Source organism: Cydia fagiglandana, chromosome 21 (genome assembly GCF_963556715.1).
Source record: "Cydia fagiglandana chromosome 21, ilCydFagi1.1, whole genome shotgun sequence".
NCBI lineage: Eukaryota > Metazoa > Arthropoda > Insecta > Lepidoptera > Tortricidae > Cydia > Cydia fagiglandana.
The window spans coordinates 14,966,416-15,220,998 of NC_085952.1; the positions used below are offsets into that span (position 1 = coordinate 14,966,416).

Sequence of the window (254,583 nt, forward strand, 5' to 3'; positions counted from 1 at the left end):
GTAGAGGTACTTAAGACTATTGCTTTGAAAACCCCTGGGCCTAGCCAAGATGCCAATCGTTTGCACCACGGTGAATATATATCATGTCATATCATTTATGCTGAGTGCCCGCTACACAAGCCTTCTTGTTCTTGAGCTTTACTTAAGAATGTCCAATAATTTTGGTTGCAACTCGCGGCGGAGCATTTTACAAGTGAAATTGCATAAATACTCGTATCTGTATTTCCGTTTTCTTCGCAAATACTTCATAATAATTATAATCCGGTGAATGTTCAGAACCAACAACTGCTCCTGTAAAATCTTAAAAGAATAGTAATTTACGCGTCTGTCGTATTTCAGTGTTAACATTAACAATATGGGTACGAATTTCAACAAGGAGCGTTTGTTCCTCGGCGTCGTGAGTCACCACACTATTACAAATATGAAGTCACCGAACAATATACTGTGATTTCAATGAATTTTACTAAAGTTTGTCTAAGCTAGAATCCGTCTAAGCTAACTTTGCACTGGTTTGAATAGATCAAAATGTGTCATATTTTATAAACGCCATATTTTCATAAAAAGTTTGGCATTAACGGCATGTATAACGGGGAGTGCTCCGAGGAATTGTTCGGATTAATCCCTGCCGCTTCTTTTCGCCATCGCCCTACGCGACAACATTACCATCTTCATCACTTGGATGGTTGGCAGTCCTCAACTGTGTGTTTCTCCAGAAACTTCCTGCCTCGCACAGCCGAACTGTGGAATGAACGTCGACTGCGGTATTTCCGGACCGATACAACCTTCAAACCTTGAAGAAAAGACCGTACTCCCATCTTAAATGCCGGCAACGCACTTACAACCCCTCTGTGGTGTCCAAGGGCGGCGGTAATCGCTTACCATCAGGCGATTTGTCTGCTCGTATGCCTATATCATACAAAAAAACTGTTAAATTTACTATTTACAATCAGATCTTGCTTCATCATCATATCAGCCAGAGGACGTCCACTGCTGGACATATGCCTCCCCCAGAGAGCCCCGCGGTCTCTTCAATGGAGGATTTTGCTTACTTTCACTGAAAATAACGAAAATCTTTAGTTGATGTTGATTGGAACATAGTAGAATATCCTATTATGCCAATGGAGGACCCAATCCTAGTTGGCGGGCATTATGCAAATGTCAACCAACTTCCATAACGAACCGCTGATTACTGAGGGCCTACCGCGAACACAGTTCGACTTGCTGCCTCTCTGTCGCACTTGTAAATTCGTACGTAAGTGTGACAGGGAGGCAATACGTCGAACGTGGTTCGTGGTAGGCCCTCTGATTACATTACTTTAGTTCGCGTACGCGGGAATTATATTATTTTAAGTATTCCAATGTTATCAATGCGCACTTCACTTTTCTCAAGGATTGAAGAATTATTATAGGTACTTACAAAAAAATTGCTTCTATAAGTAATGTACGGTCAGCCAAGAAAGTGGTCTCCCAATTTTCGACTCTATCATCTGATTGATAGAGTCGAAAAGTAATAGACCACTTTCTAGGCTGACTGTACCTACGTATTATGATTTCAACCAGTCCATGAAGCCTTCAACCAGTCCATATCTGACCAAATAACTTTTTCACATCACCTATTCGGAAAAGGGCTTTTTTTGCCCCGCTAGGAGGTCTCAAAGTGGCACTTTTTCTCCCTGCTAGGGGGGATCAAAGTGGCACTTTTCTGTTCTAGGATCCTGTATTTGTTATTTTTTGCATTCTTTTTTTTAGCTTGAGTAATATTTTGAAACATAATAATTTGTGTCAACACTAAGATTTTTTAATTTTCCTCATAGTTGATGTGAAAAGCAGTATGTGTCACACGGTACCAAAATTATTTCGTCTTTAGAATCCATCGCTTCATTCAGGATTCAATGTACACCCTTGACGGAAATATTTATCATTTTGATCCCTTGTAACACAAATCATCCTTGTATCATCCACCTGAGTACCCGTAGGTACCATGAGTCATTGACAGTCTCAAAACTGACATATATACTCTAACGTCTAACGTAATTTACTTTCTCTACATCTCGCTCGCACTAATATGTTAGTACGAGTAAAGTGCACAAAAAGTAAGTTACGTTCACGCCAATAGTGCGCCAAACTGAATGTTAGCCGTACCACAGAATAAATAATAGTACTAGATACAGAAGACTCACTCTCTAACAAAATGTTACGATCAGGACAGGTATGGCCGCTAGGTGGCGACAGCGCCACGCGCGGCTCATGGCAATTGGCAAACCCCAAAATTGGGGTCGAATGGATGTACTTTTAGCTATCTGTAGCAAAGCGACGAAATCGCTGAGTGAGCCACGCCTGGCCGTACAGATACCTACAAGGTAGACTTATAGACGTCGACCCACCTTTCGCCTGTTACGCGATATTTCGCCCGTCCCGAACAATGCCAAAATGAAACACTCCATGATACCGGCCCTATTTCCAGGGTGCTTTATCAAAACGGTCTCATTAAGCGACCCTCCACACGTTAACTGGGGTGCTCTTCTACATGCTTAGCGAGTTGAAGCTATAAAACCAGTCAAGAGAGTAGAATGAGATCAGGCCTACGGCGAACCACGTTCGACTTTGACGTGTTGCCTCCCTGTCACACTTACGTACGAATTTACAAGTGTGACATAGAGGCAACAAGTCGAACGTGGTTCACGTTAGGCCCTCAGATTTGTCCCACCATGTGCCCACCATTAAGCAGTGGACGCAAATAATATGCTGAGTAGAAGAAGACACAAGCTATTGTATTTGGTTTTGTACCTATTTTGTAATAGGTAATTTTTTGGTGGTAAATTGTAATAAATTGAAGCAACAAAACTGTGGCAGTCTGTCCTAAAAGGCGGAACAGAGCGGAGAGGTGGGGGGGGGCTTGCGGAGCGGATATACCGGCCAATGCTATTGGTTGATTCCCCACTCCGCTCCGCTTCAGTGAATTTGAATATATATCAACCTAATGATATAATTTTAGGATATAAAATATTAGTTGTAAAGTTATGAATAGTACTTAGGTGTCTGAAAAAACCCCACCATGTATGACATGGTTGTCACTCACACTGGTTCTCGTGACCATCCGACTCGCGTCCGCTACACCCACATTAAGAACACCTTGCACCTTAAGTAGGCCTTAACTCAAGCTTTACATTTACCGACCTTAGCTATACGAGATAGAGTTGATTATGTCTTGCGAGCAACGCGGAACATTGTCCAGCTTAGAGTGAAGTCAATTGGTGAGGTGAAGTGACGAAACTTATTAAATGGTTGTTATTGTGCATTAAATACCTGTATGTTTCTACTATACTGCAAAACGTAATTCAAGACCAAAAAAAGTAAGACAATGTTGCCACTGCAATAATTTGTTTGTAAAATAGTAAATTCCTTTTGATAAATAAACCCGCTAAGATAATTTATTTATTAGTAATTATACTCCTACTATTTAAAAAAGTACTTTTATTTACTTATTCGTACATAAATACAAGACGCACTAGTAAAAAAGTGGCAACATTTCTTACTTTTTTTGGTCTTGAATTACGTTTTGCAGTTTTTTTTATGTAAGTAGCACTAAAAATTATGGCCTAGAACTTTTATAACAACATTTTTAACCCTCGTTTGCTTCGCACCGTATTACTCGTATCCCTGACATTATTATAAAACAAAGTCCCCGGCCGCGTCTGTCCATCCGTATATTACCTATTTTTGTGTTAGCTATAAACTCTTAAATCATAAACTAATACTGAACGGACTTTCATGCGGTTTTCACCTATCGATAATATTGTTCTTGAGAAACGTTTAGGTATATTTTGTTAAGATTTTGTGTATAACCCGTGCAAAGCCGGGGCGGGTCGCTAGTAAAAATATATAAATTCTATTCCCTCGGCACCGCCCCCGTGGGTTTTCTCCCGGAGAAAGACTTAAAATAAAAGGACTTAAAATTATTCATTACAGGTTTTATCGCGTAACAGCAAACTAAACTTGAACAGCAATTACCTACTACTTGTTCATGTATGAGTAAGTGTCTTTCATGTATGATTCATCTCACAATTAATACGACGACCTCCTTAATTAAACACTGTTGTAATTGGTAATGGATTATCTGTCAGAATGTGCCGTATGAGCTGACTCAGGCTGCTGTAATATTTAAATCCGTTTCAGGTTATGACGCATGTTCACAATGATTTACTTATGTACCTACTCATACCTACTTATAGAGGTAACTAGTGCGCAAGGAAATATAATGGTAACTAGCTAGGCCACCTACTCGTATACCAAAAGAAATGCATTGAAAGTGGGTTAATTTTATGAAAATGTCCGTACATAGTGATTGATTGTTTTCGTTGTTCTTTACCGTACTACTGTAACTTACCACCAAAAGAATGTACTTGTACAAGCTGTAAAACAACGAAAATTTACCTAAAAACACCCAATGCCCAAAAAGTCCTTACCGTCCGATTACCTAATTATCTTTCAATTAAAATATACTGACGTTAATACTGGCAAATAAATAATTTTCATGTTAGATTCGTCACCAAAATTTCATAAAACAATGCAACGATTAAGGGCATTGTACGGATTCACAATCGCTTATCGAACGCTATCCGATTAGATTACGGCTGACTCACTCAAAAACATATAAACGGCTTCGCAACTTATCTATCGCATTCGTATTCCGGTCACCTGTGCTTCACAAATAAATACAGTATTACTCCTTAATTAAAACAATAATTAAAATTATACTTATACTATAGCTAAACGTAATTCGAGAAATGGTTTACCCGCCGCCCGGACCGTCGCCGCCGCCGTATTACGGCCCTCCGCATCACGGCCCTCCGCATCACGGCCCTCCGCATCACGGCCCTCCGCATCATGGCCCTCCGCATCCATGGGGACCGCATCACCACTACCCGCCACCACCGCACATGTATCCACCCCCACCACACGACGGCGGATACCCTCCAGGACAATACCCACCACCACCACAGCCATATTTTGTTCCTGGGACTATGATGGTGCCCGTTCCCGTACCTCCGGCTCAAGACCCAGCTAACAACGCAACTTATATCACTAACTATATCTACCACGGTGAAAACCAAGCTTCAAGCTCAGTCCCAGCGATAGTCGATGAAGTGAGAGTAGTGGAAGATTCTGGTGAACACGAATGGGTTCCAACAACAGCGACGATGGCCAGTCATCTGACAGGGAGAGCAGTCGTCGGCGGCCACGAAGGTTGGGACGGGAGCCCTCTGTGGGTCATTAGGGCATGGCATGCTGGAGATCTGATCCCAGGGAAGCTATCTATCCGGCATTGCGCTGCTACAGTCGTCCATGATGGGAAGGAAGTACCGGTGCAGAATATTGAAGTGCTGTGCTCGAAGCCTGAAAGTTTAAGATGGGTGCCTGCGTCTACTGGCAACGTTCCCCCCGGGGCGATTCCGGGGGGCCGAACGTCTTCTGGAGAGACGTTATACGTTGGCAGAGCGAGGTACCAGCTCTCTGTGACCCCTGGAAAGGTCCATCCGAGCCATAGTTCGTGTTACATCGGGTTTTCTGGGAATGAGGTGGCGCATAAAATGTATGACGTGTTGTGTAGAGCGAGCTGATTGTAATATTTGTTATTGAAGTCTGATATATCTTGTGGATCGCTTATCATTTCTTTGTTCGTTTGATAAATAAAGTTAAGTACCTGATAATGTTGTAAATAACGAAGAATATTAGTCACTGAACCTAGTTCCATGAAGCCGATTTTTATTGTGAAACTATGTACAATAATTCCATTGAATAGAAGGGCGACTAATTATTGCAAACAAGGTGTAAAAAATCGAACGGATAAAGAGCCGGACGGATAACATACAGAAAGGTGGTAATTAGAAATACCTTAATATTTGGGTAATGTATATTATTTTTGGGGCTTTGTCCTAGTTAATATTTTAGACCTTGACAGTGAGTACAAAAACGAATCCATAACTGGCTCTACTATGGCTCTCACCTTCTAGGGTTTATAAAAATATAAGGACGGAGTACCTATATTTTTAAAAAGTGATATTGTGATTGAATAAAGTGTAAAAGCACATTTGGTTTCATTTGGTCCTTTTTGCCCCCATCAGGGGGGCGATTTTTGAAATCGACCGCTAGATTTCGTCACTCGGAAATCCGTGGAAAACAGCTATTATATATACTAATTTTTGAAATACTAGCGAAATGGAATCTAGTGGTATTGACCACTCCTTTTCAATTCTATTAGTAGAATTTAAACGCCTAGTAGTGGAAATCTGGAGATATTAGGTATTGAACGAAATACTTATACCAAAAAAAATAGATAGTATAGAGGGGTCCTGTCAAAGTAAATTTTGTAGTCACGGTACATTTACTGCCATCTATCGACACACGATTAAAACTTAAAATAAAATTGAAAATGTATAAATGAATTAAAATATGTTTACGGATATATGATTATTAATTTTTATTGTTCCACAATGACCCATGTTCTTTCACTGATACGTGTTAAAATTGTTAAATATCAAACGGTGTCGCCAACGCCATCTAAACGACAATAGGCCAAAGGTGTATGGCGCCATCTATTCGACAGTGACTTTTGCTTGACATCCGAGGCACGTTTTTTTCTTAGACTTTATTTATCTTATACGGAGTTATATATATCTCTGCTTATACGAAATCGAGCGCTCGAATTTCAAAAATCGGCCGCCAGGGTGAGTTGGAGCGTGAAATGGAAATTATAAACAAGCGGATATATTCGGATATCCCTAAATTTGATCTAATAACTAAATCTAGAAATATGAAAAAAAAATATTCGGCATAATTATATATACTTATAAACATTATACAAATAAAGTAGACTGGCTTCAGCAACAAAACAAAACTATAAAACAGTACTAATGGCGCCATCTTTCGAAGTTTCCTCGTACTGTTTGGGTTGTACAAATATTAATGTTATACGACAACGCTCATAGATGGCGATACATACCATAAACCTAATTTTACTTTATAGTATTTTGAAAATTAAAACAAATCAAAAATGTAATAAATAGTCGAACAAGACTTATATAAGCTATGTTAGATTATGAAATACTCAAAATACCACAATAGTTTATTATCATACCGTATTCGTATCTGTGGTTACAAACCGATGACGTTGACATGTTGACAGTGACATGTGACATTTGACCAGCTGGGTTTATTGAACTCGGCGAACACGGTAAGTTTAGCCGCTAGTTTTATGTTAATTAATTCCATTTTACTAATAAAATAATAGTAAAAATAGTTGTCAATGAATCCCTAACCTGTATAGCATTTATTTACTACAATTTTGTACTCAATTCAACGTTAAAGCATGATTTATTTCGCACATAAGTTGTTGTTTTTGTGTATCGCAAATAATTATATTCAGTATACGTATGCATTGGTAGGCGTTACTTGAATTTTGCTCACTTATTCCCCGTTCGACCGCCGCATCGTTCGGACCAAGTAAGTCTATAAAAACCAGTTTTATCTTGTAAAAAATATTTCTTATTTAATTTGTTGTTATCTTAAAAACCTTATCAGATATCGTGTTTACTGATTTATAAAGTAACTGAATAGCATAGCCAATAAATGTGTTATAAAGCTGTGCAATTGCTGAGGAAAAAAACAACAAGTATTTACATATTTTATCCTTATAGTAATATTTATTGCAATTCCTTTTGAGGTTGCTCTAAGTAATTGCTATTGATTACTTTGTTATTTTGTATTTACTCATATCCAATGGAACCTTGTCCTTTATTAATAAAATTTATTACAAATAATAATACATTTTCAAAGAAAAGTACCTAGATTAAAATTTGCTGCGGAGACCGCTCATCAGGTGCTTATTTGCCACTCCCATTATAAAAAATTGATAATTAGGTAATATATTTACTAATACCTATATTATTCTAATGTTAAAAAGAAATTAGTAAAACAGACCAAATCTAATGAACATTTACCTACATAATTATTTCTTAAATGAAGTTTTTTTCTGACAACATTTCTATCAGTTTCAGTAGGTAGGGTTAATTTATGAATTCATATTATTTCCACGCCTAAATTCATTTTAAGTACACTTCTTCTTCGTGGTCGTGACCTCATGTCTGAGGGACGTGACTCCTATGGGTTATTCTTCCTACCACTGCTCTCCAGGCCTCTCGATCTTCGGCCATCTGCATTGTTGCCTGGAGCGAAGTCTGGGTAATATTTTGTACCACATCTGACCATCTACTGGGTGCACGCCCTCTACTCCTTCGTCCGTCGACACTCCCGGTAATAATGCACCTTTCTAGCGTGTCCGTGCCGCGTCTGACTGTGTGGCCGAAGAATTTGAGGACTCTTTGGGTACAGATGGTGGATAGCCTTGTGGTGATTTTGAGCTCCTTTAAGATAGACTCGTTTGTGCGGCGTTCAGTCCAAGATATATTCAGCATTCTGCGCCAGCACCACATCTCGAACGCGTCTATCCTTCTAAGTGCCCGGGCTTTCAGTGTCCAAGTCTCGGAAGCATACAGGAAGATTGAGAAGATTAGGGTATGCATGAGCTTTATCTTTGTTTTGCGGTTAATTCCTCGGTTCCTCCAGATCTTCTCAAGTCGCTTCACTGCTGCTTTTGCCATCTGACCTCGCCTGACTATCTCCTGATCACAGTCCCCGTCATCGCTAATTTGTGATCCTAAGTAAACAAACTTGCGTACTGAATCAAGGTCACGTAGCTCGTTGGTTCTCTGTGGATGGCCGCTCCGGTTGACAAACATCAGTTTGGTTTTACTTCGATTGATCAGAAGACCATATTCTGCGCTGATGCGATCAATCCGGTCCAGTATATCGGCGAGTTCAGCTTCCGTCGAGGCTATGATTGTGGTGTCATCAGCAAACCACAGATTATTCAGGAGGTAGCCGCCAATGCGTATCCCGCCTTGCTGGTTCTCTAAAACCCTACGCATGATATGTTCACCGATTAGATTGAACAATTGCGGTGACAGGATACATCCTTGACGCACCCCGCGTTCCGATTGGAAAGGTTCAGACACACACTCCCCTATCCTCACCCTGGATCTACCACTGAGGTAGAGGTTTTGGACCAGAAAGGTTAGGTGATCTGGCACCCCCATTTCGCTCATCACCTCGAACATTTTCTTCCAGCTGATGCAGTCGAAGGCCTTTGCATAGTCTATGAAGCACATAGCGGCACTGATGTTATGTTCCCTACACTTTTCTATCACCAACCTAATGTTGAGGATTTGCTCCCGTGTCCCTCTTCCTCTCACAAAGCCTGCCTGTTCTTGTGGAATCTGTCTCGCTATAAAGGATTCCAGTCTTTTGTTCAGGATGTGTAGGAGAATTTTGCTGGCATGCGAAATGAGCGAAATGGTGCGATAGTTTTCGCACTTGCGGGTAGATCCTTTCTTGTGCAGGGGCACCACAGATGATTCTGTCCAGTCTTCCGGCCACTGGCCAGTTCTCCAGACTTTTAGGCAGATTGTGTGAATAATGTTTACTCCTTCCGGTCCTAAGTTCTGAATCATTTGCGTGGTAACTCCGTCACTGCCGCATGCTTTATGCTTCAGTTTCCGGATGGCAGACTCTACTTCGTGCAGGAGGATATCGGGCTCCCTTTCTGCGTAGTCCAAATATTCTTCCTCTTCGCATAAAGTGTTATTATCACAGTATAACTGCTGACAATATCCTCTCCACCTTTCCAGAATTGTCGTCTTGTCCATCAAAGGTGTTCCATTGTTGCTCTCTATGGTCCAGTGTTTAGGTTTAAACTCGTTGGTCAGGATCTTAACTTTTTGAAACATGTCGCGGGAGTGAGCCGTTTCAGAGCATTTTTCAATGTCGGCACAAATTCCGCCAATAAAGACCTCTCTATCTTTCCTGCAGAGCTTTTGGATTGTACTATGCAGGTTGGCGTAGCGCTTGCGATCTGCGTCCGAGCATAAACCACCTTCCTTAAGGGTTTTTCTCTTTTCGATCATCGACCAGGTGTCGGCGCTGATCCATTCTGCTCTAGGCACTGCTGCTTTGTTTTTTTCCGAAGCTTGTTTAGCCACCTCCAGCATTGCGCTTTTTAAGCTAGCCCAGGTGGACTCTGGTGCGTCTAGAGGGTCCTGCCATGCCTCAGCAAGCCTATTGCTAATGCGTTCTTTGTACATTTCCAGAGCTGGGGTGTTCAGACGAATCGGTTTGTTTAGTGTCTCCCTTTTCGCCGATTTTAGGCGCACCCTGAATTTGGCTGCCAAAAGCTGATGATCGCTGCCACAGTCCGCTCCAGGTCGCGTTTTTGTAGCACAGATTGAAGATCTCCATCTTTGGCTTATCAATATAAAATCGATCTGGTTTCTGTACAATCCGTTCGGTGATGTCCAGGTATAAAGGCGTCTCGGGTGTTGTTGAAACCAAGTGTTCATTACCGTCAACTGGTTCTCCGCACAGAAGTCCAAGAGCATCTCACCTCGCTCGTTTCTGGTACCTAGTCCAAATTTGCCGACCGTGTTCCTCAGATGGTTATCGCCGTCCGTTCTACCTATCTTGGCGCGTACACTACGTAAGAGTAAATACAAACTTATAAAAATTAGTGGTCCACACAGTGGCGGATTTGCCTTAAGGCCCAGTAGGGCTGAGCCTACGGTGGCAAGACATTAAGGGCGGCAGTCTATATGATACATACTGAGAAAGAGGTGGCTAGTAGTTACTACAGGGCCTGGAGCCTAGGGCTGTCAACACTTCAAATCCGCTACTGCGTGTACAGCAACAAAAAGACTAAATATTAAATATTGTCTCATAGAAAATTTGAATTTCGCGCATTTTTCTACTGACAAGATTTGCTTGACCGTCTATAACCTCTATACAGGAGAGTGGATGTAAACAGCGAACTCATATACATGGAAGTATTCTGTCCGCTCAGTTATGACCCAACGTAAACTATTCGATTGTAGGCGGTGCTTACAAACTATTCGATTCGCAACTTCAGTTCGTCCGAAATGACAGTCAGTGACGGATGGCCAAATTGATTTATAAAAACAACGTTTTTTTGTAATTAAAAATGTCTTCATGTGTCGTGAAGTGGTGCAGAAGTTATTTTAGTTCATACCAAGGATAGTGGAATCACTTTTCACTTGTAGTAAACAGATAACTTCAGTAAAATTTGGAATAAACATGACGATTTGTTTTCAATACTACCGTGCTAAGCTAAAACGTAACAACTGCATACGACTTTCATAACAACATACGACTTTTTAAATTGCGAGGATAATAGGGATGGTGTTATGCCAAATGAAGTAGACTATTTTATTAACTTGTACTTGGTTTAGGTATTTTCTATATAATTATAAATGTAGTAGGTAATGAATTCTTTCTTACAGATTTGTATATTCCTTTTTTATTTCATGAGACGGAGCTGTAAAAAACTACCTCATTCTTTCAAATTCATAATCAAATTTGATATTATCATTTTACATTACTTTCCATTCAGATTCCCACAAGATGCTATTCGCAGAGAACTATGGAAAAAAGCTGTCCAATTATAGAGACATGAAATTAAGTGGATGCCTGGAAAGATATCTAGAATATGCTCTATTCATGAGATATAACTCGTGGGATAATCATACCCGGTCTCCTATATGTAGATACATTTCCACTGAATTAATTTAACAAATACACACATTATCTGAAAATGTTGATCATTCGAATCCACCCTCTACCGTCACATATATGTAGGTTCTCTCTCAAGCCATTTCCGTCAGTATAAAAGAGCGGCAAATTTAGAAAATGTAAGCGCGCGAATGGGTGTGTTCCCATACAAAATTTTAACTTTGCACCTTTTTCTACTGACAAACTTGCTTGACCGGCTATATACATATAAAATATTTCCATTGGAACTGAAAGTGGGGATTTATTGTGACTCCGCCTATTCAAATATTTTTGACCCGATTCGTGTACCCATGTAAATTTTGCAGGCTGTATAGCCAGTCCGAATTCTAAGATCAAGTTTACCATACATTTACAATGGCGTACTTGATCTTAGAAAAACGGACAGACTATACCTGAACGTGACTTCGCACTGCCATACAAATTTATAATAAAATATACAAAATACTTATTATAGCGGAATACATTTATACAACAATGATATATTTACTTATGTTGAGTTAGTCTGTCATTTCATAACAACATTTTAACTAGTTATTTTTAATCTGCATTAAATTATAATACGTGAATTATTTGACTGGTTCTTCAATGTATGGCATAAACCTATCCCTGTCCAAGTCATATTCTAATCAAATGTGAACCGCAAACTCTCAGCGGCCAGTACGTACAGTAAGAAGGTTATTAGCGGATTAATGTCGCTGATTGGTAGTTATTGACATTATATGCATTTCATCTACACTTAGCTATGTACCATTAGTGTAATAAAGATGACTATTATTTTGTTTACCAGCTTTGATTACAGGCTCTGTAAACGCGTCGTCTTATTTAAATGTAGGCGTAATTTTGTATGTGTGCTAATTTGGCCCGAGAATTTGAACGGTAATGTTCCTAAGGGCGGTTTCCATACTAAATATATACGTTCACTGGATGTAAATATTTCCATTATGTCTTATGAAAGTAGTTGTGACTAACCCCTGTTATCAAAAATTGAAGAGAATATTATTATTTATTGCTATGAAATAAACATGTAGACAGGGGTAGCCAAACTTTGGCCCAACGGGCAACTCTGGCCCCACAAGGTAGTTTAATCTGGTTTGCCTCATTCCCTTATAAAGCAGAAAGACCAGGGCCAAAATAAATCTATTTATATTATTTATTGCATAGTTCATCTTCATCACAATCACTTCCTCTAAGACAAGATAATGAAGACCAATTTTGGCTTTCTTAATATTTGTGTGAAAACAACATTATATAAATTTTAATTGCAAAACGAATTATTTTTACAATTTTCATGTTTATACTTTAAGTTATCAGCAAGTAGGTAGTCATAGGTACAAACAAACAGCTCATATATAAAAGGCAATGTTTTGTTCTGTTCTCACATTACATTAGTATACAGACGATACATTCATCAATTTCAGATAAAGGAATAATACACAATATATCATATTTATTGCTTGGAAACAGCCCACATTGTGTTATGTTATGACTGTGACTGCAATTGTGTATCACATGTACCTATTTTCGTTTCATATCTTTATTTGCGGCGTTTGGCGTTGAAACCTTGGGGACATGGGGGCCATGTGAGCGTCGGCTGTATAAAGATTTTTTGGAATATAGGTTGTAATAAAAATAATCCGTTTATATTGGAATATTTTTAGACGCGAATTTTTTTTTTATGGGACAAGTCGTCTAAATAGGTCTACCCTGATACAAAGGCCAAAAATATTCGTACACGTCTAATCAGAATACGATACCAAATATGCCCTTAAACGGTTCCCCACTATTTTTGCTACACCTTGTACAGTCACCTGCAAAAATATGTTACACAACTAAGGCTGAACAAATATCTGACACGACCTTATTTGTAGAGCCATAAGAGCGTGTCACATATTTTTGCGGCCTTCGAAGAGTAACATATTGTTGCAGGTGACTGTACAAACAGCTAGTAATCTAAAACCGAAACCACAGTTAAAACCATTTAAGAAATTCTGAAGAACTTAGTAATTCGAACTGAAATCATTAAGAGCCCTTCAACGTGCACACTAGCGCCACTGCTAAATAATCGTGATTATTTAAATTTCACGAAAGATATTTAAAAAAGGGGGCCGCTACGGACTGTATTGTGTATTTAAGTACCTTTTGAATACATCAAACTAGTTTTAATGTTGCTGGATTCGTCGATCTAGGAACACAAAACAAAAACGGCCGTTTTTGCTTTGGACGCATAGATTGCCAAATCCAGCAACATAAAAACTAGTCTGATGTATTCAAAAGGTACTTAAATACACAATACAGTCCGTAGCGGCCCCCTTTTTACACGACTGCCCAAACAAAAAGAGTGTATTGTTTTCAGCGTTCATGTTTGTATGTATATATGTATGTGAGTTTCTTTATTCCACCATAACTTCTGAATGCCTTAACCGATTTAGATGTATGATACTAGAATCCTTACGTCATCCCGACTAACATAGGCTATGTGATGTTATTATAAAACCAATATGGCGGACGTAATACACAAAATTGCGTCACGTTTAGAAAAAAAAAATCTTGCAATCCTATCGAGTGGGGTCTCAAAATAAAGGGCCTTGAAAGACGATTTAAAATATATATGCAGCATACGCGTTTAAGTCTTATTTTGGTTAAATAAGGATTTACAAAATGTGCTAAGAAAAATAAATCCTTCTATCTAATTTAGTGAGCTATCAAATGAAAGGGTATTGACTGCTGATCATAAAAATATATAGGTACAAATCATCCATATGATTTGTATATATTTTTATAAGGTAAAAAAGGGACTAAACACAAACATGTTCTAAATCTATTGAAATCTAAACCTGTGAACTTCGATTTAAGCGATTTGAATAATTTATGGCTTATTGCATTCTTACGTCTACGCCTCGGCTAGTTTGTGGCCATGAGTAAGCCCATTCATAATAAAAAAAAAATCTTATATTTCTTGTGAATAAAATTGTACTTGACTACTAATTCATCCCAACTGTAAAAAAACAGATTTTGATTTAACACGTGCGTAGGTAGGTAGGTACATACCAACCTCAATCATTTCTTCTTAACTTTAGTACTAAACTAATTTTCATAATAGTAAGAAGTATGTAAGTGACAATGATTATACATATTATGTCTTTCTATACTTGTATTGGTCGACTGTAACAATAGAAGTGTATTTGTCATTCTATGTCTGAACACCAAATTAAAGGCGCACCAAAGGTAAACTTCGCGTAGGGCCGAAAGCCCGAACTGTCCAAAAGAGGCGTACCTACCTTTAGTATAATATTGTACTTACGCTTACCAAAGCCGAGTGCCTTCGGCGCCCTCATACTCAAAACGTTGGGCGTAGCCCGACGTACGTTGCGCGCTGTACGCTTACCAATCCCGGGCGCCTCCGGCACCCTCATACTAAGAGTGTCGGGCGTAGGTAGTCCGACGTACGTGGCGCGCTGTATGTGTTCCAAAACCGAGCGCCTTCGGCGCCCTCATACTTAAAGCGTCGGGCGTAGCCCGACCTACGTGGCGCGCCGGACGCGTTCCAAAACCGGGCGCCTTCGGCGCCCTCATACTAAGAGTGTCGGGCGTAGCCCGACGTACGTGGCGCGCTGTACGCGTTTCAAAACCGGGCGCCATCGGCGCCCTCATCCTAATAGAGTCGGACGTAGCCCGACCTACGTGGCGCGCCGTACGCGTTGCAAAACCGGGCGCCCTCGGCGCCCTCATACTAAGAGTGTCGGGCGTAGGTAGCCCGATGTACGTGGCGCACTGTGTGCGTTCCATAACCGGGTGCCTTCGGTGCCCTCATATTTAAAGCGTCGGGCGTAGCCCGACCTACGTGGCGCGCTGTACGCGTTTCAAAACCAGGCGCCTTCGGCGCCCTCATCCTAAAAGAGTCGGGCGTAGCCCAACGTACAAGACACGCTGTACGCGTTCCAAAGCCGGGTGCCTTTGACGCCCTCATACTTAAATCGTCGGGCGTAGCCCGACCTACGTGGCGCGCCGTACGCGTTGCAAAACCGGGCGCCGAACATACTAAGAGTGTCGGGCGTAGATAGCCTGACGTACGTGGCGCGCTGCACGCGGTCCAAAGCCAGGTGCCTTCGACTTTCTCATACTAAAAGAGTCGAACGTAGCCCAACGTACGTGGCGCGTTGCACGCGGTCCAAAATTATGAGTCTTTATTGTGGACCTTCAAACCCTCATGGCCATTATAATTAAAAATTTCTACTTCTTTCTAAGAAATTATATTTAAAAATGTCGAATATCCCAAATTGGGAACACATCCACATATTGTCCGCAGAAATGAAGCCCGGACGTATTCCAGAACGGTGAGCTTAATTAAAAGGTCCCAGTTCCAGAAGCTAATATCCACATAAAAAAAACTTCGTGGACAAACTAAATGGCCGGGGGAAATCTATATACCTACCTTAAATCATAGTTTTATACTTAGTTTTTTTCACTAAAATGTTTAAAATAAAATAATTAATAAAAAAATTAAAAACACGACTGCTGCATTTTAAAGCGAACTGAAAAGCTAAAAATAATGTTCATATGTTAGTTACATAACTTTATGAATCTAAATTGGAATGTAAATATACACTCACGGTCATTCACAGTAAATACTAAGGGTTATGCTCATTTATGACCGTGAATGTAGGTACGTGTACATTTAATTTCTATTGCAGTCGGGGGACCTTTTGAATGAGATGCACTTAGGCACACCAAGGTCCCCCGATTGTAATAGAAATTAAATGTACACGTACCTACATTCACGGTCATAAATGAGCATAACCCTTAGTATTTACTGTGAATGACCGTGAGTGTATATTTACATTCCAATTTAGATTCATAAAGTTATGTAACTAACATATGAACATTATTTTTAGCTTTTCAGTTCGCTTTAAAATGCAGCAGTCGTGTTTTTAATTTTTTTATTAATTATTTTTTTAAATATCTTTCGTGAAATTTAAATAATCACGATTATTTAGCAGTGGCGCTAGTGTGCACCTTGAAGGGCTCTTAAGAGTAAGTAATTGTAATCCGGCTAAATGCAATTAAAACTGAAATCATTTAAGGAGAAGTAATTTAAACTGGCACGTTGTAATCAAAACGGAAACCATTTAAGGGGAAGTGTGTCCACGATGCGCCCGTACAAATGTTCAGACTGTTGCAGTATAAAATACTTAGTGTCCGTGAGTAGAAAACCGTTTAAGACTGGATCCGACAACGGCAATAGGTAATTCACGAGTGTAAAAACTAAACTCAAGAACAATGAAAACGTGTAGTTTTGTATGAAACATTTTATGTGGCCCATTTTTATTGCTTTTAAATATGTATTAAAGACATTTATTTAGCTAACCATCTAGTTACCACGATGACGTGATGACCGCATCTTCTTAACTTTATTCCTACCTTTTGCTACGCTCGGCAACCTAACACCAAGATTTCGCACAGGCACTATTTCTATGAAAGTATAAATCCAGAGGAATTGGTATCAGTCCAGTTTCCTTACAGTGTTTTCCTTTATTGGATAACTTCTGGTAAATATTCTGTCTATCCATACGTTCTGACGTGGTTCTGACTGAGAAAAATATCTGGTACGACCGATCCTAGATGAGAAGCTTCGCTTCCGACCACCGATCAATGATTAAGTGTAGGTATTTATTTAAATGCGGTCGCCACACCACAGCCTCGAACGTGACATCATACTGGGGCAAGTTGAAGGCAAGCGCGCTAGAGGAAGAGCCCCTGCAAGATGGCCGGATTCTATAAAACAAGCATGTGGTTCCATGCAGAGGGCAGCCCACATAGCCCCTGTTCGCGATAAATTGAGGGACTTAGTTGTTGGTCACAATCCTCTGTCATGAGACTCATGAGGGAACGACGAAGAAGAAGAAAATTTATTTAAACTTTTTGCAGTTCAAAAATGGGTACGGAGCAGGAGGTCCACAACATCCCAGTTTCCCTCGTGGGGGAGATCAACAGCAGCAACCACGACGCCCTGGTGGTGGTCACCGTGCCCGGGACCCCTCCTCCTCAAGCCTTAGAGGACTTTATAGCGGCGGCCGTGCAGACCGACAAGGGATTGGAAAAGGTAGGTTTTACCAGGTACTTACTGTGCAGTGCAACACGACACAAAAAAGGCCTAGCCTAATCAGAGGGGCTACCGCGAAAACCGAAATTCGAAAATTGCGGGGATCTTTCTCCTTCACTCCAATGAAGGCGTAATTAGAGTGACAGAGAAAAAATCCCGCAATTTGCGAACTTCGATTTTCGCGCTTATAGCCCAGTAGTGAGGTAGTGACCCTGCCTACGAAACAAAAGGTCCCGGGTTCGACCTCTGGTAAGCAGCAACCACGATGCCCTGGTGGTGGTCACGGTGCCAGGGAACCCTTCGCCTCAAGCCATAGAGGACTTTATAGCAGCGGCCGTGCAGACCGACAAGGGATTAGAAAAGGTAGGTTTTACCAGGTGCTTACTGTGCAGCGCAACACACTTAGGTATCTACAGCAAAGCCAACGTAACGACACAAAAAGGCCTAGCCTAGTCGGTCGGTAGTGACCCTGCCTACGAAGCAAAAGGCCTCAGGTTCGACCTCTGGTAAGAGCATTCGTACCTGCGTGGGTTTATCAGGAATATTTCCGGAGTTATGGATGTTTTCCATGAATTTACAGTCTGATCCAACTAAGGCAATTTCATTTTTAATATATATTTATTTTTTTAAATATGGATATGACGTTTATGAATGAATTAATGAATAATATTTATTTCAGGACAAGTCCCATATTATTATAAAATAAAGAAACTTTTTTTCAAGTCGACTGGCGCAAAATCAGCTTAGACGGATTATTTTGGCTGTTATATTAAGTATTAATTAACTTGATTGTAAAAGTAGGCATCCAATTTAAATTTAAACTGCCTACCCGTGGTAAACGTATTTGACAAACAGAGTTATGGGACTATTATAATTATCGTCGCTCGTCGTCAATAAATGATGATTGAAGTATCTAGACTGTAATGTGTAGATATGACCTTGTATTTTCAGTATTAATGACAGTTTTAATTGCCATGACTTATCGTGCATTGTATTTAATGTGTACTTCAGCAATGACGCAAACAAAATACGACTTTGTCGTGTTAGCAAATTTATTGATATAGCCATGATAAGCAATAACATTATTATTAGCAAAATAAAAGTTTTTATCAGCTTTTGCCCAGCGTAAGGACTATAGGCTCAACCCGTCTATTACAGCCATACTAAAATATTTTTTTATGAGGATCACAAAGACGGTTTTGCTCTGCATCCCTGTGCCGCTTAAAGCTGACGTTGGGATGGCATGGTTGTGATCGATACTAAAGTCACCTAAAAAGCATGAAATAATGAGATGAGATTATTAATTAGCTTTTTTTAAATGTTATTTCCGTCAGAAACCGGGCGTGCTGCACTGCGCTCGAGTGTCCGGCAACAGACTTGTTCTCTCGCCCACTGGACCCCTCACACCGTACGATGATGTCAGGTAGCACACATTTTGAAACAAGCTACTTACAAAACAATAGGTAGACGCTTTTATTGCTGACTGCAACTGACTATAACTATACTGTTCGCCTTTGTGTGACTATCAAGTACTTCTTAAATACTTGGTAGTGTAATAAGTGCCTTTCCAGGTCTGTCTACGAGGCCGCTTTAGCTGGGGTGCGGCGCGCGGCAGAAGCCGGTGCGAGCCGGCCCGTGGTGGCCCTGCCGGCGGCCGCCGCCTGGCCCAGGGCTCCACTTGTGGCCTTGCTCGGAGCCCTGGAGGCGCTCTACGTGGTACGTACGAATGTGCTGCCGTAAAATATTCCACGAAAAATTATTCACGTGGATTTTTTTTGTAAACTTTTTAGAACGATTTTGAATTTGGATTGTGATCGTGTTTTATTTTATAAAGCCGGCCACTGACGAGACTTCCAAATGGATGCCGTTACAATGGATTCATCCAAATGAACGGCATCCTAATATTAAACATCCCTTAGTACTTCTCTGTTTCCGCTACCCAAAGGTTGTCTGGAAGAGATCGCTCTTTAGCGATAAGACCGCCTGTTGTCTGCCTCTACATTTAATCAATTGTATTTTTCTTTTGTATCTTTTTACTGAGGTGTGCCAATAAAGAGTATTCTATCTATCTATCTATCTATATTGTACGTTTTTGACATTTCCGGACTGATTTTGGATTGCAGCCACGCTATTTGGACTGTTGGAAGGCTCGTCAGTGGCCACCTTGACAAAGTATTGATTACACCTTCATTTCCAGCCCATCCAAATCCGCGAGACATTCCCGTCTCAAGCGCACTCGATCAAGTCGCTCGGTGTGTACGGCGAGGGTGTTGCCAACATTAACAACGTGATACGCGACGCCTGCGCTTTAGAGGCGGCCAGGTATGAAAATTACACAATACACAGGTCACACACACACACGTGCTTATCTTTTACACAAAAATATTTCTAAAAACAGAAATCCTCTATTCCTCATAATGCAACTTTAAAAAAAATCCATGTTTTATTTGTTCGCTAAGCGTTGACAATAGAGTATTTGATTGACAATTTTTCATGAATGGTATCAATTGATCAGGTTTGTTTTTAGGATCAAATGTCTGTATGGGATGATCTGTATTCCCATATGTTTTTTAAGTTTCCAATTTATTGTGATCAATTGCTCATTTTCTATCTATTTAACTAGATTTAGTTATACAATCCAACATGTGTCAACAACCCTATTATAAATGTACTACAATTTGCTGCTGCGTACTGCCGAAGAGTTTGATGTGGAATAAAATACCTATAATCAGTGTATAATTAATTACCTTTTATAAAAAGGTAACACCAACCTTAGCGAAAAATTAATATGTATTATAAATAATGACAAGAAACAAAATTTTGTAACATTAATTTTGAGACCTTTATATTATGTTATATAACTTATATATATTATGTGGAAGCTTGTAATTTGCATCTAGTAGATAAGTCTATTAACCTATGTATTAGGCAATAAGCATCCCGAATAAAATAAAATAATTTAAGGCCCATTTAAATTGTTTTCTACAGAGGCGTGTCCCGCGACATCGGCGGCGCGGACCCGGAGCGCATGACGCCGCGGCGCGTCGCCGAGTACCTGCGCGGCGCCTTCGGGCCCGGCGTGCGCGTGCGCGTCGAGGACGACCCCGACAAGCTGGCCAAGAACTACCCGCTGTTCGAGGCCGTCAATAGGGCTGCCAACCAAGTTCCGAGGCATAGAGGTACATAGTTGTTCGAGGCGGTCAATAGGGCTGCGAACCAAGTTCCGAGGCACAGAGGTACATAATAGTTGTTCGAAGTGGTCAATAGAGCTGCGAACCAAGTTCCGAGGTACATAGTTGTTCGAGGCGGTCAATAGGACTGCGAACCAAGTTCCGAGGCACAGAGGTACATAGTTGTTCAAGGCGGTCAATAGGACTGCGAACCAAGTTCCGAGGCATAGAGGTACATAGTTGTTCAAGGCGGTCAATAGGACTGCGAACCAAGTTCCGAGGCATAGAGGTACATAGTTGTTCGAGGCGGTCAATTGGGCTGCGAACCAAGTTCCGAGGCACAGAGGTACATAGTTGTTCGAGGCGGTCAATAGGGCTGCGAACCAAGTTCCGAGGCACAGAGGTACATAATAGTTGTTCGAAGTGGTCAATAGAGCTGCGAACCAAGTTCCGAGGTACATAGTTGTTCGAGGCGGTCAATAGGACTGCGAACCAAGTTCCGAGGCACAGAGGTACATAGTTGTTCAAGGCGGTCAATAGGACTGCGAACCAAGTTCCGAGGCACAGAGGTACATAGTTGTTCGAGGCGGTCAATAGGACTGCGAAGCAAGTCCCGAGGTACAGAGGTACATAGTTGTTCAAGGCGGTCAATAGGGCTGCGAACCAAGTTCCGAGGCACAGGGGTACATAGTTGTTCGAGGCGGTCAATAGGGCTGCGAACCAAGTTCAGAGGCACAGAGGTACATAGTTGTTCGAGGCGGTCAATAGGGCTGCGAACCAAGTTCAGAGGCACAGAGGTACATAGTTGTTCGAGGCGGTCAATAGGGCTGCGAACCAAGTTCCGAGGCACAGAGGTACATAGTTGTTCAAGGCGGCCAATAGGGCTGCGAACCAAGTTCCGAGGTACAGAGGTACATAGTTGTTCAAGGCGGTCAATAGGGCTGCGAACCAAGTTCCGAGGCACAGAGGTACATAGTTGTTCGAGGCGGTCAATAGGGCTGCGAACCAAGTTCCGAGGCACAGAGGTACATAGTTGTTCGAGGCGGTCAATAGGGCTGCGAACCAAGTCCCGAGGCACAGAGGTACATACATAACACCTACGTCCTACGCGTTCAAGAATGTCAATTGGCAACATTTTAGCAACCAGAAATGCTTATTTGGCGAAGCATCAAGTGGTATCCAGACGGGACTGATCAAATCGGTCGATTTGATCAGAAATAAAATTGGCGTCAATCTCCAATTTTATATTTATGGTGATCATAAACGTCTACTAAAGTTGACAAGCCGATAATCATCGTTTGTCCCTTTCCGATGTATTGGTATGATGGAAAGGGACAAACGATTATTATCGGCTTGTCAACTTTAACAGACGTTTATGAATAAAGGGGTATGTGTGTAACTGTGTCCAAGACGACACGATTTATAGAATTGGTATTATTTCAGGTTGTGTAATCTTCTTGGACTACGAACCGGAGAGCTACGAGGAGACCGTGATGTTGGTCGGCAAGGTAAACGTTTATATCTATTGTTTTATAGTGCTTTATCATATTTAGATAATAATATGGTGACTTTTTTTTGTCGCGTCGTAAGGCGCCGGCCGAACCACGCGGCTTTTTTAGGGTTGCGTACCCAAACTTGATAACATACGAATACATTTGTGGCAGGCAACTTGGCAGGTATTTGATGCGATACATTTGTGTATGCAGGGCGTGACCTACGACACTGGCGGCTGCGACATCAAGGCGGGGGGTGTGATGGCGGGCATGTCGCGCGACAAGTGCGGCGCGGCCGCCGTCGCGGGCTTCCTCAAGGTAACTCACACACCACTGCGACATCAAGGCGGGGGGGGGGTGATGGCGGGCATGTCGCGCGACAAGTGCGGCGCGGCCGCCGTCGCGGGCTTCCTCAAGGTAACTCACACACCACTGCGACATCAAGGCGGGGAGGGTGATGGCGGGAATGTCGCGCGACAAGTGCGGCGCGGCCGCCGTCGCGGGCTTCCCAAGGTAACTCACACACCACTGCGACATCAAGGCGGGGAGGGTGATGACGGGAATGTCGCGTGACAAGTGCGGCGCGGCCGCCGTCGCGGGCTTCCTCAAGGTAACTCACACACCACTGCGACATCAAGGCGGGGAGGGTGATGGCGGGAATGTCGCGCGACAAGTGCGGCGCGGCCGCCGTCGCGGGCTTCCTCAAGGTAACTCACACACCACTGCGACATCAAGGCGGGGAGGGTAATGGCGGGAATGTCGCGTGACAAGTGTGGTGCTGCCGCTGTCGCGGGCTTCCTCAAGGTAACTTACACACCACTGCGACATCAAGGCGGGGAGGGTGATGGCGGGAATGTCGCGCGACAAGTGCGACGCGGCCGCCGTCGCGGGCTTCCTCAAGGTAACTCACACACCACTGCGACATCAAGGCGGGGAGGGTGATGGCGGGAATGTCGCGCGACAAGTGTGGTGCTGCCGCTGTCGCGGGCTTCGTCAAGGTAACTCACACACCACTGCGACATCAAGGCGGGGGGGGGTGATGGCGGGCATGTCGCGCGACAAGTGCGGCGCGGCCGCCGTCGCGGGCTTCCTCAAGGTAACTCACACACCACTGCGACATCAAGGCGGGGAGGGTGATAACGGGAATGTCGCGCGACAAGTGTGGTGCTGCCGCTGTAGCGGGCTTCCTCAAGGTAACTCACACACCACTGCGACATCAAGTCGGGGGGTGTGATGGCGGGCATGTCGCGCGACAAGTGCGGCGCGGCCGCCGTCGCGGGCTTCCTCAAAGTTACTCACATACCTACCACTTCGGTCACCTGACTTTTGCCACCTTAAATCTCATTTCCATGACTTATAGTTACATGACATGACTTAGGGTGGCTTTCCATCTGTCCAATACCTTGGACCAATGTGTATTTGTTTAATGAGAGAGAGAGACGCAATGCACATTGAACCAAGATATTGGACAGATGGATACCACTCTTAGCAATTAATATCTGACAGGGTATGCGTTCAAACCTTCTCATAATTGTATGTTTATGTGTGTCCCGGACGGTGGTAATATCAATAGTAGATCAATTAGAACAGCAGCGTCTGGAAGACCTAGATGCTAAGCGTCATATCCGCAAGACGCGACCTAAGCCCTCAGACACATACACCCGCAACTCGACTGGACAACTCCATTGCGCATCGTGTGACCGCATCTTCAAGACAAAGATTGGTTTTGCGAGTCACATTAGGGCTTATCATAATCCGGATAAGAATTGTTGATGGAGTCTGGAGTTTTCCTATGTTTGCTGGTAGACATTGACTTTTAAGTGATGATTTTGGATGATAAATATTTAATAACATTAATTAGGATTTGATTTAATTTGGTTTGATTTTGTTTGATGTTTCACATTTAATATTTGCTTTGGGTTGGTGTGGTGAAAAATGTTCTGTTTCACTCGGGGGCAAATTTTGTTTAACCCTCACTACGCTCAAGATTCCATATTAGCACGAGCGGTTAAAAAACAACTTTGCCCCTTTGTAAAACAAATAACTGTTTCCCTGTAGGCTTGTGAACTCATGAAACCCAGCGTCCGCGTATCAGCGGCGCTCTGCATGGTGCGCAACTCGGTGGGCTCGGAGGCCTACGTGGCGGACGAGCTGATCCGGTGCCGGCGCGGCCTCGCCGTGCGCGTCGGCAACACCGACGCCGAGGGGCGGATGGTCATGGCGGACGTGCTCGATGAGGTAACAACACACACAGGAACACCTATTTTACAACGGGAATAAAAACAACTTGAGTCCTAAAAACACCTGTATAATGTTCCTATATAAGGGTAGTAATCTGTCCAATATCATGGTCCAATCGCATTGCGTCTCACTCTCTCATTAAGACAAAATATACATTGGACAGGTGGAATTAGACACAGTAAGACTGTACAGCGGGAAAAATCTTTTGCACGATTTCAAATGTTCCTATGAAATCCCATTATTTCCAAGTTTTCGACGGGATTTCCGAGATGGCTTGAAAAAGCAGTTTTAATTCATAGATGCGCGAACGCGCAGAGTCAGCGCGGCGGCCGCACTTGTACACGGTGGCCACACTGACGGGCCACGCCGTGCGCGCCGTCGGGCCCGCCTACACCATCGTCATGGACAACCACGCCGCCAGGTACAAAACTCATTATTTAGAAAAGAGCCTTCATAAATTTCATTCCATTTCTATAAAATAATAATGTGGCTTTCCATCACATATGGGTTCTTATGCTTATATTATTATTATAAACTTCTTTTATTATTTCTCGATTCAAGAATATTGTCGTAATCCTTTGACCGCCAAGGATGTCAACTGACGCGCGCGGCTACAACCCAATGTCAACCTTTGTGCATTCCGACGATGTTCACGATGACGCGCGTCGCGTTCAAAGGGTTAAATAATGTTTATAACGACTACCAATGATAACTAATTGGCCTAATGTTCCACAGTGTGTTACTAGGCTCTGTATAATGTTACACCGCTGACCTTAACGTTCTTCAGAGCTAAAGGTCACGCGGAAGCGTTCCGGGCGTCAGGCGAGAGCATCGGCGACATGGTGGAGGTGTCGACCATCCGGCGCGAGGACCTGGCCTTCCACCGCGGCCTGTGCCCCGGCGACCACGTGCACCAGGCCAACAACCAGCCCTCCACGCAGACCAACCGCGGCCACCAGGTACTGAGACCAACACTCTTAACTGACCATCGGTGACATGGCGGAGGTGTCCACCATCCGGCGCGAGGACCTGGCCTTCCACCGCGGCCTGTGCCCCGGCGACCACGTGCACCAGGCCAACAACCAGCCCTCCACGCAGACCAACCGCGGCCACCAGGTACTGAGACCAACACTCTTAACTGACCATCGGTGACATGGCGGAGGTGTCCACCATCCGGCGCGAGGACCTGGCCTTCCACCGCGGCCTGTGCCCCGGCGACCACGTGCACCAGGCCAACAACCAGCCCTCCACGCAGACCAACCGCGGCCACCAGGTACTGAGACCAACACTCTTAACTGACCATCGGTGACATGGCGGAGGTGTCCACCATCCGGCGCGAGGACCTGGCCTTCCACCGCGGCCTGTGCCCCGGCGACCACGTGCACCAGGCCAACAACCAGCCCTCCACGCAGACCAACCGCGGCCACCAGGTACTGAGACCAACACTCTTAACTGACCATCGGTGACATGGCGGAGGTGTCCACCATCCGGCGCGAGGACCTGGCCTTCCACCGCGGCCTGTGCCCCGGCGACCACGTGCACCAGGCCAACAACCAGCCCTCCACGCAGACCAACCGCGGCCACCAGGTACTGAGGCCAACACTCTTAACTGACCATCGGTGACATGGCGGAGGTGTCCACCATCCGGAGCGAGGACCTGGCCTTCCACCGCGGCCTGTGCCCCGGCGACCACGTGCACCAGGCCAACAACCAGCCCTCCACGCAGACCAACCGCGGCCACCAGGTACTGAGACCAACACTCTTAACTGACCATCGGTGACATGGCGGAGGTGTCCACCATCCGGCGCGAGGACCTGGCCTTCCACCGCGGCCTGTGCCCCGGCGACCACGTGCACCAGGCCAACAACCAGCCCTCCACGCAGACCAACCGCGGCCACCAGGTACTGAGGCCAACACTCTTAACTGACCATCGGTGACATGGCGGAGGTGTCCACCATCCGGCGCGAGGACCTGGCCTTCCACCGCGGCCTGTGCCCCGGCGACCACGTGCACCAGGCCAACAACCAGCCCTCCACGCAGACCAACCGCGGCCACCAGGTACTATACCAACACTATTAACTGACCATCGGCGACATGGTGGAAGTGTCCACCATCCGGCGCGAGGACCTGGCCTTCCACCGCGGCCTGTGCCCCGGCGACCACGTGCACCAGGCCAACAACCAGCCCTCCAGGCAGACCAATCGCGGACACCAGGTACTATACCAACACTTTTAATTGTGCATCGGTGGACCTTATGCTTTTTGTAACAAGGTTGTGGGCGACGGTACGTGTGTAATGTTCAGTAGTAACTAATAAGGTAGGTACTCAAACTCATACTCATAATCTTTATTGCATATCACATTGTATCTTAACCTATATTACATAGAGTTGTATACAACATGACACCCTGTAGGGCACAGCAAACAGTTTATACAAGAGGAGATCGAATTTTTTGTACATGATAATAAGATTATATAAGTGTTATTTATTGTATAGGTACTTTATTGGCCGTGAAAAAAATAATTTTAAATATAATAAGCTTTTTTAATGAGGTGATCTTTTAGTTTTTTAAAGAATTCATTGTCGGACTCGGTCTCTCTTATTTATGGGCCGGTACAGACGGACACCTCGTGTGGGAACTGCACGCTGACGTTGCAGTCGGCGTGCAGTCGGTTGCGGTCCATCTGTATCGGCCGTATGAAGCCAGTTTCGTGAACCTGTAACACGGTGTCGTCTCCAGGGCCCGGCCGGCTTCCTGCTGCTGGTGTCGGGGCTGGAGGCCGGCGCGGTGCCGTACTCGCACGTGGACGTGGCGGGCGCGGCCGGCTCGCTGCCCGCGCCGCCCACGGCCGCGCCGCTGCTCGCGCTCGCCGCGCACTACAAGCTGCTCAGCTGCTAAACTCACCCTGCCCGCGTGGGCCATACTGAACATTCCTGGATTCTGATATATGAGGAAACTTATTTTTTCTAAGTGGCCGGTCCGGGAATTTTCAGTATGCCCTAATTATTAATAGGGCCAGTTGCACCGACCGCACCGCGATGAAATGTCGATGCTTTCTATAGGAGAGCAGATTTTTTGCCATTTCAAGGTTGTTTCGAACGCACGACATTGCAAAATTTGACTAAGGGTTCACCCTATATAGGCTATATAACAAAGAAATAACAGAATATAGAGTTAGTGCAAAAGTTGTAACATAAGACACTATAAATTTATTTATCCGAGCAAATTTTGAAACGCGTTGGCGTAACTGTAGTGTAAACTTTTAAAATTACCTACGTTTTACATAAAATAAAAATACAGTTGTCCAGTGTGTAGGTACACCTTGTATAAGATGTCAGTTTTTTACAAACACTACGAACTAATGCATAATAAAGCATAATATTGTTAAGAAGTACAATATATCATAATAATGTTCATGTATCTATACCTTTTTTATCTTTTAATAAAATTATACATTTTAAATCTGCGTTTTATTTAATAAAGTACTACCTTTTGAAAGGCATGACATTACGGCTCATGGGACCCTGGGGTTTGCTAAGCTACTAAACCTAAAGAATTGGCGTAGGCGCCAGTTTTTACGAAAGCGACTGCCGTCTAACCTTCCAATCCAGAGGGGAAATTAGGCCTTATTGGGATTAGCCCGGTTTCCTTGTGGTGTTTTCCTTATCCGTTAAGCGACTAGTAAATATCGAATTGAAAGGCACGATAAATATAGAATTGATTTGATTATAATAATTCAGCCTATATATGTCCCACTGCTGGACACAGGCCTCCTCTCATGCGCGAGAGAGTTTCGGATATAGTGCCGAAGCTGGTCCAATATGAGTTGTAGACTTCATATACACCTTTGAATTTCTTCGCGGATTTATGCAGGTGTCCTCATGATGTTTTCCTTCACCGAGTAGCTAGTTAGGTAAATATCAAATGATATTCGGTAGGTACATAAGTTCCGGAAAACTCATTGGTACGAGCCAGGATTTGAACCCGCGACCTCCGGATTGAAAGTCGGACGTCAGATCCACTCTGCCACCACCATGAAGTTATATTGTTTAAACTGGAGCGATTTGTCACTTTTTTTGCCACACTAATTTGAACCTTATCACCGAGACAGAAAGTTGTTCGTACCAGACTAGAGAAAACGGTCCACATGAGATAGAAAACCCGAGCCCTGTGTCTCACTCGCACATGTTGCCAATGTTAAAAAGATACCATTGTGGTAGAAATTATATCAATATACTACTGAAATTCATTATCTTCTTATAATATTTTAGTGCTATATTCCGATTACAGTTCTGATATCTTTTAAGTAATTTGTTAATTATTATGATGTTAATATTATTAACTGATTAAGCCAAGCATGTGTACAACAAAAAAAAACAGTAAATTGAATATGGTAGAAATTGTAGTAACTTTGAATATTAATTGGTATCCCCAACTTGATGACGTATTTTTCGTGTATTTACAAAATACGTAAATGGCGCTGCTTAGCATTTATTCATAAAAAAATTTAAAAAATGGTTAAAACATGTTGTGTGTGGGGTTGTAGAAGTGAAACCTACGCTGATTGTGGAATATCTTTTACAGGTTGGTCACAATTATTCAATTTTACGATAAAAATACAAGAAAACATTGTCAAACTCATTAGGGTGACCATGATGTCGGTACGATTTAGATCGGTCTTACAGAATTATTATTACGTACTTAATGTAAAAATAAGTTTAGGTACCTAAATAGTATACTAATAAATAAATAAAGATAACTATACTTATTTCGGCATGTTTAATTATTCGGTTCACGTAATGAGAGCTAATAATTGCCAAAAATTAAATCCAAAGTCCTTAGACATTACAGACTCATATTTATACATAATATTTAATTACTGAAACGTTAATTCTAACTATTTATATATATGTAATCGATTCTATATAGGTTGGACACACATTTCCGTCAGTATACAAAGGCGGCAAATTTGAAAATTTTGTTGCAATCACATATCTACGATGACGCTTACGCTTAAAGAATAGCTTAAGTATGCAAAAGGGAAGTCATCGCGTATATGAACACACCATGAGTATGATATTGATAGTGATAGGTATTTTGTTAAGCATAAATAGTGTAAGATGCCGGTTTACACAGTTAAATGTAAGTTTTTATTTCGTTGTGTGCTAATATTTGATTATTTTAGTCAATACTCAAGATAATTTCGTGTATAAACATAAATTGTTACGCCGAGCTACGCTAGGGCTTGACAAAATGACTGGTATCGATAACTAGTCGGTAGTATAGTATTAATATAAAGTAATTTGTGATACAAGTGTTGAAAGTAGGAATCAAATTCGTAACGAGTGATGATAAATTAAAACACGACCGAAGGCAGTGTTTTTAATCGACACGATTTGCGAATTACCTAGTTACGTAGTACAACGTTTTACCCCATCCTGGATATCTGTCTCGCTCTCTAGCCCCCTCCAGACTATGCGCGTGAATCGCGGGCGAAGCCGCGAACGCGAGTGTGAAGTCGATTTCGCTGTCTGCGAAAATCGACTCCACACTCGCGTTCGCGGCTTCGCCCGCGATTCACGCGCATAGTCTGGAGGGGGCTTCTCTTATAGCTGTGTTTTTGATGTACGTACGGCGGACCACACCTTCCTCACAATCGACCATGATCGCGATTCAATACGCCCATCCCATCTGTAACAGCTTTTATAACGACTAAATTAAGTAAGGTTGTGTGAAGCGTTTTACAGGAGAGAAAAAAACTACATATATCCATCTCTTTTCTGGGACAATTATACTAGCATAGGGAAAATACAGTATGATTCTCTCTGATTATGTACGAATGAGAAAAGATCCTGGCCAAACTTTACATTCCATCTTATGCTAATATCCCACATACATATGACTTATGGTCACCCTAATTAGAAAGAGATGGAGGGCTCAGGTTTGATGTCTCATGTGGTCACACTTTTTGGCCAGTGTACACTATCCCGTTTACTCTCTACGTCCGTGGCCACCACCGTTTTTTTATTGCCAACCATTATTACAAATTTTGACAGTTCAATTAATCAGATTGTCTCGACATGCCATTTACCATACCATATTATTGATTACGGGCAACCGTGGCGCTAGTGTCGCGCGTTTGTACAACAAATGTACGATAAGGAATTAGTTCCGAATTTCACCGCAGTATTCTTGCAGTTGGTAAATCGTACGCGTCACAGGGGCCGCAGCCATTTTGTGAATTGTAAATTGAGTTGGGATGCTGAGTTGCTTTCTAGACTAGATTGTGTTGTTTGATCGAGAGTTGTGTTGTAGAGTTCAGTTTGAGTTTGACAGCATAATCTAAATTTCGGTTACTAAGAAAACAAATGTTTTCGTTAAAATGAGTGAAAAAGTGAAACAAACGTGGATAGATTTCGTAGAGTCGTTCTTGGAAGCGAGGTTGTTATGGGACCCTAAAGACGAAAACAAAAACAACAAGGGTCTACGCGCCGACGCTTATGATAAGTTACTTGAACAGTATCAGAGAATTGATGAAAGTGCGTCGCTGGCGGATATGAAAAACAAACTTGCAAATATGAGGACTACATTTAACAGAGAAAGAAAAAAGGTACAATTATAAATAATTAATTAACGATTCACTGAAACCTAAGGGTAGTATTCTACCTGTCCAAAGTGTATTTTGTCTCAAATTTTGCTTAATGAGAGAGTGAGACGCTATGACTTTGGACAAAGATATTAGACAGACGGAATTCTAAGTAGGTACCCTAACTTACCTAACTCACTATCAAACCATACTATACATAACTATCATAAAATAAATAAATAATGTGTTTCAGGTCCTTGAAAGCATAGAAAACGGGAATGAAAGTGTCTACAAACCAACATTATGGTACTTTGACTTGTTTAATAGATTTGTTGATCCAAATCCAAGCACAGAAGGAATGAAATTTGATACATTAAAACATTTTAAAAAAACTATGTCAGTTGCAAGACTTGGAAGGCCATTGAGAAGAAGCGAGAGAGAAAGGTTTCGAGTAGAGGAGATACACAATGAATCTACTAAGGGAATGGTAATTTGTAAACATTTTGTACTTTAGCATTACTTATTTGAGTGCAAATAAATATTATTGATGGAAATTAAACCAACAATATAGTAGTAATTATCCGACTTTATAGACACCTTGATTTTACATATTTTAATACAACTTTACAGGAAGATGAGGAAAGCCCGGACACACCGCCGGCACAAAAAAAGCGAAGGATATACAATCTACTTCAAAAGCAGGAAAGATTCGTAGACACCGCCAGCCAGATGCTGCACCACAATGAAAAAGAATGGGAAATCAACGGCAAAGCTATCGGGTTACAACTCTACCAACTCGACTCGACACAGCGCGCCATAGCACAGAAACTGATCTCCGACTCCTTATTCTTTGGGAGCTTGGGAAAGCTAACAGAAGAATCATTTATTAATTTAAATAATAGAGAAGCCTCACCAGAGATGCACGAGGAGATTGATTATTTGGAAGAGGAATTAGAGGATGATGATGATGATAATAATGATGATGAATAAATGTGATATTTGACTTGTACTGTCTCTGTTTCATTGCATCCGAAGGCGAGAAATCCGTAGATACCTTGACGAAAAGAGATACCTACATAGGCTATTCCACATTGTTTCCAAATATCTTCTTCTTCAGAAAAAGAAGATTTTCCAAATATGTATATTTATATATAATATAAAAAAATCCTGACTATACTTTTCTAAACCGCCACATTAGAGACCGCTCCAAATTATTTCACCAACCAAACCATTGACAAACCATAGTTTTGTTTTTATGATCTATCTATCTATCTAGCCCCTTTGTTCTGAGTTAGAGTATATCTCTTAGCTCAGTGTGCCGCTTGGCAAAGGCCTCCTCTAGCTCTTTCCATTGAGGTCTGTCGTGGGCCACTCCAGTTCGGGCCCGCTGTGAGTCTGAGTTCGTCCTCCCTTCTTGTTTCTGGCTCCGTGTACAGCCTCTTGGGTACCAATCCGTTACAGTCTTAGACCATTTCTCCCGCCTCTCTCTCAGCATGTGGCCAGCCCATCTCCACTTCTGCTGGTCTATTTTGGTGAGTCGGTCACTTTTGTTTTTTGTCTTAGGTCTTCGTTTCTCACTTTGTCCAGTCTGCGTGTTCCCGTCATACTACGTTCCATAGACCTCTGGCAGTTTTTATGATATAGGAGGCAAACAAGCAGACGGATTACCTGATGGTAAGCGATAACTGCCGTCCATGGACACCCGCAACACCAGAGGTTGTAAGTTCGTTGACGATTTTTAAGATGGGTGTATGGGCTCTTTTTTTGAAGGTCGTATCCGTCCGGAAATACCGCAGGCGACAGTTCATTCAACAGTTTAGCTTATATGTATTTTTATTTTTTTCAATATTTAGCTGTGGGAGAACATATAAGGCGATATATCTTTACTAAAATACATATAATTATACATTTTGCGACTCGGTTCCGTTGCGAGCTTAACCACAAATAAGATTACTGATCTATACTTGAAATTTTAAAAAATTTACAACCCTAAATAGCCGAAAGGGATAGTACCATACAATAGAAAGGGACAACATGATTAATCCCAAACCGCTGTCAAGCTTCGGTTTTGTAGGATAGGAAACTAGTGTCATTTCTATTTATTCTGTGGAGTTGTGGGGAGCCACTAATGTACAACCAAATAATGCTCAACCCAAGAATGTACAGCCCAATAATAGGCGTCCATGGTGGACGCGTATTATTGGGCTGTACATTCCTGGGTTGAGCATTCTCGGGCCGCGCAATATTGGTCCGGGGCGATAATACGAAGCCACTCTTTTCACAGGGCAATAATGTACGACCCCATAATTCGCGTCCAATAATTTGAGTCCCTTGGCTTTCAATTATTGGGCTGCGCATTATTGGTACAGGTCGAGAAAGCCCGACCCAATAATGTACGACCCAATAATAGGAAGCCAAAAACCAGAGAGATTCTTTTTTTTAAGGGAGCTGTCAAAATTAGTAGGGACCATGGACTTATAAGATGGACTGCACTGTCACTTTTTTTGCCATACTAAATTGAACTTTATCACCGAGCTAGAAAGACGTTCGTACCAGACTAGAAAAAACGGTCCACTTGAGATAGCAAAGGTGGGTCGCGGTGTCTCACTCGCACGTGTTGCCAATGTTAAAAATATACCATTGTGGTAGTATTTATATCAATATACTACTCAAATTAAATAACTTCTTATATTATTTAAATGCTATATTCAGAGTAAGGTTTTGATATCTTTTAAGAAATTTGTAAATAAGTATGATGTCAATATTATTAACTGATTTAACCAAGCATGTGGACAACAAAAAAAACATTAATTTTGGTGTGGTAGACATTGTAGAAACTTTGAATGTTAATTGGTATCCCTATCGTCATGACATGTTATCAAAACACGTGAATGCAAAATTTCCTAAAAATGGTGAAAATATGTTGCGTTAAAGGTTGTGGGAGTGAAAGAATTTCTAATTGTGGAATATTGTTTCACCAGGAAGCCACAATTATTACATTTTGCGATAAAAATACAAGACAGCATTGTCAAACTCATTAGGGTGACTATGATGTCGGCACGATGAGAATCAGTGTTACACAATTTTTATTAGGTACTTAAGTAAGTTTATATAAATAGGTATGTATTTATTTCGGCATGTTTAAATTGGTGAAATGAGAGCCAATACAGAATAAATAATTACCAAAATTGAAATCCAAAGTCCTTAAACATTACAGACACATTCATGCATTGTTATAATAATAATAAACACATTGATAATAAAAGAAAAATAGAACTTTATCGTAATTTACTGACTTTTGGGACGATAACAGAAACGTTACTGGGAATTTACCCTCTTTGGAAAATTTACTAAGAACGGCACATCACTAATTTCTTTACATTTCACGACTCTTCTCTTTTCGCACAGGTGGCCTAGCACCGTGAACACCGAAGTTCGCAAATTACGGGCATCTTTCTCTTTTACTCCTATAAAGGAGTAATTACAGTAACAGAGAAAGATGCTCGCTATTTGCAAACTTCGATGTCTATGGTCCAGTGACAAGCGTCCTAGTTAAAAACGATAGCAAGCGGGCGTAGCGGACCCACGCGACCGTCAGGCAATTACGAATTTGCCCTAAGACCGAGTAGGCCCGGGCCTAGGGCGGCCAGATATTTTGGGCGGCAGGCTATATGATGGGTGCTGAGAAAGGGGGGGCGGCTAGAGCTTGCTATGTAGGGCTTGGGGCCTAAGGCGGCAAAGACTGTATGTAATTCCTCCACTGTCCAGAGAGCCTATCCCGTTGCGTCTTTGTCGCACTTGTAAATTCGTACGTAAGTGTGACAGAGAGGCAACACGTCGAACATGGTTCACAGTAGACCCTCTGGTTCTGTCAGCGTATTTGTCTCTCTATCTCTCTCATCTGTGTTCTTGACAGACGTTACGGCGGACCACCTTCCTGACGATCGACCATGTTCGTGATCCAGTACCTACGCCTACTAGTAACAGCTTTTCTTCTTCACTTGGTCCCTCAATACTGAGGATCGTGACATCATATCCTTCTGTTGAAGACCAGGTTCCTCCATAGGGTTCTCTTCCTCGCCAAGCGCATGGCCTCGTGCAGTTTTAATTGCATAGGTGCCGTAATGTGAACATACCATTTAGAACAACTAAATTAAGTACCTAAGGTTGTGTGAAGCGTTTTATAGAAGAGAAAAAACTATATCCATCCCTTTTTAGGCGAAAAGAGAGTATGATTTCTATTACTAATATAACTATGCACGATTAAGGAAAGATCCTGGTCAAACTATATATTTAAATGTTATCCTAATATCCCACATACATAAGACGTATGGTCACCCTAATTAGAAAGAGATACAACGGCCCACCTTGACTATCTCATGTGGACACACTTTTTGGCCAATGTCCGCCATCCAGTTAATCTCTACGTCCGTGGTAGGGACGTTCTGACATTAGCTCTTGACAATTTAAAAATAATCGGTTTTTTCTAGTGCCATCTTTCAGTGACATTGACAGTATTGTATTGACACTTGTTGGTTTACAAATACAATAAAATGAATTCTAATAAAAGAAACAGTAGACTCAGTAGAGGTACGAGGTACTGAAAAAATATTAATTAATGGAGAAGCCAAAGTTGGAGGTAAGTGCCGCAATTCAACAACTTAAGCTAAAAAAATCTTCGTGTCCGCATGGTATTCCCTCGTGCGTATGGACTGTACAGCATGGTGCTGGCGGAGCCGCTATGGCACATATTTAACCTCTGTCTCGAGCTAGAAGTATTCCCAGAAATTTGGAAAATTACTTGAGTGATGACCAGTATTGAAAGGTGGATCAGGAGATAAGGCAAGAGGGTTTCGACTTTCGACCGACACAAAGTTTGTACCCCACACTTAATTTTTTTAGACTGCATGAGAGACAGACAGCAGTAAGTATGTAGATTATGAAGGGCACAGATTGAAACCAGCAGTGACATGGCAGTTTGTTCAAAAGAATATCTTGGTTATATTTGACAACCAGTCTGGCCTAGTGGGTGCCTAGCCTAGTGACCCTGCCGGTGAAGCTGATGGTTCTGGGTTCAAATCCTGGTTAGGGAATTTATTTGTTTGATGAGCAGAGCTTGGATAGGGTGAGCTATTTGCCTTATATATGACATAAGACATGTCAAATTATAAGGCAAATAGCTCACCCTATCCGAGCTCTGTTGATGAGACAGATATTTGTATATTGAATAATTATATTGTTGTCTGGGTGCCCACAACACAAGCCTTCTTGAGCTTACCGTGGGACTTGGTCAATTTGTGTAAAAATGTCCCAATATATTTATTTATATTGAGATTGACTGAGAAAACAAGGTGTATGCTACAAGGTGGAGGTTTCTGCAAAACATATTGGTGAGTCCATTAAGACAGCTGTTTATCAGAAAAACTGAGACTGGGTCACTGATCAATGGGTCAAACACCATCAAAAACTACTACTTAAGAGCAAAAAAATTGTGTTTATGGGGTGGCCCCAGCTCCTCCATGACACCTAGCAGTGTCTTCAGGTCGCTAACTGCCTCCTTCAATGTGCACGGAGTCCCTAGGTATTGGTTCCTGTATACTTCTACCTTCTACCTACAGTGTAGGAGAATATGCTTTACTGTTTCTTCTTCTTCCATGCACACTCTGCACATGGGGCTGTCTGTTTTACCCATATTATGTAGGTGTTTGATTAGTGCAGCGGTCGGCAACAAGCAGCCCGCGAACCTCTCACTTGCACCCCGCGTGCCTCCTAGGCTATTTTGTATGTAATATTGACAAACAACAATGTCTGATAAAGTCATAAATATTAACAAAGTGCGGCCCGCATCAACTTCGGTAACTACTATTTGGTCCTTGGCTGCTAAAAGGTTGCCGACCGCTGGATTAGTCTGTTATGACCTGTGATTAATCCTACTATTTTGCGTAGTTGGTGTGAAATGAAATGAAATGAATGAAATGAAATGAAATAAAAAATTTATTGATAACAATTTGTTACATGTCTTTTTTTCCATATAAGTACTAGTATTGGTCTAGTATTCTATGTGCATATGCCTGTAAACATAATCCAAATTATATAAATAAAATTAATCGTTAAAATTTGCAATATATCGAAATTATTATTAACAATGAGAATGTAATTTATATCGGTACTATACAAATGTCACGCCTGTATTAATTATTAAATTACTAGTGGAATATTAAAAAACTCACTGTAATCGTAAAACGTGTCTGGGTGTTTTTAGTAATATTTTGGTGTAAGCTTGTAGTTTTGTTCTTTGGTCTGCCTACAGGTGTTCATTTTAGTCCAGTACTTATTGTGACACTCTTGGCAGCAGTCCGTCACAAATGAACTACGAGCGGTCGGGTTGAGCTGGAGCGAGGCCAGAGTGGTCGCTGAAGATAGGAAGGCGTGGCGCGAGCTTGTGAAGGCCCTTTGCACCTCTGGGGTGCCTTAGGACAACAACAACTTATTGTGAAGCTGGTTTCTGAACCTTTCCTGGCCAGTTCATCCGCTGCATCGTTTCCTCTTGATCCACTATGCCCCTTTATCCATTATACTGTTACTTTGTTGCCTTCTTTGCTCACTTCAGTGAGGCCTCGATGTCATTCAAGTATGAGTTCCGATGTAAGTTTGTAGCTACCTAGTGCTTGCAGTACTGATTTACTGTCTGACAGTATTAGTATATTTTCTTGTTTTACTTCTCGTCTTTTTATCGCTTTGCAAGCTTCCATTATTCCTACACATTCAGCTTGGAATCCCGTATTGTGTTCCCAGTGTAACCCAGGGGTTTTGAGATGTATATGTTCAGGTCCTCCGAGAAGACACCACATCCGGTCCCTTCATTTGTTTTTGAGCCATCTGTGGATATTCTTAAATTTGTTTGGTATAGTCCTTGTACAAAAAGAAACATAAAACATGAAAGAACACACATCATTAGTACAAAGGCGAACTTATCATGTAATTCATGTATGCGGCACCGCGATATAATACATTCGGTAAAGACACACTGAAAGAAAACGAACTTAAAGATGTTCTTCTGTTCTGCAGGAAAACAAGAAGATTCGAGGAGAATGGTGTGGCACTTAATGCCGCCGGGACAGTAACCTAGCTGCAGCTCCAACTCTAGGGAATTGGGCTGAATGAACGCAACACGTGATCGACAGCCCACCTGCTTCCTGCCGAGCGTCCCTACACTACATCTACATGGATTCGCTTATTCTGCTCTACAAAACTTCTGTAAGTAGAGAATGCACAAGTGCAAGAGTTGAAGGATTGAAAGAGCTTGTCGTCTTACCTGACAGTCTTCCACACATTTACCTTAATTAATTTAAATGATTTTAATAATTATAGTCCTTTTTAGGGTTCCGTACCTCAAAAGGAAAAAACGGAACCCTTATAGGATCACTCATGCGTCTGTCTGTCAGTCTGTCTGTCTGTCTGTCTGTCTGTCCGTCTGTCACAGCCGATTTTCTCCGGAACTACTGGACCAATCAAGTTGAAATTTGGTACACATATGTAAGTTTGTGACCCAAATATGGACATGTAACGTAAACAAATTAATTTTAAACATGGGGGCCACTTTTGGGGGGTAAATGAAAAAATTAAAAAAAAAAATTTCAAATTATATCATGTTACATATCAAATTAAAGAGCTTATTGTAAGGATCTCAAATATATTTTTTTTATAATTTTCGAATAAACAGTTTAGAAGTTATTCAAGAAAATAGGCAAAAAATGACCATTCCCCCCCCCCTTTATCTCCGAAACTACTAAGTCTAAAATTTTGAAAAAAATACATAAAATAGGTCTATAGCTATAGATGACAGGAAAACCTATTATAAATGTACAGTCAAGCGTGAGTCGGACTTAATTACAGTTTTAGATCCGACCCCTACGGATTTTTTAAAGAGATTTCAATCACATATTTAATTACACAAACGGGTCTACCGCGATATAATTTCATTGTTTTTACCTTTAATTCCGACGTTTCAGCTGAGTTGCACTAGCTGTGGTCACGGAAAGACTGACGTCCCAACAAACCCACAAACGCCAACCAAACGCGCGTCCAAACGCGGTAGACCCGTTTGTGTAATTAAATATATGTACAAAACGCGAGAGTTTAAAGTGTTACATTTCACTCACGTTTCACATAAAAAATACATTGTTAACAGTGCCGGATTAACCAATAAGCAAAACAAGCACGTGCTTAGGGCACCACGTTCAGGGGGGAGCACCAAAATGCCAGGATTCGGGCCTGGTTCGGCCTAAAAGTAAAATTGCGTTTTTTATATCGAAACATTTTCGCGCTCGCTTCGCTCGCCTTTTCAATAACTTTCTAAGGTATGACAAAGGTGACATTCGGGTGACGACTGCAGCAACATTACTCTGTTGCAAAGTACTGTCAACTTAGTTAAGTTAAATATAGACCTGTTTAAAACAGCCAACGAAGTATTCCTAAGAAATACTAGGAACACTAACAGGCTGGTCATAAATAAAATGCAAAGAACTGCCACTTTTAAGAAAAATTGTTATGCTATGTGTGTCAATATATTTAATAAGTTACCCAACAACATAAGAGAATTGCCCAATAGTAAATTTAAAAGAGCACTTTTTCAATGGCTGCTGTCTTCGACATTTTATTCTATTAATGAATACCTTGTAAATCAACAATCTAGTTTTTAAATTATGTTAATTGAAGTGGTTTTGTTTGAGATAGATACATGATATATTATTATTTCATAATTGACAGTGTATTTTTATTTCTATTGTTGTTGATAATTAATTTGTATTAAACTAGTTTAAGTAGGTTAAGTTAGGTATATATTACACTAAAATTTGCATGCTGCATAGTCAGTATTTCCATTCTCAGCTGTAATGCGGCATTGAACTTCTCTCAATTTACCAAAAAAAATCAATGTAATCTTGATGACCCTAGGGAGAGGGGCCACCATGGTCTAGAAATGCTTAAAGCATCAAAATATCTTAATCCGGCACTGATTGTTAAAAATTGTGTAATATACGGAACCCTTGGAACGCGAGCCCGACTCGCACTTGGCCGGTTTTTTTTTCAGATTACCTCAATTACAGTATACTACAATACAATTCAAATACTCTTTATTGCACACCTCATTACAGAAAACAATACAAATAATACAGGAAGAAGAGATTAAACAACAGGCGGTCTTATCGCTAAAAAGCGATCTCTTCCAGACAACCTTACTACTTTTGAGGTTAGAACAACCCACCGAAACATTTAATGTAAAGTGTTGCCAAGACTAGTTGCATAAAGCTTTTACACTAAAAAAGTTATGAGATCCCGTAGTAGGTACCAAGACTTTTACTCTGTCATTCCTAACTTTATAAGCTCTAACAGTATAAAGCCAACATCTTGGTCAAACAGTACGGCTTGGCCGTTTCGTTGGTGTCATACTCATATGGACAATCCCGTAATGACACTTTCAGAATTTGAAAGACCTTTGTTGCTACTTTGTACAACAAGTCCACTGAGGGAGTGTTTGTAAAAACGACATATCAGTTTATATAAACTACGATAATACAAGGTCATATAAGCAGGCATAATTTTAAAACATTTAACATTTAGGTTTTCAGAAAAGTTACGTACCTATTTCTAGCGACATCTATGTATGTAGGGCCTATATAAAATAAGCCAGGAAAGTTATGAAAGTGAATTAAAGTTCATGTTGCACTGATAAAATCATTTTAAACAAATATTCTAAATATAATTATTCTCAAATTTCAGGAGCTGATACAAGCAGCCAGAATGAGTCTCTGCTGAGTCGCCGGCGCCGGACGTGCGTCGCGCGCCTCGGGCGACTGACGTCTTCGTGTGAGTCGCCAATTGCAGGGGAAGATACGAATAGTTAGGTATAAAAGCTACTTTAGTCAACCTCGCCTCAGTACTGTTTGTATTGACTGAAATACAAGTAGCATATATGAGACGTTCGGACGTATCCGTGAAAATACGAAGGTAAAGGAAATTGCACTACATTTTTAGAACCTATTCACCTGTCAGTAAGATATTGAAAAGGAAAGTTCATGAGTTTTATTATTTTCTTTCCTCCAACAGCTTCACATGGAGCAAATGTAAACCTTTTATGTTAATAATATCAGTAATGTCAAGGTACAACGCTCTTTAGAGCATATTGCCATTCCTTTTACTCGAGTGGCCTGTGGGTTAACTATACGAAGCGAGCCTACGATGCATTAAAAGTGCAGTATAACAATGCATTCAGAATGCTGTTGGGCTTACCTCGTAGATGTAGTGCATCTGGCATGTTTTGCGAAGCTAGAAGTTTTCTGGCAATCATGCGCAAGAAAATAGTATCTCTGCTAGGTCGAGTTAGAAGCAGTCCCAAACATACATGTTCGAAAAGTAGAACTCCCTTAGTAGGCCAAGCAATAAGAAGTTATAGAGGGAAATGCTAGGAACACAATTTTTGACTACGTAACTTTGTTTGGACTAGTTAGGAGGTGAACATATCAAAAGTCCCCGGCTGTAGCCCCGGTACTGGGGTTAGACTAGTTATAGTCCAAACAAAGTTACGGAGTCAAAAACTGTGTTCCTAGCATTTCCCTCTACAACGTTTTTTGAGCATTCATTTCCTGACCTATAGATCGTGTTTCAATTTATCGCCTCTCGTTGGCAATTAAGGTGGTTCGCTTTCCATACAAAAAAAAAACAATTACATAAGTACCTAATAGTGTGTAATTACTTAATATAACGCAATTGTTTTTTGTATGGAAAGCGAACCACCTTAACTATTCGCACAACGTTTTGTAGTTGCAGTAAGTACTTACATATGGCCGGTTAAATTTTCGAAATAGGTATGTATTTACGTACAGTGCTAATTGCCGCACATAGAATAATTAAAGTTTGATCAATCGGAATATGTTCCTAAGTCACTTATTACATTTCGAATTATAAGTCTGTATTTTACAGCTTTAGATGTGCATGACTGCATATGCACATCTAAAGCTGAAAAATGCTTTCATGAAATTATGGCTAAATTATGTTAATAGGGACAAATGTATCATTTTCAACCAAATGGGTTCTTATTATCTGTTGTCAATAAGGCGCTATTTCCATAAAGCTTCAATTTGAAATCAGCCTCGTCGACAACCGATAATGTTAACCTTTTGGTTGAAAACGTCACAAATTATGGCGATAGAGAATACAATGTTCTGTTGCCAGAGTGCAGCACTAGTAAAACCCGTAAACGAGTGAATTGCAAAAAAGTGTAGGTAACACAATGGAATATTCACAAAAATATGAAAGAATGTAACACAAAATGAAGAAAATGTATGTGTTTTTTTTGTGTTACGTCACACAAAGGACGCCAAAATCGACGCCGCAATATTTTTCACGACGTGTAGAATAAAAGTGGCGTCGAATTCAGGAATCCGCAAATACTATGGTAGCCGATAGCCAAGTAATTTATCAATAGAACAATGTTAAAACAGTAGTAGAAACGGTGAGCTTTGCAAACTTTTAGTAGATTGGTTTGGTTTTGGTAGATTTCTCGGTTTGGCATGCTTGATGCTCTTCACATCACCACAGACGGAGGTCGACAGTTCGAATCTGTCTTGTTCAACCAATTGATGGAGGCACATGCACGCATACGAAGTATACGAACCACATATTACACTACCATCCTGGAGCTAATTGGATTATTTGCATCTACTATTATAGTATATACCTATGCCTTATTTTTACGCCTAAGACCCTAAGCTTTTAACAAAAACCATTATTTCTTTTATACCTACGGGCGGTTTAGCTCCCGTACCTACCTCTATTATACCTAGCCACGTGCTAAAGCAACAATGTCCTTTAAATCCGTATCCCGTATCGTGATAGTATTAAGATTCAACTCGTCTACATCGAGGTGGTCGATCGTCCTAAACACATTACCAAAACATGTTAACTCGTATGAGCCGTTACATAGATTTGAACCTTAATACTATCATGATAATTATTGATTAATATTTTTAAATAATTTGTTAAGCATATTTACACTTGCAAATATACACTTGCAGCATTCTAATATTATGGTATGGTAAACATATAACATGTTATATATTCGCGATTCATGTCGACAGCCAGTGTCAGGCCCCCGCCCGCCGCGCGAGCAGCCGCCCCCCGCGCCCGCCCCCGCCCCCGCCCCGCAGTAACAGTTATCTGTTTCCCTCGGGGGCAAAGTTGTTGTTCAATCGCTCGTGCTAATATTGATACCCGAGCAAGCGAAAGATTCCAAAATTGAACCGATAGCGTAGCGAGTGGTTAAAAAAATGGAATCTTGAGCGTTGCGAGGGTTTCAAAGCGCGAGGGTTAAACAAAATTTGCTCCCGAGTGAAACACAAAATGTTTCACCACACCGACCCGAAGCAAATATTAAATGTAAAATATCAAACAAAATCAAATCCAAATTAATGTTACCTATTAAATATTTATCATCCAAAATCATCATAAAAGTCAGTTCTACCAGCAAACATAAGAAAACAACTCAAAATTTGCATTTGATTACTTTGCCTCACATGTGAATAAAATGCAACTTTGCTATCAGTTTTTGAAGTGCTAAGAAAGCCTTTCCGAGTAGGTGTGGTGAAAAATATAATGTTCTAATGCTGAAACGTATCACTATCACTGTTTAGTTAGAACAACGTGAACCTCATAGAACCCTCTTTCAAGTGCTATTGAAAGAGGCGGCTATACAGGGCCTGGGGCCTAGGGCGGCGAATAGTTATTTACGATACAAGTGCGGAAAAGAGGAAATTCGAACGAGTGGCGATAAATTAAAACACGACCGAAGGGAGTGTTTTAAATCCACACGATTTGCAAATTACCTATTCGCACGTGTATCGTACAACGTTTTACAGTACATGGCCCTTTAAGCTTTTGACATACGCACGAAAAGTGCTATTTTACGCACTAGTGCGGGAAAATAGGACCATAATTATATACTTTAAATGATATTTTTATTATTAATTTGTATAAATGAATGTCATTAGTCATTGCCTACATTAAATGTACTTAATCTATGCTTCCATAAATATATTTACTATCATTATCAATATATTACAAGACGTTGCACATATGTCGTTGTTTCACTTATATGCACACCAATATAGCCTAATATAACTGGAAAGCCTGGCAGGCTAATCTTTTAACACGTTGGCTGCCATGAACATTGAACATCACCGTTGGGATCACGTAATCTTCTCTGTGTGCCCATGAGCATCACCAGTAGAATCGAAAGCTCGTTACCTCTTTATTGACCTCAGTAATAAATGTATAGTCAGATGCTGGGATCACTAAATTTGTAAGGGGCGTGGGAGATACACTTTAGGTGAAGGATGGTGGGCAGCCAATGTGTTTAATACTTCGTTTATTTTTGGTAGGCTTAATTTTGCTGCCCTTTTTAGGGTACTTACCGTAGGGAACTACTACGTTAAAAAAAACCTATGCTAAAATAAAAGGTAAAAAAACCTATTTCTATCTAAAGAGTTTGTATAGGTGTAACTGGGTCACAGCTGAATTCTTATAATGCAAACCGAAGGGCTATATGCAAGAGTACTCGTATGGAATAACAAACACCTTACGACAAAGACCATAATAACTGTCTACCAAACTTGTGTCTTTAGAGAATACTCTTGTAGGGGGCCGAAACCTGGACGTCGTAAGCTAATCAGGAACGAAGACTTAATTAACACCTTCCACGTGCGCTGCCTTCGGAGTAGGTAGGTATGGTATACTAAACATAACATGGAAAGACAGGGTTACTGGTTACCAACGAAAGTGCGCTGGAGTTTGCTAAGCTTCCTAGTATCACCGCGCTTATAATCTGAGACCGCGCTACTCAAACAGAGACGTTTGCGGCGGCTAGGGCATGTTTAACGAATGGACAGTGCTATTAGGCAAGTGCAACGTAAGACGTCATTACTCCGCTTTAAAGACTGCGTAAAGCGTAATATGATTGCGTTTAACAATAAAGCACTGCAACTCATGGAAAGACCTAGCAACACACCGCGTTGAGTGGAAGAACACCTTTTAAGAGGTCGCGTAACCAATGTTAGGTCCTGGTTTCAAGACTTGGCCCGAAAACGAGCAATAAGACATATATGTGCGATGAGGGTCGCCTTAATGCGAACCAGGTATGTTGCGGATGCAGATTTTTTATGACATCCGCGGATGCGGATATTTAAAGCCTCACATCCGCGGATGCGGATGCGGATGTCAAGATTTGGTACTCAAAAAACGTCAAATGTTACATATTTAGTATTTTTTATTTAAAAAAAAACGAACCGTTTAGTATTTGAACAAGAATATAGGTGACGTTCCACGGCAAAAGGTACCTTATGGCGGCTGGCGCTTACGTCGCATGGCGCCGCAATAATATTGGAGCGGCGTTAATAATAGCGTAAGCGCCAACCGCCATAAGGTACCTTTACCTGTGGGACGTCACATAGGTGTGTTTTATTTAATAAACAATAACTTGGCCGGTTTTTCGGGATCTAGACGATTTCGTTATATATAATGACGAAATTACCTAAAGGCCCCAGTACACAGTGAAGGATGGGCCATGCCACACCCTGGCCATTGTGTACAGGGGGCTATGCTATGGTATGCAATGGCGGACGACTGCCGTCAGTTGTATCAGCCGTGGTGAGCAATCGGGGAGTTGTCGGTTTTTTGGCACACTTCAAAGGAATCGTGGCGTACCGTGGCCTGTGGTGTTCACACAGTCGCCATTGTTTGTTTAGTTTCTTGAATTTTTGACCGCTTGATTCAATGTTAATAGCACAAAATGTCATCATTGTGGAGCAATGAAGAGACTTATCAGTTTATTATAGATTTATATGAATCAGAGCCTGCAATTTTTTTTTTTTTGATGCACCATTGTGTGAACACCTACGTGATATAGGCCTACTGTTGCGCATTGCAAAGCATGGCTTGGCATGGACCATCCTTGACCACTGTGTACTGGAGCCTTTACACTTACGCCAGCGGTGCCGTCTCTAATACGACGTTCCTGTTAGGTACCTACTTATTGGTCGACATCCGCATCATGCGGATGCTCCGCATCGATTTTATGCGAATGCGGATGTTGAAAATAATGCGGATGTTCCGCGGATGCGGATGCGAATATTCGCAACATCCCTGGTGCGGACCCTCGTATTACTTGACAGAAATGTGGACGATTATGCCGTTCAAAAATTGTGTCATATATATATATAGCCACGAGCGGTCCTGTCGCTAGATCACAGATGCTGCTTAATTATTTTAATCATCTGTAAATATATAAAAGGCCTGATGATGATGCTTTACGCGGCCATTGCCAAGATGAGGGGGGCGAAGTGCACCTGCCGTGTTAATGCGTCGTTTAATTGTACATAAGCCCGAAGTACGGTAAAACCTAGGATTTACCGGAAAACCCCAAGTTTTACCGATGCTGATCGGTAAAAGCCCGAAATGTCAATCAATAATACCGGTAAATCAAAGAAAAATCCGGTAAATTGAGGGCCGCAAGAACCGTTACGGGTTTGTATTTGTAACGTCATAGAAGCGTCGGTTCCGCCAGCATCGTTGTTTAATCTCTCTCCTCACACAAAACTAGTGTCCGACCGAAGGTTGGAGTCTGTGCTCAACTACTTATCCTGAAGCCTGAAGCACGGCTTTGACTCCACATGAAAGTTCCCCTCACGGGGGCACTTCAGACTTTTAGGCCCAGGTGAAGATCGATACCCAGCCTTGCGATATTGTCAACAAAAAATTTGGGGCTCGCTGCGCTCGCGTTTTTGGCTGTTTTGGTTGACCCTGTATCTACATGTTAGCTTGACTGGTGAATGAATAGAGTTAGACCAAGAAAATTCTGCAATGATTTTGATAGCATTATAAGCAGTGCAGTGCAACTAGTGCAAATGTTATTTATACGTCATAATTTCATAGAAGTTTTGACGTTTAATAATAGTCAGGTGGCCGGCTGCATGAAACAAACCTCATCAAAAAATAGAATATACCTACCCTGTAGATAGGGTTGCCAGATGGTCGGGATTTGGCGGGATTCTCCCGATTTTTGGCATGTGTTCCCGATTCCCGACAAGGTGTAAACTGTCCCGAAAAACAGCTTCACGTTATAAAACAATAATTTCATGTTCCAACCTGCCCTCGAGCGAGCGAGCTGACGTAGTGCCAATAATGTGAAATATCATTGTTTTTAATACAATTACTTTAGTGTGAATGTATTTTTTTTCCCGGCTTAAGTCCCAAAATCCCGAAAAATGAATATTGTTTCCCGATAATAGCGCCTTTCGATCTGGCAACCCTACCTGTAGAGGTACCTGACATTTAGTAGCTTCCAACGCACTTGGTCGGCCTAGGCTTAACCTGGCAGATTTTGTACAAATGGCAAAAACGTTGGACAAAAATTCATCAAAAAAAACCTCATCGAAAAATAGAATGAAACTTGTATGGTAGGATACCTGACTTTGAGGACAGTAAAAAAAAAGTGGTCGGCCTCACCTTAGCCTGGCAGTTTTTGCAGTCCGACCAGATTTATTGGGTCACGTGAGAGCTACAATTTACCTCATCGAAAAATAGAATGAAACAAACGGATTATAATAGCTAAAATAAGCCTGTTGACGTATGTCTTGGTCGGCCTCACCTTAACCTGGCAGTTTTTGCAGTCCGACCAAATTTATTAAAAAATCATCAAAATTTTTTTATCGAAAAATCGTATGAAACTTGTATGGTACGATAGCTGCCTTTGAGGACAGTAAAAAAAAAGTGGTCGGCCAAATCCTGTGTTGGCAGGTTCCTGTGTCCGACCAATTTTGTGGTACCACGTGAGAGCTACAATTTACCTCATCGAAAAATAGAATGAAACAAACGGATTATAATAGCTAAAATAAACCTGTTGACGTATGGCTTGTTACGGATGGCTTTCACAAATTCAATGTGGCGGTGTGCGGCAGAATCCACTTGCATCAAATTTGATGCCACACATTGTGACTGGACATTAAGAGATGAAATGTATAAGATAAAATGGTTTGAAGGGCACATAACGCCTTTGCGAGTCGAAGAAATAACAAGATGATTATGATTAACAGTAATTATTAACAATAAAAGGGTTATTTCCACTAGTTCCCACCTTTTACCACTGGTAACTACTGAGAAAAAAAAATCCTAGTAGTTACCACCAACTCGGTTTGGTGGTACCTACTGGGAATTTTTATTCCCAGTAGTTACCACTGGTAAAAGGTGGGAATTTTTTTTCTACTAACCGAGCTTCGAAGGAGAAATGCTACAGTTGATGGAAAAAAGGCTGATTTGATACAAAGATAATCACTTAATATATGTGAGGTTATCTTGTGTATTTTACCATTTATTAAAATTTTGGAAGGCTCACGTGCAGTTTTTCCTGTTATATTACAAGTGTTCGATTGAAAACTAAGCTTTGGTGTATACCTAGATCACCTGCATGTACAAGAAGGCGTTTCATATACGCCCGCCCATCAGATAGGTACACAAAGTCATGATGCGTATGGAATACAGCATGTGTAGCCAAGCCATTATGCCCTAAATTATGTACTACTTCGTTAAAACTTAGCTTACCTGTGTATTTACTCTTTCCAAAATATTTATCTTCCTTAAATTGCAGCCTACACAAACGGTCTTTGTCATTTGCCTTAGTTTTTGGTACTCAAAGCTTTTTCTCACCGATTTATGCATATCGGGTCCTTGGGAAAAAAGGGAGATCCTATAGGTATATTTCCACAATTTGTCGCACACTATTGCAGTATTGTGGAGAAAAAAAAACATACAACCGCATTGATAACCTCTTCCTTTGGGATTTGGAAGTCGGTTAAAAAAGGAGAATGTTTACAATTTATTGGAAACAATGTATGTGATTTGACAGTGACAGCAACTCCACTATGGAGGCGCCACCTGGCGTGATAAAATGTCAGTTATGCCTCCTCATTCTATCTGTAGTGGAAAAGTAGGATATACGATTCTAAACTTGTCAAAAATCGATGAAAACCTTTTTATTTTTGACATCTGTGAGACATCATCTCAACGTAAGTGTTACTCTGAAACCACGTCGGTAGTTAGAAAACGTTATTTAGATATTAAGTAGATAGATTTATGAATAAAATTTGAACTGAATGTTTTCTTTTTTTTTAAAGCCCTCTAAGACCTCCATGGACTCATTTACTTATGACTTTTTTCAGTTAGCATTATTAAGTTAAGTTCAAGCTGCGAAGAAACCATATTTTCAATAAAGAAATTATTATTCTTTATAAATGTGGTCGGACTGCAAAAACTGCCCGGCTAAGGTGAGGCCGACTAAGCCATAAGTCAACAGGCTTATTAAGCTATTATAATCCGTTTGTTTCATTCTATTTTTCGATGAGGTAAATTGTAGCTCTTACGTGGTACCACAAAATTGGTCGGACACATTAACCTGCCAACACAGGATTTGGCCGACCACTTTTTTTTTACTGTCCTAAAAGGCAGCTATCGTACTATACAAGTCTGCAGCGGATTTGATAGCCCACGCAGTGAAAGTGTTATTTTAAACGTCAAACTTCTATGAAATTATGACGTTTAAATGACACTTGCACTGCGTGGGCTATCAAATCCGCTGCAGACTTTTTTTGGTCCGACTCTATGAATTTTACACGCTTTGGAATGAAAATTGTCGAGTTACGAATTTTTTTCAAAAAAATGTATGGTGCAGAAACAAGAAATCATTATTAAGTACCTACTCAAGAAACGCAAAACAAACCGTAATATTCTCGCAGATGGTTATACTACGAATTATTTGTGATTTTTTGGCATATTACATATATCAGTCACGGGTGCAGCTTTTTAAAAAAAAACATTAATTGTTTCTATGGAAAAAGCACGAAAACCAAAGTCAACTGTTGTGAGATATTTTGATTTTTTGTACCGGCTAAATACATTTTGTTTGAAAAAAAATCATAACTAGTATTTTCGACTCAAATCGTCTGAAACTTACAACTTAGCATAAACATACTGGGCAAGACCCATTTCAGTCAAAAAAAATCTTAATATATATTATGTTGACTTTGGTTTTTGTGCTTTTCCCATAGAAACAATTAATGATTTTAAAAAAAGCCGCACCCGTGACGGATATAATAATATGTAGTATGCCAAAAAATCACAAATAATTCGTAGTATAACCACCTGCGAAGATATTACGGTTTGTTTTGTTTCTTGACTAAGTAATAATGATTTTTTGTTCCTGCTCCATACATTTTTTTGAAGTGAAAACTTCTTTAGCGGCGCTGAGCACTTTTTGAGGTGGGGAAAAAATGATAAACTCGATACAGCGTAATAGCGGAAGCAGTTATAAAGTTGACCCAAAAATTTTTTATTAAGCTATGAGCTTCATCACATATGTTCCTTGAGTAATTCTAAGCATTTCAAGCCTGGGAGCCAATAAGAAATGTGTGTCTACTCGGATTTGTAATGGATTCAAACTTTCAACCCCTTTTTAACCCTGTTAGGGGATGAATTTTACAAAACGCTGAAATTACTTTTCCTGTCTTTTAATAATATCCCCAAATACAAAGATTCAAGTCCCGCGTTCGAAAATTTTTTTGATATCCATACAAACTTTCAACTCCTTTTTCACCACCTTAGGGGATGAATTTTCAAAAACGCTGAAATTAGTTTTCTTGTATTTTAATAATATATCGTTTTACGAAGTTTCAAATTCCTAGCTTAAAATAAAACTTGAACCCCATACAAACTTTCATCCCCTTTTTAACCCCCTTAGGGGTTGAATTTCTCAAAATCGCTTCTTATCTCTTGTACACTTTATAAATGTAATCTAGTGTGCAAATTTCAACTTTCTATCTTTTGTAGTTTCGGCTCCGCGTAGCAAAAATCTCCAACCAAATTTTTCACCTTTTTACGTTTTTCTTGTAAAATTACTATGAAATTGAAAAAACAAATATCAGCAATGAATTCTACGTCTTTGGTTTATACGAAAATGATACCAAACTTGCCCTAGTACCCACCAGGATCAGAGTAGATTTTTTTTAAAGATGACGGATGGCGGCCGTCTTTGTACCCCACCCTCCCCCCCACTTCACGCTAGAAATGCTTAGAATTACTCAAATATCAGATGTGATGAAGCTCATAGCTTAATAAAATTTTTTTGGGTCATGTATGGCAGCGTTACATAACTGACTCCAGTATAACACATAACGCGTAACGACGACGACGACGGCTGACGTCATGTGTCACGCACAATGTTATTCACCAAAGAACTTTAGTCATAACCAGGTCATAACGTATCATAATCAGGTGAATTATTTAAAACTGGAACTTTTATATTATTTAAGCAATAAAGCTCAATGTTCTAATCTTGTACGGGCTGAAATACGAGAATCTCAGTTACATTCTAACTTTAGGTATTCAAATATAATTCAATAAAGCTGCATCTTGATAAAATCGCTAATAAAAGTGAAAACTCAGAATATCATGACCAAATATATTTAGATGCGAGGTCTGCAAGGTAACTTTACAATTTCTATTCGAATTTTAAACAATTAACGCTACAAATTTAAGCTCACTAGCCAGCAATTTCGGAACTAAAGTTTTTCAATAGTAAGGAGGATGGGTCAATTATACATAGGTAGTGCTGCAGACATTTTGGACTAGTCATTGAGTTTTCACTTCTGTCGGCACTCCAGGGGGCCTATTTTTGAAATTCGATCGTTCGATCGTTCGGAAATCTGTGGAAAACGGCGAAATGCTAATTTTTGAAATACTAGCGATAGAAATTGGGAATCGAGTGGTATTGACCACTCGTTTTCAATTCTATTAGTAGAATTTAAATGCCTAGTAGTAGAGATATTATTGAACGAAATTTAACCCTTAAATTGGCATTGTGCATCACAGTGTACGTTAGTTAGTAAAAATTCCTGTCGTAAACATATCTAATTTCCTAAGCTTTTATTAACAGAAACTACTTAATAATGATGTTATCAATAGTAATTAAATATGTGATATGGCATAAAATTAAAATTAACGTCGCTATCAAAAAATCTGTTCGAAGCGGCGACGCTCGCCAGTACCTCTAATAAGTTTTATTAAATTTTAACAACTTTTCTGTAGGCAAGTGATGATTATTATGTTTTGTGTTTCATAAGAAAATGGTAAAGTATATGAATAATTGGTCATTTTGTGTGCATAAGGCATAATAATCACTGATAAATTGGAATGTACACCACGGTTACCGTTGACAAGTTTGTAAAGATGTACTTACATTCAACTACGGTAACCACCGTGTACGTTGCCAACCTATCTGTACTTAACTTTTGTTTTGAATCTATCGATTTTACGTGTCCTTGTTTATTTAAAATATTTTTAAGCAGAATGGTTTCCTTTCTTTGTCTGTAGTATTTAACACTATGTAGATCGCATAAGATTTTAGCTTTAATTCACGTAAAAAATGTATGTTCTGATTATGAATCAGATTCCGATGAGGAACCAACGCGCATTCAAACAATACTATTCTGACGATAGCCCTGATCCACCTTCTATAAATTCTTCTTTGGAGCGATTAAATTTGCTAGACAGCTTGTCGGACGAGGATGAGGTCGATAAATATAATCAAGCACGATTTAATTCCGAAAGCACGTTGATTCTCTTTCGAGCGTATTAGAGTTCTACACTCTCCATCTACAGTTATTTATGATGCTTTGCCTACACTACACTTGAACACTCATCGCCATTAACTACATACTAGGGCAACAAGAGGTTCATATAAACACGTGAAATGTACCAGCCTGAAAAAAAACAGAATTAGATACAGCTTTAGGTTACTTTTAGAACTTCCGGTTTGAGCTATTCGAAGGACATTGTAAAGCGACGAAGATTGGTAACCGATGAAATGAAAGTTGAGAAACTGTGCCATAAGAAAAAAAAATACAAAAGGCTCTGAAATAGCGTCCTAGAGTTACAGACAGTCTTTGGTTTAACAACATGGGGCATTTTCCTGAGAGTGGACCGTAAAATGTACACTACTACAGGGATAGACAAAATTTTATAGCGTCAAATGCCATATGCTCCTTTGTTTAATTGTCGGAGAAACAAAAAAACTAAATTGCTTTTAACAATTTCACACTAAATTATGTTTTTTCATAATAATTTACGTTAATTTTTATATAATATTTTACTGGCTTCTTGGCAGCGGTAACCAGCGTGTACATAGAACAATGTTACTTTTCTTGATATAAAATTGGCAACGTGCATGGTGATGTACATAGATTTTCTGAAAAACCGATAATACTGGATTTTTTCAAACATTTTTCTGTAGACCCCCAGACGGTATTAAATAAAGGTATGCTACTATATTACTTGTTTTTACAAATTTTTACTCTTGCCAATTTAAGGGTTAATACACGAAATCGAGTAGTCGAATTTAAAAAATCGGCCCCCAGGAGTGCACCCCGATTTTTTTTTAATTCGTAACTCTCATTCCACAACTTTCATACCTAATCGTCTAAAATTCATAGGTTACTATAACAATGCCTAGCAAAACCGATTTCAATCAAGAAAACATAAAAATAACTTCGGTTTCTATGTCAATGACAGCCTAATTTCAGCCCACAGTGCCCACAGTGTGGCGTCAGTCCTCACAAATTGGTATTCAACCGTCCGCACCTCATTTTATCGGTAATATCGGTCAATATCGGCGGTTGAATTCGGCGAACCAAGTTGGTGTTTGCATCCGCACCTCCTGATTCGATTGGGCAATTTAATCAGATTGGCGAAAAATTTACTAGTCAGGATCTGGTCAGGATACGCCTTTAGCCCCCATTCCCACGGGCGCTTTTACAACGCGCGTTAAAAAAGCGTTTGAATGACACCAATAGATACATGTGTATTTATTCACACGACAGCGGTGGCGCTAAATAAATGACCGTAGTTATGCAGAAAACGACCAACTCAATTTTTTTATCAATGCAGAAAGAGACCAAAGCTACTGAGTTAGGGTGTAAGTCACTTTGACAAATATAAAAAGTTGGTCGCTTTCTACAGAACTACGGTCTTTTATCACGCGTTGTTAGATTTTCGACTTACCTAAGCCTTGGTCATTAAATCGAATTTAGAGTGCGGACAGCTTCAAGCGCTTTTTAACGCGCGTTGAAAAAGCTCTCGTGCGAATGGGGGCTTAGAGTCCGTCGTTGCGACCGGCTGTAACGACCGATTTGTAAAAATGCATCGTTAAGTCCGCTCCACACTCGTGCGCGAATCGCGGCGCGAAGCCGAGTCTGGAGTCGATTTCGCATATCAGCAAACTAGACTCCACACTCGCGTTCGCGGCTTCGCCCGCGATTCACGCGCATAGTCTGGAGGGCGCTTTACATTAGGTCCGTGTTCTATGTATAAGCCCCTTTAGCAATCACCGCTACCTGATTGGCTACTAGGCTAATCAAATTCAAATTTTTCAGTTATGACATTTATAATGGGACCAACTTCGTAATCACTTAACCTGTCGGATCCCACGGCTGAAATCTGAGCCACAAAAGGTTAGTGACTTTTCATACAAAAAAAATGTTGTTTGTATGAAAGGTCACTAACCTTTGTGGCTCAGATTTGAGTCTTGGGATCCGACAGGTTAAGCTTTTTTGGCCGTTTCATACATTTTGATCGAGTGGATGTCGACGTTTTCTATGGGAAGGCCAATATTTTTTTTGGGATTTCGGGGTTGGTCCGATAGAAAAAGTTGTTCAGTATGACCCAGTATGACGGGCGTAAGCCATAATGCTATGTTGGGGGCTGCAATAGTGTCCTGGCTGCTCCTTCGTCGGATGCTATTGCAGCTTGTACGAAAGGCTTTAGTATATAGAATAAGTTAGTTGTAAGAATGTATAAATTTGTAGTTTTTTATGGAGCGACATGTTCACCTACTGACTGATAATGACCGATATTACCGATAAAATGAGGTGCGGACGCAAGAATACCAATTTGTGAGGTTAGTATTTTCGTTCTGGGGCATTTATTCAATTTCATCATCATCATCGTCATCTCAGCCATAAGACGTCCACTGCTGAACATAGGCCTCCCCCTTTTTTGGGGGGTGAATGCCATAATCGCCACGCTTGGCAGGCGGGTTGGCGATCGCAGTCGAGTACACCGAATTTGAGGGACGCTGCTGCCTGTCCACCGGTGGTCTTGGACGTGGTTTAAGGACATACCCGTTTATTCAATTAAGAGGGCTCTAATATCACCATAAATCTAAAATTGGAGATTGACGCCAATTTCATTACTGATCAAATCGACCGATTCGATCAGTCCCGAAGGAATAAGGAAGTCTTCGTTAAATAATACAAAAAGAGAGTGTGTAACTCAGAAACTTAGGTCAGATCCAACGGTCTACTTCTGTTAAAAACTATTAATAAGAATTCTCTGTAAAGGCTTCGTCACACAGGCGCGTTTTCCGGGCGGCGCGTGAGCGGGACGCGCCGCGTAACTAAAGCCCCTCATTCACACTCCTACCTTGTCGTCCGCCTCGCAGGACTACGGTGTAAGATATAGCTCACACACCATCCTACTTTGTAGTCCGCCTCACAGGACTACGGAGCAAGAAATAGCTTACACACGGTACTAAGGGCCTACCGCGAACCACGTTGGACGTGCTAGGCAGCACCCCTGCCCTGTCACACTTACGTACGAATTTACACGCGCGACGGAGGGGCAACACGTCGAACGTGGTTCGCGGTAGGCCCTCTGTTTTGCCGTCCATCACCAGTACTATGGCATCCTACTTGAGTTTGTAGGACGGCTCGTAGTCCGCAACCCCCATACACGATCCTACCCAACGAGGCGGATTACGAGGCGAACTACAAGGTAGAGTGTGAATGGGGGGCTTAACAGACTATCGCACCGCACCGTGACCTTGGAGTGTCGCACCCATAAGTGAGAGCGAGAAACGTATATTCTTTTCTTTGTTAGTAGAAAAAGGCGGCAAATTGGAAAAATGTAGGCGCGAAGGGATATCGTCCCATAGAAAATTTTAATTTCACGCCTTTTTTTACTGACAAGATTTGCTTGACCACCTATAGCTACTTTACATATAAAACGCTCACGCCCCGCTCGCGCGCCACCCGTAAAACGCGCCTGTGTGACGAAGACTTAATTATAGTTCGTCAAACATATGTATCTCTGGTCAAACCAATTTGACAGTCAGTAAGCCCCCATTCGCACGACAGCTTTTTCAACGCGCGTTAAAAAAGCGCTTGAATCTGGGTGCACTCTAAATTCGACTTAACGACCAAAGCTTAAAGTCTAAAATCCAACAACACTGAATAAAAGCGTCACCGTTGTCGTGTGAATACATAAATGGTTATCCATTTGTGTCATTCAAACGCTTTTTTTAACGCGCGTTGAAAAAGCTGTCGTGCGAACGGGGCCTAAAGCCCGCTCCACACTCGTGCGCGAATCGCGGCGCGAAGCCGCGAACGCGAGTCTGGAGTCGATTTCGCATATCAGCGAACTAGACTCCACACTCGCGTTCGCGGCTTCGCCCGCGATTCACGCGCATAGTCTGGAGGGCGCTTAAGAACCAGGAAAACTATACTCATTTAAAGTAGCTAACACACTATCGCACCGCACCGCGACCCTGGTGCGTCGCACTCATGAATGAGAGCGAGAAACAGATATATTTTTCTCGCCCTCACTTACCGGTGCGAAAGGTCGCGGTGCGTGCAAATTGCAGGCACCTTTCTCTGTCATTCTATTCTAATTATAGCTGGTTTTGCAAATCTTATCAATAAAAAAAGGCGCGAAATTCATTTTTTCTATGGGAAGAGATCCCTACGCGCCTAAATTTTTCAAATTTGCCGCCTTTTTCTACTGACCAGATCTGCTTGACCAAGTATACATTTCATGGATCGAACAATTGTTTCCGTCTGGAAAGCCCCCTCCACACTCGTGCGCGAATTGCGGCGCGAAGCCACGAACGCAAGTGTGGCGTCGATGTTCGCAGACAGCGAAATCGACTCCACACTCGCGTTCGCGGCTTCGCCCGCGATTCACGCGCATAGTCTGGAGCGGGCTGAAGAAAAATATATCTCTTTCTCGCTCTTACTTATGGGCGCGACGCACCAAGATCGCGGTGCGGTGCGATAATATGTTAGCTACTTAACCTTACCATTATCTGCTTATTTTTTGCGCATGGCAACATTACTGAATCGTAAACTTAAAAATCGTCGCCCCATCCCTAGAATATCACTCTATGTGTCAAATATTTATAGTCTGTGGTGTGGAGCGAAAAGTGGACGCCAATTATTGGGCTGTACATTCTTGGGTTGAGCAATCCCGGGTCGAACATTATCGGTACGGGCCAATAATATGCGACCAATATTCGGCGTCCACTAAATGGATTCGTATTATTGGGTCGTGTATTATTGGGTTGAGCGTTATCAGGGTGTACAAGCTCGGTCCGTGCCAATAATACGAAGCCACTCTTTGAACAGGGCAGTAGTGTACAACCCAATAATACGCATCCAAAAAAGTGGACGCCTATTATTGGGCTGTACATTATTTGGTCGTGTATTAACCGGACTCGAGTTGTGTACAATTTTGACATTGACAGCATAACCTAATAAACCTAAACAAAACACTGATTTGATTATTTGCATTTTGATTAATAAATATTATTCGTGAAAATGAGTGAAAGTGTGAAACAAACATGGATAGATTTCATAGATGCATTCAGGGAAGCGAGGTTGTTATGGGACCCCCAGGACCAGCACCGATCGAGCAAGGTTTTACGAGCCGAAGCTTATGAAAAGTTACTTGAAAAGTATAAAAATATTGATGATAGTGCGGATCTTGTGGATATGAAGAATAGACTTGCAAATATGAGGACCACTTTTAACAGAGAAAAGAAAAAGGTACTTGTATGTTTTTTCCAACAATTTTTTTAATTACTGAAACAAACTGATTGAAAGTGAGATGGGTTGCTAAGCTCACAATCAAACCGTTATCCAAATATACGAGCCATCAATTACCACCAAGAGGCAAGAATCGAGCTGTCCAATTAAGCTAGAATGTAGCTTACAAATATAACTTCAATGATATAATTATAGCACCTACCTAAGTACTTACTATTTAAGCTGGTCTTATTATGGAGACTGATGCCTGAGAGCCATGATGAAACACTGCAACCATTTTCAGTTTAGGATAGAATTATGCTGATGAGCCTTTGCAGTGACATATTGTGTAAAAAAGATAAGATGTAATTTGTTTGTCATCATCATTATCCTGTCCTGGCCGGTTTCGGCCATGGTGACTGGGGTTGCACTAGTTATTGAGAGTGACGATCGTGAGCTCTTAGGTCACCGACGTAGCCTATCTTTGCAGTGAATGCATCCATGGTCAAGGTGTAAGCATTGTTGTATCTTCTTCTTCAGTCGGTCTCTCAATAGTGAGGATTGTGACATCATATCCTGCTGTTGAAGACCAGGTTCTCCCTTAGGGTTCCATTCCCCGCCAAGCGTGTGGCCTTGTGCAGTTTTAATTGCATAGGTGCCGTTATTTAAGCACACCATCTAGTAGGAGGAGGGCCATCTAGTAGGAGCATTGTTGTATAGTAAACCCATTTTATTTCAGGTCACTGACAGCATACAAAACGGGGATGTCAGAGTTCACCAACCTACATTATGGTACTATGACATTTTTAATAGTTTCCTTGATCCTGATACATCAAACATTGAATACACCACGCCAGTTACAAGGCTGTCCAAGAGGGAGACAGAACAATTTAGAACAGAGATACACCGTGAATCTACTAAGGGAAAGGTAATTTGAAAACATTTTGTGATTTTCCAATATTTATTGTGTAAAAATCTAATAAATAATAAGTATTGCTGATGAAAGTTTAACCAACAAACTATTAATAAGTTTCTGATATTCCAGACATGTTTTATGTAGGTGTACCCTTGTTTTGCCGACAATCTTTTCATCGAATATTATTTCATCGACAACAATTCATCGAAACGTTAGTACTAGTAATATTGTTTGGCGTTATTTTGTTTCATATACTATTTATTTCAATTTTTCTTACTGCGTAGAAATACTATTCATCGAATATTACTTGATCGCTGATTCGTTTCAAATTATTTTAATTGGCACAACTACTAAACAATGCAATTCATTTGTTCGACGTATTACTTTAATACATTTTTCTGTTGTAACAATTTTAGGTTTCGGTTAGGTTAGAACTGCGACCCCACACAGAAACGAACGGCTATCAAAGTCATTTTAGGTTAGGTTAGAACTGCGACCCCACACAGAAACGAACGGCTTTAAAAGTAGGTTTAGGTTAGGTTAGAACTGCGACCCCACACAGAAACGAACGGCTTTCAAAGTGGGTTTAGGTTAGGTTTGAACTGCCACCCCACACAGAAACGAACGGCTTTCAAAGTAGGTTTAGGTTAGGTTAGAACTGCGACCCCACACAGAAAATAACGGCTTTCAAAGTAGGTTTAGGTTAGGTTAGAACTGCGACTCCACACATAAACGAACGGCTTTCAAAGTGGGTTTAGGTTAGGTTAGAACTGCGACCCCACACAGAAAAGAATGGCTTTTAAAGTAGGTTTAGGTTAGGTTAGAACTGCAACCCCACACAAAACGAACGGCTTTCAAAGTAGGTTTAGGTTAGGTTAGAACTGCGACCCCAAACAGAAACGAACGGCTATCAAAGTCAAATATTACATATTGTAATAATTTTATGCGTAATAAATTTTATTAAATGCAATCCAAAATGAAATAAGAAAACCCGTAAAGAAATACCACGATATAAACTATATACGAAATAACTCGAGTGCCAATTAAAAGTCCCAGATTTAAATTTACTAGTATCAATTCTTCGACGCAGTGACTTGTCGATGAAATGAAAATACTTGAAACGTTGTCTTCGAAATAACATTCGATGAAATGTCTGTCGGCAATTCGAAGGTAAACCGTTTTATGTATCTTATTACATGAATTTCTTTACAGGAAGACTCAAAAAAACAGCCAGCACAAAAGAAGCAGCGAATATACAGTCTTCTTCAAAAACAGGAAAGATTCGTAAACACAGCCAGCCAAATGCTGCAACGGAGAGAACAAGCGTGGGAAATCAACGGCAAAGCTATCGGGTTACAACTCTACCAGCTCGACCCGACACAGCGAGCCATAGCACACAAGTTGATCTCCGACGCCTTGTTCTTTGGAAATTTGGGAAAGTTAACAGAAGAATCATTTATTAGTTTGAATAATAAACGAGCCTCACCAGTGACACATGAGGAGATTCATTATTTGAAAGTTTTGAAACAGGAGGCAGATGTGAAAGATGATAATATTATCAATGATGATGAGTAATTAAATGTGCAATTTTTTACTATTGTATGTTAAATATCGTCATTATTTCTCGGAAAGAAAGATTACGTGTCCCTTCCCTTGATCCTTTGTAGAAGAGTTTAATTTAAATTACTCATTGACTCGCGCTGTCACGTCGGCCAAGACTACTGTCCTACGATTTGGTCTGACAGGCCAATTCGAATGTACATTGACATCACATTAATATTTTAATGGACAAGTAGGTACAGTCACCTGCAATAATATGTTACACAACGAAGGCCGCAAAAATACCTGACACGACCTTTTTTGGAGAGCCGTAAGAGCGTATCACATATTTTTGCGGCCTTCGAAGAGTAACATATCATTGCAGGTGACTGTACAAGCGAAATGCATGATAACTGAATGACAGCAGTTAGATGTCATTCTTTAAAACCAGTGTAGGTTCGAATTGGCCTGTGAGTCGGGACTTTTATAAGACATACGTCTAATAGGGCTTTTTTTTGACGGGGAAGGATATCATGTGAATCAAACAATGAAACATCTCGGTATTGTCCAACTGTTTATTACTATTTTCGATTTGCATTTTTTTTCAAAACATTTGCACTTTTCACATAACAGGGCCATAGCCTACGGATCTACGGTACAACGCTTAATTTACCTGCTATACAATACAACTCATAAATATAACAAATACAATTATCATGTACAGAAACAATTATACAAGTAATTCACTCCTCGCGGCGGGTCGGGCGCCATTTTTACAAATATAATATTCACGGATTCATGTCTAATAATAAAAGTTAACGAAAATTCTCAGCACTTATTCACAGACTTATTAGCAAAAAACTAAATGACGGTAGGTGTTCATAAAAAAAACTAAATATATTTTTTTAAATATATTTTTCAATAGATCAACAGGACTACAGCTTTTATAGTCATCTTTATGGAACTGAAAGATATTAAAACGTTTTAATGACTATAGTCTTATTCCGAATTTCGATCTGACTAATGCTTGAAAATTATAAAAGTCAACAATAAAAAATCTTTATAAATAAATAACTTAAAAAAGCATCAGCCGGCCTAGCCAAGGTTACAATCGCTATCGCTTCGACAACGAAAAGCATTATGTCTCTCTATCACTCTTCCATATTAGTGCGACAGTGACAGTTGCGTTTCGATCGCTACGGAGCGTAAGCGATTGGCATCTTGGCTACGCGGCCAGTTATATAATAAATAAGCCATCGTAAAATAAAATGAGAAAGTAAATGCCGAGAACAAAAGTGCAATGACACTGCGTCATTCGCCGCATCAATCGGTTGCCTGGCGACCCCTATATTAAGGCTTCTACAGACATTGCAACAAATAGCATGCGATTTTACGATCCGGCTACGTAGGATCAACGAATCCAATGGATCGATTAAAAGCCGCAATGTATCGCAAATCTCATGCGATTATCGTCAAGTTTCAAATAGGTAAATGACTCACTGTAAATGCACCTTTCATTACCTAACGTAACGCTGACATGTCATCAAATAACAAGCACAGCCAAATGACACTTGACAGTAGTAGCCTGCCCGCCGCTAGCACCGCTCCCACTAAACTCAGAGAGCCTTCTGCGAAACACGAACACTTCGTTACCTGCCTCTCCGTCACTCGAATATGAAAGAGCGATAGAGAGGCAAATAAAGATAATCCGATTTTCGTGATAGGGCCCTCAGACACCCTGTATACAACAAAATGGCCGCCATATTGCTAGTGCAGGGGACGTGGAGGAATATTGTTGTAGTTGTTTTTTTTTTTAAAATAGGGTTGGTCTTTTTGCCTTCACGAACTGTGAGTGTGCAACGAAGATGAGTTTCATTTCTAAAATTAATTTAATTTGTTAAAATGTTGGCGTAAATTACGTCGAGTGCCACAGTCCAACTTTGTTCGACAAAGTTACAATAAATTTGCCATTATAAAAAAATATCTACCACTACAAGGTCGTTTTATAAACGCCTATAACCTAATGAAATTTTATAACACGCTTATAATAAGATTCAAATTGCATTGCACACTCGTTCAGAAACCAATGTTCTAACAAGTTTAGTAGATAATCTATGTACAATAATTTCTTAAATATACGGATATTACAGATAAGTATGTCGGTGTCTAACCAATATGTACACTGTGTCCCAACAAAAATATAAGGAGCTTCCTCCCGAGCTATGTTAAGTATTATAATTTCATTTTAACACTATTTATTCATTTTAACAAATTATTGTTTCACCTATTGCTATAACCGACTAGTTATATTTGGCTTTTATACAAATTTACGCAAAGACAAGTTAATAATAACGACTGGTAATCTCAATAAAAAGTTGCGTCCACTACAGCAACAGATGGTGCTTATCAAGGTTCCCTTATATTTCATACAACGCTTTGTCTTGCGCTTTTATTATAAGTGAGCTATAGGGAATTTTTAGCGAAAGTCAAAGATTTATACAAAATATAAGACATACCTAATTTGTCTCGCCATCTGTATGAGACGCAATTTAGTATACAGATTAGTTATTATTTGTGTTTAAAGAAAACGAAGGGCGGCGCAGATTATAGCAATCAGTGAAAGAATGTAAAGTGTATAATTAATTGTAGTCAATAGTGAGGTCACGTGACGGGCGTGACCCCTGGTTCCTAGCCTACATCTCACTGAGTCGAAACAGCATCGCACTGTGTACGCCCCCACACATACGTAAAACTAATAAAACAATTATTATGAATATATTGTGTTGTGCGAAAGTCGAGATCCCGTGCTAAGATGCCTTGTCTAAAATCACCCAAAAGTAATTATGTATTTCACGAATCAGGGCACGATTATTGATTAAGATAAAATTTAACTATTTTAATTAACATTTGGTGACGAACTACCACTGAGTTAAATATCACGATTTGACAAGCATAAGATTTTAAAATTTACAATTGTAATTAGCACGGAATCTCAAATTATTTCTTATGAAATAAACGGCGTCCCTATTCAAGCACATTCCTCATTTTAATGTGGAAAGGGTCCTGAAAAGGGCAAACATTACATATCTTGTGCCTAAACCATCACCAATTATCCGTACAGCCACAGAAAACGGAAATAACATGTGCAAAGTCCTACTAAAATTAATGGCTTTTATTTCAATTACTACCTCGTCTTTACCAAATTTAACCAGATTTTGATATTCCTGCCCTGACGCCACTAATCCATATTCAAGAGCATTAAAAACTAGTCCCTTTCCATGGAGGAAAGGGACTAGTTCACACAGAGACCAGTTTTTCTCTCGAATGTAGGCTTTTGCACTGTTAATAAAAATTTTCGTGTCACAACCAACTATTTAAGCGGCACAATCCCGACAGATGTATTATGAATATTTTCTTCTCTTCGTAGTAAAGACCTTTCAGTAAAATCGACTAAGAAAACTGTCAATAGTTAAAGCAATCTGTCGGTTTTCACCCGCTTACCATCAATAAGACATTTTTCCCAAAACGCTCAACGCCGCAACTAAAATCTAAATAAATTTAAATTTACATGGTAACACTTGGAACTATGTACACTTCGCTTACATGATTTATACAATTTATTTATATAATTATATATATTATATTAGTAATTAGTAGACGGGCACTTGCGGCTGTTTCGATCCGTCGTCTCGGACGACTCGTGGCGTTTAAAGTGGTCGCCCACTGTCGCGGCACGACTAGAGTTGCACACTACTCGTTTCTATACTTGTTTAAAGTTTCTTCAGAAAAAATATACATACTTGCCATTATACTTTTTTCCGAAATATAAACAACTTTTGAGTTATTTTCTGCTGTGTAATTTTTTTGTCGATACTAAATGTATAGTAAAAAGCGTCCAAAACGGAACTATTGTACGAATAACTGGGAACAATTTTTTTCATCAATATCTCTCAATAGTCCTAGTGATTCTGAGTAAAACTAACCCAAAATTTGGTAGTTTTTCGAAAAAAGTAAAGGTACTTGCTGTTTTTTGTAAAATCTTCTTTAAACGTTCTTTGTGGCAATACAATTAATGAAGTAGTTAGCTATAACTTTTAAACCGCCAGCGGTCCCGTATCACGCAACTCTAGCCCTACCGCCGTACAAAATATAGTCCAAATTCAATTGACTCGATCTGACGTTTATTGCGCAGCTAAAATTTTATTTTCAACCGCGCGAAATGTTTTATAACGCTTGACAAGCGTTGCCAAATTACTTGAAAATAGCAAATGAACATATAATACAGCTATTATAATATAGGTTCAAAAATCACAGCATTAGAAGGCAAAACGGCGTAAGAAACGTATTGGCGTTTACGTCGTTTTGTCTTCGGACTATGACTTGCTCAATGTGAGTAAATGACAACATTTTATGAATGACGTGACCGAGTGACGATGCTTAATACTGGCGTCGTGCTTATTTTATATTAGAGACAACAACATACAACTAACCTTCATACAAGTTGCATTTAGAAATATATTACGATTTTATTTTCCCTAAATTGAATCATTTTCAACGTCTCTAATAAATATTATAGCGTAGTGGATTTCATAATATTATAATGAATGCAATTTGTATGACCATTAGCAGTTCTTACTATGTATGCGTCTCTGTTATACTAACTTAAGGTAGACTCACCTTCAAGCGTAGGAATACGAAAATTTAGTTGATCGATTATAATTAAAAATACCGATCAACGAAGCCGAATTTTATAAGTCCAATATAACTCAGTTTTTTTTTTCATTGTATTCGGTGTGTTGGTCGGTTTACAAGCTCACATTAAACAAGCGCTCACATAATTTTGATCGTAAACACTAACACTTCATTAAAAAACAACATCACAGACAAATATCAAATCCAAACAAAACAACAACGCCGCGACAACCATGGAGAAATAACTAATGATGATGGTTTGGTGGTGAAAATAAATTATTTTATATTAGGATCGAACTTAGATTTAGAGGAAAAGCTAAGACAATAGTTATTTGTGAATGCCAACTATGAATTAATAATACACTGAAATAACAGATGGAAATGAAAACTCGCGTGGTAGAGTTTTGCGCCTATAAGTATGTTTATGGGTTTCGAATCATTAGTAGGCACTAGGCCTGGTATTCATTGTATGTATTTGAAGAAATATGGTGCCACGAAAATGTAGGATTTTTACCAGATCGGGTCTCTGTCGCCTAATGCATCAATCATTTTTACTAAATGGTGCATAATTTATAGTTTCTTGCGTGGTGGACGATTAACACGGAACGTAACACTTTTATTGGGTACTTTTAAGACGATCCTAATGTCTCGAAACATCGTCAGCGAAGGTGCAGCTTAGAATGAGTAGCGAGTTTATAGAGAAGTCAGTATATGCGGTCTGACTGTGCGGTGTCCCGGCTGAGGGGTGTTGTCGCGACGCTACAGTGGGACAGGCGGGGTGGCTACGTGCGCGTGAGCGGCGCGGGCACGTCGGCGGCGGCGAGGCGCAGCGCGGCGCCCACCAGCGGCGTCGCCGGCGCCGGCGCGCCCGCCGCGTGCGGCTCGTCGCGGGGCTCCTGAAAACAAACATCGAATACAATTTGCACATCATATCATGCGACTGAGGTGAATTCACGTGTAGCGTAGTATGAATTTTCTGAGATGATTTTTTCGGCTCGGGCCCTAATCTGTTAAACGGAAGCCTTTGTTTCTTTTATGCAGAGTGGTGAACTCCCGTCTTCACGGCACGTGCCGAAGCGACTATCGTGATGGTGTTAAGATTTACATTTTAATTCTAAGCTTATTCGGAAAATAATCAGTCTCACGCGTGGCATAAACGTATTTTTTTTTGGATATAACATAACGTGTTATCTCTGGATGGGCCGTTTCATGCATTTGAAACATTTAAATTGGATGATAAAATTGGTTTTCAAACGGGCTTGTTCCCGTTTATAAGTCGTTTCACGAAAAAGGGTTTGAGATCAAGAAATCACCTCAAAAAATTCATACTATAAATACACCAGTCAAATCTTTGTGAAACTATTAAGGGCGATCGAAATATCATTGACGCTCATTCCGTCGATTGCGAGTGAGTCTGCGTGCCGATGTCGATCGATAGGTACCCTACGATTTAGGGTATCTCATGCATTATAAATGTGAGTGTCTGTGATGACTGATGAGATGACAGTTTAAATAAAATGCAGCTGTTCTGACTCCTTAACGCGCGAAGAGTATGATACTTCTGATGAGACTTCAATATATAAAATAATATTCAAACTGATTCTTCCTCGTTATATGACATGAATTTATTAAACAACAAGTTTATTAAAAAAAAACGAGGAAAAAAAAAGCTGCCCGTTACGACCCTTAGGGATCTGTTCCAGCGGTCAGCAATAGCTTCACCGAGCGAGGTGTTTAATGAAGGCGGACATTTGAGGAGCGAAGTCTCCGTCGACGGATGTGACGAGAGGGGTGAATGTTGCGTGACGTTTCTCACAGGCGTTACTATATTTTCGTTTTTACTCCTCTTCTGTGGATTTTAAAACGCTACCGGGCGTGAGATGTACGTGGGAGCGTCGGTGTCTACGACACGGAAGTCAAATACATGACATGAATTTATTAAAGCAACAACAAGTTTATTTAAAATGAAACAAGGAACAAAAATACATATATGAAGAGAGTTGGTTGGTAGTGGTGGGTTAGGGCCTCGTACCTACATGAATTTATTTATTTTATCACTATTTGGTTTTTATAAAATCAAACAATATTTATGCCAATTACATCGTTTTATACACACAATTCCTACACAAATTTAAAAGAGTATCAAACGCGGTCATGCCATGCCTGGACGTGCACCAACCTAAAGGCCCTAGGAAACATATTCAATTATGCAGCTTATCCATATTTCACTTGCTTATACAATCTTTTTACAAAGGTACCACAGTAGTTTATTTCCTCGTTGCATGCTATTTTACCCATATTTATTTGTTTGACAAAGTGTACCATTTTAGTTGCATGCAAAAATGTTATTTCTACACTTACGTGACGCCCAACGAATGATTATTATTAAAAAATGAAAGATTCCACTTACCTACTTGAAACAATTTAGTTTGAAATATTTATTATAAAGATTTTTCGTTTCTTTGGTCGCAGGAATTTTTCGAAGTTTTTCTCTGTGAACAACGATAGTCTCATTTGGCGTATTTGTTTACATAAGAAATGCTTTATTGTTATAAAAGTATTATTGACGCGAAAATTGTAGAGGGCGGAGCACAAAGCTCGTATACCTATAATCACTTCCCTATGTCTACAAAAACAAAAAAAAACAATTCAGATGATTCCTATTTCAACAGATTTCCTTATTATGAGTTACATTTTTATAGAATATATTTTTTATCATTCGGTATTTATGTAGGTACCTAATTGACAAAACAGGTACAAGAAAAAATAGTAATAAAATATGAAGCAATATAATTTAGAAAGTTGTATATTCTTTATTTAGTAGACATGGAAATCTATAGAAGTGGGAATAGCAACCACAGAAAACGAGAAAATAGTAAGGTAGAGGGAAGACATTGACAATGTGTACATATAGAAAACTACACAAATGGAAGATGATAATGAAACTTGCGGGGAATCATTTGGATGAGCCAACTTACTTGTGTTGGTTGGTATTGAATAGTTGTTGGCTTGTTGTGTGGTTGGTCTGTTTGTTTCGTTGTCGTATCATGATGATTGCAGTGGTTTATAGAAGCAGCTTGAGCAGTAAAACGTGCCGCTTCCGGAGGCAGTGTTAATAAAAAGTACTTGATATTTAACTCGTTCTATTTACGGAGGTAAGTAAACATCGCGAGATGGAACTGGATAAGTCCTATAATTATCACTCACTGTAGTCAGCCTGAGGCGGACTCGAGGGTCTCGTATATGGGAGTCAGCAACGAAATAGTCGGACTTATCTAAATAAACTTAAGGTGCAGCGGGCCGATTTCGACTGCGGGATAATTTCAACTAACCGAAATATATCTTCCAAGTTTTACATTATTAACTAGAGTGCCATATACGTCCAGATAGCTAAAAAGATGTGCGTGACTCTAGTTAATAATGTAAAATATGGAAGATATTTTGATTAGTTGACATTACCCCGCAGTTGAAATTGTCCTCCTGCACCTCACTAGATATTTACCAGTTTCTCTTCAGCGAAAGAAAGCGAGGAAGAAGGATTAATCCCAACCCGGATTTCATTCTGGGTTGTCAAGTCAGACGTAAATCGTTTCGTACAAAACGGGGCTTGCGTCAATTTAGTGAGGGTAAGGGTCGGTTGCACCAAACTGTTCGTAGAGTTCGCAAAATTTTTATATATGGAAAGTTTCATAGTTGCGCGCCGGCTGACGTCGATCAGTCTCTCAAATGTGGTCGGTGCAACTGGCCCTTAGCGAGGGTGCGTGTAAGATGAGGGGTTACCTGTGTGAGCAGGTGCTTGAGCGTCTCGTAGGTGAGCCAGCAGATGGCGGCGGCGGGCATCTGGTACAGCACTCGGGCGGAGGCGCCCTTGAAGAACCCCAGCGGGCCCGTCGCGCGCAGCACCAGCGCCGCCGCCTGCGCCAGCCCGTCCGCGCCGCCCGCCACCTCCTGCACATACATCGTGACATCCTTGTTAACCGCGGGTACGAGCAAGCCATGAGAAAACTCAAAAAATCCACTTTTACTTCGGGGAAAAGTTTATCAGGTCAAGGTCACCTTTCAGCGAAAGGTATTCGATCTTTTTGATCTTCCTTTTTAAAGATTTACATCACCCGATAAAAACGAGTCAGACTTTCTGATGTCACCTGTCCCGGTATAAATACTAAATGTGAAAATGGAAGACGAAAAACACAACCATGACCTACAAACGCCAGCAAAACTTCGAAGGACTCTGCAGCAGACGGCCGGGTGCGTCTCTCGGCCAGACACAGAACATCGGCAGATTAAAGCTTGGATCAGTAGTAGTAACGTGGCTTTATCACATCACACTATAACGGGCTTAAGAGCTCTAGACATACCTGCGTGTTGAGCACGGTCTTGCAGACGTCGAGCGGCGTGGTGGCGGCGGCGGCCAGCGCGCCCGCGCACGCGCCGGACAGCGCGTGCGCGCGCGGGTCGTACTTGCGCGTCGGGTTCACCAGCGACTGGCACCACTCGTACGTCACGAAGTGAACCGACTGCAATCACACATATACAGTTTAAGAGCGCTTTCACATTGTCCGATCCGATATCGGATTCTACATCCCCGTAGTCAGGCCGCGACATGGAGCAACGACACGCCTCCCGCAAGATGGAGGGATGAGAAAGCCAAGAGCGCAGTAAGAAATCGGATGCGCACGGCCCAGATTCGCAATGAGTATAGAGAATGCGTCAGACCCTGATATAGCAAGCTAGACCCAATGGGGTCGAGACGGGCTGATGACGATGAGTGGTATTGAAACAAGGCTCGTTGTTACCTGGAAGGGCACGTTCATGACGACCTGCGTGCTGTAGGACCGGTAGAACGCCCGTATGCCCTCGGCCTTGTAGATCCGCCGCGCGCACTCCCACACGCTCCTGTACGGCGAGTTCAGCATCTGCAGCCGTTGCTTTACCACTAGAACCAACAATTGTTTATGGTCAAACATTGCTACTACTATAAACTGAAATAAATGTTTCAGTTTATAGTAGTAGCAATGTTTATTATTATTTATTATACTAAGAAAAAGTGACCAAGGCCTCCAGTGCCCCAGGCTGGAAACGAACCAGCGTCCTCTGCTATCGCGGCGGCAGGTGCAGGTTGAATTAAAAACAATTAAAACATTTCCTGAACTTAATTTAATTTGTTCTATTACTTCTAATAGTATTTATACTACTAGTTCTCTAACCCTTTGAACACCACGCCTATCGTGTGCGGTGCATTATCGTAACCTTGTCGGAAGTATAGACGATTAGAAGATTGTAGTGGGTGCGCTACGCGTACACTCACACTCCCTTAGGTTAGCCCTATATAAGCTTTTACATTACGTTATTTATTTTAAGATTCAGAACTCAATTTAAGAATGATATTCAAAGGTAGTCAGGATTAAAAACTGGCGAGAAACGGCACAGGACCGGGATAAGTGGCGAGCCGGTCGTGTTGGAGGCCAAGACACACTTTGGGTCGCTGCGCCAGAGGAGTAAGTAAGTAAGTATTAACAGGTATAAAATAAATGTTATGAAGTTTTATTAACAAGAGGTATCAAAGGTCAAGCCCTATTGACCCAGCGGAGTCATTGTGTAAAGAGTATTGAACCTTCATATGACCGCAATAAGCGCTGGTATCATTGGCCGAGATTCGCTAGACACTGCGGTTCAGCTGAATAGGTAACTATATTATATTATTTATACCTAATACAAATACAACATTATTTATTTGGCCGACATAGGTTATAGGGTGTTACAGTTTAGTCCGTTTCACTAAATATGCGGCGCCTTACGGCATACAAATAAGTATTAAATGAATCAGGATTCCAAATTAAAACCCACCTCACTAAAAATAGTAGCAACACGCTCTGATCACGCTAACTTAGCACAAACTTGGCAATAATATAAGTTTATATCGTCTTTAAAAAGAGTCATGCCATAGGTATCACTTGTCCTATTAATATGCATCGTTTTTAATTAACATCCATTCTCCGTGAATTGAGTTTAATTAAAGGCAAATATTAACAGACCTTTGTTATAAACAGTATTTTCTTCTAGCAAGGCAAAATGGCGATGAACCGCAAGAGTATAAACAAAGTGTGTCACTGACTATGGTCAACGACCACCGTCGCGTGGTCACAACACGAGATTAACCCCCGTGGACTGCTATCAGCGGGGTCAGGACAACAGGCCATCAAACACACGTACAAATGCGGTATTGGACTGTACTGCGCATCATCTAAGTATCTATTTGTATGTACGTATTGCCTACAATTGATGATAGTACGAGTCATGAACTTGGGTACTTTAAAAATGGCAAATAGCTTATGTATACTTAACATGGCTCGAAGCATATATACCTAAGTATATGCGATAATGACCTCTACTGCGCTAAATTAAGTATATAGTTGTGTTGACTCAATTGAAGATAACATATTATGAGTCGTAAACTAATGTTGAAAAGTCGTATTTTTATATGAGTTTGAGAGTGACATGTTTGTGGCTTCTACGAATATGATATTCTTACCACATTTTGTTGTGGTGATGGTTAACTGAACTCCAAATGTCCTGACTGAAGATTTGCCAACGAGCAATGGAGCGCCGCATACTGGGAGTCCGTAGAATCGATCGGATAGGGAACACAGAGCTGCGCTCCACAACTGGTATCTCAGATGTGGGTGTGAAGGACGCCGAGCTCAAGTGGGATTGGGTGGGACACATCTGTCTGATGCATCCGGAAACATGGGCTAAAATAGCGACCGAATGGGGAACCCCAGATCACCCGAGTCAGATACAGGCCAAAACGAAGATGCCGAGACGATCTAGACTCATTTTGGCGGGAGAATGCACAAAGCCGTGATAGTGGCAAAAGACAGGGGAGGCCTCTGCCAAGCAGTGGGACGCAATAGGCACTAAGTATAATTTCCCGTGTTTGGCTCCCAAGGACAACACAATTAAATCGACTAGCTTAACAATTTTTAAGGCTTATGTACACAGTTGTAGTTAAATTGTTTACTACTTAGTACTCATAGTACTTCAAATTGTGAGAGATTGACAATTTCGTTGCCCTTGTGATCCGTATCACGACGGCATAGAGTTCAGAGTAGAGCGTGATGACCCGAGATAACTAATGTTCAAAGTTTATCAGACAAATGGTTGTTAACAGTTCATAATTATTATTTACTATCGTTTTGTTAATGGGAATAAGAAATGCAATATTAATAATATGTAGAGTAATAACAAATGACGGTAAACCTTTAGCTTCATAATAATCCAGCCAGCATAAGTTATTGTGCATTGTTACATTGTTATAATACGCATTATTAAATTATTTTGAATACTTGGTTGTTGTTATTGACCCTCGACACGATTCGGACGTCAGAGTAGACATGTGCGCCGATTAAAAAATGATCGGCGGCGGCGTTTGCCAAAAAATCGGCGGCGGCGGCGTGTTTTCGGCGTGAAATCGGCGTGACCTTGACTTTATAGAGTTTCTTAAGAGAAATCATTAAATTGTTGTTTTTCTTGAAAATTTGATCAATGCAGATTGCTGGTCAATGAACTACGTATACATCGTTTGAATATGCTGTGAGTAAAATAGGGTTTGTAAATGAATATAGGTTAGGTATAATAACTTGATTTCCCAAGTAACTGGCTGTCATTAAGAGGTTTCCTGCTCCCAATGACCTTCGATCCAATCTGTAACTCTCCGTTTTCTCAAACTTTCCATGGCTTATCCTATTAAAAATGACGTACTTTTTACTTTAACAAAACAGAACTTCATATATCCTTGACATTTGCTAGACATAGTACACTGCTATGGCTTCTTTTATTGGTTTTCTTGTCGTACAAGCACCAGGCTCACTGAGACGTATCTTCTTTCTCGTTTTCTCATTGCTGAGGCTCGCGATCACAGTAATTTGTCTCCATTTCGTGCAGTCATAAGCCGTATGGACTGCACGGTGCCGACTGCTGCAAGCCGACCTCTTCATAGCGTTCGACCATCTCACACATGCTCCAACTCGAGCACGTTTGCCATTCATTCGGCTTAAATTAATGTGTTTCTCCACATCATGCCTTGGATAATATATCCGAAGAAGCTAAGGGCTCACCCATGGCATGTTTGGAATAGATGAGTGGCGACTGGCAATATAGAGCTCTTTCAGAATGGAGAAGTTTGTTCGTCTAGCTGTCCAAGGTATAACGAGCACTAGCAGCAGTCTTCTTTCGTTCGTTAAAAGTTGACGGTGAATACTTAGGGTTACTTAGTTAATTTAATTGGTGTGTCTAATAGTTTCTGCAATTGGCTATTCAGGTCCATTTAATTAACGATTGATGTATATTTGACAACTGTAACATAAATAATACAAAAAATCTATGTTGTAATCCAAAAACCAACTTAGAATAGCTAATTAACAACATTCAAGGTCACGCCGATTTCACGCCGATCATTTATCGGCGGCGGCGTCGTGGTCAAAAAGCCCGGCGGCGGCGGCGCGCCGGCGCGGCGCACACGTCTACGTCAGAGCCTTTAAGATGGACAAGCACTCTTAAAGTAAATGTAGTTAGGCCTCCCTATGGCGTGTAAAATATATGTAATACTTTGCTAAACCGTACTTGTTGACACTTAAGTAGACAATGTTGAAACAGATTAGACTTTTCCTTAAAATTTTTGTCTAACCCTTCCTGATATATGTACCTACTTTATGATATCATACTATTGTCGGTTTACCGCGTAACTGATAAGCTATTTAAATCTAAGTGTCACATATACAAATAGAAACACGCTCCAAACATGTTTGCGAACCGTCAGACAACCGATAGGCAAATACGGTACGGCAGACGAACGGTCAGCGGAACAAAGACTGTGTGTAAACAAATCCTTATTTTAATTAAATCTTATATGGGCTGGTCTCAGTTCTGTAGCATATAACGGGTTATAAAGCTAATGACACGTACTTACTTCTATCTCAGACACAGTCAGAAAGGAAGAGCTTCGTCTGACTTCGTCCGACCTCCTGGAGTTTGAGACGGTCTAACCTGATAGACGGTCTTGTCTACGTCGACGTTCTACTGGTAATTGAAATCGCATATTAGTTATTTACTGTATAAAGTTCTACTGTTACGGATGTAACGGTAACCTTAAGGATTTAAGTGGTAAAGATAATGCAATGATTGAGTCCCAAAAGCCGGCACTAAGTGTCTGTCTATGAAAATAGTATGCAAATCTTAAAGATTTTATTGCAAATATTTTTGTAACATCGTTTTAAAATTTCTGCGTTATTTAATTTAACACTTTCTAAAAATAGTCGTGAATGAACGAACGGTTTTATTTACATATTTTTAAATTTTAAACGCGTACGAAAATAACTTGACCTTAAGATAATTTTAACTCAATAATAAACGATTGTAACACGGGTGTTTTGAAGGGGGGTAAAATAAATGATTGAAAAGCTCCGGCTTGTCTAAAATGGAAACAGCCATGTTAACAAAATAAATTGAAATCAAAATAAAATAAATAAACTAAATGGAAACCTTGCTGTCGGAAAGCTAGGAGGAGAAACAATTAAACAAATTTATATCTAATAAACTTTATTCCTAACCAATTATTTCAAAAGCTCAGTGGCAAAGCTGGGTCGCTTCACAGGTTCAAGTTATGAAGGTTTACACCAATTAATAAAAAACTAAATTCCGAAATACCTAAGTTTTATGCACCAGAACTTTCAAAACTTTAAATTAAAAAAACTACTTCTCTTCAAATACATTTTAAATTTGTAGCTGAGCGCAGATGCCCTACAAAATTCAAGGATGCATTGGACCGACCTCAAAACAGCTGCTGGAACTGGAGCAGCGGGGAGTGACCCCTCCTATCCCCGGGAAGCTGACTGCTGACCTGGTTGGAGCCGGCCAGTGCAGATGGCGTGGGACAGATCCCACAGCATTTTAAAAGTTCCAAACATCTTCAAAATAAATTTCATAAGAAATCGAAAGCTCTTAAAACATCTTGAAACATCTAGAAGCATCGAAAGCTTCTAGAAACATCTAGAAACATCCCGGCTCCTGCAAAGCGAGAAAAGGAAATATTAGCCGATGCCCTTTATGGCCGCTAGAGAAAAAATGAAACAATTCGAAATTTAGCTCACCGCACTGGAAGCTGTTAGGACTTCTGGCGGAGCGCTCCCTTCCCTCGAGCAGGAGTCAACTCTGTAAAGAACCAAAACTTGGTTAAGAACAAACCCACAATGTTTCGCGCCATTGTGGAATTGATCACAACTAAATTCCATTTATACTTACTCAGTGGAACACACCGAAGGACTCGAACTGCTTCCACCATTTTGACCACCATGTGGAATGTGTGGTCTTATCACAAAATAGGGCTCATGCAAGCGTGCGTCCCCGGAGGGGTCCACACATCAAAAGTGCATGTCACCTCAGAATGACCTCCTCATATGTTGAGAACAAAGGCAAAAAACAAAAGTAGGGTGCCAATCCCTGAAGACACAAATCCTTCGAAAATTCTGAACTGATTTATCAAGGAACTCTTTCTTGAGCCTAAGAAATATATTTTATCATTAAATCTAATAATGTTTCATTCCAGAGTCTCTTTGTCAGTCTGTAATTTCTATGTTTTGTTTTACATCAATATTATTTTTTATCTAAAAAAGTCATACCTAAACCATACAAAGTTTTCCTGGAGTGACAACATAAATATCTCAAGTTTTACTTATTTTTACTTATATGACAACCCCGACAACAGATAAGCATCAAAAGGTGCATCTGAATGCAACAGATTATGCAAAGAAGTGCAATCAATCGAGTTAGTTTGGGATATTGTTAAAATCGTTGAAATAAGAAAAGGAATTCAACCCAAAAATATTAATTTAAAATCTAAGAAAATGTCTACGTTACACGATTTATTATTTAAATATTTTAAATGAATACCTTCACGCAATTGTAATTGTAGTTACTTATTGGAAATATATAGGAATGGATTCACAGCTTGATTTTGTTTTAAAACCTGTTCGACCCGCTATATCAACAAGGCGATCTATTAAAGTTACTTGTGTAGTAATAGCCGCCTGGAGTGATTGAATTGTCTCCAAGTCTGCAGTCTAGCCGGTAAACAAGTGCATACGTCACCGTAATATCATATTCGCAGAAAGCTATTTTTGCTCTTGACTCGCTTGAGTGGTATTCACATTGTATGAATAAGTGAAACTTATTGTACTAGTAATCAATCTCTTTCCTCCATACTATGTTTACAAAGTCTATAAGCAAGGTTTCATTATTCGTTAGGCACGTGTTTAAAATCTGCACTATATTTTTAATTTTCTTAGATGGACCACGTAGCCAGCCTAGAAAGATAGTTATAAGAGTCTAAGATCTTGCTATGTGCCGTGTTGTGGCGGTGGCGCCATCTACGCAATGCGACTACATAATACTTATGGAATATTAGTCTTTGTTGTAATTGTGGTCAAGTCAACAGTAGATAGTACCCTGGCCAAACCGCAATAACAATAACAATGCGTAACAGACAAAGAACGCAGTTGCATATTGCAATTGTTTATTTACTACAATTTACCTTCATTTATTTCCTAATTGACATCCAGTTAAACATCCCTTTTCCCCATAACATTTACTTTGTTTCAATCAATTCATTTCGTTATAGTATCATTGTCTTCCTGTTTATGTAACGTAGATATTATAGTCCATCTACTCTACCTATAGGTACATTAGGTACCTATGATCCAGTACAGCAAAATTTCGTAGGTAATTTACCGTCAATCATTTACACTTGACGTCAAAGATCACTTTTGGACCTTACTCTTGACGTCGACTGAGTGACTTACGCCATCTAAAGATATTTTCATTTAAATTCATCGAAACCGAAAAACCTTTGCCAAATAAGCTATAATATAGCTAATATAAACAGATTTAAAACTTAGAACCTGACTTGCGATCAATACAAACCTTAAGCAGGCCACTGACGAGCCTCCCAAATGGAGATGCTGTTACAATGGATTCATCCAAATGGACGGCATCCTAATATTAAACATTGTACATTTTTGACATTCACGGACCGATTTTTGATTGCAGTCACGCTATTTGGACTGTTGGAATGCTCGTCAGTGGCCACCTTTAGAAAACCATAAATAAATTCAGGGTTTTCCCCCCACGCTAACTCAGCAAGCACATTTGATCAGTTTTCCTTACACATGTGTATGTATGCCACGACCACTGTCATTCTGTCCAACCAAGAATGTAGAGGAAGTCAAGGTACCGTGACATGCCTAAGAAAACCCCATTCAATACCCATGTATTAAATGGGGTTTTTCATCTTCATGAATTGGTTTTTAAATAAGGCAAATTGCTACTTACATAAAATTATTTATTATACTCTGGTTTCCTTCGTGAGTCAAGGATTCGATTGTTTCCAAAGTAGCTGCTTGATGAAATCAAGTTATATGGGACTTAGGAAGTTTGACATTGTTGTATTGTGTTGTGTAATTAAAGGGGAAAAATGTAGAGGAAGAAGCTAACATAAACAATTAAAAAAGGATACCTATTAAGATTAATTTATACCAGTAAGGACATGCCAGACCATTGACAGTTGCATTATTTCGCAGAGTTTCTTGCAATAACGACAGGGTCGACGGGTAATAACTAATAAATAACATAGTATAATTTCTAGACCATACATCGTTATACATATTTGTATACCTACAGTCAGCTGTTGAATCCCCCAGCATAAAATAGAAGTTCTTTTGCATGGGTGGACTCAGGGGAGATATTAGGAGAATATTTCTGAAGCTGGCTGATGATGGCTGACATATGAAGATCAATTGAAAAGATTTTGTAAACCAGGCGCCGAATGTTTACTATCACATATTTGTTTACACGGCCTCTCACTACCGTTTACTACCGCGGTGTAAGCGTAGACACACTGCCAGCGTTTCCTGTCATTCAGACAGACAGCCACCGGCTGTTTATGCGTCAGTATGGAAACAGGACGTAGAGAATTGGGTGTAAGTCGATACTTATCCTCTTTTCCCACGAGTTGTCTTTATCTTAGCATTTTTTATCATACGCGATCCTAAGAATATGCATGGCAGTAGTTTTTCAGAAGGGTGATCATTGTTACGTAAGCTACTGCCCCTGGACTTTTAACACAGAGGTTTCCTAAAATATACACACTACACAATAAATCGACATGCATTTATTAGCTGATATTAGATGTTAGTGGCGTGGCGATAAGTATAATGATAACGCCCTATAGTATCACTGCACTGTCAGACCATTCGGTGTGCATGCTTTGATGAAGAAAGGAAAGCAGAATGGAATCCTAATCCTAATTAACTGAAACGGGTCGTGATTGAGCATTGTGTATCTAATATGTAACACTCAAGCCATCGGCGCCTCAACTGTATGTTTAATTGATAAGAAACTGGGTAATTAACTTCGGCTACAGCCATTAGACAGCACGTGTCTTATCTTGAGGAAAATAAATACAACTGTTGACAATTTCACTATTGGATTTACATCAAGGTGAAACGTGCATCGTTAAGAGTACTTAGGTGTAATTTACTAGCATACTTGCAAATACGCTAAACAGCAATGAAAATGAGTCATTTTGTATAGATTGGTTCCCATTTTCATTTCGGGTCTTAACCTCTAGCGGCCCAGAGACCTATAAAAAGGTCTCCTGTTCCATTCTAATTTGAATTTAGTGCTGATAAAATAAAATTTCATTTTGCTTGGCAAGGTTTGACGTATGGGCGGCTAGAGGATAGGCTAAGTTAATTTAGTTTTATTTTATTATTTAGTTTTATTTAATATTAATTCTAATGTTCAGTTTAAGTAATAACGAGGCTAACCGCGATGCGTCTGAAATAAACGATTTTTATTTAATAATTCATTATTTATTTATTAATTGCGCTTACAAACGAGTTAGAATTTACAAACGGTTATGGTTTTTAGTGTTCCGTACAAAACTTTGTTTACGGAACACTTATGGGATCACTTCGGTCTTGTTATTAAGTTACTTTGTACTCTGCGGTTTATTTACTTAATCATCCATATTTCAAATTTTCAGAACTTTAGAACATAAATTTAATAAAATAATATAATGCACCCACCGATAATACAAACATACGTAACTAAATAATATGTAAATTGATGTTTACTTGCGTCAATTAGTAATTAGCATAAAACATTTGATTTGTTGTCTTACATAATAAATTTTATGTAAAACAACAAATCGCGACCTCGCCCTTGGGTGGGAATAAGGCTTTTTTCGTGAAATACTCGAATAAATGCTAATCATACAAGATTGTAACCAGTTTATAGTCAACAATGTATCTCGGATCAATGATGATTATCAGATTATGACTTTTGAAGTAGGTACTGGTCTGCTCAAAACAGGTTGAGCATATACTCGTAGGTACGAGATGTGGGTAAAAAACAGCCAATCGTAAAAATAATCAATCTAAGCAAAGCATATCGGGTTATGCTATGAAGCATTAAAGTGGACGCAACTGAAATAGATTAAATACGGGTAAGTGTGGCTTGCAGGAGAAGTGTGGCTGGCCTTCATTTCAGAGCCTGTGTGTCACATTTTTTTTGGAGCTTATTGAATAGTCACTGTTGCGATTTCATACATTTGCTACTTGCCACTTGCGTTAAGTGGCCCTTGGTTTAGGCTGCGTTTCCACCAGAGATGTGCGAGGATGCGTGCCGAGGGATGTGTTTGTTAAGAAACAATAGAGTCACTACTCGGTGAGCGAGGATAAGTAAATGACGTGATTCTATTGGTTACTATATTATTAACAAATATATCACTACGCATCCTCGCACATCTCTGGTGGAAATGCAGCTTTAATATTACTGACTACTTTTGGTTCCAGGTGTTGAGCCCGGTATTCTGTCACAAGTCTGTCTTATGACCTACCTAGTATGTATGTAAGTAATATGTGTTCTATGACTCAACAATACTCAACATGATGGTATAAGTCTCAAACAAACAGCGTGACATCTGTACATGTCTACACCGCAAAAAGGTAAAAAAATACCACAAATACGTTAAAAGAATCTTTAAATAGTCATCGAGACGGCATATTAGACTAGACATAAAAATTCAAAATCGCTCTCCTTCTTGATTCGACTGGCAAATCATATTACTTTTTGGCAACCGGGTTTTTTAACCTAATTAGACCCCGCTGAATCCGAATTTGTTGTATTATGTAATAGAACATTTTTTGCTATGCGCCTCCGTTTAAGAGTTATTTACGAAAAACTAAAAAAAAGGGACCTTTAATGTCAAATATCTCACTTCCGGTCAAGATTTCGATCGAGCAACCGGCAAATTCGGATTCAGGGGGGTCTAATTAGGTTAAAAAACCCGGTTGCCAAAAAGTAATATGCTTTGCCAGTCGAAATCGTTTTGATGAAAAATATGACCAGTCTATATTGCGGGAAGCAACATTGCAAGTAATCTAAGTAGGTAAACAATGTATCTGCATAGTGGAATAATCACTGAAGTAGCAGAGGTAATACACGTTCAAAAGCCATTTAAAGAGACATCGTTAAGACAATTGTTATGAATTATTTTTTTCTAGCTCTTCCTGCCATATGTTGTTTATCACGTATTTTATTTTATAGAGATCTATTATTGTGTTTCTGATGGTGAGCAAGCAACCATAAATAATATGCTGATAATATAAATGCGAAACTGTCTGACTGTTAACTTATCACAGATAAAATATTAAATTTTAGCATGAAAAAAAGCTTAAAATCTCGGGATAGACATGGGTACTTCATTTTTGGAAGTACTCTACTAGGAAAATGACAGAGAACATCCTACGTGGGCTGAGCTACATCCACAGCTATGTCCCTAAGTTTGAGTTTAATCAAATTTTTAATTATTATAAGAGTTAGGAGCATTTAAAAAAATTTATGAAATCTGTATTTCGTTCCTAATTTGTACAATAATAAAAAAAGTCAATGCAGGGGCATAGCTATGTATAATATACATTAAATTATGTAAAAATATTTTCTATAGTGTCAATATCCAGAGAGGAAAATGGGGACTACGTTTGTATGGAGAAACGGCCGTCCCCTTTCCTCTTAACAAGAATCGAATAAAGTCAGGGCGGAACGACTATTTCTAGTTGGTTTGTGTTTAACAAAAAGGGAACGTACTCGTATGTCTTTTTGCGTATGTTTGTGTTGTGTTTTACCGTAGGTCTGTTACTGAGGTGATTTGGTGACAGGTTACAATTTTAAGAAAAAAAAAGAGGGATTAAAAAACCCGTAGTTACTTTAAAGTTCTTGAAAACCTTGTTTGTTTAATCACAATGTAGTTCATGTACCTACTCAAGTGATAATTAATCAGTTCCAAGTGTGACGGTGTAATTTCTGAGCGCACAACACGTCTAACAAATTAGTTCCACTTATCAATGTAAATAGTTTTTCCTTATTCGTGTGTTAGACTAATAACAATAACCTAAACGAGCTACCATTGTGTAGGTACATGTGACAGGGTATTGTTAATATTGTCATATTTGATTTGAGGTACGACGAATGTTCAGGCGCACCATTTTTCTTTCTCATCAAAACATGTAGTCACAAGTCGACTTAAATCCCTACTAATATTATATGTATATAAACAAGAGAATCATCAAGAGATGATGATCCTTCCGGCCGATTTCGGCCTAAGGATAATTATTTGTTAAACTATATAATGTTATAGTTCTGACACTTAGAGACACCTACAAATATTTTTTTTGTGTTTTTGTATGTCTTCTTCTTTGTCTTCTTCTTTGTCCTCGCCTTTGTCCCGCTACACGGGGTTGGCTTTCTTAACCATGCCACGCCATTTGTTGCGGTCATATACGTCATTGCATTAGAATGAGAGAGTTTTCATGTCCCTTTGGACAGTCGTTGGCCATGTAGCTAGCGGCCTACCTCTTCCCATTTTGTCTGTTGCGATGGAAAGGCACTTTTTCACGACATAATCGTCTGATCTACGCTGCACATGGCCATACCATCCGAGTCTGGACTCTGCAAGTTTATCAGCAGTCGGGGCCACCTTCAGACTACCTCGAATATATTCATTGCGAACTTTGTCTTTTAACGTGACACCCCACTCGACCATCTCAGCATTCGCATTTCGGCGGTGTGGACCTTCTGTGTGTGTGTGTGTGTGTTTTTCGTAGCCCATGTTTCCGTGCCATATAGCATTGTCGGTCTCATTGCAGTCTTATACACTTTGCCTTTGGTTCTTACTGGCATCTTTGTATCACACATAACTCCAGTAAGTTGGCGCCATTTGTTCCACCCTGCACCCTGCTGTGACTCTGTGCGTAGCATCCGCGTCTATCGTGTTTTTGAATGTGTATTTTTTAATATTATTATAATATTTTTTTTTATTATAGTATTTTTAAGAAACCATAACATTGGTAATACGTTAGTTACGTTAGTTTGAATTGGTAGTTTTATAAAATTGTTGATCTATTGTTATTATTTTTGCTCGTATGTAAATTCAACGTTGACGTTGCCCTTGTGGCCTATTTGCTGAATAAATGTTGAAGTCAGTTCGGCGCTCGTGAGCCCGAAGATGGCTGACGTAGCCGAAGTCGCAGGCATAAGCTAAGTATTTTATAAATAAGTACTAAATTAGTTTAATAGCGTCATTTTTTATAACTACGAGTATGTATTTATTGTATAGGCCCCAAAGATGATATAAATCCCAGCCCGTATGAATGGCGCGCGTAAAACCTCTTCATTCACTAATTAATAATTATTTCACAAACAAAACACCGTCGTTCCTAAACCCATATCAGATTACATTCAATGCAGAATAAGTTAAGATTCAAAATGCACTGTAAATGTCGTTTATGAGGTGTGTGTTTTGTTCGGTTGTAAACGTCAGTATTGACGAGTTTACGACTGTCAGTGATATATTCTGGCGGGGCTTTGACTTTATTATGTAATATAACCTAACCTAACGTTACAAGTATTAAGTAATAGGAAAATCAGTCGTGAAATCGACTTCGTGATTTCGATAAATGGCCCCAAATTACAATTTATCACTTTACTTTGCACCGCTCTTTGGTATTGCAGTCTTCATTTAAGCAAGAACTGCATATTAGTTTAATGTTTAAGTAACTTGAAAATATTAATAAACATAACATGACCGATCTTCGATAAAACCGTATAGTTTTTGTGAAAAGATAGCAATCAACTATGAATTGAAATGTTACCTTCTGCCGGATTGGAGACTGCGTCGTGTACTAGCGACGCCAGACAACCGGACAACCCTGCAAACATTAACATTAACTCATTAAATATTTTAGGTAAATATACCCGTCTCACTAACGGAAGCGGCTCCTAAAACTAGTGCGATAAGGACAAGGCGAAAAATCCTGAGTAAAAATCTCAAAAATCAAAGTACTCGACTGTTTCCTCCTCCAAAACTTAACCAATCGTAACCAAATTTGGAAATCTAAATGATTATGAAATTATCTGTGTCGGACCGTTTTGCTTTTTTGATGATATCAGTTTTGAATACTACGCCTCTCATTCCGGCATAGTCAATGAGGCCGTTTTGGCTTTTTTGAAGGGCTCTAGCGCCTTAAAAAAACAAAAATATCAAAAAAAGCAAAACGGTCCGACACAGATATTGACAATATTAATCTGTGTTAAAAAAATAATTGCTCTAGCATCAAAACCCACGGAGGAAATAGTCGAGTACGTTTGTATGGAGAAATACCACTCCTGTTGGCTCTTAATATATGTATAACAGACCAGTGCACTTTACTGCTAACAACAGACATCATACAAATAGTTTTCTTGGAACGAGGATCGATAAAAGGATGCAAGAAGATGGTTTCATATAAACATTCACAATCCAGGTAGTAGTAAGTAGGAGGTAAAATAGCGTGAGACATTCCGGCTTGTAAACCGGAGATTGTGGATTATCTTTCCTTTTCGTTAAGGAATACATCGTGAGGAAATCGGACTAATCTCAAGATGCCTATTTCTCATTTGGGATAATTGGGATTTTGGGAAGGAACAGCAATTGACAATTGTGTTCATAATTATTAGTATGTATCTATCTATCTTTTAAGTAACTAGATACGTACACGACTTCAAAAGGGTAGTTCCTAGACTTGCTGGTGTTTCGTCGTTGTTGGTCGCTGTTATTAGGCGGTGATCTAAGTGGGACGAGATCTGTGTAGGTCTGCTCGGTGTCACTCGATGGGCGAGCAGCAGAAGTCTCTTGTGGCTAACATACCGTGTGTGAGGTGGTCGTGCCTATGCCTGGTGAGGTGCGCTAGCGTGTGCTTGCTGTGACGTACGTACCGTGTGTGAGGTGGTCGTGCCTATGCCTGGTGAGGTGCGCTAGCGTGTGCTTGCTGTGACGTACGTACCGTGTGTGAGGTGGTCGTGCCTATGCCTGGTGAGGTGCGCGAGCGTGTGCTTGCTGTGCTCGTAGGTGGCGAAGAAGCACGCGTGCGCGGGCCCGGCGCCGAGCACCACGGCTGACATGCCGCGGATTGGCCTGCAACAAACAATACAATACACTGCAATATATGAATATATTATTATATACAAAGTAGGGCATCAGATAAAATGGGCCGCCATAAGAGTTTAGATTAGGTTAAAGGAAAAGGGTTGTACATATTTTATTGTACCTGACCTACGTTTAACTCGTTCGCGTCTTTCCCGTAGACATCGCAAAGAAAGCTAATTGTTGCCCTGTAGGTACCTCCACAGACAGAATACATCTTTCTTGATATAAATGTACCTACCTACTCTGCCTAGGTCGTTAACTTTTATTGTATTGTCCAATAAGTGAGTTTTTATTTTAATGTGTTTGATTCAAATTTTTTTTGAGGCATCGAAACTTATAGTCCCCATAGCTGGACATGGGGGATATGGGGGACTGGGGGTGGGGAGACTTTCAAATAACTCTTTGTCTAGGTGTTCATAATTCTATGAATGAAGTAGTAACGATGGGTAACACCCAATGGCATTTTGCAAATGGGATGCTATTCTAAACTTGGTCAGTAAAACAAGTATTACACGCGGTAAAGTCCCGACAAAAGATATCAATTAGTACATATACTCATACATCTAATATACACATACATATATCCTGTTCCTAAACTGTAGGTAAATTATTTTCGCGACAGCAAAATAGACAACTACATTAATGGTTTGTTTACACTAAACTTCCTCTAGTTTTATGAATGGGGCACGAGGAAAACCTTTCAGAAACTGAACAAAACAATTGCAAATACAATGAGCATAAGTAATTGGGTTCACATAAATTATTTTTTCCTTTATTCAATTATTTCAATTAGGGTCTTAGGTTAGGATTTTACAATGTGAGTATAAAAGTAAAATATAAAAACACAAAACATTACAAAAATATATAAACACATTATAAAAAACCTAACCTAGGGTGCATAAATTATTATTATTAACCTTTACCTATGTAAGGGTGGAGTTTTTTAAACACGCGTTTGATACCTCGGGAGTTGCGAGCCTCCATACACTACAGTAACAGTTTACCATCAGACACATCAGGGTATTAACCATTTAGTTAATTCTTATTTGCTAATGACATAGTATTCATTAATAAACCCTGAAGTCCCTGAACCCGTGTAATGTATTTCATTTCTAAATTTAAGATTAAGTTTTAAGTTTAAGGGTTCACTGAAAATCGGCGCCGTTGCACTATGTGCTCCGCCGACACATGCTGAGTGGTATCCTCTTTGAGACAACATGTTACAAAACTTTGTCGTATAGATATTTAATATATGTTAATCTTAAGATTGTTGTGTCAAATAAATTCTTATCATTTCATTTCATTACATTACATTGCATAGTTATTTTTGCGGCCGACGGTACAATGAGCACGGATTGTGTTTGTGTCCACATATTATCATTATCATTTCGCTGACTCATCATAGCAAAAACCTTTCATTATATACTCGTCAAGGTTGTTTTTTACAAGCGTTTTATTAAATGGTTGCGAACAAATGCTGCAAATCGATTTACAGTCATCGGATTAGATATATTGCAATTTTATTGATCTAAGTGCTTACGTATAGTAAAATGCAGAGTCAAACCCTAAGGGGAAAAGATAACAGGTCAGGTCTCTTAGTATGAACTTAATTATACAAAACTATACAAATTATCCGGTTTTAATTGCCTCAGTATGTCCAGGTGTTCAGTCAGGCGTAAGTACCTATTTAATAGCTTAAACGAGGATGTTCAATTATTAACCATCGAGGCAATCGCTTTCCCTTCATTGTATAATTTATTGGCAAGCGTTATTTGTATAAACTCTACAACGTGTATAAACTCTACAACTTCTACAAGTGAATGTATTCCAGATGTCAACATTTAAGCAATATGGTGTTACGTTTTTAGTTTTGTCCGATCCGAGTTAACGGTACCTACTTGAGAAAACAGCAATAAAATTGTTAGGTTGACCGTAAAACACGAGCAGGGCCCAGTTTTATAAAGTTACAAGTTACAGGTTACAAGAGTACAGGCTACAGGCACCTGTAATGCACTGTGAACGGCTACAGGTGTTTTATAAATACACATAAATAATTACAGTTGTAAAGAACCACGGTCAATCTCGATTACATGTGAAATCTACAGGTGTGAAGGACATCACTATTTTAAAAAAAACGTGTGTCATAGATACTCGGTTCTCTACTAAATTATGTGTTTTTGTTTGCTGTAAAATATTAATTACTGGAAAAATGGCCAGAAATGAAGGAAAAATCGAGTGGTTGAGAGCGGCGTTCCATGCCAAGGATATACTTTTTGGGCCGTTTTCAGATTCAGATTAAGTTAGATTTAATGAAATATTTACGTAATAAGTAAATAACATGTAAATAAGTACTCTTTCACATTCTTACATTAAAATGTATCGTTTCGGTAGCGACTCAAAGATAAATACGGTGTGTATCGAAAATTATGAATAGTACACTTTACCATAATGTGAATGCACTATACTTAAATAAAGAGACGAATGCTAATAAATCAACGACAAATATCGGCAATAATCCCTTTCCATTTCCTAGTAGATAAAATAAAACGAATCGTCAATAAAATCAATATCAAACATATTGTCACTTTATTTCCTATTTACTATATATTTCAGATACATTAACAAAAACTAATAAAGTCAGTGCATGGAAAAGTATGCATGCCCTGGCACAATCGTTGGCGTTGGTGCTTAACAATAAAGAGTAAAGTTTAAAATCTCTCAGAAAACGAGTCAACAAGTAACTGCTGTTGTGCTGTTACAGGACTCAAGACGTATGTAAGTTTTTGTTACAAGTGTACCAATCTACACTTGTAATTTACAATATTTTTATAAAACGCTTGTTCGATTATGAGTTTAAAACTATAAAACTCCCGTATTTTCGTCTATGGTTGAGCTACAGGCACTTGTACCTGTAACCTGTAAAATTATAACACAGTACTTTTATAAAACGCAAATTGTAAAAAACGGAGCAAGTGTTGCCAGTAAACGCCTGTAAACTTGTAACTTGTAACTTTATAAAACTGGGCCCAGGCGTTTTCTAATTTTAATTATAAGATATTAATTCGATCTGGATTAGATGTGGCTCGGATCTGTCAGTGCCAAATGTGGTTCTTCAACCGCTTTCAAAACGTCATTTTTGACACCCGATCCACATCTAATCCAGATCGAAAATATCCTATAATTAAAATTAGAATACGCCTGTGTAGTAAAAAGATTATGAAGTAAAAGTATTGTGAAGCTCCAACGGATTATCGACTCTATCTATATGAACAATAGTGGGTATTTTCCTGGGTCATTAGTACCATTACTATGGCAACCTGTAACAAGAGAAAGTTGAATCGCCCAAACAAAATTTTGATTGGAATTGGAACTGGAAGCAATTTTGAATTGTGTAAAGTAGCTCACAACTGCAACGTCGGCGTGCAGTTCCCATACAAGTTGCAGTTCGTCTGTGCCGGCCTTTAGACTTTCACGTAGATGATTTGGTTAAAATAAACAGCTTTCGTACAGCAACAAGTTTCTGACCCGCATTCGCACCTTATTATGTTAATTACCATAATAAAGACACAATCATAGCCGCAAGGCATTAAGTCCGCCATTTGTACATTTTGAACGTGCAATATAGGCCAAGCAATAAGAAGTTATAGAGGGAAATGCTAGGAACACAATTTTTGACTCCGTAGCTTTGTTTGGACTAGTTAGGAGGTGAACATATCAAAAGTCCCCGGCCGTAGCCCCGGTGCTGGGGGGTAGAGGGGGGAAAGAAGGTCTCATTTTTCGGTTTTTCACTTATATCTTGGAAACTTTGCGTCTTAACGACATGACTACTAAGACAAACCAAAAGCTGATAAAATGTATTACAAGTTTTATTCAGTCAAGTTTTTCGATATCTTTAATAGTTTTTGAGATTTCCGCTCTTGAAAGTTTATTTAAGGCTTTCAATTTTATCTTGATATCTACATTATTGAAGCTCTTAGGCCGTGTTTGGTATCATGTTCGTATAAGTCGGGGGTGCTGAATTCATTTTTGGTATCACAATGACACCATTCCTAAGAAAAAACATGTAAACTTTCAACAAATATCTTTTTTTTTTAATTCCTCTTCACGCTTAAACCGCTCAACCGATTTAATTGAAATTTGGTGTACAGATATTTCGAGTCCCAAGACAGGACATAAGATACTTTTTATCTCAATAATCATCCTTTAAAGTTGTGAAATGGAGTATGGGGGGAATTCAACTTCGTCGACGAAACTGAATTCCTGAAGTTAATACTGCTTAAGGTAAGGTTTGAAGTCATGTTTGGTATCATTTTCATCTAAATCACAGATGTATACCACCCCAAATTTCATCTATACCGGTTCAGCGGTTATTGACTCTCCATACAAACTTCCACCTCACTTTTCACACCCTCAAAAGATGTTTTTGGTTATAAAAACTATCTTATGTCCTTTGTCAAGACTGAAACTATTTCTATACCAAATTTCAACGAAATTGGTTCAGCTGTTTAAGCGTGAAGATGGATTTAAAAAAATATGTTTTTTTTAATTTTGGTTTTACTTCGAAATAGTGTCAATGTGATACCATAAATGAATTCAGCACCCCCGATTTATACGAAAATGATACCAAACATGGCCTAACAGCTTCACTGATATAGATATCAAGATAAAATTAAAATCCCTAAATAAACTTTCAAGAGCCGGTATCCCGAAAACTATTCAAGATATCGAAAAACTTGACTGGATAAAACTTGTAACTAATTTTATCAGCTTTCGGTTTGTCTTAGTAGTCATGTCGCTAAAACGCAAAGTTTCCGAGATATCAATGAAAAACCGAAAAATTCGACCTTCTTACCCCCCTCTACCCCCCAGCACCGGGGCTACAGCCGGGGACTTTTGATATGTTCACCTCCTAACTAGTCCAAACAAAGTTACGGAGTCAAAAATTGTGTTCCTAGCATTTCCCTCTACAACGTTTTTTGAGCATTCATTTCCTGACCTAATACGGTTTAAAAAAATAAATAAATCATAACAAGAGCATATTGAATTCAAGACAGTACGAGTGTTCGTATAATATTTATAACATTATTAAGTTACAGAACTATACATTTATGTGAAACGTTGTAAAACAAGATGCTTTACTTATACACCGTGTTTTTATTGAATTCCGTTAACTTCGGGGTATGGTTAAGTACGTTTAAGAGAACTAAATGGCATAGTTAATTTTACCAAAAAAAAATTTTTTTTTCTTTTTTTGAAAAAAAAAATAAGTTTAAAAAGTAATTAAATGTATCATATAGCGTTGTTGTAACACAGGCATTAACTACATTTAACTCAACCAAACAATTGAAATCTGTGACATATCAATGTCATTTCGAACATCGATCGACCGAGATTGTACTTAAGTTTAGTAGCAAATGCATGAACTTATTCTAAACACTAATCAATATGTAAACCGGCCCTAAGGCAAGTGTACACGCTTGTAGAGGCCTTATAGGAAAAAAATTAATTATTGATTATCTCCGAAATGGAGTTAATTAGAATATCGGTGTCTTTGAGAAAGTTACTTGATTTAAGCTCAGGAATGCACCCCCGAAATTAACGGAAATCAAAAAAAACACGGTGTATATTACAATACGTTATTCACTGTAATATTACTAAAAAACATAACAGTAACAATATTATGTGTTTTCAGAAAGTTATTATTTGTCCGATAAGGTATTCGCAGTACGATTAACATGTAAATGTATTCACATGATGTTTGCACTCCGCGTGTTTATTGGCTCACTGAATTCATTTCATTATGCTAACTATACCTACTTGATGATTATTAAACTCATTACTACAGATGACATTGTATATTCATTCTCATCACGTACCAGTGAGAAGATACATAGAAAAACAGACGATGTTAGAACTAGTGATCCTAGTGCCATACCTAATCAAAATATACTGAGAACGCCATCACATGTTTACCACACTGACAATTCACTGTACGTCAGTCAGAATCAAATGGCTAGTGGCGGCTAAAGTGGCCAAATATATCGAAACACACCTAAGCTTTTCTTTTACCATTGGATATGTTTCGAAAGGATCATAACGCTATTATAACATATGCCACGTAAAACAAGTCTTCAATCCTTGTGGTCCAGGCTAGGAACCAAAAATATTCTAGACTAAATCAGCAAACTAGAACAAATACCTACTAGGCTCTCACATGACATAGCCGCATCATTAGTGCAGAATATTAACAAATCGGTAAAGCAGTGATAGCCGGGCAAGGCCGGGCGCAACTGTGATCGTCGCTGCAGATTGAGTTATTTTCTCGGCCCTGCATTACAGTGTGCACTGTGATGTAAGCTGATATAACGCAGTATACATTACATTGCAACCCTGTCAATCAAATGAAAATTATATCACTAGTGATATTCCAATATCGGCTATAGTCTGCGTTTTCAGAAACTTTATAGAAGACATTTAGAGATACTGTTAGAGGAAAGCTAGACTTCATCATTATAATACATATACACGGTGTAACATGAGTAAACCGAATAATTTTAACAGCGTATTCCTGATTATATTTAGAGATAAAAATGTCCTATAAACTTTTTTGAAATTCGCCTAGTTTCAGAGAAATTATTAATAAAAAAAAAAAACAAGTTTTTATTGTTACATAGTGTAAAAGGCCTTTTTGATGGCGATGTTGCTGCTATGGGACGTAGTCTAAATATCCTTATTGATAGATGTCAAAAAGTGACAAGTAACACTTTGCAAAAAGTAGGTTTTACGAAAAAACAGTGTAAAAATCAATTTTAAGTGACAAGTTTACCAATAACATTAATTTTTTATGTACAAGTACATTCAAAAAATTGAAAAAACAAAACAAAAAAATAAATTTTTTTTTGGCGAGTTTGACCTAAACTCATATTACATTTTTTACTTCTTTTGACCTCAGAAATGCGTGGTTAAAATTATTCGGTTTCCTCATGTTACACCGTGTATATTAATATATAATACAGTGCCATTGATCATTTGTCAGCAAAATATTCAATCACTCAACAGCAAAACCAGGCAACTTGAAGTATTGTTAGAAAAAGAATTGAAATGCGACATTCTAGCCTTAACTGAGCACTGGCTGACAAGTGATCAATTGGAAAGTATTTATATAAATAATTTTAGACTAGTCTCCCAGTTCTGTCGTAATTCGCGTGAACACGGTGGCGCATGTATTTATGTAAAAAACTCACTGAGAGTAAAAGAGTTAGACTCATTAACCGCCTTATCGGTTGAAAGATACTGTGAGATTGCTGCCATAGAGATTTTAGATTTTAATATGATAGTAGTTTGTTTATACCGAACAAATCTAATTAGAGCGTCAGACTTTTTAGATGTACTGGAGCGACTGCTCAACAAGATTAATGAATTAAAATATGATTGCGTTATAGTAGGTGATACTAATATAGACTGTTTGACCTTAACCACCGACCATAAATCCTTGGTAGATATACTGTCCTCATACGACTTTAAAAATATTGTGAATTTTCCAACTCGGGAAACTAGGACAACATCTTCCTCCCTAGATCACGTTTATATAAACCTAAACGACAACACCCTTGTAACCGCATTTCCAGCAATAACAAATATTAGCGACCACTACGGTGTCCGCGCCGTGATTGAGCGCGGGCGCATGTCAGTGCCACCGGCGCCTGCACGTACCCGCCGTGTCCGCGACTACACAGCTGCTTCCAGACTCGCCTTCGCGCGAGCCGTAGACAGCGTAGATTGGAACGAATTGTATAATAACAAAACCACCGTTGATGATCTCGCCCTTGCAATAATCAACGTTATAGTGAATAAAATGGAAATCTGTTTCCCATTTAAAATTAAACCAAACGTTTCTAAATATTCCACTTGGATTACAGAGGACATTTACAACACAAAACGACTACTGTTTGATCTTGTTCAACTCAAAAACAAGTTTCCCGATAAAGCGGAGATAGTGCAAAAAATCGCTGACCTTAAGAGTAGGTATGATAAGCTTACGTGTAATACCAAAGCAGACTTCTATGCTAGTAAAATCAATAATAGCGACAATAAGATCAAAGCCATGTGGAATATAGTCAACACAGAGACAAATAAAACCAAATCTTCCGCTTTTGACTATACAGATGTCATCAAAAACCCAGATGGCTCGCAATACTCTAGCAAATTAAATTTATTAAACGCTATGAACGAACAATTCGTTTCCGCTGCGACGCGGTGCGGGGCCCCGCCTGCTCAGCCAGTGTGCGCCCTTGCCTCGCTCTCGCACGCCCGCTCCGCTGCTGATCGCTCAATACGATTTAAACCCTTTTCACCGGCAGAGCTGTATACAATTATAATAAAGTATATTGCTAATAAACCCACCCAAGATTTATATGGCATTTCGGTTGAACTCTTACGATTCTCAGCCACTTCCCTCATTCAACCTTTGTCTTTACTTTTCAATGAATGCCTGAGAATTGGTAAGTATCCGAAATCACTTAAGGAAATAAAGGTCAGCCCGCTGTACAAGGGGAAGGGGAAGCAAGACGATCCAAGTTGTTATCGTCCCATATGTATCATACCTGCGGTCGCGAAGGTTTTTGAAAATGGGCTAACTACCCGTCTATCCCAGTTCCTTCTAAATAACAACTATCTATCGGAACGCCAGTATGCATACAGACCGGGACGATCAACCACAATGATGGCGCGCGAGGTGGTGCGCCGTGTACTTGAGGCGCGAGAGGGCAAGCTTGAGGTCGCAGTTCTTTTCTGTGACCTCTCGAAAGCCTTCGACGTAGTCGACCATGGGTTGCTGAGTTCGAAGCTCCATCACTACGGTATTCGAGGACCTGCGCAAGCCCTCATGTCAGATTTCATGAATAAAAGGACGCAGTATGTAACGGGACAAAGAGGCACCTTGAACTCACACGGCCTGTCGGCCGCCATCGGCGTCCCCCAGGGATCGTCCCTGTCAAATGTGGTATTCTCCATCTTACTTAATGATCTACCTATGGCAGTCAGTGAAGGTGAGGTCTATATGTACGCGGACGACGTTGCGGCAATTGTAACTGCCCCAAGCATCGATCAACTAGAATCGAAGCTAAACCTAGTAGCTGGACAACTTTCGAACTGGTTTGAACAAAACGGTCTCATACTAAACCTAACCAAAACGCATTTCATCCAGTTTGATTTGTCTGGGCGCAAGCGCCGTCCGTTGCATGTAGGCCTCGCCGGCGGCACCATAGACCAGGTTAAAAGTACCTCCTTTTTGGGCTTCCACATAGACCAAAGCCTAACATGGGAGAGTCATATTAATTCCCTGTGCGGCAAATTGGGAAAGGCATGTTTCGCCCTTGGCAGGCTGATGACAGTACTTCCGCTTCAGGCAGGCCGCAGCTGTTACTTCGCCAGCATACAGTCCATCGTTCAATACGGGCTTGAGCTATGGGGACGTGCGGCCGATTGGCTACGTGTATTTAGGCTCCAAAAACGAGCTATAAGGGCTATTGCTCGAGTTCCATGGTACGAGTCTGCAAGGCCTCACTTCACCAACCTAGGGATTATCACGTTGCCAGGTCTCTTGATACTGCAAATAGCCTCATACACGCGAGAGAATTTAGATAAATACCACAGGCGGGGTGACAACAGCGACCGTATTACACGATACGGGCATAAACTAGCAGCAGTGCCCCGAAGCTTAGCAAAGACGGCAAAAACTATACACGTCATGGGCCCCTCTGTGTATAATAATCTACCAACAGTAATAACAGACGCACCTAGTTTGTTAATTTTTAAAAATAAACTTAAAGCTTGGCTTGTTGAGCGGTCGTTCTATAATATAGAAGAATTTCTGACTTCGAAATATTAATGATAAAAATAGAAATCTACGCAAGTAGCTAATGTATTTAATTTTAATTTTTAATGTTATTTGTACTAGTTATGTAAGCTGACATGTAATTACCTATTACCAATAAAGAATGAGTATGAGTATGAGTATGAGTATAATCAGCAAAGCTCAAAGACAGGAATTGTTGTAGAGTCCGTAGGCTACCTGTTTGTAGGCTGACAGAAAATAAGAAAGAGCAGCGAGTATTGTGTACGAGAGTAGTAAATCGTAAATATTAGTGAGATCACTGATACTCCCTGGATAAGAATAGTGTACCTACGGTACTCTCTACTTTAAAAAAATCCTATGCTCAGCAGTGAGTATGTCCCGAACTCGGACTTCGCAACACGATACGTGACAGCATTACATTTTGATCCTCCTTCCAAGCGATCCTCCTCAGATTCTTCTAGCCAAATGTATTATTGGATCGAAAATACTCATGAGATCGCCTAACAATCATTTGAAAGGTGTACCCTTGTTTTGCCGACAAACTTTTCATCGAATATTATTTCATCGACAACGATTCATCGAAACGTTAGTACTAGTAATATTGTTTGGCGTTATTTTGTTTCATATACTATTTATTTCAATTTTTCTTACTGCGTAGAAATACTATTCATCGAATATTACTTGATCGCTGATTCGTTTCAAATTATTTTAATTGGCACAACTACTCAACATTGCAATTCATTTGTTCGACGTATTACTTTAATACATTTTTCTGTTGTAACAATTTTAGGTTTCGGTTAGGTTAGAACTGTGACCCCACACAGAAACGAACGGCTTTCAAAGTGGGTTTAGGTTAGGTTTGATATGCCACCCCATACAGAAACGAACGGCTTTCAAAGTAGGTTTAGGTTAGGTTAGAACTGCGACCCCACACAGAAACTAACGGCTTTCAAAGTAGGTTTAGGTTAGGTTAGAACTGCGACCCCAAACAGAAACGAACGGCTATCAAAGTGGGTTTAGGTTAGGTTAGAACTGCGACCCCACACAGAAAAGAATGGCTTTTAAAGTAGGTTTAGGTTAGGTTAGAACTGCAACCCCACACAAAAACCGGGCAAGTGCGAGTCGGACTCGCGCACGAAGGGTTCCGTACCATAATGCAAAAAAAAAACAAAAAAAAGCAAAAAGAAAACGGTCACCCATCCAAGTACTGACCCCTCCCGACGTTGCTTAACTTTGGTCAAAAATCACGTTTGTTGTATGGGAGCCCCATTTAAATCTTTATTTTATTCTGTTTTTAGTATTTGTTGTTATAGCGGCAACAGAAATACATCATCTGTGAAAATTTCAACTGTCTAGCTATCACGGTTCGTGAGATACAGCCTGGTGACAGACGGACGGACGGACGGACGGACGGACGGACGGACAGCGAAGTCTTAGTAATAGGGTCCCGTTTTACACTTTGGGTACGGAACCCTAAAAACGAACGGCTTTCAAAGTAGGTTTAGATTAGGTTAGAACTGCGACTCCACACAGAAACGAACGGCTATCAAAGTAGGTTTAGGTTAGGTTAGAACTGCGACCCCACACAGAAACTAACGGCTTTCAAAGTAGGTTTAGGTTAGGTTAGAACTGCGACCCCACACAGAAACTAACGGCTTTCAAAGTAGGTTTAGGTTAGGTTAGAACTGCGACCCCAAACAGAAACGAACGGCTATCAAAGTCAAATATTACATATTGTAATAATATTATGCGTAATAAATTTTATTAAATGCAATCCAAAATGAAATAAGAAAACCCGTAAAGAAATACCACGATATAAACTATATACGAAATAACTCGAGTGCCAATTAAAAGTCCCAGATTTAAATTTACTAGTATCAATTCTTCGACGCAGTGACTTGTCGATGAAATGAAAATACTTGAAACGTTGTCTTCGAAATAACATTCGATGAAATGTCTGTCGGCAATTCAAAGGTAAACCCATTTGAAACATTATGTACAAAGCTAAAAATGCACCTTTGTTGACCTCTCCTCACTAGGAGCCGGGTCGTCTACGAGTCAAATTCGCCAGCTTCCGTCGTTTCACTCCACTGGCCATTGTTATCTACATTACATCATAATCATATCACGCACCGCAACTGCGATTCTCAGGATGTGACCGATTTTGATTGCTAGCTGGCTGGTTGACAGACGGACTTAACTGATCAAAAGTGGACTTTATCTCGTTGTAATACAGTTCAAAAAGTAACATTTTCTTGTGTCTTCAATGATACAGTCACAGAAACAGCACAAGACATTACCTACTAACTCGTTGCAATAAAGTTGTCGATGTTGATATGAACTTTTGCCAGTGTTTCTAAGAGATTACGAAGGCGATTTCACCTTCGAAACGTGAGATGCAATAAAAAAATTCAAGTTTATTTATATATGTAGTATGCGACTCGCTAGGCGGGTTCTCTGTTCGTAAGCTCTTTTTGCTACATACGGTTTTTCCCATGTTACATGAAAAACACAATGTTACTTTCTAAAGACGCTATGTTATGTTTGTTTAATATATATTTTGGTCGCGAAACGCGCTCGTTGTATGCTCACGTCGCGTTTATCTTTCAGCAATTATCTTAAATAGACCGCCGTCTATTGCGATTGTTATTGCACAACGAAATCGCGGCACTTCATGATACTTCATCATTCTTAATATTCTTATCACGCTTATTTGGCAGGTTTTGGACCGCAAACCGACCCAGAAGCATTTTTTAAACTCTATAATTAAACGATTATGCTGATTGATCGATTTACGAAAACTGAAGCACAATTTTTATGGAATACATACTAGTGTCTGCCCTCAACGTTTGCGTGGAAATGATAAATATGTACTATGGCCTTCCCCGGGCCTCAAACTATCTCAATACCTATCGGTTCAATCGTGAATAGGTCATAGTAAGGACAGACAGACAAAAAGGATTAATATAAGTAGGGATACCTACGACGATGATCTCGTGCACCTCATCAGAATCGATCTATATTTTAAAGCACTGCTGTAACCAATTTCAGATTGCTATTTGCTATTGCACAACGAAATCGTAATAGTCATATTCGAGTAAATTCTGCGGACATTGCAAATTATCAGCCGGCCGGATGCGCTACACTTCAATTACATTAAACGAGGTAATTTTCCTTCGACGTATAGCCTTTTTATTATAATAAACCAGAAATCAAGGACGTCTGACTATCGTCAAGGACTTCCGATTTCCAAGTATAATTTCGATTCGCAAAGCATTCCAAAGATTCGACCCACAAAGGTACCTATAGTATTTATAGTTGTTTATTTGTGATTCCCCGCACATTTTCAAGGCCTCGTGATGAATCATATAGTTAATTATACGCAGTTAGGAAGGAGTATCTGTCAGCAAGTCCTCAAAATACTGCAAAACGCAAGTTGTCATAATAAAAGAAGTCACATGCTTTAGCACGTTGTATTTACTGTATCTACTCTACATACTTCCAAAAAAAGATCAATGTTTTGTATATGTCGTTACGTAAGCTTAGCAACTTCTGCTGTGATTGAGACTACATATAGTAGGTACTTATACCTATAATTCTTTATAACTATGTCCAAGATCTCCGAAGATTCCAACCCCCAGAAGAATTGAACAATAAATATAATGATCTCGTCAAGTACTCTTAACATTGTAGTATCGTTAGCGATTCAATAGATGACTATGAAGTCAGGTCGCCGTCTCCGTACATCGTGACTGTAATCATATAGTTCAACCAATCAATCAACAATCAAATCAGTCCATTCTTGTAGGTGGGCAAAGGCCTCTTGTTTCTGCTTTGAAGACGTGCGTATAAATATTAGCGTTTCCGAAAGGTTATCGTGGATATACCAGGCATTTCAAAAGGGATTACAGCTAGTTCTATTAGTAACACGAGCCAGTTAATTATATGTCAAACCAAATTCCCGCTGTCCAAGAGACATTTTCTTTCGTAGAATTCCCTAGTAACCGTCAAACAATTCATTCATTTTTGCGAAACCCATAATTCATAGTTCATACCATAATATTAAGGATTCTTATAGTAACAGACAGGAAAAAACCATGCCAAGTGCAAAATTTATTGCTCTTTTTATCTCAGGAATGAAGTGTACAACTGATAAGTAGCAGATAATTCGGATTAGCTGTTATCATAGTCGACTTTACTGCATCGAAGGAGAGCTTGTTTTATGATTATGGGACGAAAAACTATGAAGTGATATCGGATACTACAATCGTATCTACAATCATTGATAGATGATCGCTCGAATTCTCATATAAATATTGTTATGAAAATGCACTGAAAATGTCCTGTTCTGTTTGAATGTCATTAATGTCAACAGCAAACTGGTTCTGTTTGATAGCTGCCGTAATCTTAGCGATTATTCTAAATCTCGTTTGCGTCCTCAGGAGCACTGCTGTAGACTAGGGCCCACTCTTCAACTTTTTTCCTCCACTTCGCGAGGGCTTTGGCATCCTTTTCGGAAACCATTATGCGTTGTCATCACTAAGATTAAGACAGCCGCTGTGATTTGTCACGAGTCTAAAAACTAGACTTGTGGCAAATGCCTCGGATTGCGTGCGTCTTTTTCTTTCCGGAATTTGCATGTCACTCAAGCAATTCGAAACGCCTCAATTTATATGGAAATCCACACAATAATATAACTCAATTCTATTCTATCTCTTAGCTTGAGTGTAATATAGACGGTTTTGAGGCCTGTTCTTTGAGTTAATCCACAGACTTAATCACATCACTGGATGATATGATTAAGAAACATCAAAGCAGCGAAATTCCTTATCACAATCGTGCTTATCACTAGTTATATCTAATACTATTTCACGTACTATAGATAAAATATGGGAGCGCCGTATTACACACCAGATTTTGATGTAAAAACATTAGTAATGTTTCGTTGTAAATTTTGATATACAAACAGCAACACATTTAAAGTACCTTCTCTGTCTTCATTACACATTCTCATTTATACGTCGATTTCCTACAAAGTCTCGATGTTGATTTCCTTTGCAAATTCCCTACTTCTTTTAAGAGGTTAATAATAGTTATTATTTTATATGAGGAAAGAAAACTTTTCGTAAAAATTAGGTTGTTGTAACATAGGTAGTTCGAAGAAAAAAAACCGGTCAAGTACGAGTCGCACTCGCGTTCCAAGGGTCATTACTAATTTTTAACAATGTACATATTTATTTATGTGGAACGTGAATGAAATATCTTTCAAATCAAAAACTAATAAGTAATTAAGTGGTAAAGAAACTATCTTGTGTACCTATTATTTTCATAATTTTGGACCCAGTGGTTTCTGAGATAAAGGGCGGGGGGGGGGGGGGGGAGGGATGGTCGGACAGACAAATAGACAGACGCCTTTTTTTCCTTTTGAGGTACGGAACCCTAAAAACGGGGGTATTTCAATAATTCCAAGAAGTTAGTCATCTTAATCTGCAACATTTTACACACGTTAAACAACAAGACAAAAAATACACGCTCTTATGGCTCTACAAATAAAATAATGTCTATTGCGTTTTAGATCTAACATATTATTTATTAGGTTACAGCACTATTTATGTCAATGATATCGGCGTAAAAGGGGACGCCCCGGCAGTGGTAGGCTGGTACCACTCAGCTAAATGTAGGCGTCCACCACGCAAATGTCATTTGCATATACAGGGTAGATATGAGCGCCGATAGGCATTTAGCCGGCGGCGGCGCGCCGGTCAAAATCGGTCGGCGGCGGCGGCGAATCGGCGGCGTGGCATTGCAAACACCTTTGATTAATGAAAAAATAATTCAAACCGAAATTTTAGCGAAAAAACATGTTTTAGCTGTAAGAAAGTTATAAAATAAGTGCATTTTTCAATTTCAAGGATAATTTATTGAATAAACGTACTAAAATAGTTTTATATAGTATTAACACTCGCATAAACGGTATCGCGCTGCATCAAAGCCGGTCTTCTTGGTGAGGCTCTAGCCGGAAGATCTTTGCGAGGCCCTTATCGTTTGTGCTAACTAAACAGTAGCGGATTGACTATATCATCAGGAAAACATCTTGTCGACAAGCTTTGTCGTTAACCAAAATCAACCCAACAATACCGATTTGTCTAAAGGCGAGGCTCGAGGCCGAGCTCCACCTAACACCGAAGACCTGATTCCGACGCCTTCCCATGTCAGCATGCGAGGCCAGAGGCTGAGCTGCTGGTATTAAGCTTTCTGCTTAGAATCGAACGCCAATTGTGAGCTTGGCTGACGGCCGAATGCCTGAAGCGCCGATTGCGGTGCGCTTCTGTGCAAGGCCGAAGACCAAGCTGCAAGAGAGCAGAGCTTAGAATTGAATTAGTGGTCCAGTGTAAGCAAGTCCGAAGGCCGATAAGACCGAGGCCATAATGCTAAAAACCTGGAGATGCAGGCGCATTCGTGCGAGGCCGAAGGCCGTGCTGCAGTGGAGCTAAGATCGGACAAAAACCAATGACCAAACATTTTAAAAGCGAGGCCGAAAGTTGAGCTCCAAACAGAGCCGAAAACTTGGCGGTTCAGATAGTGGCATACTTCCATGCGAGCGATGCGAGGCCAAAGATTGAGCTTCGAGAGAGCAAAGTTTGAAATTTGAACAATGGCCAAGTTTAAATGAGAGCCGTTTCCGTTTCCGACGCTCTTCCTTTGGACTTGAAAACGCTTAATATCTGAAATTAACCCCTTTTTACACATTTTAAAAACATTCAGCCATGCTTGCAATGGTTAATTTGGCGGTGAATGACGGATAACCTAACCAGCTAGCAAAATTTTTAATTTCGTTGTCCTAAGTCTAGTAGCGCGGTTACCAGACAGAAAAGTTTGAATTTACCTTCGATATTTTTTCATTATATGGACCTAAACTACCTTTTGAATGTCTATAAGCTATTCAGAGTGGCGCCGTTAAAGATCTAAACTAGATAAAATCTGATTCTGAAAGTAGTAGTATCTCACAAGGTCACGCCGATGCCACGCCGATAGCGCAGCGTCGGCGGCGGCGGCGCGAAAATTTCGTCGGCGGCGGCGGCGCGCCGGCGCGGCGCTCATATCTAATACAGGGTGATTCCGGGGTCGTGGAGCAAGCGATCAAGGCATGATACACAAGCCCATACTGAACAACTTTTACTATGGGACCAACTCCGAAATCGCGAAAAAAAAATTGGTAGTTTCATACATTTCGGCCGATCACTGTATTATGCCTTGATCGCTGGCTTTACTATGGGACCAAATCCGAAATCGCGAAAAAAAACTGGCCTTCCCATAGAACACGACAACATGTGATCGGCCGAAATGTATGAAACTACCAATTTTTTTTTTCGCGATTTCGGAGTTGGTCCCATAGTAAAAGTTGTTCAGTATGGGCTTGTGTATCATGCCTTGATCGCTTGCTCCACGACCCCGGAATCACCCTGTATACATATTTACTCTATCGATCGTATAGTATAGCATACGCTAAGCTGCTACGAGAAACCATTGGGTTACAATATTGAAAATCATTAAATTAATCCTATGATTGTATTGAGCTACTTATGTCAAACTTAAAAAACTTATAGGTGCAGATTGCTTGCAAATAATACATATATTAATGGATGATCGCTAGCTGTTTACACGTGCCAACCTATACTTTTTCTAAGTGGAAAGAGCCCGCGAAAAGAAACTCACTCATCGCTATACGCTATGAGCTGGCTACAAGCGATAATATCGCTACTCGCTAAGAATCGCTACTGCACAGAGTCGCAGACATCTAGCCTCCTGAGACCCAGAGTAATTTTTGCAGTTTTGAATTTAGAACCGTCCTTTATTCCATTCAAGTATAAATTCGATTTTAATTTGTTTTTTTAAAAGGATCTCAGGACTTAGGAGGCTAGAGCACATTCTATAAAACCAGAAATTGCCATTCTACTTTTCTAAAGCGGCGGCAACACTAGCCATAACGCCATCGGTCAAGCGCGCGACAAACGCGCTACCTATAAATTTGTAATTTCTTTATACAATGGGGCCCTGCCTGTTGGGACGACCCTAAGCAAATGGATTCACATCGGCATACCTAAGATGATGACCCTGACTCTGACTACGCTAGTCCAATGAAGTATTTACTTTGCGTAGTTGTATTGATTATTTGACGCTAGTGTTCGATTGCGTTCCTGCGTCCGCGGCCGCTGAATATTTCATGAGTGGTTGACGCACGGCGGTCGCCATTGACCTTCTAAATCGGCATCGGTCAAACTTCTGCCCCATTTCCTCGCACGAAACTGGGTTAACTAGCAGGCATCTTTGTGGGCCCGTGTTCAAAAGGTATCATTTCTGTCTGGGAAATTATTTTTGATAACCTATGCCTAACCTACAGTGCGAAGGTTATCATGAAAATCATCGCGGAGCAAACACGTAAAGGACTACATAATAAATAATATGTTGTATTACTATACATATTCAGTAAATCACATCCTGATGCACCGTGTCGGCACACTGCACTGCACCCAACGTTGATGCTAGAGACTAAAGGCGGGATTCCACGAGTGTGGGGCACAAGTATTTTTGTACATAATAATACATAGCTTGTGCCGCACACTGGTGGAATCCCCCCTTTAGAGAGACCCCCCGCCTTTTTTCGTGGTAAGAAGGCAAAAGCTAATCGCTTGGCGTTGACACTTGCACACGATAATAAGTTTGTATGAATATTAGTAATGTTACATGAAAACAGCAACATTTAACTGATCCCTAATGGTTCTTATGTCTTAGCAATAAGGTTTAAAAATAGTTAACAGTTAGGTTGTTGTTCCATACAGTCGTCAGTGACGCTGACGCCCGACATTGACCTTCCGATTCTTCGATCAAACTTTACTCCATTTACTGGTCGACCTTTAGTCTCATTGTGTCATCAGAACTACAGTTTGGGACGTCACGCGAACAGTTGGTTCCGCTAGTTTACGTTTAGTTACTTATTTAATTTACAAGTTTTATAGAGGCCACGATAACCACGTTGTGCTGCATGTAAGCTGCTGTGAACTAAAATAAAATCGATGGCATATAGTAACAAATCTTGATGAAAGAAAAGGCCAATCCTGCCCGTGAAAAGGTAATATTAGCTAACGAATAAGAGGTCTGGTCGTGGTCAATTGGTCTAAAAGTTTGGACATCCACTACCTCAAGCCCTAGGCCAGCCCCGGGCCCCGGTAGCAATTGTTGAATGCATAGCTCCGCGCAAATAAGAGCGGTTCAAGGTACTTAGTAGACGTAACATGAAAATAATAGGTATTTTATTGGACTATCTTGCAAATCACCGTGATTCGTGACGCCAAAGCTAAAGATTTACGTCAGAAAATCCATGAACACATAATTTGTAAAATCACCTATATTGATTTATAATAGATATCGTAAACGAACAAGACCACGTGAATCGGACTTTTAGCAAACGGTGATGTTTTATGTTTTCGACCAAGTACCTACGGGAAGGGCTACGTCTTTCACCGCGCAGCATCAAAACTATTGAATAAATTGATGAAATATAAGTCAAACGATTTATATTTATAGTCCGGGTCGCATAGTCTAATCTAATGGCTTGACAGTAAAAACAAAAAGGTCATGGGGTAACATGGCGTTGATAATTTACTCAGTACCTCCCTTATATTACAACACATGTTTAAATGAATTTCGGCCGGGTCGCCAGATGGCACGGGTCATACGTTTAGCGCGCGATAAGCATGCTGACAGGCTGACAGTCACTCGACGAGGTGTCGATAGCAGCCGCACGTACGCTGATAGCGATAACCTATCGTGGGCGCGCCTCCAGACGACATGGCGGAACGTTTGTGGTGAATGGAGGGAAATAACTAAGAAGCGAAGGTCTAGAAGATCTTAACTTCATGGAGCGTGATCTTAGATGCGATTACGTATACATTTTGCCAAATAAATAATCTATACTCGTAAGACGTAATCTTAGAGAGATAAGGAAATCCTTGTCCAGTTTTAGTTACTTTATAATTATGGCCAGAGCTCGGAAAGGGTGAGCTATTTGCCTTATAATATGACGTAAGACATGTCAAATCAAAAATAAATAAATAAATAGCTCACCCTGTCCGCCCTCTAAATTCTCTAATTATAACACAGGAATTGTGTATCATCTGCCAGGGGATGTCTGTGGAGGAGGATCTCGTAGAGAGCGTTAATAGAACCTTAGGGTTTACCTGAGCAAGCCTTCCCGCCGGACCATGTGTCGGAAGGTCTCCGTTATGGAGCTGTTGTGGGCCGTCCGGAGCGACTGCATCCGCGTCTGAAACACACACACAGCGCTTCAGTGCGTCTGGCTCTACCAGCGTAGGGACCACCATTCGACACGAGAGGTATAGGCACGGCCTAGCATAGCGATCTCATAACGACGGCCCGTGGGCACTCGTTTAGAGACCCCTGGCTTAGCAAATTCGCGCACACATAATGTTTAGAGTTAGCTCCATGTGTTGCCCTGTAATGTACAGTTGCCTTACTTCCTGGTAAGCCTGGACAATCTGGCCATGTCTCGATTTGAAGCAGTATCTCGGTAACCGTAGGTACATATACATATTATCCCGGTGTTTGAAAAACCATAAATATGGTGTTCTAATCTACTTTTATATATAAAATGTATGTGCCAATGCTACTATAATCGTCGCCGTATTTGTGGCAACCTTACTGTAACGTTTTATGTGAAAAAGCTCAGATATTCCCGGTTTTCAATATCAAAACACGACACGCGAGCATGCTCTGATTATAATTATTATATCGTTGATAAGACGATGCGCTACTTAGTCTGCTGTAAAGAATCGGCAAAACATACAATGCAAACATAGATAACCTTCGGCAAGCATTTACACTACACTTAATACGCTGTGGAATGTTTTCTTCGGTAGCTTTCACTGATATTTTAGTATTGGATGCCTTCGCAATTCAGCTAGTTTTGAGTGTCCTCGTGGCCCTTTTTGCAGAACAAATTGAGTTCAGCTATTTTGCTTTGTCACGATCGAGAAATACCGCTGGACATTGCAACAACTTGGTAAATAAAGAAAGCAACTAAAGTCTAAAGTTACTGCGCGAGCGAAATTTCAAAATAATCTACACATGCTCTTACTTTGTTAAAAACCTTTTGAACACTTCACCCATTTAGGTTCTCATCTAGGCTGCTAAACTTATTGTACCTATCCTACTTATGTTAAACGTCATGCCACTACAGTATTGTTACATATCTAAGGGTTGGTTTGGTTGCACCAAATCGTCTGTCACCGTTAGCGTTTCCAATTAGCGGAAGTTTCGGAGAGTTAGACTAAAATAAGTCTGCAACGATTTTGATAGCAGCAGCAGTGCAAGTGTTATTTATACGTCATAGTTTCATAGACGCTTGACGTTTAAAATAACACTTGCGCTGCGTGTGCTATCAAAATCGTTGCAGACTTATCTTGGTTTAACTCTACTTGTAGATCTCTGCTGCCTGACGTTGATCAGTCTGTTAACTGTGGTTGGTGCAACACCTAAGATCACTAAGATCTAGACAAGATGTCAATGAAATATTATGTAAATGTTCAGTTTTAGGTGTTTGGTGAATAGGTAACTCTATCTGGTTCTGGCATTACAACCATTTTTATCACAAATAAATCAACAAAAGTCTATTCACCAATGTTGGTGAACCTGAAATTGACATTGACATGTGTTAGTGACATTTCTGAAGTACAATCTATATAGTTTTTGTCCCTCATGCATCACTTCATACGAATTTTGGTGGATCGGCCGGTAAATACATAACTTTTGACCTAATGGAATGGAATTAATCAAGGACATTCCTTAGGAGCTTATCAGTGGTGTGATTACGATGTTTTTCCGCGATTATTTGATAAATAAGTCGGTCATGATTATGACGACCGCGCCTCTGACTTCCTAGAGTTATGAGTAGGCCAGCACATCGGCTGCGTATATGTACGTGCGCTAGCATCTTGGAGCCGTGAACACACAGGTCACGCAAGCGATGTGCCGTCTCTCATAAGCATCTGTGTATTACAACGCACACGTGCACGTCTACGAACACGCATTCGGTGTGCCACGCCTTTATTTAAGTAGCTCACGATAAATTAATCATCAGTTTATAGTCTGTGGTAAACATTTAAGATATTGTTGTAAAATTATCAGATTGTTACTTTTGTTTTTTTATCTATTAATGATGGCTGTATCACATCATCCTAAAAACTTCACTACAAGTATTTGCAAACAATTAAATTACTCATTTCCTTGTGTGATGATGCCCGAATATCCTGTATTTACTGTAGCCATATGTATGGAAGTTAGGGAAAAAAGCAATATAATGAATTAAAATCTTATCATAGCAAAGATTAGTATTTAATTGGCTGCCACCTGATATACTATCAATACAGTGTGATAACAGGACTGGCAAACTGTTTAAAGCACTTCATAAGAATCATAAGTGATAACCAATTATATGTTTAAGTACCTAACTAACAGTACAACACTGAAATCAACTCGAAGAGAGAATTTTATTGTCTACTCTACATAAATAATATGAGTTGTATACTTCATAGGTATAAATATTGGCTTAACTTCCTACAAAAATATTAGACTGTATATCACATGTTTTTCCAGCCTACCAATAAATGTTGCACTTCCTATAAACCACAAGTACAGAATTCTCATGTAAACTTCAAACTACTAATCACATGACTTCAGGAAAAAACAGACCAAAAGGTAGTATTAAATATGTATAATTATGTTGACATGTTATGCTATTAAGTGTTTACCAAGTGACACCTCAAAACATGGAGATATCAAACTGTCAATTTGTGAGGATGACAAAAAACGACAACTCATCAATTCAGTTAAAAGTAGGCTATGATTTTCTCACATGACTTGACAGAAATAGAAAAATATTGCAGATTACAGAGGACGATAAACACACTCAATTCACAACAAAGAAACAAGATTTTAACAAGCCAGGATGATAAACTGTGTAATTGAATAGACAACCAAACTCAGTAAACTGGTGATTACCGAGCCCGGCCAGAACATGCTCCTTATATAAGGTGTCTCCGTAAAATGCCCTCCACTATCATACCACTTTCTGACAAACTATCACAATATTTTAGTATTTTTTGGTCCTTTTTAGAAAAATGTCCAGGTGTGGAGTTTTCAGTGCCATTGTGGCAATATTGGTGCTTGGAGTAAGCTGCATGGACGACGAAATGGTGGAATTAATGAAAATGTTACGTGAGAACTGTGGAGAGGAAACAGGTGTTGACCTCAGCTTAGTGGAGAAAGTGAATCAAGGAGCAGATTTGATGCCCGACCCTAAACTGAAATGCTACACCAAATGCATCATGGAGACAGCGGGTATGTTGTCAGAGGGAGAGGTAGATGTTGAGGCAGTGGTGGCAATGCTACCTGAAGATATGAAGAACAAAAATGAGAAGAGCATACGAGCCTGCGGAACACAGAAAGGTGGGGATGACTGTGAGACTGCATTCCTCACCCAGGTATGCTGGCAGAAAGCAAACAAGGCAGACTACTTTTTAGTTTAAACTTTATCTTAAATAGTTGACAATGTTCAATAAAATTTTATTGTTAAATCACTTTTGTTTACTGTCTTTATCATACCCGTCCAATAAAAATCACTCAATGTTTATTTAAAGTTAAAATCAATCATTTGTAGTTCTCAGACAAAAGTAACATGTTTATAATTGTCTATAATGGCACTACTAAGTCATCCAAGTCATACAAATATTGCATATATACCCAGTAGCAATTTTACGAGAGAACATCACTTATTATGTCTAGTATACTTTCGTATTTGATAAAACGTTTGCAACAAACAAGACCTAATCAGACCTAACCTAATTAGCAGCTTGTTTACATCTGATATGACACAAGGCCTATCAGCAACAGACAACCGTTCATACTGTACACAAATCAGGGCTCATTGATAGTGAATAAATGTGAATTGTGAAATGGAATGACTGTTTAACCCTTAAATTGGCATTGTGCATCACAGTGTACGTTAGTTAGTAAAAATTCCTGTCGTAAACATATCTAATTTCCTAAGCTTTTATTAACAGAAACTACTTAATAATGATGTTATCAATAGTAATTAAATATGTGATATGGCATAAAATTAAAATTAACGTCGCTATCAAAAAATCTGTTCGAAGCGGCGACGCTCGCCAGTACCTCTAATAAGTTTTATTAAATTTTAACAACTTTTCTGTAGGCAAGTTATGATTATTATGTTTTGTGTTTCATAAGAAAGTGGTAAAGTATATGAATAATTGGTCATTTTGTGTGCATAAGGCATAATAATAAAGATAATCACTGGTAAATTGGAATGTACACCACGGTTACCGTTGACAAGTTTGTAAAGATGTACTTACATTCAACTACGGTAACCACCGTGTACGTTGCCAACCTATCTGTACTTAACTTTTGTTTTTAATCTATCGATTTTACGTGTCCTTGTTTATTTAAAATATTTTTAAACAGAATGGTTTCCTTTCTTTGTCTGTAGTATTTAATACTATGTAGATCGCATAAGATTTTAGCTTTAATTCACGTAAAAAATGTATGTTCCGATTATGAATCAGATTCCGATGAGGAACCAACGCGCATTCAAACAATACTATTCTGACGATAGCCCTGATCCACCTTCTATAAATTCTTCTTTGGAGCGATTAAATTTGCTAGACAGCTTGTCGGACGAGGATGATGTCGATAAATATAATCAAGCACGATTTAATTCCGAAAGCACGTTGATTCTCTTTCGAGCGTAGTAGAGTTCTGTAATCTCCATCTACAGTTATTTATGGTGCTTTGCCTACACTACACTTCAACACTCATCGCCATTAACTACATACTAGGGCAACAAGAGGTTCATATAAACACGTGAAATGTACCAGCCTGAAAAAAAAACAGAATTAGATACTGCTTTAGGTTACTTTTAGAACTTCCGGATTGAGCTAACTATTCGAAGGACATTGTAAAGCGACGAAGATTGGTAACCGATGAAATGAAAGTTGAGAAACTGTGCCATAAGAAAAAAAATACAAAAGGCTCTGAAATAGCGTCCTAGAGTTACAGACAGTCTTTGGTTTAACAACATGGGGCATTTTCCTGAGAGTGGACCGTAAAATGTACACTACTACAGGGATAGACAAAATTTTATAGCGTCAAATGCAACATGTTCCTTTGTTTAATTGTCGGAGAAACAAAAACACTAAATTGCTTTTAACAATTTCACACTAAATTATGTTTTTTCATAATAATTTACATTAATTTTTATATAATATTTTACTGGCTTCTTGGCAGCGGTAACCAGCGTGTACATAGAACAATGTTACTTTTCTTGTTATAAAATTGGCAACGTGCATGGTGATGTACATAGATTTTCTGAAAAACCGATAATACTGGATTTTTTCAAACATTTTTCTGTAGACCCCCAGACGGTATTAAATAAAGGTATGCTACTATATCACTTGTTTTTACAAATTTTTACTCTTGCCAATTTAAGGGTTAAGCGTAATCAAATCATAATAAACAGGTAATAGATGTCGAAGGCGAAAAGCGGGTCCTCTCAAGGTCACGCGCCCGCAGCCCCGCGTGGCCACTCGGCTAGCGGCCGGAGCAGGGCCAATGCGCTCATCGCCAATTGGAAAACAAAGCAGCTTGGGAATTGTGCAATTTATATGCGTTCAACTGGACTGACATTTGTCAATATCTTGTTTTGATAAATTTTATGACATTTTGACTTTATTATTTTGCAATTTTGACTAAAATAGAAGGCAAAAGCGATCAAAATGGGACTGTTTTTGTGATTTTAAAATAGTTCAGCAGAAAATGAGAACATGTGCGATATATCGTGCCTCGATTTGTCAAATGGAAAATGCAAATATTTTCGTCTATTACACGATCGGGTCGAGTATTTGGCAAATGGTCCGAGAAGAGCTTTACATAACCCAGGTTGCGGTCCGGTGGCGTAATCGCCAGCCGACAACCGACGGAAATGTCATTACGGTTAGGTTAGGTCGTCGAGACGCAATAGGAAAATCGGCAGGAACAGTGATCCGGGCGCGGGGCTCCGGCGCTCACCTTCACGGAGTCGAGCGGGTACATGATGCAGTGCTCCATCACGCCCGCCACGGCCCCGGCCGTCATGTGTGTCACGGGGTTCTGGGTCGGCAGCGTTTCATAGTCCTCAAAGTTCATAATACTCACTGAATACTGACACTTAACACAAAATAAACACCTATTTGGTTCAAAAATATGGTTATTGCGTTTGTTCTACCTAATTAGCAATATCATTTTCACTACACTATTTTCGTCTACAAGTCATCCGAAATTTAGATCTAATTGATTCCATACGACTCGCACAACCTCGCAGGCACACGCGCGACCGATTTCCACAGATACACTAACATTTAGTGCAGTCAAATGAAGAATATCATTCAATGGAATGACATTCATTCACTCATTCCATTAGTAGGGATGTCATAATAATAACTAATAATAACGTAACGAAGAAACTCGTTTTTATATTAGATTTGTACAGAAAAAAGTTCTCTATTTTGAAATAAATCTCTAAAAAAAACCGGGCAAGTGCGAGTCGGACTCGTGCACGAAGGGTTCCGTACCATAATGCAAAAAAAAAACAAAAAAAAAGCAAAAAAAAACGGTCACCCATCCAAGTACTGACCACTTCCGACGTCGCTTAACTTTGGTTAAAAATCACGTTAGTTGTATGGGAGCCCCATTTAAATCTTTATTTTATTCTGTTTTTAGTATTTGTTGTTATAGCGGCAACAGAAATACATCATCTGTGAAAATTTCAACTGTCTAGCTATCACGGTTCGTGAGATACAGCCTGGTGACAGACGGACGGACGGACGGACGGACGGACGGACGGACGGACAGCGAAGTCTTAGTAATAGGGTCCCGTTTTACCCTTTGGGTACGGAACCCTAAAAATTGTTAATGCCTACATTTTTTTTGTAATAGGGTCCCGTTTTACCCTTTGGGTACGGAACCCTAAAAATTGTTAATGCCTACATTTTTTTTCTTTTTATTTTCAAATGGTGTTGCTGCGTAATTATTATACACTTAAATTTTTGAGTGAATTGAATCTTATGGGTTTAGCATAAAGTTCTAGTTTACATAAAAAATATTATTGAGCTATCGCATTTAATCACTTTTTCCTTTTTCATAACATGTGGATATTAAGGAAATTAGCACTAGAATTCAGGCCTCGATCGACCAAACTCAAGGTCAACGCTCAATATGCGTGGCGCTTCTCAATCTAGTCTTCAGTCTACAACTCTACATGGCATTTTGGCATAGCTTACTTGACTGGAGTCACAGGACTGTCAGGATTACTTTTCTACATTATGGACTGGGTCGGGGGACGCCGTGTCAAACACAAAAGCAGTCACCCGGACGCCACGTCACCGAAGTGTCAAAACTGAAATTGAACTTTATGCATATGCACTTAGGTCTATGTTGCTCTGTGGTCTGTGACCGATTAATCAGTCTTTAGCGTTGAACCTGCGGTACGGATATATTGGTCATCGGCGTCCAAAAGGTTAAAAGATCAATGATTCACCTGCGCAGGTACCTACCGCGTTGCAGCTGCGTTGACTATTTGAATAATCAACGGGTGTAAAGTCTCCTCAGTGGACCGACTCTTTGAATCAATTCTATTAAAATTCAATTAGGTATATATCTTGTATGTAAAGCTCGAGCCTTGGCTGAAAATTTCTGAGCCTTGTAATTTACCTATGTTAATTTCTTGACCAAGTCAAATGTGGTGATGTAGATGTAGAGGGTATGTTGGTATGACAAATGGAGATTCTCAAATGTCTCATTTAGCTTTGTTTAATTCGATTAATAGGTACCCGGCCATACAACCCACCCATACCCATATAATGCAGACACTTAGCAGATGTATAAAACTTAACAAACTAAAACCCGTTCTGAGCCATGCCGGGTCCAAACGTCCCCATCACACTAGCAGCGTTACCCCGCTGTATGGCGATGGAGACCTGTTGGACAAGCAGAATGGGGGTCATTCCCCTTTTCTCTGAGGCGCTTTCCAAGTTCCCTGAAAAGCTCTCGTGCCTCCCGTCCCCAGGGCCCAGCTGTCTCGACAGCGATGGGCACAAAGTCGTACGTGACTCCCAGGGCAGAGTATTTCTATCGCTATACATACATACATAATATGTAAAATTGAATAAATATTAAAACTTAGCAGATGGATCTCAATTCAGAGCCGGCTGTATTATTCCGGATTTCCTTGGGTACCTACGGAAATTTCTCAGATAGAACTGACCGTGTTGTACAGGTACCATATGTCAGTTCTATCTGAATTCATTCGAGCTTATCAAATTTATTGGAGTGGTGGAGGAAATAAATGAAAAACAAAGTAATTAATCAGATATAATATTTCTTGAAACTAAGGTATAGTGAGTGCCGAAAGACAATGTATAAAAATTGGAATAAAAACCGGTATTCGTATCCGGTAGCGGTCGCAAGAATTGGTAACAAAATTAGGCGATTCAATTTGTAAGCTATCTAACCTTATCCCTTACCTAGCCGTCCAAGCTGTCAATTAAAAAAAACTACGCTTTTAAAAATAAATTATGTCGCAACCGTTGAAAGCTGCCTATAATAAAATTAACAACAATGACGTCAGGACATTTGGCTCACACACACACTCGTTTAGATGTATTAAGGTCTCCCCACACCTATCGACGCAGAATCGTTTCGATCTCAATTTTCGTCGACGTCGAGAAAAAGACGTCGTCGCGTCGTAAGGCGTCGGCCGAGCCGAGATGAGCATTCTTTTTTTTTCATCGTTATTGCGTAGACGTAAAGCTTTTTTCTATCGTGTTTTGTCGATTGCGCGTCTTGGGGATAGGTGTGGGGAAACCCTTAGGGGTTGATCCCAGTAGTTACCGCCGCCGTGCGATTGTGAACTTTGAATCGTTGACGCGAGGTTCATATTCGGCTAGGGCGGTAACTATTGGGAGTAATCCTATCTTAGGAACATAATACATATTTTGGAAATATACGAAAAGCAGTAACGGCGACTGGGCGAGCTGTAGCGTGGACTGTCAAGCTCATTAATATGTATACACTTTTTATTTCATTGCTTATCTTTTCATCTATAAATGAATTGAATAATAAAGTTCTAAGGTACCTAAGTTGCGCTGTTACACTGACATCGAAAACGTATCGCCTCAGTGCTTCAGTATCCATTCCGTGTTTAGTTTCGTGTTTTAAGACTTTTAGGATATGATTTGTCGAGGGCTTATATTGTATTGGAATTTATTTAAATACTATGCGGAGAGTTAATGGTATTATTGTAACTAGCTAACGTTGTAAAAATGAAGCTGCCTATCATTGCAACAAGCTGCAATGTGTTTAGGTCTTTAAATTCGTAAAAATACTACCTATTTATAGATTTTATACAACATTTTTAACTTTAAAATGGGTGTTTGTTTTTACAGTATACAATTGTTTTTCTTTTTTTAATATGGACTAACCAGAGTCAATCGCGGCAATAACTAATAAAAAAGTAACTAAGAATATACGCCCATCTCTGCATTTAGCGTCAAAACGCTAAGCTTAGGAGAGTGTATATTCTCAACTGCTTTCTTTCACCACGATTAACAGATGTTTAATAATTAATGAAATCTGTTAGAGCGTTTTCACTTTGTCCGATCTTACATCGAATGTCGTAGACGACCTCAAAGAAGTGAAATGTAAAAAAAGTGCCTTTTTATATTGTTTTATTATTTTAATAAATGTTTATGTTCAAAAGAAAGTGTTAACGCAAAGAATAATAGGACTTGTCATCCGACATTATGCAGTATCGGATCGGACTCGGACAGTGTATAAACAGCCTTAGAGCCCCTCGCTTCGCTCGCCGCCCGCCGCCCTTAAGATAGCACCTCGTCACACACACAAGCGCACAAGCCGACACCCTACGCCTACACTAAAATATAATAAACTAGAAAACTTCCTAGCGAAGCGTACGCTTACGACTACGTCCCCGACTTAAACTAACGAAAATATAATCTTACATTATAATATATTTGGTTCTCACTAAAATAAAGACTCGCATATATATTATTTCCATTTGTAAAGGCATCGTACGTCAGCCCCGGGCACTCGGTGCCGGGCGGCGAGGCGGCCATCACAACACACACCTGCGTACACGGACTCATTTTGCTGCACTCTAACACATTCATTACAATAATTGCACATACATCTACATTTATTTTTATTCAAATATCTTGTTCAGGTGTTCGGTTTGACAAATCTTACGAAATAATTTCGGAGAAAACGGTATTTTGAAGGTTCATACAGAATGTATTTGTAATGTAATGTAAATGTATGTAATGTGGCAACAAAATGCAGTATTTTTGTCGTTAAAAATGGCCACCTCGCATTTGTTAGGCGATCCTACAGGAGTTTAACACCACGACTATGATTATGCTTCTATTCAATTCTTCATATTAGTGATTCAATATTAGTGGTCGAAACGCCTCTAGAACCGCCATTACAATAAGTGAACTTTCGACCAAAATCATGTCGTAAGCAGAGACAATTAAATAATATAGACTGATATTCTGTATACAAAGTTTCGATTATAATGTGGGTGTAGATGGCATTGTATTAAAAGCGTAGATCTTATCGCTAATGGAACTGAGAATTCGCTGAAGTTACGCCACCTACGGTGAAAACATAACTTCGCAAGGTGATATACGATAACAATTCTTGATTACCTATTTATTTGTCTCTTGTAAGTTACATTATATTATACAATCAAAGCCTAAATATATCAAGTTCTAGATAGTTCTAGAAGTATCCAGAATGAAGGCGCGCCGGGCGCCTCTATCCAACTCTATGAGCTGATACACACGCTTACACATACTAAACAAATATATTATTATGTGAAGTTATTATAATATCATTATTATAATTAATAAATAAAACGCTCGACCGACGTCGCGTTAATAGTGACGTTATTGCGTTAAAAACGACGCGGTCGAAAAATTATGCGATAATTTGCATATTGTAGTTTATTCTCGAATTAAAAGATAATATCAAATCAATCGTCCTATAATAAAATACGAGTCAGCTCGCAGAATCGATCGCATTATCGATTTACTGAATTGTACCATACATTGAAACACTTGTAAAATAAAGTTGCCATTAAAGAAATGCTATAACTTTTGAAAACACGACTTAACATATCATTTTTTTTCTCTAAGTCTTTTGACATTGTAAAGCCAATACACATAGATGCTACACGTCCAAGAACACAATTTACCTATAATTATAGATTTGTTTCGCGGTTGTAAGTTATTCCTTTTCTTTAAGTATACGATCAAATGTGAACGTGTCAGCATAATAGCTGTATAACATTGCTCCGTTCGCCGCATGCCGAGTGATCCTAAGTATCAGTCTCAAAATAATGTTATACCCATGTTTTTCTAACTGTATTAATATTACGAACTGTAAATTAATTAGAGACAGACGAGTTGTCTATTACGCTCGCGAGATGTTGCCGCTCTCGTGCTCGGGGAAGGTAATGTCCGTTTGCACGATCTAAAGTCTATTTTTTCATAGTATGAAATGTCATTAGTCTACCGAATAAAAAAATAGACTTTAAGTACCTCGAAGCAAGATCTTGTACTGAGATAATATCAAAGCGTCAGAACACTTCACGCGTCGCTCGAGCTCATTGCGGCACAATTTAAATACTATTTTTTTTTTAAATTATACTACTTGTTATATTATCAGTTAATTAGCACGGCGAGTGGAGTAACATTTTAAAAGCGTGTCGGTGGTGCGGTGTTCAGATAAACCTCGCGCGTCGCTTGAGCTCATTGCAGCACAATTTGACATACCATTTTTTTAAAAGGAATGGATTATACTACTTGTTATGATAATGTCACAATTTGAAATAACATTTTTTTTAACGGGATACTAGTTGTTATGATCATCCGTTAGCAGACGGCTCGTGGAGCAACATTACGCTGTAACAGTTTAGGAGCGCGTCGGCGGTGTGTGTTCAGAAGAGGCGCGCGCGGCGCTTGAGCTCGTTGCGGCGCCACTGCGGCAGGCGGTAGAACTCCTGCCGCCCGCACTGCAGGAACGCCTCGAACTCCACGTCCGACAGGTGCCTCTGCAATCACAACACTCTAGTTAAATATACTCAGGAAACAATTGAAACAAAGCTTGATCGAATCTGTGTGAATGGATTGGCGAGAAAATTTAAGGATTGAAGGATACATTCGTCCGTTGGTCCAAAAATATATTTTTGGGACACTGAACTAACTAAAATGTCGAGTAGGTACCGAGTTCGCCAGTAGAAGCGGCAGTGAACAGTATAGGATCTGCTACACCGCTGCTCAAAATACGGTGACGGTACGGTACGGACTCGTAGTTACGGTCAACTTAGTAAGTTCAGTAAGGTTTGAGTAACGATAGATTTTTCAGGAGACAAAAGTCTGATAAAACAACTTTTCTCATAAAGTAAGGTTCGTTGCGATCTGGACAGTGAGTCAGCAGATCAGCACGGTCATAGTCGCTCGCGTGGCCAAGATGGAGAACAAGATCACAGGTAACAGTTTGTCGTGGAGATCTGTAGCGTGTGTGACATCCAGCTGATATAATGATGATTAGTGTTTTTTTTTATTAGCCTATGTGTGTGTCCCACTGCTGGGCAAAGGCCTCCCCTCTCCCGATTAGTGACGAGTATAGGTACCTCTAGGTTGAGGCGGTCGACGTCGGGCGGCAGGCGGTAGTTGGTGATGAGCAGCAGGTGGTAGGGGTAGAGCTTGGCGGGCTCGTGCAGCAGGTGGCCGGTGGCCATGTTGGGCAGCGAGCGCCGCACCCCCCCTCCCCCCCCTCCCCGCGCGGCCGACACGCCCGTGTGCGTGTGCCCCGGGTGCGTGTACTGGAATACACGAACAACGATCAGATGCCGATTTTACTCGTATACAACAAAAATACAGTTGTACACCTCCGTGCATTTTTCACGCCGAACAAGCTCAAAATCTCAAGTCTCAATACATACAGCTACAAATTAGAAACACGTTTTCCAGATAATTTTTAGGGTTCCGTAACTCAAAAGGAAAAAAGCGGAACCCTTACAGGATCACTCGTGCGTCTATCTGTCCGTCTGTCACAGCCTATTACGATTGCAACCGATATTGTTGCAACGTATCTGTATGAACATTGTGTTCCTCCAAATCATTAGGAACTGAGAAAATATAAAAATCTAAAAATGTATGTTATGTACTCACCATAGCACTTCTGTCCACGTCAGTAATGGATCCGGCAGAAACTGCAAATTGACAAACATTTTAGTTTAGTGAAGCGCCGCAAACGGCTAAGTATAAACAAGTGTTATCAAGCAAGCTTCATGCCGTGGAGACGGCACACGTGTGTGATAAACCTTACTTCCGTATCACGTCAGTGCCACTAGTGCCTACCGCCAACCACGTTGGAACTGTTGCCTCCGTCACACTTACGTACAAATTTACAAGTGCGACAGGGAGGCAATACGTCGAACGTGGTTCGCGGTAGGCCCTCGGATACTGAAGTCGGTAGCTTTAATACTGAACTCCGTATTACCGACACTGACCTCAGTATCAACGACTCGGGAAAAAAGATAACTTGTTCTGAACTCTTCGCCGCTCACAATAAAAGTTACTCAATGAATTTTAAAGTTTTAGCGCTTTCAGTGTTTTAAATAGAGTCCGCATAGGCTAAATCTGTACCGACTCGTTGAGTGATAAGGTGTGACTGCACCATACCTACTTGGTGTGCAGAATTAGCGTCGATGAACTCTAAGTTAATTTGACATCAAATTTAATAATAATAATACTAAACTGACCGGCACTTTCAGCATCGACTACAACATCGCTCGTTCGTGAAACAAACGTCATAGAAGCTAAGATGAACTGAATTTTGATTGCTCTAAAAATTTTCATATTTTGCTGTAAGCTGCGTGTATCTGCCGTGTGATGGGTGCTTGTGCCGTGGCATTGACGTTTGCGAAGCGATCTGATACTGTGTTATAATTATAGGTGACGCAGAGCCCTTTTTTGATAGGTCGAACATTGAATAAAATTGTTACATATTAAATATAAAAATACATAGAAAATACAACAGATAGCGCAATGAAGGAACCTAGCTACTTACAATATTTAATTAAATCATAATTATGTGGCAAGAGACCAGGGAAGTGGTAGGCCACTAATTTGGAATATTTTAGGGGATATTAACTATTATTCAAATAAGTTTGTTGTGACAGGGTCGCCATGTAAGCAGAATCGGTTTTACATTAAAAGCGTAGCCATATTAGATATTTGGCAGGTAAGGACTAACTAGACTCCTAAAAGACATGAAACCGTTCGAATATATTTGCAAGCGGCAAGGCGGGGACAGATGCGTCGGTCTCACTCTCGCGCGTGCAAGCGGCCGGCCGTGCGAGCGAAGCGACTACTTACTGCACCGATCCGTCCGCACTGCGCGCGGGAAATCAAATAACCCCGCTATATCATTTATTTTACATATCTCTACATTTAAAAAATAGACTAGTAATTCTCCTACATTTAAAAAATAATCATATATTCATATAATATATGTACAATAATTGACATAAGTATATAGATACATATATACTTGGATATCGATAAAATATGTTTGTAAAATCAAAGAAGACACATATTTCTGCAAACGTAATAGAGCAGTTTTGTCACAACTGATGGTTAGTTCAAAGTGTTAGTACCTACAGTCAGCAGCAGAAGTTGCTAATAAAGCGGCCGAGCTGTTCAAAATTACATTTTTTAAATTACATTTTGAACACTTGGCCCGCTTAGCAACTTCTGCTGCTGACTGTATAAGAAAAAACTGACAATAATTATGATCTGTTTCTATAATTTGTGTAATGTACCAATAGCCAAATACTTTTGAGAAAACAGTGCTTACTTATTTTGCATAAAATTTAATTAATATGTGAGTGGTGTTATGTATGTGTATACATTTGGCGTCAGAGAAGCGCACAAGTCTCGTCGCTTCGCTGACGATTTACAAAATGGTGTCGCTAGAATGTTTACTAACAAATTGTGAAAAAATATGATTAATGTTGTTGGTCCATCAGAAAAACTAGTTTTCGTTAATTGTAACACGTTTCTTTTATTTTTAAATTGTTAAGAAAAATAACAGTTTCTAATATTTTGCAAATTTAAGCAAGTAGATTAGGGTGTGGAAAATTTTGTCGATTTGCGGATAAGTTTTCGATGTTACATTATATAAAAAAACCCCTATCCATCCGCTTAAGGGCAAGTCACATCACAATAACGATGGCCCTGGGCGGACGGGCAGGGATTCTTTATGAAGTGGCATGGTTTTATAGTTTTCTGATGAAGCATGTGTATAGCTACACGTGTGGGCGCAGGAGCTGGCCGAGGGTGGCGCCGCTGGCCGGGGAGCGAACTACGACAAACTCTTGTTAGTAAACACCCCACGAACTGCACGCATCCGCATTTACTACACAAAACTGTCGTACTCTCAGTTGCAAAACTTATATTAATGTCTTTATTACTTCCCCATTAAAGTACATGGGCATAAGTAAAAGAAAGAACCAATGGTAGTAAGTAGTAACCATAAGCAAAGTAGATAACCGAACATTTGGGCCAGTCGAACAAGATTATCTGACCAAATTAGGACAACCCCGGACACCACAAGTTGCTTCGTCGCACGTATGGATGCCAAAGACCGAAATAACTGGCGAAACACCGTCCTCAATCAGAATAAATGAGAGAAGTAAAACCGACATTATTTGCGATGGTTTTGATTACAGGAAAATGCGAATAAGTGCGGACCGTTTTAAAATGTTCGATTAATACAATAGCCATTTAACTAACACACAATACGAGATACAGGCATCTTCCATTCGAAAAGTAATAACTCGCACCTATAGAAGCATAACTACATCCAACTGAATTAAGCAAACAGTTCAACAACTCTGAATCTTACACACTGTTTTAGTTAATGAAATTAATTTGCATTGATCACTCAAAGAATTTGTACAATCGTCCTCCTTTTAACTGACAATTATCTAAACTTTTGAAAGACATAAAGGCCCACAGATTGACATGTGCTATACCTTTTTTGGGAATTATAAATTTTGTACCCAGCTGATTTGGCTAGCCAAACAGATCTATTAATAATAAAATGTATATAAACATTAACGTCAGATGCGTGTATCTCGCACGTTTTGACACAGCACGCCACAACACACAGGGATTACGTCAGGTGTAGTGTAGGGTGTACTCACTGTCTGACTTGCCGCTGGAGAAGTCCGTGCTATGCGTCTTGTCGCCCATGCCGCTGAATGTGAAGTCGCCCTGTACATGCACACAATATTACATAAGCATGAAGAATTATTTATTACCATAATCTCTAAGTATTGCAAATGGTTACTAGACTAGTTTCGAGATTTTATTTTGTTTAAAGGGAACTGTCGTTTATATAGGCATTAATAAACAACATAAAGTACAAAGAACGCCGACACACCTTCAAGCTACCAGTGACAACTGCTCTTAAATAAATATATAAATAGCCGAATTCTATTTTTAGAATACAACAGAACTATGTTACTCCTACAAATAAAGAAAACATAACGAGGCGACGTAAATATATTAGCTGGATTAGCTTACTACATACTACTTTGTCGTATGTACTATACATGTTTACAATATAATAAATAACGTATAGTTTTTTTTGCGAAGGAGTAGAATTTTAATTTCCTTCACATTTAAAATATACAAATTATATTAAGAGCTGTTTTCGACGGACTAGCAAAACGTTTAACATAGGTGTAAATCAGACCACCATCATCATAGTTATCTACCATCTACATACCTGTATTGTATCCGTTGTCAATAAGTATGTCCTATACTTGCATTGCTCTATTAGCAGTTTAGATCTGCTGTCGGGACTGTTTGACTGGCCAGTCTTCACTGACTGGTCTTCAGTTTTTAGTTTTGACAGTAGTTGAGACACCTTAAATGCGTAGTTGTAGTACTTGTAGTATTGAAACTTACTCCAGTACTCGAGGAGAAGGTGTGCGAGCGCGCCGCCAGCCCGTAGCCCGGGCGCGGCGCCTGGCGCAGCGACGACACCACTGCAACACCACGCGTCAGCACTGGCTCTACCCTACCGCTACCTGGCCCTACCTACCCTACCCACCCTACCTAGCCTACCGGACTATGTCCTACACAATACGCAATCGTGGTCACCCTAACTCGTGGAGCACGGTTGTTTTCTCGATTATTTGTTTGTATTCGGTGTTTTTATTCATTTAAACAATTCCATTGACTCTAAAGTGTTACTTTATTTAGGTAGACTGAAAGAACAACCGACTCTTCTAGACTAGCTTAACACTAACTTATGATTAAGTATTAACAATTGAATTCCAACTATAATCAAACATGATATACAAACAAGTTTATGCATGGTCTAAAACTGTTTTGATCCTTATTAATTTGGAATAAAACTAACAAGGCTTAAACAATTAAAAGCGTATACACACAACCTTAAAGTTTACCATACTGAATACGTAATCATAGTCTCAATAAATCTATATACTACGTTACTTTGAAACTTATCGTGTTTGAATAAAGTTGAAATTCTATCGCATCGGTACCAAAGTGGATAAAGCGGGATTATCGTGACCAATATTTGAAACTACCATTTTAATCAACCCCCTTCATCCCATCCATCCATTTTGATACCTTCTGGTGCTCTTACCTCGAGCTTAGCTTCAGCTGTGCAGTTAACGCCTTATTGAACTTTATCACCATGTTTTAAGGTTCATAATAGTATATATTCCTTCCACTTACACATTTGGAAGCGGCACTTTCACCTTGAAGTTTGATATTGAATCTTACCACATTGCATTAAGGTTCATAATGCTGGGTACTCACATGTCCGTTGGTGGCGGGCAGCGTGTTGGAGCGCAGGCCGTAGCCGGGCCGCGGCGCCGCGTGCATTACTACACACACACACACGCTAGGGACACACACACGCACAAGCAATGTGGATCGACCGTTGGTACGAGTATACAATGTATGTGTGCAAACATTCACAAACAAATATGCAAGCTATCCAAATGTAAGTCAAAATTCTTGACAAAAGTATAAATGGAATTTTTAGGGTGTACCTATGTTATACTTTCTCAAAGATCACCCGATGCTTGTTCGTTGATGCAAGCGTGTCATTTGTAAAACATTATGTATTATTCGTCTCAGAGAAAAAAAAACTTGGCTACTTCTTTCACAAGATATGAAGACTCCAACTTCATGTCATGACTGATTTTATAACGATAATATTTAGTTATATACTATATCCTACGCATAGTATATTAGGCACGTATGTATTGTTACCTAAGCAGTCATATTTGCAAAGAAATTTAAAATAATATAATTTCAGGATATATAATATAACGGTCGATCGACATTCGTGCGATTCAGCAGTGAAGGAGCAGAGGTGCATGCTCCTCTAAAGCTGAGGCGATCAGCAAGAAATTTAATCAGCCTTGAGTGCCACATTCTCAACCAACTTGAAAATTAAGATATTACTCCTTTTTTTAATCCAAATAACTTATTTTAAAGGCTTTCATGCATAAAATTGGTTTTTGTCTTCCTTGCAATTAAGGTAGAAGTACTAGTGCTCGACGCTGCACTAGTATTCAACATGGGCACTTTATGTCAAAGTGAGAAGGATTAAATTTGAATACAGAAAAATCTTCGCCGTTCAAACTTAACCTATATTTTACTTTCACATAAAGTGCCCAGTCGAATACTAGAGCAGCGTCGAGCACTAGTACTTCTACGTTAGTCAGTTTTTTATAATTTCAATATTATATTTCGACCCTTCACTGATGTAATTTCTAGCAGTTCGCCGTGTGTGCGTCAAAAGAGTTACACGGCTTTTCAACTGTTTTACACTATAGCATTCGATTTAAATATATTACACGGTGTTTGAAGAACTAAACTGTTATTACAAATATAAAAATATTGAATTGTGTTTGAAAGGCCGTGTTACCCGAATAGAACAATATAAATAATTTATTTAATTTAACATTTTGTCAATCACATGTTCTTGCTGAAACAACAAGTTGGAATTCAAATATTGATGTATTTTAAGTAATTTACTTTAATTCTTGACAAAGAATATGTGATCCACAGACATACATGCTGATAACGAAACAAAGAGCAGCAACATAATAAATTAATAATATGTATAATCATAACTTTTAAATAAATTTGTATAATAATTTAAATATTTAAACTTAAAAGTACATGAACATTATGTATGTACGTAAATGAAATAAATGAAGACTTATAGATTGACTACACATATAACAAATTAAAATTCGAAACAAATCTCTGCGAAAAATTCTAATAGTCAATCCAAAAAATCTTCCACAGATATAAATGTAAATGAAACAGGTATACGGACATGATAAGAATGATAGTGTAATATTCATGCTGTGATTCGTGTTGTGGAGAGAAAGTGCGTAAGGAATGATACATAACTATTGCACATGTAGTCTTTTCAGCCATTTTAGTTTATTAAAAAATAAGAAGCCCAAAGCCGAACACTAAACAAACAAAACCATCGCCGCCTTAACTAAAATATTTATAACTATGAATAAAAACAAAAAAGTAGGGCAATCTTAACTAAGGGGCAAACTTAACTAAAAATCTCATTTAAATTGTTGTAGTTAGACTTTGAATATAAAAGCACTTCAATGGCAGACACCGACAATGCCATCCATAAAAAATGTTTCATTTGACAAAATTTAAGAGCATTGTTAAAAATCTAAAAGTAAATAAGTTCGCCCTTCAGTGAATTTTCCCAGCTCGTCTTTATTTAAAAATAAAACTATTGTAAGTGGAGTAAAATATAAATAGTATTTGTTTTTTTTTTGATAAATTTGGAAGATTAGCAAATTAAATCGGCGGCGGCGTGGCAAAAGCTTAGATTTAAAGCCAATTGGTCTCACCTCGGGACGACGGCTGCTGCGCCTGATCTCACTACATTACTGCATTCGTTTCAATAAATGCAACGCTCAAATCACATATTATATGCTATTCTAGCGTTCAATGGTCAGTCCAAGGTAACTCTACACGTACATGTCAAGCGACCGAATGTGGAAGTGACACCATATGCGTTAAATACCTACACCCAGCTGCAAAGGTGCATACCCGGTTTATATATTAAGTCCATTCATAAAGTGGGTATGCACTTTTGGAGCTCTCTGTACTTATGAAAATATGCGCATAGTCGCACTGCCACACTTTGTTGCTGTAAAATGAGTTTAGAGTTAGCTTAGGAGTATTGTAGCATGTCGTCAATTCAACGTTTATGAAAAAATACTGCCAGTAACCAAGAAAAGCGAAATAACGATTTGAAATCTGTGTTTTCAACTGAACAATAAATATATTAATGATAATAGAGATACCGAAACGAATGTAGTTTTATGTTAAACTTAAACAATCTATGCTATGGATATGCGATGAAAGACAAAGCATAGACGATACTTGTATGTATGTATAATAAAATAAACGTATACGTCAATGTCTGGTTACAAGCGGGGTTGCCGTCTAAATACAAGATACATGGGAAGTCTCACCCTCGTTGAGGTAGTAACTATGTACTGATTGTACTGGAACAGTCAACACAATGTATTTATCCAGGCTCTGTCGTTCATTACAAATTATACACATTTTTTTTTATTTAAACGGTTATCAAATTAGTTTTCAGAGTGTAAACAATACGTTGTATGGTTGTTTAAGGCCAGATAACTTTGAAACTATCGTAAATAAAGTATCTGAAAGTTTAAATAACATACAGTCGTATTCGAACAATGAGATACGTCAAATATTAGATATTGAAACGATATGGATTGGATATGTCAGTGTCAAACAAACGTCAATGTTGACACTTGTTTGACAGTGACATACTGACATATCTAGTATTTGATTCATTCTAGTATTTATCTCATTGTTCGAATGCGGCTGCTAAATGTTGGGCGCCAAAGCAACATTTTTTTTATAAAATTACTACATACCACGTTATTGTTTTCACAGGTGAAATACTGATAATAAATCCCAATTTCGACCCTATCACCTGCTCGTCTAGATCCAGAGTAAGAGAGCAAGAGCATGATAGATCAGAGTGCACACTAGTAGTGAGTAAACGCACCCCCTCGATTATTTTACTATTATATTCAAACATGTATTTTGTGTGTGAGTGCGCTTCAAGAGTTCTTTTTTTACTCATAAAACTTTTACAGTAACAGGGAAATACATAACAAAGTAATTATATTTTGAGAGGCTTATAAAATAATAGAGAGTGCGATTATGTTAGGGACATTATGAGAAGGGTAGGCCAGTGACATGATGTAAGGGCACATCCACACATTGAGTAAGTGTGAAAACGACCTTGGTTAGAACTATGGACTTAACTTAGGTCAGTAGGCTGAGCTTAGAATACTATAAGTTAATATTGCAAGTGTGTTTATTCCCATTTATTAAGAGAAATTTGTAATTTGTACGCTTGACTGTCGTATAAATTATAAAGCTTGTTTAATGTAGTTACCATTTTAAAATTTTATTCAGCTTACACTAAATAGATCATAATAAATGAGAATAAAGAACATCAATGGTATTGATGAAGAAAAGTAGTATTTGATATGATTTATTGTATTGTAATTTTTAAGTAAAATTCATATAATGGTGGCGATTATGTGATAAAGACAAGATAAAACATTTAAAAAAATAAATCACATAACACATAAGAATAAGTAGTGTTTTTATACTTTTTATTCTAATATTACAAAAGTATTATAATATATTGTAGTTAAGTGTGCCCCACAATATTTAATTTTTGTAGTTACGTGTGCCCCAAAGTTCTAGGGGTACAATTATTTTACAATGCTAGTGAATATTATTATCACGTGTGAGCGGTGTGAGTATACAGCTCATACTTAGCTTTGTATTTATTATTTTTCAGTCACGTTTTCCAACAGAATATATTGATGCGTTCGGCACAAGTATGTTCATAATATTTATTCGTATGTCGTTTCGTAAGGCACTATTTCTCAAGTTTCTAGCGGTCAGATAAATTCCGATGTCTTTAAATAAATGAGTAATTTAGCCTACAAACGTCCCACTCTCGGGCGCCAGAAGGCTTATATTATTATTTTTACAGCTCGGCAAAAAAGAGTAGAAATTATAAAGCGGCAACACTGGAGGGTCGTCCCTCTCAAACCGATTTATATAAGAAAACGGGACGACACTACAGTGTTGCCACTTTTTAATTTGTACTCTTTTTTGGCAAGCCGTATGTCAGTTATGTTTATATCTCGCCCGTATCACATAAGCGGGTGAGCATCACGTCGGCTCGGCGATCACTAGCGGGGCGGACTCACCGTTGTAGCTGGGTATGTGGTTGTGGTCGGAGTGCGCGTAGTAGGGCTCGGCGTCGGGGCGCGCGTGGTCGAGCCGGCGCGAGGGCGACGCGCCGACCGGCGAGGAGTAGCGCAGGCGCAGCGGCGGCTCGCGGCTAGCGCTCGGCGTCCTGACACACATACCATACTATAGGTCATACCATCTACGTATACCACCACACCTTCCCCCCGTCCTACGGGTCATTCGCGGACGGTGTAGAACGCAAAATGACTTGTGTAACATTTTGCCTATATCGCTCTTAGTCTACATCGCGAACGGTCCAGAACGCAAAATGCCTTCCGCTGCAGAAGTTCTGCATGCATAATTTTCCGTCGTTTTATCTTTACGTTAGCGATGTCGACTCCTATTCTGTGCGGTTTGGCCTTCGGCTATTTGAAGGTAACTAACGAACCAAACCTACCTGTGTGATATAAAAAAGTGATCATTTAGCGTTCTAGACCGTCCGCGATGTAGACTAAAAGTGATATAGGCAAAATATTACACTAGTCATTTTGCGTTCTAGACCGTCCGCGACTATACCCTTCCTACTTTTCGCACCTGTGTCGTACGTAATACACTATTATTTATAACAAAAAACATACCTGCTCGCATTACGAGGATCTAGATTTTGTCTCTTCCACTGTTGCATCTTCTCCCGCTCTTTAACTTCTTTCAAGAAAACCTGAAATAATTGAATTAAAATCGTGAGTACCTAAATTATATTTCATTATTTATTTTATCGTACCTCAGTATACCTCTTCTAGTATTACGTTTTACATTAACTACATCAATATTTATTGTTCCAAATGACCCGACGTTCCAAAAACTGGATGTAGTTAATTGTGCCCCTAGATTAAATTCTATAGTTACTTGTGCCCCAGAATTCTAATATGGAAGTTAGTAATAACCGTACTATATGTAGGCACACGTGCCACAAAATGATCTTATAGAAGCACTGCTATTTATTTAGAAAATTTACAGTAAAAGTGTAATTTTTTTTACAGTTTGGTGTGCCACAAGATTTAGTTCTAAGACCTTTCTATAGATAACAGTGCCACAGGAAACTATATTAAGACCACAACTTTTTGTACCTAGTTAGGCGTACCTCAGGTCTGTATTATAAAACCGCTTCTATTCGTAGTTAGGCGTGCCGCAAGGCAGCATTCTACGACTACTATTATTTATATTGAAGCTTATTGTGTTGTTAGGTAGCATTTTAAACTCGCAATTATTAGCAACTAGGCGTACCCCAAGGTAGTATTCTAAGACCACAACGTTCTCCATCTAACTTTCTATATTTAGGCGTAGAGAATAATTCTATGACCACTATTTTATACAGTGAAACGTAATGTATAGATTTGAATTTCGCGCCTTTTTCTAAAGTGTCATTCTATAGAACTTGCTAACTATGTAAACAAACCGCCATATTGAAATTGTCACAGAATGATGATTTTAGTATGGCGGTTTGTTTACATAGTTAGCAAGTTCTGACAAGATTTGTTTGACCAACTATATTATCCGCACCTGTGCGATGCCGGAGTCGATTTTGGCGAGCTCCTGGTGTTCCCTGCGCAGCTGCGGGTCGCGGGGCTCCTGTGCGCCGTTCTTGCCCGGCGCGTGCCCGTTCACGCCGTTCACTTTGACCTCCTCCTCGTCGCTGTCTGGAACGCCCTTGTACGTGTCCGACCAGCGGCGTCTCCTCTCTGGAGATTACGAACCGTGGTATAATAATATACTCCGCCTGGTCCTCTCTTCCGACCACGTGACTGACACAAGCCTACGTCATCATGCGACAGCGCTATATAATAATATGCGATAGCGCTATATAAAGTGGCAATGTTATTGTGACGTAGGCTTGTGTCACTCTGGGAAGATTAGACTATGTAACGTACTCATTTTTGTATAATAAGTGTTATAAAATTAATATAAAACTAATATTAACAATTAAGATAACTAAAGCTAAAAAATTAAAAATACCTATCAACATTTTGCGCCCTTGGTAAAGTGCCCATCATGCAGGCAGCGTTCCCGCGCTGGATTGCTATGGCCAATCTTTGCGCGAGGGTCACCTGTGGCCTGCCTTAGACGTTTGCTGAGCGCCTTGTGGAGCCCCCGAGCCCCCTACCCCACGGACCTCGTGTCTCGATGCCAAAGGCTACAAATTCGTAGTGTGTGCCGAAACAACTATAGCGCTCTGAAGATGTTTTAAGGTAAGTACAGATGTAGTGTATAATATTCCATCGTATTTTCATGGAAACGTACGAACGTGTCTTGCTATTTCTGTCATTCAAAAAATACTGAGGTTGACTAAAGTAGCATGACAAATGAAAATCTCACCAGGGTCGGTGTAAGGATAGGGCGGAGCGGGGAAATCGTCTCTTTCTATTTTAGGCTGCGTGCCGGGCGGCGGCTTGAATGCCGCGGGGTAGTGCGACAACTCGATGGGTTCCTGAAAACAAAAAAAGATTTTTGTTATAATTGTGGTAATACAGTTTTGGAAGTGATGAAAAAATAGTAATAATCACTCGCTGTACGACTCACCTCGTTGTTCATGTGAGGGGACTTGGGCCGCGGGGTCTCGCTGCGGATGGAGTCCACCAGCACCCTCATCCCCGGCCGGGAGGAGGCCTTGCTGCCGGCGCGGCTGCTGGCTCGTGTGCTGGCACTCGCTAGAATTTCAAAAACAATCTTTCAAAATCCATTCCCAAGAATCAAGAGATTAAGGGCCAGTTGCACCAACTTTTGACAGACCGATCATTGTTAGCCGGCGCGCCCCGGTGCTTTACTATGAAACTTTCCATACATAAACATTTTGCGAACTCTTTAACGATAGGAACAGTTTGGTTTAACCGGCCCTAATTTAATGAGTACATTAGGTCATCGTTAGCTCGTAGTTTCCTTTAAACTTCAAAGCTCAATGAAACACAATCCTGAAATTATATCTCGTTAGACCTCTTTATATCACTAAATATGTGTACAAAATGCGAGAGTGCTAAATGAAACAGTTCACACGAAACAATTTATGAAATGGCTAATTATAATGTCATGGCAAGGTCGCCATGTGAGGCATTAACCATATAACGTCTTACTTATGGCAAAGTGTTAAGGTATAGATATATTGTGGTATATTATGATTAAACAAGATAGAAATGTAAACGTATTAGCTTATGTCTTTTCAATAATACAGTTTACGAATTGACGTATAATTACGAATAACAGTGTTTACGGTGGTAGCTAGAAGCTATAATTTAGAATGAATCTTCGCTTTTGTGCTGAATATGAACTAAAGCGTTTATAATTATTGTTGTTCAACATAACAGAGTGTGGAACGAACGTCAAATTTTGTATTAGGGTGATATAGGGCGCTACTCACACGGCAGGCGGTAGAAGTGCGGCTCAACAGGTAGGTGTAGGCAGTGAGTTGTGTAGAAGGTTGGTATAGGGCGCTACTCACACGGCGGGCGGTAGAAGTGCGGCTCATCAGGTAGCTGTAGGCAGCGAGTTGTGTAGCAGGGTGGTACTCACACGGCGGGCGGTGGAAGTGCGGCGAGGCGGGCGCGCGGTCGTAGGGCTGCAGCGGCCGCCGCAGGTAGCCGGGCTCGCCGGCCAGGTAGCTGTAGGTGGTGAGTTGTGTAGCAGGGTGGTGTAGGGCGGTACTCACACGGCGGGCGGTGGAAGTGCGGCGAGGCGGGCGCGCGGTCGTAGGGCTGCAGCGGCCGCCGCAGGTAGCCGGGCTCGCCGGCCAGGTAGCTGTAGGTGGTGAGTTGTGTAGCAGGGTGGTGTAGGGCGGTACTCACACGGCGGGCGGTGGAAGTGCGGCGAGGCGGGCGCGCGGTCGTAGGGCTGCAGCGGCCGCCGCAGGTAGCCGGGCTCGCCGGCCAGGTAGCTGTAGGTGGTGAGTTGTGTAGCAGGGTGGTGTAGGGCGGTACTCACACGGCGGGCGGTGGAAGTGCGGCGAGGCGGGCGCGCGGTCGTAGGGCTGCAGCGGCCGCCGCAGGTAGCCGGGCTCGCCGGCCAGGTAGCTGTAGGTGGTGAGTTGTGTAGCAGGGTGGTGTAGGGCGGTACTCACACGGCGGGCGGTGGAAGTGCGGCGAGGCGGGCGCGCGGTCGTAGGGCTGCAGCGGCCGCCGCAGGTAGCCGGGCTCGCCGGCCAGGTAGCTGTAGGTGGTGAGTTGTGTAGCAGGGCGGTACTCACACGGCGGGCGGTGGAAGTGCGGCGAGGCGGGCGCGCGGTCGTAGGGCTGCAGCGGCCGCCGCAGGTAGCCGGGCTCGCCGGCCAGGTAGCTGTAGGTGGTGAGTTGTGTAGCAGGGTGGTGTAGGGCGGTACTCACACGGCGGGCGGTGGAAGTGCGGCGAGGCGGGCGCGCGGTCGTAGGGCTGCAGCGGCCGCCGCAGGTAGCCGGGCTCGCCGGCCAGGTAGCTGTAGGTGGTGAGTTGTGTAGCAGGGTGGTGTAGGGCGGTACTCACACGGCGGGCGGTGGAAGTGCGGCGAGGCGGGCGCGCGGTCGTAGGGCTGCAGCGGCCGCCGCAGGTAGCCGGGCTCGCCGGCCAGGTAGCTGTAGGTGGTGAGTTGTGTAGCAGGGTGGTGTAGGGCGGTACTCACACGGCGGGCGGTGGAAGTGCGGCGAGGCGGGCGCGCGGTCGTAGGGCTGCAGCGGCCGCCGCAGGTAGCCGGGCTCGCCGGCCAGGTAGCTGTAGGTGGTGAGTTGTGTAGCAGGGTGGTGTAGGGCGGTACTCACACGGCGGGCGGTGGAAGTGCGGCGAGGCGGGCGCGCGGTCGTAGGGCTGCAGCGGCCGCCGCAGGTAGCCGGGCTCGCCGGCCAGGTAGCTGTAGGTGGTGAGTTGTGTAGCAGGGTGGTGTAGGGCGGTACTCACACGGCGGGCGGTGGAAGTGCGGCGAGGCGGGCGCGCGGTCGTAGGGCTGCAGCGGCCGCCGCAGGTAGCCGGGCTCGCCGGCCAGGTAGCTGTAGGTGGTGAGTTGTGTAGCAGGGTGGTGTAGGGCGGTACTCACACGGCGGGCGGTGGAAGTGCGGCGAGGCGGGCGCGCGGTCGTAGGGCTGCAGCGGCCGCCGCAGGTAGCCGGGCTCGCCGGCCAGGTAGCTGTAGGTGGTGAGTTGTGTAGCAGGGTGGTGTAGGGCGGTACTCACACGGCGGGCGGTGGAAGTGCGGCGAGGCGGGCGCGCGGTCGTAGGGCTGCAGCGGCCGCCGCAGGTAGCCGGGCTCGCCGGCCAGGTAGCTGTAGGTGGTGATCCGGGCGGGCGACAGCGTGCCCGCGCCGCGGTACTCGCGGAGGATCAGTCCGGGCGACACTGCACGGGACCCGTACTAAAAACATACGTTATGCTCATACAATCTTTGGGTCATATATTGTTAGTAGAGTAATTCCTAATCAGAGTCAATCACAAAAATGGAAAAAAAAACATATTATAAATGTTTTAAGACTTTGGACTATATACGTTTGACTGTGGCTGTGTTACGGTCAAGTGAATTATATACTTAACCACTAAGCACCTCGTCAAAGTGAAAACATTTCTCGAGAACAACAGTTGAAACAGACTAAGCACAGTGTTTCGTCTAGAACAAGCTAGGTGGACAAAAGTCGTTATCAAATTATCTCTAATGAGTCATTAGATATGATAAACAACATGTTGAAACCCCCAAACCCATTAATAGATTATGTCTAACTTTCTAATTTTACGAGTCATAGGGTGCAGAAGTCAGCTAATGAGGTAAGTGCAATTGCACAATTAAATCAGTTGCAATTTTGTGATGCGTTCAACAACATCTCTTACAAGTAAAACGTTATTTTATGAAAAGTTTTGGTAATAGATCTTATAACTGAAGGTAAGCACTTTATATTTTTCATAAAAACATGTTCATATCAGTTGTAATAATGCTCGTATAGAGCAATAAATATGCACTTAAAAACGTGGTGTTTTTTTCTTCATTTTAGAACTTTGATAGACTAGCAAATACTTGACACCGCTTGACACCGGTCTAGATTTTTGATATTATTTACTTGCATAATTCTAGTTTATGATGGTGTATATTTCATTTTGCAGAAATTTGCATAACATTTTTTTTTCTTTTTTTTTGCAGAACACGTTTTCTCTATTTTAAGGAAGGGGTTTTTGAAGAATGGATAAATAAGGGGAAAAACGACGAAAATTTCCACCTTTATCAGTTTATATTGGTAAAATATGAGTTACGAGATTTCAAAGAAGAGTCTGAGAGACGGTTGAAAAATATTTTAAGCAGTTATTCATCAAAACTGAATACCAAGTGGAATAGTGCGTCAAGATTTAAAGAAGCAATTTGTGGAAAAGTTTAAAAGTGTTATGGATGGCCAAACAAGTGTACATAACTAGACCAAGTGCATTAACGTCGTCTGAAAATGTTAATCCTGCAGGAAGACCCAAATTAAACTTCATAAGTTCCCCTTTTAAAACGAAAAAAACGCGGAGTTAAAGATCTGGTACAATTACGTACCTACCTATGTTTTAACTGCTGCCGAAATTCCGATTGATTCGTGATCGGCAGAAAATAGAACACGGCAAAAATGTTTAAAAAAAATTAGAGAAAGTCCATATAAGCCAACGTAGTCTTGTTCTTACGACAGCAGTAGGTACTTCAATGAATTCTAGGCAGCTAAGTGTTAATGAGGCATTAGCATATTATATTGAGTCAAAATCGACAAATACAAACTTACAAGCAGACTAAAATGTGATCAATGAAGGCTGATTATCATAAATATTCATCATATCATTATTTGTCCAATGCAAAAGGTACAAGCGTGTTATATCCTTTAGAAGAACTTTAAAAAACTTACGCAAAACAAGGAAAACAATTATTATTCTGATATAATACATGAGTTAGAACAGATTATTAGGTTATTAATAATTAACAGATTAATTATTAATAATAAGTTAAGTTTTAATTAATTTTCTATATTATATTTCTATTGTTTTGTATATTTTTAAGTAAATAGTATGAAAATAATGTATCTAAAGAACTGTAAAATTTTGTTTATTATTTTGTTGATAAATTATTTGCAAAAAAATATATAATTAATTTAAATATATATTTTATTTTAATTTTTTTACGTTTTTTTCATGGTATTTTAAAATTTTTTGTAAATTATATTTAATTGAACAATACTAACCATAATACTACCCAAAAACACAAAAAAATAATTTTGTCCACCTAGCTTGTTCTAGACGAAACACTGTGCTAAGTATTAGAGAGATGAATTTACCCTGATGATTGAATGGACTCTTGGACGAAATATCATTTGATATTTGCCAGTCGCTTTTCGGTGAAGGAAAACATCGTGAGGAAACCGGACTAATCCCAATAAGGCCTAGCTTCCCCTCTGGGTTGGAAGGTCAGATGGGTTCGTAAAAACTAGTGCCTACGTCAAATCATAGGATTAGTTGTCAAGCGGACCCCCGGCTCCCAGCATGAGCCGTGGCAAAATACCGGGATAACGCCAGGAAGAAGAAGAAGATTGAATGGACTCTTAGAAAAAAGTGCAAGACAATGCCAACTAAGCTTTACGAGTACATAGATACTTAGTTACTTACACATTTTTTCACGAAGTAACCCATGATCAAATAATATCTAAGTAAGTCCTGTATCTACGTTACTAAACACACATGCTCGTATTCTGTTCTGTACATTACCCAAAAAGCATCAACATCAAATAAGCTCTAACGCTTAACTGCGTCCCTGGCGCTAGCCAAGACTCGGCACGCATGTAAATCAGGCTTAACGATCGGTATGATTCAACCAGTGACTGTGTCCCAAAAAAGATTATTAAAAAGCAATACCATCTAGTTTTTACTATAAAATATACGAACACCTACTATGGTTGAAAACTCGTAAGTAATAAAATAATTGGAAATAAAACTAAATAATTTAATTTAAATGTGGTTTTGCACAATTGAAACACCGTTTAATAGGTATAGGATTTTAATGGGGTAAACTTGTAATCTATAGAAAACGCATAGTCTGCTAAGATTTCAATAATTATAGCCATTTGAATAACTATAACTTAGGGTTTACTGATTTTCGAATAAAAATATGTCGTTGTATTGGATTTGAAAAATTATAAAAAAAGTTTAGAAAAGCATATTCAAACATTTTTCTTACGGTTCCGTCATACAGGTGCGTTTTCCGAGCGGGGCGTGAGCGGTTTATATGTAAAAGCGGCGCGCCCCGCTCACGCGCCGCCCGCAAAACTCGTCTGTGTGACGGAGCATTTACTATAAATATACGTAACCAAAAGTAATATAAAAGATAAAGTGCGGACCTTCCTGGTCAGGCTACTGTAGGGGCTGCAGTAGGAGCCGTTGACGCTGGGCGTGCGCGAGCGCAGCGAGAACTGCACAACAACAACACTCGGCATTCTCCCTCTCGCTCTGTCTCACACACTCACCACGCTACAGTAGGTATTTCACCCCCGTCTTTAAAGCTTCGCCAACTGAGCTTCAATTGAGTACCGTAAAACCACTCACCAGTACGACAACTATATGGTCCTGAAGTTCAAAACTCACTTAAGTGCCAATACTACAGCTTTGCAAAAAAGAGTAGAAATTAAAAAGTAGCAACACTTTAGTATCGTCCCGTTTTGTTATATTAATTAGTTTGATAGGGACGTACACTACAGTGTTGCTACTTTTTAATTTCTACTCTTTTTTGCCAAGCTGTAATGTTAGTTTTAGTATTTTGAAAGTATTTTACGCCATTTATGAAACAACATAATAATTAACACTAACAATAGTGACATACAAACCAAGCTGTTCGAGTTGGTTTTGGACCATAGTCTTTGGACTTTATATATATTGGAATGAGATTTGTGACTTTAGTTTGGTAGTTATACGGTACTCAATCATTTTGTTTTTGGATCCATTTTGAACTAAAGTGACAGAACGCTTGGAAAAATCGGAAGCAATCGCATTTTTTTTTATTACTGGGATAAATCTGGTTTTCGAAGCGTCTTTATTTTTATGTATTATGTCGATTTTATTTAATTGTTCTACTGTAGCGATCCTAGCATCACCTTTTGACGGTATTATGCTCCAAGATTATGACATTAATGCCTCGTACGAGTAGATCACACTTAAAAGATTAATGTAAGTTCCCTTTGTCAAATGTAACACCGGGAAATATTTAAAAGTCTTCTACAAAGAAAATAGAAGTGTAAATATGTGCAGGGCTGTTCTGTTAACCCCTTTTACTTCCACACATCTATCTACAATACAATAAGTAAAATGTTGTGATCACACAGTGTCAATATAGTCGTTCAAGATAGTACTTTAATTACTATAATTATCTGGAGAAAGCCGATAGCATATTTATTTCATTTGTGATATAGTGAAACATTCGTAGGCTTGATTAGGAAGCATCTTTATTGCTAAAAAAGCTTTAACATCAAACGGAATAATTTTATACTTTGACGACTTCTCCAGGTAAAAGTTGTGTAGGTATAATTATGTATGTCTGGTCGGAAACAGGTGCTGCCAAAAGGTGGTGCTAGGAATGGTCAATATGTCGAGAGACAGAGACCCGACACTACCGTACGTCGTATTGGAGCCCTTTAACTTAGGAAATTTGTATTTTACTAATAGATTTCAATTTAGAAATATTTCGACACTAAGTGAAAGATTCAAACTCAGCTCAATTTACAACCAAAACGATAACTTGTGTAGCGTCGTGAGAGATTAAAGTGTTGCAAAATCTTACAACCGTAATAGATTTTACTTTTGCACCTTGCTCCTTTGTAATAAGGCGGAAAATGTAAACATCTTCGACGACGACTGTACAAGCAAGTTATATTAAAAGGCATTGAGTTAATTCTATAACTTATTTGATTGCAATTTTCAGCTTCATTAGTCAGTTAATAGGGTCCAATACGGCACGGCAGCCGGGCGAGGGGCAAGATGCATTGCAAAACAACAATAAAGGCACTGAAAAAAGAAAATAAACAACATCAAATTAAAAATAATAGTATTGTACAGTGAAATCAGACTTGCTAACGAATATTTCTTACTTACATCGCATTTGCACTAAAGAAATATTTGCACATTTTATCCGTGAGCTAATTTCCAAGTTCATTGTACTGAAATAATTTAATAATTGAAAAATGCACGTCAATAATCTCGCGTTTTATAAGCCGCTGTAGACAAAAGCTCTATGTTCATATTATGTGTCTTGAGTGACTTTAATAGGTACACATAAATTATAGAAACAAGCACAATTATATTTCGAGATATGAAGGAGACTTGTAAAATGCGAGAATTGTCACTACATCTACGTTGCGAACATCGAATACATCGTGCATGAGCTACGAAACTAACAAAATTCTTTCAGAGTAGAAACGTTCTTTAAAATGCCTCTACAAGTTATTTGACAAAAATGCAGAATTTCATGGCTTTTTAATTAACGTTTTATGCGATTGAAAATTAATTAAATAAATAAAAAAGTGTAACAAGTCAAAAAAACTCTAGTGCATTGATGAAATAATCAATACGTGATCATATCTTCATGATGGATCTGTCCACACAGAGAGGCCTTAGATAATTGAATTGGAATATTGAAGATTTAACAAATGTGAATGATAGACTGTGTTGAGATAAAATCTTTATAGTGTTACCATATGTTTGGCTTACCTCTTTTTTTATCGTTTCCGATATTATTTTGGTTACAATTGTTACAAATAACGCGAAAGAATTTTTACATTATCGTTATTCAATTTTAGCTAGGAATGGTGGCGATTTATCCGCACCGTCTACCATATTATATGAGTGTAGTTTGTATTAAACTGTCACGTGTGTGTGTGTGTGTGTGTGTGTGTGTGTGTGTGTGTGTACCTGTAGCTCGGAAGAAGCCCGTTCGGGGTCGTGGTCGGGGTCTGCGGGGTCGCGAGGCGCGGGGCCGCACCGAGGGTGCCAAATTGCTGCGCCCTGTCAAATGTTCTTATGAATACATGAGGAGATAAATGTAGGGTACGTTAATACCCAAAGTTAGTTATTCAATAAATGTTCAAAATAATAAAATATGTACAGTAAATTGTAGGACTGAGAGTCCTACAAGAAGGTTATGGATTGTATTTTGTATAAATAAATGTCCATTAAAAACCGCAAGCATGGCTTTTAAATTGACTGAATGGTTTCCAATTTAAAAATAATGTAACCTTAGTCGATCTACATAAAATTTCAAAAATACGCTCGCGTGTAACTTTCTTGCCTTGAATATCATCTATTCAAAGAACGAAAGTATCTCTATTTTAATTAAAGTTCCGACAAAAGTAGGGCCATATCTAAAGTTTCAACTATGTATGATAATGTGTGCCCTGTTATATGTTACCTGGAGGAACATCTCCTCGCCGTCCCCGAAGGGGTCGCCGCACTTGGAGCAGCGCGCGCACGTCGGGTGGAAGTGGTGGTTCTCGCCCGCTTGCAGCACCTGCATCATTACCATGTTTGAATATCTTACAAACGATTTAGTTCGAATAGCAAACTGGGGAGTTGTACGATGTTTCCAATGATTACATGTGGTTTGTTCCAAGTAATCATGCTTTCAACAAAAGCAAAACGCTTCGATCCTGTGGAGTCACTTCCACTTCAACAAATTGAATTGTTTTACAACTTCCTCCTAATGAATCTTATTATGTTAAGGCTATCAGTTAAACGGTAGGTCTTAGCTTCATGTTAATAAGGGTCAATTTATAACTATCACATATGTGATCTTAGAAAATTTCCACGATATTACAAACAATTTTAATCGCGTTATACTCCATTATATGTAGGTTCATATCCTACTGACTGCGCCAGTTATGTACACCACACAATGCCGAAGTTTATTGTTGAAAGAATGGTTTTGAGTTTAAATTACTACAGGATATAGTCTAGCCCCCTTATTCATAAAACCTTAAGGGCCTGATTTAATTAAATTATGTTTTATCCCTCTCTTACAAATACATAAGTCAAAATGATAGATAAAGACCATAGATGTAGCGCGTTTATGAATCTGAGTGGTTAATGTAAAGTTCCAATAGTAAGTTCACCTTGCCCGCGATGTACCGGTTGCAGTACGCGCAGCGCACGCCGAACAAACGCTGGTAGTCGCGCTCGCAGTACGGCGTGCCGCCGCGGCCCATGTACTCGCCCTGCAGCACGCAGCCGCACGCGCCGCACGAGAAGCACCAAGTGTGCCATTGTCTGTCAAGTCACACAACATATTATCTGTTAATAATAAATGTATTAGTTTGGGGATAGTCTTACACAGATCGACTTAAGCAAGGATATAGTATCGTCACAATCGAATTGAGTTCAAATTTAACGTGCAAGTTGTCCAAAAAGTTGCAATGGTTCTCGGAAACTTGAGGAAAAAAATATTAAAAATAAAGATAGTTTACTTTTTAGAAGAGAAATATTCGATCCATACAAATTGAGAAGCTTCCGAGATGATTCTATTTGGAAATTTGGCAATTTCGTAAATTTTTCGATGACACATCAGCAGTAATAAGGGTTTGCTCGTGTACCTGTCTAACGCCACCAACGCCTGTCCTTCAGACAACTCCTGGCCGCAGCCCGCACATTCTGCAACAAACATGACGATACAACAGTTATCTCGACGATGGAAGGGTTAACCGCATCAGTAAACTTAGTGCGAGCCTGTCCACCACCTTGATTGGCCTCATCAAAAATATACGAATACGATGTTTTATTTAACAGGCCGTCATTAGATGACTAGATTTTTGAAATGAAATATCGTAGATCGGATTTCATACAAAGCATTTTCTTAGGTGAAGTCAGTATTTATCTGAACATAATTTGTTGTTTCTCTCAGTGGAAGGCAGGACGCTTAGTATAAAGAGCGATGTATTGCAGGCAGTTATTGACAGTGATAGTGCAGTTAGGCAATGATTTCACACGAATGGAGAATGCATTATGACATAGTTAGCGATTAAACATAAAATAAATCCCGATCATACATCCGTTCTAAACAAATGAGAATTGTCTAAAATTAAAAATGGTATTTTTTTTCGTACATTGTACCTAAAATGAACCACAATTTTAAATTTTATTCATCGTAATTATGTATTCAAAAACAAAATACGAGTACTGCCCGATTTGATCAAAGTAATGTTTCATAAAGTGCAGCCCGTTAAAGAAACTAGATATTTAATTAACTGATTTAATACGGTTTTCGATTATAGTTTAAATGGGATTAAACCGTTTAAACGGATGTTTGATCGAGACGGGTGCAGATGGATGAGAGTGCGGACCATATCTCTCTAGTTCACCATTCTGGTCTCGGAGGCGGTCGGGGTCGGCGCGCAGGTCGGCGCGGTCGACGCGGTCGGCGGAGGCGGGGCGCGGCTGGCGCGGCGCCGTGTCGGCGCGCGCGCGCGTGGGGGGCGCGGGCGCGGGGGAGGGGGAGGGCGAGGCGGCCGCGCGCGCCGTCTGCCGCTGCAGCGGCGCCGCCACGCACGAGGAACACACCACCTCCGCGCCCGTGTACGTCACCTTCTCGCCCGATGGGAACGCGCGTCTGGAACACCACGACTTCCTACATAACTGACATTCTATAGATAACATTCAGAAGGAGCGCTCCCGAAATTCTACAATCCGCCAGGTGTTCGGTTGATCATTAAAAAATACCTGAAAAAACCGTGCCGAATAAAAAACACTTCCTCGAATCATATGTACAAAGATCTTAAAAGAGCAGTTCATACCCTGAGCCGACAAAAATCCGATATGTTTATTGAAAATAAACGGTACTCACTTGCATCTCGCACACGTGAAGCATTTCTGATGGTAGGTGTTGCCGAGCGCCGACACGACCTCGCCTTCCACGTACTGTCCGCACGCTGCACACCTCGTGCCGAACGCGCGCTGATAATCCTGCAACACACAATATACGGTTAATTAATATAATAAGCCTCGTCGTGCTTCTGGTACAATCGCGAAGCAGCTTCTCCATATGGACCGGAAGATCTAGACGCGTTTCTTCAAAACATAACCACTATACCGTGTAACAAGGCTCGGTCATACTCCAGGTCCTTCACAGTGGGCGCTGTGCAGTTGTAGAACAAGTTGCCGTTATCCCTTAGACAGTCCCAGTCGGTAGCATCATTCAAGACTAAATTGCATAAACTATGGCTAAAGTATGCTAAAAGTATAAAAGTATAACACGTTAAAAGTAAACCTGCGGGCAGTAGTAGTGTCCGTCCTTGCAGAAGAAGCCCCCCTTGGCGAGCGAGGCGGAGCACGCGCGGCAGGTGAAGCAGGCCGTGTGGAAGTACTTGTCCGACACGCGCAGCACCTCGCCGCTGCACTTGCCGCCGCACGCGCCGCACACCACCTTGCCTGCAACAATGTAACGAAACATTACTAACAAACAAAAGAAAGGAACTTACAATTATAGACCAAACAACAACAATACCGAATTCATTAAATTCATCAAAATTGATCAAATTCGAATGTAGAGTTAGTTATATTTATTCATTAGATTTGTATAGGCATGGTATGAGAGCGAATATTTTTGCGCGCTTATTGTAAGATATTATTTCAGTTGACTGTGATGTGACGTTAATTTACGAAGTTCAAGGTAGCGCGAATCACGCGATTCGCTTCCACAAATTTAGCACTCCGGCCAGACGGCCGAATCATTTCGGCGGCAATAAAACCAATAACAGGCGAAACATGTGACCGCCGCGTCACGCACTCGATCCCGAGGTGTCGCGCCATCCAGCCATTTCGCTTAAATATGCATGCCTTTTTTCTAAATGGCATATATTTACGTTGGTCACCGATTTGTATGTTTTTGACGGATGTACGCTCGCGGGTTGTGTGTTCATTTCGCGACCGACTGAGAATGCTGATGCCGTCGGCAAATTTGTACGAGTACATAAATGAGGAACCGTTAGTAGTTGCATCCGTGGGATTTTACTCAAGTAACTTTCAAGGGGATCAAGGGAGATACAAAAAGGGAAAGAGCATTAGCGTGACGCCATTCAAGGTTTGAATTAAGCTCGATGAGTTTGCAATTTACGACAAGCAATTTATATGAAGATCCAGGAAATTTCCTGTTTTAATCTTTTACTAATAGACGTACCGGGAACATGCCCCAACGGACTCCAACGCTCGCCTCACTCGCCTGCAGTCGCTAAGCGGTGATAGCACATCAGCTGCGCCGGTAATTGGTTGCACAATAAATTAGAGTCAACGTGTTGGGGTCAATTGGCGAGGTGGTGGGGTCGCGCGGTAAACACAGGTCAGGTCCGCTCAATCGTAAAAGACAAGGTGGCGTAGAATTGAATGGATAATCACGTCGCCGAGTGCCCGCGTATAAAATTGTACTGAAAACAACATTGTTAATTGACTATCGGTGGTTATATCTTCGCAATATTTTTTACGTATTGTGTTAGGTTAGGGTACTATAGAAGCAATAAACAAGAAGTAAACTTAAATAATCATGGGTTTAGATAATCTGTGCCTTAAAGAACCTACGTAACTGTATAGTGCATACCCTCCACGACCATTATATATGGCAAATGGCAAGGCCAAAATATCACTGCCGGAGGTAATTAAAAACATTGGCAAATATCATTTGATATACCTTCGAATACGAACGTTTGTTTGTAATATAGGGATCAAATTTTAATAGTGACGAGTACCGTTTCATAAAGTTGTCGATAAAGCAGTAGGTAGGTAACATATCAAACATATAGAAAATAAAATATATATTATACCTAGTAATAGTAACATGCCGGAACTTTACGACCGCCATAAAACCAAGGTCAGTGTTTATTATTGTTTTTAGGTCACTGCTGATTCGTCACGCTTTTTAAAATACACTTTTTAACGAGCATAGTAAAACTCGCTATACTAAGTGACAGCAACTCTTTTAGTTGACCATAGATGGACCTTACGTCTTTTGCAGTGAAGTTTTCAAATTGTGTGTCAATTAATATCGTGGACGATGGTACAGTCGCAGATATATGGGAGAGCTTAAAACGTGCTTAAAACGATCGAGATAACAGTCCCACAAGTAACAGAATTCACTAACATAACATCTCTGTTGAACCCTTTAGGGTTTATTTTTCAATAAACATTTGAAAACTTAAGAATTGAGGACCAAATTAACTTGAACCTATGAATGAGCACCTAATTCATTTTGAAGTAATCGGACACAATGTACGGTATCACACAATTTATGTCTTCCATACAACTAAGCCAAGATATCGGTAAAATTGAAAAGCAAACTTCTATTATTCAAGTGCTCTTCGTACATGCTAGTCAAATATAAGTGCATAGTTTCAAATTAATCGTAACAGATGAGACTCATGCACGGGACGTTCGCTCGGATTGCTCCGATACCAGCTCAGAGCGCATCTGGGCACACGTCATGTCAAACATCTGTTCGGTTGCACCGCACGGGAAACTCGACCCTATGTACATATTCACATGGCGTTGATCGTGTAGCACGAGCCAAAATCACCCGCTCTGCGATTCCCGACCTTACTGCTTGGAAGATTCAGATTGGAAGCAGATGCGCTTAGCACGAGCTACGTTACCTGCTGAGTGATTTCGAACCTTAACACTGACTATTGATTGAACATTGAAAGCAGATGCAGCGAAGCACGTGCTATGCGATTAGTAAAACGCATGTGTAACCTTAATCTGATATCTATGAGAAGTCTTATAACTATTTAGATAAGGTATAAACTCCTTTGACGTGTTTGTTTTTATAAATATAACTGTTGGGGTCTTCCGGGATTCTTTAGTTATCTTTACGACAGACAGTTTTTTAAACGGGGGAGAATATTTAACTGACAAGTTTATTTAAAGTATTCTTTAATTGTGTAATTTATTGTAATGGTTTATGCTGTAAGTGGAAATAGTCTCATAATCCTGAGGATTCAATAAACTTTAAGCCAATACTGTTTTAATTAAGAAGGGGAATTTAACTAAAACATAACTTTATCCAGTGCACTTAACTTTATTAACCGACTATAAGATATCGGAAGAGGGTGTTCTCATTCTCAATTCGTGTTGTTTTTGTTATGCACGTTCCCGGATGTCTTGAAAATGGCTGTGACCATTTGGAAAAATATTTTTTATTTGAAATATTGAAAGGCTATTTGTATATGTATACTACACAGTTGGTTCCATTGTCATCAGGATAGGATTGGTTAATGGGATATGGGATCCTGATGAAATCGAGATATTATACCTACTATGTATAGTATTGACCACTATAGTCAAAAATCTATAGTACATATATATTATGTAGGTACCTATCTACATAATATATATGTACTATAGATTTTTCATAATAACTCGTGCACTCTCAAAAAACGACATTTGAAGAAGTTGTACCGCTGATGAATACCATAATATGATTGCAGTCTTTTTTGAACCCTTTCTTTTTGATAAAGGTTAATTTAGAGGTTCTTTAAAAATCAAAAGCTCTATCTGCAACCTCACGCCTCTGAATGCACATGATGACTCGGCTCCGAACGAAATCAATTAATTTGACTTTGGGCTGACGAGTTGACAAGTTGACTCCAATCTGCGGTCAATTGGGCGCGGATTGAATCTAATAAACGCCTTTTATTGTCAATTGGACGTGTCAAAATAAAATCTTGTCATCAAACAGCCTGTTGGAGATGAATGGTCTAAGGCTCTGTTGTAAACGTAAGCGCGCATTATACTTACAAGCATGTAAAAGCAAAAATATACAGCTTAAGTCTAAGTATAAAATATACTCAAAAGTGTTACAGTCTGTTATACATAAAGCTCAAAAGAGAAGCAATTATAACTATATATTTAATGCTAGAAATGCGTGTCGCGCGACTTGGGATATAATTAATGATAGGGTGGGTAAATTGCGGCAACCAAGCTACATACACAATATAGTAAGTGATAATGGTATTACATCTAAGCCTAAAGATATTGCAGAATTGATTAACAATTATTTCATTGATGTATCCAACAAGTTCCATCCAAATTATGGATCACCGCTACAAAATTTTGATCGATTGTCTCAGAGTATGTTTTGCAATCCCACTACTCCAAAAGAGATTCTAGAAACTATTAAGAAATTAAAAAACACTGCATCAACTGGATATGATGAAATAAATTCCAAAATACTAAAGGCTTGTGCCGAATCAATATGTGTACCTCTATCGTATGTCTTCAATCTTTCTCTTGCGGAAGGAACATTTCCTGAAAGGCTCAAAAAGTCCATAGTTAAACCGCTCCACAAAAAAGGACCAAAAAATAATGTAGCCAATTATAGACCTATTTCACTAATACCTGTCCTATCGAAACTGTTTGAAAAACTTATGCATTCTAGACTTGTCAATTTTGCCGATAAATATGAGATTTTTTCAGACCAGCAGCATGGCTTTAGAGCTAGTAGGTCTACAGCTACTGCAACTTTTGCTCTACTCAAGGATGTCATACAATGTGTGGATAAAGGACAGCCAGTCGTAGTCCTTTTTTTGGACATGACAAGGGCATTTGACTTGGTTGCTCATCAGAGACTCTTGACAAAACTTGAACACTATGGAGTGCGAGGAAATGTGCTTCGCTGGATAGAGTCATACTTAAGTCAAAGAACGCAATATACAGAAATTGTTAGGAGGGAAGGCAAGTCTTTAAACACCTACAAATCTAACTGCAGAGAAAATTACTTTGGCGTGCCACAGGGCAGTGTCTTGGGCCCATTACTGTTTTCATTTTACATAAATGATTTGCCTAAAGCCGTAGATTTTCCTACCGTACTATTTGCAGACGACACTTCCGTAGTAATACCATGTACTGATATGCAAACATTTGAAAGTGACATTAATAGAACTCTGAATGCATTAGTCAACTGGCTGGAAATTAATAACCTATCAATAAATGTAAGCAAAACTAGGTATATGCAATTTAGAACTAGTAAGCGTCAAAGTTTGAAGCTAAATATAACTTGCTTAGGTGATTCTGTCAGCGAAAATAAAAGCTTCAAATTTCTTGGTATAGATTTGGATGAACATTTAACCTTTAATGAGCATGTTGATGGTGTTTGTAGTAAAATAAATAAATTTATATTCCCTTTGAGGAAAGTCAGACAAACAGTATCTCGAGAATCAGCATTACTGGCATATCACAGCTACATTATGTCTACACTCAGATATGGTATAATAGTATGGGGTAACTCATTTGATGTGCAAAGGGCGTTCATAATGCAAAAAAGATGTATAAGAGCCATCTTCAAAATGAAACAAATGGAATCCTGTAAGCCAGTAATGCAAAAGAATAAATTGTTATCACTACCATCCTTGTACATATATGAAATGGCTCTTTTTGTTCGCCTCAATGAAACTCATTTTAAAAAAAACTGTGATATGATAAGTTACAATGACCGTATATCTAGACAGCGCAATCTACTATTTTTGCCAAAAACCTGCCTCAAACAAACAGCTAGAAGTTCATTTTATATGTGTATAAAAATATTTAATAGGTTGCCAGCTGACATAAAAGACCTTCCAATCAACAAGTTTAAAAAGAAATTATTTTTATGGCTTAATGACATGTGTTTTTATTCCATACATGAATACTTTGATTATGAAATGGAATAGAAATAGGAATTTGAAATTGTAAATAATGAATTGCATGACTTTTCTAATGTTAATAATTAATCTGACATGTTATTTCTAATATTTTTTATGTTATAATTTTATGTTAGTGCGACTATACTTTAAATTTTGCATGCTACACCAAGCAGGGTATGGTTGAACTAATTAATATGTTATTGTACACCTTTGTAAACCCATATTCAGCAAATAAATAAATACAAATACAAATACAATGTGGGCTAATTGCAATTAATTGTTATCGGGTTTATGCACTAATCTTTTGTATTGATACTAACACAAGTAACAATTTGTGGTACTATAGTGGCCAATAGAACGTTTCCTAAATACCACCTAAGGTCCTATAAAAGACCTAAGAAGGTTGTATAAATAAAGTATAAATAAAGCCGAAATGGCGCATCTTATGTGCCATTTAGTGATATAGTAGACCTGTAGCAGTGTCAGTCGTGACGTATTAGGTCTATAAAAGTGATATAATGATGACTCTTGTGCTAATTTGTTGTCAGTAACGCCATTATAGTGTTAATTTATACTATAGTAGCATTAGAGATTCCATTATAGTGCTTGTTTCATACTATAGTAGTATTTGAAATTCTATTATAGTGCTTTTTAATAGTATTGCAGAATTCATAGTTCCTTTACAACGCAATTTGCTACCAAGTTTTCCATCAACTATTGTGAGTGGTTTTGTTGTGTGTTTACTTCACAAAAACGATACTAAGTAAAATGGTGATAAGTAAACACTTTATATTTAATATGCGTTATTTAGATGTCGAATAATTCGGTCCTTAGTGCAAAAAGTATATGGGACGGAAGTTTTACCGTTAGAATAGTATAAGGTTAATAAGGAATTTTAAATGCCCCGTTGATTTATTTATGTTTTTAATAAAATAATTTAATAAAATATTATGATATTCACCATAGTTACTACTATGCAGCCAAGAAGTAAATCCGACGCTTTTATAGGCTAACTATAGAACTTACGACGAAATATTCACCGCCATCATGATTAAAATTAGGGTTCCAAAAGAATTTTGCTGTGACCCAGTTACACTTACAAACTCTTTAGAAAGACATATGATTTTTTTTAAATTTAGATGTAGTTAATTACTGTTGTTTTCTTTTTAATAATAATAAATATCTAAACCGCCACGATCATATGCTTGTATTAAATCATTGATGCTAAATCTGAACTACAATCACTAATATCACTGGGGTATTTTTTATCAATTCATTAATATTAAAATATTTTGTACGGGACCACATTATGTGGCTTAGGCCTGAACTTATATAAGCAAGATATAAGTAGCCATTACAGATTAAATTTTATCATTTACAAGTAGTCGTTTTCTACCTTTATGTATCTAACTCGGTTTATAAAAGACATAAAAACTCAGCTATAACGCTGTTGTCTTTTAAAAGAAAAAAACAAAACCACTATACAACAGTTTTGTGATATAAAATAGTCATTGTGACGTTTACAGCGATGATATATAATAGGGATTTGAAAACTACTAAAGCGCTTTTTAACGCTATAAATATGTCCTAAAAACGCTACTATAGAGCAAAACAGTTCTATAATAGGGTTTATATGACTACTAAAGTATTATGTATTATAGCAGTGATCTCTAAAGCTACTATATCCTGAAATCGTTGTATATTTGTGGTTTTGTCACTGTTAAAAGACAAAACTATAGCGGCTAGCAGGGAACCTTAATAGCGCAAACTACTAAATTATTATGTACTATAGCAGTGATCTCTAAAGCCACGATACCTATCCTAAAATCGTTGTATAGTTGGGTTTTTGTCACTGTCAAAACACAAAACTATAGCGGCTTGCAGGGAACCTTAATAGCGCAAACTACTAAAGTATTATGTACTATAGCAGTGATCTCTAAAGCCACTATATCCTAAAATCGTTGTATAGTTGGGTTTATGTCACTGTAAAAACACAAAACTATAGCGGCTAGCAGGGAACCTTAATAGCACAAACTACTAAAGTATTGTGTACTATAGCAGTGATCTCTAAAGCCACTATATCCTAAAATCGTTGTATAGTTGGGTTTTTGTCACTGTTAAAACACAAAACTATAGCGGCTTCCAGGGAACCTTAATAGCGCAAGCTACTAAAGAATTATGTACTATAGCAGTGATCTCTAAAGCCACTTTATCCTAAAATCGTTGTATAGTTGGGTTTTTGTCACTGTTAAAACATAAAACTATAGCGGCTTGCAGGGAACCTTAATAGCGCAAACTACTAAAGTATTATGTACTATAGCAGTGATCTCTAAAGCCTCTATATCGTAAAATCGTTGTATAGTTGGGTTTTTGTCACTGTTAAAACACTAAAACTATAGTTGCTTGCAGAGAACCTTATTAGCGCAAATTAGTTGCATATAAGTGATTCCAAATACTATTATACAGTAATATTGCTCTATAGTGGTTATATTTGACGCTATTATAGTACACGCCTATAACGGCTCTATAAAATGGTGAAGTAAACCTTTACATCAATTGCTTATAGAATACATTAGCTGTATAAGCCTATAGAGCAAAAAGGTGTTGCCAAACGCTTTTATACAACAAGTGGTCACCTCTGAAACCTTAATACGACGTCTTTACAAACTTTTAGCGATAAAAACTAAAATTATAGGACTAAAATGTTACTTGGGAAGGACGTTAAAGGGTTAAAGGCCATGAATGATTGGATAATAAAACAATTCATACTGATATCTGACAATAACCGGTAATGAAACACAATCCATCGAGTAGTCAAAGTAGACTTAATTTTAACCAGCGTCGATAATTGCTCTGGAATTTCGCAATTGTTTACCTTCAGACGTCAACCATAAGTCAAACAAATATCAAACTTGGAGTTCCGAGTAACGCCGATGCTCCATTTCAGGAATCCGCAGTGCAGCTGGAATGTAGGACAGGTTCTGTGTTCCCGTAGCTCATTGCACATCAGGTGGCCAGTCAGCCACTATAAGTGGGACCGCAAGGTGAGTAATCAGAGACAAATATGGTGTTGGTTCCGTCAACTGTCATTCTAACATCGCGCTAGAGCATCAGCTGGCGCTATTTTAACGTATCGTATCCCATATTGCAAGCAGACAATTAGTGTGGAGCTTCCGTACAGTTCTACGAGAACGCCACTTCCAACTCTCATCTCATCAGTGTTCGGTCCCCACATACACATCACCCATCGGAAGAGACCTCTCTCTATTAATCTCTCTACGCATTGTCATACTGATGGTTTACCGTGAACTTCAAACATCGATATTCGTGAACTCCAATTCTAACCCTTCAAAACAAAAAGCAAAGTGGGAATACAGGGGATGGAGGAAGATAGATAATCTTCAAATTCAAATGTTCACGGTAGGCCTTCGGTAGCGTGAGACGAACGCTAGCTTGCGTTCGTTCAGCAATTGAAAAACGACATACGTAGCTTGAATATATTTCAAACTTCGCCAACGAACCAACCCAGTTTATTATAAAATCATGCTCAAATAAAAGACCCCTTTGTACGCGCACATGTAGACCGACCTACAATTCACTATAATAAAGCTTGAATAGTTCCCGGAGTTTCTAAATGAGGAAATACAATCGGCCAGTCACACTACAAAATTATAAACGAACTCAAACAAAAACATCGCAAAAAATCGTCTATGAGTTGCGTGAGTGACTCACAGAGATGGCGGAGCAAAAAACTCGACAACAAAATAACAGGTGACTGACAGCGAGCAAAAACTACTTAACTACTTATGTAATATTTAAATGGATATAAGAACAATTGACGATTGTAAAGACAATGATGCTAAGCACTATGCTGGTTTACTATTGTAAGTTTCGATGGCGACTATTTATAAAGTGGACGGAGTAACAGATGCAAATAAAATTAAGTAATAGAATTAGATTTGCACACTGTTTCTGTGACCAAATGTGGAAGAATTTGATGCACTGGAAGCTGAATTTTATTTTCATTACTTTCGTTACTTTTTGAGTGGAAAAATTTATGATCAATAACAAAAGAGAATGTCAATGAGTCTTAAATGGATGGCAACAGTGTTGGGTACTTTTACAAAACTGTAAAAGCTCGTGACAGTTACAGTTCTCTCAGAATATATGTAAGAGAGGTACTTAACATTCTTATTAACATTAACAGTTTAAAGTCAGAGAAATTCAGCTCTAACTGTCCGTAGTTATATTGTTGTTACCGAATAATTAGTGAAAACAAATTATTGCAAATAACACTCTCGATCGTATATATCAATCCACAGTCAGTTCTGAATAAATATCTCGTTTGTTCGCTTGCCTTTCCCCGCGTGCCTGTGCGGTCGATACTCAAGACTGCTGATGAGACAAGATGAGATGATTAATAAAAAGTTTACTTAACTGTTACTACGTACTGCGAATTATCATTTAGCAGTAAAACAGGCGGAGCAGGATCTAGTTGATACTGATTGTGTCGAACGGTATATATATTACATTACGATTACGCGTACAACGACTTACTTATTTTTTTAAAGGAAGATCATGTTAGAGTACATGAATGATCATCCTTTAAAAAAAAACAATATATTATAGTCGTTTTGGATCGTAATACTGGGGTTTTTACCACAATATAAGGGGGCGGGGTAATTGATAATGATATGCTATATATACGTAAAATAGAGACTTCATAAAAATATGTAAGGATCACATCACAGATTATACAGAAGATGCTGCCAGCCATACCATCACGAAATAATGTTATTGAGCAAATACCGGATCAAGGAAAAGTTGATGATTCCAAGCTACAAGAAAAAATCCTTGTCTTTAACCTGTTACAGTTGCAGTAAATAGATTTAGAGGTGTTTCATTTACATACATGAGGATAGCGTCAGAGAGTTGGCGTGGAAGGTGACTAGCAAATTCTAAAATTCTTAAACGAACAATAATCATAAAAGTTTAAATAACAAGACCAAATAATAGTCAGTAATGTTCCTGGAATGTCAATTTTTCAATGTCTATTTTACCGATACGAGGCGTCGAAGAAATGATGTAAGAGTCGCTGGATTCCGTCACGCTTGTTATACGTTTTTCTGGATTCTGCGAAGGCAAGAAATTTCCGCGGCGTGTAATCGCCATTCATCATTACAGTTTTTGCCGCACATCATATTACTCGGCTGTGTCGAAACCGAGATCGTGCAATTACGTGCATTATCTAACACGGGATAGGTAACTATTAATAATCTAGACAGACTGCGGTAATTTGCCAGGCGAGGAGATTTCTCTCTCAACGAACGCCGCTCAATAATACAAAATCACAGAATTCAAGAGCTTTGAATCGCAACATTTTTTAAACGACAATCTTGTCTGGGGCTTGGTATTTAGGACGATAATCTTCAGGAGGCTGACTCACTAACTAACGCCTGTCAATTACTTATCGGCGTCGTATCGCCTTTTACGATTGGGATGGTATCGAGTAGCAAAAACATACATTATGTAACGGTACACATGTGATAATGCTAATGTCGTCATTACGATTACAATTCCAAGCGTTGGCGCGTGACTCACCATATTGCCAATACGGTCACATCAGTTGTCATTCCAACCGGTTACTAAGAACAAGCGAGGAGAGCCGTAAGACGTCCAAAGTCCGACATAAAGCCTCTTAGGCAGCAACTACACAGACCGTGGACCGTCGGAAACTCGGTTGCAGCCTTGTAGTAGACGCCTATTAGCCTCTCCAATAAGGATTACTGGTCTACGTGTGCTGCTCTCATGCAAAAATTCGTCAAACCACCTTGTTGGGGGCATTTTTCTGCTGGCTGGAAGGACAGGCAGTCTAGTGGCATTTCCGCTGTGGCTGTGTCCTCTTAGTTCGCGGTCTTCATTCAAAAAGCTTTCTGCCATCGCGGCCATCGATTCTACGAGCCGCTTAAGTTTCTGAGACATATCTTGGTAATGATAACGCATACTTATTAAGGCTGTCAAGATCACAATACACTAGCCTGAGGAGTTATTCTCACGCACCAAAGGGAATACGAGAACAACAAGTTAAACGACTACAAAATAGATGTTGATTATGTACACAGACGACGTCCGATTTGGAATAATATGTCACTGACGGCACGATCGCGCAATCGTACGGGTATTTATATCAAAGAGACCATAATGAATGATAAAACTGCTTTCAAGGATGTAATAACACTATATTGTCTTACACGAGTGTAGGTAAAACGAGTTCTTGAAACAATCAATGTGATTATGGAGACCTACTTATAACAACTATCGGAGACTTCAACCTCTGTGCTGACCAAACACTCTTACTCTTACTTGAATTTAAATATAAACGGACGAGGAAATACAAAACATTGCTACGTAACAAAGCTTGATAGTTGCCAAGACTGGAATATGGATGACATATACATACCTAGACAAAACTGACTCATCCCAGTGATTAGAATAAACCTTCAACTAAATGTCGAAATAACTATATGGTCCCCAAAGCCGGTGTCGCAACGTCGAGTCCCCGGGGATGACCCGCTTCAATGCGCCATTCTACTTTGCTAACGAGGCCTCCTATTTCACAATATTACTCGTGCAAGGGTAAATGAATTACGTATTCCTTAATTATAGCCACTCACGTGTTAGAAGTTTTAGGATTAATACCATGAGTCGTGTTTATGAATTTAATCAAACCGCCAATTTTAATTTTTATGGCTTCGTAGAATACTGTCCTTAGAGCTGATTTTGTTTATCTTCATTAGTTTTTTCATCTGTCATATTTCGCCTGCATTATTTTTTTTGATCTGTGAATTTCAGAACATTCATGGAGAGTTTTGATAAATAATTAATGTTGATGTTACAAGGTAATTTTTTTAAGATTAACAGTCATGACATACAAACTCAAGGAGGCCATTACATATAATAGGGCCAAAGAGAGAAAGTAAGGCCCTTCATCATCTACACCTCCAACTATGATAAAGAACGCATTCTAAAAATAGAACCGTTAGTAAAACAGTCCCCGTGATTGCTTCCAACAAGAAAGTAATCGACAAACTTGTTTACCCCAACACGCTAGATAGTGTGAATGCTATTTGTGCAGTAATGACATAAAGTGGCATAATGGCTCATCCCTAATCACAGCCATTACCGAGCGTAGGCGCACGACTCGCCATTCCTTACACTTACCACTGATCAACCAGCATATATAGACCTCAAAACGTATGACCATTCTGCCTACTAGGAGAATATTTATGCATGGACTGACTTTTTAGAGGTATTTGCTTGGTAAGGGATGTGAATAGCAGCACCAGCTCGCCGATTGCTGCCTCTTATCGACTACGTGAGGTGTTAATGTGTTAACCATACTCAGGCATTCTCAACGAGAAAATATTATGTGGGATACGACTTTCGGTATAAAAATTACAAACACCGCAACTAATCTATTCGCCATTTCACAGGAAGTAATTAACAAATAAAAATTGCATAGCGGACAAGAAAGCTCGTTAGTAAAATTCCATGAAAGCATTTGCAATAACGCCATTTCTGCAGCCCATTGAAGTTTCTCCAGCAGGCTGCGGTCGAGCTGAGCGGAATGCTCAGCCTGCGTCTAGGTTTCTAATACCAAGTAATAAATCTAGTTAATTAACCACCGATGCCAAAGATACGCTTATAATAGAGAAAATATACGCAATATACTGCGCACAGTCGTGACCCTTTTAAAAGCACGAACAATTAACATGTTATCTCAGTAACTTAACAAATTAGTACAAAGTGTAATGGCCCGAACTTTCTCCCTTGTGCAACGCCTATCGATTTTCACTTTACATCACGCCGACACAATGTTTAATGCAATTTAAACTGACAAGCTACTTGCGAAACACACGATTCAAAATAAGAGAGTGCAGCGTCTGTGTTGTATTAAGAAAGGGGGTTTAATGTTTGTTGTGCGCGCGGTCGAAAGCTTAGCTTTGTACGGAATAGAGAAACTAGCTGTAATGATGATGGATGCGAGGCAAAAAGCATATCACCTGTTAGTAACGGGCCCGGGTCAGCGTCGCGAGTCATTTGTCATCCAGCTAGCCTAGGACAGATTGTGCCGTCAATCAAGTTGCTTTCTCTAGCAATGACTAAGACAAATTGTTTATATTCCCGTCTCAAAGGATTCTAGTTACGGCCTACACGCGTTATAATCTGTCACGAAGACCAATATACGTGGAGATTGTAAAGTGCGCATTCCGGTCCGCGTCAACAGTCATTAACGCGTCAATTTGCATTATCATTATACAAGCGCTCGAGACGCCTGAGCTGGGCGTTGCATTAATTCTCAAGGTCGTACGTAAATTACACCCGCTTTTATAGTGCCTTATATTATCTTAAAACAATTATAAAACACGGTGAAAATATGATAGAAGACTTAATTATTTACTGGATTTTTGTAAACGTTTTACGCAAAAAATGGCTCACAAATAGTACACCTAGAATGCTTCTTTTGTTAGAAATCATCTCCAAAAATTAAAATACAAGAGGAAGTTTAAATAATAGTACGAGGCAGGAAAACTTAGCTTTCAACGAATCTAAAGGATTTCGTGTTTAAATAGCTCAAACCTTGACCTATATCAAAGTCATACAGGATGAGCGAATTCTCGTTCCCTCGGCCCCCGGTGACATCACCTCTACCGTGCCATGTGTGTGATTAGCACTTTGTCACAACACATGATCGGGCTATTGTTATTTAAGTACTACCATCGAATTGATAGCTACTTTACATAGTTTCTTGTACATGTTAATGCCAATGTTTCGCCGAGTGAGCGAGTGACGTAATGGCGTTAGTGCAAATTCATGCGGTAAGTAACAACAGTTCTTGACTTGAACTTGAGAAATTCCACGAAAGACATTTGTTTCACAATCTGCATCACATTCGGTAACACTTGTGTCAACAACGTCCAATTCTTGGTAATTGGATACTGTGTCTCTACACCATTCTCCTAAAAAGTAATATGATTATTAAGTTAGGCAGTTGTTATTTTTAAAAACTGAACAGCTTGAAAATATATATTATTTTCTAAAGCGCCTTATATGACCACGTCTTCTCGGTTGTTTCGATCAAAGAACCCACTTCACTCACGAAATGTTTTAAGTTCAGAAACTGTATAATTGTAAATGAGCCAGGAATTACCGGTATGATTGGCACCACTCGTGGCAATTACCGCCGGTCTGCTTTCCCTGACCACCAGGGCTCGTGCAAATTGATGGAAAGCGCGAACACGCAAAGGTCTGTAGTCTATATTAAATATTGTATGTATTACTTTACTTAACTGGCTAACTGCTAGGCTAGGCTAGTTGCGGTTTTGAAAGTTTCTAGCTGTTAGAATAAAAAAGGGGGCTGGTGAACTTGAGACCGACGACAATGTATCTATATGCCCAAATTTAAAAAATAATGATAAAATAAATTGTCTATCGATCCAGATCGTTTTTAAATACAAAAGCTTGTAGCAATGGCAATGATATTAACTTTATTCGAATAATGTTGATACAGAATGCTACTATATTTTCGAATATCAAATTGTCATTAATAATAATTTGTCCCTTTTCATTTCTCTCTTCTCTTTTCGTCTTCTCGAAAGAGACAAATTTGAACAAAGGTTTGCTATTTATTTATTACGATTCCGTTCTTTATTAATAAAGAATGACAAGTTTAATAACAAAACACAATTGACCTTCAGGACACTTATATATAAATACGGTGATGTCACCGGCGATCTCGGGGACCTCTGATATCATCGGTCTCGAGATGTCAAAAAAACAATAAACAAAGTAAATAACACTCCTGTTTTAATCGACATTTGACAAAAAACTTTTAGGTGTACTATTTGAAAGAATTTTATTACTTACTACAACTTCTACAAACTGGGAATATTCAACTTCACTTTGTCTTCTCTTCAAAATACTGCATTTTTCACTCGACAATCCTCGTTTTATGATTACTTGATTAGACAAACAATAATAATTAGTTTAAAGTTAAGTTCAGTCAGGCCAATCTATCTCCTAATTTCATAACATGACACTATGTAATCATGAGCTTTCTAAGCTTCCACGTAACATTAGACTCCATCCATCACTCCTGTTGCCGACTGAAATTATTCTATACGCCAAAAAATAGAAAGGCAGATGCCATCACGCGTTAGATGCAATCTGTACTCTCTGGATATTGAATGGTAGTAAGAACCCTTATTGAAGATAACAGTCAGTGCCGACGTGGAAGTGACAAAATGTTGACTATTTTTCGGGTGAAAATAAAATGTAGATTCCTTAGTGCTTAGATCAACGAGTAGAATCCGAGATCGTATGTACTTAATGGCAACGCACGTTTCATAAAGCCATCAGACGAATGGATGGTCATCGGGGCAAAACGTCTGAACAGTGACTAAAAATGGATTGATATTTATTTAGTTTTACTGTCTTTCCAGTTACGGTCCTATTTCGTTCGTTTGTACTGTTTGTAGTTTCTAGTTCCATTCACAAATTGTCAGTGGCGCAGCTTAAGCTATTTAAGGCATTCTTCCTCCAAAGCTTTTGGCCTTTCACTGCGCCAACTCTAAAGATAACATCTCATCTTGTTGCCGTTATCAGTTACTGAAGCGCTAAACCGTTTTTGTGAAGACTTGATAACATCTTGCTGAATTGCTGAGTGATGGATGTCGGAGCTTTCTTGTGTTTGATATAATGCCAATTAACTAATGGATGACAGTTACTTACTAAAAAATGTGAAATAAGTCTAATATGTATAAGGTACTTGCATCTAATAAGGCCCAGTTTTAAAGCTTGCTCAATTTCATACTTTTATAAATGTGTAAATGAGTTTAGATTTCTCGCCCATGTTTGGTTAGTATCATAGACAAAATTGCAAGTTCATATAAAAAAAAACCGGGCAAGTGCGAGTCGGTCTCGCGCACGAAGGGTTCCGTACCATAAAGCAAAAAAAAAACGGAAAAAAATGCAAAAAGAAAACGGTCACCCATCCAAGTACTGACCACGCCCGACGTTGCTTAACTTTGGTCAAAAATCACGTTTGCTGTATGGGAGCCCCACTTAAATCTTTATTTTATTCTGTTTTTAGTATTTGTTGTTATAGCGGCAACAGAAATACATCATCTGTGAAAATGTCAACTGTCTAGCTATCACGGTTCGTGAGATACAGCCTGGTGACAGACAGACGGACAGACGGACGGACGGACGGATAGCGAAGTCTTAGTAATAGGGTCCCGTTTTACCCTTTGGGTACGGAACCCTAAAAATGAAAAAAATAAAAAATAAAATTAAAAGTGGGCCTTATTAGGCGCAAGTACCTTACTATACCGAAAGTTAATAGGTTATATTAAGGTGCAGTGAGTTCAGAAAACGGAGTTTTTTAAAAGCCGTAGCTCTTTTTTGGATCACGATACAGCTGCCATACATTCAATTAGCAAACTTGAGGGCTTTTTCTACTGATTAGAGTGATTAGAATCCTAAGTTTTTGACTTTTGCTCGATAGAAAACGATCACGAACATAGGTCTAAAACGGACTTTCAAGATTCGTAACAATTTGTGCACAAAAGATAAAAATATGAAAACTGCTTCTAATAACGCGCAATTGTATGCTTGAGCGACTACCAGGATTACTTTTTTTTTTAATTTCACATTCAATAAATAAGTTCGAAAATATGATATCAGCGGTTCCGTGCACGCAACTTCTTTGATCAGATGCCCGCTGGGCTCGGATCAAAGCACACGTATCGCAAATTTAATTAAAATGACAGTTGATTTTGGCATTTATTTCGACATTAAATCATATACATATACGAAAAAGTATACCAGTAGACAAATACTATTTAAAAAAACAGGGTAAATAATTATCATCAGATGGAGCTCGAGTCTCATCTTAGATTTGATTTGTTGGGGCATAATGGTTGAAAAAGGCAGTAAACTATCTTAAAACAATACGATTCCAATATCATTTAAGTAATTTGCTCCTTGAAACCCGGCTTAGAATGAAAAAAGTTTGAAGACTCATAGTTACTGATTGGAATTAATTTTCATTATGCTGGTATTAATATTGCATACCTATTTGACGTACTTTTGTACGTCAACGTCAATGAACTGTGAAGACAATGTTGTGATCTTGTATTTATGTTACAGAACTTTTGATCTTCAAATATTACCTATTAATACGGAACATTATGTAAATATTTCGTGTACTACTTGAAAATCGTGCAGTGCTAAACCTGTTTTGTTGCTGTGAGGTCCGTCTAAGATAGATGTATAATGCGGTTACGTACTGTTCTGCAAACCTTCATGAAATCAAGAATAAATAAACGGCTAGGTACGGTCTAGACTCAGTCCTAGCGAGTTTTTGAGGCTTGTGAGGCCGATATATACCTACTGGCCTACGAGGCTTACAGCCCAAAATCGCTGCGGCCTGGATTGTGATTGCCTGTGTATCGAGTGTTATACTAATTTACTATAAAATAAAACAAAGTTTTTAATTCAATGATATTCTGTGCATATTTAATTTTATTTTTTATACCTCGTCGCTAACAAACAAGCATACGGCCCGGCCCGTCTGATGATAAGCAATCTTCGTAGCCTTTGGACGCCTGCAACTCCATGCGCGTTGCCGAGTCTAACACTCCGCACCCCTCGTTGATAACTGGCAACCATACTCACCGGCAGGAAGGACACTATGAGTAGAGTCTAGTGCTAGTGTTATTTGGCTGCAGATTTCTGTAAGGTTGAGCTCTGCTCTAGATCTGGAATGACATCCGCTGTGCTGTGCCCTACCACACGAAGCGAGATGTCATTCTCAGTTCCCATTCCCATACCTCTCTTTGGACGTAGTTCAAGGACCAGAGGTATGTCCATATATTTTAAATATTTTCGTCTTAAATTACTATAGAGATTCAGAGTCTGAACATATAACCGTAAGTTTACCAAAAAATTGCCGTAACAGCTATAGGTACAGTCAGATGCAGAGAGAAAGAATCCGCCAAAATGAAAGTTCCACCCTGCCAGGACTTAATTTATTGATAAAGATAACCATATATTTATTTGCAAAAAATACATATAGTGATGAACATAGGTGGACAGTAATTTTGGATGCGTAGGGTAGAGCGGGGAGAAACGTAACACTTTGTACTTTGACCTTAGTTTCTGGTTAACCCTTATTATTTTGATGAGTTTAATGTATCATATATAACGTCAGTGCATGATCTGTACATTAACGTCTTGACTAACATTATAATTGTGTATTTTGTTTTTAAAAAATCCTTTTTTGTTACGAATCACCCCGTTGGCGTGCAGAAAGTAACACGTTGTGGGTCAAAAGTAACAAGACACAGTGGGCTGTAATTTAATATAATATGACATATCAAATCAAAATAAAAACCGGTCAAGTGCGAGTCGAACTCACGTCCCAAGGGTTCCGTACTGCACACATTTTTGAACGAGCGAGCAAAGCGAAGTTCTTAAGTACATTCAACTGTTTATTCAATTTGTCCACACACAGCTGGCTATCTTAGGATAGTTAGTTACCCATTTTTTTTGTTCAAGTATTATGTTAAGCATAGTGCCTACATTTTTTTTTTCATTGTTAGGTGTATCTCTGTTAATTCAAGATAACAGGGCTATAACCGCGGAAATCGAAGCTCGAAGTTCGCAAATTGCTGGCATTTCTCTCTGTCACTCTAATTACCTACGGTTTCATTGGTGTAATAGAAAAATCCCCGCAATTTGCGAAATTCGATGGTCGCGATATACGGCAGTTCAGCCTTCTCACTTAGCTACTCGTACTTAAACCAATTATTTGTTCTGTTTGAGCACTAACCTCCTAAAAGTCATGCTTCGACCTTGCGTGGAGGTGCACCTCTCTCGGATGCGTCAGGCCTTCGGCCCAACGCAGAGCTTGGCCATCAACCTTCGCACTAGCTGTCCGCACCACGTTTCACGTAAACAATTGCGGTTGTGGCCCTGACAGAGCTTATCCACAATTCTTATTATCAAGACCTGCTCACGCTTAGTTGCAGACTTCTTACGCGTTTTACCAGTAATGTATAGGTATTGGGCCCAATCGCTTAGGGGTCATCCATTAATTACGTCACACGAATTTCTAGGTTTTTTGACCCCTCCCCCCCTCCTTGTCACATTTCAGACGCACGGCCGGTTTCCATCCTTACTTGGTAGATATTCCACCAATTCGCACGAAGCGCTTTGCTTCTACTTTCCTTATGCGCACTGCCAAGGAATGGAATTCCTTGCCGGCGTCTATATTTCCGTGTTCTTATAACCCGGCAACCTTCAAATCAAGAGTGAACAGGCACCTTCTGGGCGAGCTCGCTCCATCGTAGGCCACGTCTACGCCTCGGCTAGTCTGTGGCCATGAGTAAGGCCATTCATAATAATAATAAAAAAAAAAAACTTGGTCACATTTGGCAAACCCCTCCCCCTAGTGTGACGTCACATTTTTTCTACGAAATCGCCAAATCGAATTAAGTAAGCACCTAAGTATTATAAATATTTTATCAAAATATTTTTGACGATATAAATATTAGAAATGATGACTTACGGCTCCGAAACGTGGTCTTTCACTATCGGCCTCATCTCAAAACTCAAAGTCGCTCAACGAGCTATGGAGAGGGCTATGCTCGGAGTTTCTCTACGTGATCGAATCAGAAATGAGGAGATCCGTAGACGAACTAAAGTCACCGACATAGCCCACCGGATTAGCAAGCTGAAGTGGCAATGGGCAGGCCACATTGCACGCAGAGAAGATGGCCGATGGGGTCGAAAAGTGCTCGAGTGGAGACCACGGACTAGCAAGCGCAGCGTAGGACGTCCACCCACAAGATGGACAGACGATCTTGTTAAGGTCGCCGGAAGACGCTGGATGCGGGTCGCTTCCAACCGGCACGTATGGAGGTCCAAGGGGGAGGCCTATGTTCAGCAGTGGACGTCTTATGGCTGAGATGATGAAATATTAGTAATTTTATAACCCAACACTGCGAAGGAAAGAAAATTAAACGAATAAAAACGATTATCGTTTTAAAAACTTGTTATTTAAATGTACAGCGAATAAAATAATTTTAATAAATTTTCGGTTACTGATGAAGTTAAAGTGACGTCACAAAGTTTGTGTCTCCTCCCTCCCCCATGTCACAATATGTCACATTTTCTTGACCCCTCCCTCCCCCTAAACGTGTAATGTAATTAATGGATGACCCCTTAGCAAAAGATAGAACAAAATCGACAATCTCCTTTCAGGGGAGCATGCACTTGTCGGAGGCTCCGGGCCTTCAGGGCTTTCGACCTTCGCATTCAGACAATTGAACTATAATTGTTCTGTGTTTGAGCACTAACCTCCCGCAACTCGGCCTTCGGCCGTGCGTTTTAAAAAGCCTCTGAGGGATGCTTGGGCCTACGGCCCTACGCGTAGCTCGGCCATCGGCTTTCGAAAAAGCTGTCCACAGCTAGTTTCACGTAAACCATTACGGCTGTGTCCTTTTTTTTTTTTATTTATTTTTTTTTTTTTATACAAAAGTATCGTTAAACCAGTAAGGTTTGTCTCGATACTCCATCCGCGGTAGATTTTATACAACAATAAAATATCTTTTAACAACAACTTAAGAAACTACTTACATATTCATAACATGCTCAATATAATCTATCATTTAAATTACAACAACCGACCCCACTGCACTGAGCGCTAAATAAATATCATTTTTTCCTTATCCTATTGTTCTGCCGACCAGCCTGCACTCGCCCGAGTACAGGATGCTCCAAATATGTTTGACTAAGTTTTTAATTATCTTATTACGTATAGTTAATAATCCTACCAATGATTTCAATATTTTGTAAGTTAATCTGTCTGTCGGTCTGTATGTATGTCAAGTCATCACGCTCTAACCACTGAATCGATTTTGATGAAATTTGATTATTATGGAAGCTATAATTCTTATGCTAAAGTACTAATTCTACAACCAATTTCCTTACAGCTGATTCAATATTGCTGTTTTAAGATAGTTTGTAATATTATTTGGTGACATTTCTGACTTCCATTCAAGTGGGAGTTTATTTATGAGATCTGGTAGTATAAATTGCGATGTTCGTCGTCCATAGAAGTTTTTAAATTGAGGTTTCTTTAGCACGCTATTTGTAACCCGCCTGGTCGTTTTACCTTAAAACAGCCCAACCGCGTTTTCTTTCTTAAGTCCGGCTCACGCTTGACTCTAGATTTCTAATAGGTTTTCCTGTCATCTAGAGGTAGAAGGTTGTGTATTTTTTTTTTTTCAAAATTTTAGACCCTATATTATCGGAGATGGGCGGTCATTTTTTGCCTATTTTCTTAAATAATTTCTAAACTGTTTTATATAAAATTATAAAAAAATATATATTTGAGATCCTCAAAATAAGCCCTTTTAATATGTAACACGATATGGTTTGCAAAACTTGGTTTTCTAATTTTCTCATATTCCCCTTAAAATAGCCCCCTATACTTAAAATTCATTTGTTTATATTACATGTCCGTCTTTGGGTAGCAGACTTCCATATGTGTACCAAATTTCAACTTAATTTGTCCAATAGTTTTGGAGCAAATTGGCTGTGACAGACGTATAGACAGACGCACGAGTAGGCGTCACAAACCCGGTTTCACCGAAATCGAAAAAACCGGAAAAACCGGGTTTACAGCCAATTGTCAAAACCGGGTTTTTACTTTAATAAAACCGGCTTTTTCGAGTTTTTCGATTTTACACTTTTGTAAACATAGTTTCATTATTTTGAAGAGCAAAATAAAAAAACAATACATTATAGAGTCTGGCTACTGAAATTTTACCTAAGTTATTGGCGGGAAATTCAAAAAATCTCGGGCTGGTCACACTTTGTGTAGTAGGAATTATAGGTTTGATACTAGACAATATTTTTGACAAGTAAGGTACCTAAGGAAATAAGTTTAATAAACGTTTACGTGGTCTCAAAGTCAGCTCACATAATTTCTACCACTATTTAAAGTACAGTCAATGACAAACACATATGTTTACGTTCCAATATTTAGATTTTATAGATATATTTCAGAACTTTTAGTTTATCCGTTTCTTTATACACTTGTCCTGTTTCTGAGATTCAGGCATTAATAAATTCACGTACTTAATCAAAGTAATAGGCAAATGTTAGAACTAGTATTTAAAGTATCAAAATATTTATAGAGCACCAACCTCATAATTTGTTTACATTTGGTTAGGAGTTGTAAACATTGCAGTTTTTCGTTATACAACGCTACACATCGAGTTCGCACATTGTCGTAATTATTTACGTGTTTAAATAATAGTTTGCGAACCTCACTCAGTATAGAAATTATTAATATTATTTAAAATAAACCCCTTAAATCCAGCAAACAATTTGAATGAATGACATAAATTGACAACTGACTTGTACCTTTTTTTTTAAATCATAGACAATTGGTGATACAACAACGAAATATCTGTCAACAATTTTTGGCTAGCCAGACTCTACGCACTAATTGTATAAATGAACAGCTTTTTAGTCTCCAACGTTATATCTATTTGCCCAGTTTTGCAGATAGACTGCTTTGATGGTCCTTGAAGTTAAGGCTTCAATCCAGGATGCTTCGGAGATATTTAGGAAGAAAGTTGTGTCGGAGAAGATTGCCTCTGAATTTTAATATCAGCTCCGTGTTGGCTAGTTTGTTGCACTGGTGAACGCAGAACACCTCGGTCTTGGAAGGGCAGGGGCACAAACGCCACTGAGAGAAATAGTCATCTAATAGATCCAGGTCCTTTTCCAGGATATTTAGTTCAATTTTCAAGCTGTCTTTTTGTGTCACAAGGGCATCATCAGCATAAGCAAACTTCCGCGATGTGGTGTTAGGCAGGATACGACTCAGACCTTTTCAGACCTATGACAACTAATACTAGGCTGTGTTGAGAGTGTGGAAAATCCGCTAGCGCGTACAGCTCGGCGGCCACTGGGGTACCGTCTATTGCTCTTGTTGTGAAGACTAGGTCCGGGTTCACTTCTCCATCGAGCTGATTTGAAAGTTCCTTTGCCTTTGTGAGAAACGACTAAAACAGTGTTGTTTTGTTCCTATCTGCCCAGTCCATGATCGCCTTCTCGTTGGCGTCAGATTTCCTTTATCCCCAGCCGGTATGGTGGCTATTCAAGTCTCAAATGTAAAGGGATGGGTGTTCCAAGTAAGGAAGGCGTGGAGTATGCCAGCAGCTACGTGGAGGATTATATATGCTGCATATCCGCGTTCCGCCGATTTGAATAATCGTGGTGGCGATATTGTTGCCATCGATGTTATTTGAAATCACGTTGACCAGGGCAGTAAGAGAAGACCGGCCGCATGTCGAAGTTCTATATTAATTGTTTATGGTATTATAATGCCGCTACCAAATCAAATCCCGGTATTTTATCTCGTTTAGCGAGTTGGGCATCATCAGCGGTGTATTTCCAGAAGGAGGACTATGTCAACACCGTTGTCATATAATAGGTTGCTTAGGCAAACCGGTTTAGAATTACTGCTTAGTTAAAAACTTTATTGATGGATTTGGATTAATTTATTGATGTGGTCTTGGTAAAGTAAATAGAAATGTCGTGGAAGACGTAATATCAAAACATTGAACCTAAAAATAATTGCTTATTTTACAAATTATACGTAAGATCGAAATCACCGAAAAAACCGAAAAACCGGTTTTATAAAATACGCACGGTTTTGTGACCCCTACGCACGAGTGATCCTATAAGGGTTCCGTTTTTTCTTTTTGAGTTACGGAACCCTAAAAGTACCTACTAATCATGTAAATTATTATTGATAACACACTTTAATATTTGCATTTCAACTACATAAACATTAGTATTTTAAGAAAACAAATCAATATTAATTCCTCGTTAGAAATTGTTTTTATTTCAAGTGATGAGATCAATTATTGTCTTATAAACATGTTATCTAATCAGATAATTCAGGGGTCAGAGTTTTTTCACTTACAAATATGGCATACATCGTTTACTAATATGGCATAGATCCAATAGGTATATTGTATGGGATGTAAATGTTACTTTTGTATGGCTTTGTTACTTTTGTACCCGACCGCATTTTTCTGAAAACATGAAAGATGTCTTTGAATTTGAAACGCAACGTGTGCGAGAAAAATAAATTGCAATCAATCTAATCAATATCCCTTCGGGTGGCAGGGCCTCCGGTTGAACGGTAGGAAAAATGGCGCGGCCATTTTTAAAACATGCCCCTGCGTGGCAGAGGCCGGGAGCCAGACACTCCCCAATTAGCGGTGAACCGGGAGACGGTTCCGTCACAACAAGCCCGTGTGTGGCAGAGACCGTCTCCCGGCCTCTGTGCGACGCCGTATTTTGCGCCTAAAATAAAACCATTAAAACTATGCCTTGCTTGCACACTTTTGCAAGATGCATTCTTCATTAAACAAGGATGGTATTCCTTAAAGGTTGAATTCCCGCGTAAAATAATGTTTTTTAGAAATGGCGTGATGTTCACGCCCCACCAGACCTCGTACGCACCGACCGTCGAGCCGCGAACATTCAGAAACCAGAAATTTATTTGCTAACAACATTGTCCTTACAAAGGTACACAAATGGAATACGCAGTGATAAAAAGTGAAATAAACTGTGTGAATCGTGTTAAATGTAATGTTTTGTCATAAAGACTGCTTTTTTTCAATCAATTGTTTTATTTCCTAATTATACATATTTTTATACATGAAAGAAAAAATAATTGGTAATATGAGATTTGATCAAGTCCAGCATAATTCAAATAAATATAATGAAATTCATTGGTACCTATACAATCAAAAAAGCTATTTTATGCTGAATTCAATTCAATCATACATATTTTTGAGAATTGGTCAAATTTCTAGCACACGTCAAATTCGCGATGACCACCCATGGAGGCGCCGCCACTTGACGTATATTTTTCTAAATTTGCCGCACCACTCAACCTCAAGCCACCGTTAAATCTGAGGCGCCGCCATTCAACGGCTTGTTATATCTGTCCATCTCCCGGCTCCCCGCCACCATAGAGACCTAGCCAGACAATGCCACTCTAGGGGATATGCAAATATTCAGAAAATGTATGAATTTTAATACAACATAAACATCAAAGAACTAAAAGTCAAAAAACGTACTTTTGATTCGAAAAATTTTGCGTCACGTTGCGTCCTCTCACACAACCTAATAGCACGTGGCGCTCGTTTCGACTGAATGCGCTGACTGAGTGAAGGGGGCACCACTGTCTATCGCTTAATAGCAGCGGAGTGGTATTTTGTCTATTAGATAAACCTACAGAGCAATAGTTACTTTCCACCCGCAGTTACCTTTGTCCCCGCTCTCCCCTATATTTCACTTGAAGAAGCATGCAAATTTTGCTTAGTAGCTAGGTAGTATAACTAAATATATACAAATTGAAGCTAAGCTAAGGTAAGTTATATAATAATAATATCATCGGAATACACATATGATTTTAATGAAATTGTCATTGAATTGATTTGTGCCTTATCGAAAGCCCTATTAATTAGAGTAGTACCTAAATAACTTTTTTCATTTGACGACTTCTGTATTTATTCGGTTTATTTAGTTCGAGTATCTAATGAATTCGATTATTTAGTTAATTTACATTTAAGTACGTCACATGTGACATGAACAGACAAGGAGAGCAACATAAAATATATTGTTTTGTCTTCCTTCTTTCAATGGAACTTTTTTAGAGTTTCTCTTCCTCAAAGGAGGCTAGTTGTTAAGACGAAACTCAAAATACTCTCATTTGCATCTTAAAAAAAATAGGATGGGTCACTGACCTGTCCCGGTAAAGTGAGGTAGTGTGCGTGACGTGTGCTTGTGTGTGAAATGGGGTAATTTGACAGAATCTGAAAATTTTCCCCGGGCATACCTCACCTTAATGCGAAACTTTTCATTTGTAACATCTCGGAAATTTCGTAAATTTTCTTACGGAGAATTTTTCTAAGTACAAAAGGCCGTAGCAAGATAAGGGAAGAAAAGAGGCCCTTTTATGATTAGGAGCTGTTTTTTTTTCAATTGTGCAAAGTATTGTTGAAAAATTCCCAGTGGTTCAGCCGGAAAAAAATAAAATCCGAATTCATGAAATATGACTTTTCTCAAAAAGTATTGAACTTTATCATATATTTTCTTTTTCATTTTGGTTAACTAAATAGTATAAATGTCCTGAAAGAAAATTGTGTCTCCATCTTTAACATTTCTGTAAAAAACACGTAAGATAAAATTTCAAAAATTTATTTTTTCATTCCCGAAGGAGTGACCACTCTAAGTGACATTTCTAAAAAAGCCTTATTTAACGATCTGTCAGTCATATTAGTTTGACGGTTAAAATCGAAAAGCAACAGTGTCAAAATTTAAAAAAAAATATGTTGGTGGGATTTAGTTACATTTTATTCGTATATCATTGTAACACAAATAACTTAAAAATAAATCCTCTGTAAAAAAATAACAATAAAACAATTTTTCACATTTACATTAATATTGGCTTGAAAATATACTTATTTAAGTGGTCGCCAGTTCAACTTATGAAATAAAAATATCCTTATTTTAATCACTATCGCTATCTTCATTCACGGTAACACTAATTCCGTGTTTCAGGAAAAGTCCACTTAAAATTTCAGCAGGCCGAATGATTTTTGACAAATATCTTGCGTGCGATAGGTAATACACAATAGCGTCAAGAATCTATAGAAGCTATAGAATCTACCAGAATTATGGATTTTCCTAAAATGACTGAATCCGATATGAAAATTTTCTTCACAGGTATAACATGTATTCTCTCTTTATTTTAAATAATCATTTCAATATTATTGGAGGCTATTAGTAATGTATTTATTTCATTGCAGGTACAGTCAACAACAGAGCTATGAATACAGGCGAAGTGCCAAAAATATGTATACACGACCTTAATGTACAGGCAATAAAGTACCGTATATATATATATATATATATTTGACACTTTGCCTGTATTCATAGCTCTGTTGTTGACTGTACCTACAATACAGTCAGGCATTTTCCTATCCGGCAGAAATACTTAACGAAGATGGTTCTTTGATTCTCGAATATGTAAAGGACCATCCGGCATATTTTCAGAAAAATTACCGATGTTTCATCGAATATGTTCCAAACAGCATAAGATTTGGATCAATTACAAGGCATTATTGTGAATGTGCGAATGGAATGCGGACGGTAGGACGGTACGGTAGGATGTTGTTCACACATTGCCGCTATTGTGTATTACCTATCGATCGCACGCAAGATATTTGTCAAAAATCATTCGGCCTGCTGAAATTTTAAGTGGACTTTTCCTGAAACACGGAATTAGTGTTACCGTGAATGAAGATAGCGATAGTGATTAAAATAAGGATATTTTTATTTCATAAGTTGAACTGGCGACCACTTAAATAAGTATATTTTCAAGCCAATATTAATGTAAATGTCAAAAAAAATTATTTTAAAGTTATTTGGCGGTGTTAGAATGGTATAAGAATAAAATGTAACAAAATCCCACCAACATATTTTTTTATATTTTGACACTGTATGTTGCTTTTCGATTTTAACCGTCAAACTAATATGACTGACAGATCGTTAAATAAGGCTTTTTTAGAAATGTCACTTAAGAGTGGTCACTCCTTCGGGAATGAAAAAATATTTTTTTGAAATTTTATCTTACGTGTTTTTTTACAGAAATGTTAAAGATGGAGACACAATTTTCTTTCAGGACATTTATACTATTTAGTTAACCAAAATGAAAAAGAAAATATATGATAAAGTTCAATACTTTTTGAGAAAAGTCATATTTCATGAATTCGGATTTTATTTTTTTCCGGCTGAACCACTGGGAATTTTTCAACAATACTTTGCACAATTGTACTACTAGATGTAAGTAACTATAGAAAAAAAACAGCCCTTAATCATCAAGGGCATACTTTCTTCCCTTATCCTGCTACGAGTGCTACGGCCTTTCTTTAATTCCTGTAAAACCTTGGATATTTTCTGTATACTAAGTAGCCATGACAAAGATAACCAACATAATCGAAGTAATTAAATCTCTTAGCCTGCGATTATGCCACTACCACTGAAATAAGTCAGAATAAAAAGTTGTAATGGTAAACTGTAATCAGCCCCACAATCAAATAGTTTATAACATTATGTCAGTGTAATGACCGTAGTTGTGTCTACCATTACGGAATGAAACATGAAAAAAAATCATGTAATCAAGCAAGCGGATGTTGAAAAATATCGAGTGAGCTTATAAACTTTCTCGCCGGTTTAATAATAGGTGTGTATTGGATAAATGGCACGGCCGCGATATGGATTGCAACAAAAACAGTTCAGTCATTACTTATTAGAATGGAGACCGCCAGCGATGAACTTCACATCTTCAATTTTTTTCGTAAACAACAGCAAAAATATAGGTACCTACCGTACCTAATATGTACATATTATCCTAATGCAGTTTAACTCAAAAATTGGCCTCATGGATCGAAAGCACATTCAGCTCTCTCTTATAGTTGCTGATTTTCTTTGACAACTGACCCATTGGGATTTATATTAAACTCCTATTTTTAGGATACTTAACTACATACCACTCCACCAATCCTTCCTTCTTTTCTTCCTTCCTTACCTGAAAATAAAGAAGATGAAAATAAACAAACACGTAACGATAAACAGTGAGTCAGTTATCTTAACAGATAGCAACGTGTTTACTTGACTTATGCTAATGTAAACAGATGAGACGGAACATGTCCGTCGGCTTGTGCTGTGTGATGCATGTTCCATCAACCAGGCAGTTCACTGACTGCTGGAAAACTTTATTGCAATGAGATAAGGTCTACCATTAGGACTTTAAGGTCAGTATGTTAGTGTTAGTTCGCGCGCTACACTGTATGTTTAATTGATTGTACAAGTTTTTAGACAACATATGAGTGCCATCCTCATTATGCATGTGCACGTACGGCCACATGAAATCGCTTAAACATTGATTGCCACATTAGACTTAAAGCAATAGGGTATTCAGCAGACTGCGCGCGATTATAGAAAACAAAACATGTAATGTGACATCACTGACAAGATATACATATACTATAACTACTTCAATACCTATTAAAACGATCTAGGTAGAACTCTTCGTGATAAAAGTGAGTAGTCACATAATCTAGGTGTGAGTGATTTTTTGTGTTATCTTTTATAGTTTATACGACTATTTACTTACAAGAATTAGTTGCCGTACATTTTTGTTTTCTGAAGAATCGATTCCCTTTCTCACAGAACCACTTGTAAGATCTTAATGAAATACGTTCTATAGCAAATAATTTTGTACAGAAGGTACTACGCTAAACGAATAAGGTTTTACATTAGTAATCAGGTCGGCAACCTCAGTCGAGCAGTTGCAGTTGTTTTGCTTTGCGCCAGCTCCCAGCACGCTCGGGCCAACGTCGGTCATATTTATTATTATTTATTGTCATAAGTCATAAGTAGGTACAGCAAATTGCATTATAATAAGAATAAGATTTATTTCTGACTTCCACAAAATTAAGTGTGCATTACGAAATGGGACCCAACTCAGCATAATGCCAGCTTGCCAGACCATTCGATTATGCCACGAGAGATAAGACAACACCAACTTACAAAATACAGAATTTCAAAAATATATTCTATTTTAATTTGACGATCCTTATGAGATATCCGTGCTTATCTTAGCCATATTGACATTGTTTTTAATTTTTTTTTTTATATTATTTGACAATGTTAATAATTTAGTTAATTGATTGCTAATAATGGTTTTTAAATTGTGTATTGCTTGACATTTGTATAGTTATAATTAATAATCAAACGAACTTACCTGTGAAGTTTGATTACAATTATACGAGTATCCAAATCCAAGACAACAAATATAATTTACAAGCAGCAGTACATGGAATCATGCCGTCCTTGTCACACATTTTAGAGATATAATATTTAAAAAACAATTTCGCGCTGTTCCCCTACCTCACTACGCCATCGTCCCTCGCCATCCCACTCTAACCCCGCTCCTCAGATACCCGTCATTATTTCAGAGTGGATCTTTTTTGTGTTATGAACAGAGACTATTTTATTTTAATTTTCGGGGTTGGGGGGCGGGAATTTGTTGTCTTGGATTTGGATACTCGTATAATTGTAATCAAACTTCACAGGTAAGTTCGTTTGATTATTAATTATACTTCCTATCCAAATCCAAGACAACAAATATAATTTACAAGCAGATGTTCAGAGCCTTGTATCTAAATACAGGTGCGAAAATAAAATGAAATATCGATATGAAATCAGTAAGTTACGTATACCGTTACTGATATGACTGATTTCAGCTGAAGAGATTTACCTGCAAATGTAATTTTATATAAGTATAGCATTGTATATTATAATGATAAGCGTCATTGATTAACGGGTAAAATTAGGTACCTTTTATATTCCTTTTTGGTGAAAGAAAAAAAAATAATCATAAATAAATTAAACTTTCTTAGTTTTTATTGTAATACTATAACTATAACTTTAAAAAACAACTTCTTAAAATTATGGTTATAACTGTTGTATAATGTAATTTTGCCTTTGCTTATGTAGACCATTGAAAGGTGTGTTCAATCTTTAGTTATAGCTCTGAACCAATTTTTATATCACTTTATACCCATTATATTATTCGAATTTAAATTTAACTAAGATATACATTGTTTTAATTTTCAAGATTATAATTACTACAACGGTTTAGGTTGTTTTCTGCCAGACACTATACATAATAAATAAGCTGTTTTTTATCATTTAGATTTTACCAACCACTCACTGGATGTAATTATTTTTTGCGTTATGATTAATCTATGAATGTATGTCTTTTTAAGTATTGACAAGTAGAATAAAATATAACTTTATGACAGATTGCAATGAAGATCCAATACAACAATAATTACCCTCTTCTATACAAAGCCTGTGGGTAAAGGAGATTTTTCTTCATTGTAAGGTTGTCATAGAAATCAAGTTTCTATACATTTAGACTAAGTCCGGACAATGACTAGTAGAAAAGCCTGTAGGTGCTGTTTTGAAACTTATAATTTTTCAAATTTTCAATTATAATTCATCTTCAAATTATAGATTTATATAGTTGATCAAACCAATTTGTCAGTCAGTAACAGGAAAACTATACTCATCCTTTCCTTTTGAGTGCTAGTACTGGCGTAAGACAAAGATAGTACGATTCTCTCTGTCTTTGATTGAAATGAGACAGTCTCATTCTCAAACGATATGTAAATAGTTAAATAATGTATATAGATAAGAAGGTAGTCACCTTTATTAATAAATAACTCTTCTTTCTTTACGTATCTGACCGATGACGACTACACGTGATACAAGTGGCAAATAAACTTTGGTAGATTGTAGTGTAGGTAGGTAGGTCTTAAAATATGATAATTTTGTGTATAAGGCATTTACTTGAAATTTATCATTCAAGGAGTAACTTATAGTAACCTTTTTTAAAAATAACAATTATACTGTGCAGCGTGCACAGTATTCTTGTGATACACAATCAACAATAATTATTTAAGCTTTCTCGTGTTACGTAGCATTCAATAGGGTATTACATAGGTACTATAAGTATTTAAATAAATTATTTTACACCATGCATAAAATACACAGATTAGAGTTATTTTTAAACACTAGTTCTATTTTATAAATTGGATAGAAATATAACAACACACTCTTTTTGTTTGGGCAGTCGTGTAAAAAGTAGGTGAGTTGACCGTGACGTCACGAATGTTTCATATAAATTCCAGGTTAGCAAATCGTTTTGACAGTTCTAAAAAGGTAACTGATTTGTAGTAGTAGTAGTAGTAGGAAAATACCCTATTATAACTGTACAGCAATATAATATGACAACCTAGAGCATTTAAAGTAATGACAATATTTAATTTTATTATTGTTGATGGATATCAATCTTTTATTGCGATTGTCAATCTAGCTATTTAGCGATGGCGACTCATGTAACAGGTTACAGCATTTAACTCTGGTTGCATTGTTGTGCAATTGTGCATATTGGTTTTCAGCTAAGGATTCCAGCGCTGATTTCGCGTCGTGGGATATATGCATCAACCACGGTGCAGCCCTTGTTAGTTGCGGCGACGGTCCCCTGAAGTTTAGAGCTGAGATAACCAGTAAGCAAATCGTACTGGATTTGTTACGAGTAGGCAAATCGGGCTCGTTGAGATGCTATATATTTGACTGCAGGTCAAAGATGCTGTTTGAAGCTATTTGGAACACATAACTTCGTTATATGTATGTATAATAATTTGAATGTAAAACCGGTTAAAGGTTTATATCTCTTTCCATATATTGTTTACTCGTCATACAGCACTGTTGGTGTACTTAACAGGATTTTAGGCTGCATTAACACCAGTTAAATTGCTTCAACGTAACTAAAATCTGCTTTGTATTTCACATACGTAAAGTCACATCATCACTATTAAAGTGGAGGCAACATAAAGGTCTGGATGCAGACTATGACAAGTACATTACATTGGCATCAACACTGTTACAGTGGAGCACGGTTATATATCTTTGACTCATTTTATAACGATCAAAGCGTCTGCAGAACAAACATAACGAAGAGCGTAAAGACCGAAGAACGAAGTGACTGAAGAACGAAGTGATCGAAGAGCGAAGCGACTGAAGAGCGTATCATCAGAAGAGCGAAGCGACCGAAGAGCGTAGTATCCGAAGAGCGAAGCGACCGAAGAGCGTAGCATCCGAAGAGTGGAGAGACCGAAGAGCGTAGCATCCGAAGAGCGAAGCGGCCTAAGAGCAAAGCGACCGATAAACCAAATGACCGAAGCAATCGAAGAGCGAGTCAGCCATTATTATGTAGTTTTTGATATTATGCAATTATCATCATTAATCTTCAACACAGTAAATGTGGAGTAAGGATAGCCTCGTTACTATTAATGAGGAGCAAATTCAACCTCGACGCTGTGAAAGCGGAGCTCTCGACACAATTACTGTGGAGTAAAAATAGCCTCATCACTATTAAAGTGGGGCAAACTTACCCTCAACGCTGTTAAAGCGGAGTTCTCGACACAATTGATGTGGAGTAAAGATAGCCTCGTCACTATTAAAGTGGGGCAAATTTAGCCTCAACGCTGTTAAAGCGGAGCCCTCGACACAATTGATGTGGAGTAATGATGGCCTCTTCACTATTAAAGTGGGGCAAATTTACCCTCAACGCTGTTAAAGCGGAGTTCTCGACACAATTAATGTGGAGTTAAGATAGCCTCTTCACTATTAAAGTGGGGCAAATATAACCTCAACGCTGTGAAGACGGAGCTCTCGACACTATGAATGTGGAAAATTTTGCCTCGACTTCTCGTTTGTAACTAAATATTTATCCTATATGAATTTTAATTTATATGTGTTATTTAATGTGCAATATCATAAACTCTCCTTTTGTCATTGACTTTTATTTGGTAACACGGTTTATACCGAGTACTTACCTACCTGTTTGATGATCATCTCGTTGCATAGTATACCTAAGTTTCTAAGTACTCACTCTACGTAAACTACCAAATTCTGAATCCCAGTTGTCATTAGGAGGTTTACTTATATTTCCGATACGATTTACGCATGAGTTTACGATCCTCGACGCTATTGTACTAGCGGAGTATTATTATTTGACGTAGTCCATAATATTACACAAATCAAGTCCCAATACTTTGACCATGATTTATTTCATTCTAAAATTACATTGAGTTGATAATATGCGAGTGTATAAAAAGAAATTGATGTTAGCACATTCATGAGGTTTACTTACTCGTACAAAGATATACTGTTCACACTTGGTACGCCTCCGTTATACAGTACTGTTGTAGAAAGTAACTGGCTATGTGATGTTAAGCATATAGCATTGGTACTTAATAGTGTCAATCAGTAATGTCTATTTATCACAAAGCAGGAGATCTGATGAGCAAAAGGAGGCGACCACACCGACTGGACCCAAGACTCAACGATACTGCGATTAAAACCAGTACCTAATCCGTTTTAATCCTTAGGCCGCCTTTACACCTGTAAGTTACTTGCGTAATATTTACACAATTTACTTACGGTTGCATTTACACTTGCAATAAATGCTTACGTAAATAATGCTTACGTAAGTTGTGTAAGTTTAAACTTGCAAAAATTATTACACGCCCATTTACATCATGCTTCCCAAATCAGTAATAAAATGAGTGAGAAGGCTCACAGTCGCCACGTTCAAGCAGCTGCTGCATACATAATTTTATTTATGTATGCAGCAGCTGCTTAAAACCATGGCTAGAAAGAAGAATGGCAAGAGGTGCATTTGAAAATCTTTTGAAGGAGTTAAGACTGGAAGACCGAGACCAATTTTTCAATTTTATAAGAATGAATTCTACGACTTTTGAATATCTTTTGGAAAAAGTTTCACCAATCATAAAAAAAAATGATACACATTTTCGACCGGCTATTTCATCAGCTGAGAAACTTGACCATAAGTTCTCAACTTATCAATTTAGTGCGATAAGCTGTGAGTCGCTTCCGTAAACAAACTCGAACGTGTTTAGACCTGTAATTTTCCAATTTACGTAAGCTGTGAGAAATTACAATAAGTCACTTACAATAACTGTTTACACTTGAAAAATTATCGTAAGTCGCTTACGTAAGTGACTTCCGTAAGTAAAACTTACAGGTGTAAAGGCGGCCTTACGATACATTCACTATGTCGGTATCGGAGCACGCATAGCGCGTGCTCGTCGTATACATCGGTCACTGGCAACAGTCGGTCAAACTATTCTTCAAGTATCTTGTAGATCGTGTATTTAATGATTTTTTTTATGTACCTACATATAAAATGTAGGTATCTGTATACCTACAGGTATGAGGATATCTCCTCATAAGATGCTAATTAAACTTATTGGTTAAGTAAAGAATGAGTCTATTTGCACAAAGACACATTTGCCATCGTGCATAGGCACTTAAATATTACCAATCGGCAAGGATTAATATTGTTACCTATCTTTTTTATTACACAGTAGGGTAGATCTATAATTTTTATTCAATTCGGATATAGTTCGTATACCTAGTACCTACTAGTATACAGTATATAAAATCTGTAGGCGAAAGCATGTCAATATAATATAATAATATGGTGTTCGCATTCGTAAACAATTTACTGAGCGAACATTGCATAGTATGAATGTAACATATTTTATTCAAAACATGAAATGTTAGTAATATGGTACATATTACTATAATCTTTGGATTTTGTATTAGTCATATAACTGGGTTAAAGATCATTTTGTGATTTATCTATTTATAGCTCCGTACTTATTTCATCCGTAATTATTTTATTCTAAAAAGGAGGTAGTTGTAACAAGTGATTTCGTACGGAAGCAAAGATTACTTACTTAGTTGATTTATTACGTAATGAGTTTATAACGCTAAATGAAAATACGATTTCAAATTAAAGATTACTAGCCATGTAAAGTATTGCAAACGAGACTAGACTTGCCGTGCCGAAAAACCATTCATTTGTTGCTCGGCCACGGCGGCCGGCAGTACAGTAATGTTTTGATTCTATAATTATCATTCAGCGCTTAATAGACATATTAAAATTACTCACCCTAACTTCATCAATCGACACACACACAGACATTTTTAGAGGAACACTATTTTGGCGAAAATACGTGTGATTCGGACTAACACAAAAACATGTAATGACGACGGGTATCTGAGGAGCGGGGTTAGAGTGGGATGGCGAGGGACGATGGCGTAGTGAGGTAGGGGAACAGCGCGAAATTGTTTTTTAAATATTATATCTCTAAAATGTGTGACAAGGACGGCATGATTCCATGTACTGCTGCTTGTAAATTATATTTGTTGTCTTGGATTTGGATAGGAAGTATAATCAATTGTTATTTCCCTACTTGACGATCATAATATAAATTCGTATAGATTAGTGTAAAATAATTTATATTGTAATTTTATATTATGAAATAAATAAATCTAAATCTATACTTTTCAGGGATCTAAGGAAGGAGGAGAAAGGAAGGCACAAATAGGAAGAGAGCGTAGATAGGTACTTGGTAAATGTTTTCAGTACAATCATGTCTTAGCTGGAATTGTCAAGATCTCAAGATAACGCTTGAATAATGGCAGCGCATGAACCCTTTGTGGAGATTAGGATTAAAAGGCCATTATTGTAGTAGAGTCTAATCAACGGTGCAAATTAGAGATGCAACGGATAGTTGTTTGGCCGGATACCGGATATTCGCCCTGACCTTCGGCCGGATATCCGGTATCCGGCCGCCGAATATTCGGCCAGCGGAACTATACCTACATTTCGGTTTTTCAGGTGCGTATTCTGCAGGCTAGGAAAGTCCTAGGTTCGAAATGAGTGCGCGTGCAAGTCAGTCGAATGTTTAAATTATTTTAAAATAATAAACAAGTACGATTATGATCAAGACTGTTTCTTAAATCCAATTAATTTACTCCGAAATCAAGTAATGTTACTATCCGGTATCCGGCCGGATATTAAAATCATGGCCGGATAGGCCGGATACCGGATAGTAACCGAATATCCGGTGCATCTCTAGTGCAAATGCAAACGGTGGTCGATTGAAGTGAGATAAGATGATATGTTAAAAATAATATTAGCAAGTCGTTTTTATAGAAGGAACCCTACAGGTGTAATGTCAGCAAGGTCGACAACCTAAGTTGAGCAGTTGTTTTGCTTCGAGCTCACGCCGGCCATATTTGCTAACACTTGTACTTGCGCAGGACTTGAAACTGCAATGCGCACTCACGAGTTTATGGCTCACGGGGTGTAAAATAAACGTTGAGGAAAGCTTTGCAAATTTGGCTTTGGCTGGTGTATTTATCGAGACACTGAGACACAAGCAGACATTAAGTCATGTCTTACCTTTTTAGTCGTTTTCCAAGAAAGATGATTTCAGCATTTCGCTGATTTTTTTACTCGACAGTATTAGAGCGCAGCTACATGCACCAGCGATTTGCGAGCGAGATGAAAACAAAGGCGCGCTCGCGGTGAGATCGTTGCGCGCTCGCAGCGAACTCGTTGCGCGCTTGCCTCGCTTCCAACTCGCTCGCAAATCGCTAGTGTTGCCGCGCTCTTATTGTAAAAAACATCGTTTATAACAAAACCAGTTCACGACGTATTAGGTATTTGAAATTTGAAAGCTTTTGGACTCTTTCAGTTTTTATTAAAAGTGAGCTCTGACGATGAAAACTGAGACGGATAGAGAAGAAATTCCTTAAATGTAATACTTGTTGTCTAGATTTTTATAAAAGTGAATTCCGATATTTATTGCTCTCAGCAATCAGCAGCAGGATCGGTTTGATAAATTCGGCATCAGTCAACTAATGTAGTCAGTTATGTAATATAAACATATGTACCTATACAGATACGAGAATACCAAAATGGAACAGTGACCGTCCATTAGCCATCCTATTATGAGTTAGGTTCAACAAGCGAAGTTGAGCGATGAATCAGCATCAGCATTGTGAGTTACTAGACCGGTACTATCTTCCATCGACGCATGCATGGCTTCGCAGGACCAAGGGTGATCCTACGCCAGTATAAGAGAGGTCCCTGCATCCCCTTAGTAGTTAGAGATCTGGAGGTCATGTTGTGCTGGATCTACTACTAGCCACGAGGATACACAGTTAACAATAACTACATTAAAGTGCAGTCGATGAATGGGCAGATTTGTTCCGGTTCCCAATCAAACAAGGTTAATGCAGTCTTGATTGAGATTGTTATAACTCGTGATAATGCAAATGTTTTGATAGCTGTGATATGATGTCATCCACCGGTTATCCGACGTGGCAAATGTGTATAAAAAGCTTGACAGAGCAAGAGATTTGAAAAGTATACCAGTGTCCAAATTACTGAAATTACTGTCATGTCAAAATGCTAAAATCTTAAGCTTAGATGAGCGACTTTATCTTTGCTTTTGAAGAAAAAGTAACCAAACGCCCCAAACGGCCTCTTCGGCTTAGCAAAGTCGTGTTTTCTCCAGAGATTACAAAATGAGGTTTTTAAAATTTTTGAATGGGACAAGCAACGCGCATATCACAACGACAATATCATCCCAGAACCATCAGTTTTATTTTATCCAATGTCTATTCAGAGTAGAGAGAGTATGTGTTTTAAGACTTGTTTTTATACATTGTTGACAAATCATTGGACCTTGCACGAACAGAAAATTAACCTTCGCTGGAGGGTTTATCGCTTACTCATTTGCCAATGTCAAAAGGTTGTTAAAACTGGATAAGGAAATATATCAATATGATGACAACATTCAAGGAAAATGTAAAGGTAGGAAAATCCAGCGGCGATTCTTAGATAAAAATAATTCTGTTTACAACTTCTTAGAAACTCGTTTTAGTCTTTTCTCTAAGGAAAACACAGTCAAACTATATATACTCAGGTAAAATCGGTCGCAGACGTAGGCCCAACCGCGGTATCTATATTTCGAAATGAGCCCTTACACTCGATTATGATGCAGAAATCCGTATTTCAAACATAGTCCAAGTTTGAAATACGGATTTGTGCACACTAGCGTTTCTCTCAATTCCGAGGTAAAATACTTCGTTCACGTGATTTCGTAGAATCTCTGTGTAATGGCTCCTCTACACGATGGGCCAACGCCGGCCACTCCAAGGGACGCATTTATGCGTTAGAGGGAGCAAGTGATATTGCTATCTCATTCTACCGCATGGCTGCGTCCCTTGGAGTGGCCGGCGTTGGGCCATCGTGTAGAGGAGCCATAATAACAGCAGCTGGCCATTACCCATCCCATCAGTGGATCTTAAGCCTGTCCACTAAGGCTTACGAATTTTTTAGTTCACAAATAATTTTTTAGTTAATAGTGTGGATGAAGGAGCGCTTGACAATGTTTCTGGATAAGTCTAGTACTAGTAGACAGGCAATAAATAAAACAAACGTGGGAATAGCCCGCGACTGCCATTGCCGAGCGAGTTGGCACACATCTGGATCTGATAGCGGCAACATTCATTCATGTTCCGGCTGTTACGCTTGTAATGCGAGGAACATTAGCAATGTAAATATGAAACACGCTAAGGCCTTTGTAACTTTTGTAAGTTTTTGTCTTAATTTTCAATCAGTTTTCAATTGTGGCATACGATTGAGCCAAAGGGCGTCAAAAAATTTTGCTAATAAACATACTATTTTATCAAGTTTAGATTTATTATCTTCAGAAACCAATCCATGAGATTCTGTAACTCAGGACCGAGACAAGAGGTGTCCTCAAAGGGTACTACGAGTATGTACAAAAAAAACAGCAGTGAACGATAAAAGACTCGAATGATGATGATGATGATTATTATTTGTGTCATACATTCGAAACTATAGAGAGTATATCTACATACATATTTTAAAAATTAATGAATTCATACAAACTAATATCGTGTATTGTGTTTGCGGAAATCAAGTTAAGATCAAGAACACAATGCTCGTGTGAACCGAGCTATTCAATAGAATAAACGCATCCCTAGTCACGAATGATGTCATTGCGAGCCCATATCATCGAGGTTTTATGTGGGTCGTACGAGTTTGAGTCTACTTAGCTTTCTAGACTGACTATAAAACGAATGTAATTATTGGAAAAGCTTCAGATTGTGGATACTTTCAATAATTGAGTACAAACACTTGTACTAATCAGTAGCAGAAGTAGCTGAGCGGGTTGTTGCGGCGGTCAAAATAATCACAAGCTTTTACACCTTTAAACTTGCAGGTTAGTCATACCTGGGTCTTTACGAAATTGAAAGTTAACTCATCATAAACCATATTTCTAAATGTACCTACCTACATCCTGCGTTGAGGTGCATAAAAAAGAAATAAGGATAACAGTCTTCAATAATGGATTGTAAGCTAAGTAATCTAAGATTTCTTTCATAAAGAGTTCTCTCAATCGAATATCAATATCTATTGCTTATGCTCACGATATGATTGATGGCAGTTGTTGATACATAATGTCTTCTTCGTAGTTGTTACGTGCACGAACGGTAGTATTTAACTGTTGAGCCATGGGCATAGAGTTTTAAGCTGTTCAATATTTACGCTATGATATTTATGTCCAACGTATCTACCTAAATATGACAGTGTAGTGTGTAGTAATCGTAATTGTACATTAATAGATAGAGAAGACTAGTTTCTGCCCGCGACTTCGTCTGCGTGGAATGATGATGTTGATTGATAAAAACTATCCTATGTCCTTCTCCGGGCCTCAAACTATCCCCATACCTAATTTCATCTAAATAGGTTGAGTGATTTAAGCGTGAAGAGGTAACATCAGGCAGACAAGAGTTATTTTCGCATTTATAGTAGGAGATATGTTTTCTACCACATTTTTGGAAATCAAACCGCCTGAGGCGAATGCTCGCCCGCATAGATTAAAGTTCGGAATAACAGTGTAGGTAATAGCAATAAATATAGAGCGTGAATTGCCTCGCGTCAGAGCAGATCCGATCGCAAAACAAACAAATTTTAACGGACATAAAGCTACCATTCCAGCTCTTATTGAGATAAAATGGAACTTATACTGTGTTTTTGGCCTAGTTTATTGCGGAGAAATATTAAGACAGATAGATCTGTAGGGACAAAGATGAGACTGTGTTACGGTTAGTTTTTCAAGGTATTTGATCATGTAGCTTAGTTTCAATGATTCCCGATATTTCGGCACAGTCGCACATTTTACCATTATCATTTCCATTCATTTTATTAATGCTGCAGGTTTAGTGGAGCTCGCTTGTTCTAATAGTAGTTATAATGTAAAATGACCATGTAAGCTTGAAATAGATAGCGTTAGTAGTGGTCAGGGCCGCAGCTGTTGATCAACACAATGATGTCACATGCACTTTACATGCTGGCACCGCACCGGCGCCCACTGACATTCGCGCGATGATGTGAGGTCTTTAAATACATCTATTGTTGTGTGAAAATAACTATTACCAAGTAACAAGATAACCAGTCATTAAGTTTCTAGGTATTTTCCGCAAAACGGAATTCAGTCGTTGCAATCAGTTCTCCCGAGTATTCCATCGAAGACTTGTCAAATCGATCCGCCTGAATAGTTGCTCGTCATAGCTATACAGTTTTCGTTAAAGTCGTGACCATAAGGCGAGTGCGTGCAAAGGGCGATGAGGTCGTCGGGTCAGGCGCAGTTGCGACATCTCTGACCCCCCTCCCCCCACTCTTCTAACAAAACACATTTTACTGATCTTTAGTAGACCTTATGTCGTCACGGTTAGGTTTAACAAGGATCATTAATATGTCGTACGCGTTGAACAATTGCGTTTTACTGTTGTGCACTTAAAGTGTTACAAAGCCATAAACCATGTGTTTTACATTCTATTTAATGATGTCTACATGGAGTAATTACATTTGCATGTTGCACATGTATCATGCTATAGCAGATGATGTTTGGCAACTTGTAAATATAAAGACAGTTAATGCATTGCAAACGAATGTCCGTTTCGATTACCAAATCACAATCAGGGACCGATTAAAAACGAATCAATGTTGCATGTCTGTGTCTGAGTGCAGTGTAGAAATAACAGTATGCACAAGTTATCGCATCCTCACATTGCTCAGTCTAATTTCAAGAACTGAAGCTAAGTATAACTTAGAGGCCCTAACCTAAGTAAGCCCAGTTAACTATTCAAGTCATCTATTAAATAGCCGTAGTATAGTAATTCGCATACATGTAAATGAAACGCTTCTTCATATCGCTCCGCCCTATCAAGTTTATAAAACTAAATCCGCGCTGCGTAATGAGATTTTCCTACAGCAAGAAGTCAACGACCGAAGCTTTCGCCCTTAGCCTAGTTCCGCACGCCACCCGCCTCGGATATCGAGCCGGAAGACTAGACTTGGATGGCGTCCAGTGCACCAACAATATACCAGTGCAGTGCCCGCCAGTAGACGAAATGGCTTGCTTGACGGCATTGGTCATGTCGCTAACATTGTTCTCGTCAAGCCTCAAAACAGGATGGGCAATAATATAATTTTAATTGCATTAATAACAAATGGTTTATTTCTGCGCTTTCAAATATAGTTGAGAATAAAATGTATAGCCAAGACCATTTTAAATATGGCCTAAACGAAGAAAATAGGGCAAATCACGTCAATCACATGAAGGTTTTCATGAAGAACCTCTTAAAATTCGTACATTGACACAAGTAAACCCATCCAATTGGAAACCTGCCAAAAACATCGTCAAATAGCCCATGAAAAAGTGGAATGAGCTTGCGCTTTGCAACCACTCACTGCAATGAAACTGCTAACATAGTCTTGTCGATACAGTTGACCAATCTTGAACCGTATTGCGAAGACTTAAGGTTTATTTGTAGTAATTAAATTAGTTGCTGTTTGGTACGAAATGAGTTGCATGAAATGTTTCAGTGGTTGTTTGGAGTTGAAACATTGTAGTTGGCTGGTGGAAACTAGAAACAGAGCCTGTTTATTTGATGTAAATTGAATGAGAAGCTACGGAAGTGTTCCAGATTTTTGTAAGTAGGTCGAACATTTTGTAAGTTGATGACAAAATGCGGTACAATGACCTATAGAATTTGTAGTAATCTCAAATGACTCAATCTAGTAAGCAGAGGAAAAATCTAGAAAAACAATGAAAGATTATAGTATGAAAAATAACTGTAAGATATGTTCTAATTGTGAAATTAACAAAAGTCTCAAAGTTTAAGAAGACGCCAAAGGAACAAATGATGATTAATCGTACACATCCAAGGCTGATAATTTCGCATCTCTACAAGACGTGTTGTTGTGTAATTTAACTTATTCGCAAACATAGTTACGAAAATACAACGATGATGCGAAAATCAAGAGCACACACGCTACAGCTGTATGTAATCATATACATATGTCGGGTGATGTCATCGCTGATAGCGGCCCGCAGTAATGCCAAGGGCGATCGCGTCAGCGGCGCAAGGTGGACATCGCGACTAACTGGGTACAAAACCTATGACGACAAAATCAGTATTTTAGGCTGGTGCTAGTCTTTCCAAGAGAAATGGTGTAAGATATTTGTGGTAGCCCCCCTGCGCATGAGCTTAATAATGCTCTTACATTGTGCTGAGATCGTAACTCTTAACTACTGTTAAACAAGTATTAATTCGACTAACAATCTTTAGGGAATTTAGGGCCATGGTGACTCACTCCTCTCAAGGCTTCACTCTGACATGTTATCTCAGCTTTATTTGCATCGTATACTCGTGTACATTACGTCATATATTATACTCCTAAGCCTAATTTGTTTGCCGAAACGTTACGCAAGCGGAAATAAGTCCCCCTGAGATAATTGGGTCTATAATGTCCAAATAATTCGACAACGACTGGCAATTGAGTTGAATTAGAGTAATTATGCTCGAAAAATGATTTGTCTGTCGGAAATTGGAATGACAACATCGCAAGTTACTTTGCTTTTGCGTTCGTCAAATTATTTTTCAATATATAGTAGAAGAACATTATCCATTCTCACATGCATAAAATACTGCTACGCACTGTTTGATGCTCAAAATATTTTAGGTACATGTCTCTACAAAATTATAATATGGATATTTGCAACAAGAAGAGCCAGTTCTTGTTATATGTCTCTAAGCCTACCAAAATCAATTTACTTCCACCTTTAAAAAAGAAGGAAGGTTGAAACCCAATTCTATTTATAGCTGACCACATCGATCATGGCTAACTGTAACGCCACAAAGCATCGCCATTGACGAAATCGGACCAACAACCAATCTTTGTGGAAAAAACGAAGGCGACAACCTGGCTGATGTGAAGTAACATAGGTCGTTGACCTGACGAGCGATACTATCAACAATGTAGTCTTTAGTATAAAGGAAATACGGGCTGAATTAGAACTGCATAGGGCACGTTGCAAAGTTGCACGCAAACTGCAGGATGTAGTGGCGACTATAAAAATTGTGGCAACGTCGAATGCGGAAGATCGTTAAAATGGGTCTGTTATTTATGAAATAATAGACATAAATTGTATTTAAGCATACCTATACCGTAGCCACAGATTTCAACTATACCTTTTTTTATTCTTCGTTTTGACCACTTTTGCTCTACTTGTTTTATTCCTGGGTTTTCAGGAGGTCCTTCCCCCAAAACGTGTGCCATATATCGACGGCTTAAGTCGCAAACCTCGTAACCCCGCCAGAGAAGTTAACAGGCTTGGAACTTCGGGTATTGTTGGCTAAAGTAGCCATAGCAAATCCTAATATCGTTGAAATGGAATTAAAAAGGTTTGCGACTTTACACGACGATATTTTTTTTCCGGCGCGGCGCCTACTAATTTGCTTACATTCTCCCCTTACAATAACTCTAGTAATCTATTACATAACCGAGTTGCTGTAACCATCGGGATACTCGGCGTGTCAATAAAAGTTAGTAGATGTCATAATTATGTCTGTACAATTGCACCAATTGACCGTTATAAGACCTATTTACAAAAATGGAAATCACTTGGAATATACGAATTATAGGCCTATAGCAATTTTGCCGGTAATTAATAAAATTGTTGAGAAGGTGGTCGTCGGACAAATATCAGGTTTTCTGGAGAAACACAATGTACTTACGGACGCGCAGCACGGGTTCAGGCGAGGTCGAAGCACGGGGACAGCTCTGGCACACTTCTCAGATGAAATTAACAGCTGTTTGAACGACGGTAAGCAAGTTCTCACACTTTTTATAGATTATAAAAAGGCTTTTGATACATTAGACCATGAAGTGCTACTCCAGGCCATGAGTGAGTGTGGCATTGCTGGCCCCGTCAACGACTGGTTCCGCAGCTATTTAGCGGGCAGGACCACACGCACGAGCATCGCCGGCGCCACGGGCGCGGAGTGTGACGTCACGCTCGGGGTGCCGACCGGCTCGGTGTACGGCCCTGTCGGCTATCTAATGCTTGTCAACAGTGTTGTAAACGTCGTGAGCAAATGTAAAGTATTTATGTACGCGGACGATATGTGCTTACTAGCTTCAGATACAGATATATCGGTAGCCCATAATAACATTCAAAGTGACCTTGACAATGTAGTGAAATGGGCCCACGATAACGGTATAATTATCAATTTATCAAAAACGAAGTGTATGCATATATATTCCCCATACAATCGTAAGGCGAAAACTGTTAATTACAATGAGTATGGAATTATAGGTCACGGGTACGAATGTCTGCACAACCGAATAAATAATATCTATAGCTGTAGCTGTGAACCTTTAGAATATGTTAGTACATACAAGTATTTAGGTATGCATGTAGATAACAATATTAACTGGAAAACACATGTTACTGCAGTTTGTTCTAAACTCCGTTCAGTCCTAAGCAAGTTATATCACTTAAATAGATTAATTAATAAAAAAACAATGCTCGTTGTTTATTACGCGTTAGTGGACTCAATCATTAATTATGGTCTAAGTGTTTATGGTCGAACTTTTCATACTTATTTAGACGAAATTAAAAAAATACAGTTAAGATCTATGAAATACCTAGTTAATAAAAAAATTAAAAATAGGCTTAAAGGGAATTACGACAAATTGTACAAGATATGTAAAATACTTCCTATACATCAAAAGGTGCAATACTTGATAGCAGTAGAAAATTGTTTTGATGATAAATTTAAGGTGTTGAAACAAAGTAGATATAGAACAAAGAGCATAAGGCTTAAAAAAATTGTACAAAATACTGCTAAAAACTATTATGGCAAAAGAACTGATTTGTTTTTGATACCAAAATTGTATAACGAAATTAACTACCTAAGGGAAAAAAATAAATGTAGTAGGGCTAAATTTAAAACTGAGTAAAAAAATACGTTATTGGATAATATACCCTAACATTTAAACTGTACCTAAAATATACCTGAATTTAGTTGTTAAGTTAAGTTTAGTATTTAGTGCATAGCATAATATGTATGTCTGTGAAGATGAGCGCGATCTCGCCAACAAACTGCAATTGCAGTTTGGCGAGGAATATAATGTTTATAAAAGTGTTGTGTACTTTATGATAAATAAATTAAAAAAAAAAAAAACAATATCCCATTGTAATAAGGCGAAAATTGTTTACATATATTTGCCATCGACCGTACCGGCACAGGATGTATGTCGTTTCCGTGTCGGGAAGCGAGTGCATTATTAACTACCATTGCCGCATTCATCTTTGCCCCTGATCGAGGTACCTTGCCATTTCAATTCTGACTCTATCACAGCAGTTGTTTAAAGTTGTTTTTAGCTTGTTATAATTGCGCCACGTGCATTTGATTACACGGCCAAATGCACGTTATTACTAGTGGTAACGATTAGTTACCGGTGCTCGGTTCGGTACGTGAAGGAAGGGCATTAATGTCATGGTAAAGGCCTTGCCAGTGAATCGAGACGATTATACTAGTTTTTGATATAATGAAGTCGCATACGGTCTTCTTCAGTCAAGAGGGGTCGAACTAATCCCATAAACTAGCATAACTATGCATGTTATAATACCTAGGAAGGTATTGCGATAATAAACGTCACATTAAGTTCAGTCACGTAGCCCTAACACCTCAGACAAGAATGTAGTGGTATTGTGGTTCATCTCATGAATTTCAGACTACCTTATAAAATATCAGCAAAGCTACAGATAGAGAGAAAAAGTCTTTCCGGCGTAAATATAAGGTTTAATCTCATGTGGTCTGAAAAAATATTTACTACAGTTGCCTCCAGAAACTCGCGAACTAAATTGACAGGAGTTTGACAAATAAAATGATACCAGGAATAGCAAAGAAAAAATAGTCAGGGATATATGTCGATAAAATTATATCGATAAGTAAGATGCACTTACTACCCATGTGATAATTATAAAGGGGTCACAAACAATTTCGATTTGTATGAATGTGACGAGAAAAGTGGTTGATTCGATTGTAAGATTGTGACGTTACCAATGAAATCAAGAGGTGCGGATGTGAAACTGACAAAATTCAATGTTAATACGAAACAGGAGCTGAGTTTTAAATATTTTAGGTAAACATACCCATCTCGCTAACGGAAGCGGCTCCTAAAACTAGTGCGATAAGGACAAGGCGAAAAATCCTGCGTAAAAATCTCAAAAATCGAGGTTTCGTACTCAACTGTTTCCTCCTTCAAAACTTGACCAATCGTAACCAAATTTGGAAATCTAAATGATTCTGAAATTATCTGTGCCGGACCGTTTTTCTTTTTTGGCTAATTGATATCAGTTTTGAATACCACGCCTCTCATTGCGGCATAGTCAATGAGGCCATTTTGGCCATTTTTGAAAGGCTCTAGCGCCTTAAAAAACCAAAATATCAAAAAAAGCAAAAATGTTGAAAAAAATCATTGCTCTGGCATCAAAATCCACGGAGGAAACAGTCGAGTACGTTTGTATGGAGATATGACCGCTCCTGTTGGCTCTTAATATGCAGGTTTGGGGGCAAGTTGTTTAGGTATATCAAGAGCTCGCGGTTGTCGCCTTAAATCTAAAATTGGTGATTTAATTTTATACAATGTGACCGGTAGATGAGATTGATCGATAATTAAAGTTAGACCAAGAAAAGTCTGCAGCGATTTTGATAGCCCACGCAGTGCAACTGTTATTTCATACGTCATAATTTCATAGAATTTTGAAGTTTAAAATAATACTTGCACTGCGTGAACTATTAAAATCGCTGCTGACTTTTTATGGTCTAACTGTATTTAAATTCTGACCTAATTGTCAACTTGAATGTCCAGTTTAGGGACTGGTCTTCTTTACAATGGATCACCGAGACGATTTATTTTTTACGTCCACACCACACAAAATAAATGAGAAATCTTATCTTATTTCCCCGTCCCCGTCTGGGTCTTATTTGTTTCCCGGCCTTATTTGTTTTTTGAGCCAAAATCACACATCACACATTACCTACAATATCCAATCATATGTCAATCCAATATCCTTGTATTGCACAATTTTCGAAATACTAAGTAACATTTGTAAAATAATTTAAATTATTTAAAGATACATTTTAACTGAACGCGCGACAGTAGCGCCGCTAGCGGTGAATTCTCGCGATATTCTCTAATTCAAACTTTTTTGAAAATATCGATATGAACAGCACTGGCCAAACTGTGGTATCATTTGTGCACATTGACCTGTCAATTTAGTTCGCGAGTTTCTGGAGGCAACCTTAGACGTGTATACTTATACGCCGTGGCCGTTTCGTTTCCACACAAATCATTCATTAGCGTTATAATTACGAAGTTACGGTCATAATCATAAACAAGTACACATAATTTCACCTTATGTCATCGGAATATGCTGGAGCACTGTTTACATGTTTATGATCGTGAAACTGTAGATGTAGGGCGATAGCCGAGGGCCAGACATTAACTGATCTAACTACAATAATTGCACTTAATGAACAACCATAAATGTAATTCCTATCGACGTCCAATATGTAGTTAGAAGAAACCAGTATAACGTAGTACTCGATTTTATGAAATTGTTTTGGAGTGTTATAGGTTATAGGCTAGGTGAAATGTATTCTGGTGTAAACTGTAGCGTATGGTTAGTTAGCGATAAGATTAGGTCGGCGTTGTGTTAAAATGGTGAATGAAAAAGCAAATATGGGTTTCACTTCCGCGTTTATTAGAATAAAGAAAACAATACTGCAAGCATGAGCTCCGTTCTCTCGCTCCGATAAAGTACCATTTTGGTCAGATGTCCGAATAACATCTTTGTCTGAGAATAAACATATAAATACTTATTAGTCTTGAAAGATGTCCCTCTGTTGGCTCTCTATAAATCTATCTCTAAAAATACCCACAAAGACGGAAACGCCTTCCTCATTCCAAGGTTTTAAAGACAAAGAAAAGAAAGATATAGGCACAATAGGCCTTCAATTAAGGCACATTACTATGTTATTTGAATGTCAAAAACTTTCCACTTGTTCTAACCTACGCAACAGCCCTGAGATATCCTGCTAAGAAGCTCATTTCCTGCAATTTTGATTATACTGGTTACCTCTTTGGGACTACAAACAAACGAGATCCTTCCTTATTACCATTTATTCAAATGTAAAGCAGAAACATCGTCAAACGAAATAAGAATAACAGAACTGAACAGATCGATCGTGCTTACGGATGATTATCCGTAAGCACAAATTGAATCTACTCGTAAGCTAAACATTTGAAAACATGGAATAATTTACTGTAATCCTATAAGCTTCGAATAATCAATACAATCTTGAGGCAATCTCCGCATTGGAAGGAACATCTATCTGTACTTGTTACATAACACGGGAATTGTCGGTAATAAGCAATAAAAGCATTGTTAAGCGAAGTACACATTAGTGTATTTTTATTGGCATCATCATGCGCCTTTAAGTTACGAACAGTTTTATGTCAAACTCGCGTTCTTTTCATTCTTGTAGTACTTACGCAAAACGCTCATCTGGCTCATGTAGCTCTAAACGTTCATCTGGTCCCTGCATCGATAAATATGATACGTATAGGCAAATCGCAAGCTCTTTCGCTCGGTTCTTTTGTGAATGTCCACGTTATGACTCTACAATTCAGATTGTCCATGACGATGGGAGTAGAGTTATACCTATTACCTACTATTGATACTAGTCGCATGCGGTACTTACTCCTAAGTATGTCAGCGTGACCTCAAGATGTCAGCTAGTGACTTCATTAAAGTCTAGCAGACCACCAAGACTGCGTTATATATTATATCCGACATGAACCGTCCATTACTATGTAAGTATGAGAAATTTAAAAGAAACATGGTTTACGTCGAAGGTAAAGTAGTGGTGTAGACGCAGCTTTACACCGGCGCGTGAGTCACTGGTAATGGTGCACGTTGACCCACAACGCCCGCTAACGATTATAAACGATGTATAGCTTCATTGTTCAACATCGATCCATTCGATACAACACCCAACGAAAGCTGAATTCGACTTATTTGCCGACATAACAAAAAGCACACAATAGCCAATATGGGAATAAATTATTGCGTGTAAATCGGTCACAAGCGATGACGGCATAATCTAAGTCGAGAATTTAATCCAAAAGGGGCACGTTTCTAAAGAGTTACAAAGGCATTTACATATACTCGCACACATAATATAAGTCATCAATAGAGTTCTTTGGATACAAAGTTGGGGGACACAAACTTGGTTGGGCACCAAGTTTGACGGCTGGGTCTAAGTAATCGATCTGATTTTTTAAGACCTGTGGATGATATGGGTCAATTAGGTGGTTGTCTAGAAGACGAAAGAACTGGATGCATTGAGCTAAATACGGAAAAAAATGTGCTTAATAAGAGGAGACTAAATTCCCTACAGGGTAGTAGATACGAAACCTCAATGAATGAATGAATTCTGAACAACATGTTTGTGAAATTTAATTACCTACTAATATTGCAATTTCCACTCTCATTGCGTGCACTTAGCTCCTAATCATTATTTAGCTAATGTGCCACAATATAAACGTTTCACAAATGTTGTTCGAACTGGGAAAAGTTTCTTATAAGGCGTTTAATCCAATAAGAAAGCACGTACAAGGTTGCAAGACTTGTAAGTAGGCAAATGGGCAATTTCCAGCGGCGGTGGTTGTATGGGTTACATAACCCAGCCAATTGGTCCCGATGACGCGTCAACGGCGAACGTAAATTACAGAGATCATGCTTGTAGGGTTAGCACTCGCCAGACGGCACGAAAGATTTTCTACTTCAGGATGTATAAGAACAAAATGGCGTATACGCAGACAGGCCTTATACTCAGCAGTGGGCGATAATTACGATGAAATGAGCCGCGAAAAAAATTCCCGACATGTCAGAAACTTTTCAGGACTATAGGCGATAGGGAAACGTACACATATTAAGGATATTTTTGACGCTTAGACACTACAACCACGGTTTCAATCAACACAGTATTTGGCAATCCGCAAATCTCTCTGCAATATGATACGAGTACATTTGTGCTGTCATGCTGTGGTAAATTTTTCAGACACTGTGTCGTTCATAACTTTCGATAGATTAGTGCAACAAGCTTTATTTATTTAGCTTAATGTGTAGTACGTGTACATGATGGTACGTAGGTCGAATTGACGTGGTCTTCTCAATTTTTTTTTATTTGATTCATGTGTATCAGGAATTTTGTCCAATAATCATGGATTATAAGGACTTTAGAAATTGGTAACCCTAATTCTCATACTCATTGCTTCTGAGATGCCGACAAATTGCCCACACAAATTGGATGAATTTAAAACTCTGATGAATGGTATTGCATTATTAGATGCAGTCGTAGGCGATTATCGCGTGAAGAAGAAAGGGGGAGATACGGTCAATCCTTGAAAGTCAGTGGGAGTGGGAGGCAATGGGGAGATAAATAAGTTGAGATACGGAGACGGAGCTTATTTTTAGTTGCCGTTGATAGTCGGCTCAACGTTAATAGTAACTAATGATTGCATTGCATCAGCATTATTGGAAATATTGTTAAAGTTCGGCTTATAAACACCATTTGTTGCTAAAGACAAATATACGACTAACTCGACTAACTAACTAATTTACGGGGGATTTCGTAGCAATGTCTCAGTTCGATTCCTTAGAGTTAGTGCTCAATATGTACCTACGTCCGGGATACGTTGAGTCAAAGGCACGTGTCACGTGTCAGAGCGCTCATGAAAGCTCAATGGCGTATTTGTCCACGAAATTGTAGGGGACACGATACGGTCCCCCAAACTTATAAACCTACAATAGCCAATAAATGTGTTAATAAGTCACGCGAACCCTACTGATTTTAGTTATTATTACTATTCTAGATTTAATAACAATTTATTGGAATAATAATAGATAATCTTGTGTCCGGTTCGATAATAGGACCAGCCCCTTTCCTAAGTATGAAGTCGTAGGGTGTGACACGCGTCTCTTGTATTATAGATGACACATTTACCTATCAATTTCTTTATCTTATTGTAACGATGTAAGGCCTACTAATAGTACTAATAGTCAGTCATCTGTGACAATGATGGTACAGAACAGGCTTAAATGTCCACGTTTTACATTACAATACAATAGTGTAGCGATCTTTATTAATGGCTGTCATTAAGCCGCGTCCGAAAACACCGGAAATACCGAAGGCCGGTAATCAAAAGCAATCGTATTGGGCCGACATATTTATTAGGAAGCAGTGCGCGGAACAATCGGGTTCAGAAGGAAGGTATAATTGGTTGAATCTCGATTCTAGATACTGGGACAAACAAACATAAGGGACTCAAAGGGGAACTCAACTTATACAACGTTCATCTTGTATACTTGCATGAAGTTGATAAACTATTCACTAAATCAATCCAAGATTCGGATCTTCTAAATTGGTCATAAAAAAGCAACACTTTTAACTGCCCATCGATGGACCTTATGCCTTTTAAAATAAGGTTTACGAACGGTCAGTAAGAATTGTGGGTGATGGTACAAAACAAGCACACAATGGATATGTGCGAAGTTGGTGGTGGAGGAAATACAAGCGACGCCAACACATGGCTCGGTGAAGTGAAAAGATGAACTTTCGTGGGACGACATCTTCATATTATTTGGCAACTGCCAGCTGTCAAATAAGAAATATATTCCACCCAATGGGGCGGCGCCACAGTCATACACGGAGCGAATATGTTAACTATTGTCTACTAGAGAAACAACTTTTGTTTTAAAATCTGTGAATGACCCTAAGACAATATGTTATAAACCAAGCCATTTATGATCTTACGTTTAATGGTTTATTTAATGTCTTGGCTCAGGTATTATCTATCTTGGTTATTAACTTCCTGTAAATAGCCCACAACCACATGATCTCCTAGGGAACACTACCTACTACCTACAAGCTTAAGCTAACATTTCCTTTTGTAGATAATCAGACAAACAAAAAATAATCTAACACAGAATTGATGAAGCTGATACTCTGATACTTCAATTCTGTACTCAGGCTAGTATCTGATTCACGTAATCTTTCTCGAACCTATACAATAGACTATTGAGAGTGATTTCCACTTTTGTCCAAGGGCATTGATATCAGAAATAACGAAACTTTCGTTATCGCTGTCAGTGTCACTGCATGTGGGCCGCGTCGTGCCATCGCTTTGGAAATACAACTACGATTGATATCTTAAATCAATTTCTCCGATCAGAGGCGGTATTTAATTAGCGATCTTATTTCCTGGGGCTTGTGGAGAAATTAATGCTTATTAAAAACAATAAAGATAAGAGAGTCAAGATGTGATCCCGAGCAAGACATTTTCTGAAACGTTTTGTAGAGCAAATTTGAGATTAAACTAAGCGGTCAAACGACGCATAGACTCAGCCGTGTGCGGTACAAGTAAAAGTAAAGTTGAGTCGTATGTGTAGGTGAAATACACGGAACAGTTAAAAGGGTAGAAATAATTACAAAGACAAAAGCCAATATTCATGCTAATATTATAAATACGTCACTATCCTGAGTAACTGTATCTGTCTGATACCGTTTTACAGGTACTATTAAGTGTTAAACCTTTAGGAGGGGTTGTGGGGAGCCAACCTTTTGGGACAGGAAGGGAAATATAGAAACAAGTAATACTACGCTGGGGGAGCCGCGTGCACAACCAGTAGGCAGTACATTTTTGCATAGAAACCTAAAAGAAAACTTGTAATCGATCTAAAGCCGAGCATTTAACGAGGCACTTATCAAACAATAAAATAGTTCTCAGTTTTATCTTGATTCAATTTCTTCATAGCAGTAGCGGTAAAACTGTAATCTTGCGATCTGATATCCTACGGGCATATTAGCCAAATCCGCTTCAGCCATTAATCGCCTTACGCGGCCGTGCCCCATTGCTATTGCTTACCAAATGCAATAGGCAAGTCGTCGCATACTTAAAAACAATAACTATGTTGATTGTGAACTTAGGATCTGTAAAAACTATGAGTAATCGGAGTCATCCGAGATAAAGGAGCTCTTCCGTGGCAAGTACTTATCTGATATATCAAAGCGGCCAAGGCGTTCAGAAATATTTGCATTGAAATGCTTTGTCAATGTAATCTAGGAACATCAGTCAGCAAAGGGTAACCCCAGTAACCCGAGGCAAGAAACCCGAGCTGCTTGCTTCCGGCATCCCGGGTAATTAGTGGCTTTCGAGATGAAATCAGATGAGCCGATGGACGGGCGTCAACTTGATTGGACTTTCACTCGATTGAATTAGGTATCGCGGTGAGAAGGTTGATGATGATATCGCTAAACTTCTTAGTTGACCGTGGAATTTGTATATATCTATGCAATAAGGTTGAGATGGAATTACGGAAGCTATATCCACTAAAGTTTCCCAGTAATTACAACAACAACATGTACTTAACACGAAGAACCATCGGCAAATTTAAGAAAGAAAGAAACAAAAAACACTAAAGAGAAAAGATGTGCCTAAAATGTTGTAAATATAAAAGACCATAGTTATGATGAAGAAGGTAAATTAGCAGTGACTAGGTAACACAGCAGAAGTTAAAACAGCAATAGACGAATTATTTTTATTACTAATATAAAAAAATTGTGGACATCACATTCGAAGCAGGAAGTCATTAGCTAAAAAAACGCCTAACATAAAAGGCCGTTAATAGTGTCAGCGGCTGTCAAGTGTGATGTAAAAACACGCGGGCATTAATAGATGCTGTCAGCTAATTAAATGTGGATGAGATGACAAACTAAATCACGCGCCTAACGCACTCCACATTTACTTGTCAAGCGTGCTTATATTTGGAGATGCGGGTTCCTTGATCAGATAACGAAAAATGATAGGAAAAAATCTTTTACAATTTTTACATATCATGATTCATGAGAATGATGAAAGGGAAATGTTAAAGCATAGTTTAGCAAGTCATTCACCAAAATCGCGGACGCGAAACGTCGGAGGTAATTTAAAATGTAAGTACCTACTTATTAATACACCAGCTATAATTGCCAGGTAAAAAGAGCCTTTTAACATTTTGCAATAAGAAGGAAAAGACCTCAAACATTTACGATGCGCTTATTTCCAAAGAACGACACCGCTGCAATTAGCTAACTAAGTTTCATGTAACCCTAGAGAGCCAAACGGATAAGGATCAGATGTCTAACCACTTAAGCGATCCTACTACTCAACGCATGTCACCCGTGAAATACTAAGTAACACATCCACAGGAAGACGCGGAAAGGCTTTCCATTTCAATAAACATTTGTAACCTGAGACGCAGACTCGCCGTCAGAATCCTTAGAAACAGAAAAAGTTTGTGTGTTCCTCATGAATTACATACAAAAATAATGTTTAACAGATTTATCTAACCACTTTCATATCAACCAGTCTATGTAATTCCCGTGGGATTGCGAAATTGAGATTTATGATAAAACCTAATCGTGTTTATCGGTTTTTATTAGAAATTGTGTAATTCCAAAATGTATGAAAACCGGTAGGCATAAGTGCAACTGCGACCACGAATAATAGTGAAAATCGCGACGGGTCTAAAATCTCAGTTGCATTAGTCCAGTCGACTTACACGTTCGAATCGTCCTAAGCATTGAGAATACCCGGTACCTACTAAAACAGTCCCTGGCGCCGCGTTGAGCTCTCCTTCTCAGATCTTACATTGCTTAACCGAACCAACGCATTAAGTACCAGCTCAAGGGAAGACCTCTTGATCTGTAACAGGTACACACATTCGGAGATCACAGTAATTCTGGTTCATCAGAAAGAGAAGGGAATCGCACTCGGCACTCGGTTTCGGTCTCAGCTCCGCTAGGATCGTCCGATCACTGTCTAGTGAAATCCGTGTCGATCCACTCTCCTCCTGATCTCTGCCCTAGGGGCACGAGGAGAGTATGGCGATACGAGTCAGCGGACTGGGATGAGATGCGGCATTTCTTTGCGTCTTTCCCCTGGCGGCAGGTCTGTTTTTCTTCGGGTGACCCCTCGTGTTCTGCTGAGGCTGTTGCGGATGTGATTCGGCAGGGAATGGAATATTTCATTCCGTTCTCCGACCTATCGCTCGAACACAAGACCCGAGCATGGTACAATTCGGACTGTGCTCGAGCCGAGGCCCTTAAGCAGTCTGCATACCAGGCTTGGGTATTAGCCCGCGATACCAAAGCTGGCGCACAGAGGGTTCGCGCGAGGAAAAAAGCCTTTAACTCAGCTGCCAAGTCCTGCAAACGGGTGCTTCGAAAGGCTCGATTCGACCACGTCAGTCGAATAGGGGCCAAACTCGCCTCCTACCCTCCTGGTAGCAAGCGGTTCTGGTCCCTGTCGAAAGCGGTCGAATCCAACTTCTGCCGACCCACATTGCCACCTCTGCAGAAACCTGATGGGACACAGGCCCACTCCGCGACAGAGAAAGCAAACTTGTTTGCTTCTCTGTTTGCGAGCAATTCACGTCTAGACGCAGGCTCAAAACTTCCACCTACGCTACCTCAATGCAGTTCCTCTATGCAGAGAATTGCTATTCATCAAAAAGAGGTACGCCGAGCTCTGCAGAATCTTGACGTGAATAAGGCCAGTGGACCAGACGGTATACCTGCACGTGTACTAAAGCAGTGTGCGCCTGAGTTGTCTTCTGTACTGACACGCCTGTACCGCCTCTCTCTCCAAACAAGAACGGTGCCGAAATCCTGGAGGCTTGCAAACGTGCAGCCAGTACCCAAGAAGGGTAGTCGTGCTGATCCCTGCAATTACCGACCAATCGCCATTACCTCCATGCTCTGTAAAGTCATGGAAAGGGTACTTAACGGCAAGCTGCTGGCATACCTCGAAGCAAATGATCTGCTCAGTGACCGTCAATATGGCTTTCGCCGAGGTCGGTCTACTGGGGATCTTTTAGCGTATGTCACGCACTGCTGCGGCGAGGCCATCGAGAGGAACAGTGAAGCGCTTGCTGTTTCACTGGACATCTCGAAGGCCTTTGACAGGGTTTGGCACGCAAGTCTCCTTAGCAAGCTTCCTGCATACGGCATCCCTGCTGACTTTTGTAGCTGGCTATCTGATTTCTTGAGTGAACGGTCGATCAGAGTAGTTATTGATGGCTGCTCTTCAGACCTCATGGCCATTGACGCCGGTGTTCCTCAGGGGTCTGTTCTCTCCGCAACCCTTTTCCTGCTCCACATTAACGACATGCTGCAACCCAGCATTGTAGGTTATGCAGATGACAGTACGGTTGTTGAGAGATATTTGGCTGGTGCAGGGGACAGCAGGGAGGATATACGTTCACAGAGAGAGGCCATGGTTGAGCGAATGAACTTGACCCTTAGTCTCGTTTCCCAGTGGGGTGATGACAATCTGGTCACGTTCAATGCCTCCAAAACGCAGACGTGTCTATTTTCCGCAAAACGGAGTCCATTCGACCTGACTCCTTCTTTCCGGGGTGCATCTGTACCTATTGCCGACAGCCTGGAACTCCTCGGCATGGAGCTGAGTTCAGTCCTCAGCTTCGGCAGCTTCATTGAGTCTAAAGCACAAACTGCGGCCAGAAAGCTGAGCGTCCTAAATAAGGTGAAGCGATACTTCACACCTGGACAGCTTCTAACACTTTACAAAGCTCAAGTCCGGTCGTGTATGGAGTATTGCAGCCACCTGTGGGATGGCTCAGCTAAATACCAACTCGCCGCTTTGGACTCAGTGGAGCGCAGAGCCAGGAGGATGATTGGCGACAAGAAGCTAACGGCTAAGCTTCAGTCTTTGGCCCATCGGCGGAAAGTCGCCAGCCTGTCGGTATTCTACAGGTTGCACTTCGGGGAGTGTGCCCAAGAGCTACACGAGCTTATTCCACCGTCCCCATTCTACCATCGGACTTTTAGACGCACGGCCGGTTTCCATCCTTACTTGGTAGATATTCCACCAATTCGCACGAAGCGCTTTGCTTCTACTTTTCTTATGCGCACTGCCAAGGAATGGAATTCCTTGCCGGCGTCTATATTTCCGTGTTCTTATAACCCGGCAACCTTCAAATCAAGAGTGAACAGGCACCTTCTGGGCGAGCTCGCTCCATCGTAGGCCACGTCTACGCCTCGGCTAGTCTGTGGCCATGAGTAAGCCCATTCATAATAAAAAAAAAAAAAAGAAGAAGGGAATAAGGGTGGAGATCCGAGGAATTCGTTCCGGAATTAACCTCTTGTCACACTCCCGTACGCCTGAAGTTTTTATGGAAGAACGATCGCGATCAAACGAAAGATTTGGGACTACTGAAAGGAATGTTCAGTATTTTTGGCGACTTTTCAAAAGATTCACATGTTTTTAATTTCTTGGGAGAGTTGAATGAACTCATTTGTCTGTGCAGGTGATTTCTACCAGTGGACTTATTTGATCTAGTCGAGAAACTCAAAATAAAACACTATTTTGAGATGTTTGTATTAAACCCAAACACACTTTATTTTGTCAATTCTAAGCTAGGTTTAGCACAAATGTGCAAAACCATACAGAAGATAAGATACATTTGATTACATTTCGATCTCTATAAAACCCCAAATGAGGAGGCCGTGCGGCAACTAATTGAATAAGTAATCATTATACAATTAGATAAGAAGAGGTAAAGGATTAATCCATTCCATAACTGTAATAACGATGTAAGCCATTAACCGCCTTGGTCACGCATGTGAGCAGTATGTGGAGGCAATTGATCGATAACTTAAATATTTACCGCGATTCGATCCGATGGACGTCCATTTCATACCGAGACCGATTCTTGATACTAAAGAACTCGTTCCACAGTGACGGTGACCTTTTTTGACCTTTCTTTGACGAATTGTGACTATTGTGTCGGCAACTCTGTCGAAAGCTTAGTCTGAGACAGAAAAAAACGAATACATATTTGCATGAAAACAGTATGGATGTTTCGAAGTAAGGGCAAAACATATCAAAGCCTACAACTGAGATCTTTAATTTGATTCTGAACGAAGAAGACTGATATGAAACGGACAGATAACTCCGTGGCCCCGAGATTGCCCCATCGCGTGGCATTGGCAGATCCAGTACTATAGATTAGAGATAACATTCCGAGAACACAATTTGCGGGTAAAAACACATAGACAAAAACAATGACATGGGCGGATAAAAACCAAGATTCTCACGGACTCGTGGATAGACAGTGCGTGTGCAAGCAGATAGTTCGATTTGCTGCTAACTTGGCATATACATGACATTATGGCAGGGATGAGGGATTATTTACGAAGACATTTTTACTTTGTTGTTCGTTTTCCGATCTATCAAGTCGCTTGAAACATCTGTGCTAATACAACAGACACGCAATGCCAAACAGACTATGTATAAAATACTGAGAAGGAAAACAGCCACGACTCAATTATTTAACAAACGCTCGACAACATGTAGGTATGTTTTGATGACCAAAAATGAAAACATGCCTAATTATAACAGTAGTTATTAGGTCTTATCCCCTAGCATTAAGGTTAAAAAATTGTTAAAAAAGTAGTAAATGATGTGTTGTGTTCATACGTGCGAAAACACACATAAATTTGCCTCGGTAATGACATAAACATTTAGCGCGCCGAATGTAAACAGTAGGCAGGCCATAAACCAAGACATTACCAAGGACTTGTTTTTACAACTTCACGTGTTCACTAATCGGGCATACAATTATATAATAAGAATTTGTTCAGTCCATGTTAATTACCAGACCAAAAAAATCTCGATCTTCGTAATTCACGATCGAGTAGGTACGCAAGAAATTGTTGTAATCTTACGATTCAGAAAAAAATATAAATCTGCGTGTTAATTTAAGGAATTGCAGAACGAGGTTACCTGACTGTACTGTTACAAAAGAATTTTTGACGCAGACATTTTTCCGTCCCTGTGGGAAATACGACGGAATACAATAAAGCCTGGAATTTGTACAATGGGCTACGTCGAGCTTAAAACATACATTTTGGATGTTCTATTCTATTCCTAGGCTCTAACAGGAAATTCAGCATTGAGGACAATTGGCTACGGGAGCGAGGTCGAGGAGGTATCAATTCAAATCGATTATCCTGAGAATTTCATGGGGACCTGGAGTTCTTTCTATAAGGAATACTTTTAATTGTCCTTTTGAAGGCATTAAGTCTTCACAATAAGGTTCACAAATGGTTAACCGTCTGGTAGATAATTCTCCATACTGGAGCGCAGTTATCTAAAACCGGAGCAGGCACGGGATGTGCGAAACCGAAGACAATTGGCGGCGGGAGCGAAGGCCGAGGCCGCAATTCGCGCGAGGCCACTCCAACCGTTCATTACGAATAATCAAGCATCCCCGGTTATCTATCGTGTTCCGTCTCACGCTTGGTAGACCTATTGTATCCTCTAAAGATTCGCTCTAAAGAAGCGCTTTTGAATTCTTACGATAGTAAAGAGTTGCTGTTTACTTTTCCAGAAATGACATTTGTTAAAGAATCCACACAGTGCAAAACCTTGACATAATCCCAGGGTGCTTTACAGCCGGTGTGTTAATTCCTTTAGATTAATTCATATTGTGCGCGCTTAATTGAGTCCAATAAGAAGATGAATGATTTGATAAGGTCTTTGAAAGTATTTGTTAATAAAAATTCGTCTAGTAATTGAAAAAATGGAATAAGGCAAAGAAGCGTATTTCCGACACGGTGGACTGACCAATTCGTTTAGCTTTTGATTCACAGGTCACGATGCTCTAAACTTGGCTACAGAGGAAGAAATGGTGGAACATTATCCAAAAAAACTTAAGGAAACGATCTTCATGACCTTAAATAATAAGGAAACGGATGTAAAGAGGACTTTATAACCTTATCTTAATTTTAATTAATCTTTTAACTGGAGATTGTTTAGAATCCAATCATGCTCGCTGTGCAGAGGTTAGATTCAAGCCTCAAAAGCTAAACATTTTTAAATGACATTAACTTTGGCTTAGCCTTGAAGGCCCAGCTCAACAAACACGACAAAGGTCCTCTCACAAGCACTCTCAACCGGCTCAATAAAAACATCGAGTATGTTTATTGTGTACAGTCACAAGCGAAAGTGTATCGGGGTTAAGGTCGGGGCGGTTTGGCAAACTGACAGGATTAGAGTTACTCCAACACGTGGCACCGCGTGATTCGATTAGGCCAGAGTTCTGGTAGCTATTAATCGAGTTACGTTCGTTGGGACCCCTTTATTTTTCTACAACGGTCATAAATAAAAGGCGCGTTTCCTAACTTGTTCAAGTTTGTTCTTTAATCAATATTCTTTTTGTCAACAATGAGGTTAACAACAATGATCTCAAGTAATTTGGTCACTATCATTCACTTTAGATATGTAGTGTAGTAACAGTAGTCACTACACTACATATCTAAAAAATGCAGCAGTCTTTGTTGCTTTCCTCCTCTGTATATTCTACACTAGGACATCTTGTTTCGTCTCCTGCGACTTCATATATCAAGTGTTCACTATTCAAGCGTGATTTGACATATGGAATCGACTACGACAAAGCAATACCTGCTATGGTGATATACAATATTATGGGCTAGTTGAGCTACTACAATATTATGAGCAAAATGACATTGTACTCCAACCTAGCAATTTACATTATTCACAACACCTTTCACAAGCTCGCGTCAAGTCAAACCATACAATACCGTTATTGTTTAGTTATGCATGTATGCAACAAAGACGTGCCATTTAAGGAGTCACAACGCGGGACCTATGAACCGGACAACGCTAAGAGTTGTCAAGAGACAACCGTTAGGTCGACGAATGAACAGTGAACCTGTGACATTGTATGTTATTGTGCTCGCTACATACTCGCACAAGTATGTAACTCTACTTGTAAATAAGCATAGACTGTAGGTACAATAGGAAAGTATATAGTTTGAATACTACAGCTGTACGGCTGTAAAAAGATGGGGTTAGAAGGACACCGGGACAAGAGGAACACTTTAAGTAATCGTCAATGTTCGTATAACAAAACTTAAACTATCAAGTTAAAGTCAACGATACTACTGTATTTTTGGGTTTACCCTTGAATTGCCGACAGACATTTCATCGAATTTTATTTCGAAGACAACGCTTCAAGTATTTTCATTTCATCGACAAGTTATTGCATCGAAGAATCGATACTAGTAAATTTAAATCGGGGACTTTTAATTGGTACTTGAGTTATTTTAAATATAGTTTATATCGTGGTATTTCTTTACGGGTTTTCTTATTTCATTTTGGTTTGTATTTAATAAAATTTATCACGCGTAAAATTATTTCAATTTGTAATATTTCGTTATCGGAACTAAACTAAAAGCAGTCACGTCAGTCGACTCACTCTGTGCGATTATAGCCGTTTATTACTGTATAGGGTCGCAGGTCGCGGGTAGGGTTTTAACATAATCTAAACCTACTTTGAAACCCGTTCGTGTCTGTGTGGGGTCGCAGTTCTAACCTAACCTAAACCTACTTTGAAAGCCGTTTGTTTCTGTGTGGGGTCGCAGTTCTAACCTAACCTAAACCTACTTTGAAAGCCGTTTGTTTCTGTGTGAGGTCGCAGTTCTAACCTAACCTAAATCGACTTTGATAGCCGTTCGTTTCTGTGTGGGTCGCAGTTCTAACCTAACCTAAACCTACTTTGAAAACCGTTCGTTTCTGTGTTGGGTCACAGTTCTAACCTAACCTAAACCGACTTTGAAAGCCGTTCGTTTCTGTTTGGGGTCACAGTTCCAACCTAACCTAAACCCACTTTGAAAGCCGTTCGTTTCTGTGTGGGGCCGCAGTTCTAACCTAACCTAAACCGACTTTGATAGCCGTTCAATTCTGTGTGGGGTCGCAGTTCTAACCTAACGTAAATCTAAAATTATTACAACAGAAAAATATGTATATAAAAGTGTAGTACGACATATAAAAATGTATTAAAGTAATACGTCGAACAAATGAATTACATTGTTTAGTAGTTATGCCAATTGAAATAATTTGAAACGAATCAGCGATCAATTAATATTCGTAGAATAGTATTTCTACGCAGTAAGAAAAATTGAAATAAATAGTATATGAAACATAATAACGCCAAACAATACTACTAGTACTAACGTTTCGATGAATCGTTGTCGATGAAATAATATTCGATGAAAAGTTTGTCGGCAAAACAAGGGTACACCGTATTTTTGGAAACCTACGCAAAGCCACATCGCCTCTATAAGATTCTCTTCTTATGTATGAACGTTTTAATGTAGGAGATTTCAAAGCCTTAGAATAGCATAATACGGGATTTGTATACACCTATGTACCATATTACGCTAATCTAAACGAATATGCTGCACAACGGTGCTATTGTAACCCGCGAACAAGAAGTCATCCATTACAGAACACAAAGCCGATTGGAGCGAGTTGTGACCAACAATCAGAGACCTGGCTCCATTCTGTCCACAACTCGTGTGTAGACAAATGATTTCCCACTCTTACAAATGGATTGATAAATATTTAAAAATGTAAAAATGGCAGTGTCAATGTACGGACTACACGTGACGTAGCAGTGCTCTAATACTAAACGTAGCACTTAGTGTGCAGATTTAGCGTAGACAAACTCAAGTTATTAGGGAAATTATAGGTAGCAATTACCAGTGGCCATTTATTGGCCGATTTGTAAGAAAAACCGCATGCGTTTCCATAAGGATTGAGAACTGGCGTAGTTTTCTCTAAATTCTTAAAAACTCTAGGAAATTAATTTGAAGCGCTGTAATAATGGGTCAAGGCTATAAAGAGCTAATCGACGCCTGTCAAATTTAATTATAGCTGCCACGTTAATGGAATAGGGTTCTGTTAGTAGCGAAAGCAAAGTCAACACGGGAGGCTTATCGCGGCATGACTTGGTAAAATCGATTGATTCGGATTTTCGGTCGTTCCCATTTTAATGTTATTCGCTTGTTTATTAGACAATTCGCTTAGAGAAATAAAACTGTAAGGACAATGGACAATTCTAATACGAGCTTGTTGCTAGGTCGACATGAATAAAGTACATATATTATGAATTAGAAAATTTGAATTCTTAAATCATTTCAACGGCATTGATTTTTAACTTGTTACATAATCTATCTTCTACTAAAAATAATTTGCCGTATACAACTTGTGCGTAATCTGACGCAACAGCCGTGAAGATATTTATTACGTCTGCCTTTATTTTGACCTTAAAAACCGGTACCAAATGTGGTTGCAGGTTGCAGACGCATACTACACCTACGAGCAAAGAAAACGGGGCACTTTATAAAAAAACTACTCCTTTGACATTACTTTGCAGTGTCCATTCAATCAAGTTTTGAAGTTTGGAGTAGTATTAGAGTTTGTAAGATACACAAACAGGTATCCCAATAACGTCATATACTTAGCTAATTAAGGTTTAATTGGACAATGATTAAGCTTCAACGACGTTACATACATAGTAGGTATTTTATCTTAATTTAAATACACAAATAGATGATTAAATAAAGGTGTTACGTGCTAACGCACCAGGCCAATTAAAATATCAACACAAAGTGCGTTTGACCTTTTTGGGGCTTTAAATGCCAAGGATCGAACTCCTTAAACTGAACTAATTTTGGCCTAAGGCAGGAGTAGCTAGGTGTTCAAAATGAACAGAACACAACAATATTGTAAAGAGAACAAGAGAATATGCTTATATACCTATATGTGCCTGTAACTTTGAAGAATTCGTACGTTTAGCTACTTCTGTTGACCGTAAGATAATAAATAAGTCATGCCTTGGACTGATGCCATGGCGTTATACTCACTCATATATCCGTGTTATACTGTGATTTGTCTGAAACTGACGTCAAACGTACCTGGAAACAAAATAAATGCAATTTATATAAATCAATTTCAATAAAATATCTACATTCTACACATAAGTTGTGTTCTTATTTGTTCCTGATAGTAAAGAACATTAATAAAAGCTTGCTAATTCCATTAAATGCCCATCAAACAGCAAAACATTTAGGACCATTCGCTTGTGAACGAGTCACTTCTCAGATTATTCAGCTGGAGGTTGGAGAGTTGGAGGCGTTTAAGCAACAACAATAAAAAAGCTTCAGTTATCAAGTAAAATACACGACTGATCAAGATAACATCCAGACCATTCCACGTGCGAGTAATCCTTTAAGTAAACAAGCCGCATCACGAAGTGCAATTTGCAGCACCAAAGGGCTCAATAGTTTGCTGCAGCAAATTGTGCCTTACTAAGTAGTAAATAGAGTCCAAGCAGGCTGGCATACGCAAAGTAAACGAACTAGTGAGAGTAAAAGTCTCAAGTAGGAAACGTGTGCGTGCATTCATACAATTTACTAAGCCTCCGGGTTCCCATTCCCTGTCACATAGGAACATTTTTATAGTATAATGTATGGACGGATTTACATGGCATTTGTTTAATTGTTTATCCGAGGTTGCGGAAACGATTGCCAATATGTAATAAATAAACACCTCGTATTCATAAAAAAATGCCTCTTTCTTTCTAACAAACACAAAGGTCAAATACAGATTGGGACAAACGATATCAATGGCTTGTTAGAGCTGACAGACGTGTAAGCAAAACGGACATTAATTGTAGCGTTCCTGCTGACTTGAACGGAAACTATTTTGACGAGAAATCTATAAACAATAACTTAATCTTACTCTAGGCGTAGCAATCGATGAAGTCCAAAAATCTTCTCTGACTTTGACCCTTAAAATTAATTCAAGCTGTTTTCGAACCAAAAGAGGGAGTAATATGAAGGCAACCTTGTGCAAATAAGACTTCCCTTCGTTCCTTTTTTAAACATTTACCGGAACATCACACACCTCGAAAAAAAATGCATATTCATATACGAAGAAAACGTGACCAAGGCCTCCAGAGAGATCAGCCAAGTTTACCAAAACATGATAACATCACGTCGCGACTCGTGAGTCAACAAGAACGTCTTGTACAAAATCGATGGAAGCCCCATTACACGCTTGATTGGACACCGGTTCATCGTCCGAGCACCATTACTGCAGCCATGGCAGTTGGACCGACAAGGGTTATTCACGTAGCTGCTCGTAAGAACAAACTAGTACGTAATGCTCAGCCAAGATATGGTCGGACCGGATCGATACAGCGATTTAGAGCACGATGCTTGTTTTTGTATTAATTAATCTTAATTGTAAATAGTCGTTATGTTGTATCTTCTTGCTGTGTAACTTTTTTCTTATTTAACTAACTGTTTACTGTATGTTATTTCTGTCTTTTTTCTTCTTGTCTGTTACCTTCCGTGATTCTTCTCACTTGATGGTCTCATCGGAAGATCAGCGCTGGAAGCCACCAGCAACATGCTGAGATGGAGCCATTTCGTGGCACTTTAATCTTATTTTGTGTTTTCTTTTATGCTATGTACTGTTCCGATTGTTTGTGCTTACGAATAAATCTATTCTATTCTATTCTACATATATGTAAAGAAAAAATTAAAATAACACTGCATGTGTATATTGCCTTGCAACTTGCAACACGACTTGCATTATGTGCCCTACGTATAATTTTTCACACACGCACAGTCCTCGGATCCATGAGATTATAAGAAAAGTTTGTGACGGAGACGTAAAGAGATTTAAAGATGTTAGTGTGGCGGTCCCTATTGCCACTAACCCACTGCCAATACAGTCAAAAGGAAAATAAGATCGAGATCCATAAGCACTTTTCTTGTTCTGTGAGCAGTTGAGCAACTATAATTTTAAGGTGCCTGAGGCGACATGCTCGCTTAGCTATTATGGGTACACACAGCGGGCAAGGTGAGTTAGAGGACTGCAAAGCCACGAGTGCACGTCTGGTGACGTCATTCACCTTGAACCACGGTAACCTTGAGGGGACCGCACCTTAGAATCAGAATTTATTTGTACAAGACGAGCAAAAGTGCGGTGCAATTAGTAAGGGGATAATCAGACGTAATCTTAATCAGTGTAAATAAAGCACATGTTGAAAGTTGCACACACTTTAGAGGTATAATAAAAGGTATCAAAACTATCAAATCTATAAAAAGATATGGCGATCATAGCGCAAGGAGCACGACGCACGGCTTAGTAAGTAATCACTGAAGTAAACGAGTACGTAAACGGTGAAATTTGTTCGTAATATACTTTCAAAATAAGTAATGATAGATATCTAAGTACGTATGTATTAGTTAGTAAGTCTTTTTTTTGTGGCAATAAAATATTTGAAGTTTGAAGTTTGATCTAGTCCAGCTTGTTCGAAAAGGGGAACGGGAAATACAAATTATATCCCAAGACACATTGATTTTCGGTTGTAATGCTTTGGTTTTTGTATAAACGGTGAGTTGTATGATACTGACGTGTTCGGACGTACTGATAGCGCTCTTATCGGCCTGTCAGGGAGCAATCATACATTAAAAATAAAGTGGATACCGCTCAGGAATGCACTGATAAAGTGAATGTTTACTTTTATTTAAAGATGGTCTCTTGCTTCCACCGTCAATTTAAGACTTGGCTGTCTGGTAACGGAAAACACAGTAAAGTTCGCTAAAGGATAGATGTTATGAGGAAACATCATCTCAAAATCTGGACACAAGACACATTGAAGATTGGTTTGACACCGATTTTATCTAGTGACCTAAATTAGGCAACTGTTGGACCACCCAAAGTAAATGGTCTCCGGTAATTAGCGCACGAATATAAACTGATATAAGTAGAGTTCGGTGTGTTTTGTACATTCCAGCGGCGGGCAATTCGGCTGGAGAAGTCACTATTTATAGCGGAAGGTGGCAGACGGGCCGCATACCGCGGTGTACGAAACGGTAGACTGCCATCCACACAGTTAACTCACAATTCGTATAGAATATTGCAAAGACCGATGTGTGTGGTCAAACCAAAGTGTAAAACATACCTTTACGCGAGTATACCTTTGTCTCATGAAGTGCAGGTTTCAGAACTATCATTGGCCTAATTCAGAGTTAACAAATTTCTTAGGATATCAAACATTTCCGACACCTACGAGTAGAAAAGGTCTGGCATCTCGGTGAAGAAAACAACGAACTGTCGTAAGTAAAATGTGTTTATTTTTCGTCCATAGTTTTCCACGCACTCCGCCTCGGCGCCTTCTTTCTTTCAAATAATACACATTGGCTTGAATAGATTTAAAAATACAGAGCGTAGCGGCTCCGCAAATCTATTTGGTTTATTTGCGAATTCATTCATTTAGTTATTTATTAAGTTACGAATGAACTTGCACTTTATTTCCTCCTGAATAAAGTTCAAATATTCTGACAGCAAATGAAATGAACTTTTGAGACGAGAGGTGTTTGGAACGGCCGAGGCGAATGGCAAGCGGAACGATTCGCTGCACCAGCCGAAATGCATTCGTCACAGTACAGAAGCTAATGAATGTTTCTGTTGTAATAACTGGCTAATCAAAATTTTGAATTTATACTTCTTTTACACATTATGTATTCCATTGATGTATGTTGTCACTTCAATAAACTAAGTCAACTAACAACATACGTTATCAGCACGAATTTATAATTTAAATAGATTTACACGTTTTAAAACTGCGTATTCTAGTATAAAAAGTGAATCGGCAAGTTTTTACAATATGTGCGTGTATGTTTTGTGAAAATCCGTGAAGATTTAACCGTTCACTAATTTTCCGATATTTTCTGTTGTGACATTGAAACAGCTGTAATCATGTCAAATAATTCTCTTAGTGCAATCAAACCACTTATAAACAGAGAGGGATATTCATCATGGAAGTTCAAAATTCGTATGTACCTCATACATGAAGATTTATGGGAGACCGTCATCGGATACCCTGAAGGTAACAATATCTCAGCTGAGAAGAAGTTGCGTAACGATCAAAAGGCGTTATCAAAAATATGTCTCACTGTAGATGGTATGGCTATTACCCATGTAAGATCATGTAAGACAGCCAAAGAAGCTTGGGATGCCCTGGCGTCCGCTTACGAGGACAAAGGCTTAGGGCGACGTATAAGCCTCGAACGGAAGCTGTACAGGTACTGCCTTGATGATTTTGACTCTAATATAGAGACTTACATAAATGCTGTCATGTCAACTGTGCAAGATTTAGCCGATATAGGCAAAACTATAGAAGATGCTTCAATAGCTGCAATTCTTCTTGGAGGCTTAAGTCCTCAATATGCACCTTTAGTAATGGCTTTAGAAAACTCGAATATAGACATTACTGTAGACCTTATTAAGACGAAATTATTGAATGAATTGAATAAGCCAGGCATAGATAACCCTAGTACTGCCTTTCGATCCCGAATGAACCCGATCAAGCCTCAATCGAAACAAAAGAAGCCAGTAGTCTGTTATGATTGCATGGAGCCAGGACATAAGCGGCCAGATTGTCCCCATAAGAAGGATAAGAAGAGAAAACCCGTTAATCATAAGAATTCTCTATGTGCGCTGAATGTTAATGACGGCTTTCAAGATGATAAATTCTTTATTGATTCTGGTGCGTCCGCACATATGACGTCACGAGTAGATTGGATGGAAAACGTAAGAGGTTCTTCAACTGGGACCGTGACCATTGCAAATGGTGAAGTATTACCCAGCACAGGCGTTGGAGATATTTCTATTACCAGTAGCGGTCACAATACTGATATAAAGAAGATTACGGATGTAGTTTACGTACCGAACTTGAAATCTAATCTTATTTCAGTCAAGAAGGCGGTTGATAAAGGCTTTAGCATAGTTTTTGATAAAACTGGTTGTAACTTTTATGATTCTGATGCTTTTTCCTGTAAAGGTGATGTAATTTTACATGGTTCTGTTTGTGGTGGACTGTATTCTTTAGACTGTACAGTCAACCCACCTCGTCAATTATCCGCTTTTGAGACACACTCCGATGTTTCTAGCTTTAAGCTTTGGCATAGACGTTTAGGTCACCTATGCCGCATTGGAATGGATCAGCTAAAGAAAGGTCATGCAGTAGGCGTCGACTACACAGCGGTAGACAAGGAACCATGCATCTCCTGCATTGAAGGTAAGCAAAGTCGAAAACCCTTTAAAAAGGTTTCACACAAAAAGTCAACCTCAGTTTTGGAACTTATTCATTCAGATGTCTGTGGTCCCCTGCCTGAAACTTCATTTCAAGGCAATAAATATATTTTATTTTTTATAGACGATTTTTCTCGTATGACTTTTGTGTTCTTTATTTCTTCAAAAGCTGAAGTAAAGAATAAGTTTTGCATTTTCCAGTTATCTGTGGAGCGGGAAACTGGAGCCAAAATCAAGACACTGAAGAGTGACAATGGAAAAGAATATGTTAATGGTGAATTTTCGAACTACTTACAAAGTCAAGGAATTCGACACCAAACTACAGTTCCGTATAGCCCGCAGCAAAACTCGGTTGCAGAGAGAACGAATCGTTCTATTGTAGAGAAAGCCAGATCGATGCTTTCTGAAAGCTCTCTTTCTCAGGCCTATTGGCAAGATGCTGTAGAGACGGCGGTGTATCTCAAAAATAGATCACCCCATCGTGCTCTCGAAGGGAAGACGGCGTACGAGATGTGGCATGGTAAGATACCAAATTTGTCTCATCTACGCGTTTTTGGATGTAGAGCTTTTATTCAGGTCCCCGAATGTCATCGGAAGAAATTGGACATGAAAGCGTCTGAACACATTTTCGTCGGATATTCAGAAGATCCACGAAGCTATTATTTTAGGGACATTAGATATCCCAGAAAAATTGTGAAAAGCAGAGACGTAACTTTCTTTGAAAACCATTTTCGGGATTTAAAAGGTAAAGATAGTAGGTCTGGTGTTGATTTAGATGAACCAGCACCTATACCTCTTCTCCTAAGTTCAGAAGTGAACTCGTCAAATAGTTCAAATGAACTTACACCTCAGGTAAGTACTGTCACCGATGAAGATCATATTCATCCAGATATTGCACGTGTATCAGAAAATATTGACTCTGACTCTGAAGTTGCAGAACCGTGGCACAACGCTACTAATGAAGTTGGTCAAATTGAAAATGATTCTGCACATTCATCAGAAGATGAAGAGTATGATACTGAAGCTGTGGAACCAAGGTATAATTTGAGACCCAGAAACCCTAAACCTGCTGCCAATTGTGTATGCATGAAGTCTTCATCCCTTAAGGTGATGAATGAACCTACAAGCTATTCACAGGCTATGAATGCAGAAGATAGAGATATGTGGTATCGAGCTATGCAAGATGAATACCAATCACTCCTTGAGAAAGAAACGTGGGTTCTCGTTAACAGACCAGATAAAAAGGTCATACCTTGCAAATGGGTCTATAAGCTGAAGAAAAATGCACATGGTGACGTAATTAAATATAAAGCAAGGCTTGTAGCCAAAGGCTTTAATCAAACTTATGGTGTTGATTATTCTGAAACTTTCTCTCCAGTCGTTCGTAATTCTTCACTGCGCATGCTTTTCGCGTTGGCTGCTGAAAAAGGTATGAAGATGCATCATTTAGATGTGGACACGGCGTTTTTAAACGGAGATTTGGAGGAGGAGGTGTATATGAGTCAGCCAGAGGGATTTGCTAAACCTGGACAAGAAGGTAAAGTATGCCTACTAAAGCGTTCGCTTTATGGCCTCAAACAAGCACCGAGGGCTTGGTTTAAAAAATTAACCGAAATTTTAAACCGTTTAGGTTTCAAACAAACTCCTTCTGAAGCATGCGTTTATACTAAGAAGGTTGGTACCGAGTCTATAATACTCGCCTTCCATGTCGATGACATTGTCATATTCTATACAGAAAATAAAACGTTAGACAACGTCATAACTGACTTAAAGAATTATTTTAGCTTAAAAGTGCTAGGCCCGTTGAGTTATTATTTAGGTTTGAATATTAGTAGCAAACCTAATGAGATTAAATTATCTCAAGAAACTTACATTAAGGATTTGTTGCGAAAGTTTAATATGTCGGATTGCAAGTCTGCACCTACGCCATTGGAAGCAAAGAAGTTGTTGCCGTGTGAAGATGGTAATGTAAACAATTCTTCGTTATATCCTTATCAGCAATTAATAGGGTCACTGATGTTTTTGGCTGTAAATACGAGACCAGATATCGCTCATGCGACATCGTATTTAAGTCAATTTAACACTAAATATGACAAAAGCCATTGGATTGCCGCAAAGCGAGTGTTGCAGTATTTAAAAGGCACTATCGATTTGGGCATTATTTACAGGAAAGGCGGTGGATGTCTACATGGTTATGCAGATGCAGATTGGGCCAACTGTCCTGTAGACCGTCGTTCCTACACAGGATTTTTCTTCACCATGGCCGGTGGCGCCATCTCTTGGGAGAGTAAGAAGCAGTCCACCATTGCCCTTTCATCAAGTGAAGCGGAATTTATGAGCTTGTCGAGTGCGGCGAAGGATGCTGTGTTTCTGAGGCGGTTGATGTTTGAACTTACTGGTAAGTTGACAACTATACCAATTTATAATGATTCACAGTCTGCTCAAAAACTGGCACTGAATCCAGTCCACCATAACAGAACCAAGCACATAGATACCAGATTCTACTTCATACGTGATTTATTAAATGACAATATTGTTAATGTCATTTACACTCCTACTTTGGAGATGTGGGCAGATGTACTAACTAAGCCGTTAGCTCGTACAAAGCATCAGAATTGTGTGAAAGGTATAGGCTTATTTTGATTACGGGGGAGTGTTGTAATAACTGGCTAATCAAAATTTTGAATTTATACTTCTTTTACACATTATGTATTCCATTGATGTATGTTGTCACTTCAATAAACTAAGTCAACTAACAACAGTTTCCACAGCTAGGCTTTAATTAAATTAGCTTTCTGCATACTGGTAGGTACTTGAGTATGTTTGACTTGTTTAATCGTTTCTTGTGTACATCTTATGTAAAGTAACACTGCCACTTTAGCCACCGTAACACCGTAACTGTTAAAAGGGGAAAGTAAAAGTCAAATAGCCCTACCCGCGAACTACCCCGGAGTTACTTGGATACCACAGCAATAGCAACAGCGAACAAATAGGTATTAAAACCTTTGTCTATCTCTTCTAATACTAATGATTATAGTCGGTGTCGTTTCCACGCTACTTTCGTCACTTCAACAGGTTGCTGTTCTGGCTTGTTTTCTACGACGTAACAATAGTCTCGATAAATAAAGCTACTTGCCAATCATTTTTTTTATGAAATGCTTCTCACCAACTTATAGTTGGAGCCATTGTTCACGCGTTGCGTGACTGCGATTAGTCGCAGACTTCCGTCCCTCTCACGCCGAACCTGACAAGGTGAAGGTTGCGGCTAACTCACGAATAGGAACAATATTGAATAAGAAAAGACACATACAAGTTCAACTAAATAAACTATAAAGTAAGCACGTGGAGCAGGTGATGAAAGTAGGGACGCAGGCGTTGATTTTTGTGTGTAAACAGTCAGTCAATAGGGAATGCAACCACATAATATTAGGGTTATCGAAATTGAAACTTCTAGAGAGTCAATCAATATCAGGGTTAAAATATTTGGCTCAAATTTGAAGGCTTGTCACATGTTTGTCGATTTTGAAAATAAAGAACTCAAAATACCAATTTTTAGGGTTCCGTACCCAAAGGGTAAAACGGGACCCTATTACTAAGACTTCGCTGTCCGTCCGTCCGTCCGTCCGTCCGTCTGTCACCAGGCTGTATCTCACGAACCGTGATAGCTAGAAAGTTGAAATTTTCACAGATGATGTATTTCTGTTGCCGCTATAACAACAAATACTAAAAAAAGAATAAAATAAAGATTTAAATGGGGCTCCCATATAACAAACGTGATTTTTGACCAAAGTTAAGCAACGTCGGGAGTGGTCAGTACTTGGATGGGTGACCGTTTTTTTTTTCATTATGGTACGGAACCCTTCGTGCGCGAGTCCGACTCGCACTTGCCCGGTTTTTTTTTTAAATTTGTCTACGTTTCCAACGATGTAATAGTACTTGTTCCTTTTTGAATTCGATTCGCCGGTTGTTATGTTCACTTTACCAAATCTTGAGGCAGAAGCAAAGCATAGGGCTGATATACATTAAAAATCCCAACTCCACTGTAATTGTGGCGCCAGCGAAGACCAAGAATATCGGCCGCGTGTTTCATGCTCCGTGACCTGTGGCCGGGCAGAAATAGCCCGTCATTCACCCAACAATCCTAACATAATTCACGCACAATTTATAAACCTTAAGTGTATGCGAAAAAGGTTCGCCGATGATCAATTAAAGCGTAGCCGGTATTCTTAGAATGACTAATCGGGATTTTTTTGGAATTTTCAAGTGTTCTATTTAATTCTGGAATAGTGACCTAATGTAGTGACGTAATGGGACTATTAACTATCATTAACACTTGAAAGTGTGCGTGCCTAGTAATGGGATGTGGGTTACGTTTGTCATGAGCATAATTTATCCAGCCTGACCTTGAAAACCCTTTTTTATGGAAACTTTTGGCAAATACTAATTTTAGCTAATGGACATGGTACCTACTACCTATTGGAGAAAATTATTCTTATCATTTCCAAAGCATCAAAGAGGATATTTAAAAAAAAACTAGAAAGAGCACTAGAAAGAAAAACTAGCTGCAAATTAATGCATGTATGTGTATGTATACTTATGTATGCTTACAAAATCAGGTCAATTCAGACCAGATTAGGCAACTACAATTTTACAAATAAATAATATGACGATTGGTTTATTTAGATTCGATACCATGAAATAATTCCCACGCGTACATTGCATAATTTCCACGGAACAAATTGAGATTATTGGTCAGTTGGACCACCCGCGGGCATCCGTATATTCCGTATTTACGCGCGTCTGTGCAAATGCTTCTAAATGCTTGTAAATGTTCTGTAGAACCGCCGGGAAAACATCGTCAACTGTGGCATGCGGCTGTTTGTCTTACACAGATGTATATGGTACTAACAGGCTGGACCTAGTCTTTGCAATTAGGTTTATGAATTGTCAAAGAACTATAAAAAAATATGAAAATTAGTTGATGAATAAGAAGGGCCAAAGTTCGAGAGTAGGTTTATTTGGTGACAGTCATTTGCAATAATATCTTACACAACGAAGCCCGCTACACGCATGACACGCTTTAATATCTCTATAAATAACATTTTGTCAGAGCTGATAATTTTGCGCTTTTCGACAGAACATAAGTGCTTATGACAGGATAGACCACACATTTTTCTTTTATCACCTAAAACAATTTATTTTCAAACAACAAAGGCAGTTGTTGTACACTCTAAAAAATGAAGACCAACTAAGAGCAGTTTTCTCTTAGTTGACGTTAAGTTAATTACAACAATAACGATCTTATATAAATCAAAGAAAGCTGATTACTTAAAACAATAAGTGTATCTGTGATTGAACTAATAAAGTAGGTATGTTATTAATCCTAACAATTGTATACTTTGCATCTATTATTAACTTGTTGGCATAATTATGTAACGTAGGTTAATTCAATCCTTAACAATTTAATTAAAACAGATAAATATGTTAATCGTTACGAACATTTTAATAGTTTATTTGGTTATTTTGTCTTTGTTGATTTACATAAGGTTTGCTAGTTGAATCAACTAAACATATAATATTTAGAACAACGAAGATAAAACACTCAATCCCATTATGATCAAGTTATTGTATTGATTACGAAACTAATATTCCATTCTACTAAGAATTATTTGTTAAATCGATTTTCTTAATAATTAAATTAAATAATCGGTTAATCCGATCAATCAAGAGATAAGTAGGGGGATCGCCTGTACACCCGCTCTCCGCCCCGCCCGCGCCCCTCTCGTGGCGCGTGCGACCGAGCAGTCAGTCTCGGTACCATGCAGTTGCGTTAAGCTCATTCAATTACTTGTTCCTCTGGAAAAACCTGGTGTGTAGAAAGTTGATTGCAGTTGTGGTAGTTCGTACAGTGGGCATACCAAACGCACTATTGCCTGCAGAATAAAGACCACATCGCTGCGGTCAAGAACAATGACGCTCGCAAGTCAGCTATTGCTCAGTGTCACCTTGAGTCGGGTATAAATCACTGGATCGAGCTGCATAGTCCCAAGGTCATTTCAACAGCACGCCGCTATATACCAAGATTAGTAAGAGAACCCTTAATTCATAAATACAACAATTTTAATCGTGAAGATGGGTTTTTAAACTGTCAAATGTGTGGAATCTTGTGATTTGTTTGACTAAAAAACAACCAGTGACATCCGAATCAAACTCGCGTAGTGACACTGTGAGTGTAGTGTGCTTGGATAGACCAACAAGTGTGAACGTGATTGGACCATCGAACGAGTGTTAACCCCTCGTATGCTTAGACACGGATCCGTGCTTGTGAATTTAAATGCAAAACGTTTACTTTCAAAATGATTAAATGAATAAATAACATCTTATTATAATATTTTTTTGTTTTATTCATTTACCCCCTTTTTATAAAACTCTACGGGCTTGATTTAGTTTAATTATGTTTTATCCCTTTCTTTGTTGTTATATTTTATTCAGTACTTATTCGTTTAAATTTGATAAATTTCCTTTGTGCCAGTTTTTATACGCGCCGTGCTGAATAAATGCTGGTCCTCGTACTCGCATTAGTCTTAAATACTAAGTAGGTAATACAGATTACAGATTTATTTCAGATCTTTTTGAGGATCGGCCTAGGCCGATATGGCTTCACATTTCACAAGCACGCCTCCTTCCGTGTTTGTAAAGCTAAACCGGTCTAAGCTGATCGCCCAAAAATCTGAAATAAATGTATAATGTATATTTTAGTATTTAAGACTAATGCTTTGAGAATAATAACGAGGACCAGCATTATTCAGCACGGCACGTATAAAAACTAGAGATCTGAAAGAAATGTTTTAGTAAATGCGACAAAGTAAGTCATAATACAATTGAACAAGAATGGTATTGTACTAAACAAGCTTCATAGTTGAAATGATTAACCAATTAAGATTCAAGTTGAACAATATCTTAGTTCAGGCTAATAAGATGCATAAGTCGGTGTGATCATGTTATTAGTTGAACTTATTTGGGTCAAATAGTTAATACAGTAATTCTTCATGTTAACATTGATTTACATCTTAGTTGAAATGATTAAACAATTAAGATTCAAATTGACCAATATCTTAGTTCAGGCTAATACGCCATAAGTCGGTGTAATCATGTTCTTAGTTGAACTTATTTGGGTCAAATAGTTAATACAGTAATTCTTCATGTTAACATTGATTTACATCTTAGTTGAAATGATTAAACAATTAAGATTCAAATTGACCAATATCTTAGTTCAGGCTAATACGCCATAAGTCGGTGTAATCATGTTCTTAGTTGAACTTATTTGGGTCAAATAGTTAATACAGTAATTCTTCATGTTAACATTGATTTACATCTTAGTTAAACTAACTTGTTTGTTTTAATTATCAAGCCCTTAGTTGATCTTACTAGGATCAATTAGTTAGCATAATTATTTTTCGTGTAAATATTGAACAAGATCTTAATTGGTTCAGTTACCTAACAATAGTAATAGCAATCAGAATTACCTTGTTTGATGTGTTTTTCTTGTTAGGCTCGTATGGAATCAAGATGCTTGATTACGACCATTAAGATATTGATAGGCCCAACCAAATTTTTTTTAGAGTGTAGGGATTAGTGTAGTTTTGACATTTAAATAAGTAATTATGGTAACAGAGGGCCTACCTAGGGATTGCAAATCCGAATCTATTTTACAAAATCCGGATTTTCGGATAATTTTCACGCCGAAATCCGAACTTCGGATAAAATCCGGATTTAGGGAATGTTTTCTTGGTACCAAGGAATAAATTAAAAAAAACGACTTTCTAATAAGAAATAAGTCTTTTTATTTACTGTAATAGTCTTATGCAGTGGCGTAGCTAGATGGGGGCGGCCCGCCCCGGGTGTCACCCATTTAGGGGTGACACCATCGAATTTTTATACATCTATAAAAATTCGTAAAACTGTGGCAGATTGCACAATCGCCATTAAGAAAATAATATACTCGTACAACATGCCCACGAGGAACCCGAGAGATTTTGACAGTGTGTTCCTGATCAATATTTAAAGACTAAAATGTCCTATAAACTGTTTTGGAATTCGCCTAGTTTCAGAGTCCCACCAGCCAGCTAAAAAAAACATTTTTTTAATTGTTACTTAGTGTAAAATGTTTTTTTGATGGCGATGTTGTTACTATGGGACCTAGTCCAAATATCCTTATTGATAGAATGTAAAAAAGTGACAAGTACTTTGCAAAAACTAGGTTTTACAAAAAAAAAAAACATTGAGTGATAGTTTTACAAATAAATAGCATTTATATTTTATCTACAAATACGTACAAATAAATCGAAAAAAGATCTTTTTTTCGCGAAATTGACGTAATCTTTTTTAATATATTTTCCTTCTTTTGGCCTCGGAAATGCGTGGTTAAAATCTCCCGGGTTCCTCGTGGGCACCTGGTATGGAGCAATAATATGTTGGCGCCTCGTAGGGCATTTTATTCAGAAAGGTTTTTTTTTATTATGTGATTATTTCTGTAATTGAGAAACCATGTCACTGTTTCTAATTGGGTGACTCTGGACTATTTGAAATTCATTGCGATATGGGATTGTACAGAATCTCTTCCACATCTTGCACTTGGCAATAAAAGATTTGATTTTTTTTTAACATAAATTATTTGTATATCTTTCACGGGACAATGATGACTCGGACCTTTGGGAGGCGTGCGCGGAGCACAAGCCAACACGTAGATGCCCTTTTAGCAGGGTACTGACTGAGCGAGCAGCCTCGCGAGGCAAATCCTCGGTCAGTCAGGACGTGCCTCGCCCGAGGAAAACGCATGTCCGGCCTCGGCCGAGCGCGCCTCGGCCCGAGCCGAGCGTTGTCGGTTTTTTGTCCATGCTCAAAGGCACCTCAGTAAGTTTGCCGCGCTCACTCAAGACGGTTGTGTTTTGCCTCGCTTGTTCGCCGCATGTTAGCGCCATGGATAAAGAACAGTGCCTTAAATTGATACAACTATATGGTGAATATAGACGTTTATGGGATGCAAAATGTCCCGATTATACTAATAGAGGACTAGAGGGCTTTTCCGCGCGCGGCAGCCTCGTGCAACAAATCCTACTGACAGAGGCTGCCTCGCGCGGCATTCGTCCGAGGCTGACTCGCGGGGCTGCTCGCTCAGTCAGTACCCGGCTTTTGTTGCCCGAGCCTGCCGCGCGCGGAAAAGCCAAGCCACGGTGACGCCGGAGCCTAACATCGAACACTCAGTTTAACGTGAAGTCACACAGACACCGCGCTTGTTATGAGGCTGTTCAAGGCCCAAGGCCAGTGAGTGAGCCAGGGAACCCCCCTCTACCCGCTTGACGCGTATTTGCAGTAATCAGAACATTTTAACGGTGCAAAAGGCAATTGTATAATAGTTTAACAAAAAATCCGAAAATTCGGATTTGGGTTTAAAAATCCGGATTTAGAAACGGATTGAAAAATTGGCGGATTATCCGGATTTTCGAAGTTCGAATAATCCGGATTGCAATCCCTAGGCCTACCGCGAAACACGAAATTCGACATTTCGTTATTTGCCTAATTATCGCTCGAATACGAAAGAGTGATAGAGACGTCTGCGTCTGTAGAAATTTAGAATTAAGTGTTCCGCGGTAGGCCCTCCGCAGAGCAAGGCTAGTGATTATGGCAGAAATATTTGTCCTTACATAGCTGAAGTTATATTAAAAGGAAAAGTGAGTTTAACCGTGGACGGAAACGACGAGTTCCCGTCGTGCTAGTAGAAAGGAGGAAGCGAGGTTTCACCGCGCAAGCGCAGTGGACACGGGAGCGGCGCCCGCGCGTTCCGTTTACATCCTTACTTTGAACAGAGACAGAACTTTGATTGGTCACAGGTTGGTCTGCTGTTTACAGTACGTCTGAGCTGACTTTGAACAGAACAAAGTAAGGAAGTGTCATTATAAACTTCGTATTACATATTGTCATTACAAATGCCATGCAGTTGCAGAACTAACTTGGTCCGACTCTACTTCTTATTTTAATATCGTACATATTTATATATACAAATACAGACATACATCATAAGTCTGAACAAGACTTTCAGATGTTGATTGGTGAGCAATCTGAACGAAACTATACGTATAAGTATAAATTCATGCCTACTAACTGAAAAGCCACCATCGACCAAAGGTTTATGACCGTGTTCAACTGGAGTTAGTAATAGGTTAGTGTTGGTACTTATGCGTCGATCGGCGCAGACGGTCGGCGACTGTGATTGATCGATCACACTTTTTGCCGCCGCCATAATACCAAAGGTCTACGAACAGTTCTATCCAGTTAACTGACCATACGTAAACCTTATTGCATATAAATAAGGTCTGCAAATTATCATCCGTCTAATCCGCACCACGGTAAAAATCGTATCAGCAATCAGTATAGTGCTGAATGGGTGTAAACTTAAACTTGTTCTGTCTGGAGTTCAAAGTCAGAACAGTTTATAATAGCTATATTTGCATTTTAATTTGTGTCTCCGTCTGTGAACTGAGTGATGAATGAAATGACCCTAATTAAAGACCTCCGCTACAGCTGATACCAAAGCCGAACGTTTCATAGCTTCATATTAGTTTCTCATTTCTTCAATTGAAAATAGAATATAAAATATTTATTTGGCGTAAAATATACATTAGGTACAATTGTATGCAATGATATTTCATATCCTTTTATATTTCTGAATTTGGAAACTCTATGTTATGTGACATGCGTTCTGATGACCAGATGCGATAAATAATAACTGACAAAGATAGAGAAGAAAGGGCTATATCAGGATAGGTAGTACCTAAGTAGTAATAACATAATGATGATGATGTCGATGTGAAAAAGATTCAAAGCAAGTTGCATCTAAGTTCCGTTACACCAAATTCCCAAGAAAATAGATAACACAAAAGGGCCAAAAATATTTCTCCTGATGGTACTCTGTTATTCTACATACATACAACTGTCTAATTAATTATCTTCTGAAACTGCCATAAGTAATATAACCTTGGAAGACATGAATTGTCCGTACGAAACTGTTCTTGCTAAATTGTTTCCGGATCGCTCAGGCAACCGCACTTATTGCCTGGAGTTTTGCGGTTTGCACATTTCATTTACGACTAATAAATAATAATAGCGAAGTACAGTAACATTCAATAATACACGGAACGAAAAGAGTTAACACACTTCCATAAAACACATTTAACAGTGCACATATTTAGTAGAACTAAACACAAATCCTACACACACAACAGGAAATGAAGACGAAAGCCGAAAGCGATATTTAGGTTAGAAGCTTAGAAGGAAATGCTCTAATGAAAAAGGTCAGACCTCCTTAATTATCATTGCCAGATTCTAGCGATAATTGAGAGTACAACAAGACAAGTTGATTTAAATATTATGAACCATTTATCTGATACACCGATGCATAACATTGAAGAGATGTTTGGTGGTTGGAACGATCGTTTTCAGCAGCAGTCGAGCGGTAAATCTCGAGTCACGGCATTTACTAACACGATTTGATGATCGTTTCCCTCATCACTAGGGATTGCAATCCGGTCCGGCGGATCCGGTAATCCGGCCGGATCCGGCACTTTTTAGGAGCTACCGGATCCGGTAGAAATCACCGGATCCGGACCGGATCCGGGAAAATAGAATAAAAGACTGCACGCAGCACCCACTGCGCGTTTTAAGTGAGATAAAGGCGACGGATAGAAGAAAGAAGTTAAACAGAATAAAGAACGAATGAAAAAATCTAAATTTAATTAAAATAAGAAGATATTTAATATGACGATGATTGAGAAAAGAAGAGCATTTCCTCTTCTTTCATGTTAGTGGTACGAATCTGCACGATACGACGATTATTTAAATAATTAGAATAAAAATTAAAGGATGGAGATGCAATGTATGTAAGGCATTTGTAACGACCGGTCTGGCCTAGTGAGTAGTGACCATTCAGTAACCCTGCCTATGAAGCCGATGGTCCTGGGTTTGAATACCGGTAAGGGTATTTATTTGTGTGATGAACACAGATATTTGTTCCTGAGTTATGGGTGTTTTCTATGTATATATGCATGTATTTATCAATATACTATACGTATATATATCGTCGCCTAGTAGTACTACCTAGAGCTAGCTAGTACCCATATTACAAGCTTTGCTTGGTTTGGTTTGGTTTGGGGTCGATCTGTATAAAATTGTCCCCAAATATTTATTCATGAATTATTTATTTATTTGTGATTTAGGCTATAAAACTATTTTCACGGATAAAAAACGAAAGCAAGATAATATTGGAGCGCATTTCATATAATTTTGGTTAAAAGTATAATATCTTGTTGTAACTAGAATGGAAGTCAGCGTTAGTTACAAATAATTCCATCAAAAGAACAGTTACGGAAACTTGTCCTTTCAAGGAGTTCCATTTCCCATCCCACAATTATCCCATTACCAGGCTTTGGAATCTGATCCAATTTATATTTTTATTGTAAACGTATAAATTTGAGCAGAATGTGAATGATTAAAATTAATAAAATTAATAAATGACTTAGATTTCAAATTTTATTTTTAACTTGAGCTTGACTATGTGACTCTTTTTAATTTAATACTTAGTTCTATTTTATTGTTAAAAAGTTATTTCTTATTACTTTTTAAATTGTTGTTTTATGACTACATTTGTAAAAATACCCTTTGTTTCTCATATTAACGCATAAAACTTGAAAAATATGTCATTTTATTAACGTTAATATCCTTATACCTAACCGGATCCGGTCCGGCCGGATCCGCCGGATTGAGGCTAAAATCCGGCCGGATCCGGCCGGATTGAAAATCAATCCGGTTTGCAATCCCTACTCATCACATAAGGTAATCTAATCTGGAAATAAAATGTTGTTAGGTTCTAATTGATGTGAATTTGGTGTAAATTGTGTAAATAAGTATAAAGAATTCGCAAGACTGAAGTTTCTATACAATATGTCAATTACAATAAGTCATTTTCTATACAATATGTGATTAAAAACTTGAACCAACAAACGCTAGTCTTATGTGCACGTAAATTTCTCATTATTACAAATGTTAATAATAATAAAAAACATTCTATGCGGATTAACAGATTGTAAACAACAATGGCGACACTATTACTCAAGAAGATTACATTAACAATAACTCCTCTGATAATATAATAGCAAAACCAATTAGTTGTATCAAGCTGACAGCTCTACGACAGACAAACAACACAATTAACTATAGTAGTCCACTGCTATCTAAAAAGATGACAATAACACTAATAAAGAACACTTAATTAAAACTTCTGCAGAGATAAAGCAATTGCAATATCTTAAACACGTTTTACCGAATTTTATTGCCCGTAAAAAAATTTGAGGTCGCAGATACGAAACCTGTCTCGAACCTTATTAAACTATTGCTCAATGGCAAGTGTTAGATAACAGACCGGTCCCGCAGACACGTTGACACACAAACTCATAAACTCACGTAAAGTGTTCCAGTTAATTGACTACAGTTTTTATACAGTGCAATCAGTTTGAAGTAGGACTAGACCAAAAATTGAATTCGAGGCGATTACAATATTTGAATTACAAATCGTCGTAATGATATAGCGGGCAGCGGGGTATAGTATAGATTGGTGTAGATTAGTTAGAGATCCAGATTATTTCGTACACCTCGCTCGGTTAAGTACCTCTGCTGTTAACTCAGTAAACTGTACTTGGAGCATTAGCCAGTAAGTAGAAAACTTTATCAGGTAGCTTATTTAGCGGGAATAAATTAATCTGGAGCCGTTGACCAAGGTTGAGTGAAGATTAAGTAAGTAAACAATGACAACGGCAAACAATGCCGTAATAGAAAACCACTGTGGGAATACTATACAATTCCAATTAGATTAGTTAGACACATATGTATGACTATGAAAGCAGAATTATTCAAGCAGTTAACCCAGAAAGCTACATTGCTAATTGGAAAAGAAAACACTGGTAAACAAAGACCTTGTTGTTCCGGCACAAACGGAAATATGTGCATTCAATAGTCAAACGAATATACTATTTAGGTGGCAAACAGACATACACCCCGCCACATTTACCATAGCATATGAATTGTTCGCAACTCCGGGAATGTCACATCGGCGTTTCCGATTCTTTACAAGTCGATGGAAGGAGTGTTCCTTCTCTAAGACTCCAATTACTGAGAAAATCTTGACACACTCTCTTCTAATATTACACAGTATAATTAGAACCTTCTAGGGTACCTTATACTGTGGTCACCTGTACTTTGTCTCTGTGCTGTACGCGAATGACCAGATCAGTAGCGAATGCGATGCAGTTTCTCCTTACCTCGTTTAAATGCAGGCAGAATCGTGACAGCCGGGGCCTTTTGTTTGTAAAGCGGCATAAATAAAGATATTTACAACCCGCAGCTGGTCACGCGGCGAGATGATTGAAGGAGAAACCGCATTACAATTTATAAATACGGGAGAACGTGAAATTGAATGGTCCATGACGAATGCAAGCAATCAGCGAGGATTATTTAACATGTCATGCAATCGCTGTGATTTTTTTGTGTGCAATAACAATAATCAGACACCGTACACTTAAATAGATTCAAAGATTTAACTTTCAATTCGTCAAATTGATTTACATATATGACATGGTTCTATAGTGGCCCAGGAATCAAATTGGCAGACTGTAACCATTGTAATCATAAATAAAACTCGGCTGTCAATACACCAATGTCACCCAAAATTTTATCGCGAAATGTCCAGATAAAATTACAGACGATTCTTCATAGAGCATTGAGGTGAAATAGTAGTAAACTTTCGAAAATAGAATATAGGTAACGCGCATGCCGAGAAACGTCGAGGTGTTGCCAACATCTCCTGATCTAGATTTCAATTCCACGAAGCCGACGAGACTCAAGAAATGCCGGAGATAACGCGAGGTATAACAAAGTCAGTGTTTTTAAAAAGAGGACGCCAAAGAAAAAGCGATGGGAAAAAAAGCCGGAAAAGAGGACACAAATTCCTGAAACAGTACCTAAGGAGGGAGGGAGGGATATCTCCATATGGCCGAGACAGGAAGAGATGCAACCGGAATAAGTTCAAGACATGAGATAGAAGGAGTCGATTGGACAAACAGCCTATCGAACACTAATTGCTCCATTAGCAAACTCTAGACTGTTCAAACGATCCGATTCCGAGCAGAAATAAAGCCATTACTTTAATAGTTCTTAACGACACCATTACAACATGAATATTCAACACTTATGATGTGATTTTGAATGGTTTGAAGTCTTTGTTTGTATAAAAGGTGACGCAATGTTGTTTGGAACATTTTATTACATAGGTACCTAAAAATAATCAAAGATTGCATACGTAAAGACATATCTGTAATCTACACTTTATTTGACTTATTGATAGCTTAACGAGTAATCCGTTTAGAAGCCTCTGCAAAAGAGGAGTTGAAATTATTGACTTCGTAGTTTTAATAAGCTCATGAACTATTATGATTACTCATAGCTCGGGGACAACACGCGCGACGACTCCGGGTTGCTCTATTGACTTTAATTTTGCTAGCCCAATGAGTAACCAGCAAGAATGTGCGATGAGCGCACCAAGGTCAGTTAATGATGTAACCGCTGCCTCGATTCGGCTGCGCGCTTTTATTTAGCAATAAAACCGCACAATTTTATTGTCCGACGTCAATCGCACTTATCTCGTAACCTCCAAAAGATGACATCACGATAACGCTAATGATAAACTCAAACCTGTTTTCAATTAGATCCTAAGTAGAAATGTTTATATTGCTGACCTTTCTTAGCTTGTTTCTCACGTTCCTTTTCCTTTTCGCGAGCCTTCTTTTCGCGCTTTTCGCGCTCCTGCTTCTCCTTCTCCAAACGCTTCATCTCCTTCTTCAAATCCTTCTCGTTCTTCCTCGACTTGGTGTCGTCGATCTTCTCGGACAGGATGAAAGTCCCCGTCTGGACTTTCGCGTCCGTTTCGTCCTTCGGCCTCATCGCACTCACTTACACAAGGGTAATGTAATTATAGAAACAGAATCCCGTGTTGCACTCTGAAAATTTTCGATTCCGCACTCGACTAGCTACCTTCTTATCAAGACGAGCGTCGACGCTCGCGATTGGCGAATCCGTATCAAAGTTATCACTGACACTCGACTGTTTCGAAATTCGGAGGGCGCTACGATAGCCGCGAGTCGCGTCGTCCGTCTGTGGCGCGGTCCGGGGCAGCACTGCCGGCGCCGCCGGCGCGCGCGCCGCGTGGGAGCGTCAAACTCTAAAAATAAAACCTTCACTTCCTATACAGCATATGGAATCAGAAGACGATTTATGGGCAATGAACCCATGAAAGCTTTTCGCGGTGACTAAGCTGAGCTGGTGTTTACGCTCGATTTCGATGCCAAGGTTGCAGAATTAGCAACGTTTTATCGGCAATGTCAATGTCACCGTTGCCACTTCCGACCCGATAGTTCATCATGATTGAAGACATAATGCAAATAAAGTCCATTGTCTCGAGTGAAAGCCAAAGAAGGCTCTGCCGCCGAAACGGGCCAGAGCCGGTTTGGAAGTCGCAATCCCGAACAATCAGTGCAGAGTGCAGAGAAGATCACCTTGGGAGCGCTCACTTCGATACAGCCTGGCCAAATATGCCAATATTATTTGGACAAAAAAACTGCAGCTCCTCCAGTGACCTACCGTGTACTATACTATTACTACAGTGTCTATATTTGCTCTGATCCGGGAATGTTTATTATCCATTTCTCTAATAATGTCAAGGTCCGTAAACTTTATGATAAGCAAACAGCGATAAGAAATGTTTTCTCAATGATCAATCAAGCGGCCATAACTTGTTGCACGTACATATTACATATACAACAGATAATATAGTAGTAGGTCTTTTGTATTTGCTGTCAAAGCGGTGCAGCTGCAAATTAGATAGTTAATGACGTCGGACTCTATTATCTGTAAAACTATGAATAGAGGTGTACGTATTTACTGGTGTACTTTGTTTATTGTATAGTAAATTATTGGATTTCAGATTGTATATCTGTTGTATTTGTATTGTGTTGTTTAGGAAAAATACTAAGTTTTCTTTCGGCGTTTCTACTTATGGGAAAATTCCCGAAGTGGAAAAATAATGAGTCCCTAGAGTCAAAATAATTACTACACACATAACTAAAAATAATTATGTAATTTTAACACCAAAAACCCACTCATATTACTTAAATTCATTAACCCTTTGCTTTGTTGCGTTTCCACCAGCCGTTATGAAACGTAATCAAGTCGGGAATAATGTTCAGGCGGAGGGCATGTCGAATCACAGAGAAACGCGACAATGGAACCGCGGCGCGGGATCCAAAAGTTTTCCCAGAGCCCGCGAGCCTGTATTGCCAACGCTATCAGAGCATTCGACTCGGGTCCGCAGAACAATTAAGATAAGAGTTTTATCAAAGTACTTACCTAGTGACGATATTGTGATCTTTTCTACTCATTTACATACATTTTAGTGATTTCCACAATCGGTATTAGTGTAGGCCGCTGCTTATTGTACTACGCTAGAAATTGTTTCTTGTCTGATGTCTCATTCGAGAGGAAAAACATAATCACTCAACATTCAGCACTCAACACTCTTTTCTGAGGGCCTACCGCGAAAATTTAAATTTCGTTATCTGCCTATCTATCACTCGAATATGCAACTACCACTGTTGCAGAGGCAGATAACGAAATTTAGTTTTCGCTGTACCCTCTTTTTCCTTTACTACTTACTGTACTAGTTTGCTTCAGGCGGACACTCGCTTCACAAAACAGTTAAGTACAGAAGTCAATCACATGTATGTACTTTACTTTTCATACCTACGCTAGGCGGTCGCTCTAGGGTTGCGAACTATGGCTTATGCACAAAAACTATCGTGGTAGTGGCACTCGTATCTATCGTATCGTATCTAGTTGTTTGATTTATTGTTGAGGATGAAACAGGAAGAATGGAAATATAAATTAATAATAACATTAATAACTCAAATAGGTATTTTAATTTTAATGTCATTGTTATATTACAAATTTGACACGGAAAATATCTTGCGATGATTTCGAGATTGGCGAAATGCACGATTATTATATTTTAAAGTGTAATAAATAATAACATTAATAACTCAAATAGGTATTTTAATTTTAATGTCATTGTTATATTACAAATTTGACACGGAAAATATCTTGCGATGATTTCGAGATTGGCGAAATGCACGATTATTATATTTTAAAGTGGAATATAATAATGAAGTATATGCATGTTTCATCGATTTTGAGAAAGCATTCGATAACGTAAAGCATGACAAATTAATGCATATACTCAACAAGACCGAAGTGGATAGCAAAGATCAAAGAATTATCAGAAACCTGTACTGGAACCAGTCAGCACACATTAAAGTAGGAACATCTGGCACTGATGATATCAAAATACGTAAAGGAGTGAGACAAGGATGTATCCTATCACCATTATTGTTTAATCTTTACTCCGAAACTATATTTCAAGAAGCTTTTGATGGCGTTGAAACTGGTATCAAACTGAACGGTACAGTGATAAACAACCTCCGATACGCCGATGATACCGTTATCTTAGCTCACTCCCTACAAGACCTCCAACAACTCTTAAACCGCTTAAATACTGTCGTGGAAGATTACGGTCTTAAAATGAACATAGCAAAGACCAAGTATATGATAATGAGCAAGAACGCGGTGGAATCGACCACGCTGTCTATCAACGGCGAGCCACTTGAAAGAGTCAAACATTACAAGTATTTAGGAAGCTCTCTTAACGAAGAATGGGACCCACGGAAAGAGATACGTATAAGAATAGAGATAGCAAGAAGCACATTCATGAAAATGAACAAGCTATTCACCAACAAAGACATAAACCTGAAACTCAGATGGAGAATGGTTAAATGTTACGTGCTGTCTGTATTTATGTATGGCGTCGAAGGCTGGACCATAAATCGAACCATAGAGGCAAAAATAAACGCTTTTGAAATGTGGCTCTACCGACGAATGCTGAAAATATCATGGAGAGATCGAATAACCAATGTAGAAGTTTTGCAAAGAATGAAGAAAAAATTAGAACTTTTAGAAACAGTAAAGAAAAGAAAAATCTCATACTTTGGACATATATACCGTAACAATAAATATCAAATTCTAAGGAAAATACTAGAAGGCAAATTAGAGGGCAAAAGAGGTAGAGGAAGAAGGAAGCTAGCCTGGATGGATAATATTAAAAGCTGGACTCATATTAATGACGCTGCCAATCTGAGCAGAATGGCACAGGATAGGAATAAGTTCCGAGAGATGGTCGCCGACGTCCGATGAGGACATGGCACAACAAGAAGAAGTAATAAATTCGCATTCTCATGTACAATGTAATAAATTCGCATTCGCATTCTCTCTGAAACCACTGCAGGTAGCTTAAAAAACGACAATTCACCGTTTAATGTTGAATTTAAACAACCGTCCACTGTACAGTTATAATAACTTTTTTTTTGTTTCTCCATTATTGTTATTGCACAAAAAAGTTCACAGACGCGTGTCTCAAGCGGATGGCACTCGCGCTCGCAGTGGTCCCAACCGGTCCGAGATATCGTGTCCGTGAGCAGTGTCTATGTGTGCGTGCTCGAGCGCGCTTTGTATGTAGATTGATTTCTGTACCTATCTGTTTTGTGCTCGCTTGCAGTCGATAAAGTGGATAGAATAAGAGCCAGGGCTCGGTCAACCGTGACCGAGGGCAAGGAACTATAAAGTTGGGAAGTATGTAACATTAAAGAAAACACTCCTAAGAAACAGTAAGTTGGCGAAAAACAAGAAAACGATAAACAGAATGTGAGCCTAGTTTAACCAGTAGGGCTAAGATGGTCTGCTTTTTATCGTTGGTCACCATGCCTGTCACGTTCTAACTAATATGCAAGTGCGAAAGTGACGCATTGCTTGACAAGTGATAAAAATGCGACCATGATACCGCTGCACATGGGGATACTAACAATACTTTTGGGAAGCAAGGGCAAAATGGCGTAAGGCAAAAAAAAATAGTGGAAAGTGTAGCTTATGATATGATGTTTAATTTTTGCCTTGATTAAAAAAAATATATAATCTCAAACTAAAAACCAGCCTCCTATTTAATAAAATCGAAGGAGTAGGTAAATAACGTTTGAAGTGAAGCTCTAGTAGCTTCTATTCCTAAAATATAACTCCGTATAAGTAAAAAGACGAGTGTCATCTTAACTTGTAGCAGAGAAATCTCTCCAGCTATTTATAAGCTAGACTGAAATAACGGTTAGTTATTAATCTCATGTACGATCAGTGTCCCGGAAAGCCGGAGCTAGGCTATTCACTAATTTCACGATAATTCTACCAATTGTCAACTGTAATTTGGCCCCGAGGTTCATGCGTGGAAGGTATAGGTAGTTTTATGTAGAGTTTAGACCAAGCTAAGTACATATTTTGAAATTACGACGTTTAAATAACACTTGCACAGTCTGTGCTACTTGTATTTGTATTTATCAAAACCGCTGCCAACCTAGCTTGCTCTAACTCTACGTGCATCGTTAAAAGTAACTGTCAATTCGTCATATTCTTATTGCACCTGCAATAATATGGCTCTAATAAGAGCGTGTCAGATAATTTTGCGGCCTTCCTTGTGTAACATATTATTGTAGTTGACATAACCAATGAGTTTGTAGGATATTAATACTAACCTAATATCAGTTTGACAATAGCTCTCCGGTTAAAGGAATCATCGTGAGGATCTAACGAAACAGGCCGGTATTTTTCACTCTTGGTTGAAAAGTTGACTGGCAATCCGCTTTCATGGAAACTGATGGTGGTTCTTTTCTTTAGGATGCAACAGGAAAAGTGAGTAAAAGTAAGATGTGTAAAGGGAAGGTGTCAGTCAACTGATCAACGTTAAACATGTCAGTGGCAGCTGTCATCGCATAAAACTTTACAAGCAAAGTATAACGCGCTTCGTTGACATTGACAGACGATTTGGTGCAACAGTGTTCATGAATAGCCCCGGACCGGCGCGGGCGCAGGGACACGCGACACCTCATCGCTTCTCACGCAGGAAAACTGAGACGATCGTATTTCTTGGCTAGGAGGAAGCTGTCATTTATCTCTTTCACTCAAAATCGTTGTTACGTCTCTATTTCTATCCCCTTTTATTCCAAGATTTTTATTTGTAGTACCTAATTACTTAATTAGATTCTAAGAAGTATAAATTGCCAAGAGATTAAAATTATTTACTTTTTTATGTAAGCTCTACATTTGATTTTTGTCTTTTTAAGGGAGAAATCTCAGATAGAGAAGGTATTTACATATATCTGGGTCATTTCTATTTTGACCTCTGTTAAGCTTTGATGAAATCAATCGGAACTATTCAAAAAGCTCACCAGGCTGTTTCACAACTTCGTTGTTAATGAAATGCAATAAAAATAGTACCTACTTCGTTAACACAACAGTGTATTTAAAACAAGCAGGGTACTGGAATAAACTCATGGAGTACTAAAATAAAGATTTGACCTTTCGTAAATCTTATTGCAACGAGATAAGATCTACCGATAGTCAGTTAATGTGTTGCTGCTTAATAAGTAGATCGATGTTACGATGGCACGCAAACGACTCACAAGTCTCTAATCTGCATCATGAAATAAACAACATCTGTACACCTTGTAATCAGTCGAGGGCAGAGATGGGCAAAATGTAATCGACTAACGATTAACGATTAAGACTAAAAGAATTAATTGCGACTGACGATTGAAAACGACGACTGATCAATCGTAGTTGTATAGAGTGCAACTAATTTAGTTGCAACTAAATTAGTTGCCGATTGATTACGGACAACTAATTTTTGTAATCGACTAATTAGTTAGACTATTTTTTTTCCGCGACTAATGTTAGAAGCAAATTAAATGGAAAACCTCGGTATGGCTATGTTGACAGCCAGCAGATTAGGACATCTTAACGCATGTATAAAAATGAAGCACATGTGTTACTTGCGATATTTTGACCATTTTTATGGAGTGTATCATTTCTCTTATCTAAGGGTAAATAAAAATTGGGTACTTTGTGCATTGACACTTAAAACACAATTTTATAAATAAAACTTTGTATTTTGTTGTTAATCAATGTCAATCGTAAAAAAAAAAAAACAAGTCAAACGTTCTATATACGATAAAATGTTCATATCATATGTTATATGTAATATAAAACATTAAAAAACACAGTTATAATAAATCAAACTTTGTATATGAAACATTCAAAGCAAAAAGTATCAAAAAATCAAAAAAGCTTATAAAAAATCAACATGTTTGTATATACATCATAACATTGCATGCTCAGAAATTAAAATTTGCGAAGTATGTTTTGCATTTGTGACATTTACTTATTATTTAATCAGTGAGTAATATAAAAAAAATGTTTATAATTAATAAAACAGACACATTTCCAATATTGTGATAGGTTTAAAAACAAGGACATATTCATTGGTAAATATTTTTTTACTATGTAATCTATAGAATATTTTTACTTTTTTAAGTTCGTTTTCAATACTACTCTCTCTTCAAATAGATGATCTGAGAGCCTATTTGATTTAGGGAGATTCATCATTGTGGTATATGAAAAAACTCTCTCGACAGATGCTTAAGATGGCAAGGGTAGTGACATAGTTTTAATATAGATTTAACCGTGAAATTTAGTCGATTGAAACTAAAACTAATTTAGTTGTTAGTTGTACATTCTCACAACTAATTTAATCGCAACTAAATTAATCGCGATTAAAAAATGACGATTGATATTTTTAATCGATTGATTAGTTAACTAAAAAATTAATCGATTAATGCCCATCTCTGGTCGAGGGGAAACCTGCGTTCACATAAATCATTAATGTCATCGTAATTGATCGTAGCCGATTAATATTGATTGCGAATTTATTCGTCTATAAATCCTTGGGGAATGCCTTTTAATTGAACGTTTGGCACAAGTGTATGATATATGAATAGGATTCTAATAAAGAAACATAGAAAGCTAGGACAGATCCTTGTCCAATCCAGATATCTGATAAATGGCATATTGGCACATTGATCTTCTTTTCTAATGCTTATAACACACATTATAGTAAAAGCGAGAGCACCTAAAGGATGGCCTTTCATCACTTTCTATCAGCAATAAAACAGACGCAAACCTGCACTTAAGTAACACTTAGAGGGCATTTTCAAAATAACAAATGGACAATAGAGACGTCGACCTGTCGACTTTTATTCCAGTTACAAAACGCAAGCAGTCCCATAGGATTAGAAAACCAGTGTTAATCGCTCTATACTAATTCGCGTTGTAGTTACGAAGCATGATGTCCCGTTAGATTTGATGGTATGAGCCCTTGACTCGTCAAGCTCCGGGAATGCGAGACAGGAAGGCGTTATGCAATAGCGGGCACTTTCTCGCACAACCATTTAGTAAACTCAATTGACAAATGACAGCGGAAACACTTGGTTACTGCCTCGTAAACATTACTGGTGCTGTGCTGTATGACATTTGGAGTGCTTTCTACCGAAACCGTTTTAGTGGAAGAGGTCGATTTTGCGCAATAGTGGATAAACTACAGCTGCAAGATTGTCGATGTTTACTTTGATTTATCGTTGGCGAAAGCAGTTGAAGAGTTCGCGCTTTGCGATCAAAGGAAATCATGGCACTTTTGAACTTTACCTTTACCCTATAGCTCAAGAAAAGAAGAAACCGAATTTGAAGGTCTTTATAGCGATTGGCACTCTAAATCACAGTGCTATCTGTTCAGGACCAAGTTATAAGTAAGATAGTTTTGCCATTAAAAGCGCCTCGCATAAAAATCGCTCCAAATTATAATTATTTATTACGAGTATATGTTTCCCTATTTCCCTAAGTACTAAGTTGTTGATAAAACCCGAATTGGAATGAGCTGCGTCATTTACTTGAACATCTGAGCCGTGAACAAAGGCCCCTCGAGATGTTTCGTCACCGACCGACCTTGTTCACTTGTGGTATCAATACCGCGATTGTTCAAAACTTGTTGACAGTGACACCAACTGATTTCGGCTAATTCATACTGTTTTAGGGTCTTCATTAAACTTTTTAGTTAAAATGTGTGATCTTGCTATTTTCCTACTTCTACTGATATGCAACAGAAAGTTGCCAAAATTGTTAAACTTTCCACATGTAAAATTTTCCTTCACTATGGGGAACTATTCAAAGCATAGTTATAATTATAATATGTTATATATATCGTCGTCTAGTATACTACGAGTATAACACAACTTTTATTAAACTTACGGTGAGACTAGGTCGATCTGTGTAAGATTGTTCTTTATTAGATACATATTTATTTACCTAAGCCTAAGCGGATAAATGTCTTTATCATGGCTTTATCTTTTAATTGCGTGGTGTTAAGAAGTGGCACTTACTTTATCACGTGATAAATCCATTAATTGGATCTCTGGACTGAATGCAGCTAGTGAGTGTGGCATGAGCTCGAGAAAAGTCACGTCGAGGTGTCAACAAGCTGTGTTATTGTGGTGTGGCTGATCAGTGGCCGGTTGACCGAGCAATCCCGTCACCCGCGACCGCTTCACCGCTGATCGCGAATCCCGCTTGAATCGACTGAGGTACTTAGGACTACCGGGAAACTACTAAGGAATGTTGCACCTTTCGTCTGTCAAATCATTCATTTAGCTGTATAAAAGGTTTGAAAAGTTCCAGGGACTGTCCACCACGGTAGGTATATGAAACATATTAACCATCTTGTAGTGTACATTGTATGTAACATCTTTTTTAAAGGAACAGGGCGTGATATATTATGGTTCTGGGCTTTATGCTGGTTTAATAGCTGAAACTGCGCGTTCCGACCTTTATGAACAACGTTACGCTAGTCTAGACACGCCCTTTGCACCTGCTCGTTTCCGTTTGCAAACGGCTGCGCCCTAGGCGGGGTAATACACCGCTAAAACGCCGCAGTTACAGATAACTAGGTTTTGCCATTTATTAAATATCATCTGTGAGAAAATCTAGATTTCACATACAGTTAAACGACACTGGGCGTACAAATTAATAACGACTTTCCCAACCATGATGTACCCCTGATGAAATCCTATTAAACATTATAAAATGTGAAAGTGTCAAACAAACGAAAGTATATCAAGACAAACAAACTTTGTCCCTTTCGAAATTTAAGTTCTCCGATCCGCTAATGGATCGTAGATCTCGCAGAAGACAGAAACAAGAAAACACAATCAATTTAATGAGTCAATCCGCAGATGTAGCATTATTTCGGTACAGAAATAGTCCTGACACGTTTTCATCCCGCGGGCGAGAGTTCCGCCGGATGTTGTTGGATTAGTTGGGTTAGACGTGGCCTAATTGTTGCTATTTTATTGTTGATCGATGCTTCATATTACATAAAGTCCGGTAGAGATTTGTGTTTTGTGTGTTAATTTTATTGCATAGGAGATCATCCAACTGATGATAAGTTAATGATTATAGTAGGTAGTGCGGAAGGAATTAATCAGAAGTTTAGTAAAAGTAAGGAAAATGTGATAAAACAACGCAACCTAATTGTGTTTGATTATGTTACTGATTATAAAAAAGTTATTCCTGAGCACTTTAGATTCTGAGCCATTTAAGAGTTAAAGGGACTATGCTAAAACGTGTAGGTTGCATATTCTTGAGTAAATACATTCTCTGATTCTCTCTAAGATATTTCAGTTGGCGTCGTCGTCGTCGGCACAGTTAGGTACATTTCAGCAGTCATAAAAAGCTTGCTTTATCTATATTTGTTTCATTTAATTTTCATTTATTTATAATGTAATATTAGCATTAACAGATAAACCTTACATGCTAACACATAGATTTCATTTATATTTACTTCTTAACTTAACTTATTTGTGCAATTTAGACAAGAAAACTCTTGTGAGTTGTGAGCAAGCGTGAACTAGGAAAGCTCTCAATCTGCTCTCACATTCCCCGCCGATAAACTGGAAATAGACTGCAAGTACGTATGTATGTATGTCTGTATGTGTCGGTGGATGTGTGTCGGCTATATATGGGTCGCTTCCGGGAGCAAAGACCGCCTTGCAGGGACATTTTCGCCGGTGGAAGTAAGTTTGAATTTTGATTGTCGAATCCTTTGTTTGAATCCATGTTTATTAATACTCGAACTGCGTTAGACGCGTTAAAAATATAATGATATGAAAGTAAGTTTTTAATTATAGCTAATTAACAGTCTAATTATTTTTATGATACTCGTAAAGGAGTATTATCGGATGAGCCATACGAAACAAAATCAGATCTTATTATACTATACCTAATAGTTATAATGTGCACAAAAATGGTGCGGTCAAGTGTAACAATTAGTATAATTGAAATATTAAGGAATATTAACTACGAATAGTACGAGTCGAAGTAGGATTAAGTTTAACCTCCGATAATGGTACCGCGAGCTTATCAAACAAACTTCCTGTGTAAAAGGAGATACGAATTTTGTAACTACGTCAACTAACTTCATACTAAAAGTTTACCAACCTAAAAGAGTTACCCAAAAGGACTGCCCTGCAGGCTTGCTGTTAAATTGGAATTATTTACAATATTAACTCTCAATTGAGTGAGTGCTAACAAACAAATTAATTGAATAGCGCGATAAGGTTAATTGAGTGCCATCATTCCGACGCGGTTCGGTTGGTAATTCCTCACATCGCGTATACATTGCGGCATCACTAAGTATAGCGATCGTTCGCCGCAAAGCAGACTGAGAAGTGGAACAGACATAAAAGTCATAAAACGATAACGGAACACGTGGTGACCAAAGTTAGAAGTAAGTAATTAATCGAGAATGTTTCATACTATACAAACTATTTAATAAAAAACACTACTTAGTAAATTCCTGAATGTATAGATACACCAAGATTTGAGGTATTATATATTTTTATCTTTTTTCATAAAGCAATAACAAGTAATATAAACAAAGGACTTAATTAGCAAGAACTGCAAGAAGAAGCTAATTGGTTGGCACTGAGGTACTGATGATTAGTGCTGCATTGGCTCGGTGGTTCAAAGCGGTATTAATATCACCACTTCGGAACAGCTATATACATATAAGCTATGGAAATTGTGTTATTATGAATTCTCAAGTTTTCTTGAAGGAGACAAGCCATATATCACTTGAGTGTGTTACGGGCGTATGCCAGACTGGCCGGGTGAACGGTGCTGCCTGTAATATCCGCTTTTGGATCGTTTCGACACATTTACCGCAGAAACGAACCTGCTAGGCGAGGCGCGCCTGTCACCGACCAAGTTGTGCCATGCCAAGTGTTGGATATTATTAGAAATAGAAATAGAAATAGAAATATCGTTTATTAAACGACACATATGTCATATATCGTACGATTAAGTAAGAATTATAAATAGAGGTGATAGAGATATTAGAGATAGACAGGGGCAAAGTCCCTAAGGCCCGATTTACACTTTAAATAATTAGTGTAGTAAACGCTGCGATCATATATAACCATGGATACCGCCTTTAGGAACATTACCGTTCAAATTCTCGGGCCAAATTAGCACACATACACAATTACGCCTACATTCAAATAAGACGACGCGTTTACAGAGCCTGTAATCAAAGCTGGTAAACGAAATAATAGTCATCTTTATTACACTAATGGTACATAGCTAAGTGTAGATGAAATGCATATAATGTCAATAACTACCAATCAGCGACATTAATCCGCTAATAACCTTCTTGCTGTACGTACTGGCCGCTGAGAGTTCGCGGTCTATATTTGATTAGAATATGACTTGGACAGGGAGAGGTTTATGCCATACATTGAAGAACCAGTCAAATAATTCGCGTATATTAATTTAATGCAGATTAAAAGATAACTAGTTAAAATGTTGTTATGAAATGACAGACTAACTCAACATAAGTAAATATATCATTGTTGTATAAATGTATTCCACTATAATAAGTATTTTGTATATTTTATTATCAATCTGCATGGCAGTGCGAATTCACGTTCAGGTATAGTCTGTCCGTTTTTCTAAGATCAAGTACGCCATAGTAAATGTATGGCGAACTTGATCTTAGAAATCGGACTGGCTATACAGTCTGCAAAATTTACACGGGTACACGAATCGGGTCAAAAATATTTGAACAGGCGGAGTCACAATAAATTCCCACTTTCAGTTCAGAATATTTTATATGTATATAGCCGGTCAAGCAAGTTTGTCAGTAGATAAAGGTGCAAAATTAAAATTTTGTATAGGACCACAACCGTTCGCGCGCTTACATTTTCTTAATTTGCCGCTCTTATAATATTTTAAACTTTCGCGTTTTGAACACATATTAACTCACATTATATGAAACGAAACTGATTTACGTCGGTTAATCAAGGTAATTGAATATAATTCGCGTTAGACCCGTCTATAATGTGAGTTAATATGTTTGCCGCTCTTTTCTACTGACGGAAATGGCTTGAGAGAGAACCTACATATATGTGACAGTAGAGGGTGGATTCAAATGATCAACATTTTCAGATAATGTGTGTATTTGTTAAATTAATTCAGTGAAAGCATGATAGGAAAAATGTATCTACATATAGGAGACCGGGTATGATTACCTCACGGGTATCTCATGAATAGATATCTAGATATCTTGCCAGGCATCCACTCAATTTCATGTCTCTCTAATTGGACAGCTTTTTTCCATAGTTTTCTGCGAATAGCATCTTGTGGGAATCTGAATGTAAAATGACAATACCAAATTTGATTATTAATTTGAAATAACTAGGTAGTTTTTTTATAGCTCCATCTCATGAAATAAAAAAGGAAAATACAAATCTGTAAGAAGGAATTTATTACTATATTTATAATTATATAGAAAATACCTAAACCAAACACAAGTCAATAAAATAGTCTACTTCATTTAGCATAACACCATCCCTATTATCCTCGCAATTTAAAAAGTCGTATGTTTTGTTATGAAAGTCGTATGCAGTTGTTACGTTTTAGCTTAGCACGGTAGTATTGAAAACAAATCGTCATGTTTTTTCCAAATTCTACTGAAGTTATCTGTTTACTACAAGTGAAAAGTGATTCCACTGTCCTTGGTATGAACTAAAATAACTGCTGCACCACTTCACGACACATGAATATATTTTTAATTACAAAAAAAACGTTGTTTTTATAAATCAATTTAGCCATTTGTCACTGACTGTCATCTCGGTCGTACTGAGATTGCCAATCGAGCAGTTTGTAAGTACCGCCTATCGCGGGGTAGTTTGCGTTGGGTCATAATTGAGCGGACAGAATACTTCCATGTATAGCATTTCGCTGAGTAAACGCAAGTAGCAAATGTACTTATGAAGTCGCAAGTAAATCAGAGAGCCTATCGCAAACACCGAAATACGCAAAATGCAGGCATCTTTCTCTTTTACTCCAATTAAGGCGTAATTAGAGTGACAGAGAAAGATGCCCGTAATTTGCGAACTTCGATCTTCGCGGTAGATCCTCAGGCCTCAAACAAAATTGTGAATGTATACGTATCGCGCGTAAACGTTTCGATCTGTGGCCTTATTGGCCTTTTTTTTGCAAGACCACATTAGCATCACTCGATAGCAAGGTCCAGTTTTACCTAACTGGTCTCCAGATTTAATGCCAAGATAGTGCGAAACTTATCCATAATAGTATTGACTGTGCGGAAACCTCTATCTTATCGGGGAAGTAATAGGTTTAAGTCCATTGCAGTTTATCCAATGGTTATATCTGTGCACGAGGGCGCTCCGCGGTGCAATTTCTTTAAGTAAGGGATTATCCATACATTGTCGTCAGTTACGATCGAAAGGAAACAAAAGGAATCAATCTCGTTCAAATTGGATGTCACTTTCAACAATGATTGTATTTAATAATAATGAATAGGTATGTAAGGAGATAGATAAAGCAACCTGTGTCAAACAGATCAGAATAAATCTGAATCTGATCGTGAGAAATAATCGCCTAGCTTGTGTCAAAGGTTACTTTGAATATATTTAGTTGTTAGTGTCAAATTGCTTTATTTAGAAATAAAACTTAATCTATAGGTAACGTTTTCGTTCAATCAGTCAAAATCCACGTATAACTAACTGGAAATTGGAATCAAACCAAATTACTTGTGTGAGGCTGAATTGTTTATTTGATTGCATTCCGGAACCCGTTGGAATGGTATTGTATGTTCACATGAACTGTGAACGCGGAATGTTATATTGCTGCGGACAATATCAAGTGCAACAAAGTGCAACTCATGCACTGGCCGGCGCGCCGTGACCAAAATATTATATGACTACATATATGTCAACGTACTCATAACTTTAAGGGGTCACAGATATGTTTAGAAAGAGTCCGTGAGGTATTACGTTAAAGCTGATTAGCATGAACCTACGCGTCGTTTTGATACACTATTTTTGATTAACAAAATTGTTTTATTTGATATCTGTTTCAAGTTGCAGATTTTAGGGTCGATTGAGGTTTGTAAAAGATAGCTTGAAATGTGAAATCTATGGAATTTGTCAGATAAGACATGGATCTGAATTTTAATCCTTACGAACTATGAATATAGATTCGACCGAAAATTGTCACCGCAACTAGCGTCATGCTTACTCATCGTCAATCAAAATAATGACAACGGTCGTTAAACGTCTCTTCACCCTTTGGAGGTTTCAGCCCTTCACCCTTGCAAAGTTGTAGCTTTTTTAAAAGGGATAGCAAAAGGCCCAGCGTAAAAAGCCACAGTTATCAAATACAACGATTGAATAAGGCTACCGCCTCCCTTCTATCGGGCGGTATCAATTAGTAACATTGGCTCTATCTCATGCACCTCAGTTACCACGTCATATGCATTTTACATGCAGTCGCCCTCAGATATATCGGGCCGGCCAAGGTATTTACAACTATCTTCACAAAACCTCTATTATCCGACCTTTAAGTTCATATTTGCCGCTCCGATATATCTAATGGCGACACTGTACCTGGTCTACGTACGCGGGTCGTCATTTTGACTGATCGCGATTTACCACCGTGGTACATGTCCAAACGTCTTTCTTCGCGTCAAATATTTTCACGTCACGTCCAAGTTTTCAAATTCATTGCGAGTTATATCAACATGTCGCTGTCGTAACAGTGAATTTTGATGGCTGTGACTTACACAATATTCAATATGCTGCCGTGAATCGTTTGCGGTTCGTCTGTTCGCCGCAAGATAACCGGGAAATAACCAGGTAAACCTAACTAGATAAAACGATTTTCTAAGAGGTGACACATCAAAAATAATAGTTACCTCAGATTGTGACACATTAAAACTATAATTCGTTAAACGACTTCCACGCGCGTGGTATCACGGGCAGAGTTAGTAAATGCTATGGCAATAAAGGTGTGCCACTGGCCGAGCCCTCCTCCCAAGCGAATCTCGCAACAGAAATGCCATCTTACAAATTATCAGTTGCGAGAAGTCCATAAAACTCTACTATCACCGGCGTCTCTAATTTGTAAAAGTTGAGCCCCTTTACCCCTTATAGGTATTTGCTTGCAACTATGTTTGACGCACCGCCACTGCTATGTATGCAGTATAGCAAATAGACGACTGTTTGGGCTTTCACATACCTAGACCTAGGAGCTCTAGTGGGGAGTAAATGAGTGTGGGTGGGGGTCAGGGGTCCGGGACTCCGGACTCGGCCTGCGCACACGCCGACGCATCGCTGACCTAATTCCGACCAATCAACACTTCCTAGAGCTACACCAATAAATATGTGTAATGTGTAATAACACTTTATTTTACTGCCAATGTCATACTTAAGTAAACTGGAACCGAATTAAAAGTTCAGGTAGGTCAATTAGATGCACCAACTTTTACGTGTCAAAGTATGGAAGCCACAGAAAACTGTTCCGTGTATTTTCATGGGAATTTGACGTTTATGGTGGCACTACTCATCATTCTGTCACCGCAAAGCAAGCTTGGCTCAACTTTAAACGTAACTGCGGTTCTATAAATAATCTGAACTTTGGAAAGTAGACTAAAGATAGACCCCAGTTTCAACTGATGGGAAGTGCAAGGCCCTACAGCGATTGGAGAAAAAATGTCGCAAGTTCGAATCCCGCTCGAGTGGAGGCGGTGAATTTTCCCACTTGCTAGCCTATCCCGTGCCGTTCGGTCTAATAAATTGAATTACGACCCACTTTTGACCTTAACAATTAGGCATAACAAAATGTCGTATCATGTTAATTGTGTCAAGGTTCAAATTCAAACTATAATTTAATTTGTCTGATAATTCTATAAATTAATATACGAGTACACCTCAATGCAATGAAATGTTATACTCAATTACGATGAAACATATTTAAGGGACCGAAAGATTCTTGCAAATATTTTGGGCAAATCTTGGGTGATGTGACAGACACCCAATCAACTTTAACGCACAATGCTGAGCACTTAATTTATTGTTTGTAGTAGATACCTACTCAATTGTTTATGTAACTATGTTCGCATTTTTTTTAGTCTCGTTCTTTCTAAGTTTTCTAACATTCGCTGAATAAAGACGTGCTAATTAGACAGTAGTGGTAAGGGTCTCTTAGCGACCTATACTAATACAAAAGTAAGTATTAGTAGGGTCTAGTTCAAGAGCACTTGTCACGAGGAACCTTGAGCTGTCAAACTACATATTCCATCACCTGATTGTCATTGTTGTTGTGTCTAACTAACTAAGGCCACGGCTTGGAATGTAAGAGCGCCGCCGACGCCGCAAGGCATGGCGCTGGCTGTCGTAAACGGAGAGCAAATATTAGCGGCCATGCGAGGCTATCCAGTTAAACACATATCGGTAGAAAAGTATGGGTCTACTCTCCAATAACCCTGTATTGGACTGGATGAGGGTCATATCTTGGTATAGTAAAAGAGTGTAAGCCAGAATGTATTTATGTAGAGTTTAATATCATACCATTCATTACGGCTTAAAAATGAGAAGGTAGTAAAACGTTGATGACGTAGGTTTACTACCTAGATAAATGCGATCCCTCATTGTAGTCGTTGATGCACATATATTATTCGAGTAGCCGCTCCTACGCGGTGCGGTAATCGCGAATGAGGTAACGCGGAATTTACGTAAACCTGCAGCTTGGGCCGCCTACTGGTGCTACGGGTACAGTCACACAAAAAACTACTAAAGGCCACCCCAAACAAGCGTCTTTCGAGCGTCGGCCTCTAAGCAGCGCTATGGAAAATGTTGCACCAACGTTGTGTCCAGCAGCAGCTATAGAGTTGACTAGACGCCAACGCTTCTTGGGAGACGCTATAGTCACGCTAATAGTGTGGGGTGGGGGTGGCCCTAACAGACTGATAAAACAAATATTTATTAACTTTATTTAGCAGTTGAGGTATAAATATTCGCTAAGAAGTGAATCTGGAGTAAATAATCAAGAGAGTATAGTTTGTACGGATTAATATTAGCAAAAGGTCTGCGTATTTCATTTCCTGTCTTCGATGATCAAAGACACCACGAGTCTGACAGAGCTACAAGTAAATAATAGAAAAATAAACAGCTTTACAAATATTGCACGAAAAAACAGTGAGTGTATTAGTATTTGGATGTAAGGCGACAGACGTGGAGAAATATAATAATAAAGATAACGTTTTATATAATGTAGCAATCGTAGCATGTGTGTGTCCGACAGTACGCGAGCGGCTCGCCTTCACCCACATGTGATGCTTAATGGATTTTCTCTGACTCGGCTAGAGATGGGTAGTGAGTAAATACTCACGGGTAAATACCGAGTAAATACTCAGTATTTACTCAATATACCCGTATTTACTCGTTTATACCCAAATTGGTGGGTATAAACTATTTAGAGTGCTGAAAGGGGTATATAAATTTGAAATATAGGTGTATTTTGTTAGCCGCTACTGGATTAAGTACTTAAAATTGTAAGAAATGTATTTTTAAGAGGGGCACTCCATACATGTAACTAATTGTCACAAAAAAAATTTCTCAGAAACCACCAACATGTTGCACGTCATTAAATGGGTCTTTAAAAATAACTGGAATGTTTCTAAGAACATTTTTGGATAAGTTGAATATTTTTGGAAAAAGACCGTTTCTAAAGGCCAAAATAATGTTTATCTCTCTATAACTTTAGAACCAAAGTTCAGAAAAAATATGAAAACATATCGGGAGATTAGCCGTATAATAGAGTACAAAAAACAATATTTTGAACATCATCGGTTGAGCTATTTTTGAGTTTTCTTTAAAAAACCCTTAATAAAAGGTCGTAAGTGCCGCGTAAACTTAGATATGAGCGCCGCGCCGGCGCGCCGCCGCCGCCGACAAAATTTTCGCGCCGCCGCCGCCGACGTTGCGCTATCGGCGTGGCATCGGCGTGACCTTGTAGATAGTTTCAGAATCAGATGATATATATTTTAGGTAGTTTAGATCTTTAACGCCCCTAGTCTGAATAGCTTATAGACATTCAAAAGGTATTTTAGATCCAAAAAATTCAAAAATATCGATCATCATCATCATCAGCCTACTCTCGTCCACTGTTGGACATAGGCCTCTCTTATTGCACGCCATTGAGCACGATTTGCGTCATTTGCGGCAACTCTGATCCAGTTCTTGCCAGCCGCCTTGCGAAGGTCATCGCTCCATCTAGTCTGCGGGCGTCCTACGCTACGTTTGCCGATGCGCGGTCTCCACTCAAGAACTCGTCTACCCCAACGGTTATCGGTTCTACGGCTAATATGACCGGCCTACTGCCACTTCAGCTTGCTAATCCGGTGGGCTATGTCGACGACTTTAGTTCTCTGACGGATGACTTCATTTCGAATACGATCCCTCAGAGAGACTCCGAGCATAGCCCTTTCCATAGCTCGCTGAGCAACTTTATGGACCAGTCCTACCGTGAGTGTCCACGTATCGGCTCCGTATGTTATCACGGGTAGGACGCACTGATTGAAGACTTTTGTCTTCAGACTCTGTGGGATTGATGACGTGAAGACTCGACGAAGCTTCCCATATGCTGCCCAGCCCAGCTGTATCCTTCTATTCTACTCTTTCTCGAAGTTGTTCCTTCCTAGCTGCAGTATTTGCCCGAGGTAGACGTATTCCTGAACAACCTCGAGAACAGCCCCTTGTACTGCAATAGGTCCCGGAGCAACACGTTCGTTGAACATAACTTTTGTTTTGTCCAAATTCATCCGGAGACCTTTGCGTTGAGAAGAATCAGCTAGACAGGTCAGCTATGCTCTAAATCCTGCAACGTCTCAGCCATGATGACGATGTAGTCCGCAAATCGCAAGTGTGAGATGTACTCGCCATTAATGTTGATACCATGTTCCTTCCAGTCGAGCGTTTTAAATATAATATATCCTCCAATGCATTTGTGATCAATTTGGGGAAATCACATCCCCTTGTCTCATACCACGATGCATGGGAATAGGCTTAGTCTGCTGGTTTTGGACTTGGACAGTCATGGTAGCTGCGTTGTACAGACATCTCAACACTTGGATATATCGCCAGTCGACTTGGCATCGCTGCAGGGAATCCAGAACAGCCCAGATTTCAATGGAGTCAAAGGCTTTCTCATAGTCCACAAATGCTGTGCAGGTACAGGTGCCGATTATACTCCTCAGTCTTCTGTATAATCTGCCGCACTGTGAAGAGAAAGTCTCCCATCGAAGAGAACGGCGTTAAAGATGTTCTGGAGCTCCTTCAGTGCAGGTTTGCCTCCCGCTTTCAGAAGCTCAGTTGTAACGGCGTCGAAGGCGTCGGAATCAGGTCTTCGGTATTAGGTGGAGCTCGGCCTTGGCCATAAATCGGTTTATTGGGTCGATATTGGTTAATGACGGACCTTGATTTTCCCCACTTCGGCTCTTTGGACTGTCGACCAGACGTTTCCCTAATACAGTCAATCCGCTACTTCTTACTTAGCACAAAAGATAAGGGCCACGCAAAGATCTTCCGACTAGGGTCTCGCCAAGATTAAGACCGCCTCTGATGCTGCCCGATATCGTTTATACTACATAAAACAATTTCGTACCTTTGTTCAATAAATATTGCTTGAAATTGAAAAATGCACTTATTTTATAACTTTCTTACAGCAAAAATATGTATTTTCCGTAATATTTTGGTTCTAATTCTTTTTTCATTAATCAAAGGTGTTTCAAGGCCACGCCGCCGATTCGCCGCCGCCGCCGACCGATTTTGACCGGCGCGCCGCCGCCGGCTAAATGCCTATCGGCGCTCATATCTAGGTAAACACGCACTTTTGGGCGACATGCACTTATCTAGAACATCGGCAGAATTTAAGTACTCATATTTTTAAAGTAAATACCTTCTTATTTAAAACAAAATTGTTAACAAAATTTGCCTCTCACTAATAATTACGTTTTTTTCCTAAATTAAGCGTCCTCTATGCTTTTTATTTTATAGATATTGTTAATACACGTTAGCACTCTTCAATAAAATACAATTTTGTTCTTAAATCTCACTTGTTGAATATTTTATAAGCAATCGTTTTTACCCACCTAAATGAGTAAATACGGGTATTTATCGGGTGCTTTGAGTAAATACCGAGTAAATACTCAGTATTTACTCACCCCTACCCATCTCTAGACTCGGCCCACAATGTTCGCCGACACAGCCATACTAGCGCCACTTAACGAGCTTTTAACACTGTTTTAACGGTGAAAGCTAATCTGTCGTCGGCTAATTAAGTAATTGTAATTATAGATAGATGCATAAACGAAAGGCTTTAATATAATTATTATCAATGCAAACGCTTTTGATTGCTTAGAAAAAAAAAACACGGAAGCGTCAGTGCGAGTTCCACTCATTCCCGTTATAAATTCAGCACTTTGTCGCGGACAAACAATCACAAGGGAGCCACTAACACGAGGGGAGTCATTTCACTGCTAAAACCGCTCTTTTCGCTAAGACATTAAGGTCTAAAGTGTCAGAAGTTGTACAAGTGCATAGAAATACTTATTAGATCCACGTGCAGTGCAAAACCCGTAAAATTGGGCGATTGAGAGCGAGAGCGAGGTGATTAGCTTACTCGGCGAATAGGGTGTAAATGCAGGCAATATAATGAAGCATGGATGAAGCACTAGGGGTAAGTGTGTTATTACAATCTTTCAACATTGTCAGCCTGTATATATTTAAAAGTATCAAGGCCATATTTAGTGGTAGCCCAGAATCGTCTAAACAAATTAACCTAAATAAACTAACACATTGACACGCTATTATGCTTGTAATATAAATAAGTAATTGTAATTAGTTCAGTCGTAAAACAACGGAAGTTTGATATAAATATAATTAGGCGCCGCCGGCAGTATGTCAAAGGCTCGGCTCCATGAGGATATCAAATCAACATACCTATTGTAGAGGTAGTATTAGTCGTCGTCAAAAGTAGCGTATAAAACAACGCGCCATATTGTAGCGTGTAGTGTATTAGTATCTGCCATCCTGGAATACTTGTAAATCGTTTGCATTAAAAAGTATCAGTCACAGTTTAATTGTTGTACATATTAGAGAGTTTAAGTTTGTTAAGTTTTAGATAATGGTATGTAATGGTAGACGCTGTTGAGGCGTAGTCTGATCTGCTACTTTTGATGCTGACTGACTGTGCCATCGTCGACACTGTTAACTAAACGAAACTAAGACTTGAGGTCTACCTATGCTAAGTCTAGCTAGATCAATAACACTACGAAGTCCCAACTTCCAACGAGGCTATACTACCATCGACAACTACAGTAAACTGAATATTCATATACCTTATTACAACGACATAAGGTATACACATGGTCAGTTAAGGGTGGTGCTGTTACTGCGTGCGGGTAGAGGAAATGTAAAATGGCCGCTAAAATTAGGTTTTAGAGCTTTCCTAGCCTTGCGGTGGTCGTAAAACGGACAAACATGATTATGGACGATACGGTATATGCACACTACACACAAAGTAACGAGGTATTGACAGTGGTTTATGGCTAATACATTATAAAAACAAATGAGTCCCGTTAAAGTAAATATCGAAAAAAATTCTAAACCATCATTGTAGAAAGCGTTAAAAGCGCGATACATATTCCTGAATTGCAAAGTTCCTGATCTCCAAATTCCTAAGGCAGAAATCCAATAAAATAAATGTAATAAGTATTAGCTAAAGCACAGTCGTGATCTGCGTTAGAATGCCTGAGTCCGGGAGAGGGAATAAAGCGCGCAGCTGTCTCCATTAATTCTACTAATTAATACGAGACTCGAATCCTGATGTGGAAGCTTCATCCGTTTGCATTGACCAAGAAGGAGGACTTCTGCAGAGAAAGTTTGGAGTCACAATCTAAAATACACTCAAGGGACACGCGAATGCTGCAATATATTTCGAATTCATCAACGCAATGATCTCAAGGGATTTAGTAAAAATGGGTATATGGTTTTCATCAGCAGTTCCACCAAGCACCAAATGATGCTCTAACCATCATCAGAATTCCTATTATGTGATCATCCGAATGAAAATGGGATATACCTACTAAGTACTCTTTCAAACAAAAAAGGAAATTTCGAAATTGGTTAAGCATTCTTCGTGAAATTCGAATTGAGAGCTTTGAATTTTAAAATGGCTAAAAATAGGTCTAATTTGTCACAAGAGGTGTATTTCTACTGGTATAGGCTCTTTCAGCATTATTTTTTACGTTTCCATTAGTAATTGTGGATGGGCTAATTTGTGATACCGTTGACAGGCACGCTATTAAAGTCACGCAACGATGGCTACCTCGTTTGCCGAACTTATTTACTCTGGATCACGTTATTTTCCAACCAGGGATTATAACGATCACAATTCTAAGATCTGTTAGACACTGTTAATGCATCGCAGCCATAATGTGATTTGTAGTGTTTAGTTTAGTTTTAAAATATATTTTTATAATATGTATGCTAGTTTTAAGGTATTTATGTATGGGCCACTAGTTGCCTGAAATAAAGATTTTCATTCAATGTAAACTGACCATTTGTAAAACTTATTAGGTAGTAGTAGCTACTGTGAGCTGTATAGTGGCCCTTAGAGGAGAACAGTCAGACGTATACCTAAGCATTTTTGCCCAAGCTGAAACGCAGACGCTTCACTCGCTCAACAAAGTCGTAAGGCTGTCTATTGTCACTTCCTTGCGTCTTCGATTGAACCATCATCGACACTGACAACTGATCAATCATAGACCTTATTGTAAGTTCATAAGGCCCACCATTGTCTTCACTTTTAGAACACTTCCTCGACGGCCAAGGCCGACGCGAGGCATTTCACTAATGCGTAACGATTAAACTAAATGCCTTCCTTTCGTTTTAATTACAGAGACACTCCATTAACATGTTTAATGGTTGTGTTTTTAAGTGTAACGCAGTTGGAAGGTGAAGTGGTTGAGACTTGATAGAGTTGATAGTAATCTATGTATCGTTATTTTAAAGGAGCGGGATTTATATTTTGACTAGAGACCTGCCCCGGCCCGCACGGGTTACAGAAAACCTTAACAAATTATACGTCTAAACCTTCTTCAAGAATCACTTTATTAAGTGAAAACCCCATGAAAATCCGTTCAGTAGTTTTGTCGTTTGGTCAGACAGATAGATGGTCATGCATGGTGACGGCCACGGTGACGTGGTTGTCGCGTAAGCCACGCTGAGGGCCTACTCCGACTCCTCTGATCGAATATTCAAGAACGATCGGTTAACGCTGTTCGCGGCTGACAACTTTGACTCCGTTCGGCGCTCCCTCACCATTTAGTTCTCTCTTAGGTACCTCTCTCGTGAAATGTCTTTAACCTCGCGCGTTCTTTTAAATTCAATTTTATTATCTAAAAGGCCTGTTGCGACTATAGTGAACAGAACGGCGCCGATATGTCAAGCGAGGTGGAACTGGGCAGTCAGCTGAGGCGACATTTGAGCTGACACCCGATACCACGTTCCGCTGTGGGAACCCTCTTACTCGACCCTCCCAGCACCACAGCTTGGATACAAGCTTTGAAAGCTTCTTATTACATTGGTACTTTGCTTCCAGACTCTTCTCCAGCGGAGGAGTCGTCCTTAAAGCCTTAAACATACATACAGTATAGGTAATGTATTACTAATCGGCATTTCGCCTACATCGGCAAAGATAGCCGATAGTTAAACGCTCATGAAACCGAATAACGACTGTCGGCGCCGGCTCAGCGTCGCCTCGCAGCTACTGGATGTAGACAACAAAACGACTACCACATTCACACATGAACCTTCTCGCTATAAATACTCATAATTCCTATCACATAAATGGCACTTAGAGCCACATACGGTTGGTCCGTTTTGCTGTTCAAAAATATGAACAATTTTGTGGAGGCTTTTTTGTATGGTTATTAACACTGGTGCATTTTACTGCATTTGGTCTTTTCTTCAAAATCATCTTCGCCTGCCAGTCATATTGTATTCATCGAAACTCCCGTCCATGATTGATTGATTATCGGTTCCATTGAATTATGATCTAAGTAAACAGAGCATAAACCATCACTCGTTACGCAACATATTAACGACCGATTAATGCCTTACAAGTGGGTCGTCGTTAATGCAAATCGAAAAATGTATTACGCTCACCTTTGATAGACCTTACGTCTTCGCAATAGAGCTTACGAATGAGCAGTCAATTCATACACGACTTTAAACAAGAGGGCCTAGCACAAACCACTTCCTTCGTTTCGTTTACTTGCCTCTCAATCGTTTGAATATGCAAGAGCGAAAGAGAAGCAGAAACGTAAATTAGACTTTCGATGATCCCGGTCCTTGTGAATGCAATAAGAGCCAAGTTTGCTTGTTTCGATTTATTGTTTTATGGCTAATAGTTGGTAACTTCCCACAGTTAAACAAATGGTTATTGGGTGAGCCCTAAATGGCACAATTGAGTTATTGTGGGCGGGTGAGGTTTGGAGTTAAAAAGGGCTACGGATTGTCGTGCGAGTGGTCGCTATCTAGGTGATTCTAGATTACAATTTATAAGTGTAAACTAGAATGTAGGTGTAGGTATAACAGTGATTCTTAACATTTAGATGATAAGGGCCCACATTGACCACACGATTTATATTTTGACAATGACCAGCAAATGTTTGGAAGTATATACCAATCACTAATAAAATCAATAAAGGGTTGTTCCGTTTATAAATTCACAGATATTATTTAGGTGCTTCCATGGACCACTAGAGGTCCATGGACCTTCAGTTAAGAACCTGTGCTATATGTCAACAAAAAGATGACATGATTTGTATTAAAAGCAAATTTATTTATTTTCTTAGGTAAATGCTAATTGGCCATTTAACCAGCATATTAACAACACCTTAGCGGTTCTGAAGAATTTCCGATGTTCCGAACTTCTAATCACAGTACTGTCCTCTACAGTACAATGTCATGATATTGGGCTTTGGCTATAAATTAAACTGATCTTTATTTCACCTATGCAGAGTATGTAACTTATGTATAACTCCCTGCCGGCGTATTATGGATAGCTTTATCCATCTTTATCCATGTGAGAAAACAACTGTCACTTTTTAACACCATGGAATAGAAAGTGACGGACACCGTTTTATCACGCTGTCACATAGACAAGAACGACCATCATATCCACACTGATTATGTCATTCATAGCAAAGCCGTTTTAATTAGTACAGCACGTGCAGATTGCCCGCTCGTCAGCGCGTGTTTACCATTGTCCACAACAGTTTAATACTGACCATTGGTAGCCTTTATCCCATTACAATAAGGACTCTAAACGGTGAGTTACTGTCAACGATGCCACTAACAACAACACCGTTCAAATCTAGACCTTATGTCAATGCAATAAGGATAAACGGTCACAATGGGAGGTAAATATACCCCAGGTATTTATGTGCATCTGTAAACTATTCCATTACCTGTGGCATCTCTAAACAAAGTTAATAACGTAATATTGGCAGTCAGGTGCGGCCGCGGCCAAGCAAGGTGCTCAAAATATCTGAACATGCACTCTGACCTTGGCATAGAGTTGTGCCATTCTCGAGAACATTCTCTGTTTTATATGGGACATGCTCGCTTGAGAATATGTCCCATAGTAAACGGAGAACTTTCTCAATAACGCCACGACTCTACCTTGGTCATAGAGTACATGCAGATATTATTGAGCGCCTTGGGCACTTCGATTTATCGAATGGGTACTGTATACCACATATACACATACCACATAGCTTAACTGAATAAAGC

The 254,583-nt window shown here is 39.2% G+C and overlaps 7 protein-coding genes across 13 annotated transcripts; 4 read left to right on the top strand and 3 right to left on the bottom strand.

The window, feature by feature from the left end:
- Positions 1-4,709: 4,709 nt before the first annotated feature.
- LOC134675309 (uncharacterized) lies at positions 4,710-5,765 on the top strand. Its single transcript, XM_063533514.1, has one exon. It carries the CDS (start codon positions 4,788-4,790, stop codon positions 5,619-5,621), a length of 834 nt encoding a protein of 277 aa, XP_063389584.1. The 5' UTR covers positions 4,710-4,787; the 3' UTR covers positions 5,622-5,765.
- A 1,427-nt stretch (positions 5,766-7,192) lies between these two features.
- On the top strand, positions 7,193-28,164 carry LOC134675169 (putative aminopeptidase W07G4.4). 4 transcript variants are annotated; one of them, XM_063533357.1, is made up of 12 exons: positions 7,193-7,234; positions 17,623-17,797; positions 19,132-19,220; positions 19,369-19,513; positions 19,995-20,119; positions 20,786-20,976; positions 22,411-22,475; positions 22,674-22,778; positions 24,519-24,698; positions 25,001-25,122; positions 25,489-25,549; positions 25,707-26,307. In XM_063533357.1, exons 2-12 carry the CDS (start codon positions 17,630-17,632, stop codon positions 25,851-25,853), a joined length of 1,398 nt encoding a protein of 465 aa, XP_063389427.1. In that variant the 5' UTR covers positions 7,193-7,234; positions 17,623-17,629; the 3' UTR covers positions 25,854-26,307. The 4 variants fall into 4 exon arrangements, with proteins under 4 accessions (XP_063389427.1, XP_063389425.1, XP_063389428.1 ...); XM_063533355.1 differs by lacking the exon at positions 7,193-7,234 and adding an exon at positions 7,332-7,503; XM_063533358.1 differs by lacking the exons at positions 7,193-7,234; positions 25,707-26,307 and adding exons at positions 16,830-16,939; positions 27,442-28,164 and having other exon boundaries at positions 25,489-25,660.
- Positions 7,635-12,637, bottom strand: LOC134674985 (uncharacterized). Its single transcript, XM_063533130.1, has 3 exons — positions 12,613-12,637; positions 8,326-10,669; positions 7,635-7,653 (listed from the first exon to the last, which is right to left on the bottom strand). Exons 1-3 carry the CDS (start codon positions 12,635-12,637, stop codon positions 7,635-7,637), a joined length of 2,388 nt encoding a protein of 795 aa, XP_063389200.1.
- Positions 28,165-30,819: 2,655 nt separating the features above from the next.
- On the top strand, positions 30,820-60,767 carry LOC134675217 (uncharacterized). Of its 3 annotated transcripts, none has more exons than XM_063533430.1 (3): positions 30,820-31,312; positions 58,982-59,170; positions 60,371-60,767. In XM_063533430.1, the coding sequence occupies exons 1-3, from the start codon at positions 31,085-31,087 to the stop codon at positions 60,731-60,733; spliced, it is 780 nt and encodes a 259-aa protein (XP_063389500.1). In that variant the 5' UTR covers positions 30,820-31,084; the 3' UTR covers positions 60,734-60,767. The 3 variants fall into 3 exon arrangements, with proteins under 3 accessions (XP_063389500.1, XP_063389498.1, XP_063389499.1); XM_063533428.1 differs by lacking the exons at positions 58,982-59,170; positions 60,371-60,767 and adding exons at positions 31,542-31,775; positions 31,919-32,309 and having other exon boundaries at positions 30,937-31,312; XM_063533429.1 differs by lacking the exon at positions 30,820-31,312 and adding an exon at positions 57,951-58,263.
- A 491-nt stretch (positions 60,768-61,258) lies between these two features.
- LOC134675210 (mitoferrin) lies at positions 61,259-111,329 on the bottom strand. 2 transcript variants are annotated; one of them, XM_063533419.1, is made up of 8 exons: positions 110,986-111,329; positions 105,063-105,148; positions 84,826-84,956; positions 83,656-83,712; positions 70,186-70,325; positions 69,748-69,906; positions 69,170-69,337; positions 61,259-66,285 (listed from the first exon to the last, which is right to left on the bottom strand). In XM_063533419.1, exons 1-8 carry the CDS (start codon positions 111,100-111,102, stop codon positions 66,172-66,174), a joined length of 972 nt encoding a protein of 323 aa, XP_063389489.1. In that variant the 5' UTR covers positions 111,103-111,329; the 3' UTR covers positions 61,259-66,171. The 2 variants fall into 2 exon arrangements, with proteins under 2 accessions (XP_063389489.1, XP_063389490.1); XM_063533420.1 differs by lacking the exon at positions 61,259-66,285 and adding an exon at positions 67,483-67,881 and having other exon boundaries at positions 110,986-111,328.
- LOC134675245 (general odorant-binding protein 69a-like) lies at positions 107,977-108,479 on the top strand. Its single transcript, XM_063533462.1, has one exon. The coding sequence runs from the start codon at positions 108,021-108,023 to the stop codon at positions 108,426-108,428; it is 408 nt and encodes a 135-aa protein (XP_063389532.1). The 5' UTR covers positions 107,977-108,020; the 3' UTR covers positions 108,429-108,479.
- A 1,983-nt stretch (positions 111,330-113,312) lies between the features above and the next one.
- On the bottom strand, positions 113,313-228,519 carry LOC134675258 (actin-binding LIM protein 3). The gene is made up of 20 exons (XM_063533477.1): positions 228,070-228,519; positions 141,648-141,808; positions 141,225-141,343; positions 140,743-140,990; positions 139,978-140,035; positions 139,501-139,654; positions 138,801-138,899; positions 138,305-138,397; positions 135,745-135,816; positions 132,581-132,758; positions 129,975-130,102; positions 129,771-129,882; positions 128,958-129,136; positions 128,036-128,115; positions 127,415-127,563; positions 122,901-122,968; positions 121,250-121,319; positions 118,209-118,249; positions 117,668-117,859; positions 113,313-117,085 (listed from the first exon to the last, which is right to left on the bottom strand). The coding sequence occupies exons 1-20, from the start codon at positions 228,272-228,274 to the stop codon at positions 116,972-116,974; spliced, it is 2,520 nt and encodes an 839-aa protein (XP_063389547.1). The 5' UTR covers positions 228,275-228,519; the 3' UTR covers positions 113,313-116,971.
- Positions 228,520-254,583: the final 26,064 nt, after the last annotated feature.

Coding starts and splice junctions, on each gene's coding strand:
- LOC134675245 (XM_063533462.1), top strand. CDS start 108,021: ATGTCCAGGTGTGGAGTTTTCAGTGCCATTGTGGCAATATTGGTGCTT.
- LOC134675309 (XM_063533514.1), top strand. CDS start 4,788: ATGGTTTACCCGCCGCCCGGACCGTCGCCGCCGCCGTATTACGGCCCT.
- LOC134675169 (XM_063533358.1), top strand. CDS start 16,845: ATGCGCCCGTACAAATGTTCAGACTGTTGCAGTATAAAATACTTAGTG. Junction 16,940..17,622: donor GGATCCGACAACGGCAATAG/GTAATTCACGAG, acceptor AACTTTTTGCAG/TTCAAAAATGGGTACGGAGC. Junction 22,779..24,518: donor CCGTCGCGGGCTTCCTCAAG/GTAACTCACACA, acceptor GTTTCCCTGTAG/GCTTGTGAACTCATGAAACC.
- LOC134675210 (XM_063533419.1), bottom strand. CDS start 111,102: ATGAACTTTGAGGACTATGAAACGCTGCCGACCCAGAACCCCGTGACA. Junction 105,149..110,985: donor ACCCGCTCGACTCCGTGAAG/GTGAGCGCCGGA, acceptor TGTGTGTTTCAG/ACGCGGATGCAGTCGCTCCG. Junction 69,338..69,747: donor AGACCGTGCTCAACACGCAG/GTATGTCTAGAG, acceptor ATGTATGTGCAG/GAGGTGGCGGGCGGCGCGGA.
- LOC134675217 (XM_063533428.1), top strand. CDS start 31,085: ATGAGTGAAAAAGTGAAACAAACGTGGATAGATTTCGTAGAGTCGTTC. Junction 31,313..31,541: donor TTAACAGAGAAAGAAAAAAG/GTACAATTATAA, acceptor AATGTGTTTCAG/GTCCTTGAAAGCATAGAAAA. Junction 31,776..31,918: donor ATGAATCTACTAAGGGAATG/GTAATTTGTAAA, acceptor ACAACTTTACAG/GAAGATGAGGAAAGCCCGGA.
- LOC134675258 (XM_063533477.1), bottom strand. CDS start 228,274: ATGAGGCCGAAGGACGAAACGGACGCGAAAGTCCAGACGGGGACTTTC. Junction 128,116..128,957: donor TCGACTCCGGCATCGCACAG/GTGCGGATAATA, acceptor CAATTATTTCAG/GTTTTCTTGAAAGAAGTTAA. Junction 117,860..118,208: donor ACGTGGACAGAAGTGCTATG/GTGAGTACATAA, acceptor CGTGTATTCCAG/TACACGCACCCGGGGCACAC.
- LOC134674985 (XM_063533130.1), bottom strand. CDS start 12,637: ATGGAAATATTTACATCCAGTGAAC. Junction 10,670..12,612: donor AATATTTACATCCAGTGAAC/GTATATATTTAG, acceptor TTGCCACCGTAG/GCTCAGCCCTACTGGGCCTT.